General features: G+C 42.8%; 1 protein-coding gene across 2 annotated transcripts; it reads right to left on the bottom strand.

Moving 5' to 3' along the window:
* Positions 1 to 67,363: 67,363 nt before the first annotated feature.
* Positions 67,364 to 248,609, bottom strand: ADCY8 (adenylate cyclase 8). Of its 2 annotated transcripts, XM_072151176.1 has the most exons (18): positions 246,992 to 248,609; positions 186,478 to 186,627; positions 165,472 to 165,602; positions 160,795 to 160,906; positions 146,768 to 146,895; positions 145,934 to 146,092; positions 144,869 to 145,139; positions 122,787 to 122,984; positions 114,090 to 114,190; positions 111,199 to 111,400; positions 97,013 to 97,102; positions 93,984 to 94,156; positions 91,978 to 92,059; positions 85,689 to 85,847; positions 78,094 to 78,240; positions 73,318 to 73,410; positions 73,027 to 73,141; positions 67,365 to 67,900 (listed from the first exon to the last, which is right to left on the bottom strand). In XM_072151176.1, exons 1-18 carry the CDS (start codon positions 247,913 to 247,915, stop codon positions 67,413 to 67,415), a joined length of 3,723 nt encoding a protein of 1,240 aa, XP_072007277.1. In that variant the 5' UTR covers positions 247,916 to 248,609; the 3' UTR covers positions 67,365 to 67,412. The 2 variants fall into 2 exon arrangements, with proteins under 2 accessions (XP_072007279.1, XP_072007277.1); XM_072151178.1 differs by lacking the exon at positions 122,787 to 122,984 and having other exon boundaries at positions 67,364 to 67,900.
* Positions 248,610 to 286,649: the final 38,040 nt, after the last annotated feature.

The following is a 286,649-nucleotide window of genomic DNA, read 5'->3' as shown; positions in this document are numbered from 1 at the left end:
CTCCAGCCGCCCCATCTTATTTATTTAGGGGGTTTTGGGATGTGTCATATTTGGGGTCTTTTCTGGAGTGTGCAGTACTTTAGGTGGTCTGGGGTCTTAGGTACTTTGGGAAGACTAGAAAAGGTTTTAGTATTACAGAAATACTGGTCTGGGGTCTGTATAGTGTATTAGGCTTAGTTCTGGTCTGTACTACTTTAGGGGTCTGGTCTGAAGTCTTTTGTACTTATTAAGGGGTCATGCTCCTTGGTCTGAAGCCCTTAAAGTTTTCAATAAACTTGTTCCATTACACATGTCTCTGTATGTGCATGTATCTGTGTATTTGCCTCCTTATATATACAGACACAACTTCCTGTTTCTCACTCCTTCAGTCTGTCCTTGTGGTGTCACCCCCGTTGCATCTCTCTCTCTCACAGTCCGTCTTGCTGACCGACACATGGAGAAGAGGAGGGAGCAGGATAACCTCCTGCTGCAGCTCCTCCTATTCATCAGAGCTTAGACATGTAAACAAAGATCCACAGAGAGTTAGACAGCGCTAAAGTAAGTAACAGGAATGCTGAATCACATGATGAATATTCAGGGATTATTATTAAGGCAGTAAAGACACATAGGCAACTTATGTAAAAGAGTGGCCAACACCTTTAAGTGGATCTGATCTGGGGACTGTAGTACTTTAGTGTTTTTGGTCTGGGGTCTGTAGTTCTTAACAGGGTCCAGTGTCTATTGTACTTTAGGGGTTCTGGTTTTAGGGGTGTTTGTGAACAGAAGTTTTTTTTATTAGTTTTAAAGGGGCTGGCCTCTCTTTTACATAAGGTGCTTGTGTGCCTTTACTGCCTTAATAATAAACCCTGAATGTTCATCAAGTGATTCAGCATTCCTTCTATTCACATTTGCCCTGTGTACAGATTCTCTGTGGATCCTTGTTTACTTCTGATGAATAGGAGGAGCTGCAACAGGAGATTATGACTCGTCCTGCTCCCTCCCCTCTTCCTTCAGTGAGAAGAACTATGAGAGAAAGAGGCACAGTGGGTGACGCCATTAGGACGAAAGGAATGAAACACAGAAAAATTGTCCACCCCCTTTAAGCCTTGGTAGGGAGTATGGATAGCTCTAGGGTCTTTATTGGATTAGGGTTTCTGATCTGTGGATTGTATTGATTTAGGGGGTTCTGTTGATCTGATCTGTATTTTTTTAGGGGATTTGGGAAATAAACGAACCCTTTGTTAATATATAGAACCTGCATTTGTATAGGGGTCTAGCCTGGGGTCTTTATTCCGTAATCATTCCTGTCTGAGGTTAAGGGTTTTTCCAGTATAAATGGGCAGGGCATGAGGATAAATATATGATTGTTTGGGGTCTGACCTCTGAGACCCCCAGCTCCCAGGTAGAATGTGTCGGGGGGATGTCCTCCTGAGTTGTATTATTGGTGACTAGGATTTCCAGTATTTGGAGTTATCCTGTTTTTAACCCCTGGTGGGCCATACAGTAGATAGAGATTCTGTTCTGTACTGGACTATGAGAGTCAATAGCGCCATTATTGCTGAGCACACATTGAGACGAGTGCAGTTCTCGCTGCCTGGTGACACAATGTTACAGCTTCTCACATGCTTATAAATAATGGCAGACTGCTGGCTCCCCCTGTCAGAGCCCATTACCTTCACATCTGTCAGTAAGTGGACGCACTACCCGAGGATGCGCCTCGCTGACATGACATGGCAGCAGCCAACTGTGAACCTCTCCATATCTGATCGCTGAATCCACGAGCAAAATGCAAACCAGGGGACAGTCGTACTCAGCTCCACTGCTTAGTGCCGCGCTGTCACTGGCAATACAATCATGGATTCAGCAAAGGCATTTAAAGAGGCTTTACATGAAAATGACTTCACATCTGCCTTCACAGCCCGCGCTTCAATACATCCTCCTATTGTTCTCCATCTATGTGTTTCCCTGGTAACAGACTACAAACACATTCAGTGTTGTCTGATATTGCAGTCACACTCCCTAATATCTGTACTTTACCATAATATACCAAAAATAGAAACCACACTACTCTGGGTGGGTATGGAGACACACAGGTGGCTACAAAAGGTGTAACCATATGAGAAAAATTCGGTCCAGTCCGCCGTCATAATCCATGTTTTATTGCTCCAATTCTTCAATAACACAATGGGGCTTATTTACTAAGGGTGGTAAATTGCACTTTCGTCCAACTGTTCACCGTTTATGGGATTTGCGCAGCTTTGACAGGTATTTAACAGGTGTCTGCGCTGGGATCGTGTGGCACGTGATCGGATTGTGGCGCAGCTACGCTGCTTTCATGTGACAGAAATTAGGGGGCGCTGCTGTCGGACAATCCGACTGATTCGGACTGAGCGCAGGATTTAAGATTCAAATTGTGTCGCAAGACAATGCACTTACATGCTCCAGGAAGAAGAAGGTGAACTCCTGGGACCTGAGCAGGGAAGCGACACATGCAGGATATTGGGCGCACGATCTTAGTGAATCGTGGCACAGCGCATTATACACGGACAATGCACTTACATGCTCCAGGAAGAAGAAGGTGAACTCCTGGGACCTGAGCAGGGAAGCGACACATGCAGGATATTGGGCGCACGATCTTAGTGAATGGCGGCACAGCGCATTATACACGGACAAGGCACTTTGGGTGAACTCCTCGGAACGGGTAAGTAAAAGTGCCACCCGAAAGTGCAATGTCCATCCACAATGCACATCTGCCGCGATTCACTAAGATCGTGTGCCCAATCTTAGTCGCGATCCTCCGACTGCTCACCCCCCTGATTTCTGTCGCATGGAAGCAGCGCAGTTGCGCCACAATCCGATCACGTGCAACACAATCCCAGCGCAGGCACCTGTTAAATACCTGTCAAAGCTGCACAAATCCCGAAAACCATGAACAGTCCGATGAAAGTGCGATCCGCGACCCTTAGCAAATAATCTGCATAGAAGTGGAAGTGGATCCGCGTGGAAGTGGAACATTATTTAAAAAATGTTTTAAAAAATGTCCCTTTTATTCATATACACTTAGTTATGCTGTTACAATTCAACAGACTATAACTCAAATAATGTACAAATATCTATCTATACTGAATAATGTATAGATCCTGGTTCATGAACAGAATGCAATAATATACAGTAAAGTAAAATAAAATAAATAATGTACATATATCTACCTATCTGTCTATATACTAAATAATGTATAGATCTTGGTTCATGAAGAGAATGCAATAATACAGTAAAGACTGACACATACACAGTAGATCAGTACAAGGGGAGGAGTAGCTGTGTTTAAACATAAATTTGCTTTGAAGGGCTATGATGCCCCCTATGGGACACAATAATGGCTGCCATTGGTGGATGACTCTGAGAGGGGAATTATAACAACTCATTGTAAGAAATGAACGGCAGGATGTGACACATGACAAGTTGTGTGTTACACGTGTTCTTACGTGTATGAATAGCCGTATTGTCTCTACAACCAACCAAAAGATGGACCCTAAGAAGAATAAAGACCCCCGGGGGCCATCATTGTAATATTTAGCCTTCTGCCCCTGGATTGGAAGACTTGTGAAGCCATTAACTCAGTTATCGAATTTAAAGGGAATGTTCACTGATAAATATTTCGGTTTGCTGTACTACCGAGTGCAATCCCTTTAATATTCCATTCCATTTCAGATAATCCATTTCAAGCTGGAAAAATTCCAAACGTGCTGGAATTAAGAAAAAGACATATTTGCAACATTTTAACAATTTTCACTGTGCTCATCAAATGACACATCCCCTTCATTCTCTTAGTCACAGAGGCCCCAAAGTATTGGTAAGGTTTTAATACCTTGAGTTTTTATTGATATTCATTTTAGGAAATATCCAAAATCTGATCACTTTTTTGCTAATTTTTAAGGGGAAAAAAACAAAAGTTAGGCCATTGTGACCTCTATTATGGAGTTTACCTGTGGGAGTTATTTCTATATTTTATTTGTCCATTTTTGCATGCAGATATAACTATTTGTTTTAATGTGTTCTATGGAAAGTTTATTTCTTTACATTTTTAAAGGAAATCTACCGTCAAAATCCATTAAAACCAGAGACATTACTCATAGATCCGGGCACCGGACTATGGGAATCTTCTTATATTTATTATCCATGGCCTCCTTACTTCTAAAATCAACTTTTAAAATTATTCCAATGAGCCTAAAGGGCTCTGGGGGGGTGTTACAGCTTCAGTAATGGAAACACATAAGTTACCAAAGACACTTTAGAAATTAAATATATCTTTCATATCCACCTTCAAAACCAATGATTATTAAAGGAAACCTACCACCACAAATCTACCTATAAAGGTAGATTGGGTGGTAGGTGGATCAATGGGACGTGAGGATAGCCCTTTTAAGGGCTAATCCTCACGTCCCCTCACTTTTTTGGTAACTTTTATTCCACATATATTTAAATTTACTTATGCGGCTACCGGGGCGTGGAGTAGCCGCATATGAGATTACATGAGGCGGCTACTCCACGCCCCGGTAGCCACTTTACCCCTCCTACTCACCCATCTTCGGCGCGCAGCTCCGCATAGCTGCGCGCCCTCGTCCGGCGACCCTGCCGTCTGCGCATGCGCAGAAGAGCAGGCCCGCGCCTGCGCACTCACTGCTCCGAAACAGGCGCGGGCCTGCTCTTCTGCGCATGCGCAGACGGCAGGGTCGCCGGACGAGGGCGCGCAGCTATGCGGAGCTGCGCGCCGAAGATGGGTGAGTAGGAGGGGTAAAGTGGCTACCGGGGCGTGGAGTAGCCGCCTCATGTAATCTCATATGCGGCTACTCCACGCCCCGGTAGCCGCATAAGTAAATTTAAATATATGTGGAATAAAAGTTACCAATAAAGTGAGGGGACGTGAGGATTAGCCCTTAAAAGGGCTATCCTCACGTCCCAATGATCCACCTACCACCCAATCTACCTTTATAGGTAGATTTGTGGTGGTAGGTGCCCTTTAACTACAAAGCATCCATAACATAATACTAAACATCAAACTAATTTTGCAATTATACTTGACTATAAAATGTCATTATTTTGAGTCTGCGGTGCCTATGGTGACCTATGTGTTTCCTTGGTTACAGACTACAAACAAAGCTTATGTTGTCTGGTTCTGTAGACAAACAGAGAGGGTCCGAATGTAACAACACTCCCTTTTCCATATGCCTGGTAGTAGCAGAGCTGGATATATACACATTTGGACAAAATAGTTGACCCCCCTCATTTAAGAAAGATAAACCCACAATGGTTACAGAATTAACTTGTATCTGAGAATTATACATTAAATTTCTATCAAAATTAACAAATGAAAGGCAGTAGAGAGGAACGAGTATACTCGAAACGGCTTGTTGCTCGGACGAGTATTTCCCCTGCTCGAGATCGAGCATTTACTTAAGAAAACACAGTGAAGAACAATGAAGAATAGAATAAAAACAGTGAACACAGGATCATTTAAGTGAAGAACACAGTGAAGAACACAGTGAAGAACACATTGCAGATGTTTCGGTACATCTGCTTACTTATTGGAAGACGCGCTCCAAACGGTGTTCTTCACAATAGTATATGAAGAACATTATGTGTGAAGAACACATTGAAATGAGTTGTTTCCATACATCTGCAATGTGTTCTTCACACATATTATTCTTCATATACTATTATGAAGAACACCGTTCTGCACGCTTGTCTTCCGATAAGTTAGTAGATGTTCGGAACATCTTCAATGTGTTCTTTCAATGTGTTCTTTCAATGTGTTCTTTCAGTGAAAAATGCTCGATACGAGCACCCGAGCTTCGGCAAAAGTACCTCTCGAATAACGAGCACTCGAACATTGGGAAAAGTTCGACTAGAACATTTTAGTGCTCGCTCATCTCTACAAGGCAGACATTGCTTGTCATCTATGGCCTGGATAGAAATGTTGGTTCTCCTCAACTTAATATTTTGTTGCACAACCTTTTGAGGCAATCATTGCAATCACACGATTTCTGTTCTTGCCAATGAGCAGGTATTTTGGGGCATTCTTCATGAGGGTCTGCGGTTCAGAGCCGCCACTAAGAAGTTTGGGGCCCCTGACTACCAAATTTTGTGGGCCCCCCACCCACACATAATGATAATTCAGTCCTGTGAGCAAAGCGAGTTCCCTGCACCTGGGAAAAGAGGAGGGTTTATGTGACTTGGGGCCCCTTCTCCTCCTTGAGGGCCCCCTGAACACAGTCACACTAAACCCCCTGATGGCGGCCCTGCTGGGGTTTGAAGGATTTCAGCTCCTTCCAAAAATGCTCAATAGGGTCAGAACTCAGAAACCATTTCAGAATAGTCCGGTGTTTTCCTTTTAGCCATTATTGGGTTTTTGGCTGTGTTTTGGGGTTATTGTCCTGTTGCACGACCCAACAGGTCTTTTTTTCTCTCTAGAATCCCTTGGTAGTCTTAAGATTTCATTGTAACTTTCATTGTAACTTGCACAGATTCAAGATCCCCTGTGCCAGATACAGTAAAGCAGCCCCAGAACATAATGGCCTCCTCCATGTGTCACATGAGGGACAGTGGTCTTTTCAAGATATGCTTCATTTTTTCGTCTGTGAACATAGAGCTGATGTGCCCTGCCAAAAACTAAAATTTTGGTCTCATCTGTCCAGAGGACAGGCTTTGTGGCTTGTTATCATATACTTTAGCAAATTCCAATATTGCTTTTTTATGATTTGTTTTAGGCAATGGTTTCCTCCTTGGTCGTCTCCCATTAAGTCCATTTTGACTCAAACAACGACGGATAATGCAATCTGACAATGATATTACTTGACGTTCACCTTTCGTCTGTGTAATTAGTTGTCAATGTTCCTCCTGGGAAGTTGGCTGCAGCCCCAAAGACCTTAAACATTGGGATAATATGTGCAACTGTAATCACAGGAACAAACACAAATTTGCTTGGAGATCTTATAACCGTTACCTTTAACATGCTTGTCTATAATTTTTAGCAACTGAGACAACTCTTTCCTTTGCTTTGGTTCATGTTGAGTGTGGTACAATGTCCCCATATAGCACAGTGAGTAGCTGTACCCTATATACAGCACAGTGAGTAGCTGTACCCTATATACAGCACAGTGAGTAGCTGTACCCTATATACAGCACAGTGAGGGGCTGTACCCTATACACAGCACAGGGAGTAGCTGTACCCTATATACAGCACAGTGAGTAGCTGTACCCTATATACAGCACAGTGAGTATCTGTACCCTATATACAGCACAGTGAGGAGCTGTACCCTATATACAGCACAGGGAGTAGCTGTACCCTATATACAGCACAGTGAGTAGCTGTACCCTATATACAGCACAGGGAGTAGCTGTACCCTATATACAGCACAGTGAGGAGCTGTACCCTATATACAGCACAGTGAGTATCTGTACCCTATATACAGCACAGTGAGGAGCTGTACCCTATATACAGCACAGTGAGTAGCTGTACCCTATATACAGCACAGTGAGGAGCTGTACCCTATATACAGCACAGTGAGTAGCTGTACCCTATATACAGCACAGTGAGTAGCTGTAGTCCTATATACAGCACAGTGAGGAGCTGTAGCACTATATACAGCACAGTGAGTAGCTGTACCCTATATACAGCACAGGGAGTAGCTGGAGCGCTATATACACCACAGTGAGTAGCTGGAGCCCTATATACAGCACAGTGAGTAGCTGTAGCCCTATATACAGCACAGTGAGTAGCTGTACCCTATATACAGCACAGTGAGTAGCTGTAGTCCTATATACAGCACAGTGAGGAGCTGTAGCACTAAATACAGCACAGTGAGTAGCTGTACCCTATATACAGTACAGTGAGTAGCTGTAGCTCTATATACAGCACAGTGAGTAGCTGTACCCTATATACAGCACAGTGAGGAGCTGTACCCTATATACAGCAAAGTGAGTAGCTGTACCCTATATACAGCACAGTGAGGAGCTGTACCCTATATACAGCACAGTGTGGAGCTGTACCCTATATACAGCACAGTAAGTAGCTGTAGCCCTATATACAGCACAGTGAGTAGCTGTAGCCCTATATACAGCACAGTGAGTAGCTGTACCCTATATACAGCACAGTGAGTAGCTGTACCCTATATACAGCACATGGAGTAGCTGGAGCGCTATATACACCACAGTGAGTAGCTGGAGCCCTATATACAGCACAGTGAGGAGCTGGAGCCCTATATACAGCACAGTGAGGAGCTGTACCCTATATACAGCACAGTGAGGAGCTGTGCCCTATATACAGCACATTGAGGAGCTGTACCCTATATACAGCACAGTGAGTAGCTGTAGTCCTATATACAGCACAGTGAGGAGCTGTAGCACTATATACAGCACAGTGAGTAGCTGTACCCTATATACAGCACAGTGAGTAGCTGTACCCAATATACAGCACAGTGTGGAGCTGTACCCTATATACAGCACAGTGAGGAGCTGTACCCTATATACAGCACAGTGAGGAGCTGTACCCTATATACAGCACAGTGAGGAGCTGTACCCTATATACAGCACAGTGTGGAGCTGTACCCCATATACAGCACAGTGAGGAGCTGTACCCTATATACAGCACAGTGAGTAGCTGTACCCTATATACAGCACAGTGAGGAGCTGTAGTCCTATATACAGCACAGTGAGTAGCTGTACCCTATATACAGCACAGGGAGTAGCTGTACCCTATATACATCACAGTGAGGAGCTGTACCCTATATACAGCACAGTGAGGAGCTGTACCCTATATACAGCACAGTGAGTAGCTGTACCCTATATACAGCACAGTGTGGAGCTGTACCCTATATACAGCACAGTAAGTAGCTGTAGTCCTATATACAGCACAGTGTGGAGCTGTACCCTATATACAGCACAGGGAGGAGCTGTACCCTATATACAGCACAGTGTGGAGCTGTACCCTATATACAGCACAGTGAGTAGCTGTACCCTATATACAGCACATTGAGGAGCTGTACCCTATATACAGCACAGGGAGTAGCTGTACCCTATATACAGCACAGTGAGGAGCTGTACCCTATATACAGCACAGTGAGGAGCTGTAGCCTATATACAGCAAAGTGAGGAGCTGTACACTATATACAGCACAGTGAGTATCTGTACCCTATACACAGCACAGTGAGGAGCTGTACCCTATATACAGCACAGTGAGGAGCTGTACCCTATATACAGCACAGGGAATAGCTGTGCCCTATATACAGCACAGGGAATAGCTGTACCCTATATACAGCACAGGGAGTAGATGTACCCTATATACAGCACAGGGAGTAGCTATACCCTATATACAGCACAGTGAGGAGCTATACCCTATATACAGCACAGTGAGTAGCTATAGCCCTATATACAGCACAGTGAGGAGCTATACCCTATATACAGCACAGGGAGTAGCTATACCCTATATACAGAACAGTGAGGAGATGTACCCTATATACAGCACAGGGAGTAGATGTACCCTATATACAGCACAGGGAGTAGCTGTACCCTATATACAGCACAGTGAGTAGCTGTACCCTATATACAGCACAGTGAGTATCTGTACCCTATATACAGTACAGTGAGTAGCTGTTCCCTATATACAGCACAGTGAGTATCTGTACCCTATATACAGTACAGTGAGTATCTGTACCCCTATATACAGTACAGTGAGGAGCTGTACCCTATATACAGCACAGTGAGGAGCTGTACCCTATATACAGCACAGTGAGGAGCTGTACCCTATATACAGCACAGTGAGGAGCTGTACCCTATATACAGCACAGTGTGGAGCTGTACCCTATATACAGCACAGTGAGTAGCTGTACCCTATATACAGCACAGGGAGTATCTGTACCCCTATATACAGTAGAGTGTGAATGCTCAGCTCTGATACTATTCTCCAGCAGTAACAACACGGAGGGGCCATTCCCTTTATAATCTGTAATGAATGGCTGGAAGGGCTGCCAGTAATGCTGCGCCCGGCGCTCGCTTCCCTTCTGTGTTTCTGGGCTCCCAGCAGGTTGGTGTCAAAACTGCAATTTAATTAGTAAATCACAGCAACCACATAACCTGGCACAGCCTCGAATAATAATCATCTGCCTCCTGTGAGTGTCGGGAATTCTGGATTCTACTGTATTCATTCCAAGCCTGAGCAATCCCAGGAATTACATCAAGACCAAGAATTCATACAACATTGAGGCTCAGATAATCGGGACTCGGAAACTCAATTGTATCAAAAGCATTCCCATTCACAGAAGAGATTTCCATAGAATCCATTGTAACTAATATAAATCTTATACAAAATAATTCACACATTATTATAGTAGTTATATTCTTGTACATAGGGGGCAGTATTATAGTAGTTATATTCTTGTACATAGGGGCAGTATTATAGTAGTTATATTCTTGTACATAGGGGGCAGTATTATAGTAGATATATTCTTGTACATAGGGGGCAGTATTATAGTAGTTATATTCCTGTACATAGGGGGCAGTATTATAGTAGTTATATTCTTGTACATAGGGGGCAGTGTTATAGTAGTTATATTCTTGTACATAGGGGTCAGTATTATAGTAGTTATATACTTGTACATAGGAGGCTGTATTATAGTAGTTATATTCCTGTACATAGGGGGCAGTATTATAGTAGTTATATTCTTGTACATAGGGGGCAGTATTATAGTAGTTATATTCCTGTACATAGGGGGCAGTATTATAGTAGTTATATTCTTGTACATAGGGGGCAGTATTATAGTAGTTATATTCTTGTACATAGGGGGCAGTATTATAGTAGTTATATTCTTGTACATAGGGGGCTGTATTATAGTAGTTATATTCCTGTACATAGGGGGCAGTATTATAGTAGTTATATTCTTGTACATAGGGGGCAGTATTATAGTAGTTATATTCCTGTACATAGGGGGCAGTATTATAGTAGTTATATTCTTGTACATAGGGGGCAGTATTATAGTAGTTATATTCTTGTACATAGGGGGCAGTATTATAGTAGTTATATTCTTGTACATAGGGGGCAGTATTATAGTAGTTATATTCTTGTACATAGGGGGCTGTATTATAGTAGTTATATTCCTGTACATAGGGGGCAGTATTATAGTAGTTATATTCTTGTACATAGGGGGCAGTATTATAGTAGTTATATTCCTGTACATAGGGGGCAGTATTATAGTAGTTATATTCTTGTACATAGGGGGCAGTATTATAGTAGTTATATTCTTGTACATAGGGGGCAGTATTATAGTAGTTATATTCTTGTACATAGGGGGCAGTATTATAGTAGTTATATTCTTGTACATAGGGGGCAGTATTATAGTAGTTATATTCTTGTACATAGGGGGCAGTATTATAGTAGTTATATTCCTGTACATAGGGGGTAGTATTATAGTAGTTATATTCTTGTACATAGGGGGCAGTATTATAGTAGTTATATTCTTGTACATAGGGGGCAGTATTATAGTAGTTATATTCTTGTACATAGGGGGCAGTATTATAGTAGTTATATTCTTGTACATAGGGGGCAGTATTATAGTAGTTATATTCTTGTACATAGGGGGCAGTATTATAGTAGTTATATTCTTGTACATAGGGGGCAGTATTATAATAGTTATATTCTTGTACATAGGGGGCAGTATTATAGTAGTTATATTCTTGTACATAGGGGGCAGTATTATAGTAGTTATATTCCTGTACATAGGGGGTAGTATTATAGTAGTTATATTCTTGTACATAGGGGGCAGTATTATAGTAGTTATATTCTTGTACATAGGGGGCAGTATTATAGTAGTTATATTCTTGTACATAGGGGGCAGTATTATAGTAGTTATATTCTTGGACATAGGGGGCAGTATTATAGTAGTTATATTCCTGTACATAGGGGGTAGTATTATAGTAGTTATATTCTTGTACATAGGGGGCAGTATTATAGTAGTTATATTCTTGTACATAGGGGGCAGTATTATAGTAGTTATATTCTTGTACATAGGGGGCAGTATTATAGTAGTTATATTCTTGTACATAGGGGGCAGTATTATAGTAGTTATATTCTTGTACATAGGGGGCAGTATTATAGTAGTTATATTCTTGTACATAGGGGGCAGTATTATAGTAGTTATATTCCTGTACATAGGGGGCAGTATTATAGTAGTTATATTCTTGTACATAGGGGGCAGTATTATAGTAGTTATATTCTTGTACATAGGGTGCAGTATTATAGTAGTTATATTCTTGTACATAGGGGGCAGTATTATAGTAGTTATATTCTTGTACATAGGGGGCAGTATTATAGTAGTTATATTCTTGTACATAGGGGGCAGTATTATAGTAGTTATATTCTTGTACATAGGGGGCAGTATTATAGTAGTTATATTCTTGTACATAGGGGGCAGTATTATAGTAGTTATATTCCTGTACATAGGGGGCAGTATTATAGTAGTTATATTCTTGTACATAGGGGGCAGTATTATAGTAGTTATATTCTTGTACATAGGGGGCAGTATTATAGTAGTTATATTCTTGTACATAGGGGGCAGTATTATAGTAGTTATATTCTTGTACATAGGGGGCAGTATTATAGTAGTTATATTCCTGTACATAGGGGGTAGTATTATAGTAGTTATATTCTTGTACATTTGGGGCAGTATTATAGTAGTTATATTCTTGTACATAGGGGGCAGTATTATAGTAGTTATATTCTTGTACATAGGGGGCAGTATTATAGTAGTTATATTCTTGTACATAGGGGGCAGTATTATAGTAGTTATATTCTTGTACATAGGGGGCAGTATTATAGTAGTTATATTCTTGTACATAGGGGGCAGTATTATAATAGTTATATTCTTGTACATAGGGGGCAGTATTATAGTAGTTATATTCTTGTACATAGGGGGCAGTATTATAGTAGTTATATTCCTGTACATAGGGGGTAGTATTATAGTAGTTATATTCTTGTACATAGGGGGCAGTATTATAGTAGTTATATTCTTGTACATAGGGGGCAGTATTATAGTAGTTATATTCTTGTACATAGGGGGCAGTATTATAGTAGTTATATTCTTGGACATAGGGGGCAGTATTATAGTAGTTATATTCCTGTACATAGGGGGTAGTATTATAGTAGTTATATTCTTGTACATAGGGGGCAGTATTATAGTAGTTATATTCTTGTACATAGGGGGCAGTATTATAGTAGTTATATTCTTGTACATAGGGGGCAGTATTATAGTAGTTATATTCTTGTACATAGGGGGCAGTATTATAGTAGTTATATTCTTGTACATAGGGGGCAGTATTATAGTAGTTATATTCTTGTACATAGGGGGCAGTATTATAGTAGTTATATTCCTGTACATAGGGGGTAGTATTATAGTAGTTATATTCTTGTACATAGGGGGCAGTATTATAGTAGTTATATTCTTGTACATAGGGTGCAGTATTATAGTAGTTATATTCTTGTACATAGGGGGCAGTATTATAGTAGTTATATTCTTGTACATAGGGGGCAGTATTATAGTAGTTATATTCTTGTACATAGGGGGCAGTATTATAGTAGTTATATTCTTGTACATAGGGGGCAGTATTATAGTAGTTATATTCTTGTACATAGGGGGCAGTATTATAGTAGTTATATTCTTGTACATAGGGGGCAGTATTATAGTAGTTATATTCTTGTACATAGGGGGCAGTATTATAGTAGTTATATTCTTGTACATAGGGGGCAGTATTATAGTAGTTATATTCTTGTACATAGGGGGCAGTATTATAGTAGTTATATTCTTGTACATAGGGGGCAGTATTATAGTAGTTATATTCCTGTACATAGGGGGTAGTATTATAGTAGTTATATTCTTGTACATAGGGGGCAGTATTTTAGTAGTTATATTCTTGTACATAGGGGGCAGTATTATAGTAGTTATATTCTTGTACATAGGGGGCAGTATTATAGTAGTTATATTCTTGTACATAGGGGGCAGTATTATAGTAGTTATATTCTTGTACATAGGGGGCAGTATTATAGTAGTTATATTCCTGTACATAGGGGGCAGTATTATAGTAGTTATATTCTTGTACATAGGGGGCAGTATTATAGTAGTTATATTCTTGTACATAGGGGGCAGTATTATAATAGTTATATTCCTGTACATAGGGGGCAGTATTATAATAGTTATATTCCTGTACATAGGGGGCAGTATTATAATAGTTATATTCCTGTACATAGGGGGCAGTATTATAGTAGTTATATTCTTGTACATAGGGGGCAGTATTATAGTAGTTATATTCTTGTACATAGGGGGCAGTATTATAGTAGTTATATTCTTGTACACAGGGGGCAGTATTATAGTAGTTATATTCTTGTACATAGGGGGCAGGGTTATAGTAGTTATATTCTTGTATATAGGGGGCAGTATTATAGTAGTTATATTCTTGTACATAGGGGGCAGTATTATAGTAGTTATATTCTTGTACACAGGGGGCAGTATTATAGTAGTTATATTCCTGTACATAGGGGGCAGTATTATAATAGTTATATTCCTGTACATAGGGGGCAGTATTATAGTAGTTATATTCCTGTACATAGGGGGCAGTATTATAGTAGTTATATTCTTGTACATAGGGGGCAGTATTATAGTAGTTATATTCCTGTACATAAGGAGCAGTATTATAGTAGTTATATTCTTGTACATAGGGGGCAGTATTATAATAGTTATATTCCTGTACATAGGGGGCAGTATTATAGTAGTTATATTCTTGTACATAGGGGACAGTATTATAGTAGTTATATTCTTGTACATAAGGAGCAGTATTATAGTAGTTATATTCCTGTACATAAGGAGCAGTATTATAGTAGTTATATTCTTGTACATAGGGGGCAGTATTATAGTAGTTATATTCCTGTACATAGGGGGCAGTATTATAGTAGTTATATTCTTGTACATAGGGGGCAGTATTATAGTAGTTATATTCCTGTACATAGGGGCAGTATTATAGTAGTTATATTCTTGTACATAGGGATCAGTATTATAGTAGTTATATTCTTGTACATAGGGGACAGTATTATAGTAGTTATATTCTTGTACATAGAGGGCAGTATTATAGTAGTTATATTCCTGTACATAGGGGGCAGTATTATAGTAGTTATATTCCTGTACTTAGGGGGCAGTATTATAGTAGTTATATTCCTGTACATAAGGAGCAGTATTATAGTAGTTATATTCCTGTACTTAGGGGGCAGTATTATAGTAGTTATATTCTTGTATATAGGGGGCAGTATTGTATGATGTGCTATGAATATGATGGCCTCTACACAGTTCTTGGACAATAGACAATGGTGATCGTGACACACAAGAGATGCAGATTAATTTAGCTGAATCAGGAGCAGCCTAGATGTAGACACTAAAGAAAGTTCTGTTACCTTCCAGGAAACATAGATCCCTAAGTCATTGGCAGTGGTATTGCTGATCGTGTAGCGACAAAGTATGGACAGAGCTAAAGTTCCTCGCCAGGAAATATAACTTCTTTTCTACTGCCATCTATATCCAATCAAAAACAGCACCACTCCTATCTACAGGTTGTGTGCGGTATTGCACCTCAGTCCTATTAACTTCACAGGATAATTCCAGACTATACTTGTGGACAGCAATGCTCCAAAAAGCAATCATTTATTTAAAATGTATCCAACTAATGTGGAAGTGTTGATATAGAGAATGCCACATAATAGTTTTTGGCCCTGAATCCTATGACCTTGCCATTGAGTCCATGCAGATATCACATGGTGAAGCAATATCCCATCCTGATCCTGGTCAGTCGTTTCCTGCAGAAACAGCAGGGTCCAATTACATGACCACTCTGGTCTAACCAAAGGAAACATCGGAACCTTTCATCTATGACTCTGCTATTTACTCATCCTGAGAATACAAGGCAGGGAGCCTGCGCCCGCGCCGTGATTATACCTTACCCATCCTGCCCCTCGTGCTCCGATAAATCTGTTTATTCTCTCCTTACTTGTAAAATCCTCAAATAGTAAAACTTTGTCACTGCAAAACTGCCAAATAGTGGGCTCTCTGGGCCGTGATGCATTTAGCCTCAGGCATACTAGGGGATGGGATTTAACAGACCCCCTATTATCAGATGATGTATCAGATGATGTACTTGACTATACTTGGATGGACAGTACAAAGAACTTCATAATGACTTTTTTTAAATATCTTGCCGCACCCTGCACATTCTTGAGACAAACTGCACTTAGGCCCCAAATGTAATGAGGACCGATATCCGGCTATGCCATTTGCGGCTGGATATGGCTCCCCATTGATGTCTATGGTGCCCGCTCATGGTGTGGTGAGCATAGATTATCTCACTGCAACGTGACCGTGCCCGGAGAGATATAGGACATGATATGGCACAACCACTCACTTTTTATGATTACTGGAGGGAGGAGCAGCGGTCACTCCTCCTTCCTTCTGCGTGCGGCTATGCTCGGGCTATGGCCCTGGTGAGCCTATGTTTGTCTGCAGGCCGTAGTGCAGTTTGCCTCACCCTGGATTTGGACTATTCCACTGCTAGGTCAGAGCATATGGCATTCATGGGTAAATGGAGATTTCAGCAACGGGTCAGGGAAAATGACACAAAACCAAGGTCAAAAAACAAGTGAAAAGGTAAAACGCAGAACATCAGGGGCGGACAGGAACCCCTTGCTCAGGCACCTCCCTGCGGGGGAATGTGTTTTATGTAGCCAGCAGTAAGTGGGGAGACATATTGGGGCAAATTTACTTACCTGGTCCTGTCGCAATCCCTATTCGAAGAAGATGAAGTCCGGCCCGATTCACAAAGCTTGTGCGCCCGAGTTCCTGCATCCGTCGCTTCCCCGCCGAGGTCCGCCGGAATTCACCTTCTTCTTCCCGGTGCTTGTAAGTGCGACACAATTCGAAATATTAAATCCCGTGCGTAGTCCGAATCCGTTGGGTTGTCCGACGGCCCGCGCCCCCATTTCTGTCGTGAGCAAGCCGGTGCCGATGCTCCAAAATCCGATCTTGTGCGCCAAAATCCCCTGTTAAGTGCGTCGCAAAACGGAAATTGAAGGGAAACCTGGCAAAAACGCGCTCCGTGGACCCTTAGTAAATGAGCCCCATTGTGATGTGTATAACCGAGCTCTTCAAAACGCACATATAATAGACCTAAACATAGACAGTGAGAGGCCCGGACCCCTCCGTGCTGCACGGAGACGAGTAGACGGTCGCTTGCTCAGCAAAGTTGCAGGAATAGAAAGAGAGAGATGACTGCTGATTGTTTTGCTGCACTTGCTTTTTTCCTTCCAGCTGAGCATAAGGATTGTCGTAACATCTTAATTTTCCCCCGGAGTCCGAGGAAGAAGCCTTGAAATCCTGGTTATTTTACAATCTGTGAATGTTCTGCAAATCCCTCCTGTTTTCTTACCTGTTTTGCAATTACATAACGACCTGCAGGGATGTTAATGTAACATCTACTTATGAAAAGCAAATCAGTAATGAGGGAAATGCTTTTAGGTTAGGAAGTAATTAGGATCTATGGGAGAGTGTTGTGGGCATGCTCAGTGATGTGCAGAGGAGGGAGAAGGGAGGAGGAGACCTGGACTATACACTGGGCTACTGCCATCAATCCAAGACAACTCTGACAGTCTGGAGATTCCCTGCAAGTCCTGGGGTTAAAGGGTGAGAACCAGGGAGTGCCTCAAATTTTGTGCCTTGGTTTAACCACCACCAATCAAGTTGAAGTTTAGAGGTTCCTCCAGTATTAAATGGGTATTTCCATGGGTCTTTGAGACATGTGCATGTGTGCCCAACCTTAAAGTCACATTGCCTGCAAGACAGGGCTAGGTGACACCCACTTTTACGAATGTTGTATGTCTAAGATATGTCATAATGTCCAAGATGGGAGGGAAACCCCTTTAACACAACTGGAATTACTGTAAATGCTATCACTATACAACTAGCTCCATCTAGTGTTGACTATAAGTAGCCAGAATTCATTCGCTAAGTATTCTGCCCCATGTTGTCTCCAGAATATTCCACACATTAATATTCTTCTCATCGAATCTCATGGAATTTGAGTCTTTTGTGCCCCCTCTCCAGACAATATTTTATCCGGGGGTCCTCCAAAAACCTTCACTTTATACATTTATATAAAGAATAGACATTGAGAGTCCTTCCTTCAAGAATACAGTAGCCAATCTTTGTGAAGATCTCCAATATCCTATACTAGGGTACACAGATCAGGGCTATACCCTGATCCCCCCAGACATCTGATCCCCCAGCAAGTAATGGGTGAGGTGTCTAACCTTTAGGCTATGTCTGAAACAAGTCCGCCAACTTGAAAACCGCCATATTGGATCAAGGGTACGGTTTTCTAATGGGAAGTAGGTCATGAAGCAGATCAGAGAAGAACAGGATTGTCTCAGAAATTGATTGCCACAATCAGATCTGTAATATCTTTTGTGGTTCAAAAGTTATTGTAACCAAAACCAGAATGTTCCCTATGATGCACAGCTATGTGACGTGTTGTCCATTATGATAAAAACATAGCACATGTTCATGATAATGCCTAAAAAATCGAGTCTTCACCCATTACTTGCTGGGGTATTAAGATATATCACTTTCCCCTTCATTTCTGATATAATAGGGTGTCCTGGGACTTTCCACTCCTGTATATTCAATATAGATTTGCACAAAGTGGTTTTCTCTAGAAAATAGAAGCTCATATCTTACAGCCTTTAGGCAGACGGGTATTGAGAGCTGTAACTTATAGCAATATCTACACCAATATCCATTTTTTATTGTAGACTCTCAACAATGATACATTAGTGCAACATAATACTGTTACCTTTCTCAATATCGAACCCATTTTTATACCACGTGTAGTTTTGGGGTTCCTTAGGCCCACCAGAAACATTATTCTTCCATCAGCTTCTCGGAAATGGACCTTAGTAGCTTCCAAATTAAGTTCCTCTTGTCCACTGGAGTCCAGTGTTGGGTGAGAGCCTTGGTCCAGTGGTGGGAACGTCCAATACTGTGGGGAAAAACATCTTATACAAGTTTTCTAACAACATGGAACTGCCACCAAGATTGTATTTTAAGACCCTTCAGCTTCATCCTCCTCTTCATATTGACTTTAATAATAATATTTCCTTTATTTATATAGTGCACACAGATTATGCAGCACTGCACAGAACTTGCCAGATCAGTCCCAGGGGCTCACAATCTAATAAACCTACCAGTATGTTTTGGAGTGTGGGAGGAAACCCGAGGACCCGGAGGAAACCCACACAAACATGGAGAGAACATACAATTCCTTTGCAGATGTTGACCCTGGGACTTGAACCCAGATCCCCAGTGCTGCAAGGCTGTAATGCTAACCACTGAGCCACCATGCTGCTCCGTATGGGTAAAATAATAGTCTTCTCTAGAAGCCATGTCCATAAGGCACACTCATAATGGCTTTAGATGCAGCAGACTGGCATTGAGTGCGGTAATTTAGTTCTTTTTAAAAATTTCCATCATATCCTCTTTCATTATAGATTCCACCAACCCTGATCCATTCTTACTGGATGCTACGATTCTTACGATTCTCATAATCTGCCCTCATTTTCCATGTCTCTACCCCGTGTACAGATAATTTATCACATTTTGGATATTCTATCAGATTATATAACCTCTGCTCCATAACCTTCTACACAGTCTTTGACAGTCAGTAAAGGCGCATGGAGGCGAAGGATACGTGTGGATATTATGTGATACAATGTATCGCTTTCACGTGTATCCAGCCTTCTCATTATCCTCTATTCTTGGCTGATATTGAGTCCCTCGATCTCGCTGTCGCCGAGTGGCTCGGACTATTTGTGAGTGAGCCCTAGGAAAGGTTACTGCTACTTCCTAGAAAAGACACTGGAGACTTCCCAAGGTCCTGTCACTACCGATTACTATCCGAGGTCCAGGCGCCGAGCTGCAGCTGCTGCCCCCTGCGCTCACACTTATGCACAGTCACCAAGGCAACCAAACATCTTCATCATCGTTACCCCGTGTGATTTATCTGGATCTCCAGTAAAAAAATTTTTTTAACCCTTTCAGTGCTTCTGTTCTATAATTTAGAGACTGCAGATTCTCCCATCATTGGCCCAATTCACACATAGTGGCCAGAATCCTGGATGAAGGTGCGGTTCTGGTTGGATAAGACTGAAAAAAAATCATTTTTCACAGTTCTGTTGCTACTAAATCCTGACATCAACAAGTACCTTGACAATGGGTCCCACTTCATGGCCAAAAGTGGAGAAGAGAGAGCCGGGTGCGTCTGTTCAGACATTGTCAGCACACATAAGGCTTTTATAGCATACCCTATGAACATAAAGATGAGATGCCCCTCTAACTATATCTTAAAGAGAACCTATCACCAGGTTTTACCCCACTAAACTCCCACCCCCCTTAAATAGGGTATGAAATGTCCTTTCTAGAATCCCCTCTGTTATGTGAAGTCTCACCCATTTACCTATAAAAAAAATATCCCCCAAAGTCAGGAAAATATGACTCATCTCGCCTTGTTTGCATATGCAATAAGATTAGCAGTTGCAGGGGTAGCATCAGAAATCCCTATCTTCTGTTCTATAGCACCTAGAAACATGTCACTGGTGTCATATGAAAGATACAAATCACATCTTTCAGATCACATCAGGATTATGGATACAGAACCAGATACAGACAGCTAAACACACAGGGGCACATTTACTCACCCGTCCTGATGCTTTCCCTGAATGTGCATTGTCCGACTGGAATGCACATCTGCTGCGGTTCACTAAGATATCCTGCATGTGTCGCTTCCCCGCTCAGGTCCCCGGAGTTCACCTTCTTCTTCCTGGTGCATGTAAGTGCTTGATCTTGTGACACAATTGGAAAGTTAAATCCCACGCCCAGTCCGAATCAGTTGGATCATCCGACGGCACATCCCCCAATTTCTGTTGCATGAAAGCAAGATAGGGGCTTCTGAAGTGACACTCCCTCTGCAACCACTAAACTTGACTCATCTCGTGTGAAAATGAGTTGAGAGGAGTCATATTTGTCTGACTTTGGGGGAAAATTTTTATAGGTAAATGAATGAGATTTCATCCCCTATCCTAAGTACAAAGTAGTTTAATGGGTTAAAACCTTTGACCAGCTCCCTGTAAAGCCCTGCACAGGAAGACATTGTAATCTATTAGCTCAGGATGAAGACTCTCATCTTCTTCATTTCCCAAGTCAAAAAATAAATGATAGATTTTACAAATGTTATATTCCAAATATGGGAGCGACGGAGTCGGCGTCAGTGCACGCGGCGCCATCGTTCTGCCAGGTGTTGGCAAATGTATCTCCAGAAAGCGAAGCGGTATCCAATTATTCGTCTCTGAACCTGTCAGCAGCCGCGTCACTCACAGCAGAAATGAATACATAGTGACAGGAGCTGCAGAAAACAATCCACGGGAGGAGACGGGCGCCATTTTATTTTGGTTTATTTATAGAAGGTTTTGGTGTGAAAATTTTTTTTTGCCCGAAGGTTATTAAAGTGGAAATGACTTGATATTATTTCACTTGGGAAAATATCCAGTCTGGAAATATTGGAGGAAATGTGAGGATGGAGAAGCGAATAATCTGGAATTTACTGGATTAAAAGAAAAAATATAAATGACCCCAATTAAAAAATCCCTGTTGGACACACACAAGCACAGCACATATGGCTCAGTTACATCCATTCATTCAAACACAGCACTGCTACATCCATTCATTCACGCAAAGCTCTGCTTCATACATACACTCACACACAACTCTGTTACATCTATTCATTCACGCATAGCTCTGCTTCATACATAGTCACACACAACTCTGTTACATCTATTCATTCACACACAGCTCTGCTTCATACATACACTCACACACAACCCTGCTACATCAATTCATTCACACACAGCTCTGCTTCATCCATTCATGCACACACAGCTCTGCTTCATACATACACTCACACACAACTCTGTTACATCTATTCATTCACACACAGCTCTGCTTCATACATACACTCACACACAACCCTGCTACATCAATTCATTCACACACAGCTCTGCTTCATCCATTCATGCACACACAGCTCTGCTTCATACATACACTCACACACAGCTCTGCTTCATCCATTCATGCACACACAGCTCTGCTTCATCAATTCATTCACACACACAGTGTTGCTACAAAAAAGAGATGGGAGTCACCTATCACTGCAGCCGCCAGCAGTTGGGGCTTTTTGGCAGAGTCTGGAAGCTTCTCCTCAGTACAAGACATATGAAAGCCGCATACAGTGTGCAAAACACATGGAGGATCCCGGACTATGAGGAATAAGATTCTCTGCTCTGATGAGATGAAGATTGGACTTTTTGGTGTTAATTCTAAGTGGTGGAGAAAACTAGGCGCTGCTTTATTCACTCACAATCAGTGCTGCTACATTCAATCATTCACACACAGCTCTGCTTTATTCAGAAACTCACACACAGCTCTGCTTCATCCATAAACTCACACACAACACTGCTACATCCATTCATTCACACAAATCTCTGCTACATGTATTCATTCACACTCGGCACTGCTACATCCAGTTACTCACACACTGCTATTCTTCATACCCAGTCCCAGTCACAACTTCTTTTCTGACCCTATTCGCTGGCAGCATGGAAGGGTTTAAAGACCTTGTAGTCATGCAGGAAGCATGTGATCGGTCACCTGCTTATGACATCACTTTGGGTCCTGCAGTAATACTCATGTCAGGAAGGTCGGGAGAGGGAGAGAGCAGTGCACAGGCTCTGCTCTCCCAGAAATTTAGTGAAATGCTTTGTCAGCACTTCCCCCAATCTCCAGGACAGCAGTCAGGAGGGTCTGCAAGTTCTGGATTCTCCTGACCACTAGTCTATAAGATGATGGGGTCATTATAAGATATGGGGTCACTGTTGGGACCAGACAGTGGCGTAACTATAGAGGTCACAGGTTCCATCCGGTCCACAAGTTGCTGTATAACACTTTCATCTACTTTGTCTTCTAGAAAGGTAAGCATTGCACATCATTAGCCCTTATTCTGTGCACAGAGATTTATGACACAAGCTCCCAGATGTGTCTCTTCTTCCCTAAGACATTATTCACTGTTTAATGACAGTAGTAGCAGTGGGTCAGTATATGGAGGCTGTAGAGAAATCTGCAGCTGCAGGGGTGACAGTGTTCTCCTTATTCTCCATTCTCCATACAGTCAGAGAAGACGTCACTGGTTATAATTGGATCGTAATCACTTATCACAGGACAGCTGGTATACATGCAATATGAGAGAGGTGTCTACCATCCATAGAGCTGAGCTGCTGTATCTAAGCTGCCATTTTATAAGCATCCACCTTACACAGAACTGAGCTGTTGTATCTAAGCTGCCAGTATATACGCATTTACCATAAATAGAGATGAGCTGCTGTATCTAAGCTGCCCTTTTATACACATTTACCTTATACAAAACTGAGCTACTGTATCTAAGCTGCCATTATATAAACATTTACCTTACATAGAGTTGAGCTGCTGTATCTAAGCTGCCATTATATTAAAATTTACCTTACACAGAACTGAGCTGCAGTATCTAAAATGCCATTATATACACATTTACCTTACATAGAGCCAAACTGCTGTATCTAAGCTGTTATATTAGTTTTATTGATTTGCTGTTTCCAAAATACATGTGATGATTCTTTATTAGGGGGGTGGGGGGGGGGGCATGTTTTTGGGCCCGGGCAATAAACCTACCTGAAAGTTCTATATCAGTGCACCATATGATCTTCTGAACATACTGATGAGTGTGGGGACCCTAAGCTAAACTTCTGCCCTGGGGCCCCCGAGCCTTTAGTCCCCTTGGACCATGCATAAAACTACACCAGTCACAGACCATAGGGGTCTAAGCCGCAAACAGACAAAAATCTATAGGTGTCACATCTGTAACCAGATGTAGAAATCATGGAGGTCTAATACATCGGCAACACCTTAAGAGAAGCCAAGGGGGGGGGGGGGGGCAGAGGTTAAGATCTCATGCATCTTCTAAAACTTTTCTTCCCAAAATTCTCAATCCTGTATAAAGTAACCATTGCAATATTCACACCAGGCCCAGCAGTCACCCCCCCCCCTCCATATAAATTCTGACCACAAGTTTTATTATTATACACAAGATTTATTTATTTGTGGTACCACAGCGCCCACTGGTGGTGAACTGGTGAATTTCTTCCCCTTATTTTTAGTGTTCATTGTGCTACCAATAAAATGATATAAATTAATTTAGAGAATTATCTGGATGTAAATGCTGCATAAATCGAAATCATTAAATTCAAATAAAGTTTAAAGAATTCCAAAGTTTTCAATCTTTTAGGTTTTTTATCGTCTCATGGATTTTAATTGCTCGATAGCATTTGGCCTGAAGAAACGTTTGCCTGCCTGATCCTGCATGAAATTCTCTGCATATGAGATGAACTCTTCTGCTTCCTTTGCTATACAGTTTATAGTACATCGGTTGTAGCGCCCCCTACTGGCCATATAAGGTATAGTCATCATTTACCTTATGTGAATGTGTAAAAGAGCTGAATATTTCTGTAAAATTGATGTGGATACAAATAGAGATGAGCGAACATACTCGTTCGAGCATTAGCGTACTCGTAACTGCTCGTTGCTTGGACGAATACTTCGCCCGCTCGAGAAAATGGCATCTCCCGCCGTTGTGATTTTTGGCGGCCAGAAACAGAGCCAATCACAAGCCAGGAGACTCTGCACTCCACCCAGCATGACGTGGTACCCTTACACGTCGATAGCAGTGGTTGGCTGGCCAGATCAGGTGACCCTGGGATAGACTAGCCGCTGCCCGCGCTGCTCAGATCATTCTGTGTCTGGATGCCGCTAGGGAGAGAGCTGCTGCTGGTCAGGGAAAGCGTTAGGGTGTTCTATTAGCTTACTGTTAGGCAGGAGTGATTCTCCAAGAACCCAACAGCCCTTCTTAGGGCTACAATAACGTTTTATTTTATTATTTTTTTATTTGCTTGTGGCTGGGCTTGCTGGCATTAGTAGTGCAGCTAGTACCATATTGTGAGGAATTTGCTGGGAGACCTGCGACCGTTGTGTTTAGCTCTTAGTGACACACATATCCACCTCAAACACCAAAGTGGGAAAATTTATTAGGGGTTTGAATGAATTAGGCAGAGTCTGCTGATTTATTTTTTTACTTTTATTTTTTTTTATAACTCAAAGTCATCAGGCACAGCACAAAATCCAGTTGTGTGCTGTCAGTGTAGGTTTGAAACTAGCCATAGCAATAGGATAGCATCGTTTTGTAAAAAAAAAAAAACACAAAAAAACAATTAAATTAAAATTTACAGTTTACATTTTAATTTTGAAAATGTTGAACCCGAGGGCTAGGGGTAGAGGACGAGGGCGTGGATGTGGGCGTCCAACTACTGCAGGGGTCAGAGGCCGTGGTCCTGGGCGGGGTGAGACACCACCTGCTTATGAGGTAGCAGGGGAACACCGCAGAGCTACACTCCCTAGGTTCATGTCTGAAGTTACTGGGACTCGTGGTAGAGCACTGTTGAGGCCAGAACAGTGCGAACAGGTGATGTCGTGGATTGCTGACAATGCTTCGAGCAATTTGTCCACCAGTCAGTCTTCCACGCAGTCCACCCATGTCACCGAAATCGGCACTCCAGCTCCTGCACCTCAGCCTCCTCCCCCCCAGTCTGCCCCCTCCCAGGAAAATTTGGCATTTGAACCGGCATACTCTGAGGAACTGTTTTCTGGACCCTTCCCACAGTCACAAACCACTTGTCCGGTTGCTGCTGAGCAATTTTCCGATGCCCAGGTTTTCCACCAGTCGCAGTCTGTGGGTGATGATGACCTTCTTGACGTAGTGGAAGAAGTGTGTAAAGAGGTGTCGGACGATGAGGAGACACGGTTGTCAGACAGTGGTGAAGTTGTTGTCAGGGCAGGAAGTCCGAGGGGGGAGCAGACTGAGGGATCGGAGGATGATGAGGTGACAGAACCAAGCTGGGTTGATAGGCCGGGTGAACACAGTGCTTCTGAGACGGAGGAGAGTCCTCGACCAGAACAGGTTGGAAGAGGCAGTGGTGGGGCCAGACGGAGAGGCAGGGCAAGAGCAGGTGCATCAGCGCCAAATGTGTCACGTAGTCAAGCTCCCGTGGCGAGGGCTAGATTTTCGGAAGTCTGGAGGTTCTTTAAAGAAACACCGGATGACCGACGGACTGTGGTGTGCAACCTTTGCCAAACCAGGATCAGCAGGGGTTCCACCACTACTAGCTTAACTACCACCAGTATGCGCAGGCATATGAATGCTAAACACCCCACTCAGTGGCAACAAGCCCATTCACCTCCGGCCGTGCACACCACTGCTCCTTCCCCTGTGTCATCTGCTAGTCAGCCCCCTGCCCAGGACCACGGCCCAAACACCTCCCGTGCGAAAACCCCATCTTCGCCTCCACGATCCTCCACAGCATCCACCAATGTCTCCATGCGCAGCGTTCAGCTCTCCATACCCCAGACGCTGGAGCGCAAGAGGAAGTACAGTGCAACCCACCCACACGCCCAAGCCCTCAACATCCACATCTCCAAACTGCTTAGCCTGGAGATACTGCCCTATAGGCTGGTAGAGACCGAGGCCTTTCGCAGCCTCATGGCGGCGGCCGCCCCTCGTTATTCGGTCCCCAGCCGCCACTACTTTTCCCGATGTGCCGTCCCAGCCCTGCACCAGCACGTGTCAGACAACATCATCCGTGCCCGGACCAACGCCGTTTCTGACAAGGTCCACCTGACCACGGACACGTGGATGAGTGCTACCGGGCAGGGCCACTATATATCGCTGACGGCACATTGGGTTAACTTGGTGGAGGCTGGGACCGAGTCTGACCCTGGGGCTGGTCATATACTGCCGACGCCGAGGATTGCGGGGCCTACCTCGGTCCAGGTCTCTCAGGCCCACTATGCCTCCTCCTCCTCCCACCCCTCCTCCACCTCCTCCTCCAAATTACCATCCGTGGGCATGGCGCCATCAGTCGGTAGCTCTAGGCACAGCAGCAGTGCCATCGCTAAGCGACAGCAGGCGGTGCTCAAACTGCTGAGCCTAGGCGATAAAAGGCACACCGCCCAAGAGCTATTACAGGGCATCACGGCGCAGACTGATCTGTGGCTGGCACCGCTGAACCTGAAGCCAGGCATGGTTGTGTGTGACAACGGCCGTAACCTGGTGGCGGCTCTGCAACTCGGCAGACTGACACATGTGCCATGCCTGGCCCATGTGTTAAATCTCATAGTTAAGCGTTTCCTCAAGACATACCCCAATCTGTCTGATTTGCTCACGAAGGTGCGCCGCATCTGTGCGCATTCCAGGAAGTCCAGCACAGATGCTGCCACTCTCAGGGCAGCGCAGCGCCGCCTCCAACTGCCCGCTCACCGACTGTTGTGCGACGTGCCCACGAGGTGGAATTCAACATTAACCATGTTATCCAGAGTTTACCAGCAGCGCCGAGCGATTGTAGACTGCCAGATGTCAACTTCCACCAGAACTGGTAGTCAGGTCAGTCAGCTTCCTCAAGTCTACAATGAGGAGTGGACGTGGATGTCTGATATCTGTCAGGTGCTGAGTAACTTTGAGGAGTCAACACAGATGGTCAGTGGCGATGCCGCCATCATCAGCCTCACCATCCCGCTGCTTGGCCTCTTGAAAAACTCTCTGGTCAGCATGAAGTCGGAAGCTTTGCGCTCGTCACAAGAGACGGGGGAAGAAGATTCCCTTGTTGATAGCCAAAGCACCCTCAGGTCTGTTTCTCAGCGCATATCGGAGGAGGTGGAGGAGGATGAGGAGGAAGAGGAGGCGAATGTTGGCGAGACAGAAGAGGGGACCATTGTTCAGTCCTTCACTGTTCAGCGTGTATGGGCAGAAGAAGAGGAGTTGGAGGAGTTGGAGGAGGAGGAAATGGGCAGTCAGGCCAGTGAGGGGAGTGAATTCTTGCGCGTTGGTACTCTGGCGCATATGGCAGATTTCATGCTAGGCTGCCTATCCCGTGACCCTCGCGTTCAAAGAATTTATTCCAGCACCGATTACTGGGTGTTCACTCTCCTGGACCCACGGTACAAGCAAAATCTTTCCACTCTCATCCCTGGAGAGGAAAGGAGTGTGAGAATGCATGAATACCAGCAGGCCCTGGTGCACAAGCTGAAACAGTATTTCCCTTCTGACAGCGCTAGCGGCAGAGGGCGTACTTCTGCGGGACAAGTAGCGAGGGAGAGTAGGCGAGCAGGCAGCTTGTCCAGCACTGGCAAGGGTACGCTTTACAAGGCTTTTGCCAGCTTTATGTCACCCCAGCAAGACACTGTCACCTGTCCCCAGTCTCGGCAGAGTAGGGCTGATCTTTACAGAAAGATGGTGAGGGAGTACGTAGCTGACCATACCATCGTCCTAAATGATCACACAGCTCCCTACAACTACTGGGTTTCAAAGCTGGACATGTGGCACGAACTGGCGCTGTACGCCTTGGAGGTTCTTGCCTGCCCTGCCGCTAGCGTCTTGTCCGAGCGGGTTTTCAGTGCAGCTGGTGGCATCATCACCGATAAGCGTACACGCCTGTCGACTGACAGCGCTGACAGGCTGACGCTTATTAAGATGAATAAAGCATGGATTTCTCATAATTTCCAATCTCCACCAGGTGAAAGAAGCTCAACCTGAATAATGTATGCACTCCTCCTCCTCATTGTCCTCCTTCTCCTCCTCTTTGTACACTAAAGCAGAGGAAACTGGCTATTTTTAGCCAGGGCCAACTGGCTCTAGATATAGTACTCTATGTATTTAATTTTTCTGGAGGGCCACCTACCTGCTCCTCTGGTTTGAAAACTTTTTTGGACTTCCACATACAGGCACTCAATCTATTTAATTTTTCTGGAGGACCACCTACCTGCTCCTCTGGTTTGAAAACTTTTTTGGACTGCCACATACAGGCACTTTCCAAATTAAATTGTCTCCATAGCAGCCTCCACATGTTGTCTTTTTAGCTGCCTCCACACGTTGTCTCCATTGCTACCTCCACACGTCATCTCCATAGCTGCCTCCAAAAGTCATCCATATAGCTGCCTCCATACATGGTCCCCTTATCAAAAGACCCGAGGCTATTTCGTTTTAACCCCTTCATTACAATGTGCTGATAGCACATTGTAATGAATGAGGAGTAAAATCCCCATATACTGCCATTCTGTAGTAATATTTAATACCATCACTATGAAGTGCAATTTTTTACGCAGAGTGAAAAATGGACAAGAAAAAACAGGAAAGGGCCCGGTCCTTAACCGGTTATTCATGGAACCATTTCCAAAAAAACTATTAAAAATAGAACCACTATGCTATTCCATTATTCCTAGGTGAAATATTGAAACGACCCGGCCTGCTTTGAAAATTATAATCTTTTCAAAGTAAACGCTTCTGGCCCCCAGGCCCATTTTGGGTGGGGAGGAGCCGAGAGATAGGGGCTTGGACAGGCGAAAGCTCGCCTGGCAGTGGACCGCCAGCTCCATCCCAAGATTAGGCAGCCTCAGAGGCATCCATGCATGCTGCCCCTGCTGTTTCCTGTCCATTTTGCCTCCACGATCCTCCACAGCGTCCACCAATGTCTCATTTCAACTCTCTGTACCCCAGACGCTGGAGCACGAGAGGATATGCAGCACATCATCCCCTTATCAAACGAGCTGTGTCAGGCATAATTTTCAGGTGTTTCACCAGATACATAGTGGAACTCGGCCCATCTGTCGCCGCCATGCTGGAGACCTGAAGTTGCAATCATAGCAGCGCAATATGGATGCCCCATACTGTCGCTCTTAATCATGGAAGTCGTCTCCATGGCTGCCTCCACATGTCGTCCCCTTATCAAAAGAGCTGTGTCAGGCTCATTTTTCGGGTGTTTCACCAGATACGTTATGGAACTTGGTCACTATGTCGCGACCATGCTGTGTTATCGACTAAATATACCGTCAACCTTTTGTTCACAGAGGAAATCATTTCACCTCCTTTGGTGAAACCTGAGTCCATTTAGGGTATGTCGCCATGACACTCTCTAGCCTGCCACTGCTGCCGCTGCCTCTGCATGCCGTCCCCTATAGTGTCAGGGTCAATTATTGGATGTTTTAGATGCTATCTAGCCTCATTCGGTCACTCTGTCATGGCCATGCTGTTGCCCATAATTTTGGCATAATGGTGCGATTAAGCAGCCTCAGAGGCATCCATGCATGCTGCCCCTGCTGTTTCCTGTCCATTTCCGTGGTGTTTCCATCCTTTTCTGAGGTTCCCAGGTGTTTGGCCAAGCTTCCCTGTGCAGAGCCTTGGTCCCCTTGAAAAATGCTCGAGTCTCCCATGGACCTCAATGGGGCTCGTTATTCGAGACGAGCACTCGAGCATCGGGAAAAGTTCGTCTCGAATAACGAGTACCCGAGCATTTTAGTGCTCGCTCATCTCTAGATACAACACGATTTATCAGCTTTATTGTGTTTGACTGGACTTTATCAATTAATATGTTTTACTCCTTTATAGACTGGTCACTGGCTCCTCCACACACAGGTCGCTCCTCTCCTGCTGCGGCACCGCTGCTGCCATCTTATTGGCTACAGAATGTCTTATATACAAAAGCATCTTCCCTGATGAGTCTTCTAAGTATGTGTCCGGGTTGTCTATGTGTAAAATGTGGCGCAGAAATGTTCACTGTGAACCCCCCCCCCCCCCCTTGGCTACTGTGGGGCACACTGGGACTTGGCTACTGTGGGGCACACTAGTACTTGGCTACTGTGGGGCACACTGGTACTTGGCTACTGTGGGGCACACTGGTACTTGGCTACTGTGGGGCACACTGGGACTTGGCTAGTAGGGGGCACACTGGGACTAGACTACTTTGGGGCACACTGGGACTTGGCTACTGCGGGGCCCTCTGACTATATTGGGTACTGCAGGCCCCTGTTACTATATAAGTTTCTGTGTGTCCCCTGTTAATATATTGGTTACTTTGGGGGCAGCGTTACTATAAATTGGCTACTGTCGGGGCTCTGTTACTTTGTTAGATACGGATGAGGCTCTGTTACCATATTGGCAACCAGGGGCGTAACTAGGAGAGGCTTCTGCTTGGGCCCCCGTTCCAAGTAAAAAATATATGCATATTTGTACACACACGCTTACACAATGACATATATTTATACACTGATATATACACACATCTATTTACTTATATGCACACACAAAGTTCTTCACTCATACACACATTGATAGACTAATAGATATAGTATACACACATAATATACACAGTCATGCTACAGTATATAAACAAAATATATACATACAGAATATACACACATACGTACAGTATATCCACACACATACACCCCATATTCACAGCATAGCACACTTATAACATATATACACACATTTATGTACTCATTGTTAGGCAATCTTCATCCAAGGGTCAGAGGCCACAGATTTCATGCAGCCGTGTAGCTGCTGAACACAAGGGGGAAGTACAAATGAGAAATTCCTAGTCCCGCTGTTCTGCTGGCCACCCGCCTCTCCTCAGCTGTTGCATTGTAAATGCCACGAATATAATATAACTAAAATACTTTTTTTCTATATTAGGTTGAGTTCACATCAACTTTATGATTGGAGACTATTGGTGTCCGGTGCTCCATAGCATGGAACAGAATAACGGACACCCAGGACTGATGGAGAATTGAAGTCCATCCATTAACCGTCTGTTCCCACTAACTTTCATGTGTTTGGGCTTCTTTCTATTACGCATGCGTTATTCATAGTGGAAAGAATTGCGCTGCAGCCTGGGTTCTGTTAGCAGTTATCACTAACCGTGGTGTGAACTTATACTAATGCCAACCTCTAATTGTGCTGATGTGAAGTTGTTTCAGGCCTAGTTTGTGGTGTGCATCACTAAATTCTGTTATATTCTGTTAAATAGCACCGTTTTAAACAATGGTAGTGAAACTTACTACTGTGGGGGTACTTCTATGACATTGGCTATTGTGGTGAAACTGTTACAATATTGGCTACTGTGGTGAAACTGTTACAATATTGGTTACTGTGGGGGAACTGTTACAATGTTGCCTACTGTGGGGGTACTTCTATAATATTGGCTACTGTGGTGAAACTGTTACAATATTGGCTACTGTGGTGAAACTGTTACAATATTGGCTACTGTGGGGAAACTGTTACAATGTTGGCTACTGTGGGGGAACTGTTACAATGTTGGCTACTGTGGGGGAACTGTTACAATGTTGCCTACTGTGGGGGTACTTCTATGATATTGGCTACCATGGGGGAACAGTGACTATATTGGCTACTATGGGGAAATGTAACTATATTGGCTACTGTGGGGGGACTGTAACAATATTTGGCTACTGTGGGGTATAATAATGATCTCTATGGGAGCAGTAGAACAGAGCAGATTGTGCTGGCAATCAGGTTGAAGACAAGAATCTTAGAAATCTTTGTTCTGGTAACGTAACTATGTAGTAAGCTTAGTTCTGCTGGTGTATCTTTGTAGTAATCTTGGTTCTGGTGCTGTATCTTTGTAGTAATCTTTGTTCCACTGCTGTATCTATGTAGGACGCTTGGTTTTGGTACTGTCCCTGTCTAATAGTTATAGTTTTTGTGTTGTTAAGTTTTGTTTAATTACTGTTTTATGCACTAAGCGTCAGATCATTTAAAAAGTCTAAACCATTGGAGAGGCTACAATCTCATTACAGACCTGGGCCCATTTTAGTCTTAAATTTATACCACTATTACACCACACTGCAAATATAAGATGGGACTAGGGTGCCTGGGGAACAGGAGGTTAAACTTTAACAGTTAGGGGCTGCTGAAATGGATTTGGCTAAATTGAGTGTCTGTCGTATCACTATATGGAGGGACTAAATGTCCCATGCAATTGATTCCCACATCATCACACCAGCAGGGGGCAGCATGTTCTCCTATCACTCCTAGGGGTGACTGACTGTCCTATACCATGGCCCTCCACATCATCACACCAGCAGGGGGCAGCGTGTCCTCCTATCACTACTAGTGGTGACTGACTGTCCTATGCCATGGGTCCACATTATCACACCAGCAGGGGGCAGTGTGTCCTCCTATCACTACTAGTGGTGACTGACTGTCCTATGCCATGGGTCCACATTATCACACCAGCAGGGGGCAGTGTGTCCTCCTATCACTACTAGTGGTGACTGACTGTCCTATGCCATGGGTCCACATTATCACACCAGCAGGGGGCAGTGTGTCCTCCTATCACTACTAGTGGTGACTGACTGTCCTATGCCATGGGTCCACATTATCACACCAGCAGGGGGCAGTGTGTCCTCCTATCACTACTAGTGGTGACTGACTGTCCTATGCCATGGGTCCACATCATCACACCAGCAGGGGGCAGTGTGTCCTCCTATCACTACTAGTGGTGACTGACTGTCCTATGCCATGACTCCACATCATCACACCATCAGGGGAGGGTGTCCTCCTATCATTCCTAGGGGTGCCTGACTGTCCTATACCATGGCCCTCCACATCATCACACCAGCAGGGGGCAGTGTGTGCTCCTATCACTGCTAGGGGTGACTGTCCTATGCCCTGGCTCCACCTCATCACACCAGCAGGGGGCAGTGTGTCCTCCTATCACCACTAGGGGTGACTGTCCTATGCCCTGGCTCCTCATCATCACACCATCAGGGGGCAGTGTCCTCCTATCACTGCTAGGGGTGACTGTCCTATGCCCTGGCTCCACCTCATCACACCAGCAGGGGGCAGTGTGTCCTCCTATCATTCCTAGTGGTGACTGACTGTCCTATGCCATGGCTCCACATCACACCAGCAGGGGGCAGTGTGTCCTCCTATCACTGCTAGGGGTGACTGTCCTATGCCATGGCTCCACATCATCACACCATCAGGGGGCAGTGTGTCCTATCATTCCTAGTGGTGACTGACTGCCCTATGCCATGGCTCCACATCACACCAGCAGGGGGCAGTGTGTCCTCCTATCACTGCTAGGGGTGACTGTCCTATGCCATGGCTCCACATCATCACACCATCAGGGGGGAGTGTGCCCTCCTATACTTCCTAGGGGTGACTGTCCTATGCCATAGCTCCCCATATCATCATACCAGCCGGGATTGGTATGTCCTCCTATCACTGCTAGGGGTGACTGACTCTCTTTTGTCATGGATCCCCACATCATCAAGCCACCAGGGGGCAGTGTTTCTCTCCAGAGTAAAGAAAAGCCTTGAAGACGTTTATAAGATTTAGATGTATCGTTTCCCTCCTGCTCAGGGATATAGGGAGGATGTTGCTACAATGTTGCAAACTTGCAAAGATAATTGTATATGGAGGAGCAGGAGGAGGGAGACCAAGAAATAAAGGAGACTGTAAGGGGAGTCCTGTGTGTTTAGGATGTGTGGGGTATGGGGATGTGTGGGGGTCTTACGTGTTTTGAGTATTATCCTATTCGCTGATAGAGTTGAATGCAGCAGAGAAAGGAGCATTTTAAACAAAGGTCAATAGAATTAGGGGCACTATAAGGAGGGGGCTACAGAACACATTGTGGGGGGCATAATACTAAGTTGGGGCCACTAATGAGGACATTATACTTTGGGGGCTATGCTAGAAGGTGGGGTTTGTGAGCTGAAATTTTTCCGTGCCACGCTGCATTGTTCGTTTATCTTTCATGGATGCTGGAAGGTGACCACAAAGCTTACACATACTGCTGAATGCAAAGAGGAACTCAGCGAAGAGAGAGTGAGTGCAGCCCTGCTGCTGAACTAATACCATCACAGATGAGGGTCAGCCAGAGTTCTGCTATATAGCCACCTAGAAAACCCACTGGGACAGAATGCGCACAAAGGCAAACCACTCCCATTGCCCTGCCCATTGCTCCACCCCTTGCCCCACCCTCAAACATAGTACAATGCCTCTTCCTGTGGCCAACCCCCATGGACCCGTATAACAAGATAAGATTATCCTTTATTAGTCCCACAGGGATGAAATTGTTAGAGAGAGAGAGAGAGAGAGGACAGTACAAACAATGACATTAATATTAGGGATAAATGAAGAAAAAGAAAAAGAATGATAAAAAAAGATCAAAACGAAGACAAGCAAAGATCAGCAGTTAGATATTTAGTCTGTGGATGGGACCTGCAGGGACTGGTTGGGTGGGGGGCACAGGTTACTTCCGTTTGAACCTTGTTGGTAGAACAGCCTGATCACAGTGGGGAGAAATGACTTCCAATAATGCAACCACATAATACCCCACAATGCAACTCAGCAACATATAATTCCCCTCTTTAATTTCATCCCCCTCATATTGTGGCCCCCAGTTCCCTCTCGTATTGTTGCCTTTCTCCCCTCATATTGTGCCCCCATGTCCTCTCTCATATTGTGGCTCCTCCTCTCATATTGTAGCCTTTCTCCTCGAATTGCGGCCCTGTCCCCTCATATTGTGGCCCCCCTGTCTCCTCTCATATTAAGCCCCCCTGTCCTCTCTTATATTGTGGCATCCTGTCCTCTCTCACATTGTGGCCCCCTGTCCTCTCTCACATTGTGTCCCCCTGTCCTCTCTCATATTGTGTCCCCCTGTCCTCTCTCATATTGTGGCCCTTGTCCTCTGTCCTCTCTCATACTGTAGCCTCTTCCCCTCATATTGTGGCCCCCTCCTGTGTTCCTGGTTATTAAACAAATAAAAACCTTGTTACTTACCTTTCCCTCTTTCCCCCGCAGTTTTGTTTTCTCCTCTCCCCAGAGCTCTGAGATGAAGGAGGATGGGGGCGGGGCCAGGGAGGGGAGGGGCTACATCACATATCTCTGCTGTAGAGCAGAAACAGAGATACGTGGAGGCACCATTAGCTTATCCTGCCTCCCGTCTCTTCTGAACTCTAGTGTGTCGGGACCGGGACCAGGAGGCGAGACGACCTGGGACATGCTGGGACATTCTCCCAACTGCCCGGGATGGCAGCACTAAAAAAAAACGGGACTGTCCCGCTGAATATGGAGCTATGTTAATGTCCAGAGACTGATGCCTGCCTACATACAGTTTAGTCCTGTATCTGAGAGTGTAACCAACAAGGGGTGCCTCTACCAAGTAGTGTTATAATCTCCTTACTGCTGTTGCAACCATTAAGCCAGTTCCCTCTATGTAACTTTGTGTCACAATCAAGCTTGTTGAATTGTAAGTCAGCTTTTGTTCCATCCTCCTCCAGTGGAGCCTAAAGGTTGTTCAGATGCAGTATTTGAAGCCAAAATGGGTGAGAACATTGAGAGAAGCTGCTCCCCCTCTGTTTTAACTCCACTCCGGGTTTGGATGTCAAAAACTGCATCTGCAAAACTGAAGGTGTGAACACAGCCTAAAACTCAACACAAAACCCAAGGCCAATGATCCTGGAGGATTGTCACCCCCTTAAACGCTGACAGATCTGTTACTACAAATGGTGAAGAATCTTCTCCTCATTTCATCTTATTCGGAATGACAGGAAAGCGCAATGGGAAGGTCGGCTCAAGGTCAGAATTAACCCATATTCTGCCACAACCTGCGGACTGTAGTGATGCCCCCTCCTGTATTCTAGTGAACTCCTATTATAGCATTGTGTGCCCCCCCTCCGGATATACCTGACCCCACACAACCTCATTGATAGAAGGAATCCCCCCCTGTGTCTAGGGGAGCACCCCCCTGCACATCCCTGTACACTGCCCTGGAATATGGTAGTGATACATTTGTAACATCAATCTGGTCTTACAATTGTTGCTAAGCAATGGTCCAAACTATGCTCATCCGTTGCCTAGCAAACACAAGCCCCTGACAAGCTGCGGATGTGACCACCGTCCCCTGCGGCCGAGACTCTGGTTGTCAGTTCCAGATACGGAATAAATCTGTAAAGTAAAAATAGATCCAGGATATAATGTAACAACTTCCCCTCCGGACACAATGTCCACTACTCCTCGTGTGTGGGGTGTTCCAGAATCCTATCTGTGCACTAACCCGCAGCTAAACATTGAGCGCAGCCTGTACCTGCCATTCCTTACATGTCCTCTAGGGGGCAGTGTTGTATCTGCAGAAAATCCTCCAAATATCAGGAAAACAAGTGGCGTGAAATGGACAGAAACATTCATAGTTTGTAATAAGGGCAAAGCGCTAGGATTTAACATCGCTGCTCTTTACGGAACATCTGGATGAACATTTTGACAGCTTCGCAGCATTGTCAGAAAAAGTGGCATTTGTTTTGTGAGAATGTCTTATTTGGGGGAGAAATTCCATCGCAGTTCAGTCCTAGGACGAGGGAAAGTGTCTCCTAATTCCTAGATTTATACATTTATCTAGAGCCAAAGGAGCGTCAATACAATGACCACTGCTATTACCACATAATGCTATTGCATCGGATGCCAGGGGCCCCTCTTGGGGCCGGTGGCCCTGGCATTTGCCCCCTTTGCCACGCAGTAACGCCGGCCCTGTGGATTCTTATAACAAGAATTTCAGATACTTATTATAAGGGGTGTCGATACATTTTTCAATACATCAAAGTGTATTATTATGATGCTATATGGAGACATATAGGGGATGCCTTGTGTATGGACGGTGAAATCACGGCCAGGGCTTTGTGGGTTCATACGGAGCAGGGGAAGAGCAGGGTCAGAGGCCTCGGATTATCCCAGTCTGTATGGAGACCTAATCCGCTCTGTCCATGACCACTAACTATTTGTGCCTCTGTTCAGTCTCCAGGAGCTTGTGACATTTCTTCAAGTAACCTTCTGCGGACACGTCGCCGGTGCTATGGCAACCTGGACCACTTACTTCAGCTTTCCCACCGAGCCAAGATATTTTGGACCATCATTGATGAACCTGACTGTTTACCTAATGTGCAAAATGCTGTTGCCATATATGTGCTGCTGTTCAATTAAACTAACACCCCCATACAGTGTCTTTAAGGCAAAAACTCACCTTTAAATTAACTTTTCAGCCGTCACTAGTCCAATGTGTTTACATATATGAAAATACTTGTCTATGAACAATTTTTGTCTCCTCTTTTTCCTTTTAGAAATATATTGCCCTCCACATGCTGTAGTGACCCAGTAGTGTCCCTACTAAATGACCCTCACTCCTATCAGTGACAGCAGGAATAAGCCCCTATCAGCACCCACTAACCATTATTAAACTATGTTATGCATTTATTATAATATTTTATTATTCATGTTTCATTCAATATGTGATATGTCCCATGTTAGCAGGCAGGCTTTCCTATCGGCTGACAGCCCAGAACCTTCCAGTAGGAATAGTTAAGCATGAATAAAAAGGGGTTGGTGGAGTATCAGAGGAGAATGGATGTAGCAGAGGTGAGAGTGCTGAGCATTTAACCCCTTAATGGCATTAGACAAAAATGAACATTCATTATGGTGACTAATTCGCACTGCTGGATGTACATTTTCATCCTCAACTGATGTCACCGTTGACAATTGTGGGGAATTGCCGGACTCAACAGAAACAAAAATTTTCAACAAAATCTGAGATGTATTTTGTCATGTCATCCTGCGTGAACATGTAAATTTTAGGGTTAGGCATTTTATTGTCAAAATCCGAAAATTACCTATAGAACCTCCATTTTGTTTTATATCATGCTCGATGCTTAAACGGTTAACAAGCTTTGAATAGTTTGTTGGGTGCAATTTAAAAATGTGGTACTTTGTGGTTTCTAAATAGAACTTTTAAGACCCCTATAAATACAATAATTGAATGATTGATGTACAAGTCTCCTAACATCCTAATAAAATAAAATAGCTCAAAAATAATGACATCAACATAAAGCAGACAAATGCGTAGAGTTATGTAGTAACCTATTTGTGAGGTTAGACCAACTATATGATAAGCTTTACATTTAGAAAAGCCAAAATGTAAAATTTTTTCATAAATAAATGCAAAACATTTCGACCAAAATATGTACCACGATGGTGAAGTACAACATGTCAAGAAAAAAAAATCTAAAAATCTCTTTGGTTAAAGTGTTCTTAAGTCATAGTTGAATATAGTGACACTTTAATGTCTCTATAATATCACATATAAAGCCCATATCAAGTTTTCATGTAAAGCATAAATAATAGTCCTCTACAGTCTATACCACATAGAAAAAGAAAGAATACTCCCATAGTATATACACATCAAATCTGCACACAAACTGGGGGTCATTTACAAAGGGCCCGAATCGCGTTTTTACGGTGATTTACCCGAATTTTTCCATTTTGCGCCGATTTTCTGTGGCTGTACAAAAACCCAACGGATTCGGAAAAAACGCTGCATTGAAAAAAAATGTGTGGACGTTGGAGGAACTACCTTAGTGAATCGCCGGAAGACCTGAATCCTCTATACAGAACGCGCCGCTGGATCGCGAATGGACCAGGTAAGTAAATCTGCCCCATAGTGTAGTGCATTCACTTTATGCACATACATATAATACACTCACCGGCCACTTTATTAGGTACACCTGTCCAACTGCTCGTTAACACTCATTTAGGCATGTAGAAATGGTCAAGACAATCTCCTGCAGTTCTCCCGAGCATCAGTATGGGGAAGAAAGGTGATTTGTGGCCTGTGAACGTGGCATGGTTGTTGGTGCCAGAAGGGCTGGTCTGAGTATTTCAGAAACTGCTGATCTACTGGGATTTTCACGCACAACCATCTCTAGGGTTTACAGAGAATGGTCCGAAAAAGAAAAAACATCCAGTGAGCGGCAGTTCTGTGGGCGGAAATGCCTTGTTGATGCCAGAGGTCAGAGGAGAATGGGCAGACTGGTTCGAGCTGATAGAAAGGCAACAGTGACTCAAATCACCACCTGTTACAACCAAGGTAGGCAGAAGAGCATCTCTGAATGCACAGTACGTCGAACTTTGAGGCAGATGGGCTACAGCAGCAGAAGACCACACCGGGTGCCACTCCTTTCAGCTAAGAACAGGAAACTGAGGCTACAATTTGCACAAGCTCATCGAAATTGGACAGTAGAAGATTGGAAAAACGTTGCCTGGTCTGATGAGTCTCGATTTCTGCTGCGACATTCGGATGGTAGGGTCAGAATTTGGCGTCAACAACATGAAAGCATGGATCCATCCTGCCTTGTATCAGCGGGTCAGGCTGGTGGTGGTGGTGTCATGGTGTCTTTGGGCCCCTTGGTACAACGCCACAGCCTACCTGAGTATTGTTGCTGCCCATGTCCATCCCTTTATGAGCACAATGTACCCTGTAACATCTGATGGCTACTTTCAGCAGGATAATGCGCCATGTCATAAAGCTGGAATCATCTCAGACTGGTTTCTTGAACATGACAATGAGGTCACTGGACACAAATGGCCTCCACAGTCACCAGATCTCAATCCAATAGATCATCTTTGGGATGTGGTGGAACGGGAGATTCGCATCATGGATGTGCAGCCGACAAATCTGCGGCAACTGTGTGATGCCATCATGTCAATATGGACCAAAATCTCTGAGGAGCTTCCAGCACCTTGTTGTATCTATGCCACGAAGAATTGAGGCAGTTCTGAAGGCAAAAGGGGGTCCAACCCGTTACTAGCATGGTGTACCTAATAAAGTGGCCGGTGAGTGTATATATAGTATACTTAAACATACAGTGTAAACCATATACATACATACTGCATATACACACAAACATACAGTATATACATCATAAACACACACTACAGATACACACATTCAACTTAAGAACAAACCTACAGAACCTATATTGTACAAAACCCCGGGACTGTCTGTAAAGTCACTGCTGTATCTAAGCTGCAATTATATAGGCATCAACATACGTTAAAGAATTATTTATAATCTATATGGATCCTTTATTGGGAACCTTTCAGCTCCTTGTATATGATGCAAAAACATGAACTTATCAGAGCCAACCATAAGTTGAAGAAGCTTCTCATAAAACTAAAATTAACTTTTTCATTCTAAAAAATCCCTTCCTGACCACAATCTAAAAGACCAAATTGTCAAAAAAGTCATTTTCCGAGCAATTTCTTGTGATAAATCAGCGCTGCCCTTTATGAGCTCGGGGTCTGTTCTCCTCCTGACTCCCCCCTGCGCCGGTCTTCTCCTCGGCCGCCTCCATTGTGTCTCCTATAAGTCATTATCCGTGGTTTCCGGGGCGCACAGCGCCACTTCGCTCTCAGGTCGTTCCCTCTTGTATCGGAGTAAACAAGGAGGACGATTAGAATCAATACTCGGAGATACCTCTGGTGGAGCGCCATTCTCTGCACTGCACCAGGACAATGGCCGTACGGTCATCTCTATACACAATAGACGTCTCCAAATGTCACTCCAGACACGGCGCTCGGGGATCTTGTGCGGATGTGCGGCACCTTGCGACGTTCTTGACATCCGAATTTATCGAACGCCAACTAAGTACTTGTCTGGGAGCCTTTGTGATGGGGGAATCAAACCAATTTGGTAGGTGCCCCCCTGCTCCGGCACTTTACTCCTTATCAATTGAAGGGCGGTCTATTGTTGGGTGGCTGTGAATGAAGCGGTGGATTCTTCTTCTCCTTGTTGACGCGGCAGACAATGGTCCGATTACTTATAAAAGGACAGCTGCCTCTCACAGATAACAATGCAGCCTGCGGGTTATTTATAGCCGCACACACCGGCTCCGATCCTCATGCGTTCCTCTCTTTTTCTAAGGCAAACAATCGCTTTATTGACACCTGCGGAGGAAATAACTTGATGTCTCCTATAATTGGTTGGATGCAATGTGTTCCACTCTAATACTGTGCTGCACGGGGCAATAGCTGCCTCAAATTTAAAGGGGTGCATTATTGTAAAACCCACATTTATTAGAAGGGTCCCTTGATAATAAGTGAACACAAAGGGACTCATTTACGCCTGACGCATTTTGTTCGGGTGTCCCGGCGATTTCCGTTTTGCGCCAAATTGCTCTGGGATTTTGGCGCACGCGATCGGATTTTGGCGGATCAGAAATTGGCGGGCGGGCCGTCGGACAAACCAACGGATTCGGACAACGTGCAGGATTTAACAATTAGAAATGTGTCGTACTTACAAGCACTGGGAAGAAGAAGGTGAACTCCGGCGGACCTCGGCGCAGAAGCGACGTATGCAGGAACTCGGGCACACAATCTTCGTGAATCGCGCCGGACCCGAATCATTGTCGGATAACGCACCGCGGGATCACAACAGGACCGGGTAAGTGAATCTGCCCCATGGTGTCCCTTTACTAAGAATCACTGCCATCATCCGCAATAACTTGGTAAGTGTTCAGTTTCTCTGCACTGCCCCCACAGGGGAATTGAGGTATTACACTGTGTCATTGTGTGGACCGTGTAATGTAGAAGAGGAGACACTTTGTCATTAGTTTCTCCTTTATAAACTGAAAATTCCTTAATGGGTTCTGAGTAATGAAATTTTGTAGATTTTTCAGTCCTTTAAGAAAGTCTTACATATCAGTTAAATGGGTGTGGGGTAAAACAATTCCAACATGGGAATGGGCAGCTTGTAAATTCTAGATATTTTATCCTACGTGAGGCGTTTTCTGATCCCATTCACATGGAGGAATGAGAAAGTCAACCTCATCCCATGAATCAGATCCTGAAAAGTGCCCCGAATATTCTGTGCTCCTCTAGTCTGACACCTTCCTACACCCCACCTCAAGCTGCAATGATCGGCTCTACGCAGAGGGGGTCATTTACTAAGGGCTCGATTTGCGTCTTCCCGACGCGTTACCCAAATATTTCCAATTTGCGCCGATTGTACCTGAATTGCCCTGGGATTTTGGCGCACGCGATCGGATTGTGGCGCATCGGCGCTGGCATGCGCGTGACGGAAATTGGGGGGCGTGGCCGAACGAAAACCCAACGTATTCGGAAAAACCGTCCCATTTAAGAACGGAAAATGTGTCGCTCGGGACGCACTTACCTTCACTCAGCCCGAGCCGTGGAACTACAGCGTGTTCAGATGCTTTTCAGCGCAGCAGCGCCACCTGGTAGATGGTGGAGGAACTGCCTTATTAAATCCCGACCAGACCCGAATCCAGCGCAGAGAACGCGCCGCTGGATTGTGAATGGACCGGGTAAGTAAATCTGCCCCAGAGAGTTTAATATCCAGGTCAGAGGGCGGGGCTATGACATCACTAATGTCAGGATTGGTCCGTCAAAGTATGGAAAAGGATGAACTTGCTCCATAGCGTTAAACGATCTAGAGTTTTGATTCCATCTTATAGTCCCCTGCAAAAAAGTTATTATGGCAACTGCAGTCCAGTGACCTAGCAGCAAAACTTAGGATTTTTTGCGCCTGTCTATCTATTGGTATTGAGGATAATCTCTCACTAGGAAGCGCAGCTTACATGTCATTAGTCTTCCTTAAAGGAAATCTACCATTTATTTTCATGCATTATGAACCAAACATAACTTGAGTATGCTGTAGCTACACTAATGCATAAACATACCTTGTTTAATCCCTGAACCAAGTGGTTTTGCTCAAAAAATGATTATAAATTTATGATAATGAGGCTCTGTTGCTCCTGTGGCTGCTCCGGCGCTTCTCCTCTTACCCTAATTATACACTACTTCAGAGAATGCTGTATTCACTGTGTTGTCCCTGACAGGCAGAAGTAATCAATCGCTGCACCAATCCCCAGCTGCTGTGTATGAGTCATCCAGCTCAGGTTGATTAGTCCTGTCTGGACAGTTCAGGAAGCTCTGTGTGTAATGTGGCAGGCTGAATCCAACCAAGCTTTCCCAAGGTCCAGAATGTTATAATAGTTTTTTTGAGCAAAACCACTCAACTCAGGGATTAAACAAGATATGTTTCTGCATCAGTGTCGCTACAGCAGTCTCAAGGTATGTTTGGTTCACAATGCATAAAAACACATGGTAAGTCATTCTTGATAGTAAGGGGGTAGCTGGGAGAGATGTGGGTTTCCTTATCTCATCCTGGAAAACTTATTTGTATATTTCAAAAGAAAGCAAAGTGACCTTTACCACTAATTTGGCTGGAGTTCCCCTTTAAGACATTTCATCATCTGTCGCCTTGTGACTATGAATGACTTAAAGAGAGAAGCGGAATCTCATTTGACTATTCATATTCATATTGCAGGGCGTAGAACCCGGCGGCGGGATTACATGTATCAATAAATAACACCGCGCCGCGTCTTACAATGCGTCTTACACGGATACAAGGAACCTAAGTTAATCAGCCGCACTGCGCCGTACGAGAAGTCATTTGCTGCTCCTGAACTAATGTATTTGTCTGGAATCCTTTGAGCGCGGCGCATAATCCATCTTCAATTCACTGCTCCGCGACCAATATAAACAATATTGCTGACAGCATTAATATACAATATTACGTCTCGCTCCTCCGTTTCTATAGCGACTATTTTAAGTTTCGGCTTCAGAATTTATTTTTTTTTTCTGTATGCCAGATAGCTGCAGGGTGGATGGGAAAATATCACAACATCCAGCGCCCGGTGCGGATATTATACTGCAGACGCTCGCCGCCGCTCCTCTCATTCTGTATCTTTGTCTTCCCCCCGAAAACCAGGTTTTTGAAATCTGTTCGAGAGAACACGAGCGCCTTGAGTGTTATATATACATAAAGTGCAAGCACCTGCGCTCAGCCACTTGGTCCATAATTTTTTTGTTTTATTTTGTAAAAAAAATATACAAAAATAAATAATAATACAATCATAAAAAATATAATACAGATACCACTAATAATTATTATTAGCACCGGAAGTTACGTACAAGATCGGTTCTGTAAGTTTGTTCTGAAGTTGAATTTGTATGTAAGTCGGAACTGTATATTTTATCATTGTAACCCCAGCCAAATTTTCTTTGTCTCTGTGACAATTGGATGTTAAGAATGTTGGATTGTCATAAGAACCAGGATTAACAATTAAGCTTCATTACCTTACAGACACCTGTGATAACTGTTATAGCTGTTTTTTTGTAGCCTGGGGATAAAGTACAGTAATTACCAACATCCAGAGGTCCGTTTATATTTAGGGGTCATCTGTAAGATGGTTGTTCTTAAGTAGGGGACCGCCTGTAGTAGTAGTTGTAGTCAGGGGCGGACTGGCCATTGTACCCACCGGGAATTTTCCCGGTGGGCCGGTTGGTCCTGGGCCGGTCTGGGGCCGGTCCGGAGCTGTTCCGGGGCCGGTCCGCACTCCCTCCCTACAGAATTAAACATAATCTATTGTACCTGCATCGTACGATCGTGCGATGCAGGTACTATTGATTATTACACAGACGCAGCGCAGCACCGCTGCTTCTGCGTCTGTGTGTTACCTGTATGCAGCTACACAGGTCGCGCAACTGACGTCATTGCGCGACCTGTGTAGCGTGGAGGAGCGCTGCCACGTACCGTGTCAGCCGTCAGCTCTCCCGGCCACCTGCAGCTCCGCGGCTTGCTGGTTATAAGAGGCGCAGGATAGTGACGTCACTATCCTGCGCCTCTACACCAAGCCACCGAAGACCGGGGACAGGAAGAAACCTCCTCCGAAGAACAAGAGGTGAGTATTATGATTTTTTTTTTTTTAATTATAGGCTGGAGGCATTCATTGTATAAATGGGGAAGTGATTATATAAACAAGACAAGCTGGGGACATTATTTCTATATCTGGGCAGGCTAGGGGCATTCACTTCATGGCTGTGGGCATTCATTTTATTGCTAGGGCGGGCTGGAGCTATTAATTGTATATCTGTATATCTGGGGCGGGCTGGAGCTATTAATTGTATATCTGTATATCTGGGGCGGGCTGGAGCTATTAATTGTATATCTGGGGCGGGCTGGAGCTATTAATTGTATATCTGGGGCGGGCTGGAGCTATTAATTGTATATCTGGGGCGGGCTGGAGCTATTAATTGTATATCTGGGGCGGGCTGGAGCTATTAATTGTATATCTGGGGCGGGCTGGAGCTATTAATTGTATATCTGGGGCGGGCTGGAGCTATTAATTGCATATCTGGGGCGGGCTGGGGCTATTAATTGCATGTCCGGACGGGCTGGGGCTATTAATTGCATGTCCGGACGGGCTGGGGCTATTAATTGCATGTCCGGGGCGGGCTTGGGCTATTAATTGCATGTCCGGGGCGGAATGGGGCTATTCATTGCATGTCCGGGACGGGCTGGGGCTACTAATTGCATGTCCGAGGTGGGCAGGGGCCATTACCATTACAGTATATTACATTATGGGGCACTATTTGTGTGGTACTAATATTGTAGGGGGCTCTATTACAGTATTTGGGGCACAGTATAGGTGGTAGCAGAAGAAGGGAAAATGGGAAAGTGCAGAACATAAGACGTCTGTGTGGTAAACTCTGCAGGAATGCTGTGTACCTGGAGGAAGAGACAAGGTAATGGTGGAACTAATGGAGAAGAGGAACGAGAACAATCCGGGGATACGTCACCTGATGTCACTGGATGCAATAGGTGAGGATCTCATGTGTTTTCTGTAGTTGTATATGATAAATACTGATTTTTTTCATTTTCACTTCTGTGTATATATGTAGTATTACAGTAGTTATATTCTTGTACATAGGGGGCAGTATTATAGTAGTTATTCTTGTACATAGGGGGCAGTATTATAGTAGTTATATTCTTGTACATAGGGGGCAGTATTATAGTAGTTATATTCCTGCACATAGGGGGCAGTATTATAGTAGTTATATACTTGTACATAGGGGGCAGTATTATAGTAGTTATATTCCTGTACATAGGGGGCAGTATTATAGTAGTTATATTCTTGTACATAGGGGGCAGTATTATAGTAGTTATATTCCTGTACATAGGGGGCAGTATTATAGTAGTTATATTCCTGTACATAGGGGGCAGTATTATAGTAGTTATATTCTTGTACATAGGGGGCGGTATTATAGTAGTTATATTCTTGTACATAGGGGGCAGTATTATAGTAGTTATATTCCTGTACATAGGGGGCAGTATTATAGTAGTTATATTCCTGTACATAGGGGGCAGTATTATAGTAGTTATATTCTTGTACATAGGGGGCAGTATTATAGTAGTTATATTCTCGTACATAGGCGGCAGTATTATAGTAGTTATATTCTGGTACATAGGATGCAGTATTATAGTATCTATATTCCTGTAGGGGGCAGGATTATAGAAGTTAGCTTGTATATGGGAGAAAGTATTTTAGTAGTTTTATTTTGTATATAGAAGGCAGGATTAAATGAGTTATTCTATATGTACCATCAATTTGTCGATATTAACTCCACCCACATTGTCTGACCACACCCACTTGCCTTGACTCCGCCCATAAAATGGGGCCGCTTTTACAGTTTTTTCCAGGGCCATTTTAAATTCCCAGTCCGCCCCTGGTTGTAGTAGAAGTAATATAAAAATAAGCCTCATACCGACCAATCATGGGTTTGCAGAGGTAGCAGTACTGACTGTGTTGCTCGGGTATAACATCTACTATTATCCCCAGTTTTAAAGGGAACCTGTCACCACATTTTTATAAATACAGCTAGTGACAGGTTCCCACAGAGCCCAATTAACTAATTACTACCTTCTCTTAGCTAAATATTATTTCCCTCACAACCCCATAGAATCAACTTTGTTATCTTACCTAACATACCCCCATAGAATCAACTTTGTTATCTTACCTGGCATACCCCCATAGAATCAACTTTGTTATCTTACCTGGCATACCCCCATAGAATCAACTTTGTTATCTTACCTGGCATACCCCCATAGAATCAACTTTGTTATCTTAACTGGCATACCCCCATAGAATTAACTTTGTTATCTTACCTGGCATACCCCCATAGAATCAACTTTGTTATCTTACCTGGCATACCCCCATAGAATCAACTTTGTTATGTAACCTGGCATACCTCCGTAGAATCAACTTTGTTATCTTACCTGGCATACCCCATATATTCAAATTTGTTATCTTATCTGGCATACCCCCATAGAATCAACTTTGTTATCTTACCTAGCATACCCCCATAGAATCAACTTTGTTATCTTAGCTGGCGTACCCCCATAGAATCAACTTTGTTATCTTACCTGAAATACAGCCGGATCCAGCAGCGAGTCAGAGGGGGGGGGGGGGTGTCCTGCTCGGCCAAGTCCATTGGTCTCTCATGCTCACTCACTTTTACTCCTTCCTATGCCCGTTTCCACCTTCTCATCATTCAGAACTTCATATCATGTGACCAGGGTGATGTCATCTAAGGGACTTTACCCACTAACATTTGAAATATCTACACCATGTATATATCTGATCATATGAAATCACAGCAGCCTCCATGGCCTTCTACTCCTCCCCATCCTCCATATGGAACAGTGGGGAAAAAGTATAATAGGCTGTGTATAATAATACTGCGTGAGGCTGTATATAGTAACTACTGGAGGGGGCAGTGTCTACTGTTTACTTGGGGTGGAGTGGCTCTACATATACTCTCTATGGGGATCAAATGAATCCAAAAGAGGAAAGCAGCACTCCGTCTTATGGGGGATCTGTATATAGGGGCTGGATTTTATTAAACTGGGTGGCCTTATATGGAGTTCTGTATATGATTTAATTTGGGAGTATGTCTATGGGGGCTGTTATAAAGAAATTAGGAGAACAAGTATGTATATAAATTAGCAGGGTGCTGTAGTTCATGGGTCTGGTATATGTAATAAAATGTGGGTTCTGCAGATACTACGAATATAATTTATTTGGGGGGCTATATAAAGGATGTTTTATGTGGGGAATAGTGTGTTCAGCCGTGTTGTGAAGGTAATGGGGCTCATTTACTAAGGGTCATGTACCGCCTTTTGTGTGGCGGCTGCACTAGTCTTCATATGACACAAATTTCTGCACTGAAGGGGGCGCTCCGGTGCTCAGTTGGACCGTGCACCAAATTTATCATGCAAAGTTCAACAAGAGTTTTCAAGTTTCTTCCAGATGATATGTTCTCCAAGTCAGTTCCTCGAGTTCTCTATTGTTGGAGTGAATATACACTCACAGATGTGCTGCGTTTTCCAATTCCCAACAGTTGTCCCAGTAAATCTCTGTTTGGAATTAGAAAAAGCTGCACAACTGTGGAGTGTGATCAGATACATACATGGGGTAGATTTTGCAAATGTTAGGTAGTAAAGGAACATAGATGACATCACCCTGGTCACATGACATGAAATGCTGAATGGTAAGAAGGGGGTATGTGTCATGGGGAGGGGCTGCCGGACACAGCCAAGCAGGACACGCCCCCTCTGACTCACTGCTGGATCTGGCTGCTTGCCAGGTAAGAGAACAAAGTTGATTTTTTGGGGGGAATGTGAGGAAAACAATTTTTAGTTAAAAGAAGGGTGGCATTTAGTTAATAGGGCTCTATGGGAAGCTGTCACTAAATGTTTTTGTGAAAAATGTAGTGACAGGTTCTCTATAAGATATTTGTGATCATAATTTTACGGTATTTGTGCAATTTTGTGCATTAAAGGGAACCTGTCATCAGTAATTGTAATAAACTATTACCGGTATATTGTCAAACAGCATAACACCTTCTAGTATTTTGTTTCTTTCATGGTCCAGTCTGGTGGCATCTTCTAGAAAATCAACTTTGAAGTGAATTGTAAATTAGTTGTATAAAGTCAAGGAGGAGGAGAGTTTAACATTGAGGTCAATGTGGGGAAGTCTGAACTCCTCCTCCTATTTGATAAACATTAAGCATCAGACTTCAGGAGATTTAGTTAGTGATGTCTCTGAATGCAGAACCATCAATTACAGTTTTTGCCTGCAGTGCCTCCACAGGTGAAATTAGGTATTACATTGGTTTGATCCTACAGAGGAAGACAGAATATTTTGTATCATTTCTTTTCACTCTGGATAAAAGATGATGGAACATATTTTAGGGAACCCCTACTTTATTTACTCAGAGTTCCCGACCTCTAGGGCACTTTTTTATTAGGACAGCCCCTTTAAGCTCAGAATTTTAGAATCTCAGAATTGCTCTTTCAGTTCTAGAACTACACTGTACTGCGGTTATACCCACAAGTCACTATAAGACAAGCTACCCCTACTAAGAGTGATGTCCAATGCTGCCGGCACCGGCTTAGGTTTTATGGCAAGATGTGTTGTGTGCCTTGTAGATTTCAGTGTTGCATTGTGACATCACATCTCATGATTTATGATGATGTCATGTTGTAACAAGTGCAAAATTTCCAATTGGTCCCAAGTGATCTCCCCATCTAAGAAGATCCTATTAAAGAGTATGTACCAATTTTACATTTATCCCCAATTCACAGTATAGGAATAGTGAATAGAGATGACTGGACATTTGGGTTCGGCCTTTTGACCTGGACATATTTCCGGATTGGAGGCCAAACAGCCAATCGGGCAAACTGAAACACTAGGAACTGGCCATAGCTATAATTGGCCAGAGGTGTCTTGGCTTATCGGCAGTGAGACCCCTCAAAATCTTGAGATCTGCACCACGCCAACGGGATATTTGGATTTTCAAAGTCCAAAGTCAATATAATACACTAGGTAGCTCTTTCGGGTTCCCCATCAACTCCAATTGTCCAGACACCAGTGGACCTGTGTTCTCCTGTTCTGTGTATTTCACAATTCAGGACGTCTCAACAAGTGGGAGGCCCAGGCTTCCAATTATTAGAAAAACCTCTCTGAGCATGGGTCTAAGGCTGGGGGTCGTAGAGGAACCAGATCCACATGAGCAGTAGATAGAAATACTGCTACGTGTACATTACATACTGCAGATAGTCTTCTTTCATGGAGAGGAGACATGTTTGGACCTCCTAAGGTTCCTAAGATAACTGCACCCTGTATAATACATGGGATTCCAACCCTGGCTAAAACACCCAAAGATCTTCACATTGGAAGTGACGTCCAGTTTTTAGGCCATCCTGGAATCCTTCGTTGATCCCTGATGCTGCTGACTGTAGAGGGATTCACTAGAATCTGGTCAGAGATTGAAGATCAGAAAAAGATCAAAGATATGGGCAATGAAGAGTCTCTTCACTTTCTACCAAACGGTGTCCAAGCTCGGTAATGCAAGTCGGCTCCATCCACTCTATCATCACAATGCCTTCATCTTGTGGGTGCCAATATGAATTACCTGTCCTAAGGATTGGTCATCCATGCTAAAACCCAGAAAATCCTTTAGTTTGGCCAAGATTATGATCGATCAAGGTTATCGAGGATTAAACGGATCGGATTATAGGAGGTGACACAGAACACGGGACTCTACGTCAGTCTCCAAATGGTTAAAGACCCCTTTGCTTTCTGCCGCCTCGTTGTGTCCCACATTTGGATCTAGCATGTGTTATGATAACACTCCTTTGCAGGTTGTAAGATTTCACATTCTCTCCTGTTCATCTGACAAGAGCCTAACGCTTTTGTTGGCACCTTACAGAGAATTTGTCAAACTTCTGCCGGCATCGTGTTATATGAGCATCTGCTCCACTCCGCCATCTGATAGAAATTAACTATTCAGGCCGTAGCCGCCGAAAAAAATTCAGCTCAACTTTTTATTTTCAGAAAGAGAAACTTTTTATTTTCTATTTTTTTTTTTATCTTGTAAAGATCCAACAAGTCATTTTAATTAGAAACACAACCTGTTCTCAGCTGCTCGGGGGATGGGATTTCTTCATTTAGAGTCTTCTATCAATGTTCCTCCAGGATCTCTTATGTCGGTTTATTCCCCCGTTCTAGTTTTGGTGGTACATTAATCAAATCATCGTAATTCTCCATGGCCGTATCATCACTTGGTTCCTGTCTTATCTTCTTGACATGTAAAGAGATGAATCTTTATGAATTTGTTTCTTCGTAATTGCACCAAAACATTTTGGGGCACATTTACTTTGGGGCACATTTACTTACCCGGTCCAGTCGCGATCCAGTGGCGCGTTTTCAGACAAGGATTCGGGTCTGTCGAGATTCACTAAGGTCGTGCACCCGATATCCAGCAGGTGTCGCTGCTGCGCCGAGGTCCGCCGGAGTTCACCTTCTTCATCCCGGTGCATGTAAGTGCTGATCTTGCAACACAAATTCTTTTTAAAATTCTGTGGTTTTTCCGAATCCATCGGGTTGTCCGTCGGCCACACCCTGTTGAGTGAAAGCTGTCACCGATGCGCCAAAATCCGATCGCGTGCGCCAAAATCCTGGGGGAATTCACCGCAAATCGGAAATTGTTGGGAAGCCTGGTGAAAGTGTTCGATTCGGACCCATAGTAAATGAGCCCCAATTTACTTCTGGCCAGGGCTGGATTGTGGGGTGAACATATATCCTTAGGTCTCCACCACTTTGAGTGAACCTCCTCTAACCTTCCACCAGGTCACCATTTACTGATCCTATCCAACCTTACAGAGATGGGGAGGTGACCATAGATGTTGATAGCTCACGATGGAAGAAGATGTTGTCTGCTCCATGGATATACTGTTGATGGCTTCTACACTGCAGTTCATAATTTTCTTTCGTATTGACCAAAATGGTTGCATGAATACTCAGTTTTTATATTTTTTGATATGTAAAGAGATGGATCTGAAAGAATTAGCTTCTTTGTTATCACATCAGAACATGTTGAGGTTGCTATATGCTTCGTTTCAGGGCTAGATGATAGGGGGAGGGTTCTCTTGCCCTTAGGCCTTCACCACCAGTGGACCTTCACCATTTTTCTACCTGTTCACCATTTACAGGGATTTTTTTATGAAATAATTTATGCCCTATCCACAGGATAAAGCCTAACCCGCTGATCGGTGGGGGTCTGAGTGATGAGATCCCCACAGATTATGAGAACAGCAGGTCTGATGGGGTCCAGGGTACCTCTGTCGAACCCCTCATCTCTCCCCGAGTTGAGTGGAGCAGCAGGACGCACAAGTCCATTCTGCTCCATTCATATCTATGGAAACCCCTACCGATGTGCAAGTTAGGGCCTATCCTGTGGATAGGACCAAACTTGTTTCATGGGAAAATCCCTTTAATTGCCAAATCAGCTGAAAAAAAGATTTTGCTTCTACAATAATGTCTGCAGATATTTGTTCATTGACCAAGATGCCAATATCAACGTCCAGTTTCCATCTCATTCTCTTAACATGTGAATATATAGCTATATATTTCTTGTCAGGGTTGGATTGTGAGGTGAACACATGCCCCAGGGCCTCCACCACCTTTAGAAAGAAGTAGCAAGGACATGAAATATCGTACACTGTAGCTGCTGGATCAGACTACACAGGCTTTTGCATGTAGTCTGTCACCATGGAGACACACAGATCTGCAGAAGATGTTTCCACCAGTGATGCCAGAGACACATCCCCTGCTCCCATATTTTAGAAGCAAGAACTGCTTGGCCCTAAGGGTAAATCTGAACCACCCCCAAACTATAATGTATTATGGAGAGTCCTACTCTCCCCATATAAGGTAAACACAACTGGCCCCTGGGTGACTGCACCCTCTATGCTCCCTCAGGCTACACTCCGGTTTCATTGAGTAAAAACTTGGTGACTAGGTCAAAAACACAAATAGAAATATCTGGAATATGGTTTTTATCCATGTGACGCTCAGAGCTGACACTTTACACATTGGTGATTTTTAGGGGCAAATGCCCTTTAAACCCATCATTGGGGCCGTCACACCTATTATGTTCTCAATATTTGTCTTATTTTTTTTTTTCCCATCAAACTTGAAGGAAAGTTCAATCCAAGGAGTCCGGTCTGATATTTCACACCCTGAAACGCGTCTGATATCTCATTAGGGTTGAAATTTCCGAGAGGGAAATATCATCCGTCATCGCGAGGCATCAAAAGAGCCGAGGTCCTCGCTTCACCCGGTGACCTATACCTCTGTGAACTGACAGCATTCATGCCATCACATATTCTCCGCTCCGTCTCCTGGCAACTGCTATACTTTAAAAGCAATTACTGCCATTCCACGTTTGCCAAAGTCTTCCAGACAAAACAAAGCGGGACACGACGAGCGCGATGTAAAATAATCAACATCTAAATGTCTCCTTCCATCAGGCTTCAGAGCTGCCACTTCTGGCTAGTAACGACGCGCTAGAGGTCCTCGCAGAGGTCAATGCGAAGGTTATCGTGTCCCTTGATAAACTATCGGATCCTTTATACCAGAGGCCCCTCCCACAACACCAAATTCATTTACATTTTTTGTCATTACCAGAATAATTTAATTTTTTAACATATTTTTATCATTTTTACGTCTCAATACCTCTAAAATAAAGTCATATTGTATATACCATATATACTCAAGTATAAGCCGACCCAAGTATAAGCCGAGGCCCCTAATTTTACCACAAAAACCTGGGAAAACCTATTGACTCAAGTATAAGGCGAAGGTGGGAAATGCATTGGTCACAGGCTCCCCAGTATATAGCCTGCCCGACCCTGCCCCATAGTATATAGCCAGCACCTGCCCCCCAGTATATAGCCTGCCAGCCCATATCCCCCAGTATATAGCCTGCCAGCCCATATTCCCCAGTATATTGCCAGCCCCCTGCCCCAGTATATAGCCAGCCCCCTGCCCCAGTATATAGCCAGCTCACTGCCCCAGTATATAGCCTGCCAGCCCATATCCCCCAGTATATAGCCAGCCCCCTGCCCCAGTATATAGCCAGCAGCGGGGGAAGCCGGAAAGGTGAGGTTTGATTTTTTTTTACTTACGAGTATAAGCCGAGTTTGGGTTTTTCAGCAATTTTTTTTGTGCTGAAAAACTAGGCTTATACTCGAGTATATATGGCTTTTTAAAAATACACCGTTTTATGTATGCAGCTCCCACGCAGACCGATGAGCTCCAGACAACCAATAAACCTGTGTGGTTACGTCTTGGAGTCATAAATTCTTTTAGTTCTACCTTCCATTTTTGCTCAATGTATATACATAAGAAGGAAGGGACAGTGTAACAGACTACACGTGGATTGATTGTAGTCTGTTACCATGGAGATACATGATCTTGCGTAAGAGTTCTATAGAACGAGTGGTAGAACGGGATTCTGAAATAATCTTAGCAGATATTTTTCATTTTCAATGTTAACTGCGTCTTGTAGGACAGTGATGGCGAAGCTTTTAGAGCCCGAACTACAACCAAAATCCATTTATGTATCGCAATTTGCCGATACAATTTAATCAGTAACTTTTATATAATCAGCCGTATTGGCATCCGGAGGACAATACAGTATGAAGGAGGAGGGGAAGTTTGGATTATCACCCCAGGGTGACCCCTCCAGGGTCTCCATCAACAGGAAGAATTGTGGGTTCTAGCCTGGTCCACATCTTCTTACTCCTCCTGCCTCCCAGGAAGTCCAGGAAGTGTTGCTTTATAATGACGCTAAATGCATCCAGGAGTAACTCATGACGGCAGGAGGAGGCCTCGAGTCACTCAATGGGGCTCATTTACTAAGGGTCCGAATCGCGCACTTTCGTCAGGTTTGCCGACAATTTCCCATTTGCACCGATTCCGCCGGCATTTTGGCGCACGTGGCATCCACGTGACAGAAATCGGGGGGCGTGGCTGTCGGACAACCCGACGGATTCGGAAAAATCGCGGAATTTAAAAAGCTATTTGTGTTGCAAGATCAGCACTTACATGCACCAGGAAGAAGCAGGTGAACCCCAGCGAACCTCTGCGCAGCAGCGACACCTGCTGGATATCGGGCGCACAATGTTAGTAAATGCCGGCAGACCCAAATCCACGTCAACCACGCACTGCAGGATCGTGACTGGACGAGGTAAGTAAATGAGCCCCAAACTGTGCTGGGGTGATGGCCTGGTTGCTCACAGAGGCGGCCCCAGTGCCATAAGTTTGCCACCACTGTTGTAGGAGACTTGGGAGCCAAAAAAACTTTATTGTGTTAGTCCTGAGTGGAATGGACAGTCATTGAACAATTGGCCATTGGCTGAGGTTGGGGTTAGTAGTATACACTGGTATTTTAGTAAATGTAAGAGCAGTGGACTAGAGGAGCACACCGGGGACACAGAGAGATGAACCACGGTTGTGAGTTGTGACACATTTGCCCAAGTTTAGAACTAACTAACAATGTTCTTCTGGTGGCACATTTATGATGCTCCTCATTGTCTATCATGGTGCATCTACTGATTTCTATATTATAGGTCCATGTAGGCCCCTCCCTAAGCTGTAGGATACAGTGTAGACAACTTTGAGGAGATCCTTGAAGCCCATTTGATGGCTTCTAACCAAGAGCAATAATTCCTTACACCCATCCTGGTAAAGAAGGGCTCAGAACTTCTCTGTCTCCATTCCCTAGACTTGGCTTCTCAGATATGGTTCTTCTGTCCATTGTTGACCTGGTGGAGGCATCTTGAACAGGTCTAGACTATCTATGAGGATGGACTTGCATTGGCCTCTATAGTGGAAAATATATCAAATAAATAGTATTTTAAGGGCATTCGGATGACTTCTGGGGTCATTTTCGCTTAGTGGCCGCCATTTTGAAAAAGTGGCTCTTCGTTCTAACTCTTGGAAGGTGCGAGGTTGAGGGTCCCCCTACCATGATGTATCGGTTGTGTAGCCATTCACTCTTAATCCTCATACCTATTTCACAACCATTGCCTACACCCTAATGCAGAGGAACCTGGTGCTACCCATTTCTATCCCTCGTAGACGAGAACAAGACTGGGACCTCTGGATCGGTCCTCCCATTCTATATTGTCACGATAGACATGACCCTCACACCAGAACCATGGTTACTCATAATGGTGGCCCTGGAAATCTACCATTAAAGGGACAAAGGATGAGGTCCACCTTATCTGAGGGCCTCATACCCATTGGGTCACCCCTACACCCAACTATGGTAGACATAATCCGATACATGGCAGTAACGGGAGAATCCATTGATACAAAATATCCATAATTACACAAAATAATGAAAACTGACCTTTAATTAAAGTTCTTATTAAATCCTATTAAATATTTCATACCTCTTATACATATTTCATGCTCAGTCCCAGGGTGACCTGCACACGGGGCAGCGCTAAATGCGGTTTTATTGAGATGTGAGGTGATTGGGGCCCCCTCGTCACAGCACTTCCCGCAATCTAATTATTTCAATTACAAAGTTTTATTATCTCGTCATTGTCAGACGGCCGATACATTATCTGCTTGAGAAATCCTCATAATTGCACGTTACACCTCAAAATGGACTTTTCCCCATCATTGAGGTTCTGTATTAATTGTTTATGGAGGGAAAAACATGTGCGGAATATCAATTAGCTATTTTTCATAGAATTTTTTAAACATTTTAGACAGAATTGGTTTATATAATATAAATAAGGGGCAGAGTGTGGTCAGCTGTGGTGTGAGGGGTATGTATGATATATGTGGGGGCATAGTGTGGTCAGTTGTGGTGTGAGGGGTATATATGATATATGTTGGGGTACAGTGTGGTCAGCTGTGGTGTGAAGGGTATATATGATATATGTGGGGGTACAGTGTGGTCAGTTGTGGTGTGAGGGGTTTATATGATATTAGGAGCACAGTGTGGTAAGTTGTGATGTGAGGGGTATATATGATATATGTGGGGGCACAGTGTGGTTAGTTGGGGTCTGTGTTGTGTATATGATATATGTGGTGGCACAGTGTGGTCAGTTGTGGTGTGAGGGATATATATGATATATGTGGGGGCACAGTGTGGTTAGTTGGGGTCTGTGTTGTGTATATGATATATGTGGGGGTACAGTGTGGTCAGTTGTGGTGTGAGGGGTATATATGATATATGAGGAGCACAGTGTGGTCAGTTGTGGTGTGAGAAGTATATATGATATTAGGAGCACAGTGTGGTCAGTTGTGGTGTGAGAAGTATATATGATATATGTGGAGGTACAGTGTGGTCAGTTGTGGTGTGAGGGTTATATATGATATATGTGGGGGTACAGTGTGGTCAGTTGTGGTGTGAGGGGTATATATGATATTAGGAGCACAGTGTGGTCAGTTGTGATGTGAGGGGTATATATGATGTTTGTGGGGAAACAGTGTGGTCAGTTGTGGTGTGAGAAGTACATATGATATATGTGGGGGTACAGTGTGGTCAGTTGTGGTGTGAGGGGTATATATGATATATGAGGAGCACAGTGTGGTCAGTTGTGGTGTGAGGGGTATATATGATGTTTGTGGGGGAACAGTGTGGTCAGTTGTGGTGTGAGAAGTACATATGATATATGTGGGGGTACAGTGTGGTCAGTTGTGGTGTGAGGGGTATATATGATATATGAGGAGCACAGTGTGGTCAGTTGTGGTGTGAGGGGTATATATGATATTAGGAGCACAGTGTGGTCAGTTGTGGTGTGAGAAGTATATATGATATATGTGGGGGCACAGTGTGGTCAGTTGTGGTGTGAGGGTTATATATGATATATGTGGGGGTACAGTGTGGTCAGTTGTGGTGTGAGGGGTATATATGATATTAGGAGCACAGTGTGGTCAGTTGTGATGTGAGGGGTATATATGATGTTTGTGGGGAAACAGTGTGGTCAGTTGTGGTGTGAGAAGTACATATGATATATGTGGGGGTACAGTGTGGTCAGTTGTGGTGTGAGGGGTATATATGATATTAGGAGCACAGTGTGGTCAGTTGTGGTGTGAGAAGTATATATGATATATGTGGGGGCACAGTGTGGTCAGTTGTGGTGTGAGGGGTATATATGATATATGAGGCACAGTGTGGTCAGTTGTGGTGTGAGGGATATATAAGATATATGTAGGGGCACAGTGTGGTCAGTTGTGTCCTGAGGGTTATATATGATTATATATGATATATGCGGGGGCACATTGTGTTCAGTTGTGGTGTGAGGGGTATATATGATATATGTGGGGGCACAGTGTGGTCAGTTGTGATGTGAGGGGTATATATGATATATGTGGGAGCACAGTGTGGTCAGTTGTGGGGTATATATGATATATGTGGGGGCACAGTGTGGTCAGTTGTGATGTGAGGAGTATATATGATATATGTGGGGGCACAGTGTGTTCAGGTGAGGTGTGAGGGGTATATATGATATATGGGGGGCACAGTGTGGTCAGTTGTGGTGTGAGGGGTATATATGATATATGTGGGGGGCACACTGTGGTCGGTTGTAGTGTGAGGAGTATATATGATATATGTGGGGGCACAGTGTGGTCAGTTGTGGTGTGAGGGGTATATATGATATATTTGGGGGCACAGTGTGGTCAGTTGTGGTGTGAGGGGTATATATGATATATGCGGGGAGCACAGTGTGGTCAGTTGTGGTGAGAGGGGTATATATGATATATTTGTGGCACATTGTGGTCAGTTGTGGTGTGAGGGGTATATATGATATATGTGGGGGTACGGTGTGATCAGTTGTGATGTGAGGGGTATATATGATATATGTGGGGGTACGGTGTGGTCAGTTGTGGTGTGAGGGGTATATATGATATATGTGGGGGCACAGTGTGGTTAGTTGTGGTGTGAGGGGTATATATGATATATGTGGGGGCACAGTGTGGTCAGTTGTGGTGTGAGGGGTATATATGATATATGTGGGGGCACAGTGTGGTCAGTTGTGGTGTGAGGGTTATATATGATATATGTGGAGGCACAGTGTGGTCAGTTTTGGTGTGAAGGGTATATATGATATATGTGGGGGCAGAGTGTGGTCAGTTGTGGTGTGAGGGGTATATATGATTTTTGTGGGGACACAGTGTGGTCAGTTGTTGTGTGAGGTGTATATATGATATATGTAGGGGCACAGTGTGGTCAGTTGTGGTGTGAGGGGTATATATGATATATGTGGGGGTAATATATGAGGGGGGTATATGTGGGGGGTATATATGATATATGTGGGGGCACAGTGTGGTCAGTTGTGATGTAAGAGGTATATATGATATATGTGGGAGCACATTGTGGTCGGTTATAGGGTGAGGAGTATATATGCTATATTTGTAGGCTTTCTCAATATTATACCACATGAAGTAACCCTCAATTCAAATAAACAACTAACCCCCCCTAACGTTTTATGCTTGTTTTTTGAAGTATGAGTTGCATTTTTTAAGGCAAAACTGATTATATGGTATAAATCAAGGGGGTCAATATGATTACAATATTTATTTATTTATTTACTCCTTTTGTACATGGAAACAGTCAAAAGGTAATATTTTTTTACATATTCTGACTTACTTTCTGAGGGCTTTCTTTTTATGGGATAAGATGACTTTTCTTTGGTAATTGCTGAGCCCCATTTACTTTAAAGGTCGGGCTGATCAAAACTTACTATTGTAGGAGCATAGACCCCCTGCAGTTCCCTTCATACCTGCTTACATATTTTAGAAATACACATTTTAACTAAAAAAATTACAGTACAGAAGACTTGTCTTTTATGAATTTGAGATGTATTTTCTGATTGTAGTCATTCTTCTTTATCTGACATGTTCCACCATCACTACACCGCCTTACAATTTATTTTAAATTTTAGTGACTTATTTAAATCTGCTTTCTTTGTATCTTAGCTGTGACCATAAAAGGACTTGTTTTTTTGCAGTGTAAGTTGTATTTTTGAATGACACACCTTCTTATCAAATGCCTCTTATCAAATACAGTCACAATCTTGGACCTCAGGCCTGATGCTTACTTACCGTATATAGTAGATATTCACATTTTTACTTACTGGAGTGTTGCTTCAGGACCTGCACACAGATGTCACATGACCTTTTCTGAGCAGGTCCTACTGCGGTAACATGTATAAATAATGTTGTATAATAACGTGCACAGGTCCTTCCAGGAAAGTTGGCCCAATCAATTATGTTAACTCTCATAGATTGTGGATTTTCATAGACGTTTGATATAGAATGTTCCTCAATGGAGTAAATAGGGTGTAACACACCAGCGCATAGTGCGGTATAACACAGATATACATGGTACCGTAGGAGGCCGTTATGGATGCAATTACCTTCCTCCACGCTGGGATGGGTCCATTTAAGATCTTTTATTACCAATTATCACTTCCACCTCGCTCCTAGATGATAATTAAACATTTGTGCAGTGAAATGTTGAAAAGTAAAGAAACGCTATAAATATAGCGCAACCCCCATCAAAACGGAACCTCGGATCCTTCCATCACTTCTCGTGCAAGACTTTAGAAAAGCATATATCTATCTATCTATCTATCTATCTCATATTTATCTATCTATTTGGTGCTAAGTGCACCAGTGATAGATGGTGGGCCTGGCATGCGACTGATTTATCGCCAGTGTATGATGGTGCCCCAGACATGAGCCGTATTTATCCCCAGCATATGATGGTGGCCTTGGCATGCACCAGATTTATCGCCAGTGTATGATGGTGCCCCTGGTATGCTCTGGATTTATCGTCAGTGTATGATGGTGGCCCTGGCATGCACCGGATATATCGCCAGCGTGTGAAGGTGGCCCTGGCATTCACTGGATTGATCGCCAGTGTATGATGGTGGCCCTGGCATGCGCCGGATTTATCGCTAGCGTATGATGGTTCCCCCTGGCATGCACCGGATTTATCGCCAGTGTATGATGGTGACCCCGGCATGCGCCGGATTTATCGCTAGCGTATGATGGTTCCCCCCTGCATGCACCGGATTTATCGCCAGCACATGATGGTGGCCCCGACATGCACTGGATTTATTGGGAGCACAGTGGAGAAATGCGCTGCTGGGGAATTTCTACACCAGGCCTAATTTGGCGTAGAATTGCACCATAACCTGCGGCAGAATAGGCAGAGGCTCTTGGCAGTGCCCTGCACAGTGCAGCTCTGCCCTCTCCCCGCCTAATCTGCGAATTGAGCGAGAAGCCGCAATTCCTGACGCTGCGCCAGGACTTGTGGCAAGTGCGGCTTGTACCCTGCACTTTTAACCATAGAAGCCGTGATAAATGTAGCGCCAGATGTTTGCGCCTGATTTAAAGCAGAGGGGACTAATACTGTATATGAAAAGGATCTGAAGACTGCGCCACGGAAAAGCAGCTTTCTCATTCCCATTCACCTTCATAGACGCTGGAGGAAATACGTGAATCGTAGCTTTGGGCATTGATTGGCAATTTTTTCCTCTCTCCGTTTTCTAAACATCATTTATTCTTATTGATTCTGATTAATAGAAGTTTTAAAAGGGCTGAAAAGGTTAAAATATTTTGGCCTGGAATATTAGGAAAGAGACAAAGTTTTATAGAGAGAGGAGGTTTTGGTGAGGCAGATGCCAGACCCTCGCTGGGGAGCTGTAACGGCTCGCTGGAGAGTCTGCCCGCCGCTTGTTTACTACTGCGCTCCTGCCGGTTATGGGTTTCTCATACTCTGGCCCCAATCAATCAGATCCAAGCAGAAAATTATTGGACCCCAGATGCACAACACGGGGCTTGTTTTCCCAGAGAATCGCAACGCACATGAAGACGAACAGGTGGTGAACCGGGATAGAAGCCGCCGGAACGTCATCATCGCTGTAAAGTCTTATCGACCATTATATGATATGTGTCTTCATTAGATCTTCACTAATTCAATTACTTCAAGTTTCTGGAAGCAACATGTTCTGGATACAAAGCAGAGGAGCCCCGATGCCCTGGTCTACCAGGAGGGGGCGCTATTAGAGGATTTCATTGCTACTAGTGTCACAACACAGTCCCCGGAGCCTCTAAGGATTTCTCAGCTCCTCCATCAACTCCAACTCCTAGGGCAGTGATGGCTAACCTATGGCACGGGTGCCAGAGGTGGCACTCAGAGCCCTTTCTGTGGGCACTCAGGCCATCACCAGAGATGACTCCAGGTATCTTCCTGCAGTCCCAGACAACCCAGGACTTGCTGTGCACAGAGCTATTTAGCTGTACTATTTTCTGCTTTATTGGTGTCCTCAGGTGCTGGTATCAATCAAAACTGTGACAGAGAAGGGAGTATAAATCACTAATTAAATTTCTGTGTTGGCACTTTGCGATAAATAAGCGGGTCCTGGTTGTAGTTTGGGCACTCAGTCCCTCAAAGGTTCGCCATCACTGTCCTAGGGGGACATGTATCTTTATTCCTGCTTGTTTTTCTAGAACTTTTTTTGTTTTTTTCGCGTCTTTTCACTGCGACTTTTGCCGCCGTTTTCCAAGTACGCCTAATTGTGCACCTTGTGCCTTCCGTATCTTTATTTTCAATATATTTCAGGCGAATTTTCACTTATGTATCATTTTTTTTTCTCTATTTTTCCGACTTTTCCGGCACAAATCTGCACCTGGTCCAGGGCAGGTGCGGAGGAAGGATTTTTTTGTCATGGACCCTATTTTAACATATAAATTGGAATTATTTCACATACTTTACACGTTTAAAATTTTGCAGAGTAACCTGTTGGGCATTGGAAGTTTGGGCTTTTTATTTATTTTTTTAATTTATTACATTTTTGCATTCACAGTTTACTGAAATTCATTGGTTACTCCTAAGGGTGCGGTCACACGTATTTGAGTAATTTGAAACACATTGCAGAAACGCATGCGTTTTACATGTTACCCGGCGTTTGGTTGGTTAGAAAGTGTTTTCTCTTTACTGCTGAAAGTGTAAGCAGATACGAAAATGATAACACAGGAGCTTCCAACAATGGAGAGAAACGATTTCAAACCAACAAACTCATTGTACCATGTACTGTAAAACGCATGTGTTACCGCAGCCTCATATGTCGTCTTCTCCCTGGGGTGTGACTCCAGTGCTTAAAAATGTCCAAAATTTACAGCATTTTACTCCTGTATATAACCCCTCACGTGGCTTGTGTCCATGTGGATTTGAGACATTTGCAACACAAAGTCTAAAAAAAAAAATTGTCAAAAGTTGCAGCTGCCAGGACATGAAAAACTAAACATGTATCATACATAAGGTGCAAAAATACCTTCCAAATGTCTCAATTATACACCAAAGTAAAAAAGTAAGATACATGCCCCCCCCATAACCCTGTATCCTTTAACTTGTTCAGAACCCGGGTAATTTCCATTCCATTTTCCATGTGTTCTTTTAACCCCTTCCTGCTGACGCCCTTTATCGTTTTTGTGTTTCAAGCGTGCGTCGGGAGGAGGACAGAGAGGGCTCAAGGGCTTAGTACCAAGTGGCGTGTGCTGCATAGTGCGGCAAACAGCAGCTGCCAGCACCCCTGGTCTGTGCTGGCACCGATCACGGGTGTTAACCATGTAAATGCCCCCGGCTAAGCAGCTGGAGGCATTTAAATCCCACAAGCCGCCATATTGGATTTGATCACCGCCCCTTGTGAGGTCATCGGGGGGAAGGGGGGGGGTGTTCATACAAAAACCTGAGGCTGTCTCATTCTAACCCATCCATTACAATGTGCGATTTGCAATAAATTCATATGGAGGATGAGGGCCTGAAAAGTAGAGAGGGTTCAGGGAAAATCGACCATGGAAATTAAGGGAATGGTTGGATTAGAGTAAAAGGTTATTAGATTATGGGGCAATCTAATTACAGACGGATATATGAATGGGTAGGACATAGAAGTTTCTGATGAACTTGACAAGAAACATCCTCTACACCAAGAGTAAAGATGTATCACCATCTCCATAGACAGGATTCTTTACTGTAAGAGGAGGGCACTATGGACCTCACTGAGGAGGGTGACCAGGGTAATTAAGGGAATGGGTGGATTAGAGTGCAATGTACAGATAACTGAATGGGCAGTACATAGAAGTTTCTAATAATCTTGACAAAGGCCATCCTCTGCACCTAGAGGAGACATGCATCACCATCACCATAGACAGGATTCTTTACTGTAAGAGCAGGGACACTATGGACCTCGCTGTATTTGAGGGATCAGTGTGTGGATATAACCAGTGTCCCTCTCTGGAGGACCCATTAGGGACTGACAGGCTATTTTTTTTAATTGACGTCATGTAATGCACAGTTTGTCCTGCGGTGGTGCTGTAGGGAAATGAAACGCTTACTGCTGAGTTCCACCAGAGATTGCAGCTGATCCGGGTGGTTTTAGGACCTGGACATCCTGTGATGGGGCCAATAGAGACAATTTTTTGCACTCAGGCTGTATACAGTGTATACTCTCACATGCAGACGCTTCCCTGTGCTGCTGAATTTGCGGAATAATGTTATTTTGTGAGTGACCGCGTTACAGTATGAGCCACATCTGAATGTAATCCGCATCTCCCAGGGTTTCCCTACACAGTTTGGACTATAATGGTTTTGCACGATAGAATAATTCAATGAAAAACACAGTAAATTAAATTTACCCCAAGGAGGAGGGGGGGGGGGGGTGCGAGAGGGGGGGTACAATGGAAAGTTTTACGGAAATGGCTGCAACCAAAACATTTTGTTAGCTGTGTGTTATAATGGCAGCAATGAGCAGATGTGTTTTGTGTTAAAAACTGAGAAGTGAGAATTATAGCTAATAGTGAGCGTCGCCTTGTTATGTAACTGCCGGCCGGAAACAAAGGGAAAAAATACATTTTCAGCATTTTGTTTTTCATAAAAGTGCAACTTTTACCACTCACCACTGTAGTTTGCTTCGCTCAAATCTATAAATTCTGGCGACCATTTGTCGCCACTAGGGGGGGCTCATTGTATACATAAGTAGACATGCCTCATTGACTTCACAAAGAAATTCAGCTGGGTCTTAAAGGCAGTTTCCATTTACCACCCATCCTCGGGGTTGGAAGAAGAACAGTTGGGGGCAGAATCTGTGTATGAGCCATGTAAATTAAACGCCAGTGTATATGTGTGACCAGAGCTCCATCCACTTCTCTCCCCTATAGATGGTGGGACAACCCCTTTAAATAGGAGAATGAACATGCCACAACCTTTTCCAGCTATCCTCTCAGCCCCCCGATTTCCGTCTCTTGCATGCCAGCGCCGATGCGCCACAATCCGATCGCGTGCGCCAAAAACCCGGGGCAATTCAGGAAAAATCAGCGCAAATCAGAAATATTTGGGTAACACGGCAAGAAAACGCAAATCGGGCGCTTAGTAAATGACCCCCGATGTACTCTAATTTGACCTATTGTGTGCTGCAAATTTTATTACATTCAACTGTCTATTCTCTGTCATAGGAAACTCTAAACACAAGTCACTGCCTCCAACAAAGTCAACATAATCCTCTACTTGCATGACATGATTATGTACTTTGTGTACTATCTGCTCCTGCAGTATGACCCTACCTGTTGTTAGTTCTGGAATATCATAGTCTCATGAGAGGACAGGTCACTACAACCAACAAAATCAGCTTAGTCCTCTGCTGTGATCATTCCCATGTAACATTTGTCTGCAAAGTTTTCTGACCCAAACCATTTCTTGACACAACCCAATTCCTACTCAGCTCTGCTCTTTCCTTGCAATCTTTTACATGACGGGTCACTGCTTCTGACAAAATCATTACATTCCTCTGCTGTAATAATTTTCATAATATGATTGTATATATAGGATACCGCCCCTTCCACAGTAGTATACCACCTGTTGTCCCATGTAGCTTTGATTGGAATATTATAGTCTCATTAGTGGACTGGTCACTTCCTCCAACAAAATCAGTTTAGTCCTCTGCTGTGATAACGTCCTTGAAACACTTGGCTATTATGCATTCTGGCGCAGCCCATGACTCTGCCCATGTCATACGCAGCTCTGTCCTCCCAACCAGTCCCTTGCATAGACAGGTCACTGCCCCCAACAAAATCAACTTAGTCGTCTGCCACAAAAGTTTACATACTATGAATTTGTACATGATGTCTTCCCCTCTCTGAAAATACCACACTACCAGTTTGTTTCATGTATCTTTGTGCACCATATCATGAGTGGATAGGTCACTGCCTCCAACAAAATCAGTTTAGTCCTCTGCTGTGATAACTTCCTTGAAACACTTAGCTATTATGTATTCTGGCGCAGCCCATGACTCTGCCCATGTCATACCCAGCTCTGTCCTTCCAACCAGTCCCTTGCATAGACAGGTCACTGCCTCCAACAAAATAAGCACATTCCTCTGCCACAAAAGTTTGCATACTATGAATTTGTACATCATGTCCTCCCCTCTCTCAAAATACCACACTACCAGTTGGTTTCGTGTAGCTCTGTGCACCATATCATGAGTGGACGGGTCACTGCCTCCAACAAAATCAGCGCAATCCTCTGCTGCAATAATGGAAAGGCTACGCAATAAGAGCAATGCAGTGATGTACCCTAAACTAATGAGAGAAGGTCGGCCGTTTTGTAAAAAAATTATAAGTTTTTATTTGTGAATTTATATATAAAAGAAATACAAAAAATGAACTCAAAAGAAAAAAAAAAAGTGTATTTTATGGCAATTCGGGCTTGTCCGCTCCCTCTGTTTGCGTGACGACTTCGGAGCCGCTGGATGCTAGTAATGTCCGCCTGTTGTAATGTCCCTTCATGATGGCCGAGTTGTTGTTCTCGTTGAGGATTTGCTTCTGTTTTTGTCGGTTCAGGGACTGTACGAGTCCTAGGACCACGGCTGCCAGAGAATATTGTCCAGTGATGATTTTTGGCTGTGATATTAACGGATTTGGCTGAACTCTTCCTAGAAGAAAATAGGTTTTGATCTTTCCTTCCTGCTCGCTAATTCCCTTCACATAGATCTCTCCGCGATACTCAAACGCAAAGCCGCGCTCCTTCAGGACAAGGTAGGTCTCCTCAGGCACTTGGATTCTGCCGCTCACCCCCGTGCTGTCCATTCTACTCGCCAGGTTCACGGTCTTCCCCCAAATATCGTATTGAGGTTTCTTTGCCCCAATGACTCCGGCAACAACCGATCCGTGACTTATACCTGGAAGAAATCACCAGATGTCATGCGGAAGGAATTCATGTCTCTACTACAGAAATACTATACATCTATCTCCATCCATCCAATAACTATCTCATATCTATCATCTATCTATCTATCTATCTCATATCTATCATCTATCTATCTATCTATCTATCTATCTATCTCATATCTATCTCATATCTATCTATCTATCTATTTATCTATCTCCTATCTATCTATCTATCTATCTATCTCATATCTATCTCATATCTATCTATCTATCTATCTATCTATCTATCTATCTATCTCATATCTATCTATCTATCTATCTATCTCATATCTATCTCCTATCTATCTATCTATCTCATATCTATCTATCTATCTATCTCATATCTATCTATCTATCTATCTATCTCCATCCATCCAATAACTATCTCATATCTATCTATCTATCTATCTATCTATCTATCTATCTTCTATCTATCTATCTATCTCATATCTATCTATCTCATATCTATCTATCTATCTATCTATCTATCTATCTATCTATCTCATTTCTATCTATCTATCTCCTATCTATCTATCTATCTATCTATCTATCTATCTATCTATCTATCTCATACCTATCTATCTATCTATCTCATATCTATCTATCTCCTATCTATCTATCTATCTATCTATCTCATATCTATCTATCTCCTATCTATCTATCTATCTATCTATCTATCTATCTCATATCTATCTATCTATCTATCTAGTATAAAGAAAGCGGGCAGCACTCCGTTGTAGATAAAAGTAAAAAAGTGTCTTTATTCCATAGTGAGCAACTGTGACAGCGACGTTTCGGCTCTGCAAGAGCCTTTCTCAAGCCAGGAATGGCTTGAGAAAGGCTCTTGCAGAGCCGAAACGTCGCTGTCACAGTTGCTCACTATGGAATAAAGACACTTTTTTACTTTTATCTACAACGGAGTGCTGCCCGCTTTCTTTATACTATTACTGGAGGACCTGAGGCCCGGTCCTAGGTTGCCTGCACCCAATTTTCTTTTTCTTTTTCTCTGAAGGTTTGTGCTGCTTGGACTTTCTTTTTGTATCTATCTATCTATCTATCTCCTATCTATCTATCTCCTATCTATATCTCATATGTATCTATCTATCTATCTATCTATCTATCTATCTATCTCATATCTATCTATCTATCTATCTCATATCTATCTATCTATCTATCTATCTATCTATCTCCTATCTATCTATCTATCTATCTCCTATCTATCTATCTATCTATATATCTATCTATCTATCTATCTATCTATCTCATATCTATCTATCTATCTATCTCATATCTATCTATCTATCTATCTATCTTTCTCATATCTATCTATCTATCTATCTATCTCATATCTATCTATCTATCTATCTATCTATCTCATATCTATCTATCATCTATCTATCTCATATCTATCTATCTACCTATCTATCTATTTCATATCTATCTATCTATCTATCTCATATCTATCTATCTATCTATCTATCTATCTATCTATCTCATATCTATCTATCTATCTATCTATCTATCTATCTATCTACCTCATATCTATCTATCTATCTATCTATCTATCTATCTATCTATCTCATATCTATCTATCATCTATCTATCTCATATCTATCTATCTACCTATCTATCTATTTCATATCTATCTATCTATCTATCTATCTCATATCTATCTACCTATCTATCTATCTCATATCTATCTATCTCCTATCTATCTATCTATCTTCTATCTATCTATCTATCTATCTATCTCATATCTATCTATCTATCTATCTCATATCTATCTATCTATCTATCTATCTATCTATCTCATATCTATCTATCTATCTATCTATCTCCTATCTATCTATCTCCTATCTATATCTCATATCTATCTATCTATCTATCTATCTATCTATCTATCTATCTATCTCATATCTATCTATCTATCTATCTCATATCTATCTATCTATCTATCTATCTATCTATCTATCTATCTCCTATCTATCTATCTATCTATCTCCTATCTATCTATCTATCTATCTATCTATCTCATATCTATCTATCTATCTATCTATCTCATATCTATCTATCTATCTATCTATCTTTCTCGTATCTATCTATCTATCTATCTCATATCTATCTATCTATCTATCTCATATCTATCTATCATCTATCTATCTCATATCTATCTATCTACCTATCTATCTATTTCATATCTATCTATCTATCTATCTCATATCTATCTATCTATCTATCTATCTATCTATCTCATATCTATCTATCTATCTATCTATCTATCTACCTCATATCTATCTATCTCATATCTATCTATCATCTATCTATCTCATATCTATCTATCTACCTATCTATCTATTTCATATCTATCTATCTATCTATCTCATATCTATCTACCTATCTATCTATCTCATATCTATCTATCTCCTATCTATCTATCTATCTCCTATCTATCTATCTATCTATCTATCTCATATCTATCTATCTATCTATCTATCTCATATCTATCTATCTATCTATCTATCTATCTATCTATCTATCTATCTCATATCTATCTAAGAAAAAGAAAAAAATAGCAGTACTAATGTATCTACTCCTCAGCTCTCAGCCTTTGTGCTCCCTCACAGGAACAGAGGTCACAGCCTGGTGACATCAGTGGGGGAGGGAGGAGCTGTAAAGGAGCACAAACGCAGCAAATACATATAGTTATTGTAGTGGATTAGTATGAATAAGTGATCAGATGCTCTCTTGTTTATGTCAAATTATAGTATGAATAAAAGAGTTTTATAAAAAAAACAACAAAAATAAATTCCCCAAAAGCCCCCAATACAGATCAAACAATATGTAATATTGTAAGCGGGCGTGATGCTCTAGCGAGTGCGATGCTCTGGTGGACACGATGCTCTAGCGGGCGCGATGCTCTGGCAGGTGTGATGCTCTAGCGAGTGCGATGCTCTGGTGGACACGATGCTCTAGCGGGCGCGATGCTCTGGCAGGTGTGATGCTCTAGCTGGCGTGATGCTCTGGCGGACGCAATGCTCTAGATAGGTGCGATGCTCTGGCGGGTGCGATGCTGTAGCAGGCGCGATGCTCTGGCGGGCGCGATGCTCTGGCGGGCGCTATGCACTGGCGGGTGCGATGCACTGGCGGGTGCGATGCTGTAGCAGGCGCGATGCTCTGGCGGGCGCGATGCTCTGGCGGGCGCGATGCTCTGGCGGGCGCTATGCACTGGCGGGTGCGATGCACTGGCGGGTGCGATGCTGTAGCAGGCGCGATGCTCTGGCGGGCGCGATGCTCTGGCGGGCGCGATGCTCTGGCGGGCGCTATGCACTGGCGGGTGCGATGCACTGGCGGGTGCGATGCTCTGGTGGTAAAGATGCTCTAGCAGGTGTGATGATCTGGCGGGTGCAATGCTCTAGCGGGCGCGATGCTCTGTGCATGAGTCACCGTGTAAAGGTCCTGTGTATGAGGCACAGAACAGGTGCTCCCTCTTATAGCGCTCATTAATTCCGGCTTGTGACCTCCCCTGAAATGGATTTTTTTCTCTTAGCATTAAATGTCCGGATGAAATGATAGAGCGGATCCGTCTGAATCCATTACACTGTTACTCTGTCTCCATCATTATTCTGTATTTAATGCAAAATCCCTTTATTTTATCATCTGCATCAATTAAAAAATTCTGGGCTAAAAATCTGTGGAGGTGACGAGTGGGGAATAGGCCAAAAATTGTGCAACGAGAACCCGAGAGGAAAACATTATTAATGTGATTATAATAATTATACAGAGAAGCAATTTATGCAAACAACAGATCAAAGACGGCTCAATAATAGCGGCCGAGGTCACATGATTAGGGGAGAGTGGTACCGTTTTTATTTTAACCCCATGCTGCCTGCAGATAGGACACTATGTACAATCTGCTCAGCTCCTCCTGATCTATAACATGCTGCCTGCAGATCGGACACTATGTAAAATCTGCTCAGCTCCTCTTGCTCTATAATATGCTGCCTGCAGATAGGACACTATGTACAATCTGCTCATCTCCTACTGTTCTATAACTTGTTACTTGCAGATAGGACACTATGTACAATCTGCTCAGCTCCTCCTGCTCTATAACATGCTGCCTGCAGATAGGACACTATGTACAATCTGCTCAGCTCCTCCTGCTCTATAACATGCTGGCTGCAGATAGGACACTATGTACAATCTGCTCATCTCCTACTGTTCTATAACATGTTACTTGCAGATAGGACACTATGTACAATCTGCTCAGCTCCTCCTGATCTATAACATGCTGCCTGCAGATAGGACACTATGTACAATCTGCTCAGCTCCTCCTTCTCTATAACATGCTGCCTTCAAATAGGACACTATGTACAATCTGCATAGCTCCTCCTGCTCTATAACATGCTACCTGCAGATTGGACACTATCTACAATCTGCTCAGCTCCTCTTGCTCTATAACATGCTGCCTGCAGATAGGACACTATGTATAATCTGCTCAGCTCCTCTTGCTCTATAACATGCTGCCTGCAGATAGGATACTATCTACAATCTGCTCATCTCCTCCTGCTCTATAACATGCTGCCTGCAGATAGGACACTATGTATAATCTGCTCAGCTCCTCTTGCTCTATAACATGCTGCCTGCAGATAGGACACTATGTATAATCTGCTCAGCTCCTCTTGCTCTATAACATGCTGCCTGCAGATAGGACACTATGTATAATCTGCTCAGCTCATCCTGCTCTATAACATGTTGCCTGTAGATAGGACACTATGTACAATCTGCTCAGCTCCTCCTGCTCTATAACATGCTGCCTGCAGATAGGACACTATGTACAATCTACTCAGCTCCTCCTGCTCTATAACATGCTGCCTGCAGATAGGACACTATGTACAATGTGCTCAGCTCCTCCTGCTCTATAACATGCTGCCTGCAGATAGGACACTATGTACAATGTGCTCAGCTCCTCCTGCTCTATAACATGCTGCCTGCAGATAGGACACTATCTACAATCTGCTCAGCTCACATGCTGCCTGTGGATTAGACATGATGTTAAGGGTTTCTGGTTCCCTTAGGGTAGATGTGACATAATACTTACCAATCCGGAGCTCGAAGTTGTTGAACGAGTGTTTGTTGATCTCCTGGATGCTCTCGTTGAGTGCGATGGAGAAGTCGGCCACTGCACACAGGTGCCCCCACTTATCTTCACATTGCTGAATGATATAAGAGAAGACGCATTAGCCTCGCTCCGGGAATTGTTGGGATCTGCTGAAATATCCTGGAATTTGTATTTTATTTATCCTTAGAATCGACAGGCGCAGGCAGCGGATACTGGGATCATTAACCCCTGACAGGCCAGAGCTCACAATCTGGACTGGAGATCACCTACCTGCTTCTCTGGAGACAACCCCGATACGGCCATGTATGTGCTTCCAATAGTTTTGATCTTTTCTATGTCCTGGAATCTTTCTTCATCCAACAACTGCAAAAATACAACAAAGTGTATCAGTCACAGCCCCCGCACTACGGTATAGGCTCTGCACCCTCTCCGCAGGGTCGCCCCAAGACAGGGTGTACCATGGAGGTCTATGCTAGCATTGAAACTTACTGGGGGTCATTTACTAAGGGCCCAAATCACGGTTTTAGTCGGATTACCGGAATTTTACAGTTTTGCGCCGATTCACATCAAATTCCGCCAGGTTTTTGGCGCAAGCGATCGGATTGTGGCGCATTGGCGCCGCCAAGCACGAGACAGAAATCAGCGGGCATGGCCATCGGAAAACCCGGCGGATTCAGAGAAAACGCCGTATTTAAAAAAAAAAATGTGTCGCATGACATGCACTTACCTGCACCCAGCCTAGCTTGGTGAACTTCATTGCACTCCGGCGGACTTCAGCGCAGCAGCGCCACCTGGTGGACATCAGGGGAACTACCTGAGTGAATCGTTGGAAGAAACGAATCAGCATCGGAGAACCCGTCGCTGGATCGTGAATGGACCGGGTAAGTAAATCTGCCCCATTGTCTAAGTTATGACATGCTATTTAAAGGGCTGCTCCATTGTGGACTGTATATACCGCAGCATTGCCCAGTACCACTGTTACCCCCATCAATGCCCTAATTCAATGGTCTCATAGGAATGGGGTTGTTCCGCATCCATGGACCATCACTGAATTCCTTAAGATCCCTTTATCTTTTCTGTATACATCCTGTATAATATATCAACAAAATATCCCTTTAAATTCCATGCCTTCAGTCATGTGATCTCTTGGTGCCCCTCCCCCCAGTGAATTAGCTTCCTTTCTGTTGTCTTATGTGGACGGGGACAACAAAATCCCCAGTGGATGCGACTGAGTGGACTGTACCACACAGGCTCCGCACAGGGGGGAGCGCAAACTACCTTTACAGCTACTGCTGATGATTAAACAATCTCCTTTCACACCGTTATAATGGGTAAGGTGACAGCGCAGCCTCCCTGACTGTATACTCATGCTTTCTGACATTTTATTGGAGGCTATAGATAAAAACAATTGTCACACTGTCCTCCCAGCAGGCGGAGATGTGCTGAGGGATCATGGGATTGATAACAGACAGCACAGTAATAGATAAGTCTACCCTTCAATATGGGGCCTGATCAGAGCAGAGTGGAGGCTGCACTGCAGGAATGGAAAATTACATTTCTGGAACGTTCCTTTAAGCTTATCCTCAGCATCGCAAACATATTTACACTTCAATCTTCTGAATTTCAATGACCTTGTTTTGGGGAATGCGAGTCGCCCGGGCGCATTGTTTATACACCCGGGTGCCAATCTCCAGGCATGTTGTTTTCTGTTTGCCACAAATTAAGATGCATAATATTTTCTATGGAATAAAGATCTTTTTCGGAGGTTTCAATCACAGCCACATGCACCGCTCCTCCGGATACTGAGCGGCCCATCTGCCGCACTGCTGACAATCAGCCGGCTAAGGTCACACCAAGATGGTACAGATGGCACCGAAATCTTACTAAATACATTAACACATGTCTACTGGAGCCCGTGCATCATCATCTCATCCTCTCTGCTCCCAGAGGACACCAGCAAATATACAAATATATCTCATAGAAATGTAATAGTATTACAGGCGGTCCCCTACTTAAGGACATCCGACTTACAGACAACCCATAGTTACAGACAGACCCCTCTGCCCACTGTGACCTCTGGTGAAGCTCTCTGGATGCTTTAAAATAGTCCCAGACTGCAATAATCAGCTTAAAATTGTCTGCAATGAAGCTTTATTGATAATTCTTGGTCCTATTACAGCAAAAAAATTTGAAACTCCAATTGTCACTGGGGCCAAAAAAAAAATTGTCGGGAACTACAATGATAAAATATACAGTTTCGACTTACATACAAATTCAACTTAAGAACAAACCTACAGTCCCTATCTTGTATGTAACCCGGGGACTGCCTGTATAGTAGTTATATTCTTGTACGTAGGGGGCAGTATTATAGTAGTTATATTCTTGTACATAGGGGGCAGTATTATAGTAGTTATATTCCTGTACATAGGGGCAGTATTATAGTAGTTATATTCTTGTACATAGGGGGCAGTATTATAGTAGTTATATTCCTGTACATAGGAGGCAGTATTATAGTAGTTATATCCCTGTACATAGGGGGCAGTATTATAGTAGTTATATTCCTGTACATAGAGGGCAGTATTATAGTAGTTATATTCTTGTACATAGGGGGCAGTATTATAGTAGTTATATTCTTGTACATAGGGGGCAGTATTATAGTAGTTATATTCTTGTACATAGGGGGCAGTATTATAGTAGTTATATTCTTGTACATAGGGGACAGTATTATAGTAGTTATATTCTTGTACATAGGGGTAGTATTATAGTAGTTATATTCTTGTACATAGGGGGCAGTATTATAGTAGTTATATTCTTGTACATAGGGGACAGTATTATAGTAGTTATATTCTTGTACATAGGGGGCAGTATTATAGTAGTTATATTCCTGTACATAGGGGACAGTATTATAGTAGTTATATTCTTGTACATAGGGGGCAGTATTATAGTAGTTATATTCCTGTACATAGGGGGCAGTATTATAGTAGATATATTCTTATACATAGGGGGCAGTATTTTAGTAGTTATATTCTTGTACGTAGGGGGCAGTATTATAGTAGTTATATTCCTGTACATAGGGGCAGTATTATAGTAGTTATATTCTTGTACATAGGGGGCAGTATTATAGTAGTTATATTCCTGTACATAGGGGCAGTATTATAGTAGTTATATTCTTGTACATAGGGGGCAGTATTATAGTAGTTATATTCCTGTACATAGGGGGCAGTATTATAGTAGTTATATTCCTGTACATAGGGGCAGTATTATAGTAGTTATATTCCTGTACATAGGGGACAGTATTATAGTAGTTATATTCCTGTACATAGGGGGCAGTATTATAGTAGTTATATTCTTGTACATAGGGGGCAGTATTATAGTAGTTATATTCCTGTACATAGGGGACAGTATTATAGTAGTTATATTCCTGTACATAGGGGGCAGTATTATAGTAGTTATATTCCTGTACATAGGGGCAGTATTATAGTAGTTATATTCCTGTACATAGGGGGCAGTATTATAGTAGTTATATTCCTGTACATAGGGGACAGTATTATAGTAGTTATATTCTTGTACATAGGGGGCAGTATTATAGTAGTTATATTCCTGTACATAGGGGACAGTATTATAGTAGTTATATTCTTGTACATAGGGGGCAGTATTATAGTAGTTATATCCCTGTACATAGGGGGCAGTATTATAGTAGTTATATTCCTGTACATAGGGGACAGTATTATAGTAGTTATATTCCTGTACATAGGGGCAGTATTATAGTAGTTATATTCCTGTACATAGGGGGCAGTATTATAGTAGTTATATTCTTGTACATAGGGGGCAGTATTATAGTAGTTATATCCCTGTACATAGGGGGCAGTATTATAGTAGTTATATTTCTGTACATAGGGGACAGTATTATAGTAGTTATATTCCTGTACATAGGGGGCAGTATTATAGTAGTTATATTCTTGTACATAGGGGCAGTATTATAGTAGTTATATTCTTGTACATAGGGGGCAGTATTATAGTAGTTATATTCCTGTACATAGGGGGCAGTATTATAGCAGTTATATTCTTGTACATAGGGGGCAGTATTATAGTAGTTATATTCCTGTACATAGGGGGCAGTATTATAGTAGTTATATTCTTGTACATAGGGGCAGTATTATAGTAGTTATATTCTTGTACATAGGGGGCAGTATTATAGTAGTTATATTCTTGTACATAGGGGGCAGTATTATAGTAGATATATTCTTGTACATAGGGGGCAGTATTATAGTAGTTATATTCTTGTACATAGGGGCAGTATTATAGTAGTTATATTCTTGTACATAGGGGGCAGTATTATAGTAGTTATATTCCTGTACATAGGGGGCAGTATTATAGTAGTTATATTCTTGTACATAGGGGCAGTATTATAGTAGTTATATTCTTGTACATAGGGGGCAGTATTATAGTAGTTATATTCTTGTACATAGGGGGCAGTATTATAGTAGATATATTCTTGTACATAGGGGGCAGTATTATAGTAGTTATATTCTTGTACATAGGGGGCAGTATTATAGTAGATATATTCTTGTACATAGGGGGCAGTATTATAGTAGTTATATTCTTGTACATAGGGGGCAGTATTATAGTAGTTATATTCTTGTACATAGGGGGCAGTATTATAGTAGTTATATTCTTGTACATAGGGAGCAGTATTATAGTAGTTATATTCCTGTACATAGGGGGAAGTATTATAGTAGTTATATTCTTGTACATAGGGGGCAGTATTATAGTAGTTACATTCTTGTACATAGGGGGCAGTATTATAGTAGTTATATTCTTGTACATAGGGGGCAGTATTATAGTAGTTATATTCTTGTACATAGGGGCAGTATTATAGTAGTTATATTCTTGTACATAGGGGGCAGTATTATAGTAGTTATATTCTTGTACATAGGGGGCAGTATTATAGTAGTTATATTCCTGTACATAGGGGGCAGTATTATAAGGTTACATACTTATTTATAGAACCATTCTTCCTTTTCTCTATCACCTTGAGATATTTACCTCATCAAAGTCTGCAATGATTTCATTCAGTAATCGGAGGCACTCCACGCCCTGGTTATTCATTTCTGTTTGAGAATAAAAATCTGCAAATCCAGGGATTGAGGCAAACATAACGCCCACAGCATCATATGACTGAGAATACAGCTCCTGCAGGAGAAGAAAGAGGGTTGTATTTATATCACAGACCAGTGAAGACCAGAAAGTGCTGCCATCAGAGAGATGTTATGTAGTCAGTGCCACCGCGGCTCTGCTTGTTTTTGATTTGTTTTCACTGTAATTAGGACAGCATTAAAATTCATTAATAGAGATGAGAGGATGCAAACTTCTAGTCTGGGGTCCAGATTAATCCAGACATATTGCGGGATTGACGGCTGCCAGCCAATCCGGCAAATTGACGCCTCTATCTACTGACCATAGCTGTGATTGGTTAGGAGTCTCCTACTGACCAATCACAGCCATATATGAGGTAGACATGAGATAGATCGATAGATATGAGATAGATCGATAGATAGATATGAGATAGATAGATAGATATGAGATAGATAGATGTATAGATAGATAGATAGGAGATAGATAGATAGATAGATAGATAGATAGATATGAGATAGATAGATAGGAGATAGATAGATAGATAGATAGATAGATAGATATGAGATAGATAGATAGGAGATAGATAGATAGATAGATAGATAGATAGATAGATAGATAGATACGAGATAGATACGAGATAGATAGATAGATATGAGATAGATAGATAGGAGAGAGATAGATAGATAGATAGATATGAGATAGATAGATAGGAGATAGGAGATAGATAGATAGATAGATAGATAGATAGATAGATAGATAGATAGATATGAGATGAGATAGATGATAGATAGATAGATAGATAGATAGATATGAGATAGATAGATAGATAGATAGATAGATAGATAGATAGATAGATAGATAGATAGATATGAGGTAGATAGATAGATAGGAGATAGATAGATAGATATGAGGTAGATAGATAGATAGGAGATAGATAGATAGATATGAGGTAGATAGATAGATAGGAGATAGATAGATATGAGATAGATAGATAGATAGATAGATAGATATGAGGTAGATAGATAGGAGATAGATAGATAGATAGATATGAGATAGATATGAGATAGATAGATAGATAGATAGATAGATAGATAGATAGATAGATAGATAGGAGATAGATAGATAGATATGAGGTAGATAGATAGATAGATAGATAGGAGATAGATAGGATATAGATAGATAGATAGATATGAGATAGATAGATAGATATGAGGTAGATAGATAGATAGATAGATAGATATGAGATAGATATGAGATAGATAGATATGAGATAGATAGATAGGAGATAGATAGATAGATATGAGATAGATAGATAGATAGATATGAGATAGATAGATAGATATGAGATAGATAGATAGATATGAGATAGATAGATATGAGATAGATATGAGATAAATATAGATAGATATGAGATAGATATGAGGTAGATAGATAGATAGATAGAGGGATAGGAGATAGATAGATAGATATGAGATAGATATGAGGTAGATAGATAGATAGATAGATAGATAGATATGAGATAGATAGATATGAGATAGATAGATAGATAGATAGATAGATAGATAGATATGAGGTAGATAGATAGATAGGAGATAGATAGATAGATATGAGGTAGATAGATAGATAGGAGATAGATAGATAGATATGAGGTAGATAGATAGATAGGAGATAGATAGATATGAGATAGATAGATAGATAGATAGATAGATAGATAGATAGATAGATATGAGGTAGATAGATAGGAGATAGATAGATAGATAGATATGAGATAGATAGATAGATAGATAGATAGATAGATAGATAGATAGATAGGAGATAGATAGATAGATATGAGGTAGATAGATAGATAGATAGATAGGAGATAGATAGGATATAGATAGATAGATAGATATGAGATAGATAGATAGATATGAGGTAGATAGATAGATAGATAGATAGATAGATAGATAGATAGATAGATAGATATGAGATAGATATGAGATAGATAGATATGAGATAGATAGATAGGAGATAGATAGATAGATATGAGATAGATAGATAGATAGATATGAGATAGATAGATAGATATGAGATAGATAGATAGATATGAGATAGATAGATATGAGATAGATATGAGATAAATATAGATAGATATGAGATAGATATGAGGTAGATAGATAGATAGATAGAGGGATAGGAGATAGATAGATAGATATGAGATAGATATGAGGTAGATAGATAGATAGATAGATATGAGATAGATAGATATGAGATAGATAGATAGATAGATATGAGATAGATATGAGGTAGATAGATAGATAGATAGATAGATATGAGATAGATAGATATGAGATAGATAGATAGATAGATAGATAGATATGAGATAGATATAGATAGATATTAGATAGATAGATGATAGATAGATAGATAGATAGATAGATAGATAGATAGATAGATATGAGATAGATAGATAGATATGAGATAGATAGACTGATCGTTGTCACACTAAGACACACCATATAATCTTTGATTATTATTATTATTATTATACTAGTAATTATGTGTATAATTCCCCACCCCCCATCACACAGAACACCAGGTTAATGATAATCTGTATCCACACCAGAAATAATTGGACTTTGTACGAGGGGGGGATGTGATTATAATAATCGGTATGTGAGTGCGGTAACAGTGCGCCATTCTCATGCCTTATACTTACAGCCCGGGACCACTGTATCCCTCAGAAAATGTGGAAAAATGGTGTTTTGTGAAATACTGGTCCTTGTGATATCTCACTATGATCAAAGCCAAAGATAAAGGACCGTGTGCAACCAAATATAACATACACCCAGAGGTCTAGAGCTGTGGCCTCCATTATTGTGGTTGTTGCCTAAATTTTCCAAGATTCCCTTCTTATACATAGGTCACCCGTCTCTTTGTTACTCCCTCAGTTTCTGGTTGGATGGTCCGGCCGCTGGTAAATGAGGGGTCACCAACCTGTGCTGTGAGTCTGCATCACCGAAACAGTATGGGGCCCCTTCTGGATGAGGGGACTACAGTGCACCCCACACTGATCAACAAGGTCACAACCTCCCAGTCTGACATCATATAAATAACTCCATGGCAAAGTCATGAAAGTCCTACTACCTGATAGATGCCGGCATTGTGACTGTGGTGATCTTTTTATAGTTGTTCCTTCTAAAATCAACTCTTAAAATAATGCTAATGGGCCAGAAGAGAACTAGGGGTGTTACCAGGGTTCCTCTGGTTTGTAGCTTCACAGGCTGTCACACTGTGCAGGAGCCCTTCTCCCCTCCCACTGTGTGAGATTACATCAGACAGAGGGGGGAGGGGCCAAGGGAGCAGGAGGGGGAGACAGTGTAACATCCTGTGAAGCTGCGGCACGGAGCGGCTCTGGCAATACCCCCAGAGCCTTTCTGTCTCATTAGCATAATTAGAGTAGTTGATTTTATAAGGAAGGAGGCTACGGGTAACAAATTTAAGATTAAGATTACCACAGTCATTGTGCCTGGATCTACGAGTAACGTCCCTGGTTTATCACGATGGATTTCGAAGGATAGTTCAACTTTGACTAAACACCATATAAAAGAGAAAATTAGGTTGGATACGACATTGGAGCGATGTAATTTAAAGAGTCCCTTATACTATATCCTAATGGAGCAGTGGGGAAGTTTGTTGAACTTCCAGGGTGATTTCCGATGCCGAAAATAAGTGATCCTGGAAATCTTTAAAACATCTTTATCTTTATTGGTACAACTTTAAAATTCCCCATTTAATCCCCAGATGGCTCTGCTCCTCGTGTCCCAGTCTATACAGTAAAGCTGAAAAGTGAGCTGCGGGTAACAGCGAGAGCTCCTCTAGTGGACAGTATGGAAACTACAATATTACATTATTTAATTAAAACAGACATAAAACACATAATAAATTATTTATAATTACTAATCTATAAAGTGATTGGGCAGCTGTGTAGGCTCGTGGTATAAGAGGAGATCATGGAGGTCATGGAGGCAGCTATAGTAGTGTCTTGATTATAAAGCGGCCGCAGTGAACATAAAAGGGTGTAATGGATTGTAATGGGGCGGCTTCTCCCCGCACTCAGCCCGCACTCAGCATCTCTAGAGATTATTTCCTGCATTTACTATGGACTAAAGGCTCTTACTATAGAGCGCACAACAATGTAGAGATCCGCGAATCCAGAACTCATGAAAAGGTAAAAGCTCAGGCTCTTATCGGAGAAACGGAGCGCGGAGAACTGATCCTACAAAAGAGAGAAGCTGCCTGAACAGCCGTGTATGAAGGAAGGCAAGAGAGAAAAAGAGCAAAAAATAGAAAGTAAGGAAGAATAAAGCAAAACGTCTTTAAAAAGATAATTTTGGGGGGGGAGGGGGGATCAGGGGAGCGCCATATCTACATAAGATAGAAGGGGACAGGACACCCAGCACCACCACAGGTCACAAGTTCTCAGAAGTCCATGTACAGAGAGTGGACCAGGAGGCAGACAGCGCTGTTCACTATGTAGTGGCTGAAGCCAGTCACTGCAGCTTAGATCCCAGTCAGATGAATGCAGTAACCTGGTCTGACCACTATACATAGAGCGGCGCTGTCTGCTTCCTGTTCCTTTCTCTGTGCATCAGATGCTGAGAACTACTGATCGGTCACAGTCTGAGCTCTTTACCCTCCATTGATCTCACAATAAGCACTGAAGGAGAGGTCATCAATACTCTAATACTCAAAAAAAAACTCCTTTAAAAAAAAAAAGGGAAGTGAAGATCTAAGTAGGAGGTTGTCGCTTTTTTAAGCCAACTGCAACCCCCCCCCCCCCTGATAATGGGGCGCTGTCATGCATGACGCATTGGCTGAATATTACCACCCTATAACATGACCACACATGATGCACATTATATCTATTCACATTTCTGTAAGTACAGACCAGAACTTCTAAAACTGTAAAATAAAATATCAACAAATAAAAACATTAAATTAAATCTACCATCAAAATTCACCCTGATAAACCAAGGGCACTTACCCAAGGGCACTGTGATTATGGTAATCTTCTTATATTCGTTATCCTCCCTTCTAATATTAACGTTTTAAAAAATATGCTAATGAGCCAGAAGGGCTCTGTGGGGAGTTACCAGAGCCCCTGTGTGCTGTAGTTTCAGGCTGTTACAATGTGAGGTAGTACTTCTTCCTGCACTGTGGAGGGGGAGACAGTGTTACAGTCACTGAATCTACATCATGGAGGGGCTCTGGTAATGCCCCCCAGAGCCTTTCTGGCTCATTAGCATAATTTTAAAATTTGATTTTAGAAGGAAGGAGGCCATGGATAACAAATATAAGAAGATTCCCACAGTCACGGTGCCTGGATCTATCAGTAAGCTTCTTTGGTTTATCATTATGGATTTTGATGGCAGATTTCCTTCAAGTGGTAGCTGAGCTCCGTGCTGTAACACTGTACAGGAGCACTTCTCCCCCTCCCTTACTGTGTTATATCACAGGGGAAAAAGTGGGAAACAGTGTAACAGCCTGTGAAGCAGCAGCGTTACACTGCTCTGGTAGCTCTGGTAACACCCAGTAACACAGTAGCTCTGGTAACACCCAGTAACACAGGGGCTCTGGTAACACCCAGTAACACAGGGGCTCTGGTAACACCCAGTAACACAGGGGCTCTGGTAACACCCAGTAACACAGGGGCACTGGTAACACCCAGTAACACAGGGGCTCTGGTAACACCCAGTAACACAGGGGCTCTGGTAACACCCAGTAACACAGGGGCTCTGGTAACACCCAGTAACACAGGGGCACTGGTAACACCCAGTAACACAGGGGCTCTGGTAACACCCAGTAACACAGGGGCTCTGGTAACACCCAGTAACACAGGGGCTCTGGTAACACCCAGTAACACAGGGGCTCTGGTAACACCCAGTAACACAGGGGCACTGGTAACACCCAGTAACACAGGGGCTCTGGTAACACCCAGTAACACAGGGGCTCTGGTAACACCCAGTAACACAGGGGCTCTGGTAACACCCAGTAACACAGGGGCTCTGGTGGACACCCAGTAACACAGGGGCTCTGGTAACACCCAGTAACACAGTAGCTCTGGTAACACCCAGTAACACAAGGGCTCTGGTAACACCCAGTAACACAGGGGCTCTGGTAACACCCAGTAACACAGTAGCTCTGGTAACACAGCTCTGATTCTGAATTGTGACATGTAAATACATATTATGGGAAGAAGTGAGACTCTTTTTTTCCGGCTTGACAACCCCCTTTAAATGCTACGAAACAACATATGTCAATGGAACCGGCTTCCCATTGGGTTCGCCAGACAACACGGGGCGTCTAGAGAAGAGACGAGCCTCTATGAGTAAACTGAAAGCGTCTCCATGTTATTTTAGGGGACAACCCTTTTTCTCATGTAATATTAAGATTTTTGGGGATTTTGCAGCACAAGTTTTTGAAACAATGAGATTAAGATTAAGTCTTTGACATATAGAAAACCGGCACGGGAACCACGGGGGGCAGGGGCCCGGACTGGGTTGGGTTTTTCTCATTCCCTGGGGGGACATTGGAGGTAAATCTGTATAAGACGCCCTCATTTATCAATGATAGCAAAGAAGGTCCATGTGTCCTGCTCCATTGTCTGCTATAGGACAGTGGTGGCGAACCTATGGCACTGGTGCCAGAGGTGGCACTCGGAGGCATCTCTGTGGGCACACGGGCTGTTGCCCAGGCACAGAGTTTGCCAGACATGGCATCTTCCTGCAGTCTCAGGCAGTCCAGGTAGTGCCCTGCTATTTTAAAATGAACCATCCTGTACTGCTTGGTCCTGTCCGAAGAGTGAAAAGGTGTCGGATTGGAGCTCAAAGATTCTGGTAGCAATAAGGTTGTTACTGCCTTAATTGCCGTGTTGGCACTTTGGAAAAGCTAATGGTTTTTGGGTCTCATTTTGGGCACTCGATCTCTAAAAGGTTCGCCATCACTGCTATAGGATAATACACCGACGGTCCCCTACTTAAGGATACCCGACTTACAGACAACCCATAGTTACAGACAGACCCCTCTGACCTCTGGTGACCTCTCTGGTTGTTACTATAGTCCCAGACTGCAATGATCAGCTGTAAGGTGTCTGTAATGAAGCTTTATTGATAATCTTTGGTCCCATTACAGCAAAAAATGTTAAAACTCCAATTGTCACTGGGACAACATTTTTTTGGGTCTGGATCTACAATTATAAAATATACAGTTTCGACTTACATACAAATTCAACTTAAGAACAAACCTCCGGACCCTATCTTGTACGTAACCCGGGGACTGCCTGCAGAGGGTAGAGCAGCTTCAGGATCTTCTAGAGCCGGAACCATGAGGGGTCGTCCTCCCATTCCGACAAGATGCCCCTTCTATTCTATACGTGTCATTTCCCCTCTGGAGAGTCTCCCGGGTGACTCTACGCTGGATAATACAATTAGACACACTTATAACGAGCCATTTGAGCCGCATACCTCATTATCTCGGTCCTTCTCCAAAAAATGGCGAGCCACATGACTCGGAAGAATATTCCTCAGCATGTTCTCATTATGTTCCCTCAGTTCCGTCATCTCGCTGATTTCTTCTTTGGCTTGAACCCGCCACAAAAAATCTAGTCTTGCGGTGTATTCCAGCTGCAAAAGTATAAAGGAATTGTGTAATAAAATGTTTTTTTTTTTTAATAAAATAAAATATTAATTTCAAATATCTAAAAATAAAATACAAAAAGGTTTCACATTCCTCAAAGCACAGACCAAAATTTTTAAAACGGTAAAATAAAATATCAAGAAATAATAATAAAAATATTAAAGGAAATCTACCATGACAATCCATCCTGATATAAAAGGGACATTACTCATAGGTCCAGGCACCGGGACTGTGGGATCTTCTTATATTTGTTATCCATGGACTTCTTTTCTTCTAAAACTGTCATTTAGAATGATGCTAATGAGCCTGAATGGCCCCTGGGGGGGGGGGGGAATGTAACCAGAGCATCTCCATGCTAGAGCTTTACAGGCTGTTACACTGTACTGGAGCACTTCCCCCTTTCACTGTACAAGATTACATCAGGCAGAGGGAGGGGAAAAAGCTGAGGGAGCAGGGGGGAACATGAGATAATTTAACAGCCTGTGAAGCTACAGCACGAAAGGGGCTCTGGGAACCAGCCCAGCAGCCATGCTCGAGCTTTACAGGCTGTTACACTGTGCTGGAGCACTTCCTCCTTTCACTGTATAAGATTACATCAGGCAGAGGGAGGGGAAAGTGCTGAGGGAGCAGGGGGGAGCGTGAGATAATGTAACAGAATGTGAAGCTACAGCATGAAAGGCTCTCTAGGAACCACCCCAGCAGCCATTCAGGCTCATTAGCATAATTGTACAAGTTGATTTTAGAAGAAAGGATATTACGTGTAAGTATCCATGGTTATTTCGTTTGATTTTGATTTATTTGGTGAAAAACTAAAATATAAGTAAATGGGATCTACAGGAGTCCTGTAAAAAAATAAATTGATACATAAGATTTTCTGATGTTCAGAGGCTCCAGGTTCTTACTGTACTTGACTTCCTGGGTGTATCCTGACAATCAGCCAATCACTCGCTAGCCTGGAGACACGCCTCTCCCAGTTGACTGACCTCTTCTAATGACACCCAGTAAATTGAATCCAGCAGGAAACCAGGCCGGCCATAATCTGGTGGAGGCGCGGGGTACAGATTATTACTTTAATATATTATTTATTTTAATGTATTATATTTATTATTTGAATATTTAATATTTCTTTTTTACTGGTCAATCCATTTAATAAAAGTGGATTTCTATTTCAGGTCACTCACTTAGTTTCTTTTTATATGAATGCAGTACCCTGGTCTGACCACTACACAGAGAGCGGCACTGTCTACTTCCTGTTCCATTCCCTGCTGCTGAGAACTGCAGATCTATGAGGGTGTTAGGTGTCGAACCTTCACCAATTCAATATTGTGGATCTGTTCTATGGATATGTTATCCGTATTTCTATCCTGGAAAACCCCTTTAAATAATTCCACATACAGAGGAGACTGAACGCCGCAGCTCTGATGTTTTTTTTTCTCCTTTTCACAGATTATAGAGAGATTCCTAACTTTTTGTTTCCACCTCGCTTCCCTCATCTACTCGAACGAGTTTTCGTGATACTTGCCAGCCGGGATTATTTTTAGCTTGGCTGCAATTAACAATTTGTCAGCGGGTCCCTGAGCAATTGTTCCCACTCGCAGTAGTTGGATCGGCTTAGTTGGCTTTTTTTTTTTTTTTTATTATGTGATTGTTATTATATAAAAATTATGTGATGTTTTTGCCTTGTATAAAATATAATGACCAATTATAATAAAGCAATAATAATATGCACCAAAACACAAGACGTAGATCACACCAATAATAGAGCAAAAACGGAGATTTAAAGGACAATATATTCACCCTACCACAAAAATAGAACAGTTAAAGGGGATTTTTGGATAACTCAATCAAAAGGATTCATCATTATCAGTTGAGTGGTTGGAGTGCATCACGTCGGCTCCCCATCACCCGGCAGTGCCGTCCAGTCCATACACAAGGTTTGGAGCAGGAAGTAGACAGCTCCACCCACTGACTTCTAAGAGAGCTGCACCTGCAGATTTGCTGTCTGGCTCATAGATTATAGACAGAACTATCTTCCCTGAAGCTAGTATATCGGCCGACGAACACCTCTACATGGACGTGATCAGCACAGATGCTGCATGCCGCACCCTACCTGATCAACTTTCCTTCATCCCTATCAACCTTACCAGAAAAATACAAAAGTTAAAGAAGATTTCTGGGCACTTTACCTACTCTATCCTTAGGATGGATCATTAGGGATTGAGTGGTTGGAGTGCATCACGTCGGCTCCCCATCACCTGGCAGTGCCAGCCAGTCCATACACAAGGTTTGGAGCAGGAGGTAGACAGCTCCACCCACTGACTTCTAAGAGAGCTGCACCTACAGATTTGCAGTCCAGCTGATATATTATAGACAGAACTATCTTCCCAGAGGCTAGTATATCAGCTGACGAACACCTCTACATGGACGTGATCAGCACAGATGCTGCATGCTGCACCCTACCTGATCAACTTTCCTTCAACCTTACCAGAAAAATACAAAAGTTAAAGAGGATTTCTGGGCACTTTAATTACTCTATCCTTAGGATTCATCATTAGGAGTTGAGTGGTTGGAGTGCATCACGTCGGCTCCCCATCACCTGGCAGTGCCGTCCAGTCCATACACAAGGTTTGGAGCAGGAAGTAGACAGCTCCACCCACTGACTTCTAAGAGAGCTGCACCTGTAGATTTGCAGTCCAGCTGATATATTATAGACAGAACTATCTTCCCAGAGGCTAGTATATCGGCTGACGAACACCTCTACATGGACGTGATTAGCACAGATGCTGCATGCCGCACCCTACCTGATCAACTTTCCTTCAACCTTACCAGAAAAATACAAAAGTTAAAGAGGATTTCTGGGCACTTTACCTACTCTATCCTTAGGATGGATCATTAGGGATTGAGTGGTTGGAGTGCATCACGTCGGCTCCCCATCACCTGGCAGTGCCGTCCAGTCCATACACAAGGTTTGGAGCAGGAGGTAGACAGCTCCACCCACTGACTTCTAAGAGAGCTGCACCTACAGATTTGCAGTCCAGCTGATATATTATAGACAGAACTATCTTCCCAGAGGCTAGTATATCGGCTGACGAACACCTCTACATGGACGTGATCAGCACAGATGCTGCATGCCGCACCCTACCTGATCAACTTTCCTTCAACCTTACCAGAAAAATACAAAAGTTAAAGAGGATTTCTGGGCACTTTAATTACTCTATCCTTAGGATTTATCATTAGGAGTTTCAGTGCAAAATATCAGCTCCTTATATAAGGAGATACCACAGTCCTGGTGCCTGGATCTATGAGTAATGTCCCGGGTTTATCAGGATGGATTGTCATGGGAGATTTCCTATAATAAAACTGCTGTACAAGAGGTTTGGCATTTGGTGCATTGAGTGTTTCATCCTAGTAATAGCTGCCATGATGATATCCATGTCTTGGTACCCAATTTCTTGGAGTGTATAAGAGTCACTGACATAATTCGGAGCTGTAGATGTGTCCCCGGGCAGCCGAAACTTGGGGGACTGCCACAAAAGTGATGAGAACAGCTGCTGTGGATAAGGCAACAGGATCAAACTAGAGTCATCAAGGACAAACAAAAATCTCAAGCCAAGAAACCAGAAAAAGACAAAAAACTATGACCTACCTACAGTGGCAGAATTATGAAGGGTTATCATGACAGAGCAGGTGCCTCAAGCAGAACTAGGTTTTTGAGACCCTGGACAAATTATTCCCCATCCCCCGTCTGTTTATAACCCGCTGAGAACAGTTAGGCTGAATTCACACGACCGTTCAGGGAACGTATACAGGGCGACATATATACGTCACATATACGTTCCCCATAGGCCGGAAATGGGTGTGCTGCACCATACGGGAGCGGTACGGTGCTGCACATACCGTTCTGTAGCCATGAAAAGGTAGGACATGTCCTATCTTTTCTCGGCATACGGCGCCGTGCTCTATGGAGAGGGGCGGGGGCGAGCAGCGCTCATCTCCTCCTCCTCTTCACGCTGCTGCCGTGTACCCGCCGTGCTACAGTACGGGCACACGTGTGTGTGCATGTAGCCTTATAATTAGAATATCCTAAAAGGAAATCTGTCAGGACTGCGGCCAGTGTTCCATATTGTGCCTGGACAGATGTATATGTTGTTAGTAGCAGCAGGACTGTGAAATATGGATATTTATTCCAGGATTGTAGCTTCTCCAAGTGTCCTCAGTGCATGTCCTCACACTGCTTTGCTTGTACAGCCAGTGTTAGGTATTATACCTTTGTGTATATTGTTAGTAGCAGCAGGACTGTGATAAAATGGATTCATATTCCAGGATAGTATATGTGTCAATCCTTACACTGCTATGTTGTGGTCTCTGGATTCTACTCCCCCTTAGCTCCACTGCTCTTTTCTTTGTACCTCCTCAGTTATTCAACCAGTATCCTTTAACAGAAGGGGGGGAGGGGTGTAGAGTAGCTCATTGCATAGAGAAAGCACAAAAATGTTAGGACAGTGCAGTGAAGCTACAATTCTGGAATATAAATCCATATTCCACATACACAAATGTATGATTACACATCTCTCCAGGAACAATACCAAACACTGGCTGCAGAGAGCACAGTGCACAGCAGTGTAAGGACATTTCCATAGTGCACTTGGAGAAGCTACAATTCTGGAATATATAACTGCAACATCCCTGCCAATGCATAGGCAGGCTGGTAGTTGCGGATAGCGCCCTCTCCAGGTCAGGAGATGTTAGGGAGATTGATCACCTCTCTAGGAAGGTTCTAGAATCTGAGTATTATGTATTGCAGCTCTAGATACTGCCTGGAAAGGCAACAGTTAACTGGTGTATGTAATTATCCAATTATGTGTCTGTGATGAAAGCTGGAAGGTGATTGGAGAGGTGCTACCACCTGACCAAGGGAGTATAAAAACCCCTGCTGGGTGACAGCACAGGTCAAAGTAGAGAGTCTGACCTCATGGCCTGTCTGTCAGTCCGGAGACAGAGTGAGCAGCGCACCTTCAGTGCTGCCACAGCCACTAATCCCAGGTCTACTGCCTGGCACACAGGGCAAGTCCGGAGACTTAAGCCCAGAACTGCAGCTTCCAGCACTTGGACTCAGTTCCATCTGAACTAGCTCAGCCTGCATCTACTATCAGGCTGTGTGCACCTTTGCTGTGGACCGACTCTCCATGACCTTTCCAGCATAAAGAATCTGCTGTTTCCCATTTCTGTCCGTTACCTGCTGTTCAATAAAGAACTGTAAGGTGATTTGCACAACGTTGCCTCCATCTGATCCCTGGATACGGCTGTTACCACCACAGGCTTCCCCATCCATCTCCCAGGGACTCTACAGACATCCTACGGACCATTCCATCAGCCTCTCCCTCCATATTTCTTGCACACACCACCTGCTGGAGACCTGCCAGGCTGTAGGACAGCCCTCCGGTCCCCATACCAAGCACCATGCCAGCCACTCCGGTATTTCGTTCCCGCGGCTGTCTCCAGGCCACTAAGAAAATGCTAGACCCCGGTGGGGGATGTTGCATAACCATATATTACAGTCCTGCTGTTATAACACAGACACACACACAGGTATGATTACACAGATCTCAGGGACAAAACCTAGCACTGTCTGTAGAAAGCACAGAGCACAGCAGTGTGAGGACACTCCACAGTCCTGCTGCTACAAACAACATACACAAAGGTTTGATTACACATCTCTCCAAGGATAATACCAAACACTGACTGCACAGAGCACAGCAGTGTGAGGACACCCCCCATTGCATTTGGAGAAGCTACAATCCTGGAACATAAATCCATATTTCAGGGTCCTGCACAATCCTTTCCATACATTCCTCTCGCTGGGACCTTTAGTACCAGAATTGATGTTAAACCCCGATTCCCAGATGTTAATATTATATGTATAATATTATAATTTCTGAATTTTTTGGCCAAACTTGTACAGAATAATAAACTTTTTGAATGACACGGGCTGATGAATGAACCAAAACAATCGCCATTTCCGTTTAGCGCCCTGAGCGCCGGTGACATTTTACAGCGAGTCCATAATAAAATGCCAAGGCGTGAGGGGGAATGAGTGAGGGAAATGTTCAGTCTCACCTGCTGTCCGTGATAGAAGACGGCGAGGAGGAACATGGCCATGAGCAGCAGGGAGGCCTCTTTCGTCCCCAGGAAGTCTGTGCTGGAAGATAGATAAAACAGCCATTGTCACTCCTACAGCGAGTAGTCAGTGGGTGAATATCAGTCCGGCGGGTAATGTAGCACATAAGATGAGCGGCGGGGGCGGCTGACAAGACTGTTTACATTACTTATGCAAGGATTCACCATTACCCATATCTGAGGGGTCACCACAACGCCATACTATGTGCACATCCGGACACTTGCGGCACAGGGGCCTCAGATCATTACTGGTTTCAAGATTTCAGCTTGCTGTCAGTGAATGAGCACATTTACAGGCAGTAGCCCCATACTTAGGTCTTCCTTCTCTCAGCTGAGAAGTGGAAACAATTGTATCAAGTCTACACAGTGAGCTGAACAGACTGATACATTGTTGCGATCTAGAAGACATCTGCTGCAATACATGTTTGGAAAAGATTATATACAGTGTTTGACTGGCCCACCGGAGAACCAGAGGATCCTACGGTGGGCTCATACTCTAACCCAACACTAGACCCCATAGGCCAAGCAGAAGACAATGTCACTTAGAGGCTACTAGGGTTCTGTTTCGAAAAAGGCTGATGAATGGAAGCCCTTCAAGAGTAAGTTGATCTCATGTGCCCAAGTCTCACGCAGGTTAAAAGGCATTCCAAATTTAGGATGAGTGACCTATGGACAAACGTTTTAACATTATATAAGTATTGGAATGGTGTAGGTACAGTGATGGTGTGGGTGCAGATATGTGGGTGCTGAGATATGTATGGCTTTGTGATTACCAGGGTACTGGGATGGTGTGGGCACTGGGATGGTGTCGGTCTTGAGATATTTATGGCTTTGTGATTGCCAGGGCACTGTGAAGGTGTTGGTGTTGAGATATTTGTGGCTTTGTCATTTCCAGGATACTGGGATGGTGTAGGTACAGTGATGGTGTGGGTGCAGATATGTGGGTGCTGAGATATTTATGGCTTTTTGATTACCAGGGTACTGGGATGGTGTGGGCACTGGGATGGTGTCGGTCTTGAGATATTTATGGCTTTGTGATTGCCAGGGTACTGGGATAGTGTGGGCACTGTGATGGCGTAGGTACCATGATGGTGTCGGTGTTGAGATATTTATGGCTTTGTGATTACCAGGGTACTGTGATGGTGTCGGTGTTGAGACATTTTTGGCTTTGTGTTTGCCAGGGTATTGGGATGGTGTGGGTACTGTGATGGTGTAGGTACTGTGATGGACCAGACGCTGTGATGGTCCATGAAATGGGAATTTGCTCACTATGTAAATATCAAAGCAGAATTGTAGGACTACTATTCCTTAGATCATTGACCAAGCCCTGAGGTTACTTTAGACCACCTGAAAGACTTTGTATAGTGGACTTATAAAGGTAAATCTCCTGGATCTGCACCAAGGGTAATGGTAAACTCCGAGGATACTCAGGGCACTGTTGGTGGAGATGGCGGAGGGGGTGCAGATACAATTAAGTTTGGCGACTCTTTGTACCAGAGACACCAAATATTGGAGAACGTGAACCCAGGCAAAATGACTGATTATTGGGAGTCCTGCCCAGATCCGTGCACTGACTCTAGGTAAAAGAGTGCCCGAAATTGTGACTTTTTGCAGTCCCTGAACACCACATTTCTTCGGTACAGTATGATATATTGGCCCCCAAGTGTCTTAGGCCTCCATTGTTGTGGTAGTGGACATGGGGGATCACTGCTCTATTTAAGGGGGTAGATAGAATGACTGGTAGATGACTGGTAACAGCACTAGGAATGAGACATTGACTCTCTTGGACAATCCCTTTAAGATAAGCAAGCAGTTTTTGAGCCCTGTAGATTTGCTTTGGTTGTCAGCAGGGAGGACAATGCCTTGATAGCAGAAGGGTTTCTGTAATAGTACAACTTTTGACAGTATAAACAGCACAATAAAGTCGGTAACACGGGGGCACTTACTTCCCGTTGTGATGAGAATTGTCGTATCGTAAGAAGAGAGACGTATAAATGGTTTCTGTCAGCAGGGAATATATTGCTATCATAATGAGCAGCACCGCCAGCTTCAGGACCGAGTTCAGACGCAGAAAGACGGCGCAGGTCACCATCGCCAGGACTCCGGTGAAGACAAAGTACTAGATAGAGAGAGGTAGAAATACAGAACTCAGTGACATATTCATATAGGCACTTCATACTAGGGGAGACTGTAAGATCATACGTTCATGTATGTTGTTAGTAGCATCAGAACTGTGAAATATGGATTCATATTCCAAGATTTAACTTTGTCCTCACACTGCTGTGCTCTTAGATCTCTGCGGCCAGTGTTAAGATGTGTAATCATAACTTACTTTATGTTGTTAGTAGCAGCTGGACTGTGGATTTATATACCAAAATTGTGGTTGGACTTCATACATTTTGGGATTTGTCCTCACCCTGCTGTGCAGCAAGATCTCTGCATCACACCATTCTACAGCCCCTCCCTCCTGGGTAACTGCTGTATTATTCATACAGAACACCGCTTTGGCTTATATTAGGAAGATAGAGGAGGGACTATGGAACACAACAATGCAGAGAGCTAAGAGCACAGCAATGTGAGCATGCATGCCAAGTCCTGCTACAATCCTAGAAGATAAATTGATTTTAAACAACTCTCCTGCCAGTATCTAACACTATCTGCAGTTTATATGGGTCTGCTAATAGACCCCCTTTAATAGTTATTTATTGTTAATATTAGACTGTGTATTTTTATTATTTGAAAATGATTAGACAGAAGGGCACTGAATGGTGGAATTATGTGGGCGCTGTATATTATTACCTCTAAGCACTGTATATTTATTTACACAGCATATTAAATATATATTAATTTAGATATATATTTATAATATATATTTATACAGTATATATTTCTGGGTGCAGTGCATTTATTGCTGGTATAAATTTGTGTGTGCAGTATATTCATTGCTGGTATACATTTCTGTGTGTAGTATATTTACTTCTGGTAAATATGTCTGTGTGCGGTATATTCACTGCTGATATATATTTCTGTGTGCAGTATATTCCCTGCTAGCATATATTTCTGTGAGCAGTATATTCATTGCTGGTATATATTTATGTGCAGTATATTCACTGCTGGTATATATTTATGTGTGCAGTATATCAGGTGCTGGTATTTATTTATGTCTGCAGTCTCACTGCTGGTGTATATTTGTGTGTGCAGTATATTCACTGCTGGTATAGATCTATGTGTGTAGCATATTCACTGCTGATATATATTTCTGTGTGCAGTATATTCACTGCTGATATATATTTCTTTGTGCAGTATATTCACTGCTGGTATATATTTCTGTGTGCAGTGCATTCATTGTAGGTATATATTTATGTGTACAGTATATTGATTGCTGGTATACAATTCTGTGTACAGTATATTCACTGCTGGTATATATTTATCTGTGCAATATATTCACTGCTGGTATATATTTATGTGGGCAGTGCATGAATTGCTTGTATGTTTGCACCATATTCACTACAGGAAGATATTTATGTGTGTGTAGCATATATGCTTTAGTATAATGTGTGGTATGTGGACAGTGGCAAAGATTTTGGTGTAAGGGGTCCTAATACTAAGTTTGTATTGGGGCCCATTGCAGTCTTGTTATGCCACTGCATACATTAGTAAGGTTATTATACATGACCCAGCACATGGGTAGGGAGTGGAGCAGAATGTACCGCAGAGGTCATCTCCCAACATAACACCGCATCTTATCTCTATACAACCAGAAGATCTATTCACAATAACAGGTGAAGAAAAAATAATGTGTTTTCCGAGGAATGAGTGCGTCCGGATCCTTGGCTGTGGTAAAGGGCTCTGCACTATACTTGTGGGTAATTTTCCAGCTTGCTGCCCATCCGCCTCATGCACTGGTGCACTGCGTGGCGGTAACATGTTATTAGTGGCTGCGCTGTGTATGCAGATCCCTTGTGTTCGCCGCCTTAGTGTCGGGAATATCAGAATTTTCTAGAATCCCATTTGACACCTTGATATCCATGGCTACGGAAAATTACCTACATACTAAAAGCTGAGAGCGGTTCAAGGATTTGTCTGCAATCTCGTAGATTGACCAATTATAAGGCATTTTCACCTAAAATAAAAACATAATGGCCGGTAAATACAAATCCTCTACTTCTCGTCTTCTGTCAACCATTCCAGGCGGCAATTTATATATATTGAGGTGGCTGTGCCGGTCCAATCATGACAGATTTGAGGTCAAGTAGCTGTCCCTCAACCACACACATGATCCTCAACCATGAATGCTTAAAGGGGTTGTCCGGGATTAGAAAAATATTGATGCTTTCTTCCACAAACAGCGCCACCACTGCACTCTGGTAGTGCGTGGTATTGCAGTTCTGACCTATTCACTTCAATGGAGCGTAACTGAAAGGACCAGACATGAGCTAAGGGCAATGGTGATGTTGTGAAGTTGGTGACCTTTCAAGTGTCTATAGCATTTCAGATCATTTTGACTTAACTTCCCCTTTGAGGGCACAAGGTTTGTGGAAGAAAGCGCCACCACTGCACACAGGTGGTGCGCGGTATTGCAGTTCTGACCTATTCACTTCAATGGAGCGTAACTGAAAGGACCAGACATGAGCTAAGGGCAAGGGTGATGTTGTGAAGTTGGTGACCTTCCATGTGTCTACAGCATTTCAGATCATTTTGACTTAGCTTCCCCTTTGAGGGCACAAGGTTTATGGACAAAAGTGCCACCACTGCACACAGGTAGTGTGTGGTATTGCAGTTCTGACCTATTCATTTCGATGGAGCGTAACTGAAAGGACCAGACATGAGCTAAGGGCAAGGGTGATGTTGTGAGGTTGGTGTCCTTATATGTGTCTATAGCATTTCAGATCATTTTAACTTAACTTCCCCTTTGAGGGCACAACCCTTTACCCAATTCTTTTCATGATGACACAGATATGTAAATCTAAATTACCTCGGGGTAAAAGCAGATGTCAGTGGCGGAGGCCGAAGAGTTGAAGGTCTGATTTTTTGAGGTAATTGATTTGTCAAAATCACACCAAAGCTGAAAAGAGACAAAAAGACAATAAAAACGGGGAACGACGAATATCACAGGAAAAGGGTTTTATTCATTGCTGAAGGATTGCAAAAATTTTAGAAATAAGTTTATTGTGCAGAAAAACAAATCAGAATTTATTTGGTGACTTAATGGTTCAGTATCAGACCCAAAAATATCAAATTACCCCTCCCCCGCGTAGGTCTTATTCAGGGGTCGTAGAAGGTGGAGGGGGGTGGACGCTTACGGTGCCAGGTGTGCACATCGTCGGAGACTTCTCTACATCTTTAGAGTCAATTTGCATTCCCTAAAAACGAAATGATGGGTCGCACTGGGATTCAGCTTGCCGAATCTTTTGTCCCCCGACATCTACTGTCAGGGCAGAATTAGGACACCCCATAAACATTAGATCAATGATGGTGCTGAGTGTCCCCACCATTGCTGGAATCTCCTGCTCTGAGAGTCCCCATTATTATACATCTGGTCCAGGGGGGGGGGTTTCCAGTATTGTAGATCTGCTCTGGGGGTCTCCAGTATTATAGCTCTGCTCTGGGGGTCTCCAGTATTATAGCTCTGCTCTGGGGGTCTCCAGTATTATAGAGTCTGCTCTGGGGGTTTCCAGTATTATAGGTCTGCTCTGGGGGTCTCCAGTATTATAGCTCTGCTCTGGGGGTCTCCAGTATTATATCTCTGCTCTGGGGGTCTCCAGTATTATAGCTCTGCTCTAGGGGGTCTCCAGTATTATATGTCTGCTCTGGGGGTCTCCAGTATTATAGGTCTGCTCTGTGGGTCTCTATTATTATAGGTCTGCTCTGGGGGTCTCCAGTATTATAGCTCTGCTCTGGGGGCCTCCAGTATTATAGGTCTGCTCTGGGGGTCTCCAGTATTATAGGTCTGCTCTGGGGGTCTCCAGTATTATAGCTCTGCTCTGGGGGTCTCCAGTATTAAAGATCTGCTCTGGGGGTCTCCAGTATTATAGGTCTGCTCCGGGGGTCTACAGTATTATAGATGTGCTCTGGGGGTCTCCAGTATTATAGGTCTGCTCCGGGGGGTCTCCAGTATTATAGATGTGCTCTGGGGCTCTCCAGTATTATAGGTCTGCTCTGGGGCCTCCAGTATTATAGGTCTGCTCTGGGGGTCTCCAGTATTATAGGTCTGCTCTGGGGGTCTCCAGTATTATAGGTCTGCTCTTGGGGTCTCCAGTATTATATGTATGCTCTGGGGGTCTCCAGTATTATAGGTCTTTTCTGGGGGTCTCCAGTATTATAGGTCTGCTCTGGGGGGTCTCCAGTATTATAGGTCTGCTCTGGGGTCTCCAGTATTAAAGATCTGCTCAGGGGGTCTCCAGTATTATAGGTCTGCTCTGGGGGGTCTCCAGTATTATATGTCTGCTCTGGGGGTCTCCAGTATTATATGTCTGCTCTGGGGGTCTCCAGTATTATATGTCTGCTCTGGGGGTCTCCAGTATTATAGGTCTGCTCTGGGGTCTCCAGTATTATAGCTCTGCTCTGGGGGTTTCCAGTATTATAGGTCTGCTCTGGGGGTCTCCAGTATTTGAGGACTGCTCTCGGGGCCTCCAGTATTATAGGTCGTATTAACAGTTGTGCACCCCTGCACTGGATGGATCATCAGACTGGCAATGTCTATGGTAAATAGTTGGATGGATTTTTTTCCAAATTTTCTCTAAAAACCTCAAACCTTTGACCTCCTCATAACTAGAATTTTCCAAATTGTTGATGAATTTGCCATTAAAAAAAAAACCCATCTCACAACCACAAAACTCGGGAATCTTTGCCATTTCGAGTGCCAATTCTTTGCATCACTGTTGCAACTTTTTTGCCACAGTTTCCATCTTCCATTGGCATCACCTGATCATGTGACCTATAGGTCAGAGGTCACTCCTTATGTAGCCAATAATGGAGACACTCGGACGTCTTGGCCAATATTTTTCTGCAACTTCAACTGAATTTACAAAATTCTTCTCCTTTAACTAAATTTATGTTAAAAATGATCTTCCATAATTCTATGCAACTTTTTTAACCCCTCATGACCTGCATTATAATTCGCCCTCCTGTTCCCTGCCCTTAGAGGATCCAGTCTTCCACCTTTGTAAACCATAAGCCGTTATAACAGATATATTATTGCTGGTATCCAAAAAATGAAATGACATTATCGGTGAGGCGAGATTTTATTGTCTTCACTAACTCCACTATATAAATGAGATATTGCGCTCATAGCATTTATGATTTCTTTTACTGCCGCACTAAGTACTTTTGCCTTCCAGATCGATATAGTTATTGGTTTGTACGTCTGGACCGTTATTCATTCTGCTGGGTGAAGTTTAGTGAAACTAATTTTTATTCTTCGTATTTGATCAGTTCTAACATTTAAAGACAACCTAATAATCATACATCCTTAAAGGGAACCTGTCATCAGATTTTACCCCACTATACTAACAGCCCCCTCAGGTAGGGTATGAAATGCACTTTCTAAAATTCTCTGTTTGATGTAAAATCGCAACTGTTACCCATAAAAAAGTCTCCTCCAAAATCATGAAAATAAGCAGAAGAGAGTCATATTTTGCCTGAGATGAGTCAAATGCACGGGCTGTAGAGAGGGTCACTTAAGACACCACTATCTTCACTTTTATAGCAACAACAAGTTGCTGGTGTCATATAAGACAGATTGTATCAGGATTATTAGAAATACATTTAATTATGAGATACAGATACATATCCAGTTCCTGCCTATTTTTTTACCATCTCTGGATTTGTATCTCCCAGAGCCAAAAGCCATATTCAGCATAAAACATGAGATTCTTAGGTGTTATAGAACCAATAATACGAAATTTGAAATTCCCCTTCCCCTACAGCTTCGTAACTTGACTCAAATCAGGTAAAATATGACTCTTCTCTGCTCATTGGCACTCGATTTTGGAGGAGACTTTTTATAGTTAAACAGGTAACATTTCACATAAAAGAGGGAATTCTAGAAAATCTGCTGGCAAGTTCCCTTTAAAGGGGTATTCCCATAAAGACAAGTTTCTTCTATGTACTCAGTATAACAACACATTCCCCAATTCACTGTTATTAACAAAAACAAAGCGTCTCAAAGATATAATTCCATCCTGTCTCTATCAGTCCTGCTGCACACAATTTCAGTTGCCCCTAGACACGACCCTGTAACTTCTGAATTAGGGTCGGGAGGCCGCCATTTTGGATTTCTATGTTACGGACGTGCTTGCTGAGTTTTCTGTGTCTTTCTGCTCTTTACTGATTCTTTAGCCCCGCCCCCTGCATGGAGCTCAGAGACTCTCACTAATCACATCCTGCCAGGACACTGTGAGCAGAGAGGAGCTGCAAACTACAAACTGCAAGGAGATAAGTGATCCTGGGGAAGGGGGAGGCAGGTACATGTCTGTGAGATGTAGAAGAGATAAAAGTGTAACTGTGTAAAAGTCTGTCAGCCTGTGTGTAATAGGCATCATGCATCTCTCATCTGTCTCATCTCTCTCTCTCTGTCAGTATATTAGTACAATGTCAGAAAAGAGATGAAAGTGTATCATGTAACCACATTGTCACCCCACAGAACTAGATGGCTCATAATGTGTCTGCTTAGAAAGTCTCCGTCCACACACCCTGGGATTTTGCACTGAGCAGTCTAGGGAGTGATAGGAGCTAAAACAGCAATAACTGATTAACATTGTAAAGTAAGGGGGTTAAAATGATCTTTATTGTGTTAACATCACTAGGAGATTGAGATGTGAGAGTGTTCTTACGTGGTAAGACCCCTTTAAGGCCATAGAACCCCACAAAATATAGAACCCCACATATCTGGATTTAGGTGCAGAGAAAAGACCTATGGGCTTTCCTCTTGTGACTTTGATTGGGTGCTCCATATGACACCCCCCCTTTATTCTTTGAGTTAGTACAATCAGGGAGATACCATGATGATACCGGTAACTTTTTCATACTTTGGCGTATGAGCTGTGTAAGGTGTCATTTTTTGTGGGATGAGCTGAAGTTTTTATGGATACTTTTTGGAGAACTTTACAACCTTTTTAACACTTTTTATTCAAATTTTTGGGTGTTTTTTTGGAAAAAAAAGTGCTTGGGTGTCTCTCTTTGGGTGACAATACTTACTGTACAGGGTTATTATTTTTACATTTGGGTTGATGAAGCATTTTGCGTTGTAAGAACACGGTTTTGTTTTATGACTTTATTAGTTTACTTATGCCTAAAATTGTTCTAGGAGAAGAAGGGTTGAATTTTTTTTCCATTTTCTTCCATTTTCGCACTCCCTAGTGTTTTTAAGCCCAAGGAGGTCTGATTGCTCGTATAAACTTTTACAATACAATATACTGGATACAGAGAGGGCTCAGCTTTACAATTATCTGAGAGCAATAGATTTATGATGGAGCTGAGTTTTCGACCCCCCACTAAGATTTAAAGGGGTTGTCCACAAGATCAGAACTTGTTGACTGATAAAGGTCACAATGATAGGACCCCCCCAGATCATGAAAATTTGGATCCATTGAACCAAATTGCACCCCAAAAGAATGTAGCAGCTGGTCGTACAATTGTGCGGTGCCGCTCCATTCACTGACTATGGAGTGCAGGTTCAGCCGTCTCCTTCCGCGCCAAAGAGATGAATAGATAAGCAGGAAGCACGGTTGACTGATTGCTCTATTCATCTGGGGTACAATGGACGAAAACAGTGCCATAATCCATGGGGGTCCCATCACTTAGATCCCCAACGAGCAGCAAGTTAGCCCCTATCCAGCATCTTGAGACCCATCTGGGAGACCCATCACTACTCTGGGAGGCTACTCCTAGAGGTAGCGACCTGGTGGTTACTTGAAGTGTGTAGTGGGGTTAAGGGTGAACACCAGAGAGCAGTGAGACGGCGCCCCCTAGAGCTGCCACATATGGGTCGCTATTTTGATAATGGAACATAGTAGAAGCAACTGATGGTAAAAAACACTAGCAGGATTGTAGAGGTCTCACAATGATGGGTAGAGGTGCCCATTGCTCGTTAGCGGGGTCCTCCTCATCATTATAAAGGTCCCCACCGTTTATCTGCATATGGATATATCTACAGGCAGTCCTTGGGTTACGTACAAGATAGGGTCCGGAGGTTTGTTCTTAAGTTGAATTTGTATGTAAGTCGAAACTGTATATTTTATAATTGTAGATCCAGATAAAAATTTTTTTGCCCCAGTGACAATCGGAGTTTCACATTTTTTTGCTGTAATGGGACCAAAGATTACAATAAAGCTTCATTACAGACACCTTACAGCTGATCATTGCAGTCTGGGACTATAGTAACATCCAGAGAGGTCACCAGAGGTCACAGGGGACAGAGGGTTCCGTCTGTAACTAGGGGTTGTCTGTAAGTCGGGCGTCCTTAAGTAGGGGACCGCCTGTACAGTGAACAGTGAATAGTCTAATAGCCTTCTGTCAGTACTATAGATGGTACTCGCCCTGGAGGGGCAGGCGTGGAGGCTTTGCACCCACCCGCCTGGCGCTGAGGTTCTCACATTTCTGCTACATTGTAAATGACTTGAGTTTTTAGCGCCATTGACTATATGACTGCACTGACATCTCCGCCGAGCGGATCAGAGGTGACGGATCGGCTTCTTGTGTCTACACAGTTACCCCTGTGATTAAAGCTACATGTGGAGAAGTGCGTAACCTTATCACAAAGCAATATCTGTGGATTTATATTCTTGGAAAGAACTGAAGTCAAATCAGATTGAGAAAGGAGCTCGGTACATAACCCGATATAAGCCCCTAATATCTGTCAACTTAAAGGCAGATTGGATTTACAATGTGATGCGGAGATGGATGGAAAACACAGTAGTAATAAAGAGAGAGAGAGAGCTCCAAACACTAAAACTGATTAACAGAGAACAAGGGGAAGGATTTTATAGAGCAGGACACCGGAGGAATATACACCATATACACAGCTAACATATAGACATAACCTACACAGGGGTCACTGTGTACATACATGACATTGCTTATCCTGTACTGATCCTGAGTTACATCCTGTATTATACACCAGAGCTGCACTCACTATTCTGCTGCTGGTGCAGTCACTGTGTACATACATGACATTACTTATCCTGTACTGATCCTGAGTTACATCCTGTATTATACTCCAGAGCTGCACTCACTATTCTGCTGCTGGTGCAGTCACTGTGTACATACATGACATTACTTATCCTGTACTGATCCTGAGTTACATCCTGTATTATACCCCAGAGCTGCACTCACTATTCTGCTGCTGGTGCAGTCACTGTGTACATACATGACATTACTTATCCTGTACTGATCCTGAGTTACATCCTGTATTATACCCCAGAGCTGCACTCACTATTCTGCTGCTGGTGCAGTCACTGTGTACATACATGACATTACTTATCCTGTACTGATCCTGAGTTACATCCTGTATTATACTCCAGAGCTGCGCTCACTATTCTGCTGCTGGTGCAGTCACTGTGTACATACATAACATTACTTATCCTGTACTGATCCTGAGTTACATCCTGTATTATACTCCGGAGCTGCACTCACTATTCTGCTGCTGGTGCAGTCACTGTGTACATACATGACATTACTTATCCTTTACTGATCCTGAGTTACAAACTGTATTATACTCCAGAGCTGCACTCACTATTCTGCTGCTGGTGCAGTCACTGTGTACATACATGACATTACTTATCCTGTACTGATCCTGAGTTACATCCTGTATTATATCCCAGAGCTGCACTCACTATTCTGCTGGTGTATTCACTGTGTACATACATGACATTACTTATCCTGTACTGATCCTGAGTTACATCCTGTATTATATCCCAGAGCTGCACTCACTATTCTGCTGGTGCAGTCACTGTGTACATACATGACATTACTTATCCTTTACTGATCCTGAGTTACAAACTGTATTATACTCCAGAGCTGCACTCACTATTCTGCTGCTGGTGCAGTCACTGTGTACATACATGACATTACTTATCCTGTACTGATCCTGAGTTACATCCTGTATTATACACCAGAGCTGCACTCACTATTCTGCTGCTGGTACAGTCACTGTGTACATACATGACATTACTTATCCTTTACTGATCCTGAGTTACATCCTGTATTATACTCCAGAGCTGCACTCACTATTCTGCTGCTGGAGCAGTCACTGTGTACATACATGACATTACTTATCCTGTACTGATCCTGAGTTACATCCTGTATTAAACTCCAGAGCTGCACTCACTATTCTGCTGCTGGTGCAGTCTCTGTGTACATACATGACATTACTTATCCTGTACTGATCCTGAGTTACATCCTGTATTATACACCAGAGCTGCACTCACTATTCTGCTGCTGGTACAGTCACTGTGTACATACATGACATTACTTATCCTTTACTGATCCTGAGTTACATCCTGTATTATACTCCAGAGCTGCACTCACTATTCTGCTGCTGGAGCAGTCACTGTGTACATACATGACATTACTTATCCTGTACTGATCCTGAGTTACATCCTGTATTAAACTCCAGAGCTGCACTCACTATTCTGCTGCTGGTGCAGTCTCTGTGTACATACATGACATTACTTATCCTGTACTGATCCTGAGTTACATCCTGTATTATACTCCAGAGCTGCACTCACTATTCTGCTGCTGGTGCAGTCACTGTGTACATACTTGACATTACTTATCCTGTACTGATCCTGAGTTACATCCTGTATTATACCCCAGAGCTGCACTCACTATTCTGCTGCTGGTGTAGTCACTGTGTACATGCATGACATTACTTATCCTCTACTGATCCTGAGTTACATCCTGTATTATACTCCAGAGCTGCACTCACTATTCTGCTGCTGGTGCAGTCACTGTACATACATGACATTACTTATCCTGTACTGATCCTGAGTTACATCCTGTATTATACTCCAGAGCTGCACTCACTATTCTGCTGCTGGTGCAGTCACTGTGTACATACATGACATTACTTATCCTGTACTGATCCTGAGTTACATCCTGTATTATACCCCAGAGCTGCACTCACTATTCTGCTGCTGGTGCAGTCACTGTGTACATACATGACATTACTTATCCTGTACTGATCCTGTGTTACATCCAGTATTATACTCCAGAGCTGCACTCACTATTCTGCTGCTGGTGCAGTCACTATGTACATACATGACATTACTTATCCTGTACTGATCCTGAGTTACATCCTGTATTATACTCCAGAGCTGCACTTACTATTCTGCTGCTGGTGCAGTCACTGTGTACATACATGACATTACTTATCCTGTACTGATCCTGAGTTACATCCTGTATTATACTCCAGAGCTGCACTCACTATTCTGCTGCTGGTGCAGTCACTGTGTACATACATGACATTACTTATCCTGTACTGATCCTGAGTTACATCCTGTATTATACTCCAGAGCTGCACTCACTATTCTGCTGCTGGTGCAGTCACTGTGTACATACATGACATTACTTATCCTGTACTGATCCTGAGTTACATCCTGTATTATACCCCAGAGCTGCACTCACTATTCTGCTGGTGTAGTCACTGTGTACATACATGACATTACTTATCCTGTACTGATCCTGAGTTACAACCTGTATTATACTCCAGAGCTGCACTCACTATTCTGCTGCTGGTGCAGTCACTGTGTACATACATGACATTACTTATCCTGTACTGATCCTGAGTTACATCCTGTATTATACTCCAGAGCTGCACTCACTATTCTGCTGCTGGTGCAGTCACTGTGTACATACATGACATTACTTATCCTGTACTGATCCTGAGTTACATCCTGTATTATACCCCAGAGCTGCACTCACTATTCTGCTGGTGTAGTCACTGTGTACATACATGACATTACTTATCCTGTACTGATCCTGAGTTACAACCTGTATTATACTCCAGAGCTGCACTCACTATTCTGCTGCTGGTGCAGTCACTGTGTACATACATGACATTACTTATCCTGTACTGATCCTGAGTTACATCCTGTATTATACTCCAGAGCTGCACTCACTATTCTGCTGCTGGTGCAGTCACTGTGTACATACATGACATTACTTATCCTGTACTGATCCTGAGTTACATCCTGTATTATACCCCAGAGCTGCACTCACTATTCTGCTGGTGTAGTCACTGTGTACATACATGACATTACTTATCCTGTACTGATCCTGAGTTACAACCTGTATTATACTCCAGAGCTGCACTCACTATTCTGCTGCTGGTGCAGTCACTGTGTACATACATGACATTACTTATCCTGTACTGATCCTGAGTTACATCCTGTATTATACTCCAGAGCTGCACTCACTATTCTGCTGCTGGTGCAGTCACTGTGTACATACATGACATTACTTATCCTGTACTGATCCTGAGTTACATCCTGTATTATACCCCAGAGCTGCACTCACTATTCTGCTGGTGTAGTCACTGTGTACATACATGACATTACTTATCCTGTACTGATCCTGAGTTACAACCTGTATTATACTCCAGAGCTGCACTCACTATTCTGCTGCTGGTGCAGTCACTGTGTACATACATGACATTACTTATCCTGTACTGATCCTGAGTTACATCCTGTATTATACTCCAGAGCTGCACTCACTATTCTGCTGCTGGTGCAGTCACTGTGTACATACATGACATTACTTATCCTGTACTGATCCTGAGTTACATCCTGTATTATACCCCAGAGCTGCACTCACTATTCTGCTGGTGTAGTCACTGTGTACATACATGACATTACTTATCCTGTACTGATCCTGAGTTACAACCTGTATTATACTCCAGAGCTGCACTCACTATTCTGCTGCTGGTGCAGTCACTGTGTACATACATGACATTACTTATCCTGTACTGATCCTGAGTTACATCCTGTATTATACTCCAGAGCTGCACTCACTATTCTGCTGCTGGTGCAGTCACTGTGTACATACATGACATTACTTATCCTGTACTGATCCTGAGTTACATCCTGTATTATACCCCAGAGCTGCACTCACTATTCTGCTGGTGTAGTCACTGTGTACATACATGACATTACTTATCCTGTACTGATCCTGAGTTACAACCTGTATTATACTCCAGAGCTGCACTCACTATTCTGCTGCTGGTGCAGTCACTGTGTACATACATGACATTACTTATCCTGTACTGATCCTGAGTTACATCCTGTATTATACTCCAGAGCTGCACTCACTATTCTGCTGCTGGTGCAGTCACTGTGTACATACATGACATTACTTATCCTGTACTGATCCTGAGTTACATCCTGTATTATACCCCAGAGCTGCACTCACTATTCTGCTGGTGTAGTCACTGTGTACATACATGACATTACTTATCCTGTACTGATCCTGAGTTACAACCTGTATTATACTCCAGAGCTGCACTCACCATTCTGCTGCTGGTGCAGTCACTGTGTACATACATGACATTACTTATCCTGTACTGATCCTGAGTTACATCCTGTATTATACTCCAGAGCTGCACTCACTATTCTGCTGCTGGTGCAGTCACTGTGTACATACATGACATTACTTATCCTGTACTGATCCTGAGTTACATCCTGTATTATACCCCAGAGCTGCACTCACTATTCTGCTGGTGTAGTCACTGTGTACATACATGACATTACTTATCCTGTACTGATCCTGAGTTACAACCTGTATTATACTCCAGAGCTGCACTCACTATTCTGCTGCTGGTGCAGTCACTGTGTACATACATGACATTACTTATCCTGTACTGATCCTGAGTTACATCCTGTATTATACTCCAGAGCTGCACTCACTATTCTGCTGCTGGTGCAGTCACTGTGTACATACATGACATTACTTATCCTGTACTGATCCTGAGTTACATCCTGTATTATACCCCAGAGCTGCACTCACTATTCTGCTGGTGTAGTCACTGTGTACATACATGACATTACTTATCCTGTACTGATCCTGAGTTACAACCTGTATTATACTCCAGAGCTGCACTCACTATTCTGCTGCTGGTGCAGTCACTGTGTACATACATGACATTACTTATCCTGTACTGATCCTGAGTTACATCCTGTATTATACTCCAGAGCTGCACTCACTATTCTGCTGCTGGTGCAGTCACTGTGTACATACATGACATTACTTATCCTGTACTGATCCTGAGTTACATCCTGTATTATACCCCAGAGCTGCACTCACTATTCTGCTGGTGTAGTCACTGTGTACATACATGACATTACTTATCCTGTACTGATCCTGAGTTACAACCTGTATTATACTCCAGAGCTGCACTCACTATTCTGCTGCTGGTGCAGTCACTGTGTACATACATGACATTACTTATCCTGTACTGATCCTGAGTTACATCCTGTATTATACTCCAGAGCTGCACTCACTATTCTGCTGCTGGTGCAGTCACTGTGTACATACATGACATTACTTATCCTGTACTGATCCTGAGTTACATCCTGTATTATACCCCAGAGCTGCACTCACTATTCTGCTGGTGTAGTCACTGTGTACATACATGACATTACTTATCCTGTACTGATCCTGAGTTACAACCTGTATTATACTCCAGAGCTGCACTCACCATTCTGCTGCTGGTGCAGTCACTGTGTACATACATGACATTACTTATCCTGTACTGATCCTGAGTTACATCCTGTATTATACCCCAGAGCTGCTTCCTAAGCTGACACGTTGTAGACTAGATGTCTTATGTACAATAAACATAACATCAGTTGGGAGAAGCGCCAGGGAACTGATAATTTTATAGTTGATATTAGCAGGAAGGAGGCCATGGATAACAAATATAAGAAGATACCACAGTCCCGGGGCCTGGATCTATGAGTATCTGTCATGGTAATTTTACTTTCAATATTCTCCTCTAGCATCTAATAGTAGTGAGCGCTCTCCTTGCACATCTATAATTTTCCATAACTGACTTTCAGAAGAAAGTTAAAAAGAAAAAAGATTTACAGCCGGAGCCACGTTCTGTCATATGTAACTTAGGCAATTTTCTTTCAATAAGAACTGGATTTTTTTTCTCCTTTTTATCATAAAGAAGCCAAATTATGTTGGCTGCTCTCACTCAGAAAACAAATTTGCATCTCAGAATTAAATCTGGGCAGCTGCTATAAATATGAGGAACACAGATTGTACGCAACAGGATAGAGATATAGAGAATGTGGCGCCCACTGATATACCAGGAGTCAGGCAAGGTAACAGTGTGACAGGAACATGAACGTACACAGTGACTGCACCATCAGCTCTGGAGTATAATACAGGATGTAACTCAGGATCAGTACAGGATAAGTAATGTCATGTATGTACACAGTGACTGCACCAGCAGCAGAATAGTGAGTGCAGCTCTGGAGTATAATACAGGATGTAACTCAGGATCAGTACAGGATAAGTAATGTCATGTATGTACACAGTGACTGCACCAGCAGCAGAATAGTGAGTGCAGCTCTGGTGTATAATACAGGATGTAACTCAGGATCAGTACAGGATAAGTAATGTCATGTATGTACACAGTGACTGCACCAGCAGCAGAATAGTGAGTGCAGCTCTGGAGTATAATACAGGATGTAACTCAGGATCAGTACAGGATAAGTAATGTCATGTATGTACACAGTGACTGCACCAGCAGCAGAATAGTGAGTGCAGCTCTGGGATATAATACAGGATGTAACTCAGGATCAGTACAGGATAAGTAATGTCATGTATGTACACAGTGACTGCACCAGCAGCAGAATAGTGACTGCAGCTATGGAGTATAATACAGGATGTAACTCAGGATCAGGACAGGATAAGTAATGTCATGTATGTACACAGTGACTGTACCAGCAGCAGAATAGTGAGTGCAGCTCTGGGGTATAATACAGGATGTAACTCAGGATCCGTACAGGATAAGTAATGTCATGTATGTACACAGTGACTGCACCAGCAGCAGAATAGTGAGTGCGGCTCTGGAGTATAATACAGGATGTAACTCAGGATCAGTACAGGATAAGTAATGTCATGTATGTACACAGTGACTGCACCAGCAGCAGAATAGTGAGTGCAGCTCTGGAGTATAATGCAGGATGTAACTCAGGATCAGTACAGGATAAGTCATGTCATGTATGTACACAGTGACTGCACCAGCAGCAGAATAGTGAGTGCAGCTCTGGAGTATAATACAGGATGTAACTCAGGATCAGTACAGGATAAGTAATGTCATGTATGTACACAGTGACTGCACCAGCAGCAGAATAGTGAGTGCGGCTCTGGAGTATAATACAGGATGTAACTCAGGATCAGTACAAGATAAGTAATGTCATGTATGTACACAGTGACTGCACCAGCAGCAGAATAGTGAGTGCAGCTCTGGAGTATAATACAGGATGTAACTCAGGATCAGTACAGGATAAGTCATGTCATGTATGTACACAGTGACTGCACCAGCAGCAGAATAGTGAGTGCAGCTCTGGAGTATAATACAGGATGTAACTCAGGATCAGTACAGGATAAGTAATGTCATGTATGTACACAGTGACTGCACCAGCAGCAGAATAGTGAGTGCGGCTCTGGAGTATAATACAGGATGTAACTCAGGATCAGTACAGGATAAGTAATGTCATGTATGTACACAGTGACTGCACCAGCAGCAGAATAGTGAGTGCAGCTCTGGAGTATAATACAGGATGTAACTCAGGATCAGTACAGGATAAGTCATGTCATGTATGTACACAGTGACTGCACCAGCAGCAGAATAGTGAGTGCAGCTGTGGAGTATAATACAGGATGTAACTCAGGATCGGTACAGGATAAGTAATGTCATGTATGTACACAGTGACTGCACCAGCAAACTAGTTAGTGCAGCTTTGGAGTATAATACAAGTTGTTACATTTGTATTAATGATACATTAGAGCAATAATATAACTGGTTACAATAAAATTTTGTAGCATGTATGAGGCTTCAGTGGGTTTCAAATGTAACATCCATTGTGACTGTCCCCCTCCCCTCGGTTTATCACCCAACAATACAGTGATCCTTGTCATATAATTGCTTACAATATTGATTACGGCTCCAAGGAAATTAATTAAAATGGAGGCAAAGATGATGACATTCCGGGCCAAGTACGTCTCATTTATCCAGCAGCAGGTTTTCCGGAGCACGAGGGGGAGACATTTATAATCTTCGGCTGTGGTTATCAGGACCAGTGCAGAGTGCAGCATTATCAGTATGGTGAACTGGATTACCATGGGCATCATCCTGGGGAACAAAAAGGGGACAAAAACATTATCATATGGGTATTCCCATGAAGACAAGATTCTGAAATATACTCAGGATAACAAAATAACACATTCTCTAATTCACAGTTATTATCAAAAATTCAGTATTTCACAGATACAAGTCCTACCTCTATCTATCAGTCCTGCTGTACACAATTTTGGTTACCCATAGACCTGACCCTGTATCTTCGGAGTTTATGGTCGGGAGGATATATTGTTCTCCTGTCTGACACTGAGCTGAGGTCCTCTCTGTCTCCAGCCCCCACCCTTGCATTCCAGAATGAGCTCACACACACACTGACTTCCTGCCAAAGCATTAGGAGAGTTAAGCTACAGACAGATAAGATCTTTATTCGGGGGAGGGACAGCAGATCTGCCAGTATTTGTTATAGGTAAGATATAGTAGAGCTGAGTATGCCATGTGTAATATGCATCCCATCACCTCTAATCTGTACTTTTCTAGTGAATGTTCAGAAGCTAAATAAAAGTGTAGATAAACCCTGTACCCTCATAATCTAAGCACATTGTCATCACACCATCTCAGAGCACTAGAGGAATCATGAAGTGCCTGCTCAGAGAGTCCCTACTCACACTCTGTAATCTTACACTGACCTTCACTGAGTGATAGGAGCTGATGCAGCAATAACACTGAGTAACATTGTAAAGTAAGGGGTTAAAAATGATCTTTATTGTGTAAACATCACTAGAGGGATACATTTGAGAATTTTCACTCTGAGTGCACAGTGTTTTTAAAGAATTATGTTTTTCTACCAAAAAAAAAAAAAACAATTTAGAAGAACAAAGGATTCCATGTAAATTTGGCGAAGTCGGCTCTTCAGTCTGTTCTGTCAATGACAACATAAAACGCTCTTCAAGCCCTCGTAACGTCTTGTCTCAGCGACCGTCGCGAGGAAGCGCCTTTCAACTACAGACACTTTTTGTTTGCGAAAAACAAGCACGACGAGAAGAGCAATCTCAGTAAGTACACCTCCGCCGAAGAGCTGCTTTGTGCTTTCTATATCTCCTACCAAAATATCGGCCTTCTGCTATCGCACCTAATTGACTTTTGCGTCGTAGCAACTTTTTGGGAATTGCTTTGAATCTATATGAGGGTCAGATAAACAATAGGGGGTGGAATGGAAATAATTGAATGTGATGAATAGTCAGGGGGAAATCCTGACCGATACAATGTAACTGCACCAAAAACAGCAGATGAGGAGAAGCGGAGGAGGGGGAAGCGGTCGTTACATTCTGCAGAACGAGTCATAATCTGCATGATCCCTTTAAGTAGAGGGGGATGATGGGGCTAGATACGTCCCCTGCAGTGTTGGGTACAAGAGCATTTGCTGGTGGGTCTTGATACAAAATAAGGATTTAAACTAAATATTTGATCCAGCCAAAGCAAAACCAGACTACGAGTCTGACTACGACTACAAAGAGCACATGGCTCTAAATTGACCCATATGAACCAATAGATAGATTTTCTTTAAAGTGATTGTTAACTTTGGGAAAACCAATGGGGTTCAGATAACATTGGTGGTAGCTGTGTAGCATCAAAGGGGTCTAGTAATGTATAGGGCCACACTTAAAGGGCTTTCTACTTTCTCATAGATTATAAATACTTATGCAAATGAATTTCACGGCTAGCAAGTAGGTTGGTTAAAGGGATCCTTCTACTCCGACCTCTACATGCTTTTTGGGATTTGGGGATGTGGGATGTGGGGTCTGTTTGTCGATTTCAGAACTAGGACATATTGCCAAACCAAAAAATCCCTTTAATCACCAACTTCCAAATATATTTCTTCTTTGATATTCCTAATGGGACCTACACAAGAAATTTTACCCAAACGTGTAACTGGCCTTGTTTGCCTACTACAGAAGACTGACCGACAGCTCCATTTATAGTGTAGTGGCCATCAAAGCTTACTGCAGGCCAATTCTCACCAAGGATGAAGCCATCATTCTCCGGCTCGGTCCCAATACTTTGGATTAGTCACTACCTGTTCTAACCCACAAGATCAACATTGTAGTCAATGACGATTTGGCTTTGTAATAGGATACATGGCGCGTTCTCTGCGGTGGATTCGGGTTCGGCCGGGATTCATTAAGGTAGTTCCTCCGCCGTCCACCAGGTGGCGCTGCTGCGCTGAAGAGCATCGGAACGCGCTCAAGTTCACCGGCCTATTCCTAGTGAAGGTAAGTGCAAGCTCCGTGACACATTTTTTTTAAAAAATGTGGCGGTTTTTCCGAATCCGTCGGGTTTTCTTTCGGCCACGCCCCTGATTTCCGTCACGTGCATGCCGGCGCCGATGCGCCACAATCCGATCGCGTGCGCCAAAATCCCGGGGCAATACAGGGAAAATCGTCGCAAATCGGAAATATTTGGGTAACACGTCGGGAAAACGCGAATCGGGCCCTTAGTAAATGACCCCCAGAGTCTGTAAAGGGGAAAACTGCTATACAATTGAAAATAATCATATATGGCCACATACAGTGTTATATCATATGTATACCACCTAGACTACTGATTTATGCTACATTTCTTTGCAGTTCAGATACACTATATACTGCACCTGCAATCTGACCTGACCTTTATTTTATCATTATCACTGAAACCACACCCCATGGCAAGTCCAAAATCAAAAAAAGACAGGAAAACTGGGAATTACCTGGATGAAGGAAGCAGGCTTTGGATTGCGGTGATGAATATGAGGACTATGAATGCACACACCAGGTTGGATTTAAACACTTCATCTCTCATTTGTGAATACTGAAATATGAAAAAGAGAGAAAAATCTGATTAGAACTAATCAATAATTTATGAACAAAAAATCAAAATCACAAAATAACAAAGCAAAGGACAAAGACATTTTACTTTTACTAGTTTACTGATTCCTATACAAGGTAGAGAGACTGAGTAGCCAGTTCTTAATACTGTAAGTCCAGTAACACTAGGTCTGCAGTGTAATAATATCACATTTTATGGATAATACATGGCACAGGGTCAGGAGGGGCCGGGAGGTCTACAGTGTAATAATATCACATGTTATGGATGATACATGGTACAGGGTTAGGAGGGGCCCGGATGTCTGTAGTGTAATAATATCACATTTTATGGATAATACATGGCACAGGGTCAGGAGGGGCCGGGAGGTCTACAGTGTAATAATATCACATGTTATGGGTGATACATGGTACAGGGTCAGGAGGGGACGGGATGTCTGCAGTGTAATAATATCACGTTATGGATGATACATGGCACAGGGTCAGGAGGGGCCGGGAGGTCTACAGTGTAATAATATCACATGTTATGGGTGATACATGGTACAGGGTCAGGAGGGGCCGGGATGTCTGCAGTGTAATAATATCACATGTTATGGATGATACATGGTACAGGGTCAGGAAAAGCTGGGATGTCTGCAGTGTAATAATATCACATGTTATGGATGATACATGGTACAGGGTCAGGAGGGGCTGGGATGTCTGCAGTGTAATAATATCACATGTTATGGATGATACATGGTACAGGGTCAGGAGGGGCCGGGATGTCTGCAGTGTAATAATATCACGTTATGGATGATACATGGTACAGGGTCAGGATGTCTGCAGTGTAATAATATCACATGTTATGGGTGATACATGGTACAGGGTCAGGAGGGGTCGGGATGTCTGCAATGTAATAATATCACATGTTATGGATGATACATGGTACAGGGTCAGGAGGGGCCGGGATGTCTGCCGTGTAATAATATCACATGTTATGGATGATACATGGTACAGGGTCAGGAGGGGCCGGGATGTCTGTAGTGTAATAATATCACATGTTATGGATGATACATGGTACAGGGTCAGGAGGGGACGGGATGTCTGCAGTGTCATAATATCACATGTTATGGATGATACATGGTACAGGGTCAGGAGTGACCGGGATATCTGCAGTGTCATAATATCACATGTTATGGATGATACATGGTACAGGGTCAGGAGGGGCCGGGATGTCTGCAGTGTAATAATATCACATGTTATGGATGATACATGGTACAGGGTCAGGAGGGGACGGGATGTCTGCAGTGTAATAATATCACATGTTATGGATAATACATGGTACAGGGTCAGGAGTGACCGGGATATCTGCCGTGTAATAATATCACATGTTATGGATGATACATGGTACAGGGTCAGGAGGGGCCGGGATGTCTGCAGTGTAATAATATCACGTTATGGATGCTACATGGTACAGGGTCAGGAGGGGCCGGGATGTCTGCAGTGTAATAATATCACATGTTATGGAGGATACATGGTACAGGGTCAGGAGTGACCGGGATATCTGCAGTGTAATAATATCACATGTTATGACTGATACATGGTACAGGGTCAGGAGGGGCCGGGATGTCTGCAGTGTAATAATATCACGTTATGGATGATACATGGTACAGGGTCAGGAGTGACCGGGATATCTGCAGTGTAATAATATCACATGTTATGGATGATACATGGTACAGGGTCAGGATGTCTGCAGTGTAATAATATCACATGTTATGGATGATACATGGTACAGGGTCAGGATGGGCCGGGATGTCTGCAGTGTAATAATATCACATGTTATGGATGATACATGGTACAGGGTCAGGAGGGGCCGGGATGTCTGCAGTGTAATAATAGCACATGTTATGACTGATACATGGTACAGGGTCAGGAGGGGCCGGATGTCTGCAGTGTAATAATATCACATGTTATGGATGATACATGGTACAGGGTCAGGAGGGGCCGGGATGTCTGAAGTGTAATAATATCACATGTTATGGAGAATACATGGTACAGGGTAAGGAGGGGCCGGGATGTCTGCAGTGTAATAATATCACATGTTATGGATGATACATGGTACAGGGTTAGGAGGGGCCCGGATGTCTGTAGTGTAATAATATCACGTTATGGATGATACATGGTACAGGGTCAGGAGGGGCCGGGATGTCTGCAGTGTAATAATATCACATGTTATGGATGATACATGGTACAGGGTCAGGAGGGGCCTGGATGTCTGCAGTGTAATAATATCACATGTTATGGATGATACATGGTACAGGGTCAGGAGGGGCCGGGATGTCTGCAGTGTAATAATATCACATGTTATGGATGATACATGGTACAGGGTCAGGAGGGGCCGGGATGTCTGCAGTGTCATAATATCACATGTTATGGATGATACATGGTACAGGGTCAGGAGGGGCCGGGATGTCTGCAGTGTAATAATATCACATGTTATGGATGATACATGGTACAGGGTTAGGAGGGGCCCGGATGTCTGTAGTGTAATAATATCACGTTATGGATGATACATGGTACAGGGTCAGGAGGGGCCGGGATGTCTGCAGTGTAATAATATCACATGTTATGGATGATACATGGTACAGGGTCAGGAGGGTCCGGGATGTCTGCAGTGTAATAATATCACATGTTATGGATGATACATGGTACAGGGTCAGGAGGGTCTGGGATGTCTGCAGTGTAATAATATCACATGTTATGGATGGTACATGGTACAGGGTCAGGAGGGGCTGGGATGTCTGCAGTGTAATAATATCACCTGTTTTGGCTAATACATGGTACAGGGTCAGGAGGGGCCGGGATGTCTGCAGTGTAATAATATCACATGTTATGGATGATACATGGTACGGGGTCAGGAGGGGCCGGGATGTCTGCAGTGTAATAATATCACATGTTATGGATGATACATGGTACGGGGTCAGGAGGGGCCGGATGCCTACCTTGGGTGTGCAGGGGCAAAATATTGTTGATTTTTTAAAATTAGAACTGACAATATTTTCTCTCGCTGCTACTGATACTTTTGATGCCTAAAGGCAGTCAACTAAATTAGTTCCAGGAATGGGATGTTATTATAGGGATATTACACTGATTACATTAGAAGTATACCCTATTAGCCACCATAGGAGCCATGTTATCACCCCATGAATCTAGTATTGGTGGCCTTTTCTAAGGGTAAGTCATCACTATTGTGTTCCAAGACTTTAACAAATATACATTGTAGTATTAGTAATAAAAGTAACAAAAAAGTAAAAAATCATTGAGTCAACATTTTTAAAAGGGGAAAGTATAACGTTAGAAAGGAACTTTCACAAATGCAATTCATAATAGGAAGAAAAAGAATACTGTAAGAGGAAAGTAGGAGTCATCCTCCTCCAACCTATAATTACCGGAGCGCGTTATATATATATATCTATAATCATTGAGGAGTTTCTCCCATTATTCCGCACCGGCACATAGTGACTTGTGTGTGACAGAAAACACTATCATCATCCCCCGGTCCGGGGTCTATCCTCACACTGCTGTGCAAGTCCAGGGGGGCAGAGGTCAAAGAGATGGATCAGGCATTGTCTACTGTCTACCCGGGGTGAGCGGGGGCAAAATATTGGTGATTTTTTTTTAGAACAACTGCCAAGATTTTCTCTAAATTTGTCCGGCTGCTGAGCTGTGCCGCTGAAGTGGATGTGACTAACCTGCAATACCAGGGATGGCCACCGCCAAATGCATGGCGCTGTGCTACATTAAGAGATGCCTTGTACAAAGCAGCCCTCTCTTATGGTTGGCAGATGGGGGCGGTCTTGAGCAATGGACCCCTCTACGATGTCTGTGTGTCCCAATAGGATGAATGGGCAGAAGTTCTTTTCCACTATTAATATTTATACCTTGTCTATGGGATAGGAGATACGTTTATGATCATTTGGATGCTCAGAAGTCATAAGACACGGGGCACCCAGAGCACTTGGAGACCCCTCTACTGGTTGGACACCTAGTGATCATAAACCTATCTTGTATATACTAAATGCCTGGCACCTCTGTGCCTCGCTCCATGACCTCTGTGCCTCGCTCCATGACCTCTGTGCCTCGCTCCATGACCTCTGTGCCTCGCTCCATGACCTCTGTGCCTCGCTCCATGACCTCTGTGCCTCGCTCCAGCCCTTACAAGTCCAGGCTTAATCCATTACACAAAGATTCCATGTGATGAAATGTAACAGAGCGAATCCCCCAGGAATAACAAGTGTCTGTTACAATTGTCAGGAATACAGGTATATACATGGGATTTGTGAGTCTGCGCCCGGGGACTGTAATTTCGGGTCTCCTGGGGAGTAATTATTGTTTTGCCTGGAAACTTTCCCAAATCCCTTCCAACGAGTGCGTCCACACGTTCAGGTTTTCAGATGCAGTTTTTGAAGCCAAAACCAGGTGTGGATGGTAATGGGTGAGACAAATAATTGAAAGGTGCTGCTCCTCCTCCTACTTCTACTCCACTCCTGGTTTGGGCATCAAAAACTGCATCTGAAAAACTGAACGTGTGGACGCACCCGTAACGTAAATCTTTACTGCCCATTTTGGGCTACATAAATAAGTTGGGGCTTAGTTTTCATTACTGTGGATTAGAGAGCCGGTTACATTGTAACAAGTGTAGTATTAATGGCAATCTACCCTCTGTCTACCAGAATGTCCAGAACTTATGTGGCCAGTTCTTTATCTACTAAAGAACTTAGTAAACTTTACAAAGGCTTTTTAATAAAAAGTCTCTCCAAGCCCCAACTCTCTGACGCCCCCGGTTGGCTCCGAGCAGGAGGTACATTTACATTGCGGGATGTATATAAATTAAAAGCCGGCAATGACAAGGGGCGCTTAGGTGACTACAAAGACTTTTTTAAAAAATATGTAATTTAAAGTTTACTAAGTTCCACTTAGTGCATAAAGAAACGGGCACAAAGTGCTGGACATCTGCCATCAACATACTTCCTGATAAACCAGGGACACTTACCCATAGATCCAGGCACCGGGACTGTGGTATCTTCTTATATTTATCATCCATGGCCTCCTTCTTGCTGAAATCATCTTTTACAATTATGCCTGAAGAGCTCTGGGGGTGTTACCAGACCTCCTCTGTAGTTTCATATGCTGTCACACTGTTTCCCTTTCCCCTGCTCTACCTTATGTAATCTCACACGTTGGGAGAAAGAAGTGCTCCTGCGCAGTGTAACAGCCTGTGAAGCTACAGTATGTAGGAGCATTGGTAATGACTGCCAGAGCCCTCATTAGCATAATTATAAAAGTTGACTTTAAAAAGGAAGGAGGCCATGGATAACAAAAATTACTACAGTCCTGATGCCGGGATCTATGAGTAAGTGCCCCTTGTTTATAATGATGGATTTTGATGGTAAGTTCAAACCCCTTCATACCACTCAAACTAAAAGGATGGGTTCACATCAAATTTTTTGGACATGATTAGCATATATACACCAGAAAAGCTCTCAACGTAGGTGTTAAACATGTCCAGAGATATATACTGGAAGGTGGGGGCCTCCTTTTTGCCTCTGTCTGCACAGTATAAGTCACATGCAGCAAAAAACACTGGATGAATAATTGCCACAGCCTGCTCCATATCATCCTGCTTTCTGCTGCAGGAAGCAGGATGCATACGCTCAGTATATTTATACAGCGAGTGGAGGCCAAAATACACTATGGGGACGGACGCCATCGTATGGCATCCATCACCAGCCTCCGCTAAGCCTCCGCTGTAAGTGTTTGCCCATATATGGGTAGCTACATCACTGCTGAACTCTGAACATTGGCAGCAGCCAATCACTGCCTGTTGCAGATGTCTGTTCCTCCTCCCTCTTCCAGGGGGGAGGAGCCGAACAGTACAGTACAGATATGTCAGGCATCCTTACAACAGAGGACAATACCATGATGTGAATCTAGACTAAAACTGATGCTTTATATGGCCATCATCACCACTATTCAGTGGCAGCTCCCGCTACCATGTTTAGTTACTACCAAGTTTCAGTAAAACCCCAGCACCACCACAACTTCTAATATTTTTCGCATTACTGCTTTGCTCCTTCATTCTAGAACGGAAGTTTCTCTTTCACTTCCTTTAACATCAGTAGACAGCCTCCTCTCAGCACTCTCACAATGCTCCTGGGATGCCTGTAAATAATTCAAGCAATTTTTATAATATTTCTTTGGTTTTGGACACTAGAATATTCATAGCGAAGGCCACAAGTTTTTATTAGACGGAGGATCTGCTTAGCCTAAGGGTGAAGACACACGTGGCGTTTTTAGGCCGTTTTTGGGCCGTTTTTGCTAAGTGCGTTTTCAGATCGTGTAAAAATGCATGCGCTAAAAAACGCATGCGTTTTTGTCAGTTTTTAACTGCGCAAATTCGGAAAACCGGACAAAAACGCATGCGTTTTTTACGATCTGAAAATGCACTTAGTAAAAACGGCCCAAAAACTGCCTAAAAACGCCACGTGTGTCTTCACACTAAAAGCCCCAACTGCAATCTTCTTCTATACAGGAACACAGTGCCATTATATACAGATATATCTCTATATACCAGTACATTACTATGGAGGATAAGAGCTGAGATGTCGCTACTCCTGACTATGTTGCTCCAGGAGTCTTGCTTCTCAATCCAACCTCAGATGCAGGGTGAGAGTGCTGAGAGGTGACCGTCCCCTGACACAATAGGGACAGGGGGAAAGTGTTTCATCCGGGGTCAGAGAGAACATTATTGTCAAGGAAGAAGGAAGCAAATAAAGTAGTGAACAATTATAATAACAACATACAGGGGCGTAACTACAGTGATAGCAGCCATAGCAGCTCATATAGGGCCCACAGTGTCAGGGGGCCCTCTCATCCTACCTGACATACTAAAGAGTGGAGGATGTGCACCATTATATACATATTATGCTGCACATTGTACAGCATGTATATAACATATAAGTGATGTATATGTGCTCTATATGTGTGTATAAATGTGTGATTGTAATTTGCATGTGTGAGTATACAAATATGTATATTTCTTAAGTGAGAAGGGGGGCCCCATGCAGGAGCCTGCTACGGGGCCCTGCTTATCCTAGTTACGCCACTGACAACCTATGAAATATATAACAATTATAACTATATATATATATATAACTATTGTTTGCATTTATTTTTAACTCTGGACTAGAGATGAGAGGACCCGCTTGTTGGGTTCGGAGTTCGGTCACCTGACCCGGACATATTGCCGGATTGCCACCTGAACAGCCAATACGACAAATTGATGCCCCTAGCAACTAGCAATGGCTGGGATTGCCCAGGGGGTGTCCTCTCATCTCTACTCTGGACAATCCCTTTAACTTGCATGCACACAATCCTAGCATCAATAAATACCAGTGTACAAAAAGATTCTGGTGGTGTAAGGACCCCAAACCTTCTTTCAGGAATCCCACCAATCCCAAAAACAAGATTCCAATGTTCAATATGTATTTTGGTGAAATCATGGCCACAGTTCCACAAAATTAAGCTGTCTGACCACCAATGTTTGAGGCTATAAAAGACCTAAAGTTCCCTAACAAGTATCACATGGCAGAGGGGGAGCGTCTTCTACTGACCCCTGTATAACGGCAATGGGTCAAAATCCTCAAAATTCTCAGATCACCTAATTAACACCACCGTATGATCAGCTGCTCTCTGATTTATAGATGGGGGGGGTCTCTGTGGCATCCACGTGCCCCTACAAGGTAGATTGTCATCACACATTCATGAGGCATTCTTTAAAAAAAACAACCAAATATTTAACAAATATTCTAAAAATATCAAAAGAGAAAAGACAGAACTTAAGTGATATTGTGTTCTGCTGAGTCACGGGGGTGGAGCATGACACCCGGATCCTCTCATGCTCCGCCCCTTCAGGCCCTGCAATAGACAGAACACAATACAAACCTAATCCAAATTAGACAGAACTAGTGGATAACCGAGACAGGAATCTTTTGACCTACAGACAAAATAATCTCTATCATGTTAATAGTTTAAACCTAGACAAATCCGTAGAAACTTATTTATGCTCCAATATTTTTCGCAGCCAAAATTTTTCCGGTGTTGCGGCTGTAGTGCATTGTGGGATGTCGGCTACATACAACAAGGTTGATACATAACGTGATACGTAACACTAAGTGGGTTAAAGGGGTTTTCCAAGACTTCTATAGAATAGCCTATCCTTAGGATAAATCATCTGAATCGCTCCACCATGTATGGAGCTAGAAGACGCTGTACATGATGTAGTGGCCAAGCCAGGTTACTGCAGCCAACGGCCATTCAAATCACTGGGAGCTGATCTGCAGTACCCACCTTGGCCACTACACAGTGCATGGAGCTGTTTGCTTATGGCTCTGTCTGTACTGGTGTAGGACATTCTGAATTTGTCACACATACGATAAAGAGGATAGACTGACAACATGGATTTTTTTACAAATAATTTTTTCTATACCACCCCTCCCCCACATTACATAGACGACACGTTGTTGCTGGCCACACTCAGCTACCTTATGCTCCAGGCTGGAGTCTTTAAACATCAGTGAGAAAGGCTTGATATGCTCTCTTCTCAACTTATCGCCACTCCGTAAGTCGATGGTGTGTTCTATTCGCTTGTTAATCTCCTCGGGACCAGACTGGACATGCAAAGCTTGTGCAAGATGGTTTGGAAGCAGATTTATTGAATTTCTTGTTAGCGCAGCCAGAGTCTAAGGGGGAAGCACATGCAAAAAAATAAAACCTGCTGGTCCCCTGGGGTTACAAAAAGAATGCAAGATTTTAGGTCATGTTGGCATTGCAAGTCACAACAGCATTCCATGCAATAGATAGAGAGAGCACAATATGTCACGTGCGACCATCACCACTATGCGATGATGGCGCTGGTGAGCCAATATCCATGAGAAAGCGGCAGACCCATTGACTAATACAATGACTGAAGACTGAGCCGTGTTCTGACTCCTCCCACAACGCATCTTCCTTCATTGTGGATACATAGTAAATGGATACATTTTACTAACATGACACATGGATGAGGTCAATGGCCAAACCTATGGCACCCAATCTGAAGCTATGTGGTTTCTACCCTATGGCTCCACGGGATGGCGCTAGAGTAACTCTCAATTGGTTGTATTTATTACAAAATATCAATGCGCACCATGTTATTAAAATCGCCATTGGAGGCTTATCAAGCCCTGTCCTCACTGATGGATGAGTCCTACAGTACAAAAGTTTCTATTACAGTGGTTTCATGATTCCCGGACTTGTGTTAAGTACAATTAGTACTTCAAAGGGTTAAACAAACCCTATGTAGCTGGTGTCAGGTTCCAATAGCCTATGCTATACAGATTTTAAAATTGTCTTTGTCAGCATTCTGAATCATTTCAGTACTTTATATCAGTTTACATCACCTGTCCCCCTGCCAGCAGTGTGTTGTGAGTCCCGGGGAGGGGCAGCGGCAGCCTGTGTCTTACATCTCATACATTCTTCCTCTACTCCACACCATCCCCCTTCCCCCCTCAACTGCACAATGCACATGACAGGGTGTGGGGAGGGGGAGGGAACTGTATGAGAGAGAAAGAAAGGAGACTAAGACACAGGCACACACAGGCTATGGCTGCTCCTCTCCAGGGACTCACCGCAGGCTGCTGGCAGAGAGCAAGGTAATGTGAATTAAACTTATATAGAGTACTGAAATGATTCAGAAAACTGACAAAGGCATTTTTTTTAAATCAGCATAGCATAGGCTAATGACCATGACATTGCTGGTGACAGGTTCACTTTAAAACAGATATAGTAAGGTGAAGCCAATTGAGAGGGGATGGGCTTGCCAAGTGTTCCCCCGCTGGGACCCTCAGTGATTAGCCTTAATCTGTGGGGAGCCTATGCAGTATATTAAGAAAGCCTATCCGCTTCTGAATCCCTATCTACTTCCTGAACCCTTAAAGGTGGTCTACCAGCTCCCAAAATCACGTTACAAGTCAAGCTGTCACTATGTAGGACACTATATAAGCTTTCGAAAAAGTTCTTTCCCATTTCCCAGCGATCTGACATTTTTTCGAGAAAACTCAGTTTTTATCTTTATGCAAATCAGCTTTTCGGTGCACAAGGGGTGTGGCCATATGTGCAGGTGCAGATGCATTTTTTTTTCTACACTGGCCAGGTCCTGCCCTTTATGCAATGATTGACATCCCCCTAGAAAGGGCTACACCACGCTGGTTTCCCTAAAAGTGTTCCGATGTGTCTACACTGCCTCCACAGGGGAAATAAAGTATTACACAATGCCTTCTCAGATCTTTTGGTTGTGCATGTCTCCACTCTGTCCTCCTATTAGTCCCTATCCGTAAGGAATATAAATGTCCATGAGTCGATAGGTTCAAGGAGAAACTATGGCCACAGCCTATGTACATCAAGTGTCCATCGATAACAGAGACATAGTCTACTCCAGTAACAATAGGTTATAGACTACTCATAGCTATTACTCAACCCCCATAACTACTATCCAAATTGGTGGAGAGAGTTTGTGGGGGTCCAAGAAGTGAAAATGACTGGTGGTAATATCCCTTTAAACTGCAGCGCAGGTATCATACCCTACCATGCACCCAGATGTCACCCCATGATATGATCCGATTGGGTGCTATGGGTGACAACCCTCTCTGCAAAGCAGAGGCAAATGTGTATCAATCTATTTCTATCCTAAATATTAGGTTATTTTGCTTTGGAAATTGATTTGGTGTCATCATGGATAATAAACAAAATTTCAGCTCTCAATGCCAGTCGGCTGCTCTAAAGCCAGCAGGGAAATGCCAGTTTCTCTAAAAATTACTGATGTGACCAAAACTATAACATGGGCTCCAGAATGAGGCACCATGACTGCTTTCTTTCAGACACTGCGCCAGTCTCATCTATGGGCTGCGGTTGGTCATTCATAATCTGAATAATAGATCTGTGATCTGATTGGATGCTATGGAAGAGAACTTTCACAATTTAAAATTTGATATCTCATTGGATGCTATGGATAATGCCATTGTTCAATCGAAATCTGTGATCTGTTTGGATTCTTTTCATGACATCCTCCTGAAATTAAAATCTGTGTTTTGATTGGGTGATATGTTTATATCATTATCCACGAAAATCTGTGATTTATCCTCCATTTACCATCTGTATTCATTTGGATACTAAGGGTAACACTGTCTCTGCTCCACTTATAATGATATAGGCAAAACCCATCTTCCAATTGAGGTCTGATTGGATGTTATGGATGGTACCCTGTGCTGGATTATATAGTGGGCACCCGGGGCGCGTGCCCCAGGGCCCCGACCATCTTGCCTACCCTTAACCCTGCCGCATGATCAGCAATATTGGTGTCCTAAGGACACCAATACTGCTAAATGCTATGCAGTACAGGAAGTTATAACTCCCTGTATGATCCTGGCTCCTGGTGAGCTGTGTAGGTGGGAAGAACCTTGTGGGTGAGGATTGGGTCTTTCACCATGCATTCAGGATGATGAACATAGGAGCAGTGACCTAATGTGTAAAGGCATGCACGGCATATTATGAGGTTCTTCAGCAGCTAAAGTTTGTATTATGAGGTTCTGCAGCTGAGTTGGGCATTATGAGGTTCTGCAGCAGCTGAGGTTCGCATTATGATGTTCTGAGGTGTGCATTATGATGTTCTGCAGCAGCTGAGGTCTGTATTATGAGGTCCTGCGGCAGCTGAGGTTTGCAAAATGAGGGTGACACCCTTCTTCGTCTAAAATCTGTGATTGGATGCTGTGCGTTACCCCCCACCACCCAATTTTCAATCTGTATTTTGATTGGATGCTATTGACGACACCCTTGCTTATCTCCTTACTCCCATTTTTCTTGGAAATATCATTCCCGTCGGCCAATAATAGTGAAATAGCGATTGAAATCCCGCCGCCGTTCATTGACATTCAACATCATAATTCGCCCATTTTCCGTTTTGTCCTGATTCGCATTCATTACGTCCCCGCCGCTTAGTGACATATGTTACAGATCTGAAAAAGCCAATTTAACAAAGTCGTCTTTTGTTAGATGATACAATGTTTCCAATAAGAACGGGAATTTTCTTTCAACTGCCCCCATTGTACTGTATGAAGCCACTGAACTGATCTAATTGCAGCAGTAAATTACATTACTGCCGAAAAGCCATTGCCAGATAAGTTATCAATTAACCTCCCGAAAAGCCTCTTTTTGCAGAAGTGACTACATGGGAAATGGATGTAAAATAGACATTACTGGGCATTAGGCTCATAATTGCAAATATTTCCCCGGAGCGGTGGTAACGTATGGAAAGGCGCAGCGTTTTTCACAGCATTAAGTGGTTTACACTGAAGGGGAAATGTCACAGCCTCCTAAAGCCTAAAGTTTTTGAAAAAATATCCCTTTAAAAAAATCTAGGTTGTATCAGATCGAATAGGCAAAATATAGCTGCTCACTTTGTTAGTATCAGCAGGACTGTGATATATGGATTTATATTCCAGGATTGTGTGCTCACACTGCTGTGCTCTGTGCTCTCTAGAGCCGGCGTTATTACAGGTATGATCCTTGTAGAAATGTGTAATGATACCTTTGTGTTTAGTAGTAGTAGGACTGTGAAATATAGATTTATGTTCCAGGATTGTAGCTAGGAGCGTGTCCTCACACTGCTGTGCTCTGTGCTCTCTACAGCCAGTGTTATTACATGTGTTATCCCTGTAGAGACTTGTATTCATACCTTTTTGTTCAGTAATAGTAGGACTGTGAAATATAGATTTATGTTCCAGGATTGTAGCTAGGAGCGTGTCCTCACACTGCTGTGCTCTGTGCTCTCTACAGCCAGTGTTATTACATGTGTTATCCCTGTAGAGACTTGTATTCATACCTTTTTGTTCAGTAATAGTAGGACTGTGAAATATAGACTTATGTTCCAGGATTGTAGCTAGGAGCGTGTCCTCACACTGCTGTGCTCTGTGCTCTCTACAGCCAGTGTTATTACATGTGTTATCCCTGTAGAGACTTGTATTCATACCTTTTTGTTCAGTAATAGTAGGACTGTGAAATATAGATTTATGTTCCAGGATTGTAGCTAGGAGCGTGTCCTCACACTGCTGTGCTCTTCGCATTTTTATTGAACAGCTCCACAACTCCTCCTCTTTGCTCTGAGCCACTGCTGAAAGATTCTGGTTTGATACTACAGCAGTCACTCAGATTAAAGAGGAAGGAGCTCAATTTCAGAGAACTAAGAGAACAACAGTGTGAGAATCCCTCCTTATCCATAAAACACTTGAGGAAGCTACAATTGTGGAATATAAATCCATATTTCAAAGTCCTGCTGCTACTAACCACATAGACAAAGGTCTGATTACACAGATCTTCAGGGACAATACCTGATACTGGCTGCAGAGAGTATAGAGCACAGCAGTGTGAGGACAGACCCCCAGTTTACATATAGTACAATCCACAGTCCTGCTGCTACTAGCAACATTCAGTTCAAAGGTACAAAATTCTGTGTTGGGAAGAGAATGGGATAAGGGGATGATCTCTGTTAGTTGGGGATAATCAAAAGTTGTAAAACGTAAAAAATGGTCACTGAAAAATGTATTTTGATTTATAAAAAAGATACAAATGCTGATTTATTTCAGAGTATATGCTCTGCTGCCACCAGGGGGGGCGCCCACTGACCTCAAAGATTAATCTATTGAGCTCCCCCTAGTGGTGACTGCAGGCAGAAAGAATTTTACAATGTGACTTGTGTCCCACCGCTTCCATATGGTTTTAGTACGGGATATTGGGGGACATTAATCATAGGGGGTCTCAGGTTCGCCTGGTTTGTTCTTTTTTTGGCTCCTGATCTATGATGGATCTAGTTCTGCCTTAGTAAATGCGTTTTTGAATCGTCTCCTGTCCCATTCATTTGCGCCAAATTTGTCTCAGATTTTTACCCTACAAAGTAAAATCTTATTTGGGACTAATAATGGAACAAGACTGAGAGAAGGAGACGGAACGTTCAGGGCGTCATCTCTGCACATAAAGTCTCAGCTTGTACAATGTCCGGAGCACATTGTCATGTAACTGCAGGGACTAAAAGTTACAGAGAAGGAAAAAAATAAATAAAAAATTCTTGCTGAAATGAGTCTTTTCCTTTTTTATTATAATGTACAGTAAATGGAGACTGATAATATTCTCAGATCTGTACAATAAGACAATAATCACTCCCATAGACAATGACGAAGTCGTTACTGGAGAAACTTTACATTACAAAACTGCTCCGAAGTGTTTTCCATGTTGCATGGAGGGAATTTTTCATTTTAGAAGCGAAAACCTTTGTTTTCAGTATTGAAAAGGGAGATTTGCTTCAGAGCAGGGGTATTTTTGTGACTTTTTTGGCACAAAATTGCGATGCCGCACAAACATCCGTATAACAGCCTCCTACTATGTCAGATAAGGCGCAGGGACTCAGAACCACTAAGTGCCGGACTTTTGCTTGCACCCAAAAAAGTTGCAAATTAGAGTCAAATTTACTAACTGGGCCAAAAAAAAATTGTGCAAAAAAAGCATCAAAAACAGTAAAAAACTATGATCGATGTCCCCCATTGTGTCTGAGATGGCCATAGAGTCAGTCAGTGCCATAGAGTTACATTGAGCAGAGGTGTCCGTGCCTGACCACTCCCATTAAAATGGAGGTATGGCACCCCATACCCACAACACACTGCTCTTGGGATCATTGGGACCCCAAGAGGTCAGAACCTCAGTAACTTACATTCCCCAGTTCTGTTAAATATAGATAGGAAATACATATTTATTGCTGCAAATCCCGGGTTAAATGACTCTTTAATGTAATGACCCCCATCCCCTCCCCACCCGAATTATCATCACACTTCAAATAACAAGAATTACTACCTCCTCATTACTGTAGATGGCGCTAACGCTGCAGCTGTCTGTAGCTCCTCTATTGCTCTATCTCCGAAGGAAAGGGATGGGATATTATTATTACTATTATAATCCTCTTGTGTTGTTAGGAATAGTCATACGGAGGCGACACGGATACATCATGCACATCACCACAGACACATTGTAAGACGTAGAACGGACAATGACTGGTCTAATGGGCTGTAATATGTATAATATCCATCAGTATATCTTCAACATCCAGCTCATATCTATTTCATATCTATCTATCTCCTATCTCTCTCTCTCTCTATCTCCTATCTATCTACTATCTATATCTATCTATCTATCTATCTCTATCTATCTATCTATCTCCTATCTATCTATCTATCTATCTATCTATCTCCTATCTATATCTATCTATCTATCTCCTATCTATATCTATCTATCTATCTCATATCTATCTATCTATCTATCTATCTATCTATCTATCTATCTATCTATCTATCTATCTATCTATCTCATATCTATCTATCTATCTCATATCTATCTATCTCCTATCTCTCTCTCTATCTCCTATCTATCTACTATCTATATCTATCTATCTATCTATCTATTTATCTATCTCATATCTATCTATCTATCTCCTATCTATCTATCTATCTATCTCATATCTATCTATCTATCTATCTCCTATCTATCTATCTATCTCCTATCTATCTATCTATCTATCTATCTATCTATCTATCTATCTATCTATCTATCTCATATCTATATATCTATCTATCTATCTCCTATCTATATCTATCTATTTATCTCATATCTATCTATCTCCTATCTATATCTATCTATCTATCTATCTATCTATCTATCTATCTATCTATCTATCTATATCTATCTATCTATCTATCTATCTATCTATCTCATATCTATCTATCTATCTATCTATCTATCTATCTATCTATCTATCTATCTATCTATCTATCTCATATCTATCTATCTATCTCATATCTATCTATCTATCTATCTATCTCATATCTATCTATCTATCTCATATCTATCTAGATGATAGGATGCACCATTCGCTCCCCTGCCAGCACCTCATGTGAAAAATAATTAATTTATTGGAAATTAAAATAATTTATTGAAGCCTCATCCATAGAGCGTATCATCAGCCCTCATAGAGGCCTGTTCCAAGGGGAGGAACCGCTGGTTCTCTCTGAATGGATGAAAAGACAGAAAGAAGCTATGAGATACATATACAGTATATATGAGACAGATCGTTATTAGATGGATACATGTGACATAGATAGATTTCCAGTATTCTCTATACTATACACTATACTGGGGGACATGTATCATTTCTGTTTCTCCTTTTGTTGTGACTATGTAACAATTCATGGTATTTTCCCCTATTTTTGTGGCCGCTACTTTTACCCATTTTCTCACTTTTATCATTTGTCAAACAGATGTTTTGCTGCGACTGAAAGCGTTTCATCAACTGCAAAGTCTCATCAAAAACACCAACTACAAAGCAAAGATAAATGATACATCCGAGAACTCTGGAAGCGGGCGCTAATCTCCCGTGCACATCCCAGGTCTGGGGAGAGACACTGGATACGATATATCACGTTACTGCGGCTGCGGCACATGCCATCACTCCCAGGACCTGTTATGTCATGTATCCAGGACGCCCTAATCCAATTCACCAGAGCCGAGAGGTAATCAGACAAAGCCACTCCTGACCTAATGGCTGAGGTAGCTCCGCGCTATATATAGCCGAGACATGGATATAAATAACCTGCGCTAATGGACACCTCAGCCAGAGCGGCAATTACTATAATGAGAGCAAGGACACATACACATACTACATATACATACACATACTACACTCACATACACATATTACATACACATACTACATATACATACTACATATACATACTACATACATATACTACATACACATACTACATATACATACACATACTACATATACATACTACATATACATACTATATACACATACTACATATACATACTACATACATATACTACATACACATACTACATATACATACACATACTACATATACATACTACATACATATACTACATACACATACTACATATACATACACATACTACATATACATACTACATATACATACTACATACACATACTACATACACATACTACATATACATACAAATACTACATACACATACTACATACACATACTACATACACATACTACATACACATACTACATATACATACAAATACTACATACACATACTACATACACATACTACATATACATACACATAATACACTCACATACACATACTACATACACATACTACACTCACATACACATACTACACTCACATAGAAATACTACATACACATACTACACTCACATACACATACTACATACTACACTCACATACACATACTACCTATACAGCACAGACTAAAAGTTTGGACGCTTCTTCTCATTCAAAGAGTTTTCTGTATTTTTTAATGACTATAAAAGTAGCCACCTTTTGCGTTGATCACTGCTGGTTCTCACATCACAGGTGCCCTGTCAGGGGTAATAAGTGGGATTTCTTGCCTTATAAATGGGGTTGGGGCCATCAGTTGTGTTGTGCCGGAGTCAGGTGGATACACGGCTGATCGTCCTACTGAATAGACTGGTAGAATTTGTATTATAGCTACAAGAAATCAGCTGAGTAAAGAAAAACGAGCGGCCACCATTACTTTAACAAATGAAGGTCAGTCAGGCCAAAAATTGGGAAAACTCTGAAAGGGAACCTCCCACCACGATTCTATCTATAAAGGTAGATCGGGTGGTAGGTGGATGTAAGGGACGTGAGGATAGCCCTTTTTAGAGCTAATCCTCACGTCCCCGCTAACTTTTGGTAAATTATCCTAATATGTAAATTTTGTTATGTGGCTACTGGGGCGTGGAGTTGCCGGGCACGGGGCTACTGGCGTGCTGGCGTTCTGCGCATGCGCAGAAATCCAGCTTGTCGGACGAGGGGGCGCGCAGCTTCGAGGAGCTGCGCACCGCACACAACATGGTAGGCGGAGTAACGTGGCTACTGGGGCATGGAGTAGCCGCAATGTGTAGCCTCGTGCCCGGCTACTCCACGCCCCAGTAGCCGCATAACAGAATTTACATATTAGTGGAATAAAGTTTACCAAAAGTTAGCGGGGACGTGAGGATTAGCTCTAAAAAGCACTATCTACACGTCCCTTACATCCACCTACCACCCGATCTAGCTTTATAGGTAGAATCGTGGTGGGAGGTTCCCTTTAAAGTGTCCTCAAGTGCAATTGCAAAAACCATCAAGAGCTAGAAATAAACTGGCTGACATGAGGACCGCCGCAGGAAAGGAAGACCAAGAGTCGCCTCCACTGCGGAGGACAAGAGTCGCCTCCGCTGCGGAGAACAAGAGTCGCCTCCGCTGCGGAGAACAAGAGTCGCCTCCGCTGCGGAGAACAAGAGTCGCCTCCGCTGCGGAGGACAAGAGTCGCCTCAACTGCGGAGGACAAGAGTCGCCTCCGCTGCGGAGGACAAGAGTCCCCTCTCTTGGGGTGAGCTGGACCGCAGAGTGGAGACAAAAGGGCCAATAAGTGCTGAGCATCTCTGGGATCTCCTTCAAGACTGTTGTAGACCATTTCAGGTGACTACCTCTTGTATCTCATCAAGAGAAGCCAGGAGTGTGCAAAGCAGTAATTACAGCAAAAGGACTTAGAATATGAGACATGTTTTCAGTTGTTTCACACTTGTTGGTTAAGTATGTAATTCCACATGTGATAATTCATAGTTTTGATCCTTTCAGTGTGAATCTACAATTTTTATAGGCATGAAAATATGGAAAACTCTTGAAACTCTGAATGAAAAGCTTCGTCCAAACTTCTGGTCTATACTGTACAAGCTACACTCATACACAAACTTCTCACGTGCTGCTACACTCACATATTACATATACGTTTGTCACATACACACACAAAACTCAGATACTACACCCACATACAGACATTACACTCCTGAAACTTACAGGACATCTATCATTAGTCTGGCCAATATAAAATGCTAGCGCTGGCTATGAAAATGTTAATAAAAACTACTTGCTTTATAAAGAACTGTACCGCAACTCCTCCCCTCTGCTCTGAGTGACTGCTATAAATATCCAATCAAAATCCTTATACAGTTCCTACTCCTAGCAGAGTGGAGGGCTGTGGAGCAGCACAGTGCAGAGTAGTGATGGGAAGTCCGGCTCTTCTTAGTGAGCTGGATCATTAGGCTCCGCTCACTAAAAAGAGCCGGCTCTTCTGGCTCCTGAAAGGCTCCCTATTAAATATATAATAGGGAGCCGCAGGCCAGAAAGACACCCCAACCACTCCACTTTTAACCCGATTTCATCGGGTTAAAGGGGGCGTGGTGAGCCGTTTATGGGCGGGGTTTAGTGAGCCATCGGCTCACTGAGTTGAGTCTGCGCATGTCGATCGCATGAATGAGCCGGCTCTTTGTGCCCTTCCTGTGCCCTTGTACCCTTTGTGGAAAGCACCTGGAAAACTATGTGGTCCCACTAGATTGGGGGCATGTGGTGGGTGGAGACCCTATAAAGACTTTAAACTGGAACCCAGAAGCAATTTCAAGGAAACTCCATCATGATAAACCAGGGACATTGCCCATTGATCCAGGCATGGCCTCCTTTCTTCTAAAATCAACTTTTAAAATGATGCTCCTGGGGGTGTTACCAGAGCCCCTCTGCTCTGTAGCTTCACGGGTTGTTACACTGTGCTGAGAGTCACGCCTATTAAAGGGGTTTTCCCACGAACAAAACCCTAGAGACCCCTACAGATTGCGAAAACACCGGACCCCTCGTCGCTGCGCATGACCATTCTGCTCTATTAATCTCTATGGAGCTGACGGAAATTGCCGAGCACTGAGCTCGGAGGTACGTGGGACCCCTTGTTTTCATGATCTGTGGGGGTCTCAGCACGGACCCCCCCCCCCCCTTTACTGATCAGCAAGTTTTTGTCTGTGGGTAAGCCCCTTTAATGGAAGTAAAGAGCTGGGATAGATGGAACTATTTCACCTATGAGCCGCAGTATCCAATCAGACCCTCCATCTGCAGCGTCCGCACAGCACAACATCCTCACACACAGTATACGGCGTATACAAGGCACGGGGCAGCAGATAGCGCCTGTTTTATCCTCGCTCTTCTAATTACACGACGGATTCGGAGCCGCATCTTCCATTTCAGAATCTCAAAGTGTCAATTTCCAGGTTTTACAGGAATCCCTTTAACCGCGAGGCGACGCGTAATCTGCTTTCTCCAGCTGTTAACTGAAAAGGCGCCTGGTTATTTCTGATAAAACATAATCTATATGTTTACTCCAAACCCACCGGATTTCGCTATCTATTCTCCGATAATGTACCCCGGATCCTGCTACCAATAATCTCGTTACTCGCACGGATTCTTGTTTGTGCTACTTGTTCGCTTCGGCTCCCAAATGCTTTAACGGGAAATTGTCATTTGGAAAAGTTCAATAAAGTGTAACAATGTCACGGCTCGTCTTATAGAGGATTCTGAGATCAGCCAATCAGAGCCTCTGATCAAGTCAGTCCCTCCCCCTGGATGTTCTAGGCTCAAGCTCCACCCTTATTTATTTACCCAGTGCTTTACAGCTGCTGCAAAACTACAATTCCGTTATAAAATCACATATTGGAGGTGAGAGCCTTTCCCTTTTAGTAGCTTAAAGGGAATGGCTGTTTGAGGTGTTACCACAGCCCCTCCATGCTGTAGCTTCACAGGCTGCTTCATTGTCTCCATACTTCATTAAGTAATTCTGCTGAGTTTTGTAAAGAAACAGACTGCAATGTGCAATAGTTACAATGTTACTTCTACCTCGCTGTGGCAAATCTGGATTTAAGACGGGTCTCTCTCCTCTCCTGTTTGTTACACAGCTGTGAGTGGTAACTCTTCCTGCTCTCTCCCTGGATGTAGTATGCTATGAGCATTATTTTCAAAGATCAAGTTGAAAGGGAAGGGGTTAATCGTCCCTTCTCAGAGCTCCTGCAGCCTCCATAGACACAAGACTGTACAGGCTGGAATACACATCTCTATAGGAGGGAGGAGCTTAATAATTTTACAAACGAAGCAGAATTTAATAATGAAGTAACCCTCAGCACTTCTCCTCTACCTCTGCCTGATTTAATATCACACAGTGGGAGGAGGAGGTGAACCTGCACAGTGTAACAGTATGTGAAGCTACAGCATGGAGGGGCACTGGTAACTCCCCCCATTGCCCTTTTGGTTCATTACCATAATTTAAAAAGTTGATTTTAGCAGGAAGGAGGCCATGGATAACAAATATAAAGAAGATACCACAGTCCTGGTGCCTGGATCTATGTGTAATGTCCCAGGTTTATCAGGATGGATTGTGATGGGAGATTTCCTTTAAATTGCTTCTGGGTACCAGAAAAAACTGTGCTGGATCTTCCTATGTGAGGAAGGTGCTACTCACTTTCTCTAGCGCTCCTCTTCTCCTTATTAGGGGTAAGGGACATGTCAATAGGAAGCAGGTCTGGTAACAAGCCGAGTGGCCTTCTGGCTCATTAGCATAATTTTAAAAGTTGATTATAACAAATATAGGAAGATTACCAAAGGCACAGAGCTTGGAATTTCTTGTCAAAATTCCTACTACGTATGAATAAGTGGTGCGTCATATATTAGAGTGAGTTATAGTTGGTTGTACAAGGTCCTCTATAAAGGGGATGGGACATAGCACCATAACAAATTTACTTTATCCCCATAGGGGACATAAGAGAAGCTACTTGCTCTGAATTAGAGAGGAGGCCCATTGTACTATAAGTACCACCATATAAGTGAATTATACCAGCTATGACGTATCAAACTGGAAGTCCTGGGCAAGAAACCAAGCAGCAACCTCAGATTTCTGCCACGGAGCCGTGGTGTGAACACGACCTGTATCTATATCAGTGTCTTATACACCTCACATCGGGAAGTGTAAGAGTTAGACTGATGCATAATCACATTTTCCATGCTGGGTTTTTCTTAAGAAATTATCTAATGAAGCAAAGCAGGGCTGCAGTGTAAAGCATGGGGAGAGACATAGTATTAGATGGAGGAGCAGCAACCCTACATATAATAAGGTATAGGTACGGAGGTAGATTCCTGACTCCCTTTAGTCTTATCTAGAGTCACTGACTATATACTGTACATACAAAACAGCTACAACAAAGCAACAAGAAGGAAACAAATAAACAACATTTACAACAAAGAAATAGCAAAAAGATGCAGAAAAGATCATCTGCTAGTGATAGGCACAGTATAACGCTCCTGCCTGCCCTCTGTACCCCTGAGGTCTACAAGAAGACGCTTCACTATTACAATAGGCACCGCTACATTACAGTAATAGAAGACAAGACACAAGGTAAACATTGGCAACAGTAGCATGCGAAATGCTGCACGCAAGCAAGACACACAGCAGGCAGCAAAACATTGGGAGCATGCAGGCAACAAGGCAGTACAAGAGGCAGCCGAGCATGCACAGGGGGCAGAGCCTAGGGGGCGCTATATGCATTACAGCACTATATATACAGAACCAGTCACTGAGAGATAAGAGATTACATTGGACAGAGACTAATTCTATCTTTTTTATCTAATGTCTATGTATCTACTGGTTTGGCCGGTAGACCGAGGCCCACGCCTTCTAGGGGCCCATGGCCACCCAAAATTCCACTCACCAAATTTTATACTGAGAAAAACCTTCACCCACAAAATCCTTATACATCTGTATCTGCTCTCAATACACATGTACACAGGAGCCATTTCAGGACCTTTACAGGTCCTCCAAATGTTGAAAGGCACAAGGGACACAGCCTCTATTCCCCAAGAAGCTGATACTAGGACCAGATGTAGGAAGTGATTCCAGACATTCCAGGGCTGTAACATTCATACAGCCCAGGACCCATGGTGGTCTTACTCCACCCTGCTATGTAGTAACTATGTATCAATCTGATATCTATTTATCTATCTTTTGCCTACCTATCTAGCTAGTTTACAGTACTAGTCTTTTCATATCTATCATATCTGTCTTTTTCATATATCATCTATCTATCTCCTATCTATCTATCTATCTATCTATCTCATATCTATCTATCTCATATCTATCTATCTATCTATCTATCTCATATCTATCTATCTCATATCTATATATCTATCTATCTATCTCATATCTATCTATCTATCTATCTATCTATCTCATATCTATCTATCTCCTATCTATCTATCTATCTATCTATCTATCTATCTATCTATCTCCTATCTATCTATCTATCTATCTATCTATCTATCTATCTATCTATCTCATATCTATCTATCTCCTATCTATCTATCTATCTATCTATCTATCTATCTATCTATCTATCTCATATCTATCTATCTCCTATCTATCTATCTATCTATCTATCTATCTATCTATCTATCTATCTCCTATCTATCTATCTATCTATCTATCTATCTATTTCTATCTATCTCATATCTATCTATCCATCTATATCATATCATATCTTTCCATCTAAAATACAAAAAATAGTAGGCAGAACTCCTACAGAGAAAAAAGAAAAAAGAAACATATCTCCTATCTATCTCATATCTATCTATCTATCTATCTCCTATCTATCTATCTATCTATCTATCTATCTATCTATCTCCTATCTATCTATCTATCTATCTATCTATCTATCTCCTATCTATCTATCTCATATCTATCTATCTATCTATCTATCTCCTATCTATCTATCTATCTATCTATCTATCTATCTCCTATCTATGTATGTATGTATGTATGTATCTATCTATCTATCTATCTCCTATCTATGTATGTATGTATGTATCTATCTATCTATCTATCTCCTATCTATCTATCTATCTCCTATCTATCTCCTATCTATCTATCTATCTATCTATCTATCTCCTATCTATCTATCTATCTATCTATCTCCTATCTATCTATCTATCTATCTATCTATCTATCTATCTATCTATCTCCTATCTATCTATCTATCTATCTCCTATCTATCTCTCTATCCCATATCTATCTATCTATCTATCTACGAATGGAAAAGGCAGGCAGCACTGCCTTTTCCATTCGTTGACTACAAACCAGGATCAAGCCGAAATCCTTGGAGGCATTGCACCCCTCCTTCTCAGGAGTCACTTTACTGTGCGGACTTGAACTTTTTCCATTTTATCTATCTATCCAATATCTGTCTATCTATCTTTTGTATCCAGGGCCGGATCAAGGGTGGTGGGGGCCCCTGGGCGCAATCTGGTGGGGGCCCTTCCAACAATGTTTTTGGAAGTATGTAACCTGCCAGCCCCCTTTAGTATACAGCCACCAGCCCCCTGTAGAATTTAGCCCCCAGTCCCCTGTAGAAAATGGCCACAAAATAATAAACTTCAAACATACCTCACCTTTCCTTCCAGTGATCCTCACTAACACAGCTGACATCCTAGATCCCTATGTGCGATGTGGGCGGCCATGGGCCGCTGCGCATCACACACAGAGACAGTCATTGACTCAGCTGAGCTGACTGTCGGAAACTGGTTGGGGCCCCTTAAAAAGTGAAAGTGGTGGGGGCCCCGGGGCTAGAGCCCCAAGAGCCCCTCCTTTAATCCAGCCCTGTTTGTATCTATCTATCTATCTACTATCTATATTCCCATTAGTCACCAGTCCAGTGTGTGTACATAGGGAGCACCACTATATCAGACCAGTATATGATTTGTATTCCTGCAGTGTTTAGCAGTTTTCCCCTCTGAGGCTCTATGTGTAATTGTCTAGCTGCTATCATGTCTCCCCTGCACTCTCTCATCAGCATATAGGAAACTATAGAGAAGTAGTGACCTGTACTTATGGGTGTAAGGTTCTTGGGGTGACATAGAAACTTAGGGGGGGGGGGCATGCACTATTTTAAACCTCAGCCCCCAGTCACCAGCAGGACTTCTTAGGAGCCTCCGGGATCCTGATCGATATAAGGCTGCGTAGGCACAATTGCACACACAATAGTTATTGGGAATGTGCGTGGCATCCCCACCCTGTGCCACGCCTCTGCGTTCCCCTCCCCCTCCCTGCCCAACTCGAATATTGGGCGGAGTAGTGGCAATTCCCAACTCTGCACCTAGAAATGCGACTAAATTGCGGCTTGAACACCTGTTTAGTATTAGCTCCAGCAGCTGCCTCTCTCCTCCCATTCCTCCCCCTCCCTCTCTATAGATTTCTATGTTATCTGACATCTATATTAACTATGCTCCCATCTTGCTCTTCCAAGACAGATAAAACTGAGATCAAGAAAAATACTACACAAAAGATTTTTAGATTTTAGATATATACTAAAAATAAGATTCTGGAAAAAGTAAGAGGAGGAGGAAAGGAGCCGGATACATGGAGAGAGAGGAGCTGTTCTCTCCTGCGATATTACTCCCGGTATCTTATATTCTTTTTTACTGCTCAATTCTAAGAAATTAGTTTTGTCTCTCATTTTAGTGAATTGAAAAATCCATTTACCGTAATCCATTTGGTATTTGAGCTCCCCAGACTTACCCACCCCCATATGACACCGTGTTGTTACAATGTTTGAACAAAAATGGTTTTAAAAACTTGCCAAACCTATGTTTTTCTCTTTCTTACAATAATTCTATAGCTCTGTAGTGCTGGGCTGCTAGAGTGTAATGCAAATGTAGACTAGGAATTAAAGGGGTTGTCCAAAGTGTGACTGCTAACTTCTATACAGAGGACCACAATTTGACAGCTGTTGCCTCTAATGGAGCAGGCGGTGGAGCACACGCCGTGACGGTCCACCCAATGTCTATGGGACTGCAATAAATATCCAAGCACAGCAATTGGCCAACTCCGTTACTCTTAAAAAGAGTCGCTGCTTCATCAATTAAAGGGGTCATGAACGTGTGGGTCCCAGTGGTTTGACCTGACCGATTACAGTGGAATCACCTATCCTGTGTTTAGGAAATAACAATCAAATTTTGGACAACCCCTTTAAATAATTGTGGGTCTATAACTGTAGCACAGATCTGCATATCACTATTGGAATATAACCGAGGAAGAATAAGGGGGAGACAGGAAAAGTAAATGAAGATGGAGGATAAAGGAGCAGGAATGTAACGCAGAATGAGAGAAGGAACTAGAAGAACATAGAAGATCTTCTTTCCCAATATTGCTTTTATACAGAGTTGGTTTGTTCACTTCTTGTTTTGGTTCTAAGGAATCGTGGAGGATGAAGGAGAATTAGTGATGAAAAGACATAAGGATGAATAGAGACAGTAGATGTGGATACAATAGAAGGACGATATAATATATGTGAGATAATGAAGTAAGAAATCAAAGAAGCAGAACAATACAAGAGTAATGCTGCATCAGCGGAGGGAGAGGCAGACAGTGGGGGTCATTTACTAAGGGCCCGAATCGCGCAATTCCGTCGGGTATCCCCACGATTTCCGATTTGCGCCAAATTCCGCCGGGATTTTGGCGCACGCGATTGGATTTCAGCGCAATCGTGCCGGGTTGCATGCAACGGAAATCGGGGGCGAAGAGCCCGACGGATTTGGAAAAACCGCAGAATTTTTTTTAAAAAAGTGTCGCTTGACATGCACTTACCTGCACCAAGTAATAGAAGGTGAACTCCGATGGACTTCAGCAGACCTCGGCACAGCAGTGACACCTAGTGGATATCAGCGCACGGACCTTAGTGAATCGTGGCCGGACCCGAATCAGCGTCGGAAAACCCGCCGCTGGATCGCGACTGGGCCGGGTAAGTAAATCTGCCCCAATGGGGTAGAAGAAGAGAAAACTATTGGAGGAGAAGATCAGAACAAGGAAATATGTGAGAAACAGACAGGCGAAGACCTAACCTGAGGAGAAAATGGACTACAAGATAAAGATGTAGATTAAGATATATGAAGGTATATGAATACAGCAGAAAAAAAAACATACAAAAAGTTACAATGGGAGAGGTAGAAATTGCAGAAGATAATGGGGCAAATTTACTTACCCGGTCCTGTTGCGATCCCCGATCCGGCCGGTACGATGAAGATGAAGTCCGGCGCAATTCACGTAGCTCGTGCACCCAAGATCCTGCATCCGTCACTTCCCCGCCGAGGTCCGACGGAGTTCACCTTCTTCTTCCCGGTGCTTGTAAGTGCTTGGTCTTGCGACACAATTTGAAATGTTAAATCCCGTGCGTAGTCCGAATCCGTCGGATCGTCCGACGGCCAGGCCCGCCCGATTTCTTTCGAGTGCAAGCCGGCGCCAATGCGCCACAATCAGATCACGTGCACCAAAATCCTCTGCTAAATGCGGTGCAACTCGGAAATCGTCGAGAAACCCAACAAAAATGCGCTCAGCGGACCCTTAGTAATTGAGCCCCAATGTGTGAAAAGATATGGAACGTCCAAAAAGATAGTTGAGGAAAAGGGTATTAGAAGAGACATGAGAAGATAGAATGTAACAAGATAAAGTATGAGAGAAGATACACAATGAGAAAAATGGTAGCAAGATTTACAAAAAGATACATTAGAAGAATTGTGTATGATAACATACCGTACTAGATACAGGAGAAGAAGATGAGTATGAGCAGAGGATACAGGAGAAGAAGGTGAGTATGAGGAGAGGATACAGGAGAAGAAGATGAGTATGAGGAGAGGATACAGGAGAAGAAGATGAGTATGAGGAGAAGATACAGGAGAAGAAGATGAGTATGAGGAGAGGATACAGGAAAAGAAGATGAGTATGAGCAGAGGATACAGGAGAAGAAGATGAGTATGAGGAGAGGATACAGGAGAAGAAGATGAGTATGAGGAGAGGATACAGGAGAAGAAGATGAGTATGAGCAGAGGATACAGGAGAAGAAGATGAGTATGAGGAGAGGATACAGGAGAAGAAGATGAGTATGAGCAGAGGATACAGGAGAAGAAGATGAGTATGAGCAGAGGATACAGGAGAAGAAGATGAGTATGAGCAGAGGATACAGGAGAAGAAGATGAGTATGAGGAGAGGATACAGGAGAAGAAGATGAGTATGAGCAGAGGATACAGGAGAAGAAGATGAGTATGAGGAGAGGATACAGGAGAAGAAGATGAGTATGAGGAGAGGATACAGGAGAAGAAGATGAGTATGAGCAGAGGATACAGGAGAAGAAGATGAGTATGAGCAGAGGATACAGGAGAAGAAGATGAGTATGAGCAGAGGATACAGGAGAAGAAGATGAGTATGAGCAGAGGATACAGGAGAAGAAGATGAGTATGAGGAGAGGATACAGGAGAAGAAGATGAGTATGAGCAGAGGATACAGGAGAAGAAGATGAGTATGAGCAGAGGATACAGGAGAAGAAGATGAGTATGAGGAGAGGATACAGGAGAAGAAGATGAGTATGAGGAGAGGATACAGGAGAAGAAGATGAGTATGAGGAGAGGATACAGGAGAAGAAGATGAGTATGAGGAGAGGATACAGGAGAAGAAGATGAGTATTAGGAGAGGATACAGGAGAAGAAGATGAGTATGAGGAGAGGAGAGGATAGAGGAGAAGATGATTATGGGGAGAGGAAACAGGAGAAGAAGATGAGTATGAGCAGAGGATACAGGAGAAGAAGATGAGTATGAGCAGAGGATACAGGAGAAGAAGATGAGTATGAGCAGAGGAGAGGAGAGGATACAGGAGAAGAAGATGAGTATGAGGAAAGGATACAGGAGAAGAAGATGAGTATGAGGAGAGGATACAGGAGAATAAGAGGAGTATGAGGAAAGGATAAAGGAGAAGAAGATGAGTATTAGGAGAGGATACAGGAGAAGAAGATGAGTATGAGGAGAGGATACAGGAGAAGATGAGTGTGAGCATAGGAGAGGATAGAGGAGAAGATGAGTATGGGGAGAGGAAACAGGAGAAGGAGATGAGTATGAGGAGAGGATACAGGAGAAGAAGATGAGTATGAGCAGAGTATACAGGAGAAGAAGATGAGTATGAGCAGAGGATACAGGAGAAGAAGATGAGTATGAGCAGAGGATACAGGAGAAGAAGATGAGTATGAGCAGAGGAGAGGATACAGGAGAAGAAGATGAATAAGAGCAGAGGAGAGGATACAGGAGAAGAAGATGAATAAGAGCAGAGGAGAGGATACAGGAGAAGAAGATGAATATGAGCATAGGAGAGGATAGAGGAGAAGATGAGTATGAGCATAGGAGAGGATAGAGGAGAAGATGAGTATGGGGAGAGGAAACAGGAGAAGAAGATGAGTATGAGGAGAGGATACAGGAGAAGAAGATGAGTATGATCAGAGGATACAGGAGAAGAAGATGAGTATGAGCAGAGGATACAGGAGAAGAAGATGAGTATGAGGAGAGGATACAGAAGAAGATGAGTATGAGGAGAGGAGAGGATACAGGAGAAGAAGATGAGTATGAGGAGAGGATACAGAAGAAGATGAGTATGAGGAGAGGATACAGGAGAAGAAGATGAGTATGAGGAGAGGATACAGAAGAAGATGAGTATGAGGAGAGGATACAGGAGAAGAAGATGAGTATGAGGAGAGGATACAGAAGAAGATGAGTATGAGGAGAGGATACAGGAGAAGAAGATGAGTATGAGGAGAGGAGAGGATACAGGAGAAGAAGATGAGTATGAGGAGAGGATACAGAAGAAGAAGATGAGTATGAGGAGAGGATACAGAAGAAGATGAGTATGAGGAGAGGAGAGGATACAGGAGAAGAAGATGAGTATGAGGAGAGGATACAGGAGAAGATGAGGAGAATGAGGAGATGATACAGAAGAAGAAGATTTCTCTAACTGTTCTGTTAATTTTGGTTCTGAATTTCTGGAACATTAAAGATCTTCAATACCTCATAATAACACAAAGCCTCTACATGTATCTAATAACCCCCAGTCCATACTTCAATCACAGCATATATACACCAGACTGGGGGCTATCCAAAGGCCAGAGACAGGCAAGCAGGGCCATTAGGTCTCTGTGTACTTAGTCTACATGATATGGGTAGGATACTACAATGTATCTCCTCTAGATGAGGGTCTTCATGTTCCACTGACTCTCCCGCTCCCCATGGCGAGGGTCCTCCGATAGCGTGGGGTTTTATGTGTCTGTATATATTGTTTTCATGAATATGCTAATGGGCGCATAATGAGGTTTTACTTTCCTGGAGCGTTAATCTAGAATACAGGGCTCTTAGTTCATGCATCGTTGCGTTCTCTTTGCATATCCAGCGTATAATACACACCTGCCTTAAGTGAGGAGAGGGTGGAAAAGCCCCATGAAGACAATCTACACACAAGTAGGTTGATCTTTTACAATCCTGGTCTATCCTTCCAGAATAATTTACTAATTTTTTTTTTTGTTTCATCCCTTTTTCCAAATTTATAAGAGAGATTTCACTTTGAGACCATCTCTAGGTTTGGCATTTCCTTCAACTGATACATTTGGTAGGTTAATTCTGCCCCCGAGAGGGTTTGCATAATCATGTGAAGTTTCATGTTAGAGAAAAGGTTAAAGATGGATGCATTCCCTCTGAGGCTTCCATTACTGGGGCCCGCTCATGCATGCTTTATACTTGGTGACACGACACAAAAGTTTGACTTACATTCTGCTTGCCCACGATGTTATCGAACGGAAGTTCTGGGCTCCACGACCCTTCCGTAAAAGTTGTGCCGCTGTTTCTCCTGTCGGTGGGACTTATAGACTCCTTCACTATGTCTTCCGGGAGGGTCAGGAGGTTCTCCTCTGGTTGTTTGATAAGGTAGGTCTCAATGTTATGTTTTCTCAAAAATTCATTTCTTTCCTTGCCGTGTCCTTCTTCGACGTTATAGTCCCCGTTAAGGCAGTCGAGAGAAGCTTTTGATATATGAATTCTCCTACAAAAGGGGAGTAATATTACGAATTAGGTATGTTTTGAAGACTGTGAGACAAAATACTACATCATAATCCTGGAAGACGAGGGAAAATTTATGGGTAGGTGAATTTGGCAATGTTCCAAAGTGAGAGTTGGGTATTAACTGCCGGCATAGGGCATTCCAGAGAACTGGTGAAGCTTGGAGATGGGAATGAAAGTAGTTTCAGATTGTGGAGGATATCACAAAGGAAACCTGCCACAATGGATCGACCTATAAAGGTAGATCCGGTGGCAGGTTCCTCTAATGTATATTATTATAACCCTTTTTTTCCCCCAATATGCAAATCTTCTAAAGAGGCTACTGGGGTGTGGAGTAGCCAGAGCTAAGGCTATACGGTGCGGCTACTCCACGCCCCAGTAGCCTCTTACATTCCATCTACCAATCCATCTTCAGTGTGCAGCTACGAGGAGCTGTGTGCACTCTTCTGCAAATATGGGTTCTGCGCATGCGCAGTAGCACCGGCTTCAGAGCCAAGGCTGCGCAGCTGCGTTCAGCGCATGCACAGGACCCAGCTTGAAATGTGATAATGAATATTGTAGAATTTGTTTTGACGTGTATAGAGATAACAATAGAATCTGCTTATATAATAAAAAAAACCTACACTTGTAACTTTCTACCTGTACTGCTTACTTATCCACCGCCCAGTTGTCGCCTGTAGTGTAGCACAGGGCCGGCAAGTAGTCAAGGATAGGGTGTGTTGGAAGCCACAACTAAATGGATAGCTGCCATATACGTTTGGTTGATCAGTCACTTACCCTGGTATCCCACCGGATTCCAATTTATTTGCAATATCCACATCCCAGGACCACACGTCAAATTGCCATTTCCTGAGTCCCAGCACTCCGCACAAGACTGAACCAGAGTGGATCCCGATCCTCATGTCAATGTCGTGCTTCGTTCTCGATCGGACGTATCTGTGATTTTAGGGGAAAGGTAAAAAAAATCTCAAGATTGAATCTGCTGAATACAACACAATACAATGATCAGATCCCTTAAAGGAACTGGTTAACATAATATATATATATATATGACCTTGTATGTGAAGTATCCTGCTTTATAACTATGTATTCATCATCATTTTTATTGATATGCAAATTAACATTTGGGTGCACCGTGGGCGCAGGGTCGGATGCATCCTCTTTTGTTCCGTTTCCAGCACCTATCACAGGGTGCACTGGAACTTACGGCCATGCCAACGGTCCACCGAAATACTCATTTGCATATAAATACAAATAAATAAGCAGTCCAAATGAGAAACTTGTTACCAAACATTATCACTTTGACCAGGTATTCCCAGGCAAGTGCAGGGGCCCAGAGCTGCCTGGGGGGCCCACATAAGGCTGTACATAAGGAATCCATGGGGTTGAAGGGGGTCTGTATCAAATGAATCCATAGGGTGTTAGGGGGGCTTTATATAAAATACCCATGTGGGGGTTGTATATAAAATAACCATAAGGGGGCTGTTTCTCCTTTAGGGGAAGGAATTTATTTCTGAATTTTTAGTGCCACCATGTGAGTTTACTGAAAAGGGGCCCACTGAGGCTGTCACCAAGGGGCCGAACCTGGACAAGCAAATACAGAACAATTACCTAATAGTCTTGATCATGCTGAGCCCCATTTCTACGCAGCAGTGAGCGTGGTCCTGACGTGGCTCCGGAAGGCCGGACACACAATAATAGCAGTCACCCAGGATCTTAATTCTAAGGCAGTGATGTTCCTAAAATAGACCACAGCGAACACAAGGACGTCACAAAAAGTACAAAAAATATTATAAATCGTCTTTCATCCATGTGAGGCCTTGACTTCAGATTGAAATGAAGGTGACTGGTATCAAAATAAGGTGTAGAAAGAGGAAAACAGGTGCACTAGTAGTCATGGCTCCGCCCACTGTGCACTGAAAACATCATTTGCATATAAATAAAGTTATTTTCAATAAATGATACTTTGCTTAACAATGGAAAAGCTATGATTGGAAATGTAAAGTAATGCCCTAGACATGTGATTCGGGAGCTGATACATTTCCTTTAAGGCCACATCTTTTTTTGTGCAGTGCATCTCTGCTCAATACAGTATGTACAACATGTATCTAATCCATTTTATGGAGGTATGTACCACACATAGAGCTACCGTAAGTGTCTGTATCTAAGCTGCCACTACAGAAGGATCTACCACACATAGAGCTGAGCCACTGTATCTAAGCTGCCATTATAGAGGTATCTACCACACATACAGCTGAGCCACTGTATCTAAGCTGCCATTATAGAGGTATCTACCACACATACAGCTGAGCCACTGTATCTAAGCTGCCATTATAGGGGTATCTACCATACATAGAGCTGAGCCACTCTATCTAAGCTGCCACTACAGAGGTATCTACCACACATGGAGCTAAGTCACTGTATCTAAGTTGCCATTATGGCGGTATCCACTATACATAGAGCTAAGTGTCTGTATCTAAGCTGCCATTCTCTGCACTGCTGGGAGCCCCATCCCCAAGCTGAAACACTTGTAAGAGACGCTCCCGGCGCTTGCTGGTCCTTCTTGGGCCCCTGGAGCCTTTTTGGCAACAATGGAACCTCTCTCCTTGAATTCCTTGATGATGCGATAGATTGGTGACTGAGGTGCAATCTTTCTAGCTGCGATACTCTTCCCTGTTAGGCCAGTTGTGTGCAGTGCAATGATGACTGCACGTGTTTCTTTAGAGATAACCATGGTTAACAGAAGAGAAACAATGATGCCAAGCACCAGCCTCCTTTTATAGTGTCCAGTGGTGTGATTCTTACTTAATCATGACAGATTGATCTCCAGCCCTGTCCTCATCAGCCCCCGCACCTGTGTTACTGGAGACATCACTGCCCCCATGTTAGCTGCTCCTTTTAAGGCGCCTGCAATGAAGTTGAAATGTGTTTTGGGGGAAAAAGTTCATTTTCTAGGCGAATATTAACTTTGTAATTACTTGCTGTTAAGCTGATCACACTTTATAACATTCTGGAGTTTATGCAAATTGCCATTATAAAACCTGATGCAGGAGACTTTGTAACAATTAACATTTGTATCATTCTCAAAACTTTTGGCCATGACTGTATAGAGGTATCTACAATACATAGAGCTAAGCCGATGTATCCAAGCTGCCATTACAGAGGTATCTACAATACATAGAGCTAAGCCGATGTATCCAAGCTGCTATAATAGAGGTATCTACAATACATAGAGCTAAGCCGATGTATCCAAGCTGCTATTATAGAGGTATCTACAATACACAGAGCTAAGCCGATGTATCCAAGCTGCTATTATAGATGTATCTACTATACATAGAGCTGAGCCACTATATCTAAGCTGCTATTATAGAGGTATCTACAATACATAGAGCTAAGCCGATGTATCCAAGCTGCTATTATAGATGTATCTACTATACATAGAGCTGAGCCACTATGTCTAAGCTGCCAATATAGAGGGAATTACCACATATATAGCGGCGTGACTGTATCTCAGCTGTCATGTTGGAAAGGTTTGAACTAATGATATGTTAAATATGTGTTTTATAGTTGATATATAATAATTATTAATGTTACATAGGCTCATCCATCACACTATAACATTTGGCATATGTGAGGTTTGGAGATACACAGAAGTATCCGCAGGGTCCCATCATCTCACGGGTTGATCGGTTCTTCACTAGTCAGAACCATTTCAATAAAAACTCTATTTCTCGGATCTGGCGTCTCTCCTGCAGATCGTTACATTGTAATAATATTAAAAATAACAACAATAAAACCGCCGTTCCCGAGGAATCCGTCTCATCTGCGAGCGCTGGGCTTAATGACGCCGTTCACCAGGAATATATTATGTATCCGCAGCGATGGGACAATACTCAGCGACTCTCTCTACGTGACGACCGCGGTCGGCGAAGACGTCTGCGATGGACCCGGCGAATCGATGAGACGCGACGAGCGCAAAGCCGTTAGAAGGATTATTTGTTCTTCGGAAAACAAACGTATTTAACTAAGAGGGAAGCTTCATTAATGGCGCGTGAAATCCTTCTGTTTCCTTCGTGCTGTGCGTTTCAGGTGGGAAATAAATTTTAAAAAAAATCATGAAAATAAAAATCACATTAAAATTTATTAAAATACAAGCGATTCTCCAATTATTTTTTTTCAAAATTTGCTTAATAGTCCTAGTGTTATATGTATTCTGTAATTTCAATGTCTCTCTAAGGATGGCAGCTCTAGAACTCTAGAATACAGCCAGGAAACATTGAGCTAAAATCCTGAAAATTCTATTTTTCACAGTCCTGCTGTTACTAACTACTTAGCCAAAGGTACAATTGTACATCTCTCTTGGGACAATACCTAACACTGGCTGCAGAGATCACACAGTATAATAATACCAGGAAACGCCACCAATGCAGTTAGAGATTCAACAATCTTGTTATATAGATCCATATTTCACAGTCCTGCTGCTACTAACAACATACACAAAGGTATGATTACACATCTCTCAAGGGACCTAATACCTAATAATGGCTGCAGAGAGCTTAGAGCCCTGCATGGTGAGCCTCAACTACCACAATGCACTTGGAGAAGCTACAATCCTGGAATATAAATCCATATATTACAGGCCTGCTAATACTTACAACATACACAAAGGCAAGATTACATATCTCTCCAGTGAAAACACATACCCGGGGCTGCAAAGAGCACAGCAGTGTGAGGACATGTCTACAGTGCGCTTGGAGAAGCTACAATCCTGGAATATAAATCCGTATTTCACAGTCCTGCTGCTACTAACAACATAAACAAAGGTCTGATTACACATCTCTCCAGTGTCAATACCTAATAATGGAGGCAGAGAGCTCAGAGCACAGCAGTGTGAGGACACACCCCACAGTGAAAATTGAGAAGCTGCAATCCTGGAATATTAATCCATATATCAATATTCACAGTCCTACTAACTACATACAAAAAGGGCGTAGAGAAAGCTAGCGTCCCGTTATGTGAATTTTTGATATGCGCATTTTTACTTGATTTTTGTGAGTATAATGAACTGGAATAAATTTTAACCTTGTTGGAACGTACCACACCATCTGCCTGCATATTTTCTTCCAGTTACAATATAATAAAGGAGGAGAATGAGAGTGCGATGGTGCTAGTCTGAATGGTGACACACTTTCAGCAGGAGAAATTGAAGATTGGTGCTGTTCATCGAAGTTTTAGAAATCCTGGAGCTCCGGTTATAGTGAAAATATTTTTCTCTATTTTGTGGACTTTTTCAAAGACTGTGTGGACCGGTCTTATACCGTGAGTAGCTCCTTAAGGGGCAAAACTGTGCACCACAAACAACTGTGTTTTATTACATACAAAAAGGTATGATTAGTCATCTTTCCAGGGACATAAATAATAATACTAGTTACAGATATTTGAGAGCACAGCAGTGTGAGGACATGCCCTGAATATACTCGGTGATGCTACAATCCTGGAATATTAATCCATAGATCAATATTCACAGTCCTGCTGCTACTAACTACATACACAAAGGTATGATTAGTCATCTCTCCAGGGACATAAATAATACTAGTTACAGATATTTGAGAGCACAGCAGTGTGAGGACATGGCCTGAATATACTCGGTGAAGCTACAATCCTGGAATATTAATCCATATATCAATATTCACAGTCCTGCTGCTACTAACTACATACACAAAGGTATGATTAGTCATCTCTCCAGGGACATAAATAATACTAGTTACAGATATTTGAGAGCACAGCAGTGTGAGGACATGCCCTGAATATACAATCCTGGAATATAAATCCATAGATGACAATCCTGCTGCTACTAACAACATGCACAAAGGTCCGGATGGTCGCTATGTGAACGTACACCCAACTTCTTCAAAATGTGTAAAAATGGTTTGTTGTAGTGAGAAAAGAGAATGAAATATCTAAAAAAAACGAAACGTTTGCAGTAATTGTGTGTAAATGTGCGCGGGGAGGAACGTGGGAGGAAATGACATGGCTATTATGTAACATTGGAGACTGGGATTAGCGCCGACATGAATGATGACTGATATGTAGTGATCCGCCAGGTGACAGGTGTCACAATACACCCGGGGAGCCTATAGGGGGGGCCCCTTAGAGGATTGGGGCGCAGCAGCGATGAGTCACAGGCTGATATGTAAGAGCCGGGATTGTTTTGCATGTTAGTAAATGTCAACTCGACACTTTACACAGACACGAAGCTGAAGGATGGGGCATGAAAAGTCAGCGAGCTTCTCCAGGCGCAGAGAAGATCACACACATCTCCTAGTAACTTGTGCCAAGCAGACAGCGAGCGTGGGCAGCGCGCGGGGGCGGCCACAGCAATGACGCAGGAGCCCGCCGAAACTATATATACACACATGTATACACCAAGAACTACAAGAACTGCAGCCAGTGTCAGGAGAGATGTGTAATCCGACCTTTGTGTATGTTGTTAGTAGCAGCAGGACTGTGAAATATGGATTTATATTTCAGGATTGTAGCTTCTCCAAGTGCACTGGGGATGTGTCCTTACACTGCTGTGCTCTGTTCTCTCTGTATCCAGTGTTGTTTATTGTCCCTGGAGATATGTGTAATTAGACCTTTGTGTTTGTTGTTAGTAGCAGCAGGACTATGAAATATTGATTTATATTCCAGGATTGTAGCTTATCCAATTACACTGGGGCTGTGTCCTCACACTGCTCTGCTCTGCACTTTGTGCAGCCAGTGTTATGTATTGTCCCTGTAGCGATGTGTAATCATACATTTGTGTTTGTTGTTAATAGCATCAGTTCTGTGAAATATTGATTTGTATTCCGGGATTGCGGCTTCTCCAATAACACTGGGGTTGTGTCCTCACACTGCTGTGCTACTCTGTATCCAGTGTTATGTATTGTGTAATTAGACCTTAGTGTTTGTTGTTAGTAGGAGCAGGACTGTAAACTATATATTTATATTCCAGGATCGCATCTTCTCCAATAACACTGGGGTTGTGTCCTCACACTGCTGTGCTCTCTGTATCCAGTGTTATGTATTGTGTAATTTGACCTTAATGTTTGTTGTTAGTAGGAGCAGGACTGTGAACTGCAGATTTTTATTCCAGGATCGCATCTTCTCCAACAACACTGGGGTTGTGTTCTCATACTGCTCTACAGTCAGTGTTAGATATTGGCCCTGGAGAGATGTGTAATCAGACCTTTATGATTGTTCTTAGTAGCAGCAGGACTGTGAAATATGGATTTACATTCCAGGATTGTAGCTTTTCCCACTGCATTGGGAGTGGCTCTTACACTGCTGTGCTCTTAGCTCTGTGTAATGGTCTGCTCAGCATCCCTTCTGCACTGCTGGTTCCCTAACCTAAAATTTGATGCTTATCTTTCTCTATATAGGGGCCCTTGGTCGTCAAGTGGGTTATAGCCTGAATGCTAGTCCATGCTTCCATTATTTCCTTGTTCTGTCAAAGCTCTTCCTACCTTCCCCTTTAATTAGAGATACTGGACAGGATACACCAGACTCATACTGATGAGTCCAATGTTTTCTATTAGCAAACAATGTTGCGTTTTCATCTATTCTAGAACATATGAAGTAAAGCAATCTGATCCATCCAAAGGGCCACAACAGTAAAACATGGCCTTTCCGCAATGGGCGTGAAATTAAAGCAATTCTAATTTTCCCTTTTGGAATTTGCAAAAGTTAAAACACGAAACAAAAGGGCGTAAAAGTGCAGAACGGACGACGCCTCTTATCTGAATGTCACTAAGATTCCAATTAGATCCCAATGTAGAAGCCGGGAAGGGATGAAAGCCGGTGATTGAGACGCTGGTTCCGTCTGTTACACGGTCCGTCTTGTTTGGTTACCAAAATCCTATTTGCAGATTGTTTAGAACTAGAGGAGACCTTTTCTATAGAGCGATGCAGAACAAACTGATTACTTGTAGAACGGGTCATGACGGGCGTAATGGACTCTCCTCCCACCAGCCATAACACGTACTGGTCTACTGTCCCAGACTTAAAGAGAACATAGGTAGCCATACCTGTTAGTGTTGTTAGTAGCAGCAGGACTGTGAAAGATGTATTTACATTTCAGTATTGTAGCTTCTCCAAGCGCACTAGTATTGTGTCCTCACACTGCTGTGCTCTGAGTTCTTTGCAGGCAGTGCTAGATATTGTCTCGCTGGAGATCTGTGTAATCACACCTTTGAGTGTGTTGTTAGTTGCAGCGGGACTGTAAAATATGGATTTACATTCCAGTATTGTAGCATGTCTTGGTGCACTAGGAATGTATCCTCACACTGCTGTGCTCTGAGCTCTCTGCATGTAGTGTTAGGTAGTGTACCAGAAGAGATGTGAAATTAGACCTTTGTGTATGTTGATAGTAGCAGCGGGACTGTGATATATGATAGATTCCAGGATTGCAGCTTTGCCAAGTGCATTGGGGGCCTGTCCTCACACTTCTGTCTTATCGGCTACTGTGCATTAATCTACTCTTCAGAACCCGGCTCTGCTCTGAGAAAGTATAAACCATTAGTCTTCCACCAGAAGCCTGCTACAGCTTGTGCTCAAAGCCAAGAGGAGGGAATCTAAAACATTTTAACACAAAAAAACCAAGAGCACAGCAGTGTGAGGATGCTCCCAGTGCACTTGGGGACATTATGAATTTGGAATATAATTCCATGTATCACAGTCCTGCTGCTACTAACAATACACACAAATTTATGATTGCAGATCTCTCTAGGGACTATTCATGACACTGGCTGCAGAGAGCTAAGTGCAGAGCAGTGTGAGCACAGGACTCTTAAGTATTTGGAGAAGCTACAATGCTGGAATATAAATCCATATCTTACAGTTCTGCTGCTACTAACAACATACGCCAAGATAGATTTACAGATCAACAGTAGTCGAAGGATTTTTTATAAAATGTTTTATGAAGCTTCTGCAGATGCAATAGGGTGAGTCCTCAAAATGCTGTGCTCTTAGTTCTATGTATTGAGGCAGCACGGTGGCTTAATGGTCAGCACTACAGCCTTGCAGGGCTGGGGACCCAGGGTCAACATTTGCAAAGAGTTTGTACGTTCTCTCCGTGTTTGCGTGGGTTTCCCCCGGGTTTTCCGGTTTCCTCCGACACTCCAAAATATACTGGTAGGTTGATTAGACTGTGAGGTCCATTGGGGACAGGGGCCGATTTGGCAAACTCTGTGCAGTGCTGCGTAATCTGTGTGCGCTATATAAATAAAGGAATTATTATTATTATCATAACACCTTTTCTTTCCTGTAGGTCACAATTCCATCTTAAAATCACAAAACGAATACTGAAGTCATCCAGAGCGGCGGGGAAGAGATCTGAAGAAGTGCAGTGCACAGAGAACAACAGTGTGAGGACATTTCTACTACAATCCTGGACTGTGGAGTGACACATAACCAACACATAGGGACAGATTTACTTACCCGGTCCATTCGCAATCCAGCGGCGCGTTCTCTGCGGTGGATTCGGGTCCGGCCGGGATTCATTAAGGTAGTTCATCCGACTTCCACCAGGTGGCGCTGCTGCGCTGAAGTTCCTCAGAATGCACTGAAATACACCGGCCTATTCCTAGTGAAGGTAAGTGCAAGCTCCGCGTCGGGTTTTCGTTCGGCCACGCCCCCCAAAGTCAAAAGTCCCGGGGAAATATTCGGGTAACACATCAGGAAACCGCGAATCGGGCCCTTAGTAAATGACCCCCATAAAGTGGGAAAACAAATTACATATAAAAATACCAAACAGGTCAGGCAAAAAACAACAGCTAAAAGAATAGCAAAAACAAATAAACAAGTTGTGTCTGGAGAAGGAGCTACCAGGGAGTAACAGTTCCAGAATCTTCTGATATACATGTTAGGGGATGTCAGCAGATCAGACGGGGGTGGGTGCATTATTTCAGGTGGTTGGGGCAGGAAAGGGGGGGGGGTGTTAGAGGAGATTCTGATGATAAATCTTATCTGTAATTGGGTGAATTGATTTGTTTCCGGGATCTGCTCCGTCTACATCAGATACACAGGACCCCGCGCCGTCTGCCTCCATGTCCTGATGAAGAGGAACATAATACAATTTCCTCTATTTTAAAATCTATTTGTGGCTTCACAAAAAAAAAAAAAAAAAAAAAATCAACCTCACTGAGAGGATTCAAGACAAAAAAAAAAAAATCAGTCTCAGGGTCATATAGAGGGTGCTAATAACTAATCAGTGATGGTAATAAAATGAGGTCATATCGATAATCCCAAAATAGCGATAATAATAATTCATTATTTATACAGCGCACACAAGATTCCACAGCGCTGCACAGAACTTACCAAATCGGTCCCTGTCCCCAATGGGGCTCACAATCTAACCAAGGTTTTTGGAGTGTGGGAGGAAACCGGAGGACCCAGAGGAAACCCACACAAACACGGAGAGAACATACAAACTCTTTGCAGATGTTGACACTGGGACTAGAACCCAAGTCCCCAGTGCTGCAAGGCTGTAATGCTCACCACCGAGCCACCGTAACGAGAAAATTGGAGCAGCACTTATAGAGGTGAATCACGCTTGATTATGCCTTCATAGAGGGGGGTAAAACATTGCTTTTTGATCATGGTGGAATAAAGAAATCCTTTTTTTAAGGGGTGCTGCTTCGCTCCTGTATTTTTCTTAATAATCATCATTACGAGTGATAATATCCCACCTCGTAGGCCAGTGATGGAGAACCCTTTAATAACGAGTGCCCCAACTGCAACCAAAACCCACTCATTTATAAGAAAAGTTACCAGCAGGGTGATCTGAGCGGTAACTTATTTCTAACTGCTGTGTCCTGTCACAGCGTTCAATCGTATCAGTGTCTTGGGGACATCAATACACTAGAAAGAAAGTGGAGAAATTGAGATGATCATTGTAGCGTCCGTGCAGGAAGAGGGGAGATTCGGATCAGGCAATGTTGATCCAGCGCTGTCTCCACCTTCTCCCTCTTCCCGTAATCCTAGAGAGCCAAGGATGTGACACTTCATAAAAGAATTTAGCGTGGTATGTGCTAGGCCTTCCTTGGACCACTGGAGGAGGTCTTGTCTGGATAACTCTGTGTTGGGGTGATGTGTTTCCTCCGGGTCCTCCGGTTTCCGCCCACACTCCAAAAACATACTGGTAGGTTGATTAGATTGTGAGCCCCATTGGGGACAGGGACTGATTTGGGAAGCTCTGTGCAGCGCTGTGTAATCTGTGTGCGCGATATAAATAAAGGAATTATCATTATTATGGCCTATATTGTCCTAGATGGAACCAACATAAAACGTGCAGACCTTCAATAGATCGTAATGGCTCCTATTCCTGTACTATAGTTTTGTATATTGCGCTAAGGTGCATGTCCCTGGACACAGATGCCATATTGGAAAAGGGGCCAAGGCAGAAAACTTGTGGTCATGTGAACCGCTTTAGATTCGCCATTTTAAGTCAGGGCAAAATGACAATATAATAAGGGAACACCATCCACATGAAAGTGGACAGTAATATAATCAGTAAGTAACCGTATGTGGTCCAGAATAAAGAAATACAGTATATATAGGAGGCACAATTCAGCAGCCGTAGGGTGAAGACACACGTGGCGTTTTTAGGCCGTTTTTAGTTCGTAAAAAACGATCGTAAAAAACGCATGAGTTTTTGACTAGTTTAAATTAAGATAATTGGTCAAACCTGTCAATAACGCATGCGTTTTTTACGATCTGAAAACGCACTAAGCAAAAAACGGCCCAAAAATGGCCTAAAAACGCCTCGTGTGTCTTCACCCTAAGGGGTGGCGCTTTGTCTGCGCTTGCAAAAGCAAACACAGACAAAGTTGCGCCCACCGGGGCGGGCCTCGGCCCGATCGCATCGGCGTTTCTATGGAAACGCCTGCGATCAGGAACGAGCTGCCGGTGTTTCGCGTTAAATTAAAAACGCAAACGCAGACAAAGCGCCACATGTGGCGCCGGCCTAAGGGTGAAGACACACGTGGCGTTTTTAGGCCGTTTTTGGGCCGTTTTCAGTTAGTGCGTTTTCACATAGTTAAAAACGCGTGCGTTAAAAATGCATCGTTTTTTTAAAAACGCATGCGTTTTTGTCAGTTTTTCCGAAATTGCGCATGCGTTTTTAACAATGTGAAGACGCACTAACTAAAAACAGACCAAAAACGGCCTAAAAACGCCACGTGTGTCTTCACCCTCAGTAATAGGGAACATTGTGCCAGAAATGGGTGTTGCTGAGTTCTAACCCCACCCTGCCGAGGGGGGGAGGGGGACATTGAAATAGCCCTGGGACATCCCTGGATGTGAGGATAATTAGGTCACCTCTGAGGACATCCCTTATTCTAAGTAAAGATGCATATAGTTCATGGCTTAAAGGGATATTCCCATTTCAGCAAACAAATGTTATAGTTTGAATAATGAAAAGTTATGCAATTTTCCAATATAATGTCTGTATCAATTCCTCCCTGTTATCTAGATCTCTGCTTGTTGTCACTCTATGGAAAGCTTCATTATCTATTTACAGTGGACAGAAATCTGACCTCTGATTACTCTTTGTGATATAACAAGCCGCGCTCCTGTGTGACCGTGGATAGATTTCTGTCAACTGGAAATAAACATAGAACCTTCCTATAGAAGGACAGCAAGCAGAGATCTAGAACACAGTGAGGAATTCATACAGAAAATAGATTGGAACGTGTATAATTTTTCATACTATAAACAATAACATTCATTTGCTGTAATGGGACAATCCCTTTAAGTAAGGCTGATACTACAGCCGAAATGTCCCTGACATAAGATGAATTAAATTTTATGTTTCTTTTTTCTTTTTTCTCTGTAGGAGTTCTGCCTACTATTTTTTGTATTTTAGATGGAAAGATATGATATGATATAGATGGATAGATAGCTATGAGATAGATAGAAATAGATAGATAGATAGATAGATAGATAGATAGATATGAGATAGATAGATAGATAGATATGAGATAGATAGATAGATATGAGATAGATAGATAGATAGATAGGAGATATATATGTGATAGATAGATAGATAGATAGATAGATAGATAGGAGATATATATGTGATAGATAGATAGATAGATAGATAGATAGATAGATAGATAGATAGGAGGTAGATAGATGGATAGATAGATATATATGAGGTAGATAGATAGATAGATAGATAGATATGAGATAGATATGAGATAGATAGATAGATAGATGGATAGATAGATACATACATAGATAGATAGATAGATACATAGATAGATAGATAGGAGATAGATAGATAGATAGATAGATAGGAGATAGATAGATAAATAGATACATAGATAGATAGATAGATAGATAGATAGATATGAGATAGATATGAGATAGATAGATAGATATGAGATAGATAGATAGATAGATATGAGATAGATAGATAGATAGATAGATATGAGATAGATATGAGATAGATAGATAGATATGAGATAGATAGATAGATAGATAGATAGATAGATATGAGATAGATAGATAGATAGATAGATAGATAGATAGACACTCTCAGAGATGAGGCCACTAATCTTTGGTATAAATGTATCTTCCTCTCTGTAGAATCCTGTGATGTGATATAGTCTCTGATCTTGGAGACGTCCGGTATAAATCACTGGTTGTCTCTGTAATGTTTCCATTCTGTATCAGTATTTCCCCCATCACTCGGTCACACATGAACCTCCTCCATTATCACTAATGATAATATTTTACCAACAAACCCCCCGAGACCTTCCATTCATCCATTACCCCCCGATGTGAGGGCTCAGCGTGTAACCCCCGGCCTCTCCCCGATCACATGCTGCGGCGTCAGATGTCTGGAACATACAACAAGTCCGTCACCTGTTTAATGGATGAGCCCCATGTCTACGGTGACACAGAGCTGAGGCTTTCGTGACATAGTATCAGTGACACAAGGCTATAACCTAACAACAACCAAACAAGCAAGAAGCTTAGAGGAAACCAGATCAGCCGCCTGCTGCAGGGAGGATGTATATTTTATATGTACATGGGGAGAGCTGCTCCATGTCACATAATACATACATGTATTACACAATAATGCTCATATTATGCCTATAGATATTCATGTCATCATTCATATTCATCCCACACTCAACCACAGCTACAGTATTATCTGTCTAACATCATGAATAGAACATAAAGACAAGAAATCCTACATAATGATCATTAATACATCTTGTGTGAAAAGTGGAGTGATATAGAGGAATATTGATTGTCTTAATATCCCATTGGTCTTATGAGATATCCATAGTGGTGAAATTACTCTATATACAAGAATAAATCTATTATAATACTGCCCCCTATGTACAAGAATATAACTACTATAATACTGCCCCCTATGTACAAGAATATAACTACTATAATACTGCCCCCTATGTACAAGAATATAACTACTATAATACTGCCCTCTATGTACAGGAATATAACTACTATAATACTGCCTCCTATGTACAAGAATATAACTACTATAATACTGTCCCCTATGTACAAGAATATAACTACTATAATACTGCCCCCTATGTACAAGAATATAACTACTATCATACTGCCCCTTATTTACAAGAATATGACTACTATAATACTGCCCCCTATGTACAAGAATATAACTACTATAATACTGCCCCCTATGTACAAGAATATAACTACTATAATACTGCCTCTATGTACAGGAATATAACTGCTATAATACTATCCCCTATGTACAGGAATATAACTACTATAAGACTGCCCCCTATGTACAGGAATATAACTACTATAATACTGCCTCCTATGTACAGGAATATAACTACTATAATACTGCCTCCTATGTACAGGAATATAACTACTATAATACTGCCTCCTATGTACAGGAATATAACTACTATAATACTGCCTCCTATGTACAGGAATATAACTTCTATAATACTGCCCCTATGTACAAGAATATAACTACTATAATACTGCCCCCTATGTACAAGAATATAACTACTATAATACTGCCCCCTATGTACAAGAATATAACTACTATAATATTGCCCCCTATGTACAAGAATATAACTACTATAATACTGCCTCTATGTACAAGAATATAACTACTATAATACTGCCTCCTATGTACAAGAATATAACTACTATAATACTGCCCCTATGTACAAGAATATAACTACTATAATACTGCCCCCTATGTACAGGAATATAACTACTATAATACTGGCCCCTATGTACAAGAATATAACTACTATAATACTGCCACCTATGTACAAGAATATAACTACTATAATACTGCCCCTATGTACAAGAATATAACTACTATAATACTGCCCCTATGTACAAGAATATAACTACTATAATACTGCCCCCTATGTACAGGAATATAACTACTATAATACTGGCCCCTATGTACAAGAATATAACTACTATAATACTGCCTCCTATGTACAGGAATATAACTACTATAATACTGCCCCTTATTTACAAGAATATGAAGAATAATTACTATAACAGTGAAATAAGCAATGCCATTGATCTCTCTGTGTACACATGAGTTGGGGAGATCTTCTATAACTTACATGTGCTAGGCGATCAAACCTTGCAAAGAGTTCATTCAACATTCGGACTAGTTCTTGTGCTGATAAGGTGGTGGACAAGTTGGTGAATCCCTTCACATCTGCAAAAAGAATGCTGCAATGAAAGGAGAAAATGTATGAACATCAGTTGCTTTGTGCTGCTCGTGTGACATTGATACAACATTCGTCTTTAATATGAAAAGAAAAAAAGATCCCCAATTAATGTCAATCTGTGATTTGTTCCTCTACATTTTATTCACTGAAGAAATGGACCTAGTAAGGTAAAAGGAAACCTGTCAGCAGGTGTGTTTGGCAGTGTTTGGTATTGTCCCTAGAGAGATGTCTAATATGAACTTTGTGTATGTTGTTAGTAGCAACAGGACTGTGATATATGACTTGAACTGGGGCATGTCCTTACACTGTTGTGCTCTTAGCTCTCTACACTGAGCTACTTCACAGCCTCTCCTCACTGCTTTAGTATTTAAAAAGAACACTGTTATATCTTTAACTAAATGCAGAAGCTGTTTATCATAGAATCATAGTGCATAAGGCTGGAAAAAGACGCAAGTCCATCAAGTCCAACCTTTAAGAAGTTTAGCCAATAAATGCAAAAAGAACAGTGAGGAGAAGCTACAATCCTGGAATATGGATCTATATTTTACTGTCCTGCTGCTACTAACAACATACAGAAAGATATGATTACACATCTCATCAGAGACAGTGGGGGTCATTTACTAATGCGTTTTTCACGACGTGTTACCCGAATATTTCCGATTTGCGCCGATTGTACCTGAATTGCCCCGGGATTTTGGTGCACACGATCGGATTGTGGCGCATCGGCGCTGGCATGCGCGCGACGGAAATCGGGGGGCGTGGGCGAACGAAAACCCGACGTATTCGGAAAAACCGCTGCATTTTAAAAACCGGAAATGTGTCGCTTGGGAAGTCCTTACCTTCACCTGGTCCAGCTCGGTGTATTCCGGTGCGTTCAGATGATTTTCAGCGCAGCAGCGCCACCTGGTGGACTGCGGAGGAACTACCTTCATAAATCCCGTCCGGACCCGAATCCTGTGCAGAGAACGCACCGCTGGATCGCGAATGGGCCGGGTGAGTAAATGTGCCCCAATATTTAACAATATTTGCAGAGAACACAGATCACAGCAGTGTGAGGACACACCCCCAGTGCAATTGGAGAAGCTACAATCCTAGAATATAAATCCCTATTTCACAGTCCTGCTTCTACTAACAGCTCACAAAAAGTTTTCCATAAGTCTCCGGGGCCAATGCCGGATGCTGGCAGCAGTTTTAAGGCTGACACTTGATGACAGTCTCCCTTTGAAAAGACTTTCATGGATTGGTTCCCATCTAGAATTTATTTTTGGATTAGAATATAAAGTTCCAGAGCAGAGAAGTGTCAGGTAAATAATAAGGAGGTAAAATCTATCACACGCCATCTATTATTTGGTCTTATTTGTGTCCTTGCATTTACAAGCGGAACACAGATTCTTGCGAATGGAGATGACGTAAATCGAACATGTGGGGAACGCAATATACGCTGCGGCACCATAACCGTGCAGTGTAGCCGGGCATTTATCATTTGTCTGCGTCAGACTGTAAAAACATGTATAGCACAGGATTCTAATATCATACAGAAGACCCCCTATATGAAGTGCTTGTCCTAACTTTATAACCCCTTTAAATCACACATTTTCAGATATGAACTGATCCAATAACTGTCAGCAGTGACGTCATCAGGACTGAATTGGGGGCAATGGATATAACATTTAATATGTGTCCCAGGCTATAGGACCTGTTGTGGTAGCCACTGGCCACAGATCTAATTGGAGAGATGGGGCATAAATGTACATAGCACTTTCCCTAGACGTCTATAAGGGTTTTTGGAAAACGAAGGGTAAGGAAAGAAAAGTTTCCCATCCTGCATATTGTATTTCCTACCATTGCCTTTAAGACTCTGTACACCTTAAAAGTCTTGCAAAGGAGAGATATTATCCTACGGGAGTTATAGAGTTATAGGGGTAATGTATAATGTGCATCTAAAATTGAACCTTAGATTATGATAATTGTTAAATTAATCAGAAACCCGGCCAATGCACAGGCCTCCAACCCCCTACCCCAACGCCCCCATCCCCCAGCCTGACCCGGGAATGGGAGCCTAATTATATGTACGGTATATTCTGAGGTCCATATTAACTGCCACTAAAAAAGTACAGAATTTCAGGCAGCATTTAGAATTTAAGGCAGCCCCGAATTATTTTTTATCTTTCTATTTTTTTTTCTAAACCTTTCTAATCCTTAATAGCAAACATTGTGGAGGTTGTGGTTTTGGGACTGTTCTTGTTGGGCTTTCCATGAGTAATGACTGCAATACCACACACAACCTATAGACAGTTGTGGCAGTGTTTATGTCATCAAATCTCATTAATCGGCAACCCCTAAAATTGTTCAAAGGGTTGGCCCTGGGATGAGACCAAATTGCACGGTATTTCACCTATGACGAGATGGTAAATAAATGGTGTCCTGCCATAAAGGCAAATGAACTAACATGTGCTTTCTCAAAAAATTTGTAAGGGGTGGATGTAGCCATTAGAATTAAAACTTTAGCAGTTGTCCTTGAGGCCTAGTGATTGAGGAGGGCCTAAGGCTGCACCACTTCTAAGAAAACTTGTATGATGTATTAAAAATGGCAAAAAAACAGGAGTTATTTAACAGATTTTGCCCCAGAAGCTTCAAATTAGTCCTCTGAGTGACTTTATTTTCTAAAATCATCAATTCCAAGCAAGATTTCAGGAGACACTACAGGATGGCACATTGTTGTCCATAGTGACCAATCAGAGCACGGCTCACATGTCTTAAACTGCTCTGGAGAAACAAAAGCTGTGCTGTGATTGGTTGCTATGGATAACAAAGCCCGGGCCTACTACCTCATCAAAGCCTTAAAGCCTTATGTAATAGATTATACAAATTCAGTTTCCCCCTGAAGAGTTAATAAAATGTGCGGCATTAATATGTAAAAATAGACTTGTTATTTCATGTTTCTTTCCAATAACCACAAGAAGAAAGAGACACAATCCTTTTCCAGCCCCATCTGTTTCGGCAGCAGCCAGGAGGACATAAAAATAGTCTGTTTTCAAAAAGAACGGATTTAACAGGAAAAAAAATCAAGAAGATTATCCACAACATATATAATACTGATAATACAGCTTATGGGGTGGCTTTCAAAGCAATCCTCCCCTATAGATCCTCACAGGAGGCCACAATCCTGCCTGGCAAAGCTGTCCTATGCAATTAACCACAGGCTGGCGTCAGCGAGATAGCAGAGCCCAAGTTGTCACCGAGTTCAGTGTGTTCTCAGTCCATTTACAGAGATATCTTAAAGGGGTTTTACATAATAAACACTTACCAATATACAATTTACATATTATAAATCTGGGATCTGTAAGGGTAGTTTCCCATTGTGTGGGTGCGCTCAGCTTCCATTGCGCATCCGTTGTGTTTTGTCTCTGTTTTGCTTCCGTTTTTTAACTTTCCATCAGTAAAAAAAAAATTGAAGGTTTAACTTTGATTTCAAAACATCACCCCTGGTTTCTCTGCCTCATCGGTGAAAAAAAAAAAGGGATTTCATCAGGTTTTTTTGCGCACCCATAGACTTCTATGGGCTTCTGTGATGTACAAAAAAATAGAACACGTTTCATAATTTTTTTTCCACAGACATTGGATGAGTGGAAAAAAAAAGCCAATGTGAAAACACCTGTTGAAAACAATGGCTTTGTGAGGCTTCCGTGGAACTCACTGAACCACGGATATGAAACACAACATCAGTGCGAAGCCCTAAGAGGTCTCGAATAATTAAGGATGGATATAATTCCTTTATTTATATAGCGCACACAGATTCCGCAGCGTTGCACAGAACTTCCCAAATCAGTCCCTGTCCCCAATGGTTTTGGAGTGTGGGAGGCAACCGGAGGACCCAGAGGAAACCCACGCAAACACGGAGAGAACATACAAATTCTTTGCAGATGTTGACAAAGTTTTTCAATCAGGTGCTCTGCTGCTCCATACAATTCTATAGGAGCTGTAGAAGCAGCCTAGTGCTCTAAATTAAGCTCTAAGCTTTTTTCTTAAAGGGGTTGAACAGCTGTCCAGAGTGATGGTATTTACAGGCGAGGCGCTGTTCTAGAGGGAGCAGCTATGATTTTTTTTTCACATTTCAGGGGATAGGGGTAACATCCTTATTGGCAGATGTCCAGCCACTAGGAATTCCCTCTGATCATGAGAATGGGGGCCCCCTTAATCTGGAGTTTAGCATGCCCCCCACAATCCATTGATTTTTTTTATAACTGAGCAATGTACTAGGCATGGATTTATAGTCTTTATTTAATTGATTCTGATACAGTATCCCTTGCAATCTGCTAGCTTAGACTCCTCCTGGGAGGGGATCTGAGGATTTCCTGCCATAGGCCACACCTCCGAGGGGCATTTCAAATGAAATATTGTTAAATCTTTTAGACTTCATCTTCTCTGAACAAAATGCAGCAGTCAAACAGTGAGGCAATACCCCTCCCCTCCTATCTGTGGGGATTTGACAAGCCATTCAAAACCACTGTGGCTTTATGCTGTAAATCTGCTAAAGCCGAGCCGTATTTAAAGGGCTTCCCTTACCTGACATTTTCATAGCGATGGATATAAATCTTGTGAAACTGATGCTGCAGATGCTCGTCTTCTACATTGGTCATGTCGTTGATCATTTCAAGTACAACAAATCGAGGTAATACAGAGAGGACAAGCCTTTCCTGCAAAATAAAAAGAACAAAAATATCAAGATCAGACCCAACCAATCGATTTGGGTTCAGTCAGTTCAATCAATTATCTATTCCTTCTATAGTAAAAATGTCTTAAATGCAGGCAACAAAAAATAAACCAAAAACAGAATATTGACTTTGTAACATGTAAACATTTTGGAATTCTTGATAGAATACAAATTTTAAAATCATAGATGTTGGATCCTACAGTTCAATAGATGAGAGGTTATCCTTATCTTTTCTGGTTCTGTCTCTTAAATATGAAGATAATCCAAAATCTTTATAATCCTGCGCTGATCTGAAGAAATACCACAGAACTAGAAATTACAATGGCTTTCTGTACAGCTGCCTGACTGTCTGCATGAATATCTACTTATGATGAGAGTCACTTTTCTATCCCATTGGCTATGGCATCTTGAGAAGTAAATGTTAAAACCCTTCATGCTAAATAGATCATAAATAAATAATTTTGGTATTGAAAGGGAACCTCTCACCACCACTTACTCTATTATACTATCAGTCCCCACGGGTAGGGTATAAAATCATATTCCCTGTGTTATGGGAAATCTCATCCGTTTCCCTATAGCATAATCACCTCCGAAGGAAAAAAAAGTCATTTTTCGCCTGAAATGAGTCAATTTTAGAGGCTGCAGATGGAGTTTTATTCCAGATGCTGCTCTCTTGGGCTCTTTAGCAGCTAGAAACAAACTGCTGGTGTCATTGTAAGATTGAAACTTCACCTTTCAAAACAAAATCCTACATACCCCAAAATACCGGCTGTTTATGACACAGTCAGAATCTTTATCTGCAGCTCACAATCCCAACCTTTAAAGGCCTTTATCTTTATTTTAATAGTTCATAGAACTGGACACTGCACAGTACCACTTCTCTTGTTCTCTATATAGTGACAGTGCACAGTACCACTTCTCTTCTTCTCTATATAGTGACACTGCCCAGTACCACTTCTCTTGTCCTCTATATAGTGACACTGCCCAGTACCACTTCTCTTGTTCTCTATATAGTGACAGTGCACAGTACCCCTTCTCTTGTTCTCTATATAGTGACAGTGCACAGTACCACTTCTCTTGTTCTCTATATAGTGACAGTGCACAGTACCACTTCTCTTCTTCTCTATATAGTGACGCTGCACAGTACCACTTCTCTTGTTCTCTATATAGTGACAGTGCACAGTACCACTTCTCTTGTTCTCTACATAGTGACACTGCACAGTACCACTTCTCTTGTTCTCTATATAGTGACAGTGCACAGTATCACTTCTCTTGTTCTCTATATAGTGACAGTGCACAGTATCACTTCTCTTGTTCTCTATATAGTGACACTGCACAGTACCACTTCTCTTCTTCTCTATATAGTGACACTGCACAGTACCACTTCTCTTGTTCTCTATATAGTGACAGTGCACAGTACCACTTCTCTTGTTCTCTATATAGTGACACTACACAGTACCACTTCTCTTCTTCTCTATATAGTGACACTGCACAGCACCACTTCTCTTCTTCTCTATATAGTGACACTGCACAGTACCACTTCTCTTCTTCTCTATATAGTGACACTGCACAGTACCACTTCTTTTGTTCTCTATATAGTGACAGTGCACAGTACCACTTCTTTTGTTCTCTATATAGTGACAGTGCACAGTACCACTTCTCTTGTTCTCTATATAGTGACACTGCACAGTACCACTTCTCTTGTTCTCTATATAGTGACACTGCACAGTACCATTTCTCTTGTTCTCTATATAGTGACAGTGCACAGTACCACTTCTCTTGTTCTCTATATAGTGACACTGCACAGTACCACTTCTCTTGTTCTCTATATAGTGACACTGCACAGTACTACTTCTCTTGTTCTCTATATAGTGACAGTGCACAGTACCCCTTCTCTTGTTCTCTATATAGTGACAGTGCACAGTACTACTTCTCTTGTTCTCTATATAGTGACAGTGCACAGTACTACTTCTCTTCTTCTCTATATAGTGACACTGCCCAGTACCACTTCTCCTGTTCTCTATATAGTGACAGTGCACAGTACCACTTCTCTTGTTCTCTATATAGTGACAGTGCACAGTACCACTTCTCTTGTTCTCTATATAGTGACAGTGCACAGTACTACTTCTCTTGTTCTCTATATAGTGACAGTGCACAGTACCACTTCTCTTGTTCTCTATATAGTGACAGTGCACAGTACTACTTCTCTTGTTCTCTATATAGTGACAGTGCACAGTACTACTTCTCTTCTTCTCTATATAGTGACACTGCCCAGTACCACTTCTCCTGTTCTCTATATAGTGACAGTGCACAGTACCACTTCTCCTGTTCTCTATATAGTGACAGTGCACAGTACTACTTCTCTTGTTCTCTATATAGTGACAGTGCACAGTACTACTTCTCTTCTTCTCTATATAGTGACACTGCCCAGTACTACTTCTCTTCTTCTCTATATAGTGACACTGCCCAGTACCACTTCTCTTGTCCTCTATATAGTGACACTGCCCAGTACCACTTCTCTTGTTCTCTATATAGTGACAGTGCACAGTACCACTTCTCTTGTTCTCTATATAGTGACAGTGCACAGTACCACTTCTCTTGTTCTCTATATAGTGACACTGCACAGTACCACTTCTCTTGTTCTCTATATAGTGACAGTGCACAGTACCACTTCTCTTGTTCTCTATATAGTGACAGTGCACAGTACCACTTCTCTTGTTCTCTATATACTGACACTGTACCGCAGGACTTTTTTCACTTTGGACGCCCATCCGTGCACAATTACTATAGTCTGGCACATATTATAGTGTAATAGCGTCTCTAGGTAAGTTCTAAGGGTGCACGTGGCAGTATAGACACAGTGGGGCAGATTTATCAAGCAGTCTGAAAGTCAGAATATTTCCAGTTGCCCATGGCAACCAATCACAGCTCAGCTTTCATTTCACCAGTGCTCATGAATATTTTAAAGGGGAGCTGTGATTGGTTGCCATGGGCAATTGGAAATATTCTGACTTTCAGACTGCTTGTTAAATCTGCCCCAGTATATTTTAATTCTGTACAGATTTTTGGGGACCAAATTTTGACCTTTACCATACGGCACCACGATTTCATTAAAAACCACTCACTATTTGTCTTTTCTGAAATTTACGAGGTCAATTTTCCCAAATCTACAGATGTGTGGGGCTGTAGAGGAGCACAAAGCCTCGGAATAACTCATCATGGCAGAGCTTTGTGCTCCACTACAGTCATTCAGCCATTCAATTAAAGGCAATGGAATGAGCTCCTTTATATTTCCTGTGGGGGGGATGCATGACCCTTGACGTTCCCGCAGTAAATTACTAAAGTGAGTAGCATCCCATTTATACTCTGCGATGGGAATAACGTCACAGCCGTGCAGGGAGATGGCAGGATAATAGGCTCCTGTGACGATCGTAAAAATAACCTGTTTCACTGCGGTTTCCCATTGCAGCAGGAGGCCATTATATTGTGATATTTGTGACATTATCCTTAATGCGGGAGGCATCACCTTACATTTATTCTTAAATTACGCTCACTAGGAGAACCGGCCTAACATCACACAGAAATGTAACAAAATGTATTAATTAAATGTTTTTGGAAAAACAATTAAGTTTTGCAAAATGTAAAAAGTTGTCATTTACTGTGATGTAAGTTGTAAATCCAATGAATGTCATGTGTCATCCAACGCTGTGCAAATAGTTTGATACTTGGGAATGATAGAAATTTTTGGTTCCGAGGCTTTGATAACAATACACAGCGAGCTGCGATGTCCTGTGTGTCCTGACACCTTTCTATCATAGCCAGCAGTGGTCAGGGGTCAGCATGGGTGCCCTGACCCCTTTGTGACTACACCCCCCCCCATACACAGCGAGCTGCCATGTCCTGTGTGTCCTGACACCTTTCTATCATAGCCAGCAGTGGTCAGGGGTCAGCATGGGTGCCCTGACCCCTCTGTGACTACACCCCCCATACACAGCGAGCTGCCATGTCCTGTGTGTCCTGACACCTTTCTATCATAGCCAGCAGTGGTCAGGGGTCAGCATGGGTGCCCTGACCCCTCTGTGACTACACCCCCCCCCCATACACAGCGAGCTGCCATGTCCTGTGTGTCCTGACACCTTTCTATCATAGCCAGCAGTGGTCAGGGGTCAGCATGGGTGCCCTGACCCCTCTGTGACTACACCCCCCATACACAGCGAGCTGCCATGTCCTGTGTGTCCTGACACCTTTCTATCATAGCCAGCAGGGGTCAGGGGTCAGCATGGGTGCTCTGACCCCTCTGTGACTACACCCCCCATACACAGCGTGCTGCCATGTCCTGTGTGTCCTGACACCTTTCTATCATAGCCAGTAGTAGTCAGGGGTCAGCATGGGTGCTCTGACCCCTCTGTGACTACACCCCCCATACACAGCGAGCTGCCATGTCCTGTGTGTCCTGACACCTTTGTATCATAGCCAGCAGAGGTCAGGGGTCAGCATGGGTGCTCTGGCCCCTCTGTGACTACAAGCCCCATACACAGCGAGCTGCCATGTCCTGTGTGTCCTGACACCTTTCTATCATAGCAAGCAGTGGTCAGGGGTCAGCATGGGTGCTCTGACCCCTCTGTGACTACAACCCCCATACACAGCGAGCTGCCATGTCCTGTGTGTCCTGACACCTCTCTATCATAGCCAGCAGTGGTCAGGGGTCAGCATGGGCGCTCTGACCCCCTCTGTGACTACATCCCCCATACACAGCGAGCTGCCATGTCCTGTGTATCCTGACACCTTTCTATCATAGCCAGCAGTGGTCAGGGGTCAGCATGGGCACTCTGACCCCTCTGTGACTACACCGCCCATACACAGCGAGCTGCCATGTCCTGTGTGTCCTGACACCTCTCTATCATAGCCAGCAGGAGTCAGGGGTCAGCATGGGCGCTCTGACCTCTCTGTGACTACACCCCCCATACACAGGGAGCTGCCATGTCCTGTGTGTCCTGACACCTTTCTATCATAGCCAGCAGTGGTCAGGGGTCAGCATGGGTGCTCTGACCCCTCTGTGACTACATCCCCCATACACAGCGAGCTGCCATGTCCTGTGTGTCCTGACACCTTTCTATCATAGCCAGCAGTGGTCAGGGGTCAGCATGGGTGCTCTGACCCCTCTGTGACTACATCCCCCATACACAGCGAGCTGCCATGTCCTGTGTGTCCTGACACCTTTCTATCATAGCAAGCAGTGGTCAGGGGTCAGCATGGGTGCTCTGACCCCTCTGTGACTACACCCCCCATACACAGCGAGCTGCCATGTCCTGTGTGTCCTGACACCTTTCTATCATAGCCAGCAGTGGTCAGGGGTCAGCATGGGCGCTCTGACCCCTCTGTGACTACACCCCCATACACAGCGAGCTGCCATGTCCTGTGTGTCCTGATACCTTTCTATCATAGCCAGCAGTGGTCAGGGGTCAGCATGGGTGCTCTGACCTCTCTGTGACTACACCCCCATACACAGCGAGCTGCCATGTCCTGTATGTCCTGACACCTTTCTATTATAGCCAGCAGTGGTCAGGGGTCAGCATGGGTGCTCTGAACCCTCTGTGACTACACCCACCATACACAGCGAGATGCCATGTCCTGTGTGTCCTGACACCTTTATATCATAGCCAGCAGTGGTCAGGGGTCAGCATGGGTGCTCTGACCCCTCTGTGACTACACCCACCATACACAGCGAGCTGCCATGTCCTGTGTGTCCTGACACCTTTCTATCATAGCCAGCAGTGGTCAGGGGTCAGCATGGGTGCTCTGACCCCTCTGTGACTACACCCCCCATACACAGCGAGCTGCCATGTCCTGTGTGTCCTGACACCTTTCTATCATAGCCAGCAGTGGTCAGGGGTCAGCATGGGCGCTCTGACCCCTTTGTGACTACACCCCCCATACACAGCGAGCTGCCATGTCCTGTGTGTCCTGACACCTTTCTATCATAGCCAGCAGGGGTCAGGGGTCAGCATGGGTGCTCTGACCCCTCTGTGTCTACACCCCCCATACACAGCGAGCTGCCATGTCCTGTGTGTCCTGACACCTTTCTATCATAGCCAGCCGTGGTCAGGGGTCAGCATGGGTGCTCTGACCCCTCTGTGACTACACCCCCCCATACACAGCGAGCTGCCATGTCCTGTGTGTCCTGACACCTTTCTATCATAGCCAGCAGTGGTCAGGGGTCAGCATGGGTGCTCTGACCCCTCTGTGACTACATCCCCCATACACAGCGAGCTGCCATGTCCCGTGTGTCCTGACACCTTTCTATCATAGCCAGCAGTGGTCAGGGGTCAGCATGGGTGCTCTGACCCCTCTGTGACTACACCCCCATACACAGCGAGCTGCCATGTCCTGTGTGTCCTGACACCTTTCTATCATAGCCAGCAGTGGTCAGGGGTCAGCATGGGCGCTCTGACCCCTCTGTGACTACACCCCCATACACAGCGAGCTGCCATGTCCTGTGTGTCCTGACACCTTTCTATCATAGCAAGCAGTGGTCAGGGGTCAGCATGGGTGCTCTGACCCCTCTGTGACTACACCCCCCATACACAGCGAGCTGCCATGTCCTGTGTGTCCTGACACCTTTCTATCATAGCCAGCAGTGGTCAGGGGTCAGCATGGGCGCTCTGACCCCTCTGTGACTACACCCCCATACACAGCGAGCTGCCATGTCCTGTGTGTCCTGATACCTTTCTATCATAGCCAGCAGTGGTCAGGGGTCAGCATGGGCGCTCTGACCCCTCTGTGTCTACACCCCCCATACACAGCGAGCTGCCATGTTTTGTGTGTCCTGATACCTTTCTATCATAGCCAGCAGTGGTCAGGGGTCAGCATGGGCGCTCTGACCCCTCTGTGACTACACCCCCCATACACAGCGAGCTGCCATGTCCTGTGTGTCCTGACACCTCTCTATCATAGCCAGCAGTGGTCAGAGGTCAGCATGGGTGCTCTGACCTCTCTGTGACTACACCCCCATACACAGCGAGCTGCCATGTCCTGTATGTCCTAACACCTTTCTATCATAGCCAGCAGTGGTCAGGGGTCAGCATGGGTGCTCTGAACCCTCTGTGACTACACCCACCATACACAGCGAGATGCCATGTCCTGTGTGTCCTGACACCTTTCTATCATAGCCAGCAGTGGTCAGGGGTCAGCATGGGTGCTCTGACCCCTCTGTGACTACACCCACCATACACAGCGAGCTGCCATGTCCTGTGTGTCCTGACACCTTTCTATCATAGCCAGCAGTGGTCAGGGGTCAGCATGGGTGCTCTGACCCCTCTGTGACTACACCCCCCATACACAGCGAGCTGCCATGTCCTGTGTGTCCTGACACCTTTCTATCATAGCCAGCAGTGGTCAGGGGTCAGCATGGGCGCTCTGACCCCTTTGTGACTACACCCCCCATACACAGCGAGCTGCCATGTCCTGTGTGTCCTGACACCTTTCTATCATAGCCAGCAGGGGTCAGGGGTCAGCATGGGTGCTCTGACCCCTCTGTGTCTACACCCCCCATACACAGCGAGCTGCCATGTCCTGTGTGTCCTGACACCTTTCTATCATAGCCAGCCGTGGTCAGGGGTCAGCATGGGTGCTCTGACCCCTCTGTGTCTACACCCCCCATACACAGCGAGCTGCCATGTCCTGTGTGTCCTGACACCTTTCTATCATAGCCAGCAGTGGTCAGGGGTCAGCATGGGTGCTCTGACCCCTCTGTGACTACACCCCCCATACACAGCGAGCTGCCATGTCCTGTGTGTCCTGACACCTTTCTATCATAGCCAGCAGTGGTCAGGGGTCAGCATGGGCGCTCTGACCCCTCTGTGACTACACCCCCATACACAGCGAGCGGCCATGTCCTGTGTGTCCTGATACCTTTCTATCATAGCCAGCAGTGGTCAGGGGTCAGCATGGGCGCTCTGACCCCTTTGTGTCTACACCCCCCATACACAGCGAGCTGCCATGTCCTGTGTGTCCTGACACCTCTCTATAATAGCCAGCAGTGGTCAGAGGTCAGCATGGGTGCTCTGACCTCTCTGTGACTACACCCCCATACACAGCGAGCTGCCATGTCCTGTGTGTCCTGACACCTTTCTATCATAGCCAGCAGTGGTCAGGGGTCAGCATGGGTGCTCTGAACCCTCTGTGACTACACCCACCATACACAGCGAGCTGCCATGTCCTGTGTGTCCTGACACCTTTCTATCATAGCCAGCAGTGGTCAGGGGTCAGCATGGGCGCTCTGACCCCTCTGTGACTACACCCACCATACACAGCGAGCTGCCATGTCCTGTGTGTCCTGACACCTTTCTATCATAGCCAGCAGTGGTCAGGGGTCAGCATGGGTGCTCTGACCCCTCTGTGTCTACACCCCCCATACACAGCGAGCTGCCATGTCCTGTGTGTCCTGACACCTTTCTATCATAGCCAGCAGTGGTCAGGGGTCAGCATGGGCGCTCTGACCCCTCTGTGACTACACCCACCATACACAGCGAGCTGCCATGTCCTGTGTGTCCTGACACCTTTCTATCATAGCCAGCAGGGGTCAGCATGGGTGCTCTGACCCCTCTGTGTCTACACCCCCCATACACAGCGAGCTGCCATGTCCTGTGTCCTGACACCTTTCTATCATAGCCAGCAGTGGTCAGGGGTCAGCATGGGTGCTCTGACCCCTCTGTGTCTACACCCCCCATACACAGCGAGCTGCCATGTCCTGTGTGTCCTGACACCTTTCTATCATAGCCAGCAGTGGTCAGGGGTCAGCATGGGTGCTCTGACCCCTCTGTGACTACACCCCCCATACACAGCGAGCTGCCATGTCCTGTGTGTCCTGACACCTTTCTATCATAGCCAGCAGTGGTCAGGGGTCAGCATGGGTGCTCTGACCCCTCTGTGACTACACCCACCATACACAGCGAGCTGCCATGTCCTGTGTGTCCTGACACCTTTCTATCATAGCCAGCAGTGGTCAGGGGTCAGCATGGGTGCTCTGACCCCTCTGTGACTACACCCCCCATACACAGCGAGCTGCCATGTCCTGTGTGTCCTGACACCTTTCTATCATAGCCAGCAGTGGTCAGGGGTCAGCATGGGCGCTCTGACCCCTTTGTGACTACACCCCCCATACACAGCGAGCTGCCATGTCCTGTGTGTCCTGACACCTTTCTATCATAGCCAGCAGGGGTCAGGGGTCAGCATGGGTGCTCTGACCCCTCTGTGTCTACACCCCCCATACACAGCGAGCTGCCATGTCCTGTGTGTCCTGACACCTTTCTATCATAGCCAGCCGTGGTCAGGGGTCAGCATGGGTGCTCTGACCCCTCTGTGACTACACCCCCCCATACACAGCGAGCTGCCATGTCCTGTGTGTCCTGACACCTTTCTATCATAGCCAGCAGTGGTCAGGGGTCAGCATGGGTGCTCTGACCCCTCTGTGACTACATCCCCCATACACAGCGAGCTGCCATGTCCCGTGTGTCCTGACACCTTTCTATCATAGCCAGCAGTGGTCAGGGGTCAGCATGGGTGCTCTGACCCCTCTGTGACTACACCCCCATACACAGCGAGCTGCCATGTCCTGTGTGTCCTGACACCTTTCTATCATAGCCAGCAGTGGTCAGGGGTCAGCATGGGCGCTCTGACCCCTCTGTGACTACACCCCCATACACAGCGAGCTGCCATGTCCTGTGTGTCCTGACACCTTTCTATCATAGCAAGCAGTGGTCAGGGGTCAGCATGGGTGCTCTGACCCCTCTGTGACTACACCCCCCATACACAGCGAGCTGCCATGTCCTGTGTGTCCTGACACCTTTCTATCATAGCCAGCAGTGGTCAGGGGTCAGCATGGGCGCTCTGACCCCTCTGTGACTACACCCCCATACACAGCGAGCTGCCATGTCCTGTGTGTCCTGATACCTTTCTATCATAGCCAGCAGTGGTCAGGGGTCAGCATGGGCGCTCTGACCCCTCTGTGTCTACACCCCCCATACACAGCGAGCTGCCATGTTTTGTGTGTCCTGATACCTTTCTATCATAGCCAGCAGTGGTCAGGGGTCAGCATGGGCGCTCTGACCCCTCTGTGACTACACCCCCCATACACAGCGAGCTGCCATGTCCTGTGTGTCCTGACACCTCTCTATCATAGCCAGCAGTGGTCAGAGGTCAGCATGGGTGCTCTGACCTCTCTGTGACTACACCCCCATACACAGCGAGCTGCCATGTCCTGTATGTCCTAACACCTTTCTATCATAGCCAGCAGTGGTCAGGGGTCAGCATGGGTGCTCTGAACCCTCTGTGACTACACCCACCATACACAGCGAGATGCCATGTCCTGTGTGTCCTGACACCTTTCTATCATAGCCAGCAGTGGTCAGGGGTCAGCATGGGTGCTCTGACCCCTCTGTGACTACACCCACCATACACAGCGAGCTGCCATGTCCTGTGTGTCCTGACACCTTTCTATCATAGCCAGCAGTGGTCAGGGGTCAGCATGGGTGCTCTGACCCCTCTGTGACTACACCCCCCATACACAGCGAGCTGCCATGTCCTGTGTGTCCTGACACCTTTCTATCATAGCCAGCAGTGGTCAGGGGTCAGCATGGGCGCTCTGACCCCTTTGTGACTACACCCCCCATACACAGCGAGCTGCCATGTCCTGTGTGTCCTGACACCTTTCTATCATAGCCAGCAGGGGTCAGGGGTCAGCATGGGTGCTCTGACCCCTCTGTGTCTACACCCCCCATACACAGCGAGCTGCCATGTCCTGTGTGTCCTGACACCTTTCTATCATAGCCAGCCGTGGTCAGGGGTCAGCATGGGTGCTCTGACCCCTCTGTGTCTACACCCCCCATACACAGCGAGCTGCCATGTCCTGTGTGTCCTGACACCTTTCTATCATAGCCAGCAGTGGTCAGGGGTCAGCATGGGTGCTCTGACCCCTCTGTGACTACACCCCCCATACACAGCGAGCTGCCATGTCCTGTGTGTCCTGACACCTTTCTATCATAGCCAGCAGTGGTCAGGGGTCAGCATGGGCGCTCTGACCCCTCTGTGACTACACCCCCATACACAGCGAGCGGCCATGTCCTGTGTGTCCTGATACCTTTCTATCATAGCCAGCAGTGGTCAGGGGTCAGCATGGGCGCTCTGACCCCTTTGTGTCTACACCCCCCATACACAGCGAGCTGCCATGTCCTGTGTGTCCTGACACCTCTCTATAATAGCCAGCAGTGGTCAGAGGTCAGCATGGGTGCTCTGACCTCTCTGTGACTACACCCCCATACACAGCGAGCTGCCATGTCCTGTGTGTCCTGACACCTTTCTATCATAGCCAGCAGTGGTCAGGGGTCAGCATGGGTGCTCTGAACCCTCTGTGACTACACCCACCATACACAGCGAGCTGCCATGTCCTGTGTGTCCTGACACCTTTCTATCATAGCCAGCAGTGGTCAGGGGTCAGCATGGGCGCTCTGACCCCTCTGTGACTACACCCACCATACACAGCGAGCTGCCATGTCCTGTGTGTCCTGACACCTTTCTATCATAGCCAGCAGTGGTCAGGGGTCAGCATGGGTGCTCTGACCCCTCTGTGTCTACACCCCCCATACACAGCGAGCTGCCATGTCCTGTGTGTCCTGACACCTTTCTATCATAGCCAGCAGTGGTCAGGGGTCAGCATGGGCGCTCTGACCCCTCTGTGACTACACCCACCATACACAGCGAGCTGCCATGTCCTGTGTGTCCTGACACCTTTCTATCATAGCCAGCAGGGGTCAGCATGGGTGCTCTGACCCCTCTGTGTCTACACCCCCCATACACAGCGAGCTGCCATGTCCTGTGTCCTGACACCTTTCTATCATAGCCAGCAGTGGTCAGGGGTCAGCATGGGTGCTCTGACCCCTCTGTGTCTACACCCCCCATACACAGCGAGCTGCCATGTCCTGTGTGTCCTGACACCTTTCTATCATAGCCAGCAGTGGTCAGGGGTCAGCATGGGTGCTCTGACCCCTCTGTGACTACACCCCCCATACACAGCGAGCTGCCATGTCCTGTGTGTCCTGACACCTTTCTATCATAGCCAGCAGTGGTCAGGGGTCAGCATGGGCGCTCTGACCCCTCTGTGTCTACACCCCCCATACACAGCGAGCTGCCATGTCCTGTGTGTCCTGACACCTTTCTATCATAGCCAGCAGTGGTCAGGGGTCAGCATGGGCGCTCTGACCCCTCTGTGACTACACCCCCCCATACACAGCGAGCTGCCATGTCCTGTGTGTCCTGACACCTTTCTATCATAGCCAGCAGTGGTCAGGGGTCAGCATGGGTGCTCTGACCCCTCTGTGACTACACCCCCCATACACAGGGAGCTGCCATGTCCTGTGTGTCCTGACACCTTTCTATCATAGCCAGCAGTGGTCAGGGGTCAGCATGGGCGCTCTGACCCCTCTGTGACTACACCCCCCATACACAATGAGCTACCATGTCCTGTGTGTCCTGACACCTTTCTATCATAGCCAGCAGTGGTCAGGGGTCAGCATAGGCGCTCTGACCGCTGGCTCTTCTGGCTTTCAAAGAGTAAATAATCCAACCTGGACAGACCTTACCTGATTATATTCTTATCTAGGATGGTTGAAATATGTCAGCCTGTCCCCCACCTTCTAAAGTAATCTGAAAACCCACCTGTTCAGGATTCCCTACAATACACAATAACCGCTCTGCTCTGTTCCCTCACCTCGTGTCTCTCCACCTCCCCTATAGATTGTGAGCCCTCGCAGGCAGGGTCCTCCTCCCACTTGTCTCCTGATCTCTGTAGTCTTGTATTTGTACTAGCATTTGCTCTTAATGTAATGTATGTGAACCTCTCAATGATTGTACAGCACCATGGAAGTAATGCTGCTCTATAAATAAATAATATGAATAAGAAGCTAAGTCTTGTAGACGTCCTTTATTGTGACAGGTTACCCATGTTTCTGACTTTTCTGGTTACTGACCTCCCGTAGGGATTTTATTGTTAATCCCTATCCACTGGTTAGCCTGTATACTAAAGCACCACATACTCTGAATGTCCAGATCCCTCTATAAAGGTTAAAGGGTGAAAACCAGTTCAAACACTTGGACAATGTCCTAAAAGGGAACCTGTCAGTTAAACTAACCCAGAAAAACTAAACATGTATTTGAAAACTGCTATTACACAGCAGGACAACTATCCCTATATTGTTCCTCACCATACCTGAAAAGTTCCAGAGTACTCTGCTACACCATCCATGCATATTCATGTTTATCTATCTCATCTGTACCTCCAGCTTCCTGATTGACAAGGTGGGTGCTTTTTATTCATCCGCATGCCACTAAGCTCAACCACCTCTTTCCAACTTCCCTCATGAATGTTGGCTGTATGTAACTCGTTGAAGAGAAGTCCCTCCTCCCTCAGGAATTCTCTATAGTGGGTCACAAAGCCAACGTCTCCCTCATTCCCGAGGGAAGGTTGAATGATGTAGCAAAGTTAAGTCACACTCAGCTGAAGAGGAAGCGCACCTCTTGTCAATCAGGAAGCTATAGGTGCGGCTGAGTTAGAACAACATGTATATGCATTAATGGTGAGATTGTATAGTTAGTGCGGTTAAGTTTAACTGACAGGTTCCCTTTAAGTGGCGCCAAGCCAAACCACTTTAAGTTGAGACTGTAAAAACAGGTTAACTTCTGCCGGAAGGAGTCACTTAGGGGGCTCTATAGTTGTATCCAAATCCCCTTCATGATGTCCATATGAACAGAGGGGCATTCTCTTATCTCACTGGGATATAACCTAATGTCACGTTCCATATTCCGTTTTGTATGTCTACAGTCAGGACGTGATGGCGGTGAAGGTCACCTCTACTACTATGCAGATTATTCCGATGCCAGGTTCTCCATCACCCACGGACTATCGGACCTGACAGATGCTTGTGATCCGGGCACCTGCACCCGCTATGCCACCAGTTCTTCCCATGGCTGCGCACACAACTCCTGGGAATCCGTGATTGATATGGACGCTCTCCTCTCATCCCGTCTTATTTTGGCTGCATTCCTGCGCACGTTCTATAAATGCCATCACCATGGCAATCCCTGGAGACGGGTCTCCATAGAAACACCTGTAATCTGGAGGGGGCTTGCAGGGGCACACAACACTCTCTTGTTGGCTCCGCACTTCTCACAAGACAACAAATTGTATCAGCTTTGAAATTAAGTAACAACGAAAAATCAGGTGACTTCAAACTTGGCAACAAAGTGTCATTTCTGTGGATGAAGCTTCCCCCGAAACCAAAACGCAGAGAAGTCATAGACCGGCCATACAACCCAGAGACCACGGACCTACAACACAAGTCCGGTCACTACGGAACTTTATTTATTTTGTATCATGACAGGTTTAGCAACTTTCCTGTAGACTCTAAGTCAGTGAGGGGAACCTTCTAGAGAGCGAGTGCCCAAACTACAACAAAAACCCACTTATTTATTTCAAAGTGCCAATGGCAACCTAAAGGGATATTCTCGTTTGGGCATTTACATTCAATTTCATTATTCTGCTATACATAAACATTTCTTCAATTGGATGTTATTTAAAAAAAAAAATTACCGGTGTGAAAATAATTTCTCATAAATGCAGTCATTTGGTCCCTTAGAAACAAGACTGTGTCCTTGGATACGACCACCTCTGCTGGAGGGATTGCACAAAGATACAAAAAGTTTTTCTTTATGAAATTTCCGGGAGTTGCTACATATCCTACAGCCGTCCTGTGGTTATGATTGAAGAATTCAGTGCAGGACTCTATAGCACATGTCTGGCCACCGCTGCCAGAGTGTGGGGTGGTCGTATCTAAGGAAGATATCTCGTTTCTAAGGGACAATATGGCTACATTTATGAGAAATAATTTCCACACAGGAATTTTTTTTAAATAACATCCAATTGAAGAAATGTTTACATATGGAAAATGAATTAAATTAAATGTGAATTCCGAGATGGGAATAGTCCTTTAAGCTTTAACTTATTGCTGAGATTTAACTTATTGCTTACTGCTTTGTCAAAGCTTTCAACCGAATTGGCATCCTGAGGACATCAATACAGAAGAAAGGGGAGAAATTCTGATTATTATTGTAGCTTCCCTCCGTGTATAATCCAGCCCTGTCCACATCTGCTCACTCCTCCAGCAGTCCCAGGCAGTCAAGGCTGTGTTGTCCTGTGTGGCCTGAGACTACAGGAGGAGGCCATGGGTCCTGTCTAAAGAACTCTATGCTGAGGACCTGGGTGCCCACAGAGAGGGTTCTTAGTGCCACCTCTTGCACCCGTGTCATAGTTTCGCCACCACTGCTCTATGTTATTAATATAACTACTTCCAAGATATATTACTTTGAGTGAAAATAGATAGATGTTGTTTTTATAGGAGTCAGTATTATAGCAGTTATATTCCTGTACATAGGGGGCAGTATTATATTAGTTATATTCTTGTACATAGGGGGCAGTATTATAGTAGTTATATTCTTGTACATAGGGGGCAGTATTATAGTAGTTATATTCCTGTACATAGGGGGCAGTATTATATTAGTTATATTCTTGTACATAGGGGGCAGTATTATAGTAGTTATATTCCTGTACATAGGAGGCAGTATTATAGTAGTTATATTCTTGTACATAGGGGGCAGTATTATAGTAGTTATATTCCTGTACATAGGGGGCAGTATTATAGTAGTTATATTCCTGTACATAGGAGGCAGTATTATAGTAGTTATATTCCTGTACATAGGAGGCAGTATTATAGTAGTTATATTCTTGTACATAGGGGGCAGTATTATAGTAGTTATATTCTTGTACATAGGGGGCAGTATTATAGTAGTTATATTCCTGTACATAGGAGGCAGTATTATAGTAGTTATATTCTTGTACATAGGGGGCAGTATTATAGTAGTTATATTCTTGTATATAGGAGGCAGTATTATAGTAGTTATATTCTTGTACATAGGGGGCAGTATTATAGTAGTTATATTCTTGTACATAGGGGGCAGTATTATAGTAGTTATATTCTTGTACATAGGGGGCAGTATTATAGTAGTTATATTCTTGTACATAGGAGTCAGTATTATAGTAGTTATATTCTTGTACATAGGAGTCAGTATTATAGTAGTTATATTCTTGTACATAGGAGTCAGTATTATAGTAGTTATATTCTTGTACATAGGGGGCAGTATTATAGTAGTTATATTCTTGTACATAGGGGGCAGTATTATAGTAGTTATATTCTTGTACATAGGGGGCAGTATTATAGTAGTTATATTCCTGTACATAGGGGGCAGTATTATAGTAGTTATATTCTTGTACATAGGGAGGAGTATTATAGTAGTTATATTCCTGTATATAGGGGGAAGTATTATAGTAGTTATATTCTTGTACATAGGGGGCAGTATTATAGTAATTATATTCTTGTACATAAGGGGCAGTATTATAGTAGTTATATTCTTGTACATAGGGGGCAGTATTATAGTAGTTATATTCTTGTACATAGGGGGCAGTATTATAGTAGTTATATTCCTGTACATAGGGGGCAGTATTATAGTAGTTATATTCTTGTACATAGGGAGGAGTATTATAGTAGTTATATTCATGTATATAGGGGGAAGTATTATAGTAGTTATATTCTTGTACATATAGGGCAGTATTATAGTAGTTATATTCTTGTACATAGGGGGCAGTATTATAGTAGTTATATTCTTGTACATAAGGGGCAGTATTATAGTAGTTATATTCTTGTACATAGGGGCAGTATTATAGTAGTTATATTCTTGTACATAAGGGGCAGTATTATAGTAGTTATATTCTTGTACATGGGGGTGCAGTATTATAGTAGTTATATTCTTGTACATAGGAGGCAGTATTATAGTAGTTATATTCTTGTACATAGGGGGCAGTATTATAGTAGTTATATTCTTGTACATAGGGGCAGTATTATAGTAGTTATATTCTTGTACATAGGGGGCAGTATTATAGTAGTTATATTCCTGTACATAGGGAGCAGTATTATAGTAGTTATATTCTTGTACATAGGGGGCAGTATTGTAGTAGTTACATTCTTGTACATAGGGAGCAGTATTATAGTAGTTATATTCCTGTACATAGGGGGCAGTATTATAGTAGTTATATTCTTGTACATAGGGGGCAGTATTATAGTAGTTATATTCCTGTACATAGGGGGAAGTATTATAGTAGTTATATTCTTGTACATAGGGGGCAGTATTATAGTAGTTATATTCCTGTACATAGGAGCAGTATTATAGTAGTTATATTCCTGTACATAGGGGGCAGTATTACAGTAGTTATATTCCTGTACATAGGGGGCAGTATTATAGTAGTTATATTCTTGTACATAGGGGGCAGTATTATAGTAGTTATATTCTTGTACATAGGGGGCAGTATTATAGTAGTTATATTCTTGTACATAGGGGGCAGTATTATAGTAGTTATATTCTTGTACATAGGGGCAGTATTATAGCAGTTATATTCTTGTACATAGGGGGAAGTATTACAGTAGTTATATTCTTGTACATAGGGGGCAGTATTATAGTAGTTATATTCTTGTATATAGGGGGCAGTATTGTAGTAGTTACATTCTTGTACATAGGGGGCAGTATTATAGTAGTTAAATTCCTGTACATAGGGGGCAGTATTATAGTAGTTATATTCTTGTACATGGGGGTGCAGTATTATAGTAGTTATATTCTTGAACATAGGAGGCAGTATTATAGTAGTTATATTCTTGTACAAAGGGGGCAGTATTATAGTAGTTATATTCTTGTACATAGGGGCAGTATTATAGTAGTTATATTCTTGTACATAGGGGGCAGTATTATAGTAGTTATATTCCTGTACATAGGGGGCAGTATTATAGTAGTTATATTCTTGTACATAGGGGGCAGTATTATAGTAGTTATATTCCTGTACATAGGGGGCAGTATTATAGTAGTTATATTCCTGTACATAGGGGGCAGTATTATAGTAGTTATATTCTTGTACATAGGAGCAGTATTATAGTAGTTATATTCCTGTACATAGGGGGCAGTATTACAGTAGTTATATTCCTGTACATAGGGGGCAGTATTATAGTAGTTATATTCTTGTACATAGGGGGCAGTATTATAGTAGTTATATTCTTGTACATAGGGGGCAGTATTATAGTAGTTATATTCTTGTACATAGGGGGCAGTATTATAGTAGTTATATTCTTGTACATAGGGGCAGTATTATAGCAGTTATATTCTTGTACATAGGGGGAAGTATTACAGTAGTTATATTCTTGTACATAGGGGGCAGTATTATAGTAGTTATATTCTTGTATATAGGGGGCAGTATTGTAGTAGTTACATTCTTGTACATAGGGGGCAGTATTATAGTAGTTAAATTCCTGTACATAGGGGGCAGTATTATAGTAGTTATATTCTTGTACATGGGGGTGCAGTATTATAGTAGTTATATTCTTGTACATAGGAGGCAGTATTATAGTAGTTATATTCTTGTACAAAGGGGGCAGTATTATAGTAGTTATATTCTTGTACATAGGGGCAGTATTATAGTAGTTATATTCTTGTACATAGGGGGCAGTATTATAGTAGTTATATTCCTGTACATAGGGGGCAGTATTATAGTAGTTATATTCTTGTACATAGGGGGCAGTATTATAGTAGTTATATTCCTGTACATAGGGGGAAGTATTATAGTAGTTATATTCTTGTACATAGGAGGCAGTATTATAGTACCGTAGTTATATTCCTGTACATAGGAGCAGTATTATAGTAGTTATATTCCTGTACATAGGGGGCAGTATTACAGTAGTTATATTCCTGTACATAGGGGGCAGTATTATAGTAGTTATATTCTTGTACATAGGGGCAGTATTATAGCAGTTATATTCTTGTACATAGGGGGAAGTATTACAGTAGTTATATTCTTGTACATAGGGGGCAGTATTATAGTAGTTATATTCTTGTATATAGGGGGCAGTATTGTAGTAGTTACATTCTTGTACATAGGGGGCAGTATTATAGTAGTTATATTCCTGTACATAGGGGGCAGTATTATAGTAGTTATATTCTTGTACATAGGGGGCAGTATTATAGTAGTTATATTCCTGTACATAGGGGGAAGTATTATAGTAGTTATATTCTTGTACATAGGGGGCAGTATTATAGTACCGTAGTTATATTCCTGTACATAGGGGGCAGTATTATAGTAGTTATATTCCTGTACATAGGGGGCAGTATTATAGTAGTTATATTCTTGTACATAGGGGGAAGTATTACAGTAGTTATATTCTTGTACAAAGGGGGCAGTATTATAGTAGTTATATTCTTGTACATAGGGGCAGTATTATAGTAGTTATATTCTTGTACATAGGGGCAGTATTATAGCAGTTATGTTCTTGTACATAGGGGGAAGTATTACAGTAGTTATATTCTTGTACATAGGGGGCAGTATCATAGTAGTTATATTCCTGTACATAGGGGGCAGTATTATAGTAGTTATATTCTTGTACATAGGGGGCAGTATTATAGTAGTTATATTCCTGTACATAGGGGGCTGTATTATAGTAGTTATATTCTTGTACATAGGGAGGCAGTATTATAGTAGTTATATTCCTGTACATAGGAGGCAGTATTATAGTAGTTATATTCCTGTACATAGGGGGCAGTATTATAGTAGTTATATTCCTGTACATAGGGGACAGTATTATAGTAGTTATATTCTTGTACATAGGGGGCAGTATTATAGTAATTATATTCTTGTACATAGGGGGCAGTATTATAGTAGTTATAGTCTTGTACATAGGGGGCAGTATTATAGTAGTTATATTCTTGTACATAGGGGGCAGTATTATAGTAGTTATATTCTTGTACATAGGGGGCAGTATTATAGTAGTTATATTCTTATACATAGGGGCAGTATTATAGTAGTTATATTCTTGTACATAGGGGCAGTATTATAGCAGTTATATTCTTGTACATAGGGGGCAGTATTATAGTAGTTATATTCTTGTACATAGGGGGCAGTATTATAGTAGTTATATTCTTATACATAGGGGCAGTATTATAGTAGTTATATTCTTGTACATAGGGGCAGTAGTATAGCAGTTATATTCTTGTACATAGGGGGCAGTATTATATTCTTTTACATACCTTGTGTGCAGTACATTTATTGCCAATAGTTATGAGTGCTATTTTTCATAATGGTATATATTTACGTACCGAATATTCCCTGCTGGTATATATCTGTGCGTGTGGAATATTTATTACAGGTAAATATGCGATATTATACAGGCATGTGGGCTTTGTCTTTAGGGTGTGTGGTTAAATATTTATGTGCACCTATATTTCAGTGTTTTTTTTATGGATATGGTATTTGCGTGTAGTGTATATTTAGTATGTGTAAATGTGTTTATCGCATGTGTATGCAATCCATATATAGTGTATGTGTGTATTTCTGTGTAGCATATACGTGTATTCTGAAGTATAAGGGGATGGCCTTGATGGTTTATGTATATGGGGCCCACTGGGACTTCTACTATACTCCACTATAGAATAAAGTAGCTTTTTAGCTGTATGGCGGTATTATTTTTCTGACAATATTTACTAATCCCATAGTTTATACATAAAGATACCACAGCGTGGATGTTCCCAGCACCAGCTCTGTGTTAGCACAGAGACTATGATACAATTCCGGAATGATACACCCTGGATACATCCCGTGTTATCACAGCCTTACTCTCATCCACTGGTAAGAAGGAAGCATTACAAGCAGCCGAGGACAATACCTGTCTCTGGTTCTCAGTCTCCAGTCTCAGCCTGGCTTCCACGCATCTTCGGGTTTCCAGGAAGGCTTGTCGCTGAGCCCGATCCGACAGGTAGCTAATGAAGATTCCTGCAGTGTTCATACACATAAACAGCACAGCTTGTGCCACAATCTGCAAAAAAAGAGAGAAAACAAAAAGTTACACATTTACCATCACAATTTGTTACCCTGTAAGAGGAGATCAGTGAGCAGCACATGGGCCATGATCTCTTATTTAAAGGGGAACTCCAACTTCTGACAAAAACATCTTTGGGTTGTAATATTCTTACCAAATTATAAGGCGCTCCATCAATAAATGTCTGCTAAAACGTCTAGGTTCATATATAAGGCGCACCGGATTATAAGGCGCACCTGATTATAAGGATGAATGACCAGCAGGTGGCAGACCTGTGCACAGTACAAGGCAGCTGTTGTCTGTAAGTATGGGTCATATATAAGGCGCACTGAACTATAAGGCGCACCTTAGATTTGTGAGAAAATCAAAGGATTTTTTGTGCTCCTTATAGTCCGAAAAATACGGTAATCAAAAAATGGTTTTAACCAAAAACTTTTGTTTCATATCTTAACCAATTATTTATTAAGGGTCACTGAAAGTTCTCAAGACACATTAAAGTTTGTGCAATTTTTTTTTTTTTAGCACAGAATATGCCGATTTTCAAAAAGTTGTGGGTGGAGCCGTGGGCGTCCACCAGATTTATTTTTAAACGCAGCACATGTCCGGCGTAAATGATGGGAACTTTTGTACAACTCCAGTCTTGGTAAATCCACCACCACTGCGAGAGCACTTTCCCCACCTGCACTGTGAGATTACAGCAGATGGAGTGCTGAGGGAGCAGGGACAGACAGCGTAACAGCTTGTGAAGCTACAACATGGAGGGACTTTAGTAATGCCCCCCCAGAGCCCTTCTGGCTCATTAACATATTATTAAAAGTTGATGTTAGAAGGAAGGAGGCCATGGATAATAAATATAAGAAGATATCACAGTCCCGGTGCCTGGATCTATGAGTAATGTCCCTGGTTTATCAGGATGGATTGTGATGGTTGATTTCCTTTAAAGCTATCACATATGTGAAAATGAAGGGAAGAGATCCAAACCTCATAACTGCTCCGTACCCATTCACAGGTCTCTCCCATCTCCGCCTTTTCCTGGGTGGTCCCATCCCAACACACAGGAAATGCCCAATCAATCACTGATTGATGAAAAATGGTGGCATTTCCTGTGTGTAGAGGCAGCACCAGGATGCAGAGATATACCAGGACGCATATCACTTATACAGGAGAAATGGAGCAGTGAGATGATACTTTTATGCCTTATATGTCTTTAAAGGACATCTACCACCAGGATGAAGGATTGTACACTATGCACACGTACATACTGACTGGTGTGCGCAGACTCTAGCAGCATCTGCTCTTCTTTAAACTTCCTATGCCCTTATTTTTAAGGAGCGCCTTTAGTCTCCATAGAGCCCCTAAGGCTCATTTGCATAAATTTGACAGCCTTCCTTTTTTGTAAAAACCAGGACATTAGAAGCTTAAAGAATAGCAGATCCTGCCAGTGGGGGCACACACCAGTATATCAGTGTGCTTGGTTTACAATCCTTCATCCTGGTGGTAGATTTCCTTAAATAAATTAACTGATGAAATAACCCCTTTAAAAACAAACAAAAATCCAATTAAAACCCCTTTGAGAACACACAACAAAAAAACTTTTAAAACTTAACATGGATTTTGCGGTTTCTGTATTTTATGGATTTTTTTTTCCCTTGTACTGTCTAGTATTACACTATTACTCCTACTATGATAATAATGATAAAATAATACATTTCCGCCACGGAGCTAAGACTCATTTTTCTTATCGCATTTACTTCTCAGTTTTCCATTATCTGTACGTTCTCCCCTTAGGGGCTGAGATCCAGATAATTCTACATTTCCTTCCCGCTCCCGGTATCTTTATGTCTATATACAGTATGAAATAGACAAGTCACATGGATGATGGAAGGATTAATTCCCTCACAGCACTTGTTCGACTCTTGGTCATATGGGCATCGCGGTGGCTCAGTGGTTAGCATTACAGCCTTGCAGCACGGTGGCTCAGTGGTTAGCATTACAGCCTTGCAGCATGGTGGCTTAGTGGTTAACATTACATCCTTGCAGCATGTTGGCTTAGTGGTTAGCATTACAGCCTTGCAGCATGGTGGCTCAGTGGTTAGCATTACAGCCTTGCAGCACGGTGGCTCAGTGGCAAGCATTACATCCTTGCAGAGCTGGAGACCTGGGTTCAAGTCCCAGGGTCGACATCTGCAAAGAGTTTGTGTGTTATCTCCATGTTTGCGTGGGTTTCCTCCTGGTCCTCTGGTTTTCTCCCACACTCCAAAACATACTGGTAGGCTGATTAGATTGTGAGCCCCATTGGGGTAAGGGACTGATTTGGCAAACTCTGTGCAGCGCTGCGGAATCTGTGTGCGCTATATAAATAAAGGAATTATATATATTATTATTATTACCATGATAAAGTCTAAAATGAAGGATAGAAATTAGTGCATTATCTACTATCAATGTAGTCTATAATCTATTAAACAATTAAGGAATATTAATACCCTGTTGTTTTTCTAGGTCAAAAATTCAAAACATTTTCTGATACATTGTTCCAAATGCCTTGTGCAGACGTAGAGCTACATGACTCAATTCTGTCAGTCTGCAGCCACCACTAGGAGGTGCTCTAGAGCTGACTGTATACAGCTTATACATTAAAGTAGGAACAAGGAAGGCTGGAAAAGGGTGACACAGGCGTGACAAGGCCTCATTTTGCTAAAGCATGCTCCCATTGGATAAGAGCCTCCCCCATTCTAAGGAACTTGGCATGTGCCCACTGCTGCAATAAATTACCAGGCAAAGGTGTAACCGCCATTGTAGTAGGCAAAGCAGCAAAGCTAAGGGGAAGCAGTTGTACATAAGACGACTATGGGTGATGGAAGGTGATGTTTTACTGTATGCATCATCATACACATTTATTGTTGATGAAAGTCATGCGCTCAGTCCACCAAGAACCTATAAATTTTGGACAGAGTTTGCACAAGTCACATCTTTCCATCCATGGACAAGCCAAACTTGCTGCAATCATTACAAGAAATCTAAGAGAGTCCTGAAAAATTCTGAAACCTTGGCATTTGGGCATTACTACATAGTATACCTTTTTGCTATACACCTGTACTGTGACATCACTGTGTGTATTATCCCTGCACTGTGACATCACTGTGTGTATTCTCCCTGTACTGTGACATCACTGTGTGTATTATCCCTGTACTGTGACATCACTGTGTGTATTATTCCTGTACTGTGACATCACTGTGTGTATTATCCCTGTACTGTGACATCACTGTGTGTATTATTCCTGTACTGTGACATCACTGTGCATATTATCCCTGTACTGTGACATTACTGTGTGTATTATCCCTGCACTGTGACATTACTGTGTGTATTATCCCTGCACTGTGACATCACTGTGTGTATAATCCCTGTACTGTGACATCACTGTGTGTATTATCCCTGTACTGTGACATCACTGTGTATTATCCCTGTACTGTGACATTACTGTGTGTACTATCCCTGTACTGTGACATCACTGTGCGTATTATCCCTGTACTGTGACATCACTGTGTGTATTATCCCTGTACTGTGACATCACTGTGTGTATTATCCCTGTACTGTGACATCACTGTGTGTATTATCCCTGTACTGTGACATCACTGTGCGTATTATCCCTGTACTGTGACATCACTGTGTGTATTATCCATGTACTGTGACATCACTGTGTGTATTATCCCTGTACTGTGACATTACTGTGTGTATTATCCCTGTACTGTGACATCACTGTGTGTATTATCCCTGTACTGTGACATCACTGTGTGCATTATCCCTGTACTGTGACATCACTGTGCGTATTATCCCTGTACTGTGACATCACTGTGTGTATTATCCCTGTACTGTGACATCACTGTGCGTATTATCCCTGTACTGTGACATCACTGTGTGCATTATCCCTGTACTGTGACATCACTGTGCGTATTATCCCTGTACTGTGACATCACTGTGTGTATTATCCCTGTACTGTGACATCACTGTATATATTATCCTGTACTGTGACATCACTGTGTGTATTATCCCTGTACTGTGACATCACTGTGTGTATTATCCCTGTACTGTGACATCACTGTGTGTATTATCCCTGTACTGTGACATCACTGTGTGTATTATCCCTGTACTGTGACATCACTGTATATAAGCCAGTTCTGACAGTAAGTGGCTCTCTCGTGTGCTGTGATTGTTCTCTTCTTCTCCTACACGTCTGCGGATATTCATGTCTCGCTCTCTGCTGCCCTTCCTTTGCAGCTCGTGCTCCCTCCCTCTCTGCTCGCGGGGTAACATCTGATTAAATAAAAAATGTAAATGGCTTCATGTGTGAATTATTTAAGGGTAACATTTCTTAAAAACTATCTGCAAAAAAAACCCACATGGCCTGGTTACAAAAAACTCTCTTTTAGATTGGTAAATCTGTGAGTGACACAGTGATAATCACTTCTATGTAGACAGAAGTATCAGATTGTAAGAAGTTATAAGATAACTGTAACTATACTAGATATACTAGATAACTATACTAAATCTGCCCACCCCCCTTATTGTACTGCCCCTCCCTCAGCGCCATCTGTGTACACAACCACCGGAGCACAATGCACAGGATTTATTTGCATGGTCGCAAAAAATTCTAAAAAATATAGTAGGTGCTGCAGAGATAACTGATGATTATTATTATTACGATATATTATTATTATTATGTATTATTTCATTTTGAAAAATCCTTAACTTAACGTAAAGCAGCGCTGAGTGTATTCCTTATATGTATGTGTAGAGCAGTGCCCAGTGTATTCCTTATATGTATGTGTAGAACAGTGCTGAGTGTATTCCTTATATGTATGTGTAGAGCAGTGTTGAGTGCATTCCTTATATGTATGTGTTGTGCAGTGATGAGTGTATTCCTTATATGTGTATGTAGAGCAGTGCCCAGTGTATTCCTTATATGTATGTGTAGAACAGTGCTGAGTGTATTCCTTATATGTATGTGTAGAACAGTGATGAGTGTATTCCTTATATGTATGTGTTGTGCAGTGATGAGTGTATTCCTTATATGTGTATGTAGAGCAGTGCCCAGTGTATTCCTTATATGTATGTGTAGAGCAGTGCTGAGTGTATTCCTTATGTGTGTGTAGAGCAGTGCCCAGTGTATTCCTTATATGTATGTGTAGAGCAGTGATGAGTGTAATACTTATATGTGTGTGCGTAGAGCAGTGCACAGTGTATTCCTTATATGTGTGTGTAGAGAAGTGATGAGTGTATTCCTTATGTGTGTGTGTAGAGCAGTGCAGAGTGTATTCCTTATATGTGTGTGTAGAGCAGTGATGAGTGTATTCCTTATATGTATGTGTAGAGCAGTGTTGAGTGTATTCCTTATATGTATGTGTAGAGCAGTGCCCAGTGTATTCCTTATATGTATGTGTAGAACAGTGCTGAGTGTATTCCTTATATGTATGTGTAGAGCAGTGATGAGTGTATTCCTTATATGTATGTGCTATGCAGTGTGAGTGTATTCCTTATATGTGTATGTAGAGCAGTGCCCAGTGTATTCCTTATATGTATGTGTAGAGCAGTGCTGAGTGTATTCCTTATGTGTGTGTAGAGCAGTGCTGAGTGTATTCCTTATATGTATGTGTAGAGCAGTGATGAGTGTATTCCTTATGTGTGTGTAGAGCAGTGCCCAGTGTATTCCTTATATGTATGTGTAGAGCAGTGGTGAGTGTATTCCTTATGTGTGTGTAGAGCAGTGCTCAGTGTATTCCTTATATGTATGTGTAGAGCAGTGATGAGTGTAATACTTATATGTGTGTGTGTAGAGCAGTGCCCAGTATATTCCTTATATGTGTGTGTATAGAAGTGATGAGTGTATTCCTTATGTGTGTGTGTAAAGCAGTGATGAGTGTATTCCGTATATGTATGTGTAGAGCAGTGCAGAGTGTATTTCTTATATGTGTATGTAGAGCAGTGCAGAGTGTATTCCTTATATTTATGTGTAGAGCAATGATGAGTGTATTCCTTATATGTGTGTAGAGCAGTGCACAGTATATTCCTTATATGTGTGTAGAGCAGTGTGGAGTGTATTCCTTATGTGTGTGTGTAGAGCAGTGCTGAGTGTATTCCTTATGTGTGTGTGTAGAGCAGTGTGAGTGTGTTCTATTTCTGTTTGCATGAGTAAATGTGTGAATGTAGCAGAGTTTTGTGTCTAAATGTATAAATGTTGTGTATCTGTGTGCTGGGCTTTTGTGCGACAAACAGGGATATTTTAATAGGTTTTTTTTGGAAGACTTAATCTGGGGTGTGTCTTATATTCCAAAAAATATGGTAAATGGGTGAGATTTCACAAAACAATTGAATTCTAGAAAGGACATTTCATCCATCGCCTGCGGGAACTGGTAGTTTAAGGGGGTAAAATGAGGTGACAGGTTCAGCCAATATTGCGGCTGCTGAATAAAATACAAACATCACAGTGAAGACTGACACACAGGGTCACATTTACTTACCCGATCCGGTCGCGATCCAGCGGCGCGTTCTCCGACGTGGATTCGGGTCTGCTGGGATTCACTAAGGTCGTGCGCCCGATATCCACCAGGTGTCGCTGCTGCACCGAAGTCCGCCGGAGTTCACCTCCTTCTTCCTGGTGCATGTAAGTGCGGATCTTGCGACACAAATTCTTAGTTAAATTCCGCATCTTTTCCGAATCCGTCGGGTTATCTGACGGCCACGCCCCCCGATTTCTGTTGCGTGAAAGCCGGCGCCGATGCGCCAAAATCCGATCATGTGCGCCAAAATCCCAGGGGAATTCGGCCGAAATCGGAAATCGTTGGGAAAACCTACGGAAATACGCGATTCGGACCCTTAGTAAATGACCCCACAGGGTGCAGCAGAACAGTGAGCACACATACAGCCGTCATCAGAGTAGCCTAGCCAGCAGTCGCAGAGTTAATATTCCCATACTGTACGCTCCGTCTTAATTCCCGTGTTGCGCTATTATACCCTCTTCCAGTTATTCCTGCAAATATTTCTTGAATTATTATAATTATTATTGCTATTTGTTCCTTCTAAGAGTCACAATTTTCCCAGCATGGCTGTTCTCTAATTGCAGCAACTTCATAATATAAATTATCACTGACATAGTTAATTATTCATATCCCTCGCCGCTTGTTCCTGGATAGAAAGAAACAGCAAGGAGAAAGAATGAAGACTTTTAATTAAGTTATTTGAGACGAGAGTGAAGCCCACTTATCGCTCCCTCATTAATGCAAATAATAGTTTGTTTGTGCAATGGTTTATATAAGGGGGGAGCAGAATCTAAATATTGTGTTATATCATCAGGCTGCATATATCACGCACATATGTTCCAAAGATCCCAACCAGTGCAGTATATAGAAGGCACAGCTGTCCCTCATAATCATGCCCCAGGACAAAGTACATACAGTATGGCGTGTTTCCATTATTATGGTTTTCCATGATGCTAAGACTATAATAATACTATGCCCTATGTACAAGAATATAACTACTATAATACTGCCCCCTATGTACAAGAATATAACTACTATAATACTGCCCCCTATGTGCAGGAATATAACTACTATAATACTGCCCCCTATGTACAAGAATATAACTACTATAATACTGCCCTCTATGTACAAGAATATAACTACTATAATACTGCCCCCAATGTACAAGAATATAACTACTATAATACTGCCCCCTATGTACAAGAATATAACTACTATAATACTGCCCCCTATGTACAGGAATATAACTACTATAATACTTCCCCCTATGTACAAGAATATAACTACTATAATACTGCTCCCTATGTACAGGAATATAACTACTATAATACTGCCCCCTATGTACAAGAATATAACTACTATAATACTGTCCCCTATGTACAAGAATATAACTACTATAATACTGTCCCCTATGTACAAGCATATAACTACTATAATACTGCCCCCTATGTACAAGAATATAACTACTATAATACTGTCCCCTATGTACAAGCATATAACTACTATAATACTGCCCCCTATGTACAAGAATATAACTACTATAATACTGCCCCCTATGTACAAGAATATAACTACTATAATACTGCCCCCTATGTACAGGAATATAACTACTATAATACTGCCCCCTATGTACAAGCATATAACTACTATAATACTGCCCCCTATGTACAAGAATATAACTACTATAATACTGCCCGCTATGTACAAGAATATAACTACTATAATACTGCCCCCTATGTACAGGAATATAACTACTATAATACTGCCCCCTATGTACAAGCATATAACTACTATAATACTGCCCCCTATGTACAAGAATATAACTACTATAATACTGCCCCCTATGTACAGGAATATAACTACTATAATACTGCCCCCTATGTACAGGAATATAACTACTATAATACTGCCCCCTATGTACAAGCATATAACTACTATAATACTGCCCCCTATGTACAAGAATATAACTACTATAATACTGCCCGCTATGTACAAGAATATAACTACTATAATACTGCCCCCTATGTACAAGAATATAACTACTATAATACTGCCCCCTATGTACAAGCATATAACTACTATAATACTGCCCCCTATGTACAAGAATATAACTACTATAATACTCCCCCCTATAGATGAATCTGAGAGACATGGATTTTAGGCAGTTCGCAGCTTTCCGTAAGTTCCTGCGCTCTATATACGGTATGTTTTATACTGTGGTATGGAGACACTTTCTCCTAATAAACCTGTTACATTGTGGTCCTTACACTCGGTGCTTGTGATTCTGCTCTTCCCATTTATAAGGCAGGTGCAGCACATGAGATTATATACAGGACATGTTATCACATTACAGTCAGTGAGGCCTCGGTGCAGTATGATGCTCTTGGTTGGACATGGCTACAGTTATTGACGCTGTCATTGTGCAGTGCTGATGCTGCTGGCACACAATGATTTTATGTTTGTACTGATGATAATGCAGATTATTACACTGTAATTTACCTGGAGTGATTTCTAGATCACAGATATATCACTGGTGTCAGCCTCAGTATATTAATGTTCCCTGGATGGCGGCAGCAACACGCGAATGTCCACCGTTACATTCTGTAATGTTACAAGCCGTTACAGTCAGTGAAACAGTTACATCCTATATTATACTTCAGAGCTGCACTCACTATTCTGCTGCTGGTGCAGTCACTGTGTACATACATGACATTACTTATCCTGTACTGATCCTGAGTTACATCCTATATTATACTTCAGAGCTGCACTCACTATTCTGCTGCTGGTGCAGTCACTGTGTACATACATGACATTACTTATCCTGTACTGATCCTGAGTTACATCCTGTATTATACCCCGGAGCTGCACTCACTATTCTGCTGCTGGTGCAGTCACTGTGTACATACATGACATTACTTATCCTGTACTGATCCTGAGTTACATCCTGTATTATACTCCAGAGCTGCACTCCCTATTCTGCTGCTGGTGCAGTCACTGTGTACATACATGACATTACTTATCCTGTACTGATCCTGAGTTACATCCTGTATTATACCCCAGAGCTGCACTCACTATTCTGCTGCTGGTGCAGTCACTGTGTACATACATGACATTACTTATCCTGTACTGATCCTGAGTTACATCCTGTATTATGCCCCAGAGCTGCACTCACTATTCTGCTGCTGGTGCAGTCACTGTGTACATACATGACATTACTTATCCTGTACTGATCCTGAGTTACATCCTGTATTATACCTCAGAGCTGCACTCACTATTCTGCTGATAGAATAGAGGGACATAGGCTGCATCCCATGGAATTCATACACCACTGGAAGATACAAATATGTTAAGTATGACTGTAGAAATCTATCTCCTTAACTGATCAGTGTATGTAGAGTTAGATTAGATTAGGCAGGATACAGCGGTGGTTGTGACTACTGCACAGAGACTGTTATTCTCTTCATCAGATCTCATGGGAATAAAGTGTTTAGTGCTACATTTTCCATCCAAACAGATCCCTGAAAGCAGCGGCAGAAATATGCAGCCTATTTTTATTTTACTATTATTTTTTTTTTTATAGAAAAATTTATAATATATAATATAATTTAACAAAATTTTTATTATCATTTTAAGTCAAAGATTTTAAGTGAAATTCATGTATCAAATGTACAATAATTTTATGGCAAAATTCCCCCTTTTCTTCCGAATTTATTTTGTTACTTTTGTCATTGCTATTTATTTGTTTGTTTGTTTGTTTGTTTGTTTTTACTGTTCTGTGTTTTTTTATTTTTGTCCAATATCATGGTCTATAGCAGGGGTAGGGAACCTACGGCTCGGGAGCCAGATGTGGCTCTTTTGTTGGCTGCATCTGGCTCAGACATATCTGTAATAAATAGTGATGTCTGCTGTGTCTCTTAGACTGATCACTGGACACAGGCATCGATGTTACCACTGTATACCTCCTTTTTAAAACCCAGGCGCCACCGCCGCCATTGTCTAGGCCTGGGTCAAAGTGAAGAGCATGGGAGCAATGAGCAGCTGACTTCAGGGAGCGCTGGAAAGTGAATATTAATTTTTTTTTTTGCTGTGGCTACCTATCTACTTGGGGGCATGTGCTGTGGCTATCTATCTACTTCGGGGCATATGCTGTGGCTACCTATATACTGGGAGTATGTGCTGGGGCTACCTATATACTGGGGGTATGTGCTGGGGCTACCTATCTACTGGGAGGCATTTGCTGGGGCTACGTGCCAGGATTTGGAGTAGTGAACCCCTTGGACCACCTGGAATGTAAGGGGCACTTGGTCTTCACCATAGCCCACCTCAAAGCAGGATGGTCTTGCTGCAGCGTGGTACTGCCTGGTCACGGTGACTTGTCCACGGTGGCAGCCAAGGTCGAGGTACAGGATCACTAGGCAGTCTCGTGGTCAGGAACAGGCAGATGGTAAAGGCAGGTGGCAATGATGCAAGGTCGTGGGAAGGAGCAAGAGGTCAGGGCTGGCAGCAAAGGAGCAGAATCAGGAACAAGTCTGGGGTCACAACGGGAGATCAACACTTGGGAAGGAAACACTGTGGGCAGCACCAATCAGGAATATGGAGAGGTGAGTGAGATCGCAAAGGGGCGCCGCCACGGAGAGGGGCACAGGTGTGCCTGCAATCCGAGACGTAGATCGCAGGGGCACCCGTGACACTGGGACTACCTATCTACTGGGGGGTATGTGCATATGGTACGGCTCTTACGGAATAACATTTTAAAATATGTGGCGTTCTTGGCTCTCCCAAACAAAAAGGTTCCTGACCCCTGGTCTATAGTTTTATGTTTGTATTTTTTTTTAATTACTATTGATATCCTTCTTCATATTATTACTTACATTATCATATACATTTTTATTGAATACTTTGAATATATCATTTGATAAATATATCATCATTATTTTTATGATTAATATTAGAAATTATTGTTATTTGCCATTCTGTTTTTTATTGGATATTGTTTATTGTGTTTTTTTTTTGTTGTGTTATTATTATGATTATTCTGATTTTATCTCGCTGTAGTCAAATATTCGCTTTGTGCTGCTTTAGTTCTTTGCAGATCACATCACTGAGTCCTAATGCATCTTCTTTTCCCGTCTTTCCAGTCATTTCATGTATTATTTCCCAGATAAGTAGCACAAGAGCCAAAGCTTCTGAGGCCAAAGCATGTGTGGAGGAGCCTCGCTGAAGTCAAGGTCCAATACAAATACTATGTATACTATCATACAACTTATCACAGAACCAGACTGTAGGTGATCCTCTCCCACCTACCACATGCAGTTTACAGTCCTGGTATCCTCCTTGTTTGCATTGGAGAGTGTTGCCCCCTTAGGCCCAGGTACGTCTTCTACTTCTGAACCCTGATGATAAAGGGAACCTGTCAGCAGAAATTGACCTAATAATCCACTACCGGTATGTTACGAAGCAGCGGACCACCTTCCAGATACTGTTTCTTTCATGGTCCTGTGCAGTGGCACCCTCCAGAAAATCAACTTTGAAGTGAGATGTAACTTGGTCTTATGAAGTCAAGGAGGCGGAGATTTGGACACTGAAGTCAAGCTCTCTCTGCCTCACTGTAATCGCTGGTCCTGCATCAAGAGACATCACTAACCAGATCTCCTGAAGTCTGAAGCATGATGTCAATCACAGAGGAGGAGGCGTTCAGAGTTTCCCACCCTGACTTCATTGTTGATGGCTCCTCCCCCTTGACTTTAAAGATTCGATTTGCATTTCACTTCAAAAGTTGATTTTCTGGATGATGCCACCAGACTGGACCATGAAAGAAACATCAGCGATAAGGTGTTACACTACCTAATAATATTCTAGTAGTGGTTTATTAGGCCAATTTCTTATGACAGGTTCCCTTTAATTGCCTTGTAGACCTACCTAAGCAGCTTTATCACTACGTCAATTGTTATATTGGGGCAGATTTACTTACCCGGTCCATTTGCGATCCAGCGGCGCGTTCTCTGCGCTGGATTCGGGTCCGGCCGGGATTTAATAAGGTAGTTCCTCCGCCGTCCACCAGGTGGCGCTGCTGCGCTGAAAAGCATCTGAACGCACCGGAATTCACCGAGGCCGGCTGAGTGCAGGTAAGCGCGCCCCGAGCAACACATTTTCCGTTTTTAAATGCGGCGGTTTTTCCGAATACGTCGGGTTTTCGTTCATCCGGGGCAATTCAGGTACAATCGGCGCAAATCGGAAATATTCGGGTAACACGTCGGGAAAACGCGAATCGGGCCCTTAGTAAATGACCCCCATTGTGTCATATTATTCTCCTGTGCAATCTTATAACAGTATCTCAGTCCTAGTGGCATCTTTGATTGCATTGGGTTGAATTCCCACTTTCTACGCCCCTGGTTACATTGTATCAGTCAGTCTTCCTTATAACCTCTTTATGACAGCTACAGTCCTTTTGTCATCTTGTATTACATTGTTGCTTACTGCCCAGTGTAGACCCATTTAGCTCAACTCCTGGTTACCTTGTGTCATGTCAGTGTCCTGCGTAACCTCCGAATAGCATCTACATTCCTGGTGTCATTGGGGTGTGTTGCCCCTTAGGTCCAGGTCTACTATTAAAATACTAATATAGTTACTCCCCAGTTACTGTACATGTTCATTTCAGTCTCTGTACCCTCCTAATAGCATATACATTCCTGTGTTCCGAATTTCTGGTAATGGGGCTTGCTTCCCCCTTAGGCTTAGGTCTGTCTATTATCGCTGCACCCACAAAGCTATGCCCCTAATAACATTGTATCATGTCTCCCATATAGCTACCCTCCTAGTTACCTTGTGTCATGTCAGTGTCCTGTGTAACCTCCTAATAGTATATATATTCCGGGTGTTATATTCTGCAGCATTGGCTCCAGGTGTACTACCTATCTACATACCTGGAATTTCTGGTATAGGGGCTTGCTTCCCCCTTATGCCAAGGTCTGTCTATTGCCTCTGCACCCCTATAGCTGTGCTCCTGGTCAGCCTCCCGTGTAACATAATAGCATCTACATTCATGGTATTGGAGCTTTCTGCCCCCTTAGGTCCAGGTGCCTATTACCAAGGGTGAACCTAAACTCTCAACTGCCTGAGGCGATGTACAGAACGACCCCCGACCCCCCATCGGCCCATCCAGTAGTGATATATCAGATTATATTTTAGTAAATGTGCTTTCCGTGCAGTGTCTCGCATCAGATGTGTGGAGACATGGGAGGTTATTTATCATTGGTTTTCCTGGGCGTTTTTTTTTTTTAAAGTTGCATTGAGGTTCTTTGGGACTTTTCACTGCTAAAAGATCTCACAGGACTATTTCAAGGCATGACTTGAGACTTTTGCAAAAATAGTCCCATCAAAAGTCTCGTGCTTAGTCCTGTTCCCTGCTGGTAGATGTGCTGGGATTTTTTTATGCATTTTGAGACTTTTTTGGGACGTTTTGGAAAAAAAAAAGAACATTTATTAAAGAGCCAAAGCCACTTTAATAGACATAGAACTGTCCCACGGAGCCAAATTATGAATAAGCCTCATTATTCCGAAGTGTTAGGTCCTGCTTTGTGGCAGGTGACTGCGCCCCTGATGCTGCAAAACACCTTCCTGCAGGTGATGCTGCCTGAGGCAAGCGGCTCAGGAAGGCAGACACCTTTATAGCTGCACTCATAGTTACTTTGTGTCTTGTTAGTCTCATGTGTATCCACAAAATAGCAATTACAGTCCTGGTGTCATAACCTATGACATTGGGCTTGTGGTCCCCTTAGACCCAGTCCCAGCACCCCTATGGCCACTCCCTTTATCAGTCTCCCGTGTGACCCCCATAATAGCATCTCTGGCCGGGAACACATGTTGCTTCATCCTCTCCAGCTTCGCGTCATTAAATAATGTGATCACTTGGGTGAAATCCAACTCTTTTTAATCTGAATTTCGGAGACTACTGACCTACATTTTAAGAGTGCGGGGACTTGTATTACAGATGGTGCGCTCCTCTGAAATCCCTGCAACAAACCGAGCTCGGCGGAGAGAGAAAAAAAGCTTCATAAATAAAATATGAGAAAAATAATAAAACAATTTATGATTTCATTGTCATAAATAATTATCCTTAAAAGGTAGAAAACAAATCTATTATTAAAGGCAAAAAAAAAAAAATCTATTATTTATTAACTATTTATGTGGTGGATGTGATTTATTGTATTATTATCCAGGGACATGTGCAGCCCAATAACATCAGATAACAGCCCCACACACTGATGTATTACCCCCCTGTCATCTAGAACTAGAACTAAGAAACCAACATTAAAGCAATGCAGACGGCTTTGTATTGGCATTTTAGTGCCATGTTGTTTTTAGGTCCAATATTTTTTGATGATTTCATAATTTATCGAAAAATATATCTTAATTAAATTCAATTATATAATTACATGAAATAAAATTAAATATTAAATTAAATTATAGTTAAACTCCATGATAAAGATTTGTCTTCCTACATCCACCACTAGGGGGAGCTCACAACATTATTGCATACTGTTTATACCTAGCACTCTAGAATGGCAGAGAAGGAAGTGAACTCTCCAGCTCTCTCTTATGGCGGCTGAATTTAAAGAGAATTTGTCAGTAGTTCTCACTATGAGGTTATGCTTTGCTTTGCTGAGATAAGAGTAGACCCATTTAAGGCATCAGTTGTGACTATGCCGTATTGCAGTGTTAGGTTTTGTCCCTGGAGATATGTGTAATCAGATCATTGTGGATGTGTTTAGTAGCAGCAGGACTGTGATATATGGCTTTAAATTCTAGGATTGTTGCTTCTCGGGATGTGCCTGTTCCCTGCTTTGTTCTGTGCTCTCTGCAGCAAGTGTAAGGTAGTGTTCCTGGAAATCTATTTGTATTGGTTAGTAGCAGCAGATCTGTGAAATATCCGTTTATATTCCAGAATTGTAGATTCTCCAAGTGCACTGAGGATATTCCCCCACATTGCTGTGCTCTGTGTTCTCTGCAGCCATCAAATATCTGTGTAATCATACATTTGAGTATGTTGTTAGTAGCAGCAGGACTTCTAAATATGGATTCATATTTGAGGATTGTAGTTTCTTCAAATGCACTGGGGATGTGTCCTCACACTGCTGTGCTCCTAGATCTTGGGATACAACTTCTCTACAGTAATAGGTGTAGCTGGCTTTTGGTTCAATTCAAGAGAAGTTGGGAAGAGTGTAGCAGAGTTTAATGCAGAGAGCACAGGACACAGCAGTGTGAGGACACACCCCCAATGACCTTGGAGATCCTACCTTCCTACCATGTAATACATTTTTTTCAAATTTCTGCTACTATTTTGAAACAACTTCCGGACTACAATTATACTAGACAATTAAAAAATTCAGAGGGACAAAATCTTCAGATAATTGCAAAGGTAAGTGGAAAAATGTCCCCCAAAAGGATTAAAAGAAGATCTGCCGTTTGGACAATGCCTTAAAAGCTTTTGGTAGATGGATCCCCTGGTGATGAGGTGTGGCTATAACCGCTGGGGATCTGTTGTAATCTACAGTATCAAGTGTTCATTTTTCCTGCAGTGCCCCCACAGGTAAAATGAAGAACTACACAATTCCATTTAAAATCAATATGATGAGTCCTCCTTCTTTTTTTTGTTTTTTCTTTATAACAGATGGGAAATCTCTATGGCCCCCGTACGGGTCTCACAGGTTGTGTTTTTTTTTACATTTCCGAATTTTTACTCCGCAGTTAACTTTCTAGGAGTGAAATAAGGACAATATGGATTTACACATTAATCTTGTAACAGTCCATTATTCATTCTGTGTAATCACATTTTGCCTGTGCAGAGCGCACGCTTGGCGCACACGATTAATCCTCTTCAACCTCTTCTATCTCCTTGTCAAAAACTCGCCATGTGACAAAAACATCTTCATCTTGGCGAGATGTATTGGGCAGACAAGCGCCGCCCGCATCTGTCATGTTTTATGTGCGGGGTGTTCACATCTGTCTCCATTAGCTTAGCATTCGTGGAATAATGTAAGAAAAACGGAATTTGTAGAAATGAGAATATATTTCATATTGTGGCTAATAGAACAGTCATGAAACCTGAAGAAACGGGAGGCGGAAATGGGTGTGAGTGGGCATTGCCGAAAAATGTGATGTCAGTGTGGGTGGATACCAAATACAAAAGTACAGTATACAAATGCCAGACCTGTGTCAGGGCAAACCTATAGGGAGGCTCACATATAGGTGTCTTTATGTCCCCAGTAACTTGGAGACCTCCACATTCACGGTACCCACATGCAGGGTATTTACATTGGTCTCCAAGAGCTTAGCAATCGTGTCTTGGAGACCTCCAAAGTCTACCCTACCTTCCTTCGTGCCACCACATTGACTACATATGGCCTTGGACTTTTGAGACTTGAGAGTACCTCCCGCTATCTATAGATGCCCTCTTCTGTAGGATGGCGCTGGTGAGTCAGGGATAACCCAACTGAACATAAATATCCCACAGAACGAGCCCCCAAAAAATGCCAATGTCCAATTTTCAAGGTACATTACGATCCATGTAGAGCAGAGGAGCCCCGGCCGGTGGCTTGACTCCATGTAAGGACCTGCCAGAAGTGACGTCACTTAGGCTACAGAAATCTGTAGAGTACACAGCAATTTCCGACGTATTTTAAAAGTCTCGGCTTTCTTCATCAGGGACTATTTAGACTTTATTAGATACATCTATTTTTTTGCAAGACAACATCTCTTTTGGCATCGTTGTGTCTAAATTTTGGTTTAAACTCCTAGTAAATGTGATGCAAACAGGTTCCTTCTAACACAATACTAAAATACTGTACATAGAGTTGAAAGGGACTTGGCGTTTAAACCCACTCAGTCGAACTACATCTATGAAAACTGTTATTTTACAGCAGAACAACTATCAACTTTTATGGGGCATCACGGTGGCTCAGTGGTTAGCACTACAGCCTTGCAGCACTGGGGTCCTGGGTTCAAGTCCCAGAGTCAACATCTGCAAAGAGTTTGTATGTTCTCTCTGTGTTTGTGTGGGTTTCCTCCGGGTCCTCCGGTTTCTTCCCACACTTCAAAACATACTGGTAAGTTGATTAGATTGTGAGTCCCATTGGGGACAGGGACCGATTTGGGAAGCTCTTTGCAGCGCTGCGTAATCTGTGTGCACTATATAAATAAAGGAAATATTATTATTATTATTATTATTAGCCATGGGTGCAGCTCATTCCCCCAGCCCTCAGGAATGAGAGAGGCGCTGAGGGAGGTGTAAATTAGCAATAAATTGTTACACACAACTAGAGTCTCTCTCATTCCATAGAAGAGAAAGCAGGCCCCTTGTCAATCAGGAAGCTGGAAGTTCAGCTGAGCTGTAAGAAAATCTTACAATTTTACAAACAGTCCCTGGAGGCCTGGAACTTGCTCCAGGTTGACTGGGTGTCTTCTTGTTTTAAATCCATCAACTCACTCAAAAGATACGGACCCCGGGAGTTTATATGTGAATTACCTTGTACTAATCGAGGGGGTGGTAACCTTGAAAGTTGTCCGGGAATTAATCCCTATAAGGTTACCTCCCCCTTGACTAGCATGTATAAAGTCACATATAAAGTTCTGGGGGTCATATTTTCTGAATGGTTGGATGGATTTTAATAAAACCAACATCAAACCGATTAGGAGCGCAGTGGGGATTCCATGGGGTGTGTCATTTATTATTTCATACTTCATTATAAGTCAGCTTTACTTCTAGAGATTTGGATTCGGGTTCAGAAAAAGAAAATTTATTGAAATTCTTCAGTTACTGGGAGAATGAGAGTAAAACACGACGTGTCTCCTTGTATTCAGATTCTCGTAAACAATTGCTTTTCCGCAGCCATTATAACCTATTATCCTCCACACCTCTGATACAATTACCGCTGAACCGTAATTGTGTCTACAGAACAATGGTCACTGGAATGACTCTGGAGACGCAGGGGGAGAGTGTAAAACCATTAACCTGAGAGTCAGTCATTAGATCTCACATGCAAATTATTCATATCAAGTCCTGGATAAACAAAGACAAAAACCACATCAGTGCCAGGGGCAGCCCCGCCGTGTAGGAACTGGGAAGCCCTTCACCATGTGAAGAGTGAGAATGACACCAGAATATACAATGCGAAAGATATTGGCTTTACAGAACCGCAGTCTCATCCTGGCTCCCAAAATCTGGGGAAAAGTTTACAAGAAGCAGGATAAACAAACACGAAAACCACATCAGTGCCAGGGGCAGCCCCGCCGTGTAGGACCTGGGAAGCCCTTCACCATGCGAAGAGTGAGAATGACACCAGGATATACAATGCGCAAGATATTGGCTTTACAGAACTGCAGTCTCATCCTGGCTCCAAAAATCTGGGGAAAAGTTTACAAGAAGCAGGATAAACAAACACGAAAACCACATCAGTGCCAGGGGCAGCCCCCGCCGTGTAGGACCTGGGAAGCCCCTCACCATGTGAAGAGTGAGAATGACACCAGAATATACAATGCGAAAGATATTGGGGCAGATTTACTTACCCGGTCCATTCGCGATCCAGCGGCGCGTTCTCTGCGCTGGATTCGGGTCCGACCGGGATTTATTAAGGTAGTTCCTCCGCCGTCCACCAGGTGTCGCTGCTGCACCGAAAAGCATCGGAACGCGCTGGAGTTCACCGGCTCGGGCTGAGTGAAGGTAAGTGCAAGCTTCGCGACCGATTTTTTGTTTAAAATGCGGCGGTTTTTCCGAATCTGTCGGGTTTTCGTTCGGCCACGCCCCCCCGATTTCCGTCGCGTGCATGCCAGCGCCGATGTGCCACAATCAGATCGCGTGCGCCAAAATCCCGGGGCAATTCAGGGGAAATCGGCGCAAATCGGAAATATTCGGGTAACACGTCGGGAAAACACGAATCGGGCCCTTAGTAAATGACCCCCATTGGCTTTACAGAACCGCAGTCTCATCCTGGCTCCCAAAATCTGGGGAAAAGTTTACAAAAAGCAGGATAAAGAAAGACGAAAACCACATCAGTGCCAGGGGCAGCTCTGCCGTGTAGGACCTTGGAAGCCCTTCACCATGTGAAGAGTGAGCATAACACCAGGATACAGGCAGCCCCCAGGTTACATACAAGATAGGGTCCGTAGGTTCGTTCTTAAGTTGAATTTGTATGCAAGTCGAAACTGTATACTTTATAATGGCAGATCCAGACAAAAAAATTTTTTTTGCCCCAGTGACAATTGGAATTTCAAAATTTTTTGCTGTAATTGGACCAAGGATTGTCAATAAAGCTCCATTACAGACACCTTACAGCTGATCAGTGCAGTCTGGGACTATAGTAAATCATCCAGAGAGCTTCACCAGAAGTCACAGTGGGAAGAGGGGTCTGTCTGTAAGTCGGTTGTCCTTAAGTAGGGGACCGCCTGTATATAGTGAGCAAGATATTGGCTTTACAGAGCCGCATTCTCATCCTGGTTCCCAAAATCTGGGGAAAAATTTACAAGAAGCAGGGAAATTTTTGGAATTAATTCAATTTTAATACCTGCCACTTTAAAACAGACCAGGTGAATAATTAAACACAGCAGCTCCTGCCCTGTGTTGTGTTACAGCCAGTTGTTCTCTAAGCGTTATCAGAGTGTGTCTTCACACTGCTGTGCTCTAAGCTCTCTGCAGTTACCGTATAACCAATACAGACAGTCCCCAGGTTACGTACAAGATAGGTTCCATAGGTTTGTTCTTAAGTTGAATTTGTATGTATGTCGAAACTGTATATTTTAGAATTATAGTTCCAGACAAAAAAAATTTGTGACAATTCGAGTTTCAAATTTTTTTTAGCTGTAATTGGACCAAGGATTATCAATAAAGCTTCATTACAGACATCCTACAGCTGATCAGTGCAGTCTGGGACTATAGTAACATCCAGAGAGGTCACCAGAGGTCACAGGGGGTAGAGGGGTCCGTCTGTAACTAGATGTCGTCTGTAAGTTGCGTGTCCTTAAGTAGGGAACCCTTCAGTATTTACTACAGGTATTACTGAGAACAGAAAGTGGAAGGGGCATCAGAGCAGGTAATGCAGAAAGCACTTGGAGAAGCTACAATCCGGAAGCATTAATCCATATTTCACAGTCCTGCTGCTACTAACAACATACAGTACACAAAGGTCTAATTACACATCTCTCCAGGGACAACACCTAACACTAAACACAAAAAAATAACACAACACAATTTTTTTTTTTAACAAGATCAATTTTTTTCCATCCAATTAAAGACTGATGTTTTCAATTATTAGAACTTGTTCACATTATTAACACTTTTTTCGATCATTAAAAGAACTTGGTTGACTAGTTCAAAGTTCCATGTACTGACCCGTTTAGATATGTCATGTTGGTACAGGCAGTCCCTGGGTTACGTACAAGATAGGGTCCGGAGATTTGTTCTTAAGTTGAATTTGTATGTAAGTCGAAACTGTATATTTTATAATTGAAGTTCTAGACAATTTTTTTCTTTTGCCCCAGTGACAATTGGAGTTTCAAAATTTTTTGATGTAATGGGACCAAAGATTATCAATAAAGCTTCATTACAGACACCTTACAGCTGATCATTGCAGCCTGGGACTATAGGAACATCCAGAGAGGTCACCAGAGGTCACAGTGTTCAGAGGGGTCCGTCTGTAACTAGGGGTCGTCTGTGAGGTGTCCTTAAGTAGGGGACCGCCTGTATTCTGGTTATTGGAAATATTTATGGCAGTTCCTAACGACTGTTTTGTCCATATAATGGAGACAAGCGCAGGAAGAGGCAGAATAAGGCGAAACTCAAGTCCGGCAGAAGTGTCTATTGTGGCTCCGCACATAACCTATCGCAGGATTTTGTGTATATTCAAGAGCTTCATTCATTGGGGGTCATTTATCTTTATTTTTCTTCCTGTTTTTTCTATCTTTTTAGAGACAATTTTTGGCGCATTATAATTTTTGCGCCTTTTTGGGGACATTTTGAAGCGTCCGCCGGACATTTGTTTTTCGTCAGTGAGACACATTTATCTTCTATTCCAGATGTCCTTAATGTTCGCAAATGACATTTATCATTTCAAATTGTGTAAAATTAGCAACATTTTTTGGCGCACAAAACTCCAGACTAAACCAAACTTAAGGAAAACTTATAAAATGAAAAGAAGTGACTTGAGACATTTGTGCAACATTTTTGCAACATTTGAAACAAATATCTCAAAAAGAGATCTGAAAAAAAAATACATTTAACACAAGGAAAAAAGTGAGATTGGTAAGTTTTCCAAAGAAGCGGGCGGAAAAAAAGACAAAAAGCAGCCAAAACAAACAGAGATAAGATAAATGACCCCCACTGTTTGTGAGCATATCAAACATTTTTTTTAAAGGAAACTTACCATGAGGAATGTACCACTAGAAGTAGATGTGATGGTAGATTCCTCCCGCTGCCTCTGCCCTAATCTATAATTTAATAATCCTGGAACCTAACTTGTTACAAACTTTATTTTAGTAATATGTAAATTACCTGCAGAGGCTCCGGGACGTGGACTAGTCTGGCCGGGCACCGGGAGCTGAGCCTAGGACACGCCCCAGGAGCCTCTGCAGGTAATTTACATATTACTAATATAAAGTTTTTAACAAGTTAGATTCCAGGAGTATTAAATTATAGATTAGGGCAGAGGCAGCGGGAGGAATCTACCATCACATCTACTCCTGATGGTACATTCCTCGTGGTAGGTTTCCTTTAAGATCCTCACATGTGTCACTGTTACCCTATTGTGATCCCACCTTCCACCGAACGGATTCTTGGACTAGTGGACCCTTTCTTGAAGATACATTTTCTACCAATTTGTGTTTGGAATCAACATTTTGTAGCAGAAAGGGTTTTTAATAACTTTTAATTCCTAGTAATGACTGCAGAGAGCACAGAGCACAGCAGTGTGAGGCCACTCTCTCAGTGCACTTGGAGCTACAATTCTGGAATATCAATCCATATTTCACAGTCTTGCTGCTACTAACAACCTACACACAGGTATTATTACAGATCTCTCTAGGGACAATACCTACATATCATATATATCACATATCACATATATCATATTTTCAGGCTCAGTGGCTAACACTAACATAAAAGAGCACAGAGAACAGCAGTGTGAGGACACCCCCCAGTGCACTTGGAGCGGCTGTCATCCTGGATATAAATCCATATTTCACAGTCCTGCTGCTACGGAAAACATACACAAAGGTCTGATTACACATCTCTCCGGGGACAATACCTACACATCTCTTCAGTGACAGCGGCTAACAGTGACAAAAAATAGTGTACAGCAGTGTGAGGACACCCCCACCCCCAGTGCACTTGGAGCAGCTATCATCCTGGAATTTAAATCCATGTTTCACAGTCCAGTTGCTACTAACAACATACAACAAAGGTATGATTACACATCTCTCCAGGGACAATACTTACACATCTCTTCAGGGACAGTGTCTAATGCTAGTACGGAGAACAGCAGTGTGAGGACACCCCCCAGTGAACTTGGAAAAGCTATTGTCCTGGAATATAAAACCATTTTTCACAGCCCTGCTGCTACTACTGCTTACAATATACAGAAAGGTATGATCACACATCTCTCCAGGGACAATGGACAGATTTACCCCTCTTTCCCCCATACAGGTGGCTCTTTCTCGCCCCCACAGCCAGATACGGAGATGACTGACTATTTGTGTCTATAATGGTTTGTATTCGGTACGCAGCTCTCACGTCCTGCCGGGTTTTACCTCTTAGAGGTGAGCGATGAATAACAATGCGGTGCTGTGATTATAATTGGGCTTGAGATACAGTGAAGGAGACCAAACTATGGAAATTGCCCCCTGCCGGGTAAACTCTCACTACAAGGCGATGATAACACGCGATCCCATCCATCATCTCTCAGATTGTCATGTATCTAAATTACCTGCTTTTATCTCATTTTCGTGTTATCGTGAAACAAACAAGTAACGCAATCACCTTCCTGGAGCGAATCGTAATCAAGGAAACGTATCCCAACCACTGCTGGATGGAGCGAGACTACGGAGAACCACAAGAACCTCCAGGACTGGTGCACGGGGCAGAACACAGGACAAGCTTATGGAAGGAGGAGGTCTGTTATATAATGGCACCAGGCAGTGGTCAAGAGGAGCGGATCAAGTTAAAGGAAATCTACCACCAGGATGAAGGATTGTAAACCCAGCACACTGATATACTGGTGTGTGCCCCCTCTGTCATGATCTGCTCTTCTTGTATGGTCTAATGCTCTGTATTTTTTTTTAAAGGCTAATAAAATTATGCAAATGAGGCTGAGAGGCTCCAGGATCCCTACGTGTTAATGGAGCATGTAGCCCCTGTGGCTCATTTGCATAATTTTTAAACCTTTTTTGTGTTAATCACAAGACCATAAGATGCTTAAAGAAGAGTAGATCCTGCCAGAGGCCGCACACACGAGTATGCCAGTGTGCTGAGTTTACAATCCTTCATCCTGGTGGTAGATTTCCTTTAAGCAACTGTAGGTCAGGAACTGGGCATATGGACAATCTAAGCTGGAACCACAAGAATCCCCATTGCTCAGGCACCTACCCCTAGTAGGACGCTGCCTTAAACAATCCCCCATGCTGACAGGACTGAAGGGTGTGGTTGTACTGGACCTTAAAGAACCAAATGTATGCACCCTGAGCCCGGTGACACATGTGGCGTTTTTGGTGTGTTTTTTTTTTTTTGCATACTTGTAAAACGCATCAGCTTTGCATATTGGGCTTTTGGATAAAGTGTTTTAAATTTGCGTTTTCTACCTTTTGCTTTTTTCGTCCGTGTTTTTGAGATGTGTTTTTATTGCCCTTTTTTTAAATTGGTCTCTACCCCTACCCCAGTAATAGCAGTGTTAAATCGCTAGCTTTATCGGAACCTACCTAACACTGCACTACAAAGCCCTCCAAACACTGGACCAAGCTTACAGCGGTCCAGCGAATTTATGAGGGGGGTGGTCCAAGGCGCTCCGCACTCCTCAGCTTCTCCGACGGACCACCCCTCCCATACCAACTGCGTGGCTTCATGCGGCAGTCCCTGCATCCTGGGACCGCCCCCTGGGACTCTTATGAATTTGGAGGGCTATGTAGTGCAGTGTTCCATGGCCTCCTTCCTTTTTAAATAAACGTTTACGATTATGCTAATGAGTCAGAAGAGGTCTGGTGGTGTTACCAGAACACCTCCATGCAGTAGCTTCACAGGCTATTACACTGTGCTAGACCACTTTCCTTCTCCCACTGTGTGAGATTACAGCAAGCAAAGGGAGGGGAAACTGCTGCAGGAGCAGGGGGAGAGATTGTAACAACCTGTGAAGCTGCAGCATGGAGGAGCTCTGGTAACAACCCCCAGAGCCCTTCTGGCTCATTAGCAGAATTTTAAAAGTTGATTTTTAGAAGGAAGGAGGCCATGGCTAACAAATATAAGAAGATACCACAGTCATGGTGCCTGGATCTATGTGTAAGTACCCCTGGTTTATCAGGATGGATTCTTATGGAAGATTTCCTTTAAGAGCACAGTTCTTAGACCAATTCCATAAAATCACACTGAAATCACATACAACCTGCAAGTCCACTGGCAGGACAGCGACTGAAAACTTCAGAGAGGGGCCGGAGCCCTTGCAACTGCCTTTAGGCAAATGTTACAAGTTAGGCCCGCCCTTAGTGCACTTGCCGGGTGATTTGCATATCCATAAAATTATGATTATCTCCACATTACTTGTTGCCACAAATCTGTATTTTTGCTCTTGTTAAAGGTCTGTACCCTGCAGTATCACGGATAAGGACCTGCCAGGATCCCTATAACATCACAGTGAAGGTAGAGCCCTGGCAACGTCTGGAAATGAATCTTAATGTCTCTTCCCATTACAGGATTCATCAAATATTTAAAGGCTTCCACAGAAAGCAGCTTTTAATAAACCAACGAGATGAGAGCAGGATCATACAGCAGCGGGATGTGACAAACGCATCGTTCTGTGGATGGCGAAGCAGCCGCAGCGCCGCAAATAAATGGATTATACGCTATAAGTGATTGTAATGCGTCAGGAATGGGTAAAATGAAGCCTCGTACACAGAAGCGCAGTGTCCGCTATATCTCATCTATATCTGAAGGATACACATTCGGCTCTGCTACGTCTATACATTACAGAGACATCTTCCCTTAGCAGCAGAATATAACCTTATTGTCCTATCACTTTGCCATAAGAAGTCTTCTGACCTTTATGACCATGACTAGTGTAAAGGAGCACTCCGGGCAGTACCTAAATACTCGTGCAGGGGTGGTGCGTGACAGAGGGATTTAGAGACAGCCATAGAGGGGTGACCTGTGTCATACCTCACCTCCTCGGGCCACGCATCAAGGATTACACAGTGGATCAGCCTTGCACGGTTCGTCCTTTAAATGAGTCAAGGTCAAAGAGGTCAATTATTTTTCTATGAAATGTTTGCTGGTAGTAAAATTGGATTACGATCCTCTATGGGGATATATTTACAGGAAGATCTGCAAAAAAATGTTCTGTAAATGGATATATAGAGTTGTAGTTGTCACTTAACTTGTTTTAAAACTTGTCGTTATAACTTCATACACATAAGTTACTGCTCATGATTGGGTCGGCTGGGTAGCCTGATTGTAGGTGACAGCTGACCCGGGTGGGTAAAGAGAAGCCGAATAGTTGGGGGCGTAGGAGAGTAGTGTTGGTAAAGGCCGAGGTCGAGGCAGACAAAGTTCATGTATATTATAATAGGATCTTATAGTAGTGACACATGACAAATTCCTAATTCTGTAGATGGCAAACCAGACACTGATTCCTAACACAGCAGAATAGTCTTGGAAATGGCGGACAGAGTTCATGTATATTATAACTGGATCCTACTGCAGTAAAATGTGACCAATTTGTTGTTCTGTTGATGTCAAACCAAACAATTTATGGCACTATGGGGCCAAACAGGAAAGTAGTCTTAGTAAAGACCGAGGGTGAGGCCGATCCAAATTCATGGTTCTGTAGATGGTAAACCCAACACTGATCCATGGCAATAAGGTCACAAACAGGAGAGTAGTGTTGGTAATGGCTGAGGTCGGGGCAGACAGAGTTCTAGTATAATAATACAGGATCCTAATGCAGCCATAGGTGATAAATTCATGGTTCTGTAGATGGCAAACCGGACAGCGATTCATAGCAATTAGGGTGCAAACAGGAGAGTAGTCTTGGCAAAGGCTGAGGTCAGGGCAGGCAGAGATCTTGTATCATAAAACAGGATCATACTGCAGCTAAATATGACCAATTCTTAGTTCTGTAGTGGGCAAACAAGTCACTGATTCATAGCACTGAGCGAGTCTTAGTAAAGGCTGAGGTCAAGGCAGAGAGAATTCATGTATAACCAAAGATGCCGCTCAGGGCAGGTGACACAGGATCAAGGAAAAAGACATCAAAGAGGTCAAACATGAAGAATTTAGCAGACAGACAAAACATTAACTGGGGAGCGTTGCTCAAGTACCTTTCAGTAGGGGAAGGCGCCTTAAATCACAAGGGTGGCTAGGGGCACATTATCCTGGGCCTTTATGAGGCAGACAGTGTACAGTACATGAAGCTGATGGAAGCACCAAAGACCAGAAGAACAGCTGGGGAAGCGGGACTACTAAGTGAATGCTGGGAGGTCAAATGCCGACGCTCAAGGACACCATCATCACACATAGTTATACATGGGTGGGATCATATTGTTAACCCCTTCTTTCCGTATAATGCTTTATGTTGGGGACTGTGCAAGTTACTCTACCTTTATGATACTTCATATGAAAACTGTAATTTGCTTGTGTATACAAGAACGTAAAGGGGTTTTCTAGGTTTATGGGGAGGTCAGGATAAATTAAAACCAAAAAATGGATACCCTCTTCTGGTTAACAGATCTAATAGTGTGACCCCTGCTTCACTGTTTATGGATCAAGAGGTTCTGCAAAACCTGTGACATTCACCGGCCTCAACGGTCACATGAGCAAGACCAGTGACATTCAGCAGGAATCCAGAAGTGCTTGAAAACCAAAAGAGAGAGTAATCTTTTATTCCCCCCCCCTGCATCGGCCTAAGCCATAAGATAATGTAGCGGCACAGAACTGTACAATCAGTTGCGGTGAACCACGTGTCAAGCTCAGCAGGACTATAACATTACATAAGTAGTGGAGATACATTGTTCAGCACCCACAGGATACAACGTTCTGACATCACAGATAGTAACGAAGTAACAAGATAAACTTGAAGAGAACACAATGTATCATTTCGCTTCCATCCTGGGGAATACAAGGAGCAGAAGATTGGAAGTTGATGAGCGAGCGATACAGACATTGCGGGAAGCCGGCGATGCCAGCGTGTGGTCTGGCCGCATCCATGGAGCATCTTTTTATGAGTCCTGCTTGTTTTCTTATCAGCCTCCTCTGTGCCAAGCATCTTGTCGTTCTCGCGCTTGTTTGTGCTCCGCTATCCGTCTCGGAAAACCCTTTGAGCTGTAGATTTGGAGCCCGTCGGATCTTATGCAGCCAAACACAGTTCTATCATATGTGCGGATCTGTTTACCTTAACAATTCATGGAAGACGCTAGGAGCATAGTTAATGCGGACTAATGCATTAGTAACGACGCCCTCTGACATGCCAACCTCCGACTAATTGGCTGCCCATTGTTGTGCCGTTACGGTATACCGACACGTTACACACAGATGCATGTGAGATAGTGTCAGCCTCTTCCCAGGGTGGATGATTTGCAAAAAGTACAATGTGTTTTTAGAAAAAAAAGAAAAAGGATACAAATAATGCAGAAGCTTCCAACGCCATGAATAATGGATGTCACCAATGTATCTACAAATTGTTACACTAGAAAAGCGGCAAAAACAAATCCAGATTAGGAATCTAGTAGAATAAAAACTCCTAAAGTTCCACCAAAGAACTTTGTTAGGTTTCCACACTCGGTAGGAAGACGGGTTATGAGACACAATCAGGGTAGACCTTGGTTAGTATTTTTGGGACTTCGGCTTAAGAGGACTCTGCATCCTTTCATAGATCCTACTTTACTTATATTGGTGTCATTGGAGTATCGGTAATTCCAGCTCCACTAGAATTAGAAGAGTAGTGCCTATGAAAAGATGTTAAGAGTTGAGGTTGGTAGACAAGGTCCTCTTGAAGGACAGGACAACCCACAAACCCCCTACTATCATCCCTACAAAGGGGATCAGACTCATGTGTAGAAATAAGGTTGTATTCTAGGCTTTGACCCAAATACTAGACTATGGCATTAGATATGGACTGAATAAGTTGAGCGTATAGGACAAGGACAGGTTTACAAACTCAACTTAGATAATGAGGACGGAAAACCCAGATCCTACCTACAAACCTATGAATGAAGCATTTTGTTGTGTAAGTTGCTAAAGTTGAATTTACAACCCATAATCACAAGGTTATTCTAGGAACATGGAAGCCCTACATTAAGTGGACCAGCCTTGAAACCTTACTACAATAATTTCAGAAATGGGGGACCTAAGCGAGAGCTTATTCCAGACATGTTCTAGACCTGTCTATGACCTATGTTCTAGAGAGCTGGACTTGTCTATGACCTATGTTGCAGAGACCCAGACCTGTCTATGACCCATGCTCTACAAATCTGTACTTGTCTATGACCCATATTTTAGAGAGCTTAACTTGTGTATGACCCATGTTTTAATGAGCTGGACTTGTCTATGACCTATGCTCTAGATAGATGAGCTTGTCCATGACCCATGTTCTGGACTTGTTTATGATCTACGCTCTAGAGAGCTGGACATATCTATGACCTATGCTCTAGAGAGCTGGACTTGTCTATGACTTATGTTCTATAGATCTGTACAGTAATTATCGATGACCCATTTTATAGAGAGCTGAGCTTGTCTATGACCAATGTTACAGAGAGCTGAACTGTTCTATGACCCATGTTTTAGAGAGCTGGACTTGTCTATGACCCATGTTCTAGAGAGCTGGACTTGTCTATGATCTATGCTCTAGAGAGACAGACTTGTCTATGAACTATGTTCTAAATAGCTGAGCTTGTCTATTACCTATGTTTTAGAGAACTGGACTTGTCTATGACCTATGTTCTAGATAGCTGAGCTTGTCTATGACCTATGTTCTAGATAGCTGAGCTTGTCTATGACCTATGTTCTAGATAGCTGAGCTTGTCTATGACCTATGTTCTAGATAGCTGAGCTTGTCTATCTGCCCATGATCACACAGGTGCACGGTTCGTTAGTATCACAGAGCGTAATCAGAGCTGTGTGATATAACGAGCCGTGCACCTGTGTGATATGAGACGTGCACCTGTGTGACCATGGTCAGATTTCTATCCACTGGAAGTAAACAAAGAAGCTTCCTATAGCAGTACAGCAAGCAGAGATCCAGAAAACTGTGAGGAATTGATACAGAATATATATAGGAAAAATGTATCATTTTTAATCATGCAAAAGAATAACAGTAATTTGCTGAAATGAGAACAGCCCTTTAAGTCTGACCCTAGGCTTGCAGTTCCATGAGCGCAGTATGGCCGTAAAAGGATTCATTATGGGAACCAGACCATACAATAACATTGGGATCCCTGTAATATCACACACAGAGATTGTACAGTATCCATACCCCTGCCACAAAACCAAAAGCTCCAGATAAGGCGACAATGGGGAGGGGAGCGGGGGGTCCAATCATAACTGAGCTTCAGCGTTGCATATTGTGACATTGTTTTTACAAAGTGCGGCTTTCACGGCTGAGAAGGTTTCCCATGAATAATCGCCGGTGCTACAATTATATCAACCTCCGATACAAAAGCCAGATCTTATATTGTGCTGCCAGCAGTGACAGCTCCCGAGCAGCAAAAAGTGCAACCTATTACCAGGAAATGACGCCTAATAGTATTCAAGTGACCTAATTGTCTCCGGAGTCAGCGAAATGGAGCAGAACTGCTTAATTCACGGCAATATTGATGGAGTTCTTGGTGATGGGTCACATATTTTATAGTAAATTGGTCCAATTTGCAGCAAAATGAGAGAAAAATATGGGGGAATTAATAAAATTGAATAACACAAGAGCTGAACAGTGTATATCACCATATTGTATAATCTAACCACAGCCCCGGGCAAGTAACAGAATAGATGAAGACTGCGGAAAAAAGACAGCAAATTGTATGTAATTACATGTGTTAGATAAGTTTATTATATATTTATAGCCTGAAATATAAAGTATAGAGGAAACCTGTCCATTTAGCGTCTGATTATCTGGGACATATGTCAAGTTCTCTGGTTTAAAACTGTGCAAATAGCTGAAGATTCAGATAAGTCAATCAATTCAATAAATCAATTTTCACTGAAACTATTTCCAAATTACTACTATAATACTGCCCCCTATGTACAAGAATATAACTACTATAATACTGCCCCCTATGTACAAGAATATAACTACTATAATACTGCCCCCTGTGTACAGGAATATAACTACTATAATACTGCCCCCTATGTACAAGAATATAACTACTATAATACTGCTCCCTATGTACAGGAATATAACTACTATAATACTGCCCCCTATGTACAAGAATATAACTACTATAATACTGCCCCCTATGTACAAGAATATAACTACTATAATACTGCCCCCTATGTACAGGACTATAACTACTATAATACTGCCCCCTATGTACAAGAATATAACTACTATAATACTGCCCCCTATGTACAAGAATATAACTACTATAATACTGCCCCCTATGTACAAGAATATAACTACTATAATACTGCCCCCTATGTACAAGAATATAACTACTATAATACTGCCCCCTATGTACAGGAATATAACTACTATAATACTGCCCCCTATGTACAGGAATATAACCACTATAATACTGCCCACTATGTACAGGAATATAACTACTATAATACTGCCTACTATGTACAAGAATATAACTACTATAATACTGCCCCCTATGTACAGGAATATAACTAATATAATACTGCCCCCTATGTACAAGAATATAACTACTATAATACTGCCCCCTATGTACAAGAATATAACTACTATAATACTGCCCCTATGTACAAGAATATAACTACTATAATACTGGCTCCTATGTACAAGAATATAACTACTATAATACTTCCTCTATGTACAAGAATATAACTACTATAATACTTCCCCCTATGTACAAGAATATAACTACTATAATACTGCCCCCTATGTACAAGAATATAACTACTATAATACTGCCCCCTATGTACAAGAATATAACTACTATAATACTGCCCCCTATGTACAGGAATATAACTACTATAATACTGCCCCCTATGTACAAGAATATAACTACTATAATACTGCCCCCTATGTACAAGAATGAAACTACTATAATACTGCCCCCTATGTACAAGAATATAACTACTATAATACTGCCCCCTATGTACAAGAATATAACTACTATAATACTGCCCCCTATGTACAAGAATATAAAACTACTATAATACTGCCCCCTATGTACAGGAATATTACTACTATAATACTTCCTCTATGTACAAGAATATAAGTACTATAATACTGCCTCCTATGTACAAGAATATAAGTACTATAATACTGCCCCCTATGTACAAGAATATAACTACTATAATACTGCCCCCTATGTACAAGAATATAACTACTATAATACTGCCCCCTATGTACAAGAATATAAGTACTATAATACTGCCCCCTATGTACAAGAATATAACTACTATAATACTGCCCCTTATATACAAGAATATAACTACTATAATACTGCCCCCTATGTATAAGAATATAACTACTATAATATTGCCCCCTATGTACAAGAATATAACTACTATAATACTGCCCCCTATGTACAAGAATATAACTACTATAATATTGCCCCCTATGTACAAGAATATAACTACTATAATACTGCCCCCTATGTACAGGAATATAACTACTATAATACTGCCCCCTATGTACAGGAATATAACTACTATAATACTGCCCCCTATGTAAAGGAATATAACTACTATAATACCGCCCCCTATGTACAGGAATATAACTACTATAATGCTGCCCCCTATGTACAGGAATATAACTACTATAATACTACCCCCTATGTACAGGAATATAACTACTATAATACTGCCCCCTATGTACAAGAATATAACTACTATAATACTTCCCCCTATGTACATGGAATATAACTACTATAATACTGCCTCCTATGTACAAGAATATAACTACTATAATACTGCCCCCTATGTACAAGAATATAACTACTATAATATTGCCCCCTATGTACAAGAATATAACTACTATAATACTGCCCCCTATGTACAGGAATATAACTACTATAATACTGCCCCCTATGTACAGGAATATAACTACTATAATACTGCCCCCTATGTAAAGGAATATAACTACTATAATACTACCCCCTATGTACAGGAATATAACTACTATAATACTACCCCCTATGTACAGGAATATAAGTACTATAATACTGCCCCCTATGTACAAGAATATAACTACTATAATACTTCCCCCTATGTACATGGAATATAACTACTATAATACTGCCTCCTATGTACAAAAATATAACTACTATAATACTGCCCCCTATGTACAAGAATATAACTACTATAATACTGCCTCCTATGTACAAGAATATAACTACTATAATACTGCCCCTATGTACAAGAATATAACTACTATAATACTACCTCCTATGTACAGGGATATAACTACTATAATACTGCCCCCTATGTACAAGAATATAACTACTATAATACGGCCTCCTATGTACAAGAATATAACTACTATAATACTGCCCCTATGTACAAGAATATAACTACTATAATACTGCCCCCTATGTACAACTATATAACTACTATAATACTGTCCCCTATGTACAGGAATATAACTACTATAATACTGCCCCCTATGTACAAGAATATAACTACTATAATACTGCCCCCTATGTACAAGAATATAACTACTATAATACTACCTCCTATGTACAGGGATATAACTACTATAATACTGCCCCTATGTACAAGAATATAACTACTATAATACTGCCCCCTATGTACAGGGATATAACTACTATAATACTGCCCCCAATGTACAAGAATATAACTACTATAATACTGCCCCCTATGTAAAAGAATATAACTACTATAATACTGCCCCCAATGTACAAGAATATAACTACTATAATACTGCCCCCTATGTACAAGAATATAACTACTATAATACTGCCCCCTATGTAAAAGAATATAACTACTATAATACTGCCCCCTATGTACAGGAATATAACTACTATAATACTGCCCCCTATGTACAAGAATATAACTACTATAATACTGCCCCCTATGTACAGGAATATAACTACTATAATACTGCCCCCTATGTACAAGAATATAACTACTATAATACTGCCCCCTATGTACAAGAATATAACTACTATAATACTGCCCCCTGTGTACAGGAATATAACTACTATAATACTGCCCCCTATGTACAAGAATATAACTACTATAATACTGCTCCCTATGTACAGGAATATAACTACTATAATACTGCCCCCTATGTACAAGAATATAACTACTATAATACTGCCCCCTATGTACAAGAATATAACTACTATAATACTGCCCCCTATGTACAGGACTATAACTACTATAATACTGCCCCCTATGTACAAGAATATAACTACTATAATACTGCCCCCTATGTACAAGAATATAACTACTATAATACTGCCCCCTATGTACAAGAATATAACTACTATAATACTGCCCCCTATGTACAAGAATATAACTACTATAATACTGCCCCCTATGTACAGGAATATAACTACTATAATACTGCCCCCTATGTACAGGAATATAACCACTATAATACTGCCCACTATGTACAGGAATATAACTACTATAATACTGCCTACTATGTACAAGAATATAACTACTATAATACTGCCCCCTATGTACAGGAATATAACTAATATAATACTGCCCCCTATGTACAAGAATATAACTACTATAATACTGCCCCCTATGTACAAGAATATAACTACTATAATACTGCCCCTATGTACAAGAATATAACTACTATAATACTGGCTCCTATGTACAAGAATATAACTACTATAATACTTCCTCTATGTACAAGAATATAACTACTATAATACTTCCCCCTATGTACAAGAATATAACTACTATAATACTGCCCCCTATGTACAAGAATATAACTACTATAATACTGCCCCCTATGTACAAGAATATAACTACTATAATACTGCCCCCTATGTACAGGAATATAACTACTATAATACTGCCCCCTATGTACAAGAATATAACTACTATAATACTGCCCCCTATGTACAAGAATGAAACTACTATAATACTGCCCCCTATGTACAAGAATATAACTACTATAATACTGCCCCCTATGTACAAGAATATAACTACTATAATACTGCCCCCTATGTACAAGAATATAAAACTACTATAATACTGCCCCCTATGTACAGGAATATTACTACTATAATACTTCCTCTATGTACAAGAATATAAGTACTATAATACTGCCTCCTATGTACAAGAATATAAGTACTATAATACTGCCCCCTATGTACAAGAATATAACTACTATAATACTGCCCCCTATGTACAAGAATATAAGTACTATAATACTGCCCCCTATGTACAAGAATATAACTACTATAATACTGCCCCTTATATACAAGAATATAACTACTATAATACTGCCCCCTATGTATAAGAATATAACTACTATAATATTGCCCCCTATGTACAAGAATATAACTACTATAATACTGCCCCCTATGTACAAGAATATAACTACTATAATATTGCCCCCTATGTACAAGAATATAACTACTATAATACTGCCCCCTATGTACAGGAATATAACTACTATAATACTGCCCCCTATGTACAGGAATATAACTACTATAATACTGCCCCCTATGTAAAGGAATATAACTACTATAATACCGCCCCCTATGTACAGGAATATAACTACTATAATGCTGCCCCCTATGTACAGGAATATAACTACTATAATACTACCCCCTATGTACAGGAATATAACTACTATAATACTGCCCCCTATGTACAAGAATATAACTACTATAATACTTCCCCCTATGTACATGGAATATAACTACTATAATACTGCCTCCTATGTACAAGAATATAACTACTATAATACTGCCCCCTATGTACAAGAATATAACTACTATAATATTGCCCCCTATGTACAAGAATATAACTACTATAATACTGCCCCCTATGTACAGGAATATAACTACTATAATACTGCCCCCTATGTACAGGAATATAACTACTATAATACTGCCCCCTATGTAAAGGAATATAACTACTATAATACTACCCCCTATGTACAGGAATATAACTACTATAATACTACCCCCTATGTACAGGAATATAAGTACTATAATACTGCCCCCTATGTACAAGAATATAACTACTATAATACTTCCCCCTATGTACATGGAATATAACTACTATAATACTGCCTCCTATGTACAAAAATATAACTACTATAATACTGCCCCCTATGTACAAGAATATAACTACTATAATACTGCCTCCTATGTACAAGAATATAACTACTATAATACTGCCCCTATGTACAAGAATATAACTACTATAATACTACCTCCTATGTACAGGGATATAACTACTATAATACTGCCCCCTATGTACAAGAATATAACTACTATAATACGGCCTCCTATGTACAAGAATATAACTACTATAATACTGCCCCTATGTACAAGAATATAACTACTATAATACTGCCCCCTATGTACAACTATATAACTACTATAATACTGTCCCCTATGTACAGGAATATAACTACTATAATACTGCCCCCTATGTACAAGAATATAACTACTATAATACTGCCCCCTATGTACAAGAATATAACTACTATAATACTACCTCCTATGTACAGGGATATAACTACTATAATACTGCCCCTATGTACAAGAATATAACTACTATAATACTGCCCCCTATGTACAGGGATATAACTACTATAATACTGCCCCCAATGTACAAGAATATAACTACTATAATACTGCCCCCTATGTAAAAGAATATAACTACTATAATACTGCCCCCAATGTACAAGAATATAACTACTATAATACTGCCCCCTATGTACAAGAATATAACTACTATAATACTGCCCCCTATGTAAAAGAATATAACTACTATAATACTGCCCCCTATGTACAGGAATATAACTACTATAATACTGCCCCCTATGTACAAGAATATAACTACTATAATACTGCCCCCTATGTACAGGAATATAACTACTATAATACTGCCCCCTATGTACAAGAATATAACTACTATAATACTGCCCCCTATGTACAAGAATATAACTACTATAATACTGCCCCCTATGTACAGGAATATAACTACTATAATACTGCCCCCAATGTACAAGAATATAACTACTATAATACTGCTCCCTATGTACAGGAATAAAAGTATACAATCCAGTGATTTTCCATGTTATGCTATTATTTGCATGTAGTGGATAATTTGTAGCAATTGAGGTTGTGATTTACTTTATTCTCTCATGTAATCAATAATTCTGAACTTGATTTCCCATCACCCATAGCTACTCCCTTGTAGCTGACCTATAGTAATTTACAACCGCCAATAAATACCGTATACAGCACAGACATCACTGGCGGCATTTGTTCATTATCGACGAACAACTAAGCATTCAGAATGTAACAAATGGAAGATAAAGTGCAACAAATCGGCAATTAACAAAGAGCCAGTGATCCAATAAAGCGGCCAAATACCCAGAAAGCCAAACAAAGGGGGAGGCAGGGAGGCGATGGGAGGCCTCCGCTCAGATGATAGCGGGCGCTGGAGAGGGCAGCTGCCTGGTAATCAGCTTATGTCCTATAGCGTGCAGGGGAAGGATGACATTTTAATCATTACAAAAATCATGCAAGAAGAAATAGTCATTTTTCACTTCAGTGAACAGTTGTGCGACATGATCATATATCAGGGACAGGAGAGAGACTGTAATACCGCTATATATTCATACCGCTACCAGCCCTCCATGTGCAGCCATAGAGTGATTCATAGACGGCCAAATAGTTTCTGAAATATTATGTTTTCTCACTATATTTACATGTATAAGACTTTTTATTATTAGAAGATAAGTAGTAGTAAGTAATTTCAGTCTTATATTTATATAATTATTACAGCAGTAATATTCTACTTAGGGAGCAGTATTATAGTAGTTGTATACTTGTACATAGGGGGCAGTATTATAGTAGTTATATTCTTGTACATAGGGGCAGTATTATAGTAGTTATATTCTTGTACATAGGGGGCAGTATTATAGTAGTTATATTCCTGTACATAGGGGGCAGTATTATAGTAGTTATATTCCTGTACATAGGGCGCAGTATTATAGTAGTCATATTCTTGTACATAGGGAGCAGTATTATAGTAGTTATATTCTTGTACATAGGGGGCAGTATTATAGTAGTCATATTCTTGTACATAGGGGGCAGTATTATAGTAGTTATATTCCTGTACATAGGGGGCAGTATTATAGTAGTTATAGTCTTGTACATAGGGGGCAGTATTATAGTAATTATATTCTTGTACATAGGGAGCAGTATTATAGTAGTTATATTCTTGTACATAGGGGGCAGTATTATAGTAGTTATATTCCTGTACATAGGGGGCAGTATTATAGTAGTTATATTCCTGTACATAGGCGGCAGTATTATAGTAGTTATATTCTTGTACATAGGGGGCAGTATTATAGTAGTTATATTCTTGTACATAGGGGGCAGTATTATAGTAGTTATATTCTTGTACATAGGGGGCAGTATTATAGTAGTTATATTCCTGTACATAGGGGGCAGTATTATAGTAGTTATATTCTTGTACATGGGGGTCAGTATTATAGTAGTTATATTCCTGCACATAGCGAGCAGTATTATAGTAGTTATATTCTTGTACATAGGGGGCAGTATTATAGTAGTTATATTCTTGTACATAGGGGGCAGTATTATAGTAGTTATATTCTTGTACATAGGGGGCAGTATTATAGTAGTTATATTCTTGTACATAGGGGGCAGTATTATAGTAGTTATATTCTTGTACATAGGGGACAATATTATAGTAGTTATATTCCTGTACATAGGGGGCAGTATTATAGTAGCTATATTCTTGTACATAGGGGGCAGTATTATAATAGTTATATTCTTGTACATAGGGGCAGTATTATAGTAGTTATATTCTTGTACATAGGGGCAGTATTATAGTAGTTATATTCCTGTACATAGGGGGCAGTATTATAGTAGTTATATTCTTGTACATAGGGGGCAGTATTATAGTAGTTATATTCCTGTACATAGGGGGCAGTATTATAGTAGTTATATTTTTGTACATAGGGGGCAGTATTATAGTAGTTATATTCTTGTACATAGGAGGCAGTATTATAGTAGTTATATTCTTGTACATAGGGGGCAGTATTATAGTAGTTATATTCTTGTACATAAGGGACAGTATTATAGTAGTTATATTCTTGTACATAGGGGGTAGTATTATAGTAGTTATATTCCTGTACATAGGGGATAGTATTATAGTAGTTATATTCCTGTACATAGGGGGCAGTATTATAGTAGTTATATTCTTGTACATAGGGGCAGTATTATAGTAGTTATATTCCTGTACATAGGAGGCAGTATTATATTAGTTATATTCTTGTACACAGGAGGCAGTATTATAGTAGTTATATTCTTGTACATAGGGGGCAGTATTATAGTAGTTATATTCCTGTACATAGGGGGCAGTATTAAAGTAGCTATATTCTTGTACATAGGAGGCAGTATAATAGTAGTTATATTCTTGTACATAGGGGGCAGTATTATAGTAGTTATATTCTTGTACATAGGGGGCAGTATTATAGTAGTTATATTCTTGTACATAGGGGGCAGTATTATAGTAGTTATATTCCTGTACATAGAGGGCAGTATTATAGTAGTTATATTTCTGTACATAGCGGGCAGTATTATAGTAGTTATATTCTTGTACATAGGGGGCAGTATTATAGTAGTTATATTCCTGTACATAGGGGGCAGTATTATAGTAGTTATATTCCTGTACATAGGGGGCAGTATTATAGTAGTTATATTCTTGTACATAGGGGCAGTATTATAGTAGTTATATTCCTGTACATAGGGGGCAGTATTATAGTAGTTATATTCTTGTACATAGGGGGCAGTATTATAGTAGTTATATTCTTGTACATAGGGGGCAGTATTATAGTAGTTATATTCTTGTACATAGGGGGCAGTATTATAGTAGTTATATTCTTGTACATAGGGGGCAGTATTATAATAGTTATATTCTTGTACATAGGGGGCAGTATTATAGTAGTTATATTCTTGTACATAGGGGGCAGTATTATAGTAGTTATATTCTTGTACATAGGGGGCAGTATTATAGTACTTATATTCTTGTACATAGGGGACAGTATTATAGTAGTTATATTCTTGTACATAGGGGGCAGTATTATAGTAGTTATATTTCTGTACATAGCGGGCAGTATTATAGTAGTTATATTCTTGTACATAGGGGGCAGTATTATAGTAGTAAATTCTTGGCAATAAACAGTAACATTTGTACTCCCTCAGGCGAGAAGACAGAGATCAAAAATGTTACCATTTTTTATTTTACTGCAGACATGTTATAAGGTAGATGCTGCCCCACACGGTTGTCTTAAAGTCAGGTATAGGACTGTGAGAAGCTCTTTGGACACATAACAGACTTTTAAAAAAATCTATTTTTCAGCTTTACAGAAATTCAATAAATTTTGTTTTTTTAAGGGACATTTAAATATTTGTGAATTTTTTTCTATATTTAATGCCCCATTAGTGCTCATTAGTTTTGATGACATGTACAGGTCACATGTTCTGTAGCTACGGATACTACAACCCCCATCATTCTCCGCCATGCACAGGCTGCTCACCGCTTCTCCAAGTCTTCTGAATGCAGAGATTGACTTAGTAAAACATCACTTACTCTCTTATTTTGCGGCTTTCAGAAGTTGTTCTCGTTTCTAGCTCTCAGCCGCGCTAATGATCATGTCTGGAGGGGCTTTAAAAACTTTGACTGGAGAATTTTCTCCAACAAAAGGCAGACTTAGCACAGCATGGGAGATGATCCCATTACTGCACATAGCAGCAGCAGGAGGCATTAAGGAGCTTATTTTATCATCACAACACTTAGGTTTCACAGGGAAACACCAGACAAAAAAAGAGAATGATTCAGAAAAGCGCAAAAGCTCTCCATTCACAGGCTGCCCGTAAAGAGGGCAGGAGAGAACGCAGGACGCGCAAGGTTAGCGTAAGCGGTAATAATCTGTCATAACAAACCCAGGTAACATCAAAAACAGCTAAAATAAACTCAAATCCATAAAAAGTGCACTAAAATAAACACTGCACAATCTCTTATAGATGTATCAGGGCACAGAGCTCCAAATACCCTAAATAGACTGAGGAAATTACGTACAGGCACCACTAGAGGGAGCTTGGGAGCTTACTGTAGACTGTTTATACAGTAAACTCTATGAAAATAATAATATAGCCAGTAAGCTCCCTCTAGTGGTGGCCATAGATAGTCAGAATTTTCTCGTGTAATTTTATGTCTATGCAGGAAATTGGGTACAATGTGGCACCTTTATAAAGGGTCCATGGGCCGTGATTCCGTCGGGTTTTCCTGAATATTTCTGTTTTGTGCTGCAGCAAATTACCCCAAGTTTTCGGTGCACGCAAGCGGATTGTGGCGCATCGGCGCCAGCTTGCACGCGACACAATTTGGGGGGTGTGGCCGTCGGACAACCCGACGGATTCGGAAAAACCCGGAATTTAAAAAACGAAATGTGTCGCAAGATCACGCACTCACATGGACCAGGAAGAAGAAGGTGATCTCCGGCAGACCTAAGCGACACCTGCAGGAAATTGGCCGCACGACCTTAGTGAATTGCCGGATCCGAATCCTCGTCGGACAACGCACCGCGGGATCGCGACAGGACCGGGTAAGTAAGTGTGCCCCTTTGTGTTGGAAATTGTACTGTGAGAAGCATAAAGATAAAGGTACAAAATTCCAAATCCCTTTTACAGACAGTCAATTACCCAAAGACACCACTAAAGGGAGCGTAGGGTCCTAATTATAATGAACTAATTATACAATGAATTCTATATTAATAAAGTATCCAGAAATCTCCAGGGCTCCCTCTAGTGGTGGCAGCAGACAGTCAGAATTTTCTCACTTAATTCTATGCAGGGGATTGGGCTCTTTGTATTGAAAATTGTACTTTGATTTATGTGAGAAGAATTTGGATGATAAGGATCAGGGCACAGAGCTACAAATCCCCCATATAGACAATGTCAATAACCTAGAGGGAGCTCAGCAGCTTACACAGTAAACTCAACCATAAAAAAGTATCCAGTAGGCTTCACAGCTCCCTCTAGTGGTGGCCGTAAGTAGTAAGAATATTATTATGTAATTTTATGTTGAATTAGGGGATTTGGCACTTTGGGTTGAACATTGTACTATGACTTCTGTGAGTATAAATTCTTCCTACAGTTTGGGCTTAAAACTAAACTTAAAGGGGGACATTTATCAAAGCTTGTACGCCAGCTTTCTGGAAATTGACCCTCAAAGCGTTAATAATAATTTAATAATATTTCTTTATTTATATAGCGCACACAGATTACGAAGCGCTGCACAGAGTTTAGCAAATCAGTCCCTGTCCCCAATGGGGTTCACAACCGAAACAACCGACCAGTATGTTTTGGTGTGTGGGAGGAAACCGGAGGACCCGGAGGAAACCCACGCAAACTCGGAGAGAACTTACAAACTCTTTGCAGATGTTGACTTGAACCCAGGGCCCCAGCGCTGCAAGGCTGTAATGCTAACCACTGGGCTACCGTGACGCCCTACCACAAGCTTGGTCCCAGGGATAAGCGATCAATATCCGATTGGAGGGGGGGTGACACCGATCAGTAAGGATAGGCCTACGGATTAAAGTAAGGATAGGCCAAAGATAAAAAAAATTATGGATAATCCCTTTAAATTAGCCAATGTCAAGTTAATAGTCTCCTAGTACCTAGATACCTCAGGCAGCAAGATGCACAGTTCTCTGTAGCCACAGAGGGGGCGGGGAGGATGAATGGGGCCTCAGGGCCCTTGTTCTAGCGGCAGAGGCTCCAGACATTTATCTTGTGATTATAGATGAGGATTGTAGAAAAACCCCTTTAAGCCGAATATAGAAATCCTGACAGGTGTGTAAGGCGTCCATACCATCCTCTCCATTACAAGTATTTCCTGGAATCCTGTAGGTTACCATGGAAACTGCTACTAGTTTTTGGTGTTTTTCCACCTAAATTGATTTTATGATTAATTTGATTAATAACGTGGGCTGAAAGGCGAATATAGCAGGGTACGACTGCTCCTGGGGGTGGGGGGGGGTTACCCATTTCTGTATTCAGCCTGGTGCCGATTCTGCTTTCTGATATTTGACAGTCCATTTATCTTGGAAATATCCAAGTTATTTCAAAGATTCTATAATATTCCAATAATCCAACACCCTTATTCCCTTTATTTAGAGAAATGGGCTAAGAGATAGAATTGGATTTTGGATTTGGATTGGATTTTGAATATGTGGTTCCTCGGTGTGGTTACCCATAGAAATGTAACCATTCCTAAAATCCATGGAATTCTATGATCCCACTCCCTCTTGGTTTAGATAAATAGCATAGCAACGGGTTTTGGAACCTGGATATGTCGTCTCTCCCTCTGTGTGTTTGGCTAAAGCAGCATAAAAATACCAACTAGTTCCAAAAATTCCATAAGATTCCAAATATTCAAAACACTGATTTACATAAACAGACGGGGATATAAAACTGTATTTTGGAACCTGGATAGGTGGTCTCTGAATCAGTCTCTCTAGTCCCATAGAAATTCCAACTGATTCCAAAAATTCCATAATTCCCTTTATTTATAGAAATGGGCTGAAATGTAGGGGCTCATTTACTAAGGGTCCGTGAATCGTGATTCTGTCGGGTTTCCCGAATTTTTCCTTTTTGCGCCGAATTGGCCGGGGTTTTTGGCGTGCACGATCAGATTGTGGCGCATCGGCTCTGGCTTGCATGTGACAGAAATCAGGGGTCGGGCCGACAGACAACTTGACGGATACGGACAAACCACGGAATTTAAAAACAAAATTGTGTCGCAAGATCAAGCACTCACATGCACCAGGAAGAAGAAGGTGAACTCCGGCGGACCTCAGCACGAAAGCAACACATGCAGGAAATTGAACGCACGACCTACGTGAATCGCGGCAGACCCGAATCCTCGTCCGACAACGCACCGCGGGATTGTGACAGGACCGGGTAAGTAAATCTGCCCCATAGAATTGGAATTTGGAGCTTAAATATGTGATCCCCCTCGTAGCAATAGCCACATGTAAATGTAATAATTCCTAATATTCCAGGAAATTCCATCATTGCAGTTCCGCTGATTCCCTCTGTTTAGTTAAATAGGCTAAAACATAGAACTGGATTTTGGAACGTTGTCTCTCTGTGCAAAGCAGCATAAAAATTGCAAAAATTCCATAATGTTCCAATAATTCAAAAACACAGATTCCCTTTATTAAAGTAATAGGTTACAATATACAACTGGATTTCCGGAATTAGCTATGTGTTCTCTCTATAACCCCATAGAAATCCCAAATAATTCCAAAAATGCCATAAAATACCACAATTCCAGCGCCTTCTATTCCCTGTATCTTTTTTGTTGCTGTTCTTCTCTTTGCACCATAAATGTACAATAAATCTCCACAGTTGAATGGAAAGGACTCGGGAACGTTTACAAGGGGGCCATTAAACCCCCTCGCGTTCCCCTGGAGGAATGCAGACAGCGCGTTAGACAACGGACCCTGAAGAGACGCTACAACATACCGGGGCGCTCGGATTAAATCTCTCCTTTCATAGAAGAGACTAGAACAAATGTTTTCCTTTGTGAAACCTGTGGGTGTAAATTTGCTATTAGCCACGCTCACTGCCCCAGTGTGGAGAGGGCCGGGTACGGAGGCCGCTGGAGGGGGGGGGGGACGCCGGATCGGGCCAACATACAGAATAAATATGGGATGCAGATTTCAGGCTGTTATTAAAGGGACAGCGGTGACAGCGCAGGACGCGGCGCGCAGGCTGCTATTTATAGCCCTGTACACGGCGTATATTGCTTAATGATAGGGACTTAATTATTTTCCCGAAATGTAAGGTTTTAATGAGTGGTGAAATGCAAGGGAAATGGAAGTCATTCATGTTCTGCTGAAGCGCTCTATTATTTCTCTCGGTAATAAGGCCATGTATATGCCGCTCACATCTGACGGGATGTCACCCCTTCCAGGAGTCTGTAGGGGAAGATACGGGTTACGTAATGCTGTTGTTATGGGGTTTTCAGCCAAAACGTAAGGAAATGATAAAATTCTATTCAGACCTCAAGGTTTTCTTAAAGGAAACCTACCACCACGGATCTACCTATAAAGGTAGATTGGGTGCTAGGTGCATCTATTGGACGTGAGGATAGCCCTTTTAAGGCCTAATCCTCACGTTCCCACAATCTTTTGATAACTTTTATTTGGCAAATATGTTAATTTTCTAAAGCGGCTACTCGGGCATGGAGTAGCCGGAGCTGAGGCTACACAACGCGGCTACTCCACGCCCCAGTAGCCTCTTTGATCCTCCTACCAGATATCCTCGGACTCAAAACTTGCGCAGTCACTGCTCCGAAGCTAGAGCTACTGCGCATGCGCAGACGGCAGGTTCTGCGGACAAGGGTGCGCAGCTCCCCATACCTGAGCGCCACAGATATCTGGTAGGAGGATCAAAGAGGCTACTGGGGGGTGGAGTAGCCGCCCAGTGTAGTCTCAGCTCTGGCTACTCCATGTCCCAGTAGCTTCTTTGGAAAATCTGCATATTAGGGAAATAAAAGTTATAAAAAGACAGCGGGGGCGTGAGGATTAGCCCTTAAAAGGGCTATCCTCCCGTCCTATAGATGCACCTACCGCCCGATCTACCTTTATAGGTAGATCCGTGGTGGTAGGTTCCCTTTAAACCCACAACCAGATCTTATCACCAGGAAAAAGTCTGCTGTACAGTGTGACCGCGACTCTATTCCATGTATAGGACGGGATATACTATGCCTTCTCTGCAGTGTACATAGCCCCATTTCCACCAGGTTTGGCAGATTTCCCACCCTGCAAACTACTTTGGGTGTAAGCAGGTAAGAGTCGTGAAGCCCTGGCTCCCATATTTACTATAATCTCCACATTAGTGTTAATATTACCCAATGTCGGTGCCCGCTGTCCCATCCGATCTTAGTAGATCTGGAAGTGATCTCTACCAGGTTGGATCCATTTAGACCAGGTCTGACCTGACGGAGATCTCAGATATAGTCTCTGACAGTTTTACAATGGGCTGGGGCTTTCACGCGCCCCCGATTCCTGAACGCCCAAGGGGCAGAAAAGCCTAAAAGCAGGTGGAGATGAATTAATAAATTCTTTCCATTGTGTCTACTGGTGGAAGGCCTAGCACCTCCCTGATACTGTTTGCCGTGGTATGTAACTCCCTGGTTGTACCACCGTATAATCAAGAGTATTACACTGAGATTGGTGAGTGCCGCCATCTTCCGACTAACTATATTGTTGCCTCCCTTCTACTATACATCTCTAATAGACTCCTATTCTACCCGGGCCAGAACCCTTTCCCCTGTTCTCCTGACATATTTCGGCTCCCTCTGGTGGTCAATTCTACAACAAAGAATTTTGAGATTGTCACAGCTGCCACAATTGGTAAAGATCCTGGCAAATTTGGCTTGTCCCAGTTTTCAAATGTAAGAATTTTTTGGTCGTTTGGGGTCTTCACATTAGAACACCATAGCCTGTAATGTGGCCATGTTTATGGACACTTTATATGTTCACAACTCCATCCGCAACAAATTTCTCTCAGTCCTTCAGTCTGATTATATAAATTCAATATTTTACCCCATAGCATGACATACAATGCCGCCCAACAGGGAAATCCTTCTATTGCCGCTCATTAATAATGCAGCAAAGCTAAAGAGAGCTACCAATAAAACATCGCCCAGAGGTCTGGATTTGCATGTTCTGCCACTTTTTCTATGTTCAGTGCTTCATATCTTAATGTTTCCCACTGAATCCCATTTGTATAATATAATTACAGTACATAGAAATCACTTATTAACTGGCAATGGTGCCCTAAATACAAGGAAGACATCTATAATGGGTGACAGATAATGTGAAGTACATTCACGCCCCTCCAACCACACTGAAATTATATAACTTAAAGTGCTTTGAGTCACTCTGGGTCACTCTTAAAAGACACCAGACAGTATAGGGTTTATGGATGAAATATATATATGTATAAAATTCAGTTTTAATTTGTATAATAAAATGGTATAATATCATTACTTTTATAATTTTGTATCAGAAAAATGATTGTCCTAGAATGAGAATGCAAATTACGCAAAATCGGGAAACTATCAGACCCATGAATAGAGTCCTAAAGATGACTGCCATTGATTAACCATTCACCAATATTAGAAAGTAGATGCAATGTAGACACTGAAAACACCATGGGGGGAGCCATTGGTATAACTTGGGGTATAACTTTAGTCCCAATGAGTCCCACAATATCCCCATGATGGGGATCCCCCATGCCATTCCCTATGGTACCAACAACGCCCCTGGTGGATACCAAGTGAATTTAGGGTTTTAGGCTTGCAAGGCGTCTTGGCTTATGGAGTTAGGGCTGTTTTATGGGACTACTAGTCTCTTTTTATTGTGGCCCTTGCCATATACTTTGCTTTTTGTATGGCATGCTTCACTTTTTAGTGCACTTGGGTGAAAAAGCACCCACAATTTACACATATATGCATGCATTTTACGTCAGTGTTCTCTTTTTTGGGTAAGTCAGGTCACTGTGCATGATACTTTGGGCAAGCATAGACACAACACGCTTGTATAGTCAGAGGAAATGACTCTTTAACCTCTCACCTACAAGTAACATTCGCTTAGATCCTTGTATCCTGCCGAGACAATAATGTACAACGACAGGCGACCGGTGTAACGTGATGGGCTTAGTCCAGTAAATCAGTGCTCCATTATTTCACAGCGTTCTGACCCCGGCGGCCATGTTTGTCTACTCTTACAAATTACATGTTGATCGTGTTACATTGTCATCTCTTTTGTGTCTATGACCCATGAGACGATGCTACAGCGAAGCCTCTTTCAGTCGTCAACATCCATGTAATTGAAATAGCAGGTGCACAGGCTGCTCCTCCAGCTGGGTGACAGCCAAGAAACTTTGGTGGCATTATGACTATCCCCCATACACCTGAGGGGCCCAATGGGCCAATTAATCCATATGTTTCACTTTGTATTAATAGAGCGATCATGGGAAAGTACAGCGCGGTTATAAACAGGTGTCTGGGCAGATAGATGAGTCACGTCTCGTGGGTAGCCGGCTCCGTGATAGAAAACAGGATGGATATTAACAATACAGATGAGGATGGAGTCACCGATACTGGCTGGGGGGGGGGGTCTGTATTGGGCCCCGATTCTTATTATTGAACTGTGTAAAGTGATTTACAAACTGTAGGCTGCGCTACAACAGAAAGGGATTTGGAGAAATTACTATAGTATTCTGGTCGGTACTTACCTCCCTCAGGCTCCACCTTGTTGACAGTTCTGACCGGTCACAAGATGATGTTCAAAACTGTTAACCCACCTGTGACCATAAGGTGCCAAAAGGAGAATGAGGTACTACTTTTTAGGCTAAATAGATGACAGATAATGAAAGGTGGAAGGAGATAATTATACGAATTTTTTTTTTTTACCAGTCCCCAGTTACAGTTTTTCTATAGGCTACCGGGGCCCAAGCACTCTATACTTACCTCTCTTTGGCACTTCAGTCCAGTGCTGTGCCTCCCATGGATGCATATAGCGGCGCATACATGAAGCAAACATGAGTAGCGCAGTTCCTCACACAGAGCTCCTGGCGCATGCGCTCTACAAGAGCTGAATAGGAAGCCAAGCATATTAATGCGTAGAATGGAAGATGACATTGGAACACTTGCAAAAGTTACAATTTCATCTCAAAGTTTTTGGACTTTATAGTCCTAACTGTAACATTATGGAACATTCTCCACACAATAGGGCAGAAAGTCTTAAAATAAAGGGTTGAAGATCTTCCACGTGGACCACAACATACAGGACTACTGGAATTAGGGGTGGCCCAGGTTCACCATGCCAGATAGTGTTTACTGAACCACAATGCATATGCCAGGAGTCCAATGAGACTCATCGACAGGTATGTGTGAAGAGTCTAGGTAGGGCCCATATAGGGTGACCTGGGACACTAAACCGGTCAATATGGAGCTCTGGTTGGTTTAGTGTCATCAGGAGGAACATGGGACTCCTGACTCAAGCTCTACCATAGTATGATGGCTTCTTACTAAGATGGAGATGGAGAATGGAACTTGAAAGAATGGAGTATATGAGCTAGATGTTGCCTCATGTGGATGGATCTTGCACCCCCTAATACTATGGAAATAGGGATGGATATAGGATTGTAAGATACAACAGTATGACATTGTACTGAGAACATGTGTAGGGAAGTTCTACACCCACCAAAATATCAATGAACCTCAGTGGTGTCTGGCAGTGGCCAACGTCTCGGTTCCTCTGTTCCCCCACCTTGTCATGATCGATGAGGTCTCAACGAGGTCAGACCAACACCAATCAATAAATAACCTGAAATTGCCCAAATATCCCTTTAAAAGCTTTAATTCAAATAATACTAACAATTACTGGAGGAAACCCATCACCGAATGTTGGACATCAGAACTAGGGCACAAACCTACAGAATATACATCATCAAGGCTGGCTCACCCCGAAGGAAACACTCACTGCCAACTTAGCCTTGGAAGCTGAAGACATCTTCCCGCTACCCCTAACATAGTAGCAGGGAAAATCCGAGGAAATTTGACTATTTTGCATATAGCGCTCATATATGGGTGGAAACCTTGTGGACACACCCACAGGAAATACAATGTCACCGCCTCCTTGGATAGTAGTCACTAAAGCACTTTCTGGGAGCCGTATCTTTTGAAAGGGTGAACAGATTTTTAAAAATCCAACGCCAAATTAATGAGGCAGATAGCAGGAATTATAGTATCATAGTCATAGCTTATACGGTTAAAAAAAAAGACACGTGTCCATCAAGTTCAACCAAGGAAGGGTAGGGATTGGATGAGGAAGAGATTTATGGGAAACAATTCTATATAACATAACCATCAATGTTATTTAGGTGTAAAAAGGCATCTAGACCCTTCTTGAAGCTATCTGCTGTCCCTGCTGTGACCAGCGCCTGAGGCAGGCTATTCCACAGATTGACAGTTCTCATAAGAGGTGTTTCATACAACAGTTTGTATTCAGTGACAGTTCCCCTTTAAGTCGCTAAATATATGAAGATAATAACCAAATAGAACAGAAGTTGGTAGTCGAATGTTATAATGAAACCAAACTATTGCCATCTCTCGATGTGGTCATGGTTATTACGTCGTCCTCACCACCCGCACTACATCATAGCTGCAGGACGCTCCAGGAATTGAGAGACATGAACTCTGCCTGTCTGATATGAAACTTCACGGAATGTTTCCCCCACGACTGGAAGATACAGAATATTAACATTCACAGAGCTCCCGGCAGAATACAGAAGAAAGCTCTGAAGGAACAGATTGTCCTTGAGAAGCAACTTCCATAATTAGTTCCTTACAGGAGGATGAAATCCGGCAAGTCTGTGGGGGTCATTTATCTTTATTTTTCTTCCTGTTTTTTGTTTTTGAGACATTTTTTGGCACATTGAAATTTTTGCGCCTTTTTGGGGACATTTTGAAGTGTCCGCCAGACATTTGGGGGAGCTCACCACTAGGGGGAGCTCAGGAGATTCCTGCATACTGTATATACCCCACCACTAGGGGGAGCTCAGGAGATTACTGCATAGTGTATATACCCCACCACTAGGGGGAGGTGAGGAGATTATGCATACTGTATATACCCCACCACTAGGGGGAGCTGCAGTTTAGGGGAGACATCATAGCAGCCGGTCCCCGGCTTAGACACCTGAGTCTGCACAGGGGTAAACTGCTAAACAATGAAGAACATAAGTTATTTAATAGCAAAATATATTATCACTCCTCACACACACCATAGACTAGTGATATAGTCCAAGGCTTTTGGAGATTAGATAGCGGCTCTGTGCTCTGGCCAAGAGGAGAAGAAGCGTCTTCAAGACACAAGCCCTTTATACATTACAGAGCCGGCACGGTAATACCTGTAATAACTCTCTGTGGCATTGCAACATGTTCTTTTTTTAATAATCGTGTTGTTTTTCTTCTGACAGTACAATTTCCTAAGGGAAAGATTAATTTTAGCACCATGCAGATGTTACACTACATTACAGCCGTGACACGGCTGCAAGTCACCCATGGAAAAACAAGTTTGAATATAGATAAGACAGATAGATATGAGATAGATAGAGAGAAGATATGAGATAGATAGATAGAAGATATGAGATAGATAGATATGAGATAGATAGATAGATATGAGATAGATAGATAAATAGGAGATAGATAGATAGATAGATAGATAGATAGACAGATAGGAGATAGATATGAGTCAGCTAACCTCCTGCAGTCAGCTAATCGCACCACCTACAGTCAAGCAACCCAACCTCCTGCAGTGAGGTAACCGCGCCTCCTGCAGTCAGGCAACCCTACCTCCTGCAGTCAGGTAACCGCGCCTCCTGCAGTCAGGCAACCACACCTCCTGCAGTCAGGCAACCACACCTCCTGTAGTCAGGCAACCCAACCTTCTGTAGTCAGGTAACCGCGCCTCCTGCAGTCAGGCAACCCAACCTCCTGCATTCAGGCAAACCCAACCTCCTCCAGTTAGGTAACCACACCTCTTGTAGTCAGGCAACCCAACCTACTGCTGTCAGGCAACCCCACTCAGGTAACCCCATCTCCTGCAGTTCGGTAACCTCGCCTCCGGCAGTCAGGTAACCCAACCTCCTGCAGTCTGGTAACACCACCTCCTGCAGTCAGGCAGAATTACATCACAATTAGGAGGTAGGGCTGGGCCTGACTGCAGGAGGTAGGGTTACCTGACTGCATGAGGTGGGGTTACCTGACTGCAGGAGATGGGGTTACCTGACTGCATGAGGTGGGGTTACCTGACTGCAGGAGATGGGGTTACCTGACTGCAGGAGATGGGGTTACCTGACTGCAGGAAATGGGGTTATCTGACTGCAGGAGGTTGGGTTACCTGACTGCAGGAGATGGGGTTACCTGACTGCAGGAGGTTGGGTTACCTGACTGCATGAGGTAGGGTTACCTGACTGCAGGAGATGGGGTTACCTGACTGCAGGAGATGGGGTTACCTGACTGCAGGAGGCGCGGTTACCTGACTGCAGGAGATGGGGTTACCTGACTGCAGGAGATGGGGTTACCTGACTGCAAGAGGTGGGGTTACCTGACTGCAGGAGGTGGAGTTACCTGACTGCAGGAGGTTGGGTTGCATGACTTCAGGGGGTAGGGTTTTCTGAAGTCAGGCAACCACACCTCCTGTAGTCAGGCAACCCAACCTCCTGCAGTCAGGTAACCGCACCTCCTGCAGTCAGGCAACCAAACCTCCTGCAGTCAGGTAACTGCGCCTCCTGCAGTCAGGAAACCACACCTCCTGTAGTCAGACAACCCAACCTCCTGCAGTCAGGTTACCGCACCACCTGCAGTCAGGCAACCCAACCTCCTGCATTCAGCTAACCCCACCTCCTCCAGTTAGGTAACCACACCTCTTGTAGTCAGGCAACCCAACCTACTGCTGTCAGGCAACCCCACTCAGGTAACCCCATCTCCTGCAGTCAGGTAACCTCGCCTCCGGAAGTCAGGTAACCCAACCTCCTGCAGTCTGGTAACACCACCTCCTGCAGTCAGGCAGAATTACATCACAATTAGGAGGCAGGGCTGGGCCTGACTGCAGGAGGTAGAGTTACCTGACTACAGGAGATGGGGTTACCTGACTGCAGGAGGTGGGGATAACTGACTGCAGGAGGCGCGGTTACCTGACTGCAGGAGATGGGGTTACCTGACTGCAGGAGATGGGGTTACCTGACTGCAGGAGGTGGGGTTACCTGACTGCAGGAGGTGGGGTTACCTGACTGCAGGAGATGGGGTTACCTGACTGCAGGAGATGGGGTTACCTGACTGCAGGAGATGGGGTTACCTGACTGCAGGAGGTGGGGTTACCTGACTGCAGGAAATGGGGTTATCTGACTGCAGGAGGTAGGGTTACCTGACTGCAGGAGATGGGGTTACCTGACTGCAGGAGATGGGGTTACCTGACTGCAGGAGGTTGGGTTACCTGACTGCATGAGGTGGGGTTACCTGACTGCATGAGGTTGGGTTGCCTGACTTCAGGATGTAGGGTTTTCATTCATGCGGCAAACTAGAAATATGTGTGAACCTGCTTTCATCTGTGAAGAGCACAGGGCGCAAGTAGCGAATTTGCCAATTTTCCTTTGGCAATTGCTAAGCGTCCTGCACGGTGTTGGGCTGTGTACATCGGTGGATGTCAGGCCCTCATACACCCTCATAGAGGATTATCAGCTCGCATTGATGTACCATCCTTGATGAGCTGCACTACCTGAGCCACTTGTGTGGGCTGTAGAGTCTGTCTCATGCTACCATGAGTGTGAAAGCACTATCAACATTCAAAATTGACCAACATATCAGCCAAAAAGCATGGGTACTGAGACATGGTCTGTGGTCCCCACCTGCAGAACCACTCCTTTATTGAGTGTGTCTCGCTAATTGCCTGTGAAATTGATTGACAATCTCTGTTGCTGACAGTTTGATTTCACAGATTTACTTGTAGCTATATTGTGTTGTTTAAGTGTTCCCTTTATATTTTTGAGCAGTGTATATATGATAGGTAGACAGATAGATAAAAAAAATGGCAGCACTCACCAAAATTTCAGTGGAAAAAACAAGTGGAGTTTATTAATTAGCTCTTTTTTCAAGGCTCCTTGTGTCAAGATAGATAGATACATAGATGGATGGATACATAGATAAGACAAGAGATAGCTTGATGGATAGATATGGAATATCTAAATATAAATATATATAATAGATAGATATGAGATGAAGATAGAAAGATGATAGATAGATATAGATAGATAGATAATATATAGATATTTATATATGAGATATAGATATAAAGATGATAGATCGATGTGATGGATAGATAGATATCACAGTATTAGGATCACAATTGTTGCTAGAATTGTTTCTACCACGTTCCTAATAAGCGCTGTGTACAGTGATGTGGACGTATGATTGTGTACATCAGCGCTGATGTTTACGCTCTCTCGCTGATGATATCTTCATCCGTTGCCCCCTCTTTATGACGCTGTCAGCTGCGTGCGGTCCGGATGGGGAGAGCGCTGACTGAAGTCACAGAACGCGGCGGCATCTTATAGCGCGTAACGAGCAGCGTTACTACAAGAAGCGCAAACCTCAGCAATAAAGTGACATCTCTAATTTATCGTGTGCAGCGTCGCCCTCCCCCTCTCGGAATATTTCTTTCATCGCGGATGCGTTTACATCACGAGCGGAGAATAGGAGTGACAGTTGTGAGGTCGGCATCATTCATTGTGATGTGTTTTCAGCATACAATCACTCATCAAGTGGTAAATATTAGCTATGCCCTAGTTAGCATGGCGCTCATCTGCGCACCGCGGAAAAACAACCTTACTGGGGGGATTTTTCTTTTTTTCCAATAATATCCCATATACGACACCCACCTACGAGCCCGATGCATGCAATCCTGTGCTATATATAGCCAACCTTGGCCCTGCATCACATGGCTGGAGCAGGTAAGTGACTAAGAGACGTGGAAAGTGGCTGCGCTAATAATAAAATACGGGTGCGCTTCAAGGCTCCTGTCAATTAGGCATGGGGTGTATTTTTTAACGCACTTGGTTAAAAAGCTATTCCTGGAGGAGCCATAAATTGTAGCGTTGGTTGCTGCTGGTCATCATATGCTAACATCATTCACACTGATACCAAACTAATACGTTATAGTGCACAAATACAATGCAAGAGCTGCAGTAAAGACTGACACTTCCTTGTCTTTCAAATCCCTTTGAACACAATGGGGCACATTTACTAAGGGTCCGTCGGACGCATTTTCGTCGGGTTTTGCCGTTTTTTTCCGTTTTGCGCTGAATTGCTTTGGGTTTTTGGCGCACGTAATCGGATTGTGGAGCATTGGCACAGGCTTGCATGCGACACAAATCGGGGGGCCCGGCCATCGGAAAACCCGACTGATTCGGACAAACCGCGGTATTTAAAAATCAAATTGTGTCGCAAGATTAGCACTCCCATGTACCAGGAAGAAGAAGGTGAACTCCGGCGGACCTCAGCGGGGAAACGACACCTGCTGGAAATTGGTCGCACGATCTTAGTGAATTGCGGAAGACCCGAATCCTCGTCGGACAACGCACAGCGGAGGGTCACATTTATTAACCGGTCACTGGAGTTCACAGAAAGTGCATTGTCCGTGTATAATGCGCTGTGCCGCAATTCACTAAGATCGTGCGAGTGAATTGGAGAAGTGTCTGGGGCAACCATTCACCCCATAACAACAATAGTATGATAATTCCTAAAATCTGAAAGCCATACAAAACAATTGTACATTTTTAAAACCTTTTAGGCCTCAGGACAATCTCTGTTGCCTATAGTTACGAATCAGAGTTCAGGCACCAAAACAAATCCAAATCTTCGGACAAATGTTTTAAAACAGCAGCTAGTTATCACCGTCATTCATCCCAGAGATTAAAGGCAGGGGGTAGGCGAGGGAAAACGAAAAAATAATCAAAAACAATTAGCAAAACGAGAAACGAGAAAAATATCTGTGTTTTAGAGGACTAGAGGAGGTTGTATACAAATTTCCAGGACAATTGGAGAAACCTCAGTTGGAACCCAATAGATTCTTTTGAAAAATTTGAAAAAGCTTCTGCAAATCGAATTTTTATTGATTTATAGTTGGTTGCCATCTGTAACAAAGACGGTTTTAATAAATGAGGCCTAGTATACGTTTCCAGTCCTTGCTTCATGCACGTGGCCTGTCATGTGAAAATCTGTTCTAAAAATAGTTGTGTTTTTTTGGCCATACTATCCCCTTCAGGGTCATTTAAACTTTTTTTTAAACTTGAGCATGACACCCGGAAAATAGGGCGTGTCACATCATTTCTCCGTGACCAGATTTCAAACCATGTGTAAAGTATGACAATGTGAATCTAATGCTCTAAATTATTACCAAAATTTATGGAATTGAGTTGCGATACCACCTGCGACCTGTAATCAGAGGTGGTGCTGTTTATGGATAACATGTTTTTTTTACCATTCATAATGGGGCCATATAATGGCTAAAATATCAAGTAAAGACAAAGGAGGAGGAATAAGATGATAGCAGGAAATCATTTCCCCAATTGTATGAAGGTTTTTCCACCTGACCAAAACACAACTTCCAAAATAACTATGTCAGCTACCTACCACAACAGTTCTCAAAATGGCCATTCTATCCTCTTTAGGGCTATTTTCATTGAAAAAATAAAAGGATTATAACTGGAGTAGTGTCTGGGGCCTCCATTCACCTCATAACAACAATAGTATGATAATTCCTAAGATCTGCAAGCCATACAGAACAGTTGTCCATTTTTAAGGCCTTGTAGGCCTCAGAACAGTCTCTGTTGCCTATAGCTACCAATCAGAGTTCAGTTTATACTTCTTCAACTGCTCTAGAGAGATGAAAGATGATCTCTGATTGGTTGCTACCAGCTACAAGGCAAGTTCTACTGTGAAGTGATTTTGATTAAAAAGACTTGTTTTTTCTGGATCCCAAAACACATTTTTATGCAAATACACATAAAGTATCACACACAGTTGTCCTATTTGCACAATATTCCAATAAAAACAGGATTCTTAGGTTTTTAGGAATAATTTAAAAGCAGCCCCTATGACTAGGGCCCCTGTGAGTCCCATAGACCTTTGCTATTCATCAGTCTCAGATGCTTCTATATATTCGTATACAAAACTATCTAACAATATTGTATACATTCCTCCTATAGGGGAGCATATACATCATATATATGGGATGTCCTCTGCACCATATATGGGAGAACTCCACCATTACTAATGAATGAATATATCAGGTTTACTTCCCCTCATAGCTAATGTACTAATGTTCTGTAATCACTGAGAGAAGAATCAGCCGGGAATTTCATTCAGTTCTGAGCTCCGGCTCATTGAGAAATTCCATAGCGCTTCTCTCTTATTCTCACTACAGGATACATACATGTAGATAGAGAGGACACAGTATAGACGGCTATATCATGTGTGAGGGTCATTTTTTCAGCACTCTCTAGAAATACTGCACGTTATTGCTATAGCTACAAAAATGCCACCTGATAGAAATAATGTATGATAAAAGGAAATACACATGGTGCAGCTGATAGGATTTGTATGACGAGGTGCACCAGCCAAAGGGTCAAGATTGCTCATGGTTACAGAGGTCTACTGATCACGTGCTGCTATAGACTATGCATAACATAAACACACCATAGGGACAGTCAGTGCACTTACTTGGGGGTCTCTGGATAGGAAAGTCCAGCACAGATTTGTCGCTTCCAACTTCTCTATGGGAAATGAAAACCACCAACAGTACCTCTGCAGAACCTAAAATAACCCATCATCTTACCAAAAGGGAACATATTACCAAATTAAAAACTACCATCTTACCAAATGTGACCAACAAAACCAAAAGCACACTCTTACCAACAAGAACCCCAAATCTTACCAAAAGTAACTCACCATCTTACCAAAAATAACCCATCAACTTACCAAAAGGGAACACATTACTAAATTAAATCTATCATCTTACCAAAAGTGACCATCAAAACCAAAAACACACTCTTACCATAAAGAACCCCTCAACTTACCAAAAGTAGATCACCATCTTACCAAAAAGAACCCAATCAACTTACCAAAATGAACCCTCCATTTTACAAAAAACAAAACCATGGTAACCCCAAAAGTAACTATTTTATAGAAAAAAAAACACCATCCCAACTTAAGTGACCAATTGACAAAACCGCACCCACCATCTAACCAAAAAGAACCCTTCATCTTACCAAAGGGAACTCACTATCTTACCGAAAAGAACCCATTAACTAGCTTTTTGATCCACATTTCAAAAAGTATTACCGTGCCTAAGGCTGAGGTCTTAGAGTGTGTCCCCAAACTGTTATCTGTGGTCCTAGAGAGGTTTGGGAAGAAATGTGAGCTATCTAAGTTATTTGCCAGTCTACAACATGGTAAAAGGGAAATGACAAAATATGTATCCTGGGCTTAAGAACCCCAATGTTACAACTATTGAGCTGCCATATTGTATTAACCCCCACACACCACACACACACACACACACACACACACACACACACACATTATTTACCTTCAAAATAGAGCTCCTAACTAGTCCTACTAAAATACACAGTACATGTGCACAGGACTTAGTTGGGAGTTGTCCTTGAAAAAAAAATCATTGATGGTGGTCCAGGAATCAGACCCCCAGGATCAGTTATTGATCCACGATGGCCATTTGGTTATGTGGAAGACCCATTTAGTTGTGGCATGGTTACCCTGAATATGATCCTAGGTTTAAAGTGGAGTAAGAAGCACCGTCATGAACTTGTATGTTGTCCTTACACAAAAGACAATGAACCCAAAGCTGACGTGGTATCAATATGACCTTAAGAGTCTATTCACCCAAAGACCGAGGAGTCTATAATATAAGTCACATCTTACCTCTCTAGCCATAAGTACAAATCCCTGTCCATTAAACCTACTGTACATTCATAAGAAGAGCTTTTCCATGTAATTATGCTCCAGATTATCTGCATATATGCTCAGGATGTGATTTACTACAGTAAAGCTTTTAATCACTTCTACTACGGTTTTTGTTAATGGAGTGGCCGTAGACACAACGTACGACACTTCTGGTAATGCCTTAAATATGTCCTGATCTTATTAATGGCTCTCAGCCTTGGATATGGAGGTTATAGGGAAGAATGTATTTTCTTATTCAAGAATGGGAAATGTTTACTATCGGTGAATGGTCTGAACCAGTAGAGGGAGCCAAGTGAATCAAAATTTTTATGATTCTAAAACAATCTGTACATTCAGCACCCAGCCGACTGGAGAGCTCCTCTTCACCTCCCAGAGACAATAATGTTGCACAATCTATAATTCAGCACAAGGGCGGTGAGAACGATCTGCTAATTGACCAAAGACAAGTGTGTTGCTGAATTTGAGACGAAAATTCAATGACATAGACAGCGTCCTTTGTGGATGTCATCTACTGCCTAATGTAATGGGTAACGACATTGCCATCAAATATTCTCCTCTCAGAGAACGCTAAATGCATACATTCCCAGTTAAATTGTTGATCACTCAATACAAGGAGGGATCAAAAAACTAAAAATGTTCAAAAGGATCAAAGTACTTTGCAGAAGAGAAAAAAGGGTTAACCAGAATAACCCTTTGTATGGTCTTATATTGCTATCGTTAGAGCCCTAGTGATCAAACGTTGGGCACTAAGGAGATATAAGACTAAGGAGAAGTTTGAAATGACCATGGTGGGTCTTGAATTTGACCCCTAAATGACAAGCCCATAACCCACTTAAAAGACGGTGTTGGGCTTGAGAGCTCACCTCATGATCCACTTTATAGAAGCCAATGGGGTTGAGAGCTCACCTCATGACCCACTTTATAGAAGGTGATGGGTTAGAGAGCTCACCTCATGACCCACTTTATAGAAGCCAATGGGGTTGAGAGCTCATCTCATGACCCACTTTATAGAAGGTGATGGGTTAGAGAGCTCACCTCATGACCCACTTTATAGAAGCCAATGGGGTTGAGAGCTCATCTCATGACCCACTTTATATAAGGTGATGGGTTAGAGAGCTCACCTCATGATCCACTTTAAGGAAGGTGATGGGTTAGAGAGCTCACCTCATGACCCACTTTATAGAAGGTGATGGGTTAGAGAGCTCACCTCATGACCCACTTTATAGAAGGTGATGGGTTAGAGAGCTCACCTCATGACCCACTTTATAGAAGGTGATGGGTTAGAGAGCTCACCTCATCACTTACTTAGTAAAGGTGTGATGAGAGATCGTGGTGGATCTAGATCTCTAAAGGATGAGCCCATGACCCACTTTATATAAGGTGTCGGGCTTGAGTCTTCATCTTTTGACCCACTTCTCTAAAAGGTTATGGGTTTTATTGCTCAGAGTTTCTGATACAATTGTTGCTTATCAAAAAAACCAACCTCATGATCTCTTCAGCTTGTCTAGATACATATGGGATGTTCTCCGCAGAGATAGATGCTGTCAAACACCCACACACACACACGCACACCAGGTACCTGATTTATGGAAGCCACTGCAAGTCTGGGGATTACCAACTGCATCACGATTTGTAGAAGGGAAGTTATCAATCCAGCCAAGATAGCCCAGGTAAGGGGTAATGGAAGCATGCTGTAGGTAGCAAAAAGTGTAAAGAGTACATAGCCAATACCGTCCCCTAGAAGGCCATATCCTAAACCAGCTGCCAGGATCTGGGTAGCCATGGCTAACCATGTCACAACCCCACTGAACTGTAGATACGTGTAAGAGGTTGTGTCCTTCCTGACAACTACTAAGGCACAAATGACCACCTCAATTCCAGTGAAGAAGCCCAGCAAAATGCCTTTGATGGGGTCCATGGGTGCAGAGGCCAAGGTGAGATGAAGGATCAGTAAGGTGAGCTTGGTCAAGACATCCAGGATGTTCATCACCACTACTGATTTGCGTCGTTGCCCGAGAAAATAGCGTTGGTAAAGCCTTTCTAGGTCTCTAGACTTGAAGGAATTCCTTAAGGTTGGGAATATGACCCCTCTATAGGTGTAACCCCAGTTCAAGAAGAAATCCGAATTGCTTGGGGCACAGTCCAGGTGTAGGAAGCCCAGATCACTACTTGTCCTCTCGGGAAAGACTTTGGTGCCTCCATTATTGTGTCTATCCCCAACGGAGCCAACCTTGCCAAATTGCCTACTGGCGTTGGTTGTGTAGGAGTCATCGGAGGAGAGGGTCTTTGCGCTGCTTTGTTCGTTGATGAACCTCTGCTCGGTGATGTGCCGCACCGCGGTCTGCCATAGTAGTCTCTTGGGTCTGGTGTTGCTGTTGATAGTGGGGGTCTTATTGATGGTGTAAAGTTCATCCGTGGCGCTGGAGCACCTCACCTCAGACAGTTCCATGGTCGATCTGTACAGTTCTTGTTGCTTTCTCCTCTGTAGCTTACTGAAATACATCTGTGGTCATTTTACTGGCCAATAGCATTGGCTCACCAAGGGTTATTGTGTGCTCGCAAGTGCCGATCACTTTTCCCAGCGACGTGTAGACCCCAGGTCCATAATCCCAGCTCTAAGGTCTTCCCATCCGATCCACATCCCAGGCACTAAGTCCACTCATCTTTAAAAACTGTCGTCCGGAACCTCCGAAAGGTTAATCTTGTATCCGGATCTAATTTCCAAAGCAACATGAGATCTTCAGAAAAGCGGGAGCAATCTGGGGAAGGAAAGATGAGGGTCCAGCATAGTAGATATTGACATCTGGTTGGGTTGGGGGGACACCAGGCAGACGGAAAGGTGAGGGTGGCGATCGCGGTTTATCGGATCACATTGACCTTGGAGAAGGCAGGTGCCTTATCTACAGAGAACATCATCAAGGTCCTTGGTGAGGTCATTGGGAAGTCTTGGGAGTAGTAGCAGTGGTGATGATAGGAGTAGTAGTAGCTGGGGTGCAGCTAGGTGTGCATGCCACTTAGTGTAAAGTTAGGCACAGGAGATGCTGGAGGGGACGATCCTCGGCAGGCGACATCGGTGCGATCCTCTGATGGCAGCACATGCACAGCACCAGGCGCTGCCGCTGCGGAGCCTCCAGTCCGGGCAGAGCCTCATGTCCCGGCGGCTGCGGCTCCGGTGTCTAAGAGAGAGGAGAAGCGGAGCCGCGCACGGGGGAGGACCGGGGGGCGGGGCCGAGTGATGTCACCTGACACTGCTGCTGACGTCACAGCCCCGGGCTCTCATCAGAGAACGTGTAATAATCACATATGTAACATGTGTCCTGTATGTGTGTGATATACATGTAATATATGTCCTGTATGTGTGTGATATACATGTAATATGTGTCCTGTATGTGTGTGTGATATACATGTAATATGTGTCCTGTATGTGTGTGATATACATATAATATGTGTCCTGTATGTGTGTGATATACATGTAACATGTGTCCTGTATGTGTGTGATATACATGTAACATATGTCCTGTATGTGTGTGATATACATGTAACATGTGTCCTGTATGTGTGTGATATACATGTAATATATGTCCTGTATGTGTGTGATATACATGTAACATGTGTCCTGTATGTGTGTGATATACATGTAATATATGTCCTGTATGTGTGTGATATACATGTAACATGTGTCCTGTATGTGTGATATACATGTAATATATGTCATGTATGTGTGTGATATACATGTAACATGTGTCCTGTATGTGTGTGATATACATGTAATATACGTCCTGTATGTGTGTGATATACATGTAACATATGTCCTGTATGTGTGTGATATACATGTAACATGTGTCCTGTATGTGTGTGATATACATGTAATATGTGTCCTGTATGTGTGTGATATACATGTAATATATGTCCTGTATGTGTGTGATATACATGTAACATGTGTCCTGTATGTGTGTGATATACATGTAATATATGTCCTGTATGTGTGTGATATACATGTAACATGTGTCCTGTATGTGTGATATACATGTAATATATGTCATGTATGTGTGTGATATACATGTAACATGTGCCCTGTATGTGTGTGATATACATGTAATATATGTCCTGTATGTGTGTGATATACATATAATATGTGTCCTGTATGTGTGTGATATACATGTAATATATGTCCTGTATGTGTGTGATATACATGTAATATATGTCCTGTATGTGTGTGATATACATGTAACATGTGTCCTGTATGTGTGTGATATACATGTAATATATGTCCTGTATGTGTGTGATATACATGTAACATGTGTCCTGTATGTGTGATATACATGTAATATATGTCATGTATGTGTGTGATATACATGTAACATGTGCCCTGTATGTGTGTGATATACATGTAATATATGTCCTGTATGTGTGTGATATACATGTAATATATGTCCTGTATGTGTGTGATATACATGTAACATGTGCCCTGTATGTGTGTGGTACACATGTAATATGTGTCCTGTATGTGTGTGATATACATGTAATATATGTCCTGTATGTGTGTGATATACATGTAATATATGTCCTGTATGTGTGTGATATACATGTAATATATGTCCTGTATGTGTGTGACATACATGTAATATGTGTCCTGTATGTGTGTAATATACATGTAACATGTGTCCTGTATGTGTGTGATATACATGTAATATATGTCCTGTATGTGTGTGATATACATGTAACATGTGTCCTGTATGTGTGTGATATACATGTAACATGTATCCTGTATGTGTGATATACATGTAATATATGTCATGTATGTGTGTGATATACATGTAACATGTGCCCTGTATGTGTGTGATATACATGTAATATATGTCCTGTATGTGTGTGATATACATGTAATATATGTCCTGTATGTGTGTGATATACATGTAATATGTGTCCTATATGTGTGTGATATACATGTAATATGTGTCCTGTATGTGTGTGATATACATGTAATATATGTCCTGTATGTGTGTGATATACATGTAACATGTGTCCTGTATGTGTGTGATATACATGTAACATGTGTCCTGTATGTGTGTGATATACATGTAACATGTGTCCTGTATGTGTGTGATATACATGTGCAACATCCCCCACCGGGGCCTAGCCCTTGAGGTGAGGCCTGGAGACAGCCGGGGCCCGCGATACCGGAGTGGCTGGCGGTTGCGGCCTAAGCACGCTGTTGTCACGGTGCTTGGTACGGGGGAACCGGAGGGCTGTCCTACAGCCTGACAGGTCTCCAGCAGGGTGGTGTTGGCAAGAAATGATGAGGGAGAGGCTGCTATAGCGGATCTCCCTGGGGCAACCCCTTAATGTCCCGAGTGTGAGTCTCTGGGTGATGGACAGGGTGCCGGTGATGAAGGCAGGGGTAGTAGCAGGGACCAGACGGAGACAGAAGTTGAAGAAAACAACTTACAGTTCTTTATTTGAACCGCAGGAACCGCAGCAAACGTGCCTTTAACAAGATGGTGGAGTACTGGAGAGGTATTTGGAGGGAGCCACAGGATGTATTTCACCAGCCTGGATGTATAGGGCAGGCTGGGAGGCAGCTGGGTCCTTAGAGGAGGCTTCAGCTCGGTCCTGGATCTCTTCAGGTATCACCCTTGAAGGTAGGATGATACCCCTTTTCCTCACTACACTAGCTCTAGTCTAATCTTCCACTTCAGGCAGGGGCTAGGCTCTTCCTGCACTGGTCTGGTGTGCTAGAGACTCTGAGCTGTTGCTCAGCTAACTACTCTCTGCTTGTGTCCTGCAGACCCAGAGGGCCTGACTAGGACCGGTCTCTTCTCCCTTCTGGGAGAGACTGCTCTCCTCTCTCTCCTGAGAGAGACTTCTCTCTAAGACCTCTAGAAAATTCCTGGCCAGAGGTTTTATTACCTTCCTTTGGTCAGGTGATGGCTGCTCCTCCAATTACCTCTCAGTGCACAAAGACAGGATGTAACACAGACATTGGTTGACATAATTACATCACAAATTAACATCTGCCTTGCCAGGCAGGATTAACCACTGCAATTTCCCCTTGATCCTATAAGGACCATGTAGTGTAATGTGGTGTTACCTACAGGTGGGACGTATTCGCAAGCACTACCTCGCCATTGCATCGGCGAGGGTGTTGCATACCCCGGGGGCAATTGAAAGAGCCGCCCTCGGCTCGACTACAGATGTTTTGGGGCACAGAGGGGGCTAAGGGCACTTCTGGGAAGTGCAGGCTATGTGAGGTGTAGGGACAAACCGCCCATGGTCCTGGAGACAGGCACCTGGGTTGGTGTCGGACTAAGACAAAAATATGTAGCTGTATGACAGTTGGTCGCTGACGCCATTAAACCGAACTGTACAGTAGGAAAGGTGTGGTGTCATGTCCTGTAATCCACTCCTTGCACCAAGGCCTGTATATTTGTTGTATCAACGCTTCTTCCCTGGCGGCAATTATATGGTGTCCATCTGCATTGCATGAGCATATGCGACACAAGTACCTCCTGACTGACAACCTTACCCATGTATGGGTGGCATCCAGGTGCTATGTGTAACACCCCCGGTCCCCTAAAGACCCACAGTTTACGGACTACCCCCATGTGCAAACCTCAGTTTGAGGGATCAGGTAGCGGTCAGTGTTTTACACAAAAGACGGTCCGACACAGCCACACTACAACCTGAAAAGCCTATGAAAGGGTTAATGCAGACTACTGGCAGATATGACAGTGTGCAACAGGTTAGGATCACATTGGCTTAGGAGCCTAATGGGTACACATCTTATAACATAACGTTACAGATAGATAGGCTACTCAGGGTAGCATGGTAGCAAATGTCTCTTTTCCTGCAAAGGAAAGGCATAAAAGTGCAAGCAGAATGTCCATACCTAAAAAGGAAGGCATTAAGTGCAAAATAATAAGTCAATAGACATAGCAACTTTTCCCTGGTAGTCTCTGGCAAAAGTCTCTCAGAAGGTCTCTACTGACAAAGTCCATCTTCTGGGTACAGCCCTTGATGTGGGGGAAAAGTGCAATGAAGAAGCAAAGGGTCTCCTCTATTTGGAGAGGGACAGAGTCCTTTGATGACATCTCTGCTGTGGCAGAGGAAGGGTGCTATCATAGCACATAATCTCTTGACTGAGATAAATAAGGGTAAGAGTCTCAGGAAAGTCTCTGGCTCTTTGGGGAAAGTGGAAAAATATACACAATATGTACAAAGTGCAGTACCTGAAGCGGGCTACAGCCCTTCAGGGATTAGTCAGTATCGCTGGGTTCAGCAAAGACAGGATCCAGCTCCTGCAGGGAATCCTGTGCATCCTCAGCGGGAGTAGGTACCGGCTGGGGACACCCGGTGGCAGCAGTGGGTACTGCAGGTGCAGCAACATCCTCCGGACCTTCAGGGGGAGGAGCGCTGTCGCCCGGGGTGTCGGCTGTTCCAGCCGGGGGCTCAACTGAGCCAGGGACCACAGAGGGGTCCAGGAAAAAATAAACGGAGTCCAGCGGCCGCGCCGCGGCTCCTTCCAGCTCCGGTTCTTCCGGGGCCGGGTCATCACCCCATTGGTAACCGGCAAGGGGAGATGCGGGCCTAGATGGAACCTCCGGACAAGGTTCGCTAGCCGGGATGTCTTCTCCCACAGAAGAGCCGCGGGACCTGGCAATGCTCCCGGCAGGAGAACCGGTGGGGGTGGCGCCCTGTATCATGCCCGGCCCATGGATGGCAATGGGACCCGTACTCACAATTACTGTGGATGGGGCATTCACGTGGGTCACCGCCCGGGGACTTGCAGCCGAGGAGGAAGAGGTGTTCGGAGACTCCGGCCACTCGTCGTCCTCATACCAGTCGTCCTGCGGGAAGTAGCGGTCCTCGTCGGAATCGGGGATCCGGATCACGCCAGCCGCCCAGGGTCCTCGAGGTCCTTCCTGCAGGGAGAACTCGATGCACTCTCCCGGCTTAAGGTTGTGCAGGCTCTCCGGCAGATCAGGTCTCTTGACGGACCGGCGGGGTATAAATACTTCCCGTCCGGTGTAGTCCTGGGTGGCGAAGCCATAGCCCTTCCGCTTGTCGAAGAACCGGACCATGCCGGTGGTGCGGTTCTTCTCGACCCAAGCTCCAGCTGTAGATCGACCGGCCATGTACCGCTGGGCCTCCTTCTCTCTGCGTCGCTGGTCGAGACAGCGTCTCGGAGTCGCCGGCGGGCGGCCTCACCTCGGCCTTGAGGCTGCGGAGGTTTCGGTGCTGGGGCTCGTGGCTCCGGTTCAGGCTCGGATCTCCTTGGACGACAGGTCGGTGCCGGAACAGGAGCAGGAACCACCGGAGGGTCAGGAGCCACTACAGCGGGGCTAGCAGGCCGCGCTGCAGGAGTAGTAGGCCTCGGAGCAGGTGGAGCGGCCACACTAGGCCCAGGCGTTGGCTCGCCAGGAGTCGGGGCCTCCCCACGTGGCGCCTCCACGTGGGCCCGCGGTACCGGGATGGTAGCCGGGATAGGGACGAGGAACCGCCCGGGTGGGATCTGGTACTGCGTCACCGTTTGGTAACATGTCCTGGTGACGAAGGCCCGAGTCAATCCTCGGTGCAGCCGATGTCCAGCGGAGGGTCTTCGGACGGGCTGCGCAGAGACCACCACCATAGTCTCTAGGACCTCGTAAAATTCCGGACGCTCTACAGGAGGGAAAGGCGGAGGACCCCACATGGTGTTGTCCTCACTGTCCAAAGTCCACTCAAGTTCTGGCGCTTCTCTGAGGCAGGGCAGGAAGTCCGCCTCGAGCCAGTGGGAGGAGTCCAAGTCCTTCCCGCCAAGAGCTGTGGCGGGCTCTAATTTTTCCTGCGCCACAGGAGGCGGGGTTCGCGCCATTCGCGCGTGGGTGGAGCTTGATGCGTCATCTGGGTTTCCCGCCAGTGAAGGTTTTGGCGGGCTTGAATTATTTGCTGCGCCACAGTTTCTGAGGTAAAAATCTTCAGGCGCGGCAGCGCCGGATGTAGCAGAGCTGGTACAGTTCTTGCCAGGATTAACCTCTGGAGTGCGGGAGCGGCGCTCGACAGCACGTGGCAGCAGTATAACACAGTTCATTCCAGAAACACACAAGTCCTTGGGCCTAAACCCGGATGGCAGCAGGGTTAGGCAGCACAGTCTTTTTAATAAAGGAAAGTCTTTAATGCCGTAATAAGGCACAGAAGTCTATATCCTGTTCGTGACGCCACTTGCAACATCCCCCACCGGGGCCTAGCCCTTGAGGTGAGGCCTGGAGACAGCCGGGGCCCGCGGTACCGGAGTGGCTGGCGGTTGCGGCCTAAGCACGCTGTTGTCACGGTGCTTGGTACGGGGGAACCGGAGGGCTGTCCTACAGCCTGACAGGTCTCCAGCAGGGTGGTGTTGGCAAGAAATGATGAGGGAGAGGCTGCTATAGCGGATCTCCCTGGGGCAACCCCTTAATGTCCCGAGTGTGAGTCTCTGGGTGATGGACAGGGTGCCGGTGATGAAGGCAGGGGTAGTAGCAGGGACCAGACGGAGACAGAAGTTGAAGAAAACAACTTACAGTTCTTTATTTGAACCGCAGGAACCGCAGCAAACGTGCCTTTAACAAGATGGTGGAGTACTGGAGAGGTATTTGGAGGGAGCCACAGGATGTATTTCACCAGCCTGGATGTATAGGGCAGGCTGGGAGGCAGCTGGGTCCTTAGAGGAGGCTTCAGCTCGGTCCTGGATCTCTTCAGGTATCACCCTTGAAGGTAGGATGATACCCCTTTTCCTCACTACACTAGCTCTAGTCTAATCTTCCACTTCAGGCAGGGGCTAGGCTCTTCCTGCACTGGTCTGGTGTGCTAGAGACTCTGAGCTGTTGCTCAGCTAACTACTCTCTGCTTGTGTCCTGCAGACCCAGAGGGCCTGACTAGGACCGGTCTCTTCTCCCTTCTGGGAGAGACTGCTCTCCTCTCTCTCCTGAGAGAGACTTCTCTCTAAGACCTCTAGAAAATTCCTGGCCAGAGGTTTTATTACCTTCCTTTGGTCAGGTGATGGCTGCTCCTCCAATTACCTCTCAGTGCACAAAGACAGGATGTAACACAGACATTGGTTGACATAATTACATCACAAATTAACATCTGCCTTGCCAGGCAGGATTAACCACTGCAATTTCCCCTTGATCCTATAAGGACCATGTAGTGTAATGTGGTGTTACCTACAGGTGGGACGTATTCGCAAGCACTACCTCGCCATTGCATCGGCGAGGGTGTTGCACATGTAATATATGTCCTGTATGTGTGTGATATACATGTAACATGTGTCCTGTATGTGTGTGATATACATGTAATATATGTCCTGTATGTGTGTGATATACATGTAACATGTGTCCTGTATGTGTGTGATATACATGTAATATGTGTCCTGTATGTGTGTGATATACATGTAATATGTGTCCTGTATGTGTGTGATATACATGTAACATGTGTCCTGTATGTGTGTGATATACATGTAATATATGTCCTGTATGTGTGTGATATACATGTAATATATGTCCTGTATGTGTGTGATATACATGTAACGTGTGTCCTGTATGTGTGTGATATACATGTAATATGTGTCCTGTATGTGTGTGATATACATGTAATATATGTCCTGTATGTGTGTGATATACATGTAACATGTGTCCTGTATGTGTGTGATATACATGTAATATGTGTCCTGTATGTGTGTGATATACATGTAACATGTGTCCTGTATGTGTGTGATATACATGTAATATGTGTCCTGTATGTGTGTGGTATACATGTTATATGTGTCCTGTATGTGTGTGATATACATGTAATATATGTCCTGTATGTGTGTGATATACATGTAATATGTGTCCTGTATGTGTGTGATATACATGTAATATGTGCCCTGTATGTGTGTGATATACATGTAACATGTGTCCTGTATGTGTGTGATATACATGTAATATGTGTCCTGTATGTGTGTGATATACATGTAATATATGTCCTGTATGTGTGTGATATACATGTAATATGTGTCCTGTATGTGTGTGGTATACATGTAACATGTGTCCTGTATGTGTGTGATATACATGTAATATGTGTCCTGTATGTGTGTGATATACATGTAACATGTGTCCTGTATGTGTGTGATATACATGTAATATGTGTCCTGTATGTGTGATATACATGTAATATATGTCCTGTATGTGTGTGATATACATGTAATATATGTCCTGTATGTGTGTGATATACATGTAATATATGTCCTGTATGTGTGTGATATACATGTAATATATGTCCTGTATGTGTGTGATATACATGTAATATGTGTCCTGTATGTGTGTGATATACATGTAATATATGTCCTGTATGTGTGTGATATACATGTAACATGTGTCCTGTGTGTGTGATATACATGTAACATGTGTCCTGTATGTGTGTGATATACATGTAACATGTGTCCTGTATGTGTGTGATATACATGTAATATATGTCCTGTATGTGTGTAATATACATGTAACATGTGTCCTGTATGTGTGTGATATACATGTAATATATGTCATGTGTGTGTGTGATATACATGTAACATATGTCCTGTATGTGTGTGATGAGTGTGTGTGAGTTGAGCGCTTACGCGCGGCGGGACCTTATAACCTGCAGCGGCTGAGGAGCGAAGATTTCCAGGGTGGGCCCCCGGGGATGCCATACCCCGAGCAGCCTGTCGGCCCCGCTCCTAGCACGCTGGCAAGCAATGGAGTCTTCCCCGCGGCAGCCACCGCCTTCGCCCTAGCCTCGCCGTCAGTCGATGAAGAACGTCGTTCGCCCTCCTCTGCTCGGGATTTGGAAACGGCCTGGCCTTCGCCTACTCCGTCGGGCAACTGCCTTCCGCCAGCCCCTTCCCTCGAATCCCCTTCTTCCATTTTAGACCCGATCAGGGGATTGGTCAGCCCAGCCCTGGGGTAGGAAGAGGGGTTGGGGTCGGTTCGGCTTCGGGTGCCCCGCTCGGGTGTCCTGTATGTGTGTGATATACATGTAATATGTGTCCTGTATGTGTGTGATATACATGTAATATGTGCCCTGTATGTGTGTGATATACATGTAACATGTGTCCTGTATGTGTGTGATATACATGTAATATGTGTCCTGTATGTGTGTGATATACATGTAATATATGTCCTGTATGTGTGTGATATACATGTAACATGTGTCCTGTATGTGTGTGATATACATGTAATATGTGTCCTGTATGTGTGTGGTATACATGTAACATGTGTCCTGTATGTGTGTGATATACATGTAATATGTGTCCTGTATGTGTGTGATATACATGTAACATGTGTCCTGTATGTGTGTGATATACATGTAATATGTGTCCTGTATGTGTGATATACATGTAATATACGTCCTGTATGTGTGTGATATACATGTAATATATGTCCTGTATGTGTGTGATATACATGTAATATATGTCCTGTATGTGTGTGATATACATGTAATATATGTCCTGTATGTGTGTGATATACATGTAATATGTGTCCTGTATGTGTGTGATATACATGTAATATATGTCCTGTATGTGTGTGATATACATGTAACATGTGTCCTGTGTGTGTGATATACATGTAACATGTGTCCTGTATGTGTGTGATATACATGTAACATGTGTCCTGTATGTGTGTGATATACATGTAATATATGTCCTGTATGTGTGTAATATACATGTAACATGTGTCCTGTATGTGTGTGATATACATGTAATATGTGTCCTGTATGTGTGTGATATACATGTAACATGTGTCATGTGTGTGTGTGATATACATGTAACATATGTCCTGTATGTGTGTGATATACATGTAATATATGTCCTGTATGTGTGTGATATACATGTAACATATGTCCTGTATGTGTGTGATATACATGTAATATGTGCCCTGTATGTGTGTGATATACATGTAACATATGTCCTGTATGTGTGTGATATACATGTAACATGTGTCCTGTATGTGTGTGATATACATGTAATATGTGTCCTGTATGTGTGTGATATACATGTAATATATGTCCTGTATGTGTGTGATATACATGTAATATGTGCCCTGTATGTGTGTGATATACATGTAATATATGTCCTGTATGTGTGTGATATACATGTAATATATGTCCTGTATGTGTGTGATATACATGTAACATATGTCCTGTATGTGTGTGATATACATGCAATATATGTCCTGTATGTGTGTGATATACATGTAATATATGTCCTGTATGTGTGTGATATACATGTAATATGTGTCCTGTATGTGTGTGATATACATGTAATATGTGCCCTGTATGTGTGTGATATACATGTAATATATGTCCTGTATGTGTGTGATATACATGTAACATATGTCCTGTATGTGTGTGATATACATGTAATATATGTCCTGTATGTGTGTGATATACATGTAATATATGTCCTGTATGTGTGTGATATACATGTAATATGTGTCCTGTATGTGTGTGATATACATGTAATATGTGTCCTGTATGTGTGTGATATACATGTAATATGTGTCCTGTATGTGTGTGATATACATGTAATATGTGTCCTGTATGTGTGTGATATACATGTAATATGTGTCCTGTATGTGTGTGATATACATGTAATATGTGTCCTGTATGTGTGTATGTAAGCAATTATTTATGCAAAAACAATCCTTTCTATCGCTGGTCTAGGTCGGTGGGATTGCCTGGGTTTCCCAAAAAACCCTGAAAAAAACTGTACAAACGGTCCAAAATAAACCTGAATCCTCCCTCAATGTATAAACAACACTGGTATCTAGATGTCAAGTAAAGCAATGTATCTATATGCATCTCTGGTATCTATATGTATGCATACGTATCTATTGTGTCTATATGTATATCTTGCATCTATAATAACTTTATGTATCTCTTATATATATTTTTATATATATATATATATATATATATATATATATATTGTGTCTATATGTATCTATATTTATATTGTATCTATATGTATCTTATATCTATACGTATATTTGTATCTACATGTATCTATACGTATCTCTTGTATCTATATGTATCTCTTGTATCTCTTTTGTCTATATGTATCTATATTTATCTTGTATCTGTACATATCAATATGAATCTATATGTATCACTTATATCTATATGTATCTATATTTATCTTGTATCTGTACATATCAATATGAATCTATATGTATCACTTATATCTATATGTATCTATATTTATCTTGTATCTATACGTATGTACATGCATCTCTTGTATCTACATGTATCTATATTTATCTTGTATCTATACATATCTATATGAATCTATATGTATCTCTTGTATCTATACTTATTTATATGTATTTCTTGTATCTATACATATTTCTCTTGTATCTATATGTGTATATATATATATAAACATATATATATATATATATCTTGTGTCTATATGTATCTATATTTATCTTGTATCTGTACATATCTATATGAATCTATATGTGTCTCTTGTGTCTATATGTATCTCTAGTTATCTTGTATCTATGCGTATTTATATATATCTCTTGTATCTGTACATATCTATACGTATTTATATGTATGTCTTGTATCTGAAACCTGCATCAGGTTTGTGATGTCTGGGTGCTGATGCATTTCCATGGTAGCCGGGGCACTTGTCACGTCTGCCATCTTTGTACTGGTGATCGTCCATGGATTCCTCTGACATCCTGGCATAATGGAATCTAATACACAGGTCTTGCAGAGAGACGACCCCATCTTACCGGTGACCTCACTAGTGTCTAGTACTAAATCAGACACCAACACAGCCAGTAGACTAGACACAGGGATCTGCATATGTAGCAGTGCTGAACATGTTGCGTCCCGCTCGTCCCTGTGTAACTTATGGAGATTGCCTGTTGCGTTATTATGCAAATAGCAGGAAACATAGTGAAATATAATTACGGTATGTTCTACAAATAAAAGATACAAATATTCTACATGCGACTCGACACGGTGGCTGAGTGGGTAGCACTTCTGCCTTGCAGCGCTGAGGTCCTGGGTTCGAATCCTACCCAGGTCAACATCTGCAAAGAGTTTGTATGTTCTCTCCATGCTTGCATGGGTTTCCTCCCACACTCCAAAACATACAGGTAGGTTGTTTAGACTGTGAGCCCCATTGGGGACAGGGACCAATTTGACAAGCTTTGTGCAGCGCTGAGGAATCTGTGTGCGCTATATAAATAAAGAATTATTATTATTATTAAACTCAGCTCGTCTACAGCCCAGTCCTTATGTGCAGGATCTGTCCATGGTACTGAAACCATCCGTGCACAGTGGGCCACATTTATTACTAGTGAGGCAGAGGGGGACATTTATCTTTATTTCTGCTAGTTAAATTGTCACATTTTTGCGACTTTTCACTGCGACTTTTGCTGTCGTTTTTCCAGTATGCCTTGGTCTACACCTTGTGCCTTATGTATCTTTATTTTCCAGATGTTCCGTGCAACTTTTCACTTATGTATCACTTTTTCTGCTTATTTCTGCGACTTTTTAGGCGCAAATCTCTTCCTGGTCCAAGGCAGGTACAAAGGAAGGATTTTATGTCATTGACCTTGTTTTAACAAGTAAATTGGAATTATTTCACATACTTTAGAAGTTTAAAATTTTGCACATTAACTAGTTTAAAAAAAAAAATCTAAAAGTTTTCATAATAACTGATTACTTCTAAGAGTGAGGTCACACGTGGCATTTTCATTGCATTTTGAAAGACATTACAACAGATGAGGAGAGGGGATTTGCTAAATTACATAACTCTTAACATGAACGCAGCACAAAGTAAAGACGATGTTAACGCAGCGTTGTTTTGTAAACACAAATATTAACAGTAACGTAATTACCTCTCCTCAGCTAACGCAATGGGGGTCATTTACTAAAGGCCCGATTCGCGTTTTCCCGACGTGTTACCCGAATATTTCCGATTCGCGACGATTTTCCCTGAATTGCCCCGGGATTTTGGCGCACGCGATCGGTTTGTGGCGCATCGGCGCTGGCATGCACGCGACGGAAATCGGGGGGCGTGGCCGAACGGTAACCCGACGGATTCGGAAAAACCGCCGCATTTAAGAAAAAATAATTGGTCGCACGGGCCATACTCACATGCACCATGATGAAGACGATGAACTCCGGGGCACCTCGGTGGACATCGGCGCAACAGCGCCACCTGGTGGACATCGGGCGCAGTACCTTCATGAATCGCCGGAAGACCCGCCGCTGGAACGCGAATGGACCAGGTAAGTAAATGTGCCCCAATGTCTTTCAAAACATAATGAAATCGCAACCAAAACGCAACGTGTGACCTCACCCATAAGACCACGTGTGACCGCAGCCTGATATGTTGTCATCTCCATGGGGTGTGACTAGAATACATAAAAATGCAGGACACGGCATAAAATCCAAAATTTACAATAGTCTCCACTCCTAATGACCCCCTTAACCCCTAGGGGACACAGCCTATTTTGGCCTTAAGGACGCGGCCCCATTCTTCAAATCTGACCTGTGTCACTATAAGTGGTTATAGCTTTGGAACGCTATGAGATATCCAGGGGATTTTTAGATTGTTTTCTCGTGACACATTGTACTTCAAATTAGTTTAAAAATTTGGATGATATCTTTTGTGTTTAGTTATGAAAAAAAACAAAATTTGGAAAAAAATTGGAAAAATTCTTTATTTTCAACGTTCTAAATTCTCTACTTTTGATGCAGATAGTCATAGCTCCCAAATAAATTCATAACTTACATTTCCCAAATGTCTGCTTTATGTTGGCATGGTTTTTTAAGATTCCACATATTTTACTAGAATGTTATGAGGCTCAGAATTTAGGTATCATTTTTCACATTTTTTGTAAAATCACCAAAACCCGCATTTAGATGGACCTGCTCAACTTCTAATTGACACTGAGAGGCCTAAATAATAGTGAGATTCATAAATTACCCCATTGTGGAAACTACACCCCTCAACGTATGAAAAACCACTTTTAAGAAGTTTGTTAACCCTTTACGTGTTTTATAGGGGTTAAAACAAAATGGAGGTGCAGTCTGCAAATTGTAATATTTTTTCACAATACATCCATTTTGGGTGGAAAATTAAACATTTACAATGGATTAAATGAATAAAGGCTCCACAAAGTTTGTTACCCAATTTCTCCCGAGTACACCGATACCCCATATGTGGTGGTAACCTGCTGTATGGGCGCACGGCCGGGCATAGAAGGGAAGGAGGCGCCATCCAGAGCAGATTTTCTATGTCACATTGTACAGGCTATAATTTTTTTCTTTTTTTAATGAGGACCTATAGGGGCTTATTTCTTTTGCCACATGAGATGCACTTTTCTGGTACGTAATTTGGGGGAATCTATAGGCTAATTGGTGAGATTTTATTAACTCTTTGTTGGTGGAGGAAATGAAAATCATCACTTTTCAGGAAGATTTTTATGGGTTTTTTTTTTTTGCCCGTTTACCATACCATAAAAATAGTATATTATTTTTATTCTATGGGTCGCCACGATTACAAAAAGACCTCATTTATATAGATTTTTTATTTTTTTCCCATTTTTACTGCATAAAAAGTAATTTGGCAAAAATGTTGTTAATTTTAGCATCACCGTCTTACATATGCATAACTTTTTTATTTTTTGCCTCACAAATCTGTTTAAGGGCTTATTTTTTGCGAGAAGGATTGTTCTTTTTAGTGGTCTTATTTTAGAGTGCATAACATTTTTTAAATCCCTTTTAGAGCATTTTTATAGGGTATTAATTGAAAATGATCTTTTTTCTGGAGCTTTTTTTTGTTTTGTTTTTTACGGGGTTCACTTTGCGGATCTAATAACGATTCTGTTTTATTATGCAGATTGTTACGGACGCAGGGATACCAAATATGTGGGGGTTTTGTGTATTTTATTCAATTGTACTGAATAAAAACCAATTTGGAGAAAATCTTATTCATTTTAGCATCACCATCTTTTCATATGCATAACTTTTTTATTTTTCGGCTGACAAATCTGGTTAGGGGCTTATTTTTTGCGAGAACAGTTGTTCTTTTTAGTGGGCTTATTTTGGAGTGCATAACATTTTTTAAATTACTTTTTAGAGCATTTTTTGATATATTTAAAAATTATCTTTTTTCGGAACGTTTTTGCGTTTTTTTTTCTACGGCGTGTACCGTGCGGGTCCAGTAATGATTCTGTTTTATTATACAGATTGTTACGGACGCGGCAATACCAAATATGCGGGGTTTTTTGTGTTTTTGTGTTTTTTATACTTTATTAAGTGTTTTTATGGGAAAGTGACATTTTAGGGGCTTATATTTTTATGTATTTATTTTTTATTTATTATAATGTGTAGTGTTAAGTGTTTTTGCATTTTTTTTACTTATACATACTTGAACTTAAACCAGTGATGCTCTGATCACTGGTTTAAGTTCAATACACTGCTCTACAATACTATTTTATTGTAGAGCAGTGTAAACTGTCTGAGCAAGCTTGCGCATGCTCAGACAGTTTACAGCCAGACCCGGAAGGGGTCTGGCTGCCATGGAGACCGGGCAGCTCCGGGGCACAAGCCAGTCCTCGGAGCTGCCCAGAAGTGGATCGGATCCCCCGGTAAGCGGCACGGGGGATCCGATCCACAACGCAAACACCCTTACACGCCGCGGTCATGTTTGACCGCGGCGTGTAAGGGGTTAACACCCGCGATCGGAGCCGGCTCCGATCGCGGGTGTTAGCGCAGGCTGTCAGCTGTACTAGACAGCTGACAGCCGCTGCTTCTGGTACCGGCTCCGTTCGTGAGCCGGTGCCAGAAGCAGGACGTTATAGAACGTCCCCGTGCGCTAAGCATCTAGCCCCGGGGACGTACTATAACGTCCTGGTGCGCCTAGGGGTTAAGTGGCTTCTGTCCTTTCCGGTATATAACCCCTCACATGGCTTGTGTCCTCTCCTGTATATAACCCCTCACATGGCTTGTATCCTCTCCTGTATATAACCCCTCACATGGCTTGTATCCTCTCCTGTATATAACCCCCTCACATGGCTTGTATCCTCTCCTGTATATAACCCCCACATGGCTGTGTCCTCTCCTGTATATAACCCCCTCACATGGCTAGTGTCCTCTCCTGTATATAACCCCTCACATGGCTTGTGTCCTCTCCTGTATATAACCCCTCACATGGCTTGTATCCTCTCCTGAATATAACCCCTCACATGGCTTGTGTCCTCTCCTGTATATAACCCCTCACATGGCTTGTGTCCTCTCCTGTATATAACCCCTCACATGGCTTGTATCCTCTCCTGTATATAACCCCTCACATGGCTTGTATCCTTTCCTGCATATAACCCCTCACATGGCTTGTTTTCTCTCCTGTATATAACCCCTCACATGGCTTGTATCCTCTCCTGTATATAACCCCTCACATGGCTTGTATCCTCTCCTATATATAACCCCTCACATGGCTTGTATCCTCTCCTGCATATAACCCCTCACATGGCTTGTATCCTTTCCTGCATATAACCCCTCACATGGCTTGTATCCTTTCCTGCATATAACCCCTCACATGGCTTGTATCCTCTCCTATATATAACCCCTCACATGGCTTGTATGCTCTCCTGTATATAACCCCCTCACATGGCTTGTGTCCTCTCCTGTATATAACCCCTCACATGGCTTGTATCCTCTCCTGTACATAACCCCCTCACAAGGCTTGTATCCTCTCCTGTATATATCCCCTCACATGGCTTGTATCCTGTCCTGTATATAACCTCTCACATGGCTTGTATCCTCTCCTGTATATTACCCCCTCACATGGCTTGTATCCTCTCCTGTATATAACCCCTCACATGGCTTGTATTCTCTCCTGTATATAACCCCCTCACATGGCTTGTATCCTCTCCTGTATATAACCCCTCACATGGCTTGTGTCCTCTCCTGTATATAACCCTCACAAGGCTTGTATCCTCTCCTGCATATAACCCCTCACATGGCTTGTATCCTCTCCTGTATATATCCTCTCACATGGCTTGTATCCTCTCCTGTATATAACCCCTCACATGGCTTGTATCCTCTCCTGTATATAACCTCTCACATGGCTTGTATCTTCTCCTGTATATAACCCCTCACATGGCTTGTAGCCTCTCCTGTATATAACCCCTCACATGGCTTGTATCCTCTCCTGTATATAACCCCCTCACATGGCTTGTATCCTCTCCTGTATATAACCCCTCACATGGCTTGTGTCCTCTCCTGTATATAACCCTCACATGGCTTGTATCCTCTCCTGTATATAACCCCCTCACATGGCTTGTGTCCTCTCCTGTATATAACCCCTCAAATGGCTTGTATCCTCTCCTGTATAAAACCCCTCACATGGCTTGTATCCTCTCCTGCATATAACCCTGCACATGGCTTGTATCCTCTCCTGTATATAACCTCTTACATGGCTTGTATCCTCTCCTGTATATAACCCCTCACATGGCTTGTATCCTCTCCTGTATATAACCCCTCACATGGCTTGTATCCTCTCCTGTATATAACCCCTCACATGGCTTGTATCCACTCCTGTATATAACCCCTCACATGGCTTGTATCCTTTCTTGTATATAACCCCTCACATGGCTAATTTCCTCTTCTGTATATAATCCCTCACATGGCTTGTGTCCTCTCCTGTATATAACGCCCCCACATGGCTTGTATCCTCTGCTGTATATAACCCCTCTATTGGCTTGTGTCCTCTCCTGCATTTAACCCTTTCAGATGGCTTGTATCCTCTACTGTATATAACCCCTCAATTGGCTTGTGTCCTCTCCTGTATATAACCTCTCACATGGCTTGTGTCCTCCCCTGTATATAACCCCTCACATGGCTTGTATCCTCTCCTGTATATTACCCCTCACATGGCTTGCATCCTCTCCTGTAGATAACCTTGCACATGGCTTGTATCCTCTCCTGTATATAACCCCTCACATGGCTTTTGTCCTCTCCTGTGTATAACCCCTCACATGGCTTGTATCCTCTCCTGTATATAATTCCTCACATGGCTAGTATCCTCCCCTGTATATAACCCACTTACATGGCTTGTATCCTGTCCTGTATATCACCTTTTACATGGCTTTTATCCTCTCCTGTATTTAACCCCCTCACATGGCTTGTATCCTCTCCTGTATATAACCCCCTCACATGGTTTGTATCCTCTCCTGTATATATCCTCTCACATGGCTTGTATCCTCTCCTGTATATAACCCCTCACATGGCTTGTATGCTCTCCTGTATATAACCCCTCACATGGCTTGTATCCTCTCCTGCATATAACCCTGCACATGGCTTGTATCCTCTCCTGTATATAACCTCTGACATGGCTTGTATCCTCTCCTGTATATAATTCCTCACATGGCTTGTATCCTCTCCTGTATATAACCCCTCACATGGCTTGTATCCTTTCTTGTATATAACCCCTCACATGGCTAATTTCCTCTTCTGTATATAACCCCTGACATGGTTTGTGTCCTCTCCTGTATATAACGGCCCCACATGGCTTGTATCCTCTGCTGTATATAACCCCTCAATTGGCTTGTGTCCTCTCCTGCATTTAACCCCTTCAGATGGCTTGTATCCTCTACTGTATATAACCCCTCAATTGGCTTGTGTCCATTCCTGCATATAACCCCTTCAGATGGCTTATATCCTCTCCTGTATATAACCCCCTCAGATGGCTTGTGTCCTCCCCTGTATATAACCCCTCACATGGCTTGTATCCTCTCCTGTATATTACCCCTCACATGGCTTGTGTCCTCTCCTGTATATAACCCCTAACATGGCTTGTATCCTCTCCTGTATATAACCCCTCAGATGGCTTGTATCCTCTCCTGTATATAACCTCTCACATGGCTTGTGTCCTCCCCTGTATATAACCACTCACATGGCTTGTGTCCTCTCCTGTATATAACCCCCTTACATGGCTTGTATCCTCTCCTGTATATAACCCCTCACATGGCTTGTATCCTCTCCTGTATGTAACCCCCTCACATGGCTTGTATCCTCTCCTGTATATAACCCCTCACATGGCATGTATCCTCTCCTGTATATAACCCCCTCACATGGCTTGTATCCTCTCCTGTATTTAACCCCCTCACATGGCTTGTATCCTCTCCTGTATATAACCCCCTCACATGGCTTGTATCCTCTCCTGTATATATCCTCTCACATGGCTTGTATCCTCTCCTGTATATAACCCCTCACATGGCTTGTATCCTCTCCTGTATATAACCCCTCACATGGCTTGTATCCTCTCCTGTATATAACCCCTCACATGGCTTGAATCCTCTCCTGTATATAACCCCCTCACATGGCTTGTATCATCTCCTGTATATAACCCATCACGTGGCTTGTATCCTCTCCTTTATATAACCCCTCAGATGGCTTGTATCCTCTCCTTTATATAACCCCTCACTTGGCTTGTGTCCTCTCCTGTATATAACCCCTTACATGGCTTGTATCCTCTCCTGTATATAACCCCTCACATGGCTTGTATTCCTCTCCTGTATATAACCCCTCACATCGCTTGTATCCTCTCCTGTATATAATTCCTCACATGGATTCCATCCTCATCTGTATATAACCCCCTCACATGGCTTGTATCCTGTCCTGCATATAACCTTTCACATGGCTTGTATTCTCTCCTGTATATAAACCCCTCACATAGCTTGTATCCTCTCCTGTATATAACCTCTCACATGACTTGTATCCTCTCCTGTATATATCCTCTCACATGGCTTGTATCCTCTCCTGTATTTAACCCCTCACATGGCTTGTATCCTCTCCTGTATAAAACCCCTCACATGGCTTGTATCCTCTCCTGTATATAACCGCTCATATGGCTTGTGTCCTCTCCTGTATATAACCCCTCACATGGCTTGTGTCCTCTCCTGTATATAACCCCCTCACATGACGTGTATCCTCTCCTGTATATAACCCCTCACGTGGCTTGTATCATCTCCTGTAAATAACCCCTCACATGGCTTGTATCTTCTCCTGTATATAACCCCTCACGTGGCTTGTATACTCTCCTGTATATAACCCCTCACATGGCTTGTATCCTCTCCTGTATATAACTCCTCACATGACTTGTATCCTCTCCTGTATAAAAGCCCTCACATGGCTAGTATCCTCTCCTGCATATAACCCTGCACATGGCTTGTATCCACTCCTGAATATAACCCCTCACATGGCTTGTATGCTCTCCTGTATATAACCCCTCACATGGCTTGTGTCCTCTCCTGTATATAACTCCCTCACATGGCTTGTGTCCTCTCCTGTATATAACCCCCTCACATGGCTTGTATCCTCTCCTGTATATAACCCCCTCATATGGCTTGCATCCTTTTCTGTATATAACCCCTCACATGGCTTGTATCCTCTCCTGTATATAACCCCTCACATGGCTTGTATCCTCTCCTGTAAAAACCCCTCACATGGCTTGTATCCTCTCCTGTATATAACCCCCCCACATGGCTTGTATCCTCTCCTGTATATAACCCCTCACATGGCTTGTTTCCTCTCCTGTATATAACCCCCTCACATGTTTTGTATCCTGCCCTTTATATTACCCCTCACATGGCTTGTATCCTCTCCTGTATATAACCCCCCCACATGGCTTGTATCCTCTCCTGTATATAACCCCACACATGGCTTGTATCCTCTCCTGTATATAACCCCTCACATGGCTTGTATCCTCTCCTGTATAAAACCCCTCACATGGCTTGTATCCTCTCCTGCATATAAACCCTCACATGGCTTGTATCCTCTCCTGCATATAACCCCTCACATGGCTTGTATCATCTCCGGTATATAACCCCTCACGTGGCTTGTATCCTTTCCTGTATATAACCCCTCACATGGCTTGTGTCCTCTCCTGTATATAACCCCCTCACATGGCTTGTATCCTCTCCTGTATTTAACCCCCTCACATGGCTTGTATCCTCTTCTGTATATAACCCCTCACATGGCTTGTATCCTCTCCTGTATATAACCCCCTCACATGGCTTGTATCCTCTCCTGTAAAAAAACCCTCACATGGCTTGTATCCTCTCCTGTATATTACCCCCCCCCCCACATGGCTTGTATCCTCTCCTGTATATAACCCCTCACATGGCTTGTTTCCTCTCCTGTATATTTCCCCCTCACATGGCTTGTATCTTGCCCTGTATATAACCCCTCACATGGCTTGTATCCTCTCCTGTATATAACCCCTCACATGGCTTGTATCCTCTCCTGTATATAACCCCTCACATGGCTTGTATCCTCTCCTGTATAAAACCCCTCACATGGCTTGTATCCTCTCCTGCATATAACCCCTCACATGGTTTGTATCATCTCCTGTATATAACCTCTCACATGACTTGTATCCTCTCCTGTATATAACCCCTCACGTGGCTTGTATCCTCTCCTGTATATAACCCCTCACATGGCTTGTATCTTCTCCTGTATATAACCCCTCACGTGGCTTGTATCCTCTCCTGTATATAACCCCTCACATGGCTTGTATCCTCTCCTGTATATAACCCTGCACATGGCTTGTATCCTCTCCTGTATATAACCCCTCACATGGCTTGTATCCTCTTCTGTATATAACCCCTCACATGGCTTGTATCCTCTCTTGTATATAACCCCTCACATGGCTTGTATCCTCTCCTGTAAAAAACCCCTTACATGGCTTGTATCCACTCCTGTATATATCCCCCCCACATGGCTTGTATCCTCTCCTGTATATAACCCCTCACATGGCTTGAGTCCTCTCCTGTATATAATCCCCTCACATGGCTTGAATCCTGCGCTGTATATAACCCCTCACATGGCTTGTATCCTCTCCTGTATATAACCCCCTCACATGGCTTGTGTCCTCTCCTGTATATAACCCCCTCACATGGCTTGTGTCCTCTCCTGTATATAACCCATTCACATGGCTTGTATCTTCTCCTGTATATTACCCCTCACATGGCTTGTATCCTCTCCTGTATATAACCCCTCACATGGCTTGTATCCTCTCCTGTATATAACCCCTCACATGGCTTGTATCCTCTCCTGTATATAACTTCTCACATGGCTTGTATCCTCTCCTGTATATAACCCCTCACATGGCTTGTATCCTATGCTGTATATAACCCCCTCACATGGCTTGTATCCTCTCCTGTATATAATAACCCCTCACATGGCTTGCATCATCTCCTGTATATAACCCCTCACATGGCTTGTATCCTCTCCTGTATATAACCCCTCACATGGCGTGTATCCTCTCCTGTATATAACCCCTCACATGGCTTGTATCCTCTCCTGTATATAAGCCCCTCACATGGCTTGTATCCTCTCCTGTATATAACCCTTCATATGGCTTGTATCCTCTCCTGTATGTAACCCCTCACATGGCTTGTATCCTCTCCTGTATATAATAACCCCTCACATGGCTTGTATCCTCTCCTGTATATAACCCCTCACATGGCTTGTATCCTCTTCTGTATATAACCCCTCACATGGCTTGTATCCTCTTCTGTATATAACCCCTCACATGGCTTGTATCCTCTCCTGTATATAACCCCTCACATGGCTTGCGTCCTCTCCTGTATATAACCCCCTCACATGGCTTGTATCCTCTTCTGTATATAACCCCTCACATGGCTTGTATCCTCTCCTGTATATAACCCCTCACATGGCTTGTATCCTCTCCTGTAAAAAAACCCTCACATGGCTTGTATCCTCTCCTGTATATAACCCCCCCACATGGCTTGTATCCTCTCCTGTATATAACCCCTCACATGGCTTGTTTCCTCTCCTGTATATAACCCCCTCACATGGCTTGTATCCTGCCCTGTGTATTACCCCTCACATGGCTTGTATCCTCTCCTGTATATAACCCCCTCACATGGCTTGTATCCTCTCCTGTATATAACCCCACACATGGCTTGTATCCTCTCCTGTATATAACCCCTCACATGGCTTGTATCCTCTCCTGTATAAAACCCCTCACATGGCTTGTATCCTCTCCTGCATATAACCCCTCACATGGCTTGTATCATCTCCTGTATATAACCTCTCACATGACTTGTATCCTCTCCTGTATATAACCCCTCACGTGGCTTGTATCCTCTCCTGTATATAACCCCTCACATGGCTTGTGTCCTCTCCTGTATATAACCCCCTCACATGGCTTGTATCCTCTCCTGTATTTAACCCCCTCACATGTCTTGTATCCTCTTCTGTATATAACCCCTCAAATGGCTTGCATCCTCTCCTGTATATAACCCCTCACATGGCTTGTATCCTCTCCTGTAAAAAAACCCTCACATGGCTTGTATCCTTTCCTGTATATAACCCCGCCCCCACATGGCTTGTATCCTCTCCTGTATATAACCCCTCACATGGCTTGTTTCCTCTCCTGTATATAACCCCCTCACATGGCTTGTATCCTGCCCTGTATATAACCCCTCACATGGCTTGTATCCTCTCCTGTATATAACCACTCACATGGCTTGTGTCCTCTCCTGTATATAACCCCCTCACATGGCTTGTATCCTCTCCTGTATTTAACCCCCTCACATGTCTTGTATCCTCTTCTGTATATAACCCCTCAAATGGCTTGCATCCTCTCCTGTATATAACCCCTCACATGGCTTGTATCCTCTCCTGTAAAAAAAACCCTCACATGGCTTGTATCCTTTCCTGTATATAACCCCGCCCCCACATGGCTTGTATCCTCTCCTGTATATAACCCCTCACATGGCTTGTTTCCTCTCCTGTATATAACCCCCTCACATGGCTTGTATCCTGCCCTGTATATAACCCCTCACATGGCTTGTATCCTCTCCTGTATATAACCCCCTCACATGGCTTGTATCCTCTCCTGTATATAACCCCTCACATGGCTTGTATCCTCTCCTGTATATAACCCCTCACATGGCTTGTATCCTCTCCTGTATAAAACCCCTCACATGGCTTGTATCCTCTCCTGCATATATCCCCTCACATGGCTTGTATCATCTCCTGTATATAACCTCTCACATGACTTGTATCCTCTCCTGTATATAACCCCTCACGTGGCTTGTATCCTCTCCTGTATATAACCCCTCACATGGCTTGTATCTTCTCCTGTATATAACCCCTCACGTGGCTTGTATCCTCTCCTGTATATAACCCCTCACATGGCTTGTATCCTCTCCTGCATATAACCCTGCACATGGCTTGTATCCTCTCCTGTATATAACCCCTCACATGGCTTGTATCCTCTTCTGTATATAACCCCTCACATGGCTTGTATCCTCTCCTGTATATAACCCCTCACATGTCTTGTATCCTCTCCTGTAAAAAACCCCTCACATGGCTTGTATCCACTCCTGTATATAACCCCCCGCCCCACATGGCTTGTATCCTCTCCTGTATATAACCCCTCACATGGCTTGTGTCCTCTCCTGTATATAACCCCCTCACATGGCTTGTATCCTCTCCTGTATATAACCCCTCACATGGCTTGTATCCTCTCCTGTATATAACCCCCTCACATGGCTTGTATCCTCTTCTGTATATAACCCCTCACATGGCTTGTGTCCACTCCTGTATATAACCCCTCACGTGGCTTGTGTCCTCTCCTGTATATAACCCCCTCACATGGCTTGTGTCCTCTCCTGTATATAACCCCCTCACATGGCTTGTATCTTCTCCTGTATATTACCCCTCACATGGCTTGTATCCTCTCCTGTATATAACCCCTCACATGGCTTGTATCCTCTCCTGTATATAACTCCTCACATGGCTTGTATCCTCTCCTGTATATAACCCCTCACATGGCTTGTATCCTCTCCTGTATATAACACCTCACATGGCTTGTATCCTCTCCTGTATATAAGCCCCTCACATGGCTTGTATCCTCTCCTGTATATAACCCTTCATATGGCTTGTATCCTCTCCTGTATGTAACCCCTCACATCGCTTGTATCCTCTCCTGTATATAATAACCCCTCACATGGCTTGTATCCTCTCCTGTATATAACCCCTCACATGGCTTGTATCCTCTTCTGTATATAACCCCTCACATGGCTTGTATCCTCTCCTGTTTATAATAACCCCTCACATGGCTTGTATCCTCTCCTGTATATAATCCCTCACATGGCTTGTATCCTCTTCTGTATATAACCCCTCACATGGCTTGTATCCTCTTCTGTATATAACCCCTCACATGGCTTGTTTCCTCTCCTGTATATAACCCCTCACATGGCTTGTGTCCTCTCCTGTATATAACCCCCTCACATGGCTTGTGTCCTCTCCTGTATATAACCCCCTCACATGGCTTGTATCCTCTCCTGTATATAACCCCTCACATGGCTTGTATCCTCTCCTGTATATAACCCCTCACATGGCTTGTATCCTCTTCTGTATATAACCCCTCACATGGCTTGTATCCTCTCCTGTATATAACCCCTCACATGGCTTGTGTCTTCTCCTGTATATAACCCCTCACATGGCTTGTGTCCTCTCCTGTATATAACCCCTCACATGGCTTGTATCCTCTCCTGTACATAACCTCTCACATGGCTTGTGTCCACTCCTGTATATAACCTCCTCACATGGCTTGTATCCTTTCCTGTATATAACCCCTCACAAGGCTTGTATCCTCTCCTGTATATAACCCCCTCACATGGCTTGTATCCTCTCCTGTATATAACCCCTCACATGGGTTGTATCCTCTCCTGTATATAACCCCACACATGGCTTGTGTCCTCTCCTGTATATAACCCCACACATGGCTTGTGTCCTCTCCTGTATATAACTCCCTCACATGGCTTGTATCATCTTCTGTATATAACCCCTCACATGGCTTGTATCCTCTCCTGTATATAACCCCTCACATGGCTTGTATCCTCTCCTGTATATAACCCCTCACATGGCTTGTATCCTCTCCTGTATATAAGCCTTTCACATGGCTTGTATCCTCTCCTGTATATAACCCTTCATATGGCTTGTATCCTCTCCTGTATGTAACCCCTCACATGGCTTGTATCCTCTCCTGTATATAATAACCCCTCACATGGCTTGTATCCTCTCCTGTATATAACCCCTCACATGGCTTGTATCCTCTTCTGTATATAACCCCTCACATGGCTTGTATCCTCTTCTGTATATAACCCCTCACATGGCTTGTATCCTCTCCTGTATATAACCCCTCACATGGCTTGTGTCCTCTCCTGTATATAACCCCCTCACATGGCTTGTGTCCTCTCCTGTATATAACCCCCTCACATGGCTTGTATCCTCTCCTGTATATAACCCCTCACGTGGCTTGTATCCTCTCCTGTATATAACCCCTCACATGGCTTGTATCCTCTCCTGTATATAACCCCATACATGGCTTGTATCCTCTCCTGTTTGTATCCCCTCACAAGGCTTGTATCCTTTCCTGTATATAACCCCTCACATGGCTTGTATCCTCTCCTGTATATATCCCCTCACAAGGCTTGTATCCTTTCCTGTATATAACCCCTCACAAGGCTTGTATCCTCTCCTGTATATAACCCCTCACATGGCTTGTGTCCTCTCCTGTATATAACCCCTCACATGGCTTGTATCCTCTCCTGTATATAACCCCCTCACATGGCTTGTATCCTGCCCTGTATATAACCCCTCACATCGCTTGTATCCTCTCCTGTATATAATAACCCCTCACATGGCTTGTATCCTCTCCTGTATATAACCCCTCACATGGCTTGTATCCTCTTCTGTATATAACCCCTCACATGGCTTGTATCCTCTCCTGTATATAACCCCTCACATGGCTTGTATCCTCCCCTGTATATAACCCCTCACATGGCTTGTGTCCTGTCCTGTATATAACCTCCTCACATGGCTTGTATCCTCTCCTGTATATAACCCCTCACATGGCTTGTGTCCTGTCCTGTATATAACCCCCTCACATGGCATGTATCCTCTCCTGTATATAACCCCCTCACATGGCTTGTATCCTCTCCTGTATATAACCCCTCACATGGCTTGTATCCTCTCCTGTATATAACCCCTCACATGGCATGTATCCTCTCCTGTATATAACCCCCTCACATGGCTTGTATCCTCTCCTGTATATAACCCCCTCACATGGCTTGTATCCTCTCCTGTATATAACCCCTCACATGGCTTGTATCCTCTCCTGTATATAACCCCTCACATGGCTTGTATCCTCTCCTGTATATAACCCCTCACATGGCTTGTGTCCTCTCCTGTATATAACCCCTCACATGGCTTGTATCCTCTCCTGTATATAACCCCTCACATGGCTTGTGTCCTCTCCTGTATATAACCCCCTCACATGGCTTGTGTCCTCTCCTGTATATAACCCCTCACATGGCTTGTGTCCTCTCCTGTATATAACCCCCTCACATGGCTTGTGTCCTCTCCTGTATATAACCCCGTCACATGGCTTGTGTCCTCTCCTGTATATAACCCCCTCACATGGCTTGTACCCTCTCCTGTATAAAACCCCTCACATGGCTTGTATCCTCTCCTGTATATAACCCCTCACATGGCTTGTATCCTCTCCTGCATATAACCCCCTCACATGGCTTGTGTCCTCTCCTGTATATAACCCCCTCACGTGGCTTGTATCCTCTCCTGTATATAACCCCTCACATGGCTTGTATCCTCTCCTGCATATAACCCCCTCACATGGCTTGTGTCCTCTCCTGTATATAACCCCCTCACGTGGCTTGTATCCTCTCCTGTATATAACCTCTCACATAGCTTGTATCCTCTCCTGTATTTAAGAAAACATATATTGCAACAAAATGTTTCAAAAAGAAGCCAAACGTTGTGCATGTATCACAAGAAAATAGACACATAGGGGGATATTTATCATACGCTGGCGCTCGTGCGCCAGCTTTTGAGCGCCCCGCCACTGCAAATTCGCAGCCCGATACATCAAGAGGCTTCCGCCTCGCAGAAAAAAACGCAGCCGGCGACTTTTCACGTATGAAAAGTCGCCGGCAGCAGTGAGTGCACAGGCGCGCGGACAGTAACGCCCCGCGCCGGCCCACTCCCGTCCGACCGCACTCCCCGCTCGGCCGGCCACGCCCCCCTTCACGCCCCTTCACACCTCACTGGCGTGAAGGTGGTGGATTGGGGAAAATAATCGCAATAAGCTAGCATTTGCGATTATTTCAGGGCCTCTGCGCCACTGGCGGTGCGCAGAGGTCCTGATAAATATGCCCCATACATTGCATACAAAAAGACCTTCCAAATGTCTTTATTATTCACCAAAGGAAAACAAACGTATGTTCTTCACACAACAAAGCTGTAATTCTCTCCTGCAGATGTAGCAGTGCTGTGTCATATACAGGGAATCTGTCAGCAGCTGTGACATGCAACCTGCAGTCAGTTTTTTTCCTGGAGAGATGTGTAATCAGAGCTAGGCATATTTCGTTAGTAGCAGCAGCAGAACTGTGAAATATGGATTTATATTCCACGACTGTAGCCTCCATTGCACCGAGGGTATGTCCTCACACTGCTGTGTTCTGTGCAGCCAGTGTTTGGTATTGTCCCCGGAGAGATGTGTAATCAGACCTTTGTGTATGTTGTTAGCAGCAGCAGGACTATGAAATATGGATTTATATTCCATTATTGTAACTTATTAATTTGTAGTGGAGTGTGTCCTCACACTGCTGTGTTCTGTGCTATCTGCAGCTAGTGTTAGGTATTGTAGCAGCAGGACTGTGATACATGGATTTATATTCAAGGTTTCAAGTATCTGAGGAGATGTCCTCCCCCTGCTGTGCTCTTAGCTCTCTGGAATCAGTGTTAGGGAATGTCCCTGGAGAGATGTGTAATCAGACCTTACTGGATGCTGTTAGTAGCAGCAGGACTGTGATATATGAACATATATTGCAGGATTGTAGCTTCTCCAAGTGCACCTGGGTCATGTCCTCACACTGCTGTGCTCTTAGCTTTCTGCAGTCAGTGTTAGGGAATGTCTGTGGAGAGATGTGTACTCAGACCTTACTGGATGTTGTTAGTAGCAGCAGGACTGTGATATATGGACATATCTTTCAGGATTGTAGGTTCTCCTAGTGCACTTGGGTCATGTCCTCACACTGCTGTGCTCTTAGTCATCTGCATTGAGCCCCAATGTTCTGATGCTACAGCTTTTACCACATAGATGGGAACAGCACACTTCATTTCAGAGAGCTAATAGAAGAGCAGTGTGAGGACATACCTGCGGAGCACCTACTGCTGACATATTCCCTTTAATAGTCATGTACCATAACAAAAATCCATTCAGGATCCAACTTAACATAGACCCCAAAATTGAAGCAGATATTGCATTATATATTCTAGCCCTTACATCTCGGACATGCCCTCTGGCGGCAGAATCGGGGCATCATTAAAGGGGATGTCGGAGAGGTTTAAAAAACACAACAGCTTTCTTACAAAAACAGCGCCACCCCTGACAATGGTTAGTGCTGGTACTGCAGCTCAGCTATATAGAGATGAATGGAGCTTGGTTCTAGTACCCTATGGCTGTTTTGGCAGTGGTTCAGCCTTACACGTCACGGCTTTTGTTCCTGTGCTACATCCTATGTATATGTTCTTTGTATTCTGCTAATTCTAGCCCCGCCTCTGCTCAGAGAATCTGCTGAAACGCTATTATATAGAGGCGCCGGGTCTATATATAACTTTCCATATGTCTTTAATTGAGAGCTTGTTTTTCACACACGGAGAGCGTCTCCGAGCCAAAGTCGTCTTCTCACATTGACTTAACAGCTCGGAATTTACATTTTCACTTATATTGTTTCTTATCGGAGCGACGCTGCATTCCATAGGGAACGTTCTTCACCTCGTCACTGCGGGAGACAACCCCGGTGTCGCTCTGCTTTGCTCATTTCGGCTCTTCAATCGATGACACATTTCAAGTGTCTTTTTTAATGTGTTACTGTCAAGGATAAGTGTCTGGTTAGAGCGAAAGAAATCGCCAGCGGTGTACGGCCGTATCTGAGAGGAAGGAATTGTGGGTCACGGGAATTAAGCTAATAATTGTAAAACAACGCTAACCGTTACAATGATAACAATAATATAACGAAAATATTATTGTCCAGACTACAACTGCTATTAATAATACTAATAAATAAAAGTAATAACAATAATACAAAAATGGTATATACAACTGCTTTTATTACTACTAATTCTAATAATAATTAGATAATATTATTGTAATAATATTTTAATAATAATTAAAAAAGTAATAATAATACCAAAAATAGTATGTACCACTACTACAACTACTATGAATAATAATGAAATAAATAAAAACATAATAATACAAAAGATGATGAATTTCTACTATGATACTAATACTAAAAAATAAAATAAAAAAAAAACAAAATAGAATTATCACAACAATATTATCAAGTATAGTACAGGCGGTCCCCTACTTAAGAACATACGACCCCTAGTTACAAACGGACCTCTGGATATTGGTAATTTATTGTACTTTAGTCTCAGGCTACAATAGGCTACAATCAGCTATAACAGATATCACAGGTGTCTGTAATGAAGCTTTAGTGTTAATATTGAGTCTTATGACAATCCAACATTTTTAAAATCCAATTGTCGCAGAGACCAAAGAAATTCTGGCTGGGATTACAATGATAAAATATACAGTTCCGACTTACATACAAATTCAACTTAAGAACAAACCTACAGACCCTATCTTGTATGTAACCCGGGGACTGCCTGTATTAATAAAGTCACTTCTGCTAAATATTATTAACTCAGAATAATATAAATAACAGTAACAATAATAAATGTAAGAATTATGATAGTCTGACCTGTCAAAACAGTAATAGTAATAATGATTATAATTAACTTCCAGTATTAATAGTAGTAATAAAGCATATCACAATGATGATTATAATAATAGCACTATTAGTTTCATAGTTTCATAGTTTCTACGGTTGAAAAAAGACACTTGTCCATCAAGTTCAACCAAGGAAGGGAAGGGATTGGATGATGAAGGGATTTAGGGGAAACAATTCTATAGAACATAACCATCAATGTTATTTAGGTGTAAAAAGGCATCTAGACCCTTCTTGAAGCTCTCTGCTGTCCCTGCTGTGGCCAGCGCCTGAGCTCTCTGCTGTCCCTGCTGTGACCAGCGCCTGAGCCCTCTGCTGTCCCTGCTGTGACCAGCGCCTGAGCTCTCTGCTGTCCCTGCTGTGACCAGCACCTGAGCTCTCTGCTGTCCCTGCTGTGGCCAGCGCCTGAGCTCTCTGCTGTCCCTGCTGTGACCAGCGCCTGAGGCAGGCTATTCCACAGATTGACAGTTCTCATAGTAAAAAAGCCCTGTCGCCTCCGGCGATTAAACCTTGGTTTCTCCAAATGGAGACAGTGCACCTCGTCTTTTGATTTGATTTAATCTGAAACAACTTACCACCATATTTTTTGTATGGACCATTCATATATTTAAATAAATTAATCATGTCCCCTCGTAGTCGTCTCTTTTCCAGACTAAATAAATTTAGTTGTTTTAATCTTTCCTCATAACTAAGACCCTCCATACCCCTTATCATTTTTGTGGCTCTACGTTGAACCCTCTCCAGCTCCAGGGCATCCTTTTTATGGACCGGTGCCCAGAACTGCACAGCATATTCCAGGTGAGGCCGAACCAGTGCCTTGTATAGTGGTAATATTACATCCCTATCACGAGAGTCCATACCACTTTTGATACATGACAAGATCCTACTGGCTTTAGAGGCAGCTGATTGACATTGCATGCTGTTATTCAATTTATGATCTACTAGTACCCCCAGGTCCTTCTCAACAAGGGACTCTCCCAGATTTACTCCCCCAAGGACATATTTTGCCTTTGGATTATTGGCCCCCAGGTGCATAACCTTACATTTATCCACATTAAACCTCATTTGCCAAGTGGATGACCAAACATTCAGTTTGTCCAAGTCACCCTGCAGCCTATGAACATCCTCCATAGACTGTATTACACTACACAGTTTGGTGTCATCTGCAAAAATAGACCCAGTGCTATTAATTCCTACCTCTATATCATTAATAAATATATTAAATAGTAGTGGGCCAAGCACAGAACCCTGAGGTACACCACTCATAACTGGTGACCATTCCGAGTAGGAATCATTGACCACAACTCTCTGGATAAGATCCTTCAGCCAGTTTTCAATCCAATTGCAAATGATTTCTGCCAAACCAATAGCCCTAATTTTACCCATCAGGCGTCTATGAGGGACAGTGTCAAATGCCTTTACAAAGTCCAAGAACACAATATCCACAGCTGCTCCTCCATCCAGGCATCTGCTAACCTCTTCATAAAAGCAGATAAGGTTAGTTTGACAACTTCTATTCTTAGTAAACCCATGCTGGCTGTCACTTATTATACTATTTGATGTCACATACTCCAGTATGTAGTCTTTTACTAACCCTTCCAATACTTTCCCCACAATGGAAGTTAAGCTTACAGGCCTGTAATTGCCTGGCGAAGTTCTAGAGCCCTTTTTATATATTGGCACCACATTTGCCTTGCGCCAGTCACTTGGCACCACACCAGACATTACAGAATCCCTGAAGATTTTAGCCAGCGGTACAGCAATAACAGAACTGAGTTCTCTAAGAACTCTGGGGTGTAACCCATCTGGTCCAGGAGCTTTGTACACATTGATTTTATTGAGCTTAGATTGGATAATGTCTACATTTAGCCAGCCTAGTATATCACAGGATCCATGACCCGCACTTGCACCACCCAATTCAGAAGTTATCTCTTCTATTGTATAAACGGAGCTAAAAAACCTATTAAGTATCTCCGCCTTCTCCTGGTCTCCAGTCACCGATGCCCCATTTTCAGAATAAAGGGGTCCAACCTGTTGTGACCCATTTTTTTTTTGCATTGATATACCTAAAAAATTTCTTGGGATTTGTTTTGCTATCTTTAGCTACCTGTCTTTCATTTTGTATTTTGGCTGATTTGATTTCTTTTTTACAGATTTTGGTAAGTTTTTTGTAAGTATTGAAAGCCTCAGGTGACCCGTCAGATTTATATTTTTTAAATGCCCTCTTTTTCTCATTAATTGCCCTTTTAACTGTAGCTGTAAGCCACGCGGGGTGTAATCTAGCCCGTCTATACTTGTTACCTGTAGCTGTAGCCACGCGGGGTGTAATCTAGCGCGTCTATACTTGTTACCTGTAGCTGTAAGCCACGTGGGGTGTAATCTAGCCCGTCTATACTTGTTACCTGTAGCTGTAGCCACGCGGGGTGTAATCTCGCCCGTCTATACTTGTTACCTGTAGCTATAAGCCACGCGGGGTGTAATCTCGCCCGTCTATACTTGTTACCTGTAGCTGTAGCCACGCAGGGTGTAATCTAGCCCGTCTATACTTGTTACCTGTAGCTGTAGCCACGCGGGGTGTAATCTAGCCCGTCTATACTTGTTACCTGTAGCTGTAAGCCACGCGGGGTGTAATCTAGCCCGTCTATACTTGTTACCTGTAGCTGTAAGCCACGCAGGGTGTAATCTAGCCCGTCTATACTTGTTACCTGTAGCTGTAGCCACGCGGGGTGTAATCTAGCCCGTCTATACTTGTTACCTGTAGCTGTAAGCCACGCGGGGTGTAATCTAGCCCGTCTATACTTGTTACCTATTGGAATAAATTTAGAAGTATAAAAACCCAGGATAGATTTGAATTTCTCCCATTTAACATTAGTATCACCATGTGACAGTATCTGATCCCAGTCTATATCCTGTATTGTAGCCCTGAATTTTTGGAAATTAGCCCTCTTAAAATTCAAAGTTTTCGATTTTCCCACCTGTTTCTGCTTTTTAAAGTTTAAGAGGAAAATAATTATATTATGATCGCTGTTCCCAAGGGGTTCCCGGACACTGACATTTTGGACAATCTCCTCATTGTTAGAAATCACAAGGTCCAACAATGCGTCACCTCTTGTGGGATCTTCTACAAGCTGCACCATAAAATTATCCTGCAGAAAGTTGATAAAATGTCTCCCCTTCACAGATGAAGACGAGCCCTGACCCCAATTTATATTTGGAAAGTTAAAGTCTCCCATTATCACTACGGTCCCCTCCTGTGCAGCCCGCTCCATCTGTTTATATAGGTGACCCTCTATTTCCTCAGAGATGTTAGGGGGTCTATAAATTACACCAAAAATAATTTTCTCAAAGCTCTCTTGGCTTTGAATTTCAACCCACAAAGTTTCAGCCTCCTCACACTCTGAGACCACTGACTCATTCACAATCGCTTTTAAGTCTCTTCTGACATACAGACATACACCACCTCCCCTCCTATTACATACAGACATACACCCCCTCCCCTCCTATTTGCCCTGTCTTTCCGAAAGAGTGTAAAACCTTGAATATTAACAACCCAATCATGCGATGCATCGAGCCATGTCTCTGCTACACCAACAACATCTAACTGTTCCTCTGATATCAGAGCCTCAAGCTCGCCCATTTTGCCTGAGATACTTCTGGCATTTGTGAACATACAATTTAATTTTCCACAGTTATTTATCTGATTTAAAGTAATTTTACTGGCACATATATCCTCACCACTGTTCTGCAACTTGTGGATCTCCTTATCCACTGCCTTAGGCCCCCATACACAGCCCACATCACCACCTAATATTTATCATAAAATCTAACATAATAGTAGTTCATCATCATAAAATCATAAAAAAAAATAGTAGTAGTATAGGCAGTAATAATAATAGTAGTAAGTATTAAAGGGGTATTCCCGGAAGAATAAGATTCCTAAATATACTGAGGATAACAAAATAATAACAGTAAATTAGAGAATGTGTAAACGAAAATACAGCATTTCACAAATATAATTCCAACCTGTCTCTCTCAGTCCTTGTGTACACAATTTTGGTTGTCCTTGGATCTGACCATAAATCTTCTGACTATGGTTGGATTGTTCTAATGAATAGCTTCTCTTGTCTACACACTGCAGTGCTCTGTGCCTCCTGCCCTCTCCCCTTGCATTACAAGGCCAGCTCAGACACAAGCACTTCCTGCCAGCAAGCAGCAGCGGGCAGAGACTTACTCCACAAGCTACAGACAGATAACGTCTTTATCCAGGGGGGAGGCATATAGCAGAGCTGACTGTGTGTTATAGGTGAGTGAGCAGCGCTGAGAGTTTCATTGTGTTTCATATGCATCTCAGGGATCTCATCATGTCATCTCTCAACTGTCTCATCTCTCTTTTTCTATGTATCAGATACTAATGAATGTTCAGAAGGTAAATAAAGGTGTAGATAAACCCAGTAGCCTGAGAATCTAAGCACATTGACAGCAGACAATGGGGCAGAGTTACTTACCCGGTCCATTAGCGATCCAGCGGCGCGTTCTCTGCGGTGGATTCAGGTCTTCCGGCGATTCACTAAGGCAGTTCCTCTGACGTCTACCAGGTGTTGCTGCTGCGCTGAAGAGTATCGGAGTTCACTGAAGTTCACCGAGCCATCGTGAGTGAAGGTAAGCGCGTGCCGAGCGACACTTTTTTTTTTTACACTGCAGCGTTTTTTCCAAATCCTTCGTTTTTTTTTTAATAGCCACGCCCCCCCGATTACCGTCGCGTGCATGCCGGCGCCGATCGCCACAATCCGATCGCATGCACCGAAATCCCGGGGCAATACAGGGAAAATCGGTGCAAAACGGAAAAATTCGGTTAACCCATCGCAAAAACGCGACAAAGAGGGAGTGTCATTTTAATATACAGATCCCAATCCTGACTGTAAACTTTAGCTGTGGATATCTCCGTGTCTGTGGCATCTACAAACACAATCCATGTAATAGTAAAGGGGAAATTCTTTAAAGGGACACCAGAACTGTGTTTCTAAGTACTGACCCCCTCCAGTCTGTCAGCATGAAAGGCCGCATGAAGAAGCAGGGAAGAGGGAGCTGACACATGGACAAGAGGGAAGGAAAATTCCAGTGCTAGAAATTAGAAATGTTGTCCAATGATACTAAAAGCAATAGAGCCATGAGAAGTCCACACTGAAAATTAAAGTTTGGAGAGTTATGATGATGTTCCAAGAGATTAATAAAAGTTGCATTTTTTTGTTCAAGTATAAATTCATATTTGTTCATGGGGAAAAAAAAAGACTTCCCCTGAAAACAAGTCCTGGTTATTTTTATTCTTGTTTTATTATTATTATTATTATTATTATTATTAATGATGATGTCACTATAAGGCCGTGTTCACTTTTTATTGATTACCAGACAGGGAGGATTCTGGGACATTTACCATTTCCTGGGTATACAGCCGGGGTGAACCCTCAGAACTGATTTGGCCAAAAGTGACAGATCTGTGAGGTCTTGTTTCTTGTCTTCACTGATGGCAGTGTCGGAGGTCGCACAACATACAAGTGATATCCCATGGTTCTGCTGAGCCGCCTGTGCCATGTACAAGAGTACCTGAGTGCACCTGTGTGACATCATATGACCAGAGATGTAACGAGCCATGCAGCTATGTTCCATCACATGACTGGGAATATAATGAACCATGCACCTGTGTGACATTACATGACCAGAGATGTAATGAGCCGTGCACCTGTGTGACATCACATGACCAGGGATATAACGAGCCGTGCACCTGTGTGACATCACATGACCAGGAATATTACTAGCCGTGCACTTGTGTGACATTACATGACCATGGATATAACGAACCATGCACCTTTGTGACATTAAATGACTGGGTATATGACGTGCCATGCACCTGTGTGACATTGCATGACCATGGATATAACGAGCCGTGTACTTGTGTGACATCATATTGCCAGGGATATCACAATCTTGCTAAAAATTGCCTGCGTCTTATAGACCGAAGGTCAGGAGGATCCAGCACTGCCTGACCCTCCTGACCGCTGTAATGGAGATCGGGTGATGCCCTGATATAGAGCTACACCTGATCTCCCAGAGAGGACAGCTTCTGCACTGCTCTCCCCAATGTCCTACAGGTACAGGACCTGCAGTGATGTCAGAATCATGTGACTGATCACATGCTGCCAAGAATGGGGACATGCTGCGCTTGGAAGAAGAGGGGAAGGAGTTCTGTGTTTGCATAATAGAGATGTGTGTGTTTTCATGTATATAGTAGAGCTGTATGTGTAAATGCATGGATGAAGCAGAGCTGTGTGTGTAAATGCATGGATGAAGCAGAGCTGTGTGTGTAAATGCATGGATGAAGCAGAGCTGTGTGTGTAAATGCATGGATGAAGCAGAGCTGTGTGTGTAAATGTATGGATGAAGCAGAGCTGTGTGTGTAAATGCATGGATGAAGCAGAGCTGTGTGTGTAAATGTATGGATGAAGCAGAGCTGTGTGTGTAAATGTATGGATGAAGCAGAGATGTGTGTGTAAATGCATGGATGAAGCAGAGCTGTGTGTGTAAATGTATGGATGAAGCAGAGCTGTGTGTGTAAATGCATGGATGAAGCAGAGCTGTGTGTGTAAATGTATGGATGAAGCAGAGCTGTGTGTGTAAATGTATGGGTGAAGCAGAGCTGTGTGTGTAAATGTATGGATGTAGCAGAGCTGTGTGTGTAAATGTATGGATGTAGCAGAGCTGTGTGTGCTGTGCTTTAGAGCGACCAACAGGGATATTTTAATTGGTGTAAAATATATTTTTCTTTTTTGGAAGCCTAAATCTGGGGTGCGTCCTATAGTAAGAAGCGTCTTATAGTCCGAAAAATACGGGTAAATTATCTGCGGAAAGTGGAAAATCCCTTTATATAATCTCTAGTTTACTATCCGGTAAGTTTATGAGTTTGTGGTTTGATTACTGCCCCTTTAGTGACTTTTTGTTTACTTTTTTTATTATATAGAATTTATTTTCTATGTTTAACATGAACATTTTAAGTACCGTGATATTTATCACAGATCATCAAGTGAACATCAATGTGTAGCATTTTACTTCATATTTTTTACATGATAAATTATGTTTACTGGGAAAAGAAATCTTTTTTTTTTGGTGCTTGATAGAATTTTTTTTGTTTTTATATACTTTTGAATTTTTTAAACATTCTAAAATTTTATAGATTTCTTTCTGTGAAATTTGTAACTTTTGCAGCACCACCCACTGGTTATAGACAGATACTGCACCATTTCTTCTAGAGCCCTTTCCCACATGTAAATCATA

The sequence above is a fragment of the Engystomops pustulosus genome, chromosome 5, assembly GCF_040894005.1.
Source record: "Engystomops pustulosus chromosome 5, aEngPut4.maternal, whole genome shotgun sequence".
NCBI classification, from domain to species: Eukaryota; Metazoa; Chordata; class Amphibia; order Anura; family Leptodactylidae; genus Engystomops; species Engystomops pustulosus.
The sequence above is the reverse complement of the archived record's forward strand: the minus strand, read 5'-3'. Positions and strand labels throughout refer to the sequence as shown.

Excerpts from the sequence above, each read along its gene's own strand:
- ADCY8 (XM_072151176.1), bottom strand. The coding sequence starts at position 247,915 with ATGTATTTCAGTAAGCTACAGAGGAGAAAGCAACAAGAACTGTACAGA. Across the intron at positions 165,603-186,477 it reads AGACTGAGAACCAGAGACAG|GAAAGGCTTGTCCTCTCTGT; the intron begins GTATTGTCCTCG and ends TTTATTTTGCAG. Across the intron at positions 73,411-78,093 it reads TCATTGCAGACTTTGATGAG|TTGTTGGATGAAGAAAGATT; the intron begins GTAAATATCTCA and ends GTATTTTTGCAG.